A 288,358-nucleotide genomic window follows, 5' to 3' on the forward strand; every position below is an offset into this window, starting at 1 on the left:
TGGTGGTGGTACAGTACTTGTGGTTCCACTCTTAGTTGAGGACGGTATTTTTAATACTGAAGGTGTAACTGATGAGGTTTCTGGAACGGGAAGTGGGGGTGGAGGTGGAGGAGATCCAGGTAGTGTTGTACTTACAGCTGAGTCTCCCGAATACAGTGTGTATTTCGGAGTTTTCTTTTCTTGTGAAGAAGCTACTGGCCCCTTAGAGTACAGCGATGTTTCTGTTTCCTCTTGCACCTGAATTCGGCTGCGCTTTTTCTCTATTTTGTCTGTATCCATGGTAGTAGCAAGACGCTTCCCTTTCTGACAGATAACCAATCCAAGAATTAAATTTGGACGTGAAGACTCGAGACCTGAAAGGAAACACAAAGATTGCATGTGTAAAAAAACTACTATTTTTTATCTGTGTTCTCAATAGGGACTTATCATTTTATATAATGGCAGCTATGAGTCATAACAGTAACAGTTCTTCTAAATTTCATGCAGTGACATTATCCCATAAGCCTATGTGTCTATATTTAATTACTATTAAATATATTTAATAGTAATTAAATATATGAAAATGAAAAAGATTCACCTGCAGTAACAGGTGAATCTTACTGAAAGATGTCCTTGTAAATGTCTCTGCTGTTCAAAAATTAAAGAAAGTTTTCCTATTTTTGTATTATTACTTTCTACTTATTATTGTCCACTTCCTCCCCCAATCAAATATTTCCTTTCTAAATGCTTTGCAAATACCTTATATACACAGAGATACTGATAAGTGAGAAAACCTGGACAAGCAATCTAACTTTCTGTAGGGCTACGTTGGAATTGAAGAACTAGAAATAAAGAGAAAAAAACTAATGCTATTAAAACAAACAAACAGACAAACAACAACAACAACCACTTCACTTTCTGTTACAAAGAAAGCACGAGGCATTGTTAAACTTAATAATTACATTTCTGTTCTAATCTGTGCTAAAATACCGGACTGACATTTACACCATTCCATCAAGGTGACTTTTAACACTGTTGTAGAATTGAGTTTGATGCCACAGACCCTTCCCTAAGTAAGAAATGTGAGCAGAATTACTCCATTGTGAAAGCTTCAGGCTTGAATCCCTGGAGAAGCATTTCCAGAAATGACCAGAAAGTTTCCCATAAAGAGGAAAAATGCAAACAGCTGAAGGTCCGTTTCACATTATTGTATTCCTTCCTTGTACATTCACATTTCCCACAGGCACTCGTGGAAGACAAATACAACCAGAATAAAGAGCAGGGAATAAATCCTTTAACATACAGTCAGTGGCAAATGTAGAAAAAACATATAAAGAGAGGATTTTAACTTCTGGATTTAGTGACTTGAGATCCTCATTTGGGAGCCATATTAATATTTGCATCCAGCAAGGAACCAATAATACAGAAATGAAACTAACAGCAAAGAGATTTACTGTGGTTATACGATGAGGACTCTAAAACCTACACTGTCCCTTATATTCATGACCCTTAAGTAAGAGTTTCAAAGAGGTGTAATATATGAATTTATGTATATCTTTAGTCTCTTACTAAACAAAACCAACTGCTCACTAAGGAACAACTTATAAATAACTAATTATTGCCACTGAAAACTTCTTGATACCAGCAAAAACCCAAACTTCCCATAGTTGCAGATAAATTCTATTTGCCATTACCAGTCATAAGTATGAACCTTTGCTGAAACAACGGAATTCAAAGTTTTAAGGGGGCTCCTAAATTTACTATCTTATGAGAAAATTACATCAGCTGTTTTTATTTGTATAGCTGAAATTATATTCACGTACGCTAAGAAAGAATGAAATGAGGTAAGCCTATTTCTTAAGTTCAATGTGAGGTTTCCTCAGCAAGAGGATTATAACCAGGTAAATCAAGACGATGACTTCTTCAACACAGCTTCATTAAGCATAAATATTTCATTAAGCAGTAACCTGCCTAAATTCTGAAATTCTGTGTTCTTCTGACTGTGACTGGTAATAGTGCAGCACGCCTGTTTTAGCCACAGAATGGAGAGACCAGCAAAATCTGGTTACTCACTAGAAGGTCTTTGCAAAAAGACAGAAAAAATTGGGGCCAATGCAAAATCTACTTGAAGTTTCCTATCAGAAGCAGCTCTCATTTTAAGTATTTTGAAAAAAAATAACACTGAAATTTGATTGAATGCATTCTAGTTCCACAGCTGATTTCAGATTACTTCAAAGTTCAGTGTTTGAGTTTTACATAGTTCTGTGGTTGAGAGGATGTTGGCTATGCTGGTTTAAATAAACTTCTATTTTTCATTTAGTAGCACATATTATTTCCTACTTGTACATTTAAAATTCAGTGCCAAGTTTTTTCCTCCAGATAGAGTATTTCAGTATTTTGTGTTGCCAATTTTCACTTTCTTCCATGGTTAGAAATATATATATATATACACACGAATTATCAATGCATCAAGAAAATGACCTAGCTATACTAACCAAAACTAAGACTTGCTTATAATTTAGTTTGCTTATAATTCTATACAGATTGCCCTTGTGAGAGGGCAGGGACGGCAAGATGTACAACGAAAGGAGGCAGGACAGGAACTAAACAAGTAATTATCTTTGGTGAATCTAAGATTATTTGGAAAGGATCACAAATCCTTGATTCACCCAGTTAAAAACTCCTTTCAACCCACTGCCTAAAAGCAATCCTAGCAATTCTGATCACTATAGTTTACTACCCCAGATGAAGTTACATTAATACGTAACATCAGGGCATAGCTCAAAAGACAGCTTACTTGGGAAGACTGTGTACACTCTGAAGAGACTCAATAGTTAGGTATGATTCACTCTGAGTGACTGCTTTACATTTTTTCTTTATCAGCAGGTGAGTAAGGACTCCACATTTGGTCAGCATCGACCCGTGCAGAGGATCTCTCAAATCTGTGTTCACCCTACAACTCCTCGTAAGCATTCACTGTTCTTCTGTCGTTAACGTATTGGTTATCTGCCCTTCTGCAGAGACCTGTGATTTATCCAACTAGTCACAACATGCATCTCAAACACTGACTAATTGAAACGAGCAGGTTTCAAAAATCTATTGGACTGTGTATCTAAAATTAACAGCAAAACGATAGAAAAACAGTTCTGAATCCCTGTAAGAGACAGAGATCATCGCTAATAAAATCAGAGTCAAACTTAAACACACGTTCAAGATAAATTCCAAAGCTAAATTAACAACGGTTATAACTGAATCTGTTTAGTTTGGTCAGAGAAGAAATCCATTACAATTTTACATTTTGATACTGTAGTTTTCAACAGATGCCTAACCCAGTTTCTAAATTCATTCAATCCAAAGCGATCACACAGTAAGTGCTTCTTTTGGATGGAAATATACAGCCAGACCAGCACTTCAAAGCTCAGTCCCATTCCATTTCCATATCCGTAAATAGGTTTCAATATCCATAAATAGGTTAAGTGCCTAATTTTAGGTAATAACTAAATGAAAATGTTGGCTGCAGTCTCCAACTATTGCTCAATAACTATCTTTCACAAGCAAGCATTTTAAGTGCTGCAAGCTATGTTAGTAGCTTTTGATGCTAAATTATTTATAAAATATTGTTAAATGCATTCTGCATTTGAAGACCACGATGGTGTTATCAAGTTACATCCTGTAATTAAATCTATTTAAACAAGATGTATTAAATATTACTATGGGATTAATATATTTTTTTTTTCGTTAAATACGTTTTTTATTTTCATGAAATCAGTTTTGCAGTATTTATCTACGTAATGGCCACATATTGTCCCTACCATCCGCAGCTGCTAGGAAGTTAACTGTACCACTAAGGATACATCCCTAATTTCTGTACACTGATGGCAAAACTTAGGGAACAGACCTATGCCACACTTTTAACTGCAGAGACCAATACAAGCAAAGCTGTAATCATTATCAACACACCGTTTAAATACTTGTCCCAGTTAATTGTGAAAGCATGATTGAAAACTATCAAGTTGGTGTATCTGGATTCAGTGATAGAGATCACTTCCACCGCTGTAACACTGCTGCACATTACGGTACATTTGCTGAATGGGAGTGGCTGACATCAAAAATATGTTGTTCTACTACTGCTGCTTTCCATACTGGTATGAGTACTCTAAATATCTTGAAGAGATTTCATGCCTTCATACTTAAAAACACTTCCAAGCTTAAACTAACGGAAGAGATACTGCGGCATGCCCTCTGCTGATACACTTTTTAAATTAAAATTCTTCTATTTTAAATAGGTATGGTACCCGATACATTTCCAACATTGCCAATAAATCCCTCCATAAGTGCGTCTTCCTAGTGCTAATAATGACTGATTATACCTTTTAATTTTTTTTCAAAGTGTTTTCAGATCTACAGATGAAAGTGCTAAATAGTGTTGTGTGTATGTGAAACGAGACAAACAAATTCACATACAGTAAACTACCAGAAAAAAAAAAAAAAAAAAAAAAAACACAATGCTGAACATCCCACCAACAGATAATATCTGGTAATAAATATCTGAGGTGGTTGAAGTGAATAAATGTGAATATCCTTCCACGTTCCTCTATATTTATATCACCCATGACAAAGTTTTGTAGATCTTCTAGGCACTACAGCAGGTCAGAGGTCCTCAGTTGTGTTCCAAATCCAGTCCATCAGAAAACAGGATTCATAACAGATTCATAATCCGTATGCACCTGATGGAGCTGGTTGATACAGCTGGAATATCTTCCAGCTAGGACTTCTGGAGTGATGGGATTATTGTCCTCCCCCTCCTCCCGCCCCCAGTCATATTTATCAAAGTATCTTACACTGTCATGTTTTTTGAGTACTTGCTAAACTCTATTTGAAGGTACACAAATTTAAGGAGACAATGACCACTTTCCAAAAAATATCTTTATTGGGTATAAAAAACAGTAAATTCCGTCAGATGTCAGTAACAAGTATGTATTACAAGTCTTTTACGCTGCGGTATTAATACATGCCTGCAAGTGTTTATACCTATGTTTCTTCTGGGCAATTACCTCCAGTTTTGAAAGAACTTTTCCTATTTACATTTTGTAAAAACCAGCCTGACATTCCTCATTTCTATACTAATACTAACAAGTCTGTCTACTTTTGCCAGGCCTCCACTTTAAAAGCTTCATTTGAAATGAAATCTACAACAGAAATATAAAAGATAATGTACAAGGACAGCCTATGTTTGCTCAAGAATGCAAGGAGGGGAAGATCATTTAAATGCTTCCCTAGAGCAGGTTAAGACAGGCTCAGAGTGTATGAGAAAAATCTTGTCCAAGAACACAAAGCAAGCGCCCTTTGCAATTTCATGCAGGAAAGAAGAGTATTTTCCTAGCATTACATTACTTGTTGGTGGTGTTTTTTTGTTATTGTTTTTTGAGTCGTATGCCATTAACATGTGAAAACCTGGCCAGGCAGAACACACCTCTGTTTATGAATATAAGCCCTGAGAATGCTTTATTGAGTTTAGTCCTAAACTTGTATTTGGGTAGCAGAGGACAGTCAGCTTGTCAGAAAGGTCAGCTCCTTACATGTTTTAGTGTGTAATTATTTTGCGCTGTTTAGTATTTTGCAAACCATCCTTACAACAATGAAGTATTGCCTTCATTATAACCTGTAGCTCTTAAGCTCCTCAACCTGTTACTCTATATGAAAAAAGGTACTTATTTGGAAACTAAGCATATGCACCGCCTCCATCCTCAGATGAAGGTGACTTCAAATTTTGTAATATAAAGGTGTTTCACATCTGAATTCATTCTCATTTCTTCTGTTTCCATGTTCAATGCACAAAGATGGAGCAAATTCGAGCCATACATTACTGCTGATAACTCTAACTAAAAATAGAAGAGCGTAATATATACCAACCTATACCACCTACTGTCTGCCACCTACGCAAAAGGAATTTGCCTGCTCCCAGGCAAACCAATGTTCTGAAGTCAGTGATTTGTCTGGAACTTGATCCAGGTAGCACAGAATATTTCAGACCCCGTGTACATGCATATTGCATGCACAGCGTAATACATACCATGAGATAACAACAATGTAGTGAAACCATAAACGTTACCTTTGTCTTCAGAGATTTCTTGACTGCTCCGTGGGATAAGAGTCTCCTATGTGATTTAGGGGACAGCACATGGCTTGTAGGGACCTAAAACTTGGTGGATTTATGGGTTGTTGAAAGTAGGGTCGGTTGAATGTTCTGATAATGTTTGCTTGTTTGTCTCAATATAGTGGCTGTTCTATGTACTCCATTTGATGGGTAAACAAATCCTCCTAACAGCAGAGATTTATCTTGTTGGAAAGGCTATGTGAGTTTCAGACCATGTCACCTTGAGATGATTGACTTTGCAATTTTTTCCTATATGCACACTTTTAAAATGTTTTTATAAAATTATGTATTTTTTAATTATGCTTACATTAAACATTCAAAACCAATTGGTCTCTGATTTACTCGTTTTGTAATTTTACCTAGCAGTTAACCTCCCCTAAATTTTGTGCTTACCTGGTCCCTTAAAGGGCAAGAGGTTGGAAGGAATTGGGTCCTTAGAACTCAGTGGGATCAGGTAGAGATTCTTGACATGTCTGTTGTTATTAGTTACAACACCAAAACAACGACGACTGCTAAAATAGGAGTAGAGAGAGATATAGGCAACTTCTTCTTCTTCTGTGGCAGGATGGAAACGAATCAAACGAATCAAAAACAATTCCTGAAATACAAAATCAAAGTGGAAAAATTCAACCTGTAACACATCAGCAAATAAAATCGTTTTCCACTTTCATCCAAGATAGGATGAAAGTCTGGAGCAGCTTTAAACCAAGATTTAAGAAAATACTGTCATTCAATTGGTAATATTAAACCAGAATCAATTTTGTCATTTTCAGAAAGACCAACTATTTACGTATCTCACATCAAGCTACACCTCTTTAGGTTCAGAATATTCAAATAATTATGAAAGAAATGGAAAATTCTTAGATTATATTTGCATACTGTGCTTCATTTTTACTAAATCCATAAGGGTTTTAGTAGTAAAATTTATTACATACGCTTACTAATAATTTCCTAGTCTTTTAAAATTGAATTTCTATCTTCAGTAACTGAATAAATAGATTGTTTATATTCAATCATTAAAAAACAATAGGTTGTATGAATGTTTAACTACTACACAGGGGAAAGATGATTGGCAGCTCAACAGGCAAACCTGTTTCTTCAATAAATCAAAAATTTCAATGGAATAAGTGGTAGCAGGAGTTTTCTAGGTATGATCGACATCAATATAAATTAGTAACAAGGAAATTCTATCAAAAGCTGCTGTATATTTCTTCCTGGTTTTCCAAAGGATTTTAAGTAAATACCTTACAAAGTGAAGATTGGAGTTTGCCAACATAATCCCAGACTGCCTTCGGTGAGATCTTCCCACCAATATGAATCGTGTCTGGTAAATCCTAAACAAGAAGCATTACATGGTCGTATAAGAAAAGGAAAGAGAGGCTACAGTTTTGAACCAGCACAGATTGCCCCATCCCAGTAGCTTAGGCGATAATACAGTACTATGTTTTACTGAACTTGCACATATACATTCCTAATTTCAGACAGGCTGTTTCCAAAACGCAAGGAGTTCATTATGGCATATTACTGGAAGGCTGGCAGTACACACAAAACGGAAAAAGCACTGCCTGACGAAGATAGCAGTGGAAGGTCAAATACTTTTGGATGCCTATCAGCCGATTCTATTTGTTAGCTTTGCTTTTACAGGGAACCTGTTATATGTAGTATCGCTTTTATCTACGCTTTCAATTGATCTGAAATTTTTGCACCCATATGAATTCTAGTTAGCTTCCTGTCATGATGACAGTGAAACCTGTTTTAGCAAAAACAACAAGAGAGCCACCAACCCTCCTAAGAAAAGACCTAAACTACACGCCTGAAACCCTCAATCACAACAAATACACTTCTTCAGAGAAGTTAAGTAACTGCTCAGTTGTTTCATCACAAGCTGTCATACTACCTAATTAGTTGAATGTACACCCTCCCAAAATATAAAAGCAGTTGCATCAAAGTTAATCAAAGGATGATATTTTTAATAAATGGCCAAACTTTTCTAATAGATCACATCAGTGATCCATCCATCTGTTTGTGAGCAGAACAAGGCATCTCTTTCAAAACACATGCTGATGATGCTTCTCGTCAAAACCTGATCTTGAAATCAAGCTATTATTCTATGTTAGATACTAACATATATAGAAACATATTAACAGACATGAGAATTCTTCACAAATACGTGAGGAATTTTTTTTAAAAGGCTTTCTCTCCTCCCCCCTGCCTCAGGCTACTGTTCCTATTACTAAAGGAGATTACTAAAGGGATGCAATTTTTTTTTTTGTTACACGTCCAATATAACACCATACACAGTGACCCCAGCCTTTCTAACAACAGGAACTGCAATACATTCTAAACGCATAAACATGTCAGTGCTAACCTCACTAAGATAATCAAAGCACCCGGAGACAGGATATGCTTTAGTGATAAATTTGGCCACACTCTGCAGATTAATAAATCCTTTCCAAATGGTGTTGAGGCGAGAGAGGAAGAGAGAAGTATCGCTGCCTTGAGGTGAGCGTGGCTCAGCAACACTGCAAAACAAATCCAAAAGAGAAACGTTATAGAGCACAGTAAGAATGCTTCCTTCTTCTTCTTTTCTTCCCTCCTCTTATTGATCAATTACTTTATTTTAAAAAAGCAAGTAACAGAAGCCTTAGTAAATGCTTTGTTAATGTTTTCCACTTTCATCCAATATAGGATGAAAGTCTGGAGCAGCTTTAAACCAACCCTCACAAACACTTAATAGATTTGAATGCACATGCAGATTTAAAGTCAAATATCTTATAAGTTTTATTTATCTGTTAAAACACATTGAAGAATTTTTACTGTCAATATATAACGATGCTCAGAAAATTTTACCAACTAGAGAAGTTAAACAAGGAGATGACAAATTAAAAATTTAAAGTTCAGGTAATCGCATTTAAAGTTGAACATGCCTTTTGATTATTGGCAGGGGAGGGTAAGAAGCAAAGGGGGACAAACAAACTGAACATAGCGAGACCAGAGATTCAGTGGCTTAGCTTACTATTAAATATACACACCTGATATTGGGTGACTGATGAACAGCTAAGTATCTTGGATCTGCTGAGGACGATGGCTTTGTTACTATTGATTTGGGGACAGTCATAACTGGTTTTGACATTTCCTGCTTTGTCTCCCCTGTTAAAACTTCACCAGATGCAGTACCAGAACGCAGGGCTGTGGTCGTAGTACCAGAGGAGCCGCTCATTGGTGTTCTAGGCTCTCGGCCAGAAACTGTTACAGTTGTGACAACTGCACCAGTGCAAGAGGCAGGAAAAGTCGAAGGTTCTTCAGATGAAGTATCTGTGTTGTCATGGCCTTGGGTTGTAGGAATGGAAGTTCTTTCTAAGCTTGACTGGGAAACTGCTTCTGCTGCAGGTGCAACTTTGGTTTCCTCTGTGTTTTCAGAGGCTGCCTCTTTAGCAGGCTCCGCTGCTGCTGATGGTGCAGAACTTTCATATTTTCGCTGAACTTCTGGTTTAGATTTTGACACTGCTTTTTTAGCAGAAGCCATTAATTTTATCTTCTTCGGTGGTAATTCATCTTCAGATGCTGAAATCTGACCTACAAAATTAATTTTAAAGTGTTTTTGATTACTGTTTAACAATGAAAAGGTCTGAAGAGAAAAACAAGTAAGCAAGCAATGCTCTTAATAATTCTTTTACTTCAGACAAAGTCAACACTGTAGATACCTGTACGGATTTTGCAGTTCAGGTCAAAAAGATGGGCTCGATGTTCATTTGTTGTATCCTTCAACATACTGCTAAAAACGTCTAGAGAAGGAGCACTATTTACATTTTGTACAGTTTGGGTTGACTTCTGCTGCTCCTGGAAATGAACAAACACAGAAAACATTCTGGTTGATTGCTAAATTCAATCATAAAAAAATACTTTTGAAACCGTTAATTCCAGTTCTTTAAAAAGATATTAAGGGCTGTGCAGAACTACTGCTCTGAGCAGCACTGACAAAAAGATGGAATTTTGAACTATTCTTCCCCTTTTATCATTTGTTTAAGAATATCATGTCAAACAGAGTTCTCAAATAGTATTTGTCCTCATTTCATTTCATGTAATTCTGAAGTAGATACTATCACATTAACTGCTTCCTGAGAATACAGAATTGTAATACTGATCACATTTTTGGGGGGGGAAACAATTGGCTAAGATTTTGCTGTAAACTGAGGCAAAGGTCTGAAAAACACGCATCATCTGATATTTTAGAAGCACATGCGATATATGCCCGATATTAGGTTGTTGCATTCCTTCAAACCAAAAGGAAAATGCTCATAGCGCACCTACTAGGTGATATTCTTACAGTTCATTGAAACAACCTGCATTTCTGATACAAAATTTGAGGCCCTAGTTAGCATTTATCTCCCTTGGCACCTCCATGCTAAAGCAATAGCTAATACTTACATCAGAATCAGACACCGGGGGAGAGTCTTCCATATTTACATCTGGCACTTGTTCCCGTTTTACAGCTGCTTTCTTGATCTCGTGTGATTTGTTTCTTGACTCTAACATCTGAGAGAAACAAAAACACTTTAGTAACAAGTCTGCATACTGATTTTATAATTTTATTTTGTATTTTCTTATCAGTTGGCTAGTGGAAGAGAAAAAGCTTACGTTATTCATATTTCATTAGGAAGAAAACAATATATTAATTATGGGTGGTAAGGGCTGGTGAAGTTACTGTTAGTTCATATCTAAGGACACACTGGAGAATTGTATTGCTTACCGCTTTGGCTGGTTTCTCCTTCCATACAAACAGTTCTTTAGATACAAGTTCTTCGGGTTTCATTCTCACTAGTTTTGACAGTGAGATTTCTCCACGAAGAACACGATGAAGAAGTCCCTAAAAAAAAAAAAAAACACACTTTGTTGCCATGCTGAATAACTTAAGCAACTAACATGATTTGCAGTGCTGGACTGTCAAAACCCTTTCAGGTTTCTTAATTCCCTATTAAAAATGCCAGTTAATCTTAAGAAAACTTAGCACGGTGCAGCAACCAGAAACTAATGATGAAATCATCATGAAGTATGAATTTTCCACATTACCATAAAATATACTATCAATTCTACTGAACAGGAATTTCGAGAGATGAACTGCCACTCCTGTTTCATATCTATAGTAGAATTTTTTTTAAAGAAATTACGTTGTCTAGTCACTATTCCCATCTGCACCAGCTTCTTTTTCCTTTAAAAGATAAATTATCATGTACACAAGTGGTCTCTCATACAAACCACAGAACGTCACAGAAGAAAAACATTTATTTTTTTTCTAAGAATGCCATTCAATAAACAAATATTTCGCTACAAAGGCCAATCTTAATAAATACACGCCATCCAACTGGACTTCCATTCCAACTGGATTATTTAATATTTGAATGGCTTTCAAACAATTTTTTAGAGCATAATTCATAAGTCTCTCTCTTGAAACTACATATTGATGTATTATTTAAAAAACAGAATATATTTCAGTACGTTTACTGTTTAAGTAAATTCCAAACCTGATTTTTTGGGTCGTCGAGATCGAACAGGATTCTACGGTATCTACTCTTGTATCGGTTGTCCGTAACTTGAAACAAATTAAACACCTCCTTTTCAATATTGAGTGCTACTTCCCCTACTTCACTCTCTGTCATGACCAGATCATCACTATCATTGACTCTGTTAAAAACAAGAAAGGGTATGCGCATTTATGTTAGGCACAAATTCTTCAGGCAGCATTCATAAAAACTAAATTTTCAGAGGAAGGAGTTAACCACGCTTTTATTCACTCAGTGAGGACTTCCTTAAAACACATTTCAAAGCCAAAGTCTATCTCAGGACCTCAAAATGTCAACAATGGCAACCTTTTGCTACTGTCTACAGAAGACCACGGAAGACAGCCTTAACGAACTGAAGCCAGGTCAGTCCTTACAAATCCTCCTACTCATGACACTGCAATTAGTTTTTTGTTGTTGTTTTTTGTCATGAGCTACTGAGGGAGCTAGAACACTTCAGTTTTAATCTTAGACCCTCCACTGTGAACAGCATTTCTATTTCAGAGACACTACCAGAGCACAGTGGCCTAAGTCTTGACAGCTGACAAGAGCTTTAATATTTGTGGGACAATGTTTCAGCTTTTTTTTTTTTTTAAAAAAAAAAAAAAAAAGTAATACAGTTGCTAACTTTGGGAGAAGAAGGAACCTCTGCCTCAGCAAGCCCTTGCAACCTTTCACTGTGATATTCCCTACACTATGCTTCGTACAACCCCTACATCTCCAAACACCACCATTGCCAGATATCAGCTTCAGGTCACCTGCATTATAAACATCTCTATGCTGTGATTTAATTCTTCAACTGTAATTGTCTCTCACTACAAATGGGATAGTGACGTTTTTTTAAAGGCTTTTTCACATGCCCAATTATTTGGCATCAGATTTTTTATTTTTAATAAAGCTCTAATGCTAAAAATACTTGTAGTAATTTCTAGCACAAATTAAATCCCTTAGTATCACTTAGCAAGAAAGAAACAAAACTCTGCAGGCTAACCCTTTACTTCTAGTTGTAGTTTCCTATATAAAATAAGTGCTTTGAATTCCCACCCACCTCTTCCATAACATTTCTTTTAGGGACTGACGAATATATTGTCGAATCTGTGAGTTGGGCTGCGACTGGATAGGGCTAGCTTGTGTTTTTGCTTGACTACTTCCAGATGCAGTAGCTGTTAAAACAAAGAAGAAAATGCAGTATTAAATGCTTAACATTATAACTTCCTGTTTATGAAGACCAGCTGTCAACCTATAAGGAAGTCTGTGAAATACCTCTGGAGAACTACCAAGTATATAATTTAAGCCATCCATTTTTAAAGCCTTTTTAAAAAATGTGTAAAAGTTGACTTTTTTAAGAAGAAGTTTGCCTTTGATCCTGCAGAGAGCACTTCTCAGAGACTGTCTGAAGAGTTTAAAAGAGTTGCATTTTGGTTGTAAAGGTTGAAAATCTCAGTCACAAGCTATGCAAGAAAATTAAAAAAAAAAAAAGACACCACCTTCAAAGATTCCTGAGTTGGACTTCATGATTAAACTTCAAAATAAACAAACAAACATTTTCACAAAGTATATATACGTTCAAGCCATTTGGTTGCTAGTATGAGTATCACACTGTCGCTATAAACTATCAGATCTTCTCATTTACTTTCCAGTTAAACTCTAGATTTAATACTATAATATTTAATAATTAAATATTAAAACCATTGCTCAAACTGCGGCTATTTAATTCCCACCAACTATTCCATTCACAATATCCCAAACTGCCATTTAATGTTTTTTCTAACATCAATATATTGACAATACACATAATGCACAAGAAAATTTACAAATTACAAGCGAAGACTCCATATACTGAAGTTATAATTGCACGGGACTTTAAAAACAAGCATTTCTGTAGGTTGCATTTCACCTGTCCACATTTTGGCACTGATGGGAACAGTTCAGCAAAACGTAATAAGCCAAAACACACTCTCCATCCAGCAAACGTGATGTGCTCCACTTCAGTTTGCCAGAAGTATCGTTTACAGGACATCAGAGTTACCGTGGGCAGAGTTACCGTGACACATTCGTTGTCACAGCACAAAGGTTCCGAGGGAAACCAAGAAACAACTCCTGAGATGAAGTTGTTCTGATTAGAAAAGCTAAAGTTAATTCCCCAAAAGTCTTTTTTCTCCTCATAAATCTGCATTTGACTACTGACCAGTTTGTGATTTCTTAATTTTTTAATTATTATCTGATGTTTTTAGCTAGCAAGGTCTTGTAATCAGAATTAGTCCCACAGCCCCATCTGCAGAGAGCTATGTGCTTCCCGGGAAGGATGCAGAAATTCAACTCTGGTTAATTTCACCACAAACCAAATGGACCCTTTTGGTCTTCCATACCTGCTACAGTGAGAGCAGACATTATCAGGAAGGGTCTAACAACCGATTTTTCTCAGACTTGAGGGGGACAAAGGTAGGGAGCGCCCTTCTGAAGCCCAGTTCGCCCAGTTCAAGAAATCCTCTAACAGCATACTGTTTGAATAGAAATACACCTCAGAAAGGGGAAGATTTGGATTACCTGAGAAACAATGTCACTACTCATTTCTGAGTGAAACAGCCTTCCCACCTTGGCCGGTCGTTAAATTCTGTTAGACGCTGAGCATTTGTAGTAGGCACCTCCAGCAGAACGCAAGCTTGTAACGAGCTGCACTACACTGCCTCTTACTGCCAGCATGTTTCACCACCAATACACAAGCTGGTGGTTAAGATGAACCATAAAAACGATGCTGTACCTGAATTTTCATAAGGCTAGGCAGAGAAGCAGGTGCTAAACATTGCCTGGAATACAAAGTGAAGAGGAGGATGCAGAAGCACTAGCTATGTGGATCCACTGTGAGTGGATGCCTTGCTAAAGCTTTCTGAGTGAAAATTATCTGAAGTGTAAGATGAAACACACTACATTAAATCATTCCAAAGAGCGTGAAGATCTTACTAGAGATTGAACTTCTTGTTCACCCACTGTTCCCGTACTTTTCCCTAGGGACTGGTCTCAAGTACTGACAAACTGAACACAAACCCGGGGGATGTTGAGCTGGACTCACACGGACTTCTCTTCTGTTTCTATTATCTCCCAAAGCCTACCCCACTAACCTTACACTATCCGTCAGGAGGCATTGAGCTATCCCAGGAAGGAGAACAGGGATCAGAAACTATCAGTGACATTTTCAGTTTGGTCTAATGAGGCACCTGGAACTTAAGACACTGAGGTAAAAAGCTGAACTACTTTGAATGAACAGTCTTGAAAAGCTAGAAGATGAATATCCAAAATATGTGTACAATAAGGTTGTGAGAATTTCTCTACTTCTGGTTCCTGGTTTATCTTCTGCCCAGACTTGTCTCTTCAGGCTGGTGGGACAGCGCACCTCTGTCTCACTACGGAGCGACAGGACAGCACAGCTCAGGGTTCAAAATGACCACAGTACAATTCGGTCCTCGGTGCTATGATTTTAGTTCTTTTGGGTTGCAGCAGAAGTACAAAACATGAAATACTAAGCTTACATTCCGTACTTACAGTTTTATCATCTGTTCAAATTAGTTAACAAGCACGCTGATAGAACTAAGAACAGCAGTTAAGATATTGTGTGTATAAAAAATATATCCGTGCCCCAAACCTTCCTGTGTTCCAATGGCTATATCATGGTAAAACTATATACATGTAAAATAAATAAATAAATGGCACTAGCACAAAGGTAGATTGAAGTTCCCAGGGTTGATAGGCAGTTTAAAAACTAAATCTTCATAGGAAGGAGTTAACCACGCTTTTATCCACTCAGTGAGGACTTCCTTAAAACACATTTCAAAGCCAAAGTCTATCTCAGGACCTCAAAATGTCAACAATGGCAACCTTTTGCTACTGTCTACAGAAGACCACGGAAGACAGCCTTAACGAACTGAAGCCAGGTCAGTCCTTACAGATCCTCCTACTCGTGACACTGCAATTAGTTTTCTGTTGTTGTTTTTTGTCATGAGCTACTGAGGGAGCTAAAACACTTCAGTTTTAATCTTAGACCCTCCACTGTGAACAGCATTTCTATTTCAGAGACACTACCAGAGCACAGTGGCCTAAGTCTTGACAGCTGACAAGAGCTTTAATATTTGTGGGACAATGTTTCAGCTTTTTTTTTTTTTTTTTAAAAAAAAAAAAGAAAAAGTAATACAGTTGCTAACTTTGGGAGAAGAAGGAACCTCTGCCTCAGCAAGCCCTTGCAACCTTTCACTGTGATATTCCCTACACTATGCTTCGTACAACCCCTACATCTCCAAACACCACCATTGCCAGATATCAGCTTCAGGTCACCTGCATTATAAACATCTCTATGCTGTGATTTAATTCTTCAACTGTAATTGTCTCTCACTACAAATGGGATAGTGACGTTTTTTTAAAGGCTTTTTCACATGCCCAATTATTTGGCATCAGATTTTTTATTTTTAATAAAGCTCTAATGCTAAAAATACTTGTAGTAATTTCTAGCACAAATTAAATCCCTTAGTATCACTTAGCAAGAAAGAAACAAAACTCTGCAGGCTAACCCTTTACTTCTAGTTGTAGTTTCCTATATAAAATAAGTGCTTTGAATTCCCACCCACCTCTTCCATAACGTTTCTTTTAGGGACTGACGAATATTTTGTCGAACTCGCAGGAGTTGGGCTGCGACTGGATAGGGCTAGCTTGTGTTTTTGGGCAGCTCCAACCCCGCAAGGCCTACCGAGGAGCCGCCGCCAACAGCCGCTCAAACGCCCCCCTCCCGGTGCCTGCGCCCTGAGGGCGGCTTCGCCAACCGCCATGAGGCGGCGGCTCGGCCCCTCGCCGTCCTGCCGGGCACCATCGGGCTCCGAGCCCCGCAGGGACGGGTGCTGAGCCCTCCTTGCTGGTCCCGGCTTCGAGGGCTTTGCGTTTTGTTTCAGTTTAGGCTGTGGAGAAAGCGGCGGGGTGGGCGCGGAGAGCGCGGTCCGTGAGGGACCGGCGAGGGGAAGGAAGGGGAGCGCTGAGGGGAGGAAGGGCTGCAAAGGTTTGAAGTTTATTGTTTGGTGTTTTTTTTTTTTGCTTTTTTTCCGCGTCAAGCCTCCCCATTCGATGCGAATGGTGCAGGAATGCATCCCCTAACACGAGTCGGAGAACCTCAAAGCCTTCGCTGAGGGAACCGCAGCCGCAGAGCAGGCAGCAGAGCTCAGCTGCTGAGCACAACGAGGCTCGCTCATTTCGGCGGCTGTGTGGCCTCAGCCGCTCCCGGTGCCTAAAAATAAAGCCAAAATAAAAATAAAATAAAATAAAAAAAAGCCGTATGGGAGCTCAGCGGCCCCGGCCGGGGCTACGCACACGGTCCCGGGGCTGCGTCAGCTGCCCACGCGCGCACCAGCCATCAGGAGGGGAAATCGTGGGAGGAAAAAAAGCCACGATGTTTGGAAATTAACACGTGTGTTTTGTTTCTTTGTCGCAGGGTGCTCTCTCCTCCCTTTCTGCCTTCCCCCCCCCCCAAGGAGCACGTCTCCGCTGCACTGGAGGCAGGAGCCTGCTACACGCAGGTACGGTGGAGGTAAACGCCTTGGGAATGCACCTGTGTGTAAAAACTTACACGGTCGGTGTGTAAACCGACTCAAAAGCCCCTTTCCAGTCTTCTGGAGTTGTCAAGTGGTATTAGCGCATCATGCCATGAAAATGAGCGAGGTGCATTTACGGTTCCTTAACGGTGAACAGATTCTCCAAACTAATCTGTGATAAAAGAGCATTTCCTATAAGGAAAAATAAAACTTTCACCTATCTATTTCACAACAATGAAAGGTTCGGGAATCTAGTATTTCCACAGCTCAACGCCAAAATAGATTACTTAATTATTCATTTCTCCAGATCTTTTTGGTGTAAAATCTGAAAGTAACTCAAACAACAAAATCTTCAGAATAAATATGGGCATGTGTTAGAACTGAGAGAAAAAATCACAAGAACAGACTTTCACATGTTTTTCAGAACACCTACAAGTAAGTATCAGTTGGGTGTGGTGGCATCCTGTAAAATACCTTTTGTTAAACAGATGGAAATGAAACTTGTGTGCCATCAGCCTCTTGTGGTGGCATGTTGAGAAGTAGCAAAGCTAGTTAGAAAATAATACACATGTACAGATTTAAGAAATGGACAACGTTTCACTGTAGATGTTTATTCTACTTATAGTAACAAAAACCTGTGAAGTCCCATATTTTAATGTACAGTGATATATTTTGTCATATAAAATACAATTTACAGAAATTTCTATCAAGTAAACCTAAACAAACACCCTTGCTTTTTGCATACCTTTACGTATATCTTTAAATTAAAAACATCTCATTAAGAAAAATCTTACACCATAGTAGATGTTTGCATTTAATACCGCCTCTTTGCATTTTAACATTTTGTCTACGGGTTCAGAATACAGACCAATATTACTAATAATTAATATTACTAAATAATTAATAATTGATAATTATTAAAATTACTAAATAATTAATAATTAATATTACTAATAATTAATAATTAATATCACCAATCTTCTGTTCAAACTTAATGCAGTTTTATACCTTTTTCAGTGGACAGTCTTATATACACTACCAGCATAAGCAGGGTCTGACAACAGTGACACTTTTTTTTTTTCTTTTTTTTTTTTCAGGAGCAAAACACTTTTAGAGTGGAAAGTACAGGAAAATGGAGACATTTCTTAAATTTCCAGCAAGGTTCTGCCAAAAGAAAACCCAAGAAATGTCCCACATAATTAATTTAAATCGAAGAAATAAATTCCATGGCCCATTTAATAAACTTCTTTTATTTAACAAACTTCTTTTTCTTTCCTTTGGTATACCAATTCATTTGTAGTCTTAGCTCTTTGCCAATAGATGTCTGATTTTTTTAATTTTTTTGCTGGTTATAAAGGTGCTACTTTTATATACTCTTTAATTGCAGGTTTGTAAAAATGTGAAATTAAAAACCCCTCATCCACATGAAAAACTAGGTACGTTTTTTTTCGTTGTTGTACACTTAACAGATGGATTTCAAAACACAAAATACCTGTATATAAAAAGGAAGATAGTGCACTTTAAGCTTCTAACATTCCATTTTCAAATCCTCCGTCCAATAATCAGTAACACTGTTCTTCTGCAGCCTTCTCCTAAATACGCATGACCCTTCCATTGTAAAATAAACAAGACAGCAATATTTGACTCCTTGTTTAAAGCGTGTGCTGTGGGAACAACTTTGACACCAAAATATCACATACATGAGATGTAAAAGTATGGCTCCTAAGGTCTTGATTAAATTCTTTTACAAAATTACAATTCAAGTTACTGGAAAACATAACTTTATAATTTTAAAAAGCAATATGGGCTCTTCTTAGACTTTTTCCATTTCTGTACTGTAAATGGAAATTTTAAGATAAAGATGCAAGTAGAAAAAACAAAATCTCAGAACAGGTAACGCTGTGAATTTTTATAAGAAAAACATTATGCACAAAATGCAGCAAGTGAAAGTCCAGTATGTTCTTGCCTTTTACCTATTTGAATATTGTCGTTCACAGTTGTTCAAAAATTGCTAATTTGTCAGTACATTTTGTAAGGCTAGATTTACAACAGCATTTTTGCAAAGGTGAGAATATACAGTATATACAGAAGACATTGACTCAGTCCTTGCAGTGGTGTATATTATCTATGGGAAATATAACAGCAGTTATAGTTCTATGACTGATTAGTGGAAGATGAAGCTTCTGCTTCTGTTGGTTTCTGACCTTCCTTAGGTGTTTCTGGCTTCATCTCTTTACCGATCTCCCTACTTTTACTCCGATCTTTCCGATCTTTTCCTCTTTCACGATCTCGATCTCTGTCTCGATCTCGCTCTTTTTCCCTGCTTCGATCCCGGTCTCGGTCTCTGTCACGATCTCTGTCTCTGCTTCTTGATCGTTCTCTGTCACGTTGGTTTCTGTCTCTGTTTTTATCCCATTCTTTGTCTCTGTGTCTCTCCCAGTCCCTGTCTCTGTTCCAGTTTCTGCCACGGTCTCTTTCCCAAGGTCTGCCATGTTCTCGATCCCTTTGTCTTTCCTCAAAGGGTCTGCTTTGTCGATTATCTGCTTGCTGAGGCTCTGGCTGATCTAAAACCTTGTCTTTACTTCCTCCTTCGTATCTCTCTCTCTGTCTCCCTTCAAATGTCTGGCCTCTAAATTCAAGATTTTTGCCTTCTCGGAAGTCAGATCCTGACCACTGTCCTTCTGACTCGGGCCCTTGCCCAGGAATACCAGAAAGAGGTGCAGACGGCCCAGCTTCCTCCCACGTCTCCTTTCTGTGGCCTGGTGGATGACTGGGAAGGTCCAGGAGTGGTCTTGGGGTTGGCTTCATATTTTGTGGCGACTGTGGTCCATGCTGTGTAGAAAATAAGGAAGGAATGGGACCCTTTTGACTTCCAAATCTTCCAGGGGCAGATCCTCTTTGTCCATCGTTATTTGGAGAAACATGCTCTTCTGAGAACTGTGGCGCTGGGCCTCTAAAATTAGGTCCATGAGGTCCTCCGTGTGCATTGAGCATCAGTGGTGCTGGAGGTCCTCCTTTCTGCCCAGACAAAGAAAACGGACCTCCAGCTCGGTTCTCCTCAAAGTGCTGTGGGAGAGGTCCACCCTCACCCTGAACTGGTGGAGATTCAGTTTGTTCTACAAATTGATGAGGCTGAGGGTTTCTTTGTTCTTCGTATTGCACCGCAGAAAGACCCCTGTCTGGTTCAAAGTGACCAGGTCCCTTTTCCTGAGAAGTAAACATTGGATTTGCCTCGTTTGACCAGGATACTTTGTGCATATCTTGCAAAGACTGACTGTCATTAGATGTGGAGAAATTAGGCTGAAAAGACGTACTTGGAGGTGTCGGAAGCAGCACTTTACGTAAAGGCCTGGATGTAGAAGGTTCTGCAGAAACTGCTTGACTCTCATTTTGACTCACTGGGAAAAAGAGAAAGCCTTGATGCTGTGCAAGTACTGCTTACAGATAAACAAAATACTGGTGTGCTACCATCACTATTTAGTAACAAATCCAAAACGCAACACCATATGTGCTGCTATGAAAAAAATTAGTTCCATTCCAACCAGGCTGTGTACTGTGTACTGTGAACTCAGTTTCATGAGTTAGCACATATTGGAGTGACATTCACAGTCATCAACAATGATGATGATGATAGATGATGGATGGAGGATCACTGATAACTGAGTCCAAAGTGGAATGAAGCATGTGTTCTGCAAGTTGTGGCGTTTTCAGGACTTGAATCACATCTGTTCTTTGTGGCATTCTTGTGAAGCAGATAATATAGTATTGATATTTTCTCTTTTAAGCTGGTTGTTTTCTAATAGAAAACAAAGAGAAAGGAAACTTCTGTGTCACTTGTTTGTAATTTTATTTTATTGAACAAGAGCGTTTAAGGGACAAAAGTCATTTGCTGCAATTCATAGTCTAAAATCACTTATGCTAGCAGTTTCCAAATCATAGCTCTGGGTGTTGCTTGGTTAAACATTTAGGTTATTTGATTGAATGTGGAAGGAAACATTGTAAGGCAAGGTAGTGAGCTATGAAATGAGAATTATGATCTCCAGGTGTTTTTTTTTTTGTTTTGTATTGTGTTTTTTTTTTTTTTTTTGGTTATAATTAAATCACTAGAGCATACTGTTGGGAAAATCACAGAATCACAGAATTTCTAGGTTGGAAGAGACCTCAAGATCATCAAGTCCAACCTCTGACCTAACACTAACAGTCCACTAAACCATACCCCTAAGCTCTACATCTAAACATCCTTTAAAGACCTTCAGGGATGGTGACTCCACCACTTCCCTGGGCAGCCTGTTCCAATGTCTAACAACCCTTTCAGTAAAGAAGTTCTTCCGAACATCCAACCTAAAACTCCCCTTGCGCAACTTTAGCCCATTCCCCCTCATCCTGTCACCAGGCACATGGGAGAACAGACCAACCCCCACCTCGCTACAGCCTCCTTTGAGGTACCTGTAGAGAGCAATAAGGTCGTCCCTGAGCCTCCTCTTCTCCAGGCTGAACAAGCCCAGCTCCCTCAGCTGCTCCTCGTAGGACTTGTTTTCCAGACCCCTCACCAGCTTGGTTGCCCTTCTCTGGACTCTCTTCGAGCACCTCCATGTCTTTCTTGTAGCGAGGGGCCCAAAACTGAACACAGTACTCGAGGTGCGGCCTCACCAGAGCTGAGTACAGGGGGACAATCACTTCCCTAGCCCTGCTGGCCACACTGGTTCTGATACAAGCCAGGATGCTGTTGGCCTTCTTGGCCACCTGAGCACACTGCTGGCTCATATTCAGCCGACTATCAACCAATACTCCCAGGTCCTTCTCCACCAGGCAGCTTTCTCACCACTCATCTCCCAGCCTGTAGCTCTGCTTGGGGTTATTGCGCCCCAGGTGCAGGACCCGGCACTTGGCCTTGTTGAACTTCATGCAGTTGGCCTCAGCCCATGAGCCCCTCCTACCCAGATCCTCCTGCAGAGCCTTCCTACCCTTGAGCAGATCGACACACACACCTAGCTTGGTGTCATCTGCAAACTTACTGAGGGTGCACTCAGTGCCCTCATCCAGATCATCGATGAAGATATTAAAGAGAACTGGCCCCAGCACCAAGCCATGGGGAATGCCACTACTGACCGGCCTCCATCTGGATTTAACTCCATTCACCATGACTCTTTGGGCCCGGCTATCCAGCCAGTTTCTAACCCAACGAAGCGTGTGCCAGTCCAAGCCAAGAGCAGCCAGTTTCTTGAGGAGAATGCTGTGGGAAATGGTGTCAAAAGCCTTGCTGAAGTCAAGGTAGACCACATCCACAGCCTTTCCCTCATCCACCAGGTGCATCACTTTGTCATAGAAGGAGATCAGGTTCGTCAAGCAGGTCCTGCCTTTCACAAACCCATGCTGACTGGGCCTGATCGCCTGCTTGCCCTGCAAGTGCTGTGTGATGACTCTCAAGATAATCTGCTCCATGAGCTTCCCTGGCACTGAGGTCAAACTGACAGGCCTGTAGTTCCCCGGGTCTGCCCTCTGGCCCTTCTTGTAGATGGGTGTCACGTTTGCTAGCCGCCATTCCACTGGGACCTCCCCCGATAGTCAGGACTGTTAAATGGTGGTAAGCGGCTTGGCCAGCTCCTCTGCCAGTTCTCTCAGTACCCTTGGGTGGATCCCATCCAGCCCCATCGACTTGTGCACATCCAAGTGCCGTACCAGGTCACCAACCAGTTCTTCGTGGATAGTGAGGGCCACATTCTGCTCCCCATCCCCTTCCGCCAGCTCAGGGTACTGGGTATCCAGAGAGCAACCGGTATTGCCACTAAAGACTGAGGCAAAGAAGGCATTAAGCACCTCAAGCTTTTTCCTCATCTTTTGTAACGAGGTTTCCCCCTGCGTCCAGTAAAGGATGGATATTCTCCTTAGTCCTCTGTTTTGTGTTGATGTATTTGTAAAAAGATTTTTTGTTGTCTTTAATGGCAGTAGCCAGATTGAGCTCCAGATGAGCTTTGGCCTTTCTAATTTTGTCCCTGCACAGCCTCGTAACATCCTTATAGTCCTCTTCAGTGGCCCGCCCTTTTTTCCAAAGATTATAAACCCTCTTTTTTCTCCTAAGGTCAAGCTGCAACTCTCTGTTGATCCAGGCAAGTCTTCTTCCACACCGGCTCGTCTTTGGGCACGTGAAATAATGCTAATAGACTAGTGTACATGCATCCTTTATTATTTAGAGGGTATACACAGCTTTTGCTAATCATATTAGAACACGTTCTTGGGAGATAAACCCTCTCTCAACACTCTCAGACTTCAGCAGGAATGTAATGCACCCAGGATCTTGTAAGATGGAAGTCAGCAGAGAGACCAGAGACTGTACTCAGGTGGCAATGTGAACAGATGTGTGGTAAAATCAGAAATGTTTCACTGGTTTACATTTGCTTTAACTAAATAATTTTTCTCCAAGAGGCTCATAGCTGGTGTTTCTCAAATGCTTATGTTTTAGCATTTACAGGGGATGAACCTTTTTTAGATAGGTAGTTGACAGTCATCAAATGGATTTTAGGATTTTCTGTCAGAATAGAGAGCTTTATTTCTAACATTAGCTCTATTCTTGTTTGGTGCTTGATTCAAGGAGTGCTTTTTCAGGATCTGTGTATAAGATTTACTGCAAAGAATCTCACTGCCTGTGACATTTTGCAGTTTATTTCAACGAGCTTTGTGTTAGAGCTGTGTAGAGTCTTGGTCAAGTACTGTAAGCACAATTGAAGAGGATGCAAGTTTGATTCTGACTTTTTCCTTTGACTTGCTGCAATGATTCTTACTGCTTGGAAACTAGCTCTTAGGGCTGTTTCTCTCACTGGAAGCATGAATGATAACCGTCCTGTAACGTATTCTGAGATTTACTGATGTATTCCTATTGAGGTGACCTTGGTGAATTTTACCCGGATATTTTCATGATGTCTTCCACGGAGTTTGGCCACTGCAGTCAGAGGGCCAGCTGGAATGTTGGGGAGGATTTTCCTTGTGTTCTCACAGCCCTGATATCATAAAGTTGTGCTCGTGGTACAACCAAATACCCATTGTTTTTCCTCAGCAATGGAGCACTAAATCTTGGATCAGAATCATGAGTATTGTTGATGCATTCAGTTTTTAAGTTTTTGTAGTGCAGTGAGTCTACTGAACTGTCATCTGTATTACATTACTATAGAAGTGTTTAAAGTGCTAAACTTTGCTGAGTCATCAAATCTAATATGGTGAGAATTAAAACAGATTAAGATCCACTGATATTCATTTGTTTACTTGTTCCAAATAATGGGAAGCTTTTGCTATTGTGGGCTGGGAATAAAACAGTGTTTCCTGAAGTGTGGCTACTGTGATTGTCATTTTTAATTTATATTATTGTACTATTTAGGCTCAGGTTATGCTTAGAGAAGTGATTAAGATGAATAACCTTCTCTACCAACAAGTAAGTCAAGCAGTTTGCATAATTGTTTACATCTCATCAATAACAATTTTTCACAATCATCTACATGAGATGAGAAGGTCCAACCTTGTATATGATTTCTGTATTGGTCGTCTCATACAGAATTGAGCTTTTCCAAAGCACATAGCATCAACCTGAGTTTGCTGCCCTTGAAGCAGATGGGACTGAAATGTCAGAGCAGCCATATTCTACAAAATTGAGAAAAAACAACTCCATGTATGCACAACCAGCAGAGCAGGGTAGAGGAAGTAGCTGTTCAGTGTCAGGTATGGCTGAGGCAAAGTGTCTTTTCATTGCTACTACTGACCTTTTGTGGAGGGCCTTCACCCTCTAAGTTAGTTGCATGAGCTGTCCAGTTTCACTAACAATCTGAATGGTAGCCTGTGAAGTCATTTTGTCTCTGTTTAGCTACTTCATCCAGACAGGGGAGCAGAAACCTATGTTTGTTCTTACTTCAATTTGCACTTTCATGTAGCTGTATGTGAAGTAGCTTTCGTGGCTGGCTGTGATGGATTCAAATTGTGATGAGTATTGGATGAGCTGCCAGATCCTATACATTGTTGAAGAGTTGTTTTTGGTAGTCTAAAAGGTAGATGCATGCTATATGACTTGTTGTTTCAGTTAGCTATGATATTGTACAAGGTTCTGGAATACCACTGGAAAAGGCCTGAATGCTGTATTTGAGCTCACACAATAAAATTCAAATCTGAATTTCATGACTGAATTTTTTGTAATGAGTTGGTCCCAGAAAATGGTGTGAAATCTGCACCTATAGACTTGTTTATAATTTAGTGTAGAGATTTTCCTTCCTATTTTTTCCTGCTTATCCTGGCAAAGATTTTGTGTTCTGTTTAGATGCTTACCGAGGTACTATATCCTTGTATGTGTTTTGCTTACTGAAGCCTTACTTTATTCATTTTCTCAGTTTCACCTGAGTCATTAGGCATTTCTTTGTGTCACATTACACATAGGATGGTGAGTAGACTTCCACTTGACACTTGTCATGTGTATGTACAGTGAGAATTTGCAGGAGCACCTGAGTCTGTATTCTTCAACTGCACTTCAAATTCTTTCCATAACACAGAGGCCTTTCTGTTGCATGTATTTCTTTATAAATATTTTATATTTTAAAATTATGCACAGGAAACTTTCAGGATTTCTGTGTGCAGAAGAGCAAGTATGTGAAACATTATGAAGGGGTAAAATGTATATCTTTGCCACGCGTTAGAATGTTTTTTTCTTAAATTGAAAGGTATTTAGATAAAAAAATCCAAACCATCTACTGCCTGAATATATTTGTTCTTTTTATCATGCTTATCTTGCAGAAATCTTATGCTGTGAAAGATTTTATTTTTTTTTTTTTCTTAATTTTAAGGTTTTGATTATCTTACTGAGTTGTGATCTGAATTGAAATCTTTACTTAGGTAATAAGTAAATTAAAGTTTGTTGAATGTACAGTAAAGGAAAGGAACTAATCTGTTTGAGAATAGAACAGTGTCTTCGAAGAGGCTGTTAAAATGATAATGGGTAGGTGACAGATTAACAAAATAGGGGTATGGATTTGTTCTGGTTGATTAAAATAAGGAGAGAAGCATTCACCTTTACAAGTTTTACATTTTTCTACTGTAGAACCAAGCTTTACTTCTAACATAAAACATGTTTGCCACTGAATAAAGGTAGTGATGTTGTTAAGGCACAAGGCTGGGATAAATGGCTAACTTTCCCAGCTGTTAAAGATTTTCTGTAAGAAAAAGGCAATTCCTGTTTTCTTTCTGTGTGATTATCCCATTTGTAAAGCAAGACATAAACAAGCCATTTGTTGTTGTCATGAACTGTTAATATAAGGGAGAATCATTTATAATATGTTTCTACAGTTTTTTTACTAAGGCTGATCTGGCAGCACTTGCAAGAAGATGGTGGTAGCCCCTATTCAGACAGCAGTCTGTGTCCAGAGAAGTGAGCTCTACCTCTGAATAACTAAAGTAACTGAATAGGAAGGGGAAGCACTCTGCTTAAAGGCAACTGAATGCTAGTGAGCGCTTTGAGAGTTAACTGACTCTGTCATTATCAGAATTGTCTCTGTGTTTTTTTTTTTAGCAAAACAAAACAAGCAGTTTTTTGTTTGTTTGTTTGTTTTTTGTTTGTTTTCCTACTGGCATATCTGAATACTACATTTTGTGAAAGTGCCTTGAAATGTTTAATTTCAAATCTGTTAAATAACAGATTAATAAGACGATCCCTGTGGGAATACTCCCTTTCAGTTCAAGTTTACGTCCCTCAAACTTGAGCTGTTGCAAGGATCCTCTGATTTGTGTGTCCTTGTTTTCTGCAGTCTGTCATAGGATTCAAATTAGTTAGGTGTAGCATATTTTAATCGTGAGATAGATAAGCTGTCCTTGAAACCTGGCCTATATAGAGAAAGGACACAAGAAATTTACTAAGTATCCAGTTGTAATACATTACATCTAGAATATGCAGTTTAACAACTAACTGGATCACAATCAAATAAGCAGATCACTTGCTGGAAGGTTAGTTTTCATTGGAAAGGTTGAAATAAATTATTTAGTGTTATCAAAATAATATTTTTCAAACTGTCATTCACTAACAGCTTTGATATTTCTAAATAATTGGTGATGGAAGAAAAAAATTAGAAAAAAATAGGTGGTAGTCCTTTTGGGAGAGATCACACAAAGTAAGCAGGTGTGCTATTTCTCATCTTTTTTTTTTTTTTTCTTTTTTTTCCCAGTGCTTGCAAATACATCTGACTCACAAGAGATGCCTTCCACAAGGAAGAGTATTGTTCATTACTAAAATGGACATGATTTGTGTTAGTAACATGTCTTGACTTAATGCTATTTACATCTTCAGAATAATCATTTACTTAATAATCAATTACTCTTACTGAAGGGTTTTTAAGCTTCTGACTGTTGTTACTCTATGCAGTTACCTACAGTATAGCTGTGCTCTCTTTTCTTTGCTTTCTCATCCCTGCCCTGATGTCACAGTCTGTATGTTACAACATTTGGAATAAGTTAAAAGTGTGTGAGCGAGAAAACCTGAATTTAGGCATGCCTAAGGTAGAGCTGCATGGATATGTCTACAAAACTACCTTGACCTATTAACAGGAAATTGTGTTTATAAGGATAAATGAGTAATTGTATACAGGGCTTGGCAGTTTCTTGACCTTTGTAGGACATTTTCTTGACATTGGAGGTATTGCTGTTTTGTGAGAAGTGCTATGGCACAGTGCCAGGCTGTGAACTGTGCAAGTATCTAACAAGATGTAGACCTGAGGGAATCAGGGAGACAGTTTTAGGGCAGGCTTAGATTGAATCTTGCCTCATCCCTTTGAGCCACCAGTACAACAGCTAAATAAAAGACTTTCTTTGAGGCCCTTCCTTACTCAGAAACACTTTGTGAGATGTGACTAGAATCTGTTATTTGGTAGGTCTTCCTTTACCTTGTTTTTGATTATAAAAGCAATTTTTACACATTGAAGACTGATTTCAACTTTTTAAAGTTTAAGCTTGGCACATTGAGTTACCAGAGGGTGTTTCACATCTTCTCTGCCCTGTAGGACCACATGAGGGTGAGGGGACAACAAGAGGCTGTGGTCCAAGCGGCAGACTACTCTGAGGAATGACATCTTTCTTATTGCTGGACTCCAAGCTCCAGACGCAGCTGAGATGCCAGAAATGTGTCAACTGATGGCGTCATTACACAAAAAGTAGATGAAGGGCAAGTAAGTGAACGATTCTCCTTTTCTGTTCAGGTGTTTAAAATCCAAATATATGTTGCATCACTGAACAGACCAGCTTACATGAATGGATCCCAAAAGATTCACATTAATTAGTAAACTATTTTATTGAGGATGTTATTTACACTGCAAAAACTTTAATTGTTGATAAAGAATGTTATTAAGGCATACATTTAATGTATATTATTGTGATCACCTTTTTACATACACAAAGTCATTTCTAAATGTTTCCTTTTGTTAATTTTTAACATTCTTACAATAATTAGTCTTATACATCTCCAGTTGTCTAGCAGAAAACTATGGGACTACCATGGTTTTTATTCCTTGCTACTAAAAAAAACAAAGCATGAGTCTTGGTCATCATTTATGGTGCACAGCTATTGAAATGGATGAAACAAGAGAATGGGAGGAGTTCTCTTGGTGAAAAGGATCTGTAAATAATTTAATCTAAAAAAAGGCAACAGAATTGGAAGTGGATATTGGGGTTTTAAACATTTATAACAGCAGCCTAATGAACAGAGAGTGGAAGAGAGGTGGGAAAAAGGAATAACTTTGCTTATCTGGACATCCCAAGTGCAAGTTGAAATTATTACTTCTTAATCCTTTGTGTTAGCTTAGGAATACAAACATACAGTCCAAAATGACTTAAAAGTCTGTTACCTGACCACAGAAAGAAGGTGCAGAGGAGACCTAAAGATCTGAGTTCCACAGTCTCAGGTGGCCCAGAACTACTCACTCCCTAGCCTTTAGTCTGATAGAGGTCCTGTGCACCTCATCTGCTTCCAGATCAACCCAAGAAATGTGATATTGCACAAAAGGTTCCTGAGGACCTGCAGTCACCAAACTACTCCATCTTGTTTGAACATCCCATTTATTAACTGAGAAAGTCCAAAATATCTCCTGTATACAGTAAGAGTGAAAGGAGGAATTACATAGTAATGAAACTCTCAACAGGATCAGACCAGGGAACAAATAGTGTTTACCATACTTGGAGTAGACCATTCTGATGGGATAGCTGAGAACCTTATTTTCTGTCAAGGTCATGTCCTCTCTTCAACAGAAAAACAAATGGAAATTAATTATTGAGAAAGTACTCTGGGTGTAAGTAATTCCGGAAGGAACAAAGTCATAAATGGACAGTCATAAATGATTACTGGATGAAAAGCTTTTTCTGAAATACCCTTCCAGTGAAGTGCTTTAATCATCTTATGTCTTATGTGATCAAATATTTAGTATAAAAGCTCAAGTACTCTCGGTATAACAAAATGTAAAGTTCCACCATCAAAAGCTTCTATGAAGTTTGAGTACATTTTCACACTGGCTGAATGGACTGGTACTACTTTTCACTGTATGCCATATTAGTTTGAAGGAAGAAGATTTGTCAAAATGCTGAGTAAGATGCTTTCATCTTTAATGTCAAGAAGAATTAGAGCAGTTATTTCAGAAATCATTGATCCACTGAAAAAAAACTGTACAACAGAAAACGCCTGTTGTTATATGAATGCAGTTGTTGGTAAAGCTGCAGAAGCAGCCAGGTTGCCTTAAGATTATGGCCAGGTTCTTAGAACTTACTTGATGAGAAATATTCTTGTATGCCTATAGTATAAAACTTGAGATCTATGAATGACATCAGTAATTAGAGATTTCATGTAGATAGTAAGCAAAAAGAAAATGCTTATTGACTTATGACATTACTTTTGCAAAGTAGAATTGTGTATCATGGACTGTGTGTAACACCACCTTTCATCACACATATTTGTCTGGTTTTTGTACTGTGTGGAGGTACAGATTGCCATTTTTTACTGGCTCTCTACCAGCACCATGATGTTCACAGTGATACTTCTCAATTTGCTTGTCATAATAATGAAGGGATTAGGTCCAAGAGCAAGATACTCTAAACCCTAAACTGGTATCCAGTATCTGTAATCATTGCAACTAAAGAAGGAATTTTATTTAATAAACACATATGTGTATCTGCATGTATCTGCAGTGAGTCTCTGTGATGAGAAGGCTTGAGGCATTTTTTTATTAGATCTTTGGTTTGAACTTCAGTATTCACAGACTTAAAAATTAAATTCCTGTCTTGGTCGCCACTTGATGATTATCATCACTTGAAGTAAATTCTTACTGTGTAGGAAATAGATGAGAAAGCCACTTGACTCTAAAGATCCATTTCATGCCACAATTGCCAGTGACAATAAAATTGTAGTCCCTCTTGAAAGATCAGATGACTAGTGGAGTTACAATCTGCTGTCTCGGTGTTTGATATCTCTAGTTGTTCAGCAACATTTTGGTCTCTATGCTGTCAAAGTAGCTGACAACCATTATATTGCCTTATACATTTTTAAAGTGCATTCAAAATTCTTACCTAGCTAGTCTTTTCAGACCATTACTTAAAGTTTAGAAAAAGAAAAATAGCTATCACTGTAGTACTGCAGCCACAAATACAGCTGCTTAAACAAAATTTGCAGTGCCTGTTCTTATTCACTATGGTGAGAATTGTAAATACGAATCCCTTTCAAATGCTTTCCATCACCGTTGCAACTTAGAAGGCTAACTTGGCATCTGCATTACCCAGATACCGAGCTCTGGAAGATTTTTCAATTGTAGAAGCTGCATCTTGGTTGCTTAATAAAAAACACTAGCATTTTCTGTTCTTAAATTCTAATTGAAATGTATTGTGATGGTTTCCAATTATCGTGATTGTATGATACTTTTCTTCATAGTAAGTGCAGCCATAGAGTATTACATGAAGTGTAGTTCATAATGATTCAAAAAATCTCTCAGTTAAAAGTTTGTATTAGAAACTAATACTGTGCAAGACATTCTGCAGGAGGCTCTTCTGGCTTGGATCAAAATATGTAAAGGGATATGACATGGTGACACTATATTTCAAATGTCAGTTTGAATAGTCTTTGGCATCATTGATGGAGGCTGTAGTACTGTGCAATGCACTGAAATTAAGCAGAGTCAGTAGATGTTCTGCGGCACTCATAATATACTTCTATTGGCACTCTAAAATCCCTAAATCAGAAATTATGAATAGATAGTGAACAGAGTCTTGTTTCTTGTTTAAATTAAACCTAATATCAAGCACCTTCTTGCTGGTACTTTTGTTCTTGAAAGGACTTCCTCCTCAGTATATATTACCTGTTACCTAATTGTTGATGGTAGTGTGAGAAAAATCTCAATAATTTTATTCAGACAGGATCTTCTGTGAAGCTATTTTATTTGCAATTGCAATGGCGGGCATCCTGCCAATTAGGATATCATAACCTTTATATCATATCATATACATATCATAACCTTTTATTCCCTATTCCCCGACACCTGATCACCTCCCCTGTTTCCTCAGTGGCTGAGTACTACAGGTTCACAAGCTACTCGACGTTCCTCTATACCATATATGTACAATTTTTCAATCAACCCTTTAATTTCTTATTTTTGCTTGTGATCTTTTTTTTATTTTTATTTTTTTTTTTTTTTTTTTTTTTTTACTGTTTTTGCACTGATCATCCTGGTTTTCTCAGTCTTCTATCTTATTTTGGAACAGTGAAGCTTTTAACGGTCCACTTATCTACTTGGCATTTCTCTTTGTTATGACTACACAACTACCTTTGAATACAGAAGTTTTCTACTGCAAAAACAAAACTTAGTTTCTCACAGTGGGAAGTGGGAGACGTAGCTATTCATAAACTCCGCCCAAATTAGACTGTATTTAAGTGAAGAAAGCATGGGACATTCTCGGTAATGTCATACCGCTGTTGTATCTCCTTAGCACTACTGACGTGATTTGTGCTTCATTTGATGTACAGGCTGCCTTATTTATTAGCATTTCTGTTGATGTAACAGTTCTTATGGTTCAGCTGAATCTTATTAGATGACAAAGAACGGCACAGTTCATGAGAAACAGAATAAATTTAGCTGTGAAGTAGGTGAGGCAAGAGGAACGTGAAATTGGTGCAAAGTAAAAGAAGACTGGAGAACAATGTTTGTTTCAAAATAAAGCATAGTTTGATATTGCTTGCCTAACTGACATGACCAGACCTAAAGCTGAGCTTAGATTCAAGTATAGTAATAGAAGAAAATGTTGTGTAAGGGTGCACTGCCTCCAATGCTCTCTTTTTTATTACTTTTTTTAAGTAAAAATGTTCTCAATTCTTAGGATAAATATAAGAGATGTTCTGGGTCAGGTCTGTAATTCTAAAAAGGCGAGGAAAGCAGCTATTATTCACATGGACTTCATTAATAAACGACACCAGCAGTATCTGATCTGTAACAGAGAAATAAATCAGTGCACAGGGGCTCCAGCTCCAGACCTGGACACTCAAAACTTGAAGGTTAGATACCTTTCTGTGCGAACAATTAGCTTGATAATTGATAGTGGATGACAAAGAAAAGTTAACAGTCTCATCTGCTAAAAACCTTGAAATTTTCTAAACCGAGAACAGGTGAGAATAAGGATGAATGTATGTGGCTCACACCCACCTTTGGCAGAAAATCTCTGAGGCTTAAAATGAACTTGGCTTTTAAGAATGCTGGGACAGAATGAAATTTTTGTACAATTTTTGTTCCGATTGGAGAAAACACTAAGTGCTTTTAAAGCAAGTTTTTGTAAAGCAAGAATTGGATGGGCTGTTACTTATCAGAACCCACTGGCTCTTAAGCCTCTAAATACATTACCTTTGTCACTGAAACTTAGATCCAGACATTTTAGAAAACTTAGAAAACTCCTCTCTGCAGTGACCCTTACAGAGACAAAAGTCAGAGACCTTACAATGCTGTTCGGGATTAGAAATATTCAAGGTGGACTTAGTTCATAGAAGTTTAGTTTTGATCCTACTATATCCAGTGAGAGGTAAAAATAGAGAAATTAAAGGTGGAAGACACGTGCTGGGTCATCTATTCAGCTCTCTCAAGACAGAAAATACAATAAAAGTTACTGATGGTGTAAAAGTTCTGCATTTGTAGTCGAATTTGTTAGCACAACAAGATCTGTTCAGTAGGATGCCCCATCGAAGCAGCTGTAAGTAGTTTGCATTATTTCTGGGGCTCCTAAGTGCAATAAAAGACTACAGTGTAACAGGCATGCTAGTGGGAGCTGAGCCTGGCAGGCTGACGTGGGGTTGGTGCCAGCATGGATTCTTTGGAAGAAGGGGTTCAAGGCATTTTCCTTTGCACATTGTTCCATTTGCTAAGTGGTGCCTTCAAGGTGCCTTCCACACACAGAGTGGCTCTGTGGTACATGATGCACAAGACCACTGATGATGTTTACTCCTTTGTAAAGACAGAGCGATGATCAATTGCAGCCTGGGTGCCTTGCAAAGTCACTTGATTTCATTTTGTTCTTTGCAAATTACTGACCATTGCTAATTTTTTACTACATTTAGAAATGTAAACACATAGCCAGCCCTCCAAGAATACCAAGCTTTGGTACTGCTTGGAATTACTTTGCTTTTCATAATAACTTGAAAGCAGGGAGAAATAAATCCATTTGGGTATCCGAAAATGTTACTGGTTACAGGCCTACTAGAGTAAATGTATGTATGAGAAGGCAAATGTGACAGTTTATCATTGCAAGGACTTGGACATAAAGTCATCATCTTCTAAAGGGCCAGTCTGATTTCCAAGTAATTTTGGTACACTAAACAGTAGAAGAGATGTGATAAGCAGATCTAGAATAATCTGTAGTTTAGCTTGTTTATTTCTGAGAATGAACTGGAAAGACTGCTCAAATGTTTTTTTCTGTTATGCTATGTAAGTTCAGAGTTACTTGCTTAAAGTTAACGTGATTGCACTATTTTATCTCAACACAGTGCACCCTTGCTTTGTTTAAATACTGAAGGCACCTCCTTTTCTAGGAATGCTAGTATGCCTTTTGGAATTAAAAAGTTTCTAGTATTTGCCACCGTTAATTGAACTGCATCACTGCTAGAAACTGGATATCATTCACATACCTGAGATGGTATATTATTAGTAGGACCCATTAATTATGCCAATTTGTTAATAATTAAATGAAGTAATGTATGGCTTCCGAAAAACTATTGCAGTAGTTGACATAAACACATTCCGTGATGATAGCAACGCCAAGTTTAAATGCTTCCAAGAAGAATTACTGATACAAATACAAATACCCCCAGTGATCACTGTTTGTGTTTGACAGCTCTATGTAAGTGTGGCAATTACTAGTTTTATTCTCTCTTAACTATGTTTTAAATACCAACTTGAATACTATTAGTACTTTTCTAAAATGCTGCAGAAAACTGTTCCTGGGCTATAAGACTTTGCAGCACAAAATATAGGAGTTGCATGCTACATAATACAGAAAATCTCAGAAATTCCCATCATGCTCAAATCAAAGAGAACCACTTGGATTTATCAAGCCTGTTCACATACTGACATTGTTATGCACTGAAAGTGGTGAATTGTGCTTGTGAATTAACTTGTTCCTATCAAAAGCAGAAAACAAGAAAAAAAGAGATCTTGGTTTAAAAAGGGGGAGAGTGTTTCTTGCATTTGAATGCATAGTAAGATTTGCTTATTAAGTATTTCTGTTTAATCTCAGTGCTAGCAAGAAAGTTCTGCAACTGCAGAAAAACAGACATTTCAGAAAACAGCATTACTGCTTTGCATATGTCTTATCTACACTAGAAATATAGTTTCTCCACCTTAATGTCAGTTTACTTAGGTCTGTTGTATCGCCTCAAGAGTTTCAAGCTACTCTGTAACGATTAGTACTTTTAATTCTATTCTGCAAGGATCACTATGTAGGTGATGACTTATTTGCAGTTCATAGTGATAATGACATTTAAATGATAATGTAATATTCATAAATGAAATAATGACAAAATTGGTCTGAATGCTATAAATATTGCAACTGAGGGAAAACAAAAAATACCAGGATATAAATTACCAAAATTCCTGTTATTCTTGATGTGACAATATGAATACGAAGATGAATGTAGATATGAAATACATTTGGTTACTGATAACTAGGTTGCAGGCAGATTCCAGAGTTTATATAGTTACATGTTTAATTTTGGTTTGAATTTCTGTAAGGCATAAGTGCTGCTAATCATAGTGATTTTGAATGGATGTGCACATCACTGGCAGTTTTGAATGCCAGGTCACTCGAATCCAAAAGAAACACAGTTAACACTGCCTACAGGCAGGGCTGTGAAGCTAATGCAATTTTCTTAGTTTGTAGTTGTAGGAATTTCCAAGAGAACTGATGGAACATGGGGAACTCATCTGGGTCATTCCTTTAGTAGACTGGGTTTCAGTTAATGTATGTGAAGTTCGGGGCCAAAATTAGCTGTTTGTTGTCAGAATTTTCTTAACAACTCCAGGTCCTTCTGAAGAAAACTGAACTGAGAAACTTTGAAAATGAAGCCATTTACTTTGGCAACCTTATATAAATTTTGACTCTGTGAAAAAAATATTCATCCTAATTGATGTTGTTTAACACATGAATAATTCTAGCGATTTGTTTTGGTGACTGGGCACTTTTTATTTTTTTAGTGTTATGAACTAAGACAGGAAGCATTGGACATAATTTTTAAACAAATAGAACATCTAAATATATGCAAATATGATAGGAGGGATTTCTTTTCAAGTGAATCAGTACTAAATAGAAAGCATATGTCTAAGCTTTGAGAATGTATTTCTGTTTCTGTAGTTGCAAGGATAAGACTAATTAGGCCTGTTACACAGTAATGCAATTAAATCTTCTGTTCTCAATGTTAAGTAAAATCTGTTTCCCTGCTATGTGTAGAGACTGTGATGAAAAAGGAAATCTTCTCAGTGTTTCTAATCCAGAGTAATTTGGCTGCAGCATCTTTCTCTGGATTAGAAAATGAAGCTCATGTGGCGTTCATTGCCTGGAAAAGGAAAAATGGTAATAGGATGCAGAAGCAACTGTGCTCAAGAGCAAAAAAGTTTTTCCATTACCTAACAGCAGCAACAGCCATTTCTTGGAGATGCTCATTAGAGAACACAGCAAGGCAGAAAAATGGTAAAAGGAAAAAGAATAAATGTATGAATGAAAGACTCAGGATTCCCTAAAAATGCACAGGGCTGTTACAAACTAGATAAACAGATGCTGTAAATGGCAAACAGATTTAAATAATTATTTCTTCATTTGATCCATATTTATAGGAGATTATAACCGATTATCCAGCAGAAAAATCAAAATAATTTTTCAATGATCTCAGAAGGAAACATTTACTGTGCTTTTAGCTCATGGCAATGTTGTCTTACTGCGTAAAAACAATGCTGCTGAAGACAAAATAATAACAAATTCTTATTCTCATCTGCCTTGCCAAAGTGTGTGTGTGTGGTTGGAATTTAGGAACTCAGCTGAGAAACCATATTTAACTCAATGGAGAGGGGTACATGGCAAGTGCCTGATTAAACTATAATGAATGACAAAGGTGAAACCATTTCTGTTCCTAGAGCTGGAATGTCTTGTCTGTAAAACTTGACAGACGTGTGGCAAGAAATAAAAAATAAAAAATAAAAAATAAAAAAAATTTTAAAAAGTTTTCATTCTTCACTTAGGGGAAAGTAATCTTCAGTTCAGATGGCTTATGCTTAGTATTTCTGTAAGTACTCAGTTTTCTTACTCAGAACTCCGTAAGAACTGAGACATGTGTTGAATGTTCCCAAATGAAATTTTTGACTTTCAAGGCATTCAGAAGCCAACTACACTAAGTTGCTCTTGCAGAACAGTCTCACACTTTGTAGCCTAACACTCATGATGGAGCAGAGGATAGGTTTTAGTTTATATGTATAACTTCTCCTTCTGTCCTCGGTGCCTCACTTCACCAGAGAGGACTCCTCAGATGTAGTTTTCCAGCTTCTTTGCAGTGACTTGGCAGCATGCAGGAGCCTGAAGAAAATTTAAGGATGTAACAAACAGTAACTTCTAGGGTTGCTCCTTAACTAACAGCTTGAGGATACACTGCCTCGTCTGTCATCAGAAGGTACGCAAAACATCCTGTTGTGCCCCTGTTTTGATTGAGCAACTGGTTTATGTCACTATCTCTGTTTAAATTTTCACTGTGTGGAAAAGGCAACAAGCAGAAGGAGGAAGTCATCTTGTTCTCTGGGGTACAATTACTGAATAGACTTTGATCAAAAGACCTTGCCCATCTGCACGAAAGGTTTAAGAAATTTCATTTATGCATCCTCAATCCAATAATCCACATAGAAGGCATTTTCAATATTATGTTATTGACAAGTGTCACACCGGTTTGCTGTATCCCTCAATGTCTTTATGATTAAATCTGGTAGAAGAAAAATCCCATGCCCTTTCCTTTGAAAGGCAGTTAGAAGGGAAGGAGATATATTTCTTTTAAAATAGCAAAAACAAGAAGATGCACCGTGGACCACTGTTGCAGCTGTAAGCAAAGCAATATGAAATCTCACATTGCCTGTTTTCCAGATGTTTGATGGTAAGATCTTTCTTGCCTTGGTTTCTGAAGTGAGAAGTTTCACCAGGTGTGGAGAATTTCTGCTCTTCTACTCAACCATTGTACCATTATCCCAGGGACCAAGCGCTGATGTAGCAAACCGTCCTCTGCTTCTTAATCACAAAGATCAACCAGTCTGTAATTCAAAACACACACTGCATCACGCTAGGTAAGGGCCAGGCTTTTATTTGTATTAGTATATCAATTCTGGGATGTTATATATTTTAATACTCATTTACTAGCAATAAGTAGAACCATGCATAGAAATAACATGCTAAGCAGGTTATTTCAAGTTCTGAAAGCTGAAGTAACTTTTTGGCTTTGAAGCTGATTGCTAATGCTCTTATCTTTAAGCAAAGTGTAACAGAATCACAGAATTGTAGGGGTTGGAAGGGACCTCCAGAGATCATCGGGTACAACCCACTTACCAAAGCAGTTTCCCTAATGCAGGTTGCCCACCTAGGAATCCAGACAGGTCTTGAATATTTCCAGAGAAGGGAGACTCCACAACCTCCCTGGGCAGCCTGTCCCAGTGCTCCATCACCCTCACCGTGAAGAACTTCTTTCGCATGTTGGTGCGGAACTTCCTGTGATCCATTTTGTGGCCATTGCCCCTTGTCCTGTCCCTACAGACCACTGAAGAGAAGTTGGCCACATCCCTTTGTCTTCCACACTTCAGGTATTTATAAACATCTGAGATCATTTATTGTACCTGAATAAAAAGTCATGTAGCAAGTTTTGGGGGGGGGTGGGGGGACACGACACATGGATGGATGGACGGACATAGTATTAGAGCCACAGAGAGAAGCTGAATACACACCAGGTAGTAATACGTGATTCTTATTTATACCGCATTGGCAGTGGAGATAAGCAAGGTATGAATTTGTATCTACATAACAGATATTGTATTGTTTCAGTCACAATCCTGTGACAACACCACTGAAAAAGATACTGGCAGGGGAAATGAAATTAATCCATTAATTAACATTAAACATAACTAATTAACATTAACTTCACTTTGCCAGACCACTATTGAATTATTTTTATACTGACATTACATTAGTAGGGTCATTTAACCACAGACATCTTCTTTCTTTTGCCAGACAACTAGTTCTAAGTTAGAATCCTAAACCTAGCCTCGGAAACACCTTTCCCAAAGCCAGCAGCACGGTCTAACATGCCCATGTAACCTCTCATATGATTGTTTTAAGACGTGATAAAAGCTAATAACAAGGAATAAACTGATTGTTCTGAGGCATTTGACAAAGATCAATAAGAAGAAATAAAATAAAAAAAAACAACCATCACACATGCAAAAATAAATGAGAACCTGTAGTCAGCCTTATTAGATGGCAAATTCTGCTGACTACTATGATAGAGAACTATTAGGCAGAAAACCTAGCACATGGATAATTTCACTAGTATCAATAGAATTTTGTTTATAACTGAGTTGATTTTTGCTCTCTAGTATGTAATATACACAGATTAAGTGCTAATGGAGAGCTTACTGCTGCATTAGACAAAAGGTTACTGAGAAGCTTACATTCAGCAAAAGAATTCACAATTGGGTATTGAAGTTCTTCAGCTTCTGCAATGAATGAAGTTATGCTAAATCAAAAAAGCAAGCACCCTGTTAAGAATTTCTTCTGAAGAAATAAGTGGCAAGTATTGAATAGGATCTTTTTTCTCTTGCCTTGAATACAAAATGGTAGCTCATTTAGAAGCAATCGGACCAGGTGAGTTGACACTTGAGTCCACCTGCAAAGACAGAGAAAATGTCTTTCATATGGATGTAACAAACACTTCTGTTACTGCAAACAGACGTAATGAATTTCTCGAAACACTGGAAGACCACAAATACAGAACAGTAATAAAAAATAAATTTGATCTTCAGTACTATCCATCCTTCTTTCTCAGGCAATTTTATAAGATCATTTGAGCCACTATCTACCCTCACAGCATTTGTATTTAATTAATGTCGTTTTTTCAAGTAATGTTTTATGCAACTTAAACATGCATATCCTCCTTAACTTTCTTTTAATGTACTAGTTGAGCTAGGGAAAATACGTACATAAAGCTGATGTCAGCACAACAGAGAAGGTCATGTAGATGCTTTTGGCTCTCACCCCCAGGATTAATTTGTTGCCATGTCATCAAAATTAACAGTGGAAAAAAATACATTATTCAATCAGGAAATTATACTACTAGTGCTGAATGAATCTCCTCAAATTTATTACATACATGGATTTAACGTGGGTTTTTTTTTGTTTTGTTTTGTTTTTTTCAAAGATTCTGTTCAGCCAGGATTAAAATATACATATATGGAAACTTGCTTCCGCTTGCAGGTCCACATGTAATTGTTTTTCATCTCATGAACTGCTTGATATTCTGAAGAAAACACATGATATGTAGAATGTTTTCATTTTGAAAATCATCCATCAATCTTACAGTAACAACAACATATGTCTCTCTAAATACTGTAACACATTTATATTGCTTTAGCCTTACATTACACTAAATCTTTGTTGTCCTACACACTGAATTCACACCAGTAGATCATCAGCTGGTCATTTTGTTAGCTAAGCAGCACTTCATCTCTTAGTTCATTGTCAGCCTGAAAGTTAATTACACTATTGTGGTATTATATTTCTGGTATTTGGGCCTCATAAAAACATAGGGGCAAAAGCAAAGCTAGAGTTTCTGTTCCAAAAGAAGGACAGATCACTCACATTTAACGATTCTCAAATCAATATCTGCTGTTTATTTCTGTGGGAGTCCTGACATGAGTAATGCTGGTGAACAGTGCAAGTACTTGAAGAAATACAGCTAAAATACCACACACAAATTAGTGCCACCTTCTGAATCTTTACCAAACTACAGGTATCAGAAAATACTATGTAATCCTGAAATAATAGTTTTCCAGGAAAAATATCAAATATGGACACAAAACAGAAAAAGGTTCTGTTCAGTAAATTTTTTTAGAATCAGTTACACCACTATATTTTGATTTCTGTCTTAAAATAAGAGCTTTCATTCTTACATGGTTTTTAAGGATTTCAGGAAAAGCAATAGTAATTAGGAGCCAGAGCAATTGCATCCGCATAGAGCATATCCTTGCTTTACACTCCCTTATAGCTCCTGACTCTAATGAGTACAGCCATTATACTTCATTTTTTTCCTTTGAGTAAATCTAGCAAAAGTGAACATAAATTACTAACTGGTTTACTGTACTGACCTACTCACTTAAATTAAGAAGTTTTCAGATTCTTAAAAGCAATAAGATTTTTGCTGGAGCAAACAAGCAAAAAGTCATTCTCCCCAAAGAAACACATTTGTAAAGTGTACCAGGTGTAAGGAGTTAGATATGATGGCACAGCTGCAGGAGCTAGAGCTTGTTTGGGGCTGGAGAATGGTGCAGCTTGTACAAAACAAGTACTTGAACAAAAAAGGTGTAGTGTGAGAGGGAAAAACAAAGTATTGCCTAGTGATTTGTGAATAACTTATTTGTCCTCAGCACTACTAGGGTGACGTAGTAGCGGATACCTTCTAGTTTGAGTTACTCCAAATCCTAGCTGTCCTGGAAAGAAAATGGACTGGCTGACTTCTGGAAAGCAAGTCACCACACCGGTGCTAGTGACTACAACTAAGCCCTCCTGCTCTCTGAGCAGGGCAGCAGAATTTGTGTAGTTATTAACGCTTTCTAGTTCAGCCTGCTCCTAAACTGAAACATATACAAAAAGGACTGAAGGGTGATGAGCTAGTCGTTACTAAGGAGTCCTTTTTTAAAGTGTCTGATATTATGATTGTATGTACTTTTCTGCTTGCATTGATTCACTTTTTTGTTTCCTTTGTTTGGCTTTTAAAAGTAATGTTTTTAATAAGTACTAAGTGGTGGTCATTTTGTTTGTAGGTCCTGCTGGTTGCATTAGATTTTTTTCCATTCTTGCAAGTTAGAACCCTGAGAAGTTACTCAGAAGTCCTTACTGTATGAGAAGATGGGAGAGAGGCAACAAGGTTAGTAGCTTGATCAGTATCTTCTTTTCTTTTCTTTTTTTTTTTTTTTTTTTTTTTTTTTAACGCTGTGTTTCACTGTGTTTTGCAAGCGTTGCCTTTATAGTTTTGAGAGCTTCAGCATGCAGAATGACTGAACTTCATTTCCTGTGTAATGTCACAACTGATAGTATGATAGCATTCACACTAAAAATCAAAATACGCTGAGGTGATTTAGAAAACCTGGAAGTACAGGATAAAGTTGCTATTTTATCAAACTAAAAAAAAAAAAATTAAAAGTCTATCTGTTACATACACAAAGAGACCAAACAAAATTATCACAAGTTTTTACTTTTTTTTTTTTTTTTCTTTATTATCATTCTTTCCCACTTGGTAACCTATTACATTACTGTCCAGATAACTAAGTTGTGTAAAATTTTGCTGATGATAGTAATAGTGTGGTGAGCCTCTTCTTTGTGGTTGTAGTTGTCTCAGTCCAGATGAGAGAACAAGATGTTGGCCTTCAGGCTGTTTCCTGAGTTTCTGATGGGTATGGAAGTATGAGATGAATTTTAGTTCTTGTAGATAAATCAGTGTGTCCAATTTAGCTACCCTATTGTGAGAGATAACTTTTTTTATTTTCTTACTTTGTTTTCCTCAGAATGCCTTTTTTTTTTTTTTTTTTTTTTAAGCTCTCTGAAGTCTTTGTCTTTTAAGTCTGTGATAATGACTATTTCTAAGGAAAAGGTTCAAGTGCAAGGATTCTTTAATCTTTTAGATACACGCAGCTGGTTATCACTAGTTGCCTTGTCATGTTGACACTTGTTTTGTACTTGTTGAGAAAGCTTAGTTTAGAATTTACCACTGCCTCATTGAACAATTAATTTAGAAGTAATGAAATACTGCTGCAGTAGAACATAGAGATTTAAGCTGTATAAAATTTAATGTGTGTGTAAAACTGTGTCACAATTCTATACTGTTGCTTCTGTGTTGTTTTCTTTATGATACAATAAACTTTGAAACCAGAAAGAGCTATTATTCAGGTAAATAAATAAGATGAGAACCTTTCTTGGCGATGAGTGATACTTCATACAGTTGCTACATGTGCAATTAACCTTTTACTAACTTGCCTCTAGGATGCATGCCTAAGGTTTTGAACTGAGAAACTGAATGTAGACTTTATCACAGTATGGGTTTTCATGGCTTACATGATTTACTCTGCTGAGTGTAAATGTATAAGAAAAGAGTTAAACATGTTGCTCATATTTTGCAGGATTTATCTTACTTCACAAAACATGTTCTAAATCATTTGTTTTTGTATTTTGCCTCAGCTGAACAAGGGTCACATATGTGGTCATAAAAGCATGTAAACAGGAACCTGTTTTTTTTTTTTTTTTTTAAGCTGATCTGTAAATAGACTTAGAAATCATAGTAATACATTTTCTTAAAGTAGTAGTTAAAAAAGAACAACTTCTTGACCTGATTGTAGAAGACTAAAAAATTATTGTAGTTTCTTCATTTTATGACTATTAGTATAGGTGTCCTATGCAGCAATTACTTGGTATAAATAGATATTTTTGTGGACGCGAAGATGTATTAGAAATGTAGTGTTTCTTTGAAACAACCTAGCAGTGTATCTATATCAGACAACTATCGCAGATTTTCAAAATTTCTGGCTTTGGTAAAGCAAAGATATTCCAACATGGTGTAATGGATCTTACTGTGCAGGCACAGTGAAAACAGGCATGATTTGGCCAATTATGTTATGCTACTATCTCCTGATGTCGTAGCTTATGAAGCTGCTTATAGGCTTCTCATTGACACTGGTCATATAGGAGGGTACAGGTTTCATTAGTACTTTCTTTTTTTTTTTTTTTTTTTTTTTTCCTTTTCTCTAATCAGGCAGTCATTGCTTTCTGGAGACCAAGACTGAACAGACTTGGCATTCTATATCTAGGTGGCTGTTACAAGGTGTATGATTTTCTGTTTACTCTGTTTTGGTATGTGCCCTTTTATATACTTTTATTCTCATTTTTTCACAGGCTTCTGTTGTCTTTTCCATGCTTAAATATATCTGCTTTGCCATATATTCTGGATAATACAAAACATTTATGTTTATCATGAAATTAATACTGAGTCATATGACAATTGTAATCTCATTCTTGAGTACATGAACCTGAAATCTTATCTGCTGTAACAATGAAAAGGTGAAGTTACAATGAAACATCCTTGTTGATGCTGAGCTAGGGTTTCTAACTTTCTTTGTATCAGAGCTGAAAATTATAGAAAGAGAAAATGTTGCTCTGTTATTTCTCTAGACAATTCAAGGTCCAGCCTCAACAATTCAGAGATATTTTTGAGTAACACTGTGAGGTTCATTAAAACTAAGAGATCTCTGTATAGCTCGTTATAGTAGACTGCTGTTCTCATATGGGGGATTTTTTGTATTTTACACATAAAATAATGCAGAAGTTGATAATGGACCTAGAGAATTGCACTGCATAGCCTCTGCCTCGTGTTTTGTCCAGTCTGTGAAACTAAGGGTTCAGGGTCCTGTAAGAGGAGTTTTGATATATACACACAGTTACTGTTGAGCAAGGAATTTAATTTTCTGACCTTTGAATAGCTCTCTTTGCATCCTAAACTGTCATTTTATGTAACTGTGTTATAGGAATAGGTCATTTTTCATGAAGTTTGGACTCATTAATTCTGTTAAGTGCAGTGATGTGTGAGATGACGGCAGTATTCCATGCCAAGTAGTATATGAATTCTGAGAGAGGGATGCTGCAGCATTATTTGATGTCCAAAGCCATTTTTTAATTAGAAAGCAGAGCAGTAATGATACATGATTGTTTTGACCAAGGAGTTGATAGATTGGGCCTAGCATCACTGGCAGCACAGAGTGTAGAATACAAATGGTTAAGGTTGAAAGAGACCTCTGGAGGTCATTTGCTCCAACCCCCCTGCCCAAGCAAAGACACCCACAGCAGGTTGCTCATGTCCATGTCCATGTGGCTTTTGAAGATCTCCAAAGAGGGAAACTCTACGGTGTTTCTGAGCATGCTGTGCCAATACTCTGTTACCCCACGTTAAAGCACCTCCTGATACTTAGAGCTTGCGTTCCAGTTTGTACCCATTACCTCTTATCCTGGCACTGAAAAGAGTCTGTCTGTTGTCTTTGCACATTCCCTGTAGGTATTTATACATATTTATGAGATCCCCCCTGAGCCTCACTTTCATCAGGATGAAAAGTCCTGGTTCCCTCAGCCTGCCCTTGTAGGAGAGGTGTTCCAGTCCCTTGATCATCTTGGTGAGTTGGACTCTTTCCAGTAGTTCCACAGCAGAGGTAAAAAAAAAAAAAAAAAAAAAAAAAAAAAAAAAAAAAAAAGTGTAATAGAGGTAAATGTCCATAGTGGAGGTAAAATAGCAGAGGTAAAATTCTGATTTTGTCTTCTTACAGTGTCTTCTCAAATTCTGCAAACCTCATGAAAGCTTGCTAATAAGCAGATGCTAGCTACATACTGGATTTCTCTACTGCTTTTTTTTTTTTTTTTTTTTTTGTTAGAGATTCCTACCTATACAGTAGTTTTATTTGCTTGCATGTCACTTTACCAGTTGGACAATAACAATGATTCATGTGCTTTAATTTGGAAAAGTACTAAAGCACTTCTTGTATCTTTTTCCTCATCCTCAATCAGAAATTGAATTATGTTCTGATAGTGAATATGTTCATTGAAGAAATCAGTATTAATTCATGTTAAATGTTAACACAAACTCTCAACAGTCTTCAAATCACATAACCACTATGAGCACTCTTCTAGATTCACAAATCCTTTAGGTTAAATTGAAAAAAAAGAACACCACCAAAAAAAAAAAAAAAAAAAAAAAAACTTTTTCAATGTCAGATGATACTATAAAGTATTTCACTTTAAGTTTAAAAACATAAGATTAATTTCAGGGCTGCCATCTTTGTAACTTTCCTTGCGAATATAAAACATTTTTACTAAACCTGAAATGTATTTTCCAAAACAAAGAATATGGCTTATTGCTGGGGTGGGCCTCACTGTTGAAATGTTGCAGTTTATGCAATACTTAAAAGGCATTCCAAAACTCATTTTATTGAATATAAGTTATGGTCCTCTCTGAGTTAAAAAAAAAAAAAAAAAAAAAACCAATTTCAGCAATTGCCTTGTGTGACTTCACTTCTCCTTCCTTGGATAATGACATCAGAGATTTTTTTGTGATACTCAAGGGGGATTTCCCTTAGGGAATTTCCTGTATCAGAAAGCAAGTAGATGGATAAATCTGTAGAGCAGAGTACAAGCAGGTTTCTTGAAAATATGCTGACTCAATGTCTTTTAAATTCTTGGTTTGTCTTTTTATATGCCTGAAAAATACTTGAGAACCAATCAGAAAATACATCCCTCAAGGGAAGCAGAGATTTTGCATCTGAATTAAAGTGGATGAAGTAAGAAGGCAGAAGGTGACTCATCCATTCACGCATGTCACAAACTCACTGTACATTAGCTTTGCCTTTTTTCTTAAGTGTTAGAAAAATGCAGTCTTCTGGAAGGCATACTTTTGTTTGCCTAAATGTTACAGGTTGAATGCAAGAATCATCTTTTAAAGATTAATTTTTACATTGTGTGTAGTAGAACGGCTACTTATGTCCTTCAAAGTCCTTAAATTTGTGTTGATGTGAAAAGGATTAAATCTTTCAACAGGGAAATAAATAAAGAAAAGCTGATAAACCAATTAAAAACAGCATGTAGGGATTTCTTTAGAAGGTCTATGTATTATGGCATAAAAATGTCATTAAGCACAGTATGGAACTGCAAATGGAAATAGTTCTGCAGTAGCACAATAATAGAGAAGTAGTTGGAATTAAAGTGGGTGAAGAACACAGATTAGTCCTCCTGGAAGAGCAAGGAAAAAATTGATACATTCAAAGCTATAAGGGCATAATGGAAAAGTACTGTGTTTCACCTGATGCAGTACTCCTGAAGGAAAAATGTTTCTCAAAGGTGTGTTTTTGACATACTTTGTTAGACCTCTTGCTAATAGAATCGAGAGGTGACCCTGTTCTTGCATAGTTCAGCAAGTCTCTGTTCATATGTGCAAGTCTGAAGCTGTGAAATAGTTGGATGAAATGTAAATATCAGTAAGTGGCATTGAAAGAGCAATTCAAAAATTCAAACAAAATATGTGTCCTTTAGCTGAATTAAGCTCTGGATCTAAATTTGGAGAGTGGCTTTCTTGTTTAAATGGAGAAATAAGCTTTCAGTGCCAAATTCTTTTGAAGTTCAGGTAAGTTCAGATCATCTAAGTCATGCAGCTGTAAAAATTTTATGAGTAATAACATAAGAAGGATGAATAATATAAGAAAGAGGTGCTTACAAAAGTGATAAAAGGTACTATGCTTGCCCCTTAGATTTTGCAATCAAAATTAAACTGACATGACTTACTGATAATAAATACTTCCAGTGTAGATCTGAGCACAGAAGTGGCTGGTAGAGGTGTGTTTTTTGTTTGTTTGTTTTCTAGTCTGCTATCTTTCAAATAGCCACAGAAAAGTGAAGGTAAAGAGGATTAAGGGAAGAATGCTTATACTTACCTATGTCAGTTTGTAAGTGGTTCAAATATCAAGCCTAGCCCATTTTATTTTGACAGGATTACTTGCATGCAGTTAATTTTCCTATCTACCCTTCATGCTACAAGCATGCTGTATTATGATGATGTAGATGTCACTGTAATTCTAAAGTTGTAGAAGGACCCATCCTTCAGTGTTAGTGAGTTGTTGGCTTAGAGTGGAAAGACTGAAATATCTTTATCAGCTGATCCTTCAGCTAATTGTCCTTCCACTTCAGAACACTTCTAAGTATAAGTTCTGCACTGGCAAATACATTTAATGACTTTGTTACTGCTGAAATGCCAAAGCTTTCTTTAATATCCCCTTTAGTGACTGATTTTACTTTTTCACACTGTGTATGATACACTCGAAAGGAAAACTGCAACTGTGAATCCTTGTCATCATTCTCCAATGGCTGAGGGAGGGTTTAGCTAGTTGTCACCTTGCTTTCCTGTGTCAACTCACCTTGCTTTCCTGTGTTGCTCTGCATAACAAGGCAGAGCTTGTTAATACCATGAATTCTCTTCTCCATTATCCAGGTAGTAAAGCATATAGTTTCCAATGGCCTTTATTTCTGGGTTTTGGAGGACAAGAATTTGTCTTCCGGTGTTCCTTCTCCTGACCTTTGAATTAATAGTTTTGTCCCCCTTTTTCCCTTTCTTTTGGGTGGGTGGGGAAGGTGTTGGGACAAAGACCCATCTATGATCATTTGGGAAGGAAAAAAATGAGAAGTGGAAGAATCATGAAGAAACTTGCCACAGCAAAAAAGATTAGTGCTCTGGAAACAGTTAAAATACATCTGTACTTCAGCAGCTTATTAGAAAACTACAGTTCTTCATGAAAAATTCCAGATAAATTAAAAAAAAAAAAAAAAAAAAAAGTGAATCAGCCCTCCTTGGGTTCTTTGTTGCTAAGCCCTTAACTGTCTAGCAATATTTTTAATTTATAATATTTCTCATATTTGTGGGGGGTGACTATAAGATGGACTTGAAGTTTAAATCTTAGTTGGAATTTTCAGTTTTGAAATCAATAAACAATCATTTGTTCTTTTACTTCTTTTGAAGCTGTAGCAAATTATTGAGGTAATTCTCTGTTAAAAGTATTCCAAAATGCCTGATAACTCAGAGTAAGGATTGGTATTACTATGCAGTGAAGGTAGATGGAATATGGGCAAAGCAGATGTCAGCAAGTACAGGTTGATTGCTCTTTCTCTCTCCCTCCCTCTATCTTCACTTGCCCCTTCCTTCTTTGAGGTAGTGCTGACTATAGTTCTAAACCAAGTATGTCCTCAAATTGTGGCATGCATTTCTCTGAAACATTTATAAGTTCAATTGAGTAACAAAAGTAATGTGATTACAGTAATGATGACAAAAATTGTATCTCTGTATAGCTTGCTAAATAAGTAGCATATTTGATACGGAAAAGTACCTCTATCATTACTTGATCTATGCTCAAAGAACTATAGTTATCTATAGGAAATACTTGAGTACCACTCCATTTCTATACATTTTCTGTTTATAAAATTTGAAGTATATGTAATTTTATTTTTTTTTTCTTCTCATGTATGCTTTTGCATTTTGTATTGCTAGGGAAATTGTGTAAAAGGAAAACCTGTATTTCTTAACCAGTATCTTACTTTTTCCTTTGAAATCCTTTTTCCCAGAGATGACATTGAAATAATCAAGGGCTTTATTTCAGATAACATCCCAATTACTCAACAGTATTCCTTTCTTTTAATTCAACAAGTCAGACTTTTCACCATGCAAAATAGCATCTCGGATTATTTCTGAAAGAACATATGCTCTAAACAGTGACTTATGAAGGATAACTTAAAATGTTTTAGTTAATATGTGCATGTACCTATCGCACAAAATATTAAACAGAGGAGACATAATACTTTAATTTTGTACTCTTTATTGTTTTAAAGACTGTAGAAGGGCTCCTTTACTTTTAAATTAGTATTAGATGCTTTTAGAGCTGAAGTGGTAGCAAGAGCCTAAGCTTCCCTTCACTGTTTTCCAGATATGAACTAAATAATGAGTTAATAATAATGAGCTAAAATAATCCAGCAAGCCATTACGTTGGTTTTTTTTGTTTGTTTGTTTTTACACCCAGTTGTTTTATTGCTTGGATGCAATAAAACATATCTTTGTTAGTGCTTTCATTAGTAGTATCTCATATATGAGTTTTCTTTGTCACCAAACTGGACAAATATTTCACTGATGAATTCTACAGTTAGCAGCAAATTGTGTTTTTCATGAGCATAAACTGACAGAGGGAAATCGGGTAACTTTGCATCTGGCCATCTGCTGGGGATCAGGCAATACTCTTGATTCATATTATTATTCTGTCTTGTTAATGTCTGGAGAACAGTCTGCTTTGTGTTTTCCATACACAGAAAATAAGCCCTCTGTTTTTGGTCAGGAAAGCGTAGTTTGGAATAAGGGATACCAATAGGAAATGAAATTGGGAAATATTGATATCCAAACAAGGGTGAGCTGGTAAAAGGATGTACTTTTAATCTTTTAAGACCAAACCTCATAGTAAAATTGCAGAATTCTGTACATTACAGAAACTTCTCTAAATATATCAGAATTTCTAAATGGTCTGTATTTGTTACGATGCATTTAGATGCCACTGTCTAGAGGTTAGTTTTGCATGAGACATACAGTGAAAATGCCACTCTTCTACTGTAGTTAAAGTTAGAGGTAGCCTTAATTAAAAAACAGTGTGTGCTCAGTGCCTTCATCATCCCAATGTCATCTTTCATTGGGGGCTGGGATTTAATAAGCAGAACACATTGTCAAACTTGGAGTGAATATGCTTTCATTTTTTGAAAGAATGCTTTTTTTTAATTTTATTTTGTGAGCTTTACTAGACCTATTTTTCCACTTACGTGTCAAAAGAGCTGAAGATTGTGAAGCCTGCACAGTTTAACTCTTTGTGAGAATGTGTGAAGAGTAATTAAGCACAAAGGGGATGATGCTAAGGAAAATCGGTTTTCTGTTCAGTTTGATTGGCAACGTAGGTATTGGGACCTGACTTTGCTCTAAGTTTCCATTGAGAGATTATCAGAAATTTTGAAAAGGAATGACATCAGAGATTTGGGTCCAAGCAGTTAGAAGATTGCTTTTGTTTGATGTGAGAATGTAAAAAGGAAGAACTAAAATAAGCTGCTTTGCGTACCCCATATCACTTTTTCTCCCTGCCTAGTTTCTTTCACTAGTTTCTCAATAATATTTAAGGTATAGTCTCTCAGTCACTTGAAAAAAAGTTGTTGTTTTTTTTTTTTTTCCTTTTTTTTCTGAAAGTGAATGGATCCAAAGCTCTGGCTTATCTTTCTTGTTTCCCCGTGACACCTAGATGCAAATAAATTTGCCCTTGGATTTTAGTGCTGCCACAGGAATTTTCTTCTTTTATTTTTTTGGTGGCTACAGCCAGTTCAACTGGGCTGTTGCTGTTCTAAACTTCACAGTGTATTCAGGGGAGCAAATGATGCTCCCACTATCAGCAGCTGCAAGTTTTACTAGTAGTCAGAGTGAAAATAAAAGAACTGCTGAAGATAGTATTAAACTCGGCATTTCTCCCTGGAGCCTATTTCTGCAATGGTACAAGTCTACCAAATAGGTCTAAATTTCTAAGAGAGGCTCAAATGAGGTGGGCTGTCATATCTATTTTAATAAATGTTTGAAACTGCCTTGGAACAAAACCAAGATTTTCAGAATTGTCTTATGTTCCATTTGACACAAAATTCATAGATAACTTTTTTTCTCATCGCATTTTGTTTAGAAATGCCATCCTGAACCTTGTGCACAGTATTTTTCTTCAAATTGGAGCTTTCAGAAAACATTAAGATTCTACTGAAGCAATTTTGAGTATGTCTGTTTGTTTGTGGGGTGGAAGGCTAGAGGAAATGTTTTTGAATGCTTTTGAGCAGCTGTAAACTGATTCCTATGAACTACCAATTCCTGAGTCCTAGTGTTCTGATTAGGAGGAATTCATCTGTGGAATCTATGGCTCTTCTAACATATGTATAGAAAAGGAAATAAAGAAGTTCAATGAATGACTGTTCTTTTCAAAGGGGTCAATAAGGTAACAGGAACATATTAATTGTAAATACTTCATAACACCTCTAAAACCACATATTTTTTTAGAATCTAAGCATAAGCAATTTTGTTTTCTTAGTTATTTTCCAGGTTCAGTGTAGTATGTGGGTATTCAGGAGAGAGAAAATCCCTCTTAAAAACAAACAACCAAAAAAAAAAAAAAACCACAGAAAAAGTGACACAACCAAAACAATATATTTTTGTTGGGAGATATTAGTATTCCAAGCTACTTCAGAAGGATATTGCTGTTTTCCTTTTGTGACCTATGCAAGACAGTCAGTGGCAGAACACCATTTGTCCCACCTGAAGTACAACTTTGTCATATGGAGTTGTATTGGTGATGGCAAAGATTAAACAAGTTCAGTGGGTTGTCGTTGTTCCAGTGAAACATAGTCTTTTGCTAAGGCTTCTCTCAGTTACAGTTTGGGAAAGCAGCTTGCTTCATATTCTGTTTTTACAGCTTTGAATCTCTATCTTGTTTTACATGGTGATGTATACTTAATTATCATTGTTTTGTTTTGTTTTTTTAAATAAATTCCATGATGAGACATTAAAAAAATATTCTCTTCAAGGACTCTCTACCCTTGAGGGAGTCAATAGCTCCTCCTAATGTAGTGTTATCTGCAAATTTATTTAGTATGCATTTGAGTTTCATCCAGATTGTTTATAAAAACAGTAATGAGAACTGACCCTAAAATGGAGGTCTGCAGTACCCAACCAGTGACTGGCTGCTGGCCTGTTGTAAGCCTGTCACTGAGTGTTAGTACATCTAGTTGGTCTAATGAAAAAATTCCTGTGCAACAGCAGTGTATATTTATGTGGGTGTGACAGAAAGCAAGCTCACTTTCTGTGGAGCATCTGAAATATGGAAATGAGATACTGAAGTGAATGGTCTATTGCCTTATTCTCATGCAGTACATTAGTAATGAACTTCACTTTTTATAGCTGGAACAACTCCAGGCAGCTAAGGCTGGGGTTTGTTTTTATTTTTTATGTAAGTTTATATATGATATGTATAAATATATACATAAAAGGCTAAGAGATTGATGGTTAAGAGCGTAGGCTTTTTATTGGAAAATGGAGACAGATATACTTATCTATATTTGATATTTTAAGGACTTTCTTGGGAGTCTTCATCTGTTCAGATTAGTACTATCTCTTCCAATATTTATATATTGAGCAAATAAGCAGTGTCAAGTGTTCTAGACAAATGTAATACTGCCTGGATCTAGCAAATACCTTCTTTAAACAAACATGTTTTTAAACTGAGAAGATTCTTTACAGAAAAAAACAGCAATGCTTTCTTTGCAAATACTGAAGCTTCAAAAAGTGTTGTAAACTGTAGCTTATATTTTAACATCAAAGAGTTACAGTTTGGGTTTACTGTGGGAACTGATATGCCCACCTCTCTACAAATAATTGCTTTGTACACTGACGTGCCTGTAGGCTATGGTCAAAACATTTACTTAAATAAACATAGGTATTCCATTTCAGTTCTTGTAATGTTTTCATTAGACACGCTGCATATTTCTGGCCTAACAGCATCTGAATGAAATCTTACATGTAGAATTATAATTTACTGTGATAAATAGGAGGTTTTGTTTTCAGAGATCAGAGGCTCTTCTCACATCATGAGCTGGCTGATGCAAACATCTTGCAGTTGTAAGCAGCTAGGCTCCTGCCTAGTCCCCAGCTTTTACTTTTCCACAGTAAGGAGCTGACTCCATGCTTGCTTGCTTCATTTTTAAATCTGCAAGACAGTCTGTCCAGGCATGAATAAGGGAGCGTCTTAGTAGCTCATTTTGTCATGTGGAAGTTTTTGCATTATATTTTCATTGCCTGTTTCAATACCTGTTTTTTTCCTCAGTGTTTTACAGTTATTTACTAAGCAAGAGAGAAGGGATGCCACAGAATATAATTTCCTTTATTTCAGTGATGTTTGCTAATTGTGATGTGCAAAACATAGATTTTAATTGTAATTACTGTGTGTGAACATGGGAAGAGAATCACAAAAGCAGGCATGCGGTAGAAGTAAGCTTACTCTTTCTAAAACTGAACAGTGGCTGCTGATGTATCTGATTTCCCTAGCCAGTGTGACATTGATTGTCCCATTATTTGATAGCTATATCATGGAACTAGAGGACTCCTTATGATGCTTCAGGGTAAAATAAAGCAGTTTAGGAATGGTGTCATTATTCTCCTCTCTCCCACGCTGCTTAACTCTGGTAGGACTGTAACAACTGAACCTTCATTGAAGATTTTGACAGGACGATCATCTGTAAATGGAAAATGGGCATACTTTAAATTCTGACAATATAAGAAAACTGCCAACCTAAATAATGAAGAGGGTCACGCATTGTCAGTATTGCAATAACATTCATATTCTGTGGCAGTCAAGTTGCTGTCTATGGCAGTATAGGTATAGTTTTCTTATGGAGCTCTGGGCTTTTCATACTTATTTTTATGACACTTAGGGGGAAATGAGGCATGTAAGAAGGCCTTTCTATATGGTCTGGTCCTACCATGTTTTTTTCTTAGACTAGTGCCTGTTCTTCCAGAAGTTATTCTAAGGTAAAGAGAACAAAATGTCTATAACTTGTTTATTGATTTGTACATACAGCTGGTAAAGAAATGGTCTTCTCATTTCAGGAGGTAAAAATAAGACTTCATTTTTTGAACAATGAGAAAATATGGAAGGCTTAAAAATTCACAGCAGAGATGCACAACATGTCTTCTCAAAATTGCAAAGCTTATGAATTTATTTTGGACACTGAAATCTGTGCTGGACTCTAGCAGCCCCAGCAGCAAAAGACAGAAGCAACCATGTTTCACATCTGTTCTGTGCCTTCTTACCTCTGAATACCAGTGGAATAAATGAGCAGATTCTTCAAATGGTTAAGTTAAAACTGGACATCAGTGCTGTTATTCAGAAAAGCACGATCACAGAAAGCTTTTCAGTCTTTCAGACCAACATATCCACAGCTGATGCCCCTAGCAGGGGAAGGTTTTAGGAAACAAGAATTTCTTTTAGCCCCATGCCTCTGAAAAGCACTTAATTCTTTAGCTTCTCATTTTCTTTCTCTAGGGAACTTGTATTATAAAACAGAAGAAAAACAACAACAACAACAAAAATCTCCAGAGCCTTCGAGTGCTCTGTTTCCTTCATGCTTGGTGCAGAGGATTATGCTGTGAACTCACAATGATTGCATCTGGATTTATACTTCTGTATTTTTTATATTTTAGTTTTGATTGCAGTATTGACTTCCATCTGATCAAAGCCTCAGTCACACTGTTAGTTAACCCCATCGCTACTGAAATGGTAAATTAAACAGAAAATCTGCTAACTGCTTACAAAAGCCTTTTACCACTCTTTAAGAAGCCTTAAATGTGCAACTCAGTTTGTCTGTTCAGCATGTATTGGATTTGCTTTTGTCATTTGCTATGTACTCTTAGTCTCTTCAGAGATGGGGAATATTTTCCCCAAGTGGGTACGAGGCTGTCTTTTTGAGTTTGGTATTCTTAACCCTGGTTGGGCTTTTTTGTAAGGAGAAGGGACTGACAGGAAAAAAAGTGGTCATAGAGTCTATTTGATTTTTATCTGTTTCTGAAATTAACATAGAAAATAATCTTCAGTGTATTGCCCTAAATGTACTGTGGTTCTGTATCTTTGTCTGAAACAGAATTTTGGCAAGGGACCGATGAAAGACGAAAGAGTAACTGGGACAGTTGATCAAAGTGTATCAATTCATAAATAAGGAATGTAGCATGTTTTGAATATCTGAGCTTGTAGCTTGAACCCCTGGGAAGGCTGGACTGCAATGATTGCTGCAACATCTCGGATGATAAACTGGCATGGTAAAGGACTTGTTTCGTAAGAAAAGAAATACTTTGTGCTACCTTATAGTAGAAGTAACTTTTGCATTTTTGGGGGAGTTCAGTTCAAAAACTGCATTTGTCTCTGCCTATCAGTTTTCTGCCATATATTCAGGTTTCCATGTTTTTATCTCTTATAGTATGGAAAGGCAAATTAGGAAAAAAATCCTGCACTGAATCACAGCAAAGAGCTGTGGGCTTTAGGCTGTGTGTTGTGCATGTGGGTTTTGTTGGTTTGTTTGTTTTAAATACAAGAGTAGAGCTTTTATATTAGACTGTTAGGGCTATGAAGCAGCTGCTAATATTCATCCTAAAAAATACCAAGTGTTGGAAAAGTTTGCTTTCCCATCTTTCAGTGCTTGCATATCTCATTTAAATCTGCTGCCTTTGTGGGGGAGCAGGGACACTGGATTCAAAAGCGGTTGTTAACCAAATCTGTTGCTGGGATGTCCCTACATTGTTTATGAACACCTGTCATCCCAACTTGTTCTTACTTGCTATGTTTTAGAGTCTTTTTCTTTAAGCGGAGTTGATAAGATTACAGAAGGATAGTTTGCAACAAGTATGTTCCAAATTTATCCCAGTAATTGTAGATTTATTTACCTAATTTACTCTCAACATTTATCTAAGAGAGTATATATTTTTTTTTAGGGTACATAACAGCTAAAAAGCAAATGGTGTGAGCAGTCACGTAAGCAAGCCTCTTAACCATTCTACACATAATACCTTCCTTGGTTTTAGAGTACAGCAGCAATTGATTTCATTTTTAAACTTCAAAGCATTTTTGTCCTGCCATGGGACATAGACACAGAACTAGTTATGAACACATGACAGTTGAATCAGTCAAACTTCATTTTGTGATGTCCTCTCAGAATAAGCTAAACCAGCATGTCTGTTTTGTAGATTATTCTTTTAATGTAGCTCAGACTTGAACATCAGTCCTTTATCTTCTCTTCTTTCTCTAACTATACTGCGTGTTAAAATTCTATCCGTGTCACCAGAGTGTATGCATAGGTTTTCCATTTGTCATTGAGAATGGAGATTCAGATTTTTTTATTATTATTATTTTTTATTGTAGTGGTGGTGGTCTTTTTCTTGGTGTTAATGGTTTGTGTTTGTTTGTTTTAAATAAAAGCTGTGTGTTGCTATTAGGATATAAGAACAAAATGATTGCTCTCCTCTGAATACTGGAAGAGTGATAAGGTGCTGAAAACAGAAAATAAGCGGTTTAACAAATACTAGTTCAGGTAGTTTATTTCAAGTAGTGCAGGAAGAGAGGGAGAAGGATGAAGAGAAGAGCTGCTTCAGCATTTCAGCAAATTGTAATTGAATGTCCTAAAAAGGTGAGTTGGTAATTTTTATTTTTTATTTGAAGTCTGTGGTCAAAATTTTCAGTGATGCCAATGACTTAAGAATTTCCATCACCTTTGAAAACGGATCACTTCGGTTTCCATGTTTACGATAAATTGTAATCTCTAAGGTTTTAGGGAAAGACTACTCCTACCTGATTGAGTATGCTGGAGTATATTGAGTATGCAGACCACACAGAAAGGTGGTCTGTGACTACATCATGCAGACTGTCTTGCTGTTTCTTCTAAAACAGGGAATTTTTCACTGTTGTAGGTGACACAGACAGCTACTAATATTTTTCTTAGTTATGTAGTTCTTGAAGCGAACAATTTCAGGCACCAAGAAAGAGCTGCTGAACAGAAGGCTTTTTCAACCTTCAGGTTATCTGTCAGACTTCTGTTTGAAATAGTGCCTCAACCCACCTGGTGGCACTCTGTAGATACTGATTATTGGTTGCTGAGATGGTACAGGTTTCTCCAGGATTCTTTAAAAATAGGTGTTAATTTAGGGCACAGAATCATCCTGAAAAGTAGCTTTCCCTTAAGATGATTTTTTCTACTAATTTGTGTATGAAGTTCTGATGTTCAAACTGTTTCTTTACTCGTTTCCTGATGAATGTGTTTAAGTATTTGCTTAATTCAGCTGTAGGATTTTGCAGTTCATCAGAAAGAATAGCTGAATGGATTTTCCACTGAAGATCAGACAGGAATTCTGCTTAAATTTTTCCATTTTTTTCCTTTATTTGTTAATATTCTATAGAAAGTTCTTGTCTGTCATACTCAGCCCTGGATCTACTAGAATATCCTCATATTGATCCTGTGTGTGTGTGTGCTTTTTATTCTTTACCATTTTCTATCTCCGTAAAAAAATTTTACATCTTGAGTTTTAATGTAGACATATGACTATGCAGACATATGACTACTAATAAACTGACAAATGTTCATGTTAACAAGACAGGCTCTCCTGTAGCAAGTAGAATGCCTTAATTATTAATTGACAAGGAAAACTCTTAATTAACAGAATTCCTCAAACATGCGTTATGAAGCTATGCTTAGGCATTATGTAGTCACTGGTATGAAATCAGAATCTGAGGATAACAGACTATATTTAGGTGCTAAGAATAAGAGTAGATTAAATCTATCTATTAGTAATAAAAAATTTCCTGCAAGGTACATGTTTTTGCTAAAACACACTATTTCAGTAACTTTGCATTCTTTACACTTCATAGGCTGATGCACAATCCAAGATCTAATTATGAACCAGAAGGCTTATAATGTTCAGTACTTTCTAGGATCTATATTTAGTGGATAGAAAAAGAAGATTTCTGTGTTTGTTGTTTGTTTTTGTTTGTTTGTTTGTTTTTGTTTGTTTTGTTTGTTTTGTTGTTGTTTTTTCATATATTTGTTCATTTAGAGAAGGAAGTGATTGTCTGCTCTGCCCTGCAACTATATCCCTCCCTTAGATGGAACGGGCATAGTTCAGGGGCTCACAGAAAGGTGATGAATATTTTAATTTATTATCCAGGATATCTGGAGCACTGAGTAGGGATAGGTTATTTGTTGGATTCTGAAATAGATGGGGCAAGCAATACATTTTTCCTTCGTTTTCAAAGGTATTTCTAAATCTGAACTCTAAAGCTTGTACCTTTAATATTTCGCATCCACTATAATGAGCTACCTGGTGTTACTGGAAACAGTGGTTTCCCACGGCACCCTGTATGAACAACGACACCACCTTCACAAACAGATATGTCATTTGAACTGATGACAATTCAAGAAGAAAAGAAAATTAGTGGCTCTCTGAAGGTCACACTGAGCCTGATTTTCGTACTTTGACATACTTTGATGAGTGATGTTGGGCAAGTTATTTCCCCCGGTCTGTGCTTTGGATTTTTTTCTCCTGTTGTAGTTTAACCCTGGCAGGGAGCTTAGCACCACAAAGCTGCTTGCTCACTCTCCCCATATGGGATGGGGAGAGGATGAGAAAGGTAAAAGTGATAAAACCTGTGGGTTGAGACAAAGACAGTTTAATAGGTAAAGCAAAAATTGTGAGTGCAATCAAAATAAAATAAGGAATTTGCTCACTTCCTCCCTTCATCAGGCAGATGTACAGACATTTCCAGGAAAACAGGGCTCCATCATGCATAGCAGTTTCTTGGGAAGACAAATATCATACCCCCAAACATCCCTTGCTTCTTCTTTATTTACGCACAGCTTTTATTACTGAGCATATGTCATATGGTATGGAATATTCCCTTGGCCAATTGGGGTCAGCTGTCCTGGCTCTTTTCCCTCCCAGCTTCTTGTGCACCCTCAACCACCTTGTGGGCAGGGCAGCACCAGAAGCTGAAACGGCCTTGGCTCTGTGAGAGCCTTGCTTTGCAGCAGCTGAAACACTGGTGTGTTATCAGCGTTATTTTATTCTCATCCTGAATCCAAAACACAGCACCATCGCAGCTGCTGGGAAGAAAATGAACTCTGTCCTAGCCAAAACCAGGACATCTCCTGAGCTGGTAACTGTCAGCCTGGCAAACGTATTGGAAATTAGCTCATAGTAGTTTCTAGAGGAAAGTGAAATCTTCCAATAGAAAGCACCATGGAAGCACAGAAGTAGGATCCTCAAATTCTGCACTTCAGAGCAAGGACTCAGAGTTTTTATCATCTGTTGTGTATTGCTGAGGACCTGGTACTCAGCAATACATAAAGTATAATGATTAATTTTTCAGATGAACTTGGAATCACCATTATTTCCTCAGCTTCCTAGCAGGTGCCCCTCTCTCCCTTGTTTTGCAAGTTCCCAAAAAGAAATTGGACTAATACCAAAACAAATGGAAATGATAAAGAAATGCAATGTGTTTACCATGCATATCAAACAATTTCTTATCACATGTAGACTCAGTGATATCTCTGTCTGTACAGATCAAAAGTTGCAAATGAGCCTAGCTCTTCTACAAGAAATACTGGCAAATGCCAATTGCTTGTTCTTCCTGCTGTAAATACTCTCTCCACAAATCATGTTAGATGCCAAAGGCTTTACAGCCAAATGAGGAAGGAGGAACTGGTGTTCTGCAGCTGCCTGAGAGTACATGAGATTCTCAAGACCTGTAATTTAGAAGTCACGGTCCTTGTACAGTTTGCGTTGTTTCTATTAAATCTTCTCCCAAGAGTATAATATACTGTATTTTCCTTGATGGTATTCCAACATATTTATTTGCCTAACTGCAGTGCCCCTGGGGTGAAATCTTTTCCCAGATTTCTTTTTTTCTTCTTCTTTCTCATTTTCCTTCCTTCTTTAAACATACAACATCCAACCATTTGGCTTAGAATTGATTTTTACAGTTGATTTGTAAGGATTGTTGTGACTGTATCTTTCTTAAAATCTTCAAGAACTTCTTGGAATACATTATGGACATACCCAACAGGAACATGGGAAAGAAAGCTGGGTATCTTCGTAACTTCTTTTATAGAGGGTGACTGTCTTTGAGAACATTTTTTTTTCTTTTTCCACTCCTGTCAACCTCATCTTTCAAGTGTTTCATGATAAGAATAGCAAAGGTGCATTTACATTTTGCTTTATTGTCAAAGGCAAATAAAACCCTGTATTTCTTCTAGCCTGCCCTATTCAGATCCTAGTAACTTAGGGAGTAAATTGTGTAGGAAATCAGTCAAACTTCCAGGTATTAAAACAGTGGTTTAAAAAAAAAAAGGGGGGGGGGGGGGATACTATTTTGAAAAACAGTAGATTGAAGGAGAATGGGCTATTTGTTTTGTTTCATGTCTCAGATGAAAATAACTGGCTCATTAATCACAATAACAACTTGGTCATTTTTAGGAAAGTCAGCCTGAAGAATGAGTAGAAACAAGGTATATCATATTAAAAATTAAAGAGCGGACATTAAGAATGTCAGTGAAAGAAACTTGTGTAAAAATCCCCTTAACATTTTGTTACTTTACGTAAGCAAAAATTAACAGATGTATTTTATGACTTTCTTTTTTTAATCTCATGTAGAAACATACACTGAAAATGTGTGTACATAGCCTATATATATACACATATACATTGAGACGTTATGATGAAAATGAATATTGATTTCTTAACTTCAGTTTTCTGGATGAGTAGATGTTCTTGGGGTTTTGCTACCTTTTTGTGTATCAAGTTCTTCACAAGCTACCTTTTACTACCCTTTAGTGAAAGTAGCTGTTGCTGAAGCATGCAAAGAGCAGACAGAAGCCCTGAATGCTTTCCATCTGTAGCTTTCCCTTAACGTTTCAAATGCCATTATTTCCTGCAATAAGAAAGGCTTTGTTTTTGTCTAAGCTCAGATGTCACAAACTGTCATGAGAATGTGGTCTTATTTATATCTATTTTTAAATATAAAAAAAAGCTAAAGGAGGACTGAAAAATCTCAACTGAATATATAGAATTTTCTATATTGAATATAGAGAATTGAATGGCTTTTCATATCACATTTTAAACTGATGTTATGATTTAGAAAATTTTCAGATGAGGGTGGCAGTAGTGTTGGTCTCTCCTTTACTGGGTCTAATTGTTCTTTACTCTCTCCCCTTACCACAGTGTTATTCTCTGCTACCGTAGCCTCCAGAGCAACAAAAATGCTGGAGCTATAGCACCATGGATTTCTAACCCTGTAGCACAGCTGCCTATTTCTGCTTTCTACAGTATCATTCTTTAGCTTTTAGTGGATATAAGTCTTCACTTAGCTTTGTTTTCCTAAATAAATGGGTAGAACTTTCTATAAGGTTGCATAGGCTCAATACCTTTCTGTTCGGTGGCATATAATTTCTAAGGATGATTTCAGGCATACACAACATAATAGCATGCAGTAAGCCTGTATAATGGATGCCAGGATGATATCTTAGTTCTGCTGTAGCCGTTAGGATTTTTGGCAGTCAGAATTGTCTGGTTGGTCAGTACACAGTGGAAGAATTACTTTCTGCTTGTAAAGAGCTTAATAGACAGTCTGGAAACAGTTGTGCCACAAATACTGTCTTGAAGTATTGACAGTAAAAAGACTTTCTCTTAAATTACTGCCCGCATTCAGTCATGTGTTGTGAACCGATAAATACAACTAAAAACTACAGGTTTGATGCTCATTGAATTATGAATGCTTCTGAAACGCTCTGGAACCAGCTTAATTAAATAAATAACCATTTTTTTTTTGCTTCTTAAGCTATGTGTAGCTTCATGGATGAAGTCCTAGCATTGATTTTTGTCTGCATAAAAGATTATCAGATATTTTAAGGCCAGGTAATGCTTATCACCAGTGTGTTTATGCTTAAATATGCCATGTAGCTTTCAGTGGGATACACCAGTGTGTGTGTTTAAGTCCAGTGGATATTGATATATTCACAACTTTTTACTTGACTGGGGATGAGTATTATCTAAATTGTCTTTTTTTTTTTTTTTTCTTCATTTTTTTTCCCCTTTAAATAGATTCCCTGAAAGAAAGGCTTGAGATTTCAAAGATAGAGAGTGGAGATGCATTCAGTTTATGGAGCAGCAGTATCTATAATCTACTGAAATTCGATTGTATTTAGTGAAATCTGAATGAGGTTCAAGGCTGTCTCATTTAATATATATATCTTTTAAATTGCTCATTATTAGGGGAAGAACTACAAAAAAGCTATGCATGCTTTACATAAATTAACATTTGTTGTTAATGAATCCTGTCAAATTACTTTGACACTATACCTGTTATCCTTTATCTCAAAACTAAAGAGAAAACAATTGATAACCAAGTATTTATGACTGTATCTGTACAGAACCCTTGTTTACTCAATATTTGAAATTAGAAAGTCCAGACATGGATGAAAGTAGCTAATCGGTGCCATATTTATGCTAACCGAGGAGCTAAAAAAATGTATGGTATAACAGAAGAGAGGTGTGAGGCTTTCCTATGATTAATCCATTGATTTTAACTGTCATTAGTCCAGCTGCATGGTACAAGGACTTTGAATATGTTAGATATTCAGACAGCAGTCCCAGCTTTCATATTCCCTGACCCTGCTCAGACTGGCTCTGATGCTGAACTTGAAAATTTGGTACCAGGTAGTAGGTTGTCTGCATCGCTGTGTGTCCTGATGCAAGGAAGCTATAACACTATAACGCTAATCTATAATGTCTTCTCCCCAAATCTAGTTGCTGTTGTTTTATAATGAGATTTTTTTTTTTTTCCATTTAGGCATTTGGTTTAATTAGATTTGTATTGTCCCACACTTTATATTTTTTCTCATTAATGAAGTTACCCAAATAGTACGTATTGACACTGAAACCTATTTCTGAAGTGGAATTAGGAAGTTCATTATTTCATGCTACAGGGCTATACTCTGCATAGTTCTAGCATCAGTGCGTCTCAAAGGGAAAAGACATCAGATGATTTTCCAGCATAAGTGGAATAACTTTCAAAGAACTGCTAATGCTGATAAGCTTCTCATGCATTTGTCATGCCCAACTCGTTTCTCTCTGAAACTTCACTTAAAAGGGGAAAAAAAAATCACCAGCATTTGTGTTCAAAAAGCAAATAACAGTGGTGCTGGAGATTTCACTCCAAGTTCACAGCTATAAATGGGGAAACCAGCTTTGAAGAGTGTTTTTCTGTAGTTGGTTCAAATAGAAATGTTTTATGAGCTGATTACAATGGGAAATCCAGAATTGACACTTAACTTTCATCCTTTACCTCGGTTTTCTCAACTCCAGAATATTCAAATGACTGCCTGCAATCTCTGAAATACACACATGGAGTTCTTCAGCATCTCTGTGCCACAGCATTTTAAAATATTGTGTGATGAACAAGCCTTTCTCAACAGGAGGAAAATAAGATGAATCGTAGGGCAAAAGACTGAAGCAAACCTGCATTGTTAAGGATTTCTCCCTAACAGGTAACTCAAGCAACTGGCAGAGACATTCCGTATAGATACAATGCACAGACCCTGAGCTTTTGTACTTAGGTGAGTAATCCTGTAGACATCATTGTCAGATGTATACTGCTCCCTTTCATTCTTGATAACTTCTGAAATTCTGGACTTGTTCTGCGGCTGTAGGGAGCCAGGTTTCTCTGAAAGTCATAAATGAATACATTCTAGGAGAAACTGTTATCCTTAAAACGTTAGCAAGTACAGATATGATAGGACAGATGGCAGACTTCCAGTTGCTTTGTGTTGAAAACCTTTTCAGTGAGGTGAAATCAAACAAAAAGTGTATCAACATGCCATCTGTTGTAAATAGTTATCACAGAATCACAGAATTTCTAGGTTGGAAGAGACCTCAAGATCATCGAGTCCAACCTCTAACCTAACACTAACAGTCCCCACTAAACCATATCACTAAGCTCTACATCTAAACGTCTTTTGAAGACTTCCAGGGATGGTGACTCCACCACTTCCCTGGGCAGCCTGTTCCAATGCCTCACAACCCTTTCGGTAAAGAAGTTCTTCCTAACATCCAACCTAAAACACCCCTGGCGCAACTTAAGCCCATTCCCCCTCATGCTGTCACCAGGCATGTGGGAGAACAGGCCAACCCCCACCTCGCTACAGCCTCGTTTGAGGTACCTGTAGAGAGCGATAAGGTTGCCCCTGAGCCTCCTTTTCTCCAGGCTGAACAAGCCCAGCTCCTTCAGCCGCTCCTCATAGGACTTGTTCTCCAGGCCCCTCACCAGCTTCGTCATCCTTCTCTGGACCCACTCAAGCACCTCCTGGCGGCTCCCTCAAGTAGGCTCGATGCTAGAAAAATTAGCCCTGCCTGGCCCGATCCCCCGCTCCACTGCAGAACGTGTCTGCCCCTGAGCCGATTGCCTCGGCAAAAAATCTGAGTATTTCCATGGATTTCAGTGGGGTTTCACTGATACACAAAACGAGAATGCGGTTCTTAGATGCTTGTTCCTTTAGTTCGTTTTTGCATTAGTGCTGATACTCCATTAACACTGTGTTCTAGATTCACCAAAAATGTAGCAACTCCATGGAGGTAAGTGCAGTTAAAAAACTTGTTTGTGCCCAGAAATGAAGTCTGAACAAAAAGTCCTAGCTCAGGACACTTGGATGAACTATGAGTTGTTTAATTCTCACCTAGTCTTAACCTGACAGCTGGCATCTACAGTACCAGACTTCCCTAAATAGCTCTGTACATTCAGTTTTGGTTCCCAGTCCATATGTGACCTTTGGGTTTTATGTGAGATATCTGTAAAATCTGTTCATACAAGCATTCTTTATCTGGGATTAAGTAAAGTAGGTAAGATCTACCTGTGCCATTGTTTTTGTTTGAATCAACTCTTTCCTTAAAATGTGTAAATCTCTCTATACCGTGACATGGTTGATGTATCCAATGGGCACTTTAATATTAGTAATTTTCTAGGTTTTAAGTGCTCTACAGGTTGGGCGTAACGAGGTTTTTAAGTGCTGGGTAAAGTTGTTTATGAGCAGTCTTAGAGTAAAACAAGGCAATTCTCTCATGTCACATCCATAAATCATAAATACTTATTTCTTTGGAGGATTGTAATGCTGTACAGGTTTGCATTGTGTCTGTGCTGTTAATACTTGTCCTAGACAGGAATGTAGTGGGTGACAGAAGCAGAGTTCTTCAGGGGAGGAAGAAACCTTCAGTCTATCTTGTGAGTCCAGGGAGCTGTGAAAAGTTGCAGCTGAAGGATCAATAGCGCTATTTATGAATGAGATTCCCATTTCCTTCTACAGTGGAGGAAAACAAGAGTAAACCATTTATCTGCAAAAAGTTCCTTGTAAATCCAGACAGGCCAACTTGGGTTTGAATAGACAGACTGACAAGTACTGATAAGGATGATTCTTTGAAGACTGCAGATTTTACAGATGGGGGAATGTGTATTTCTGCACATAAAAAAAATACTTTGGAGTGGCGATAACTGGAAGATCACACTACTTGGGAGATGGGAAAAGACAGAATTAATTCCATAGAGATATTGTCATCATCTCATAACAATGAATGAAAAATCAGACAGTGTACGTTCCCTATAAGTTCTTCTGTTGCTGCCTTATTTATGTTCCTCTGCAGTTAGTAGCCAGAATAAAGTGCTAGAGCTGTAGTTTATACTGACGTGTAGGGTTTAGTCATGGGATTATGAATCTTTTAAAGATTCTAGCAATAGAAAGTGTCCATTAACTCAGTCAGTAAACTTGTATTCTCTTCTGATGGTCCCCTCTGTTATCCCTGGAGGATTTTAAAATAATGGTGATCAGTCATCCACTAACACTATATGAACTTTGAGTTAATTTTCAAACACCATGAAGGAAATCTTTTTAATCAGGATAAGCTGTGTACCTTGCTTGAGGTCACATGCAGTCTTTGGCAGAAGTTTTTGGCAAGATACTTTCTCCTCTTGCCATAAACTTGCAACTGCATTACTATTCTAGCAATGAAACAGCAGTAGGCACACTAGGCACATTAGAGGATTTTATGGTGGGGCATAAGCAATAAAATATTCTGGCAAAAAATCTGTTAATATTATTGTCTACATCAGGCTGGGCTGAGAAATGATTGAATTGTCTGTTTGTTTCTCCCTACTCTCCCTTTCATCTTTTTCTGATACCCACTTTGGGTCCTGGAGGGCTTAGCAGACCTTTTCCAAAAGGGAATGTGAAGGCAATGGACTAACTGTAGAACTGTAATGTGGAATTCCTGTCTTGTAGCAGTGTTCTGGGGCTGTGCAGAACAGCGTAACAAATGAGAATGTGTGGTACTTGTAACCTCTGCTTCTCTGAGTTTCTGGGGTGGGCAACAGCAGAAACCAAGAACAAAGAACACTGAAACCCATCGTAACTTTGTATATTACTAGTGCTGGGATTCAAAGCTTAGTTTAGGAAAATAAAACCGCATGAAAATAGGGATTTATTACAGAGGTTGGCCTATGGACCTTACTTGGTGTATTTTAAAGTAACTAGGAAAACAAAATCCACCAGATAGATATATTATACTTTGTGTTATTTGTTCTTATTCAAGTCATAAAGATACTGTATGGTTTAAAGAAATATTAGTGTAGTGTTTTTATCTCAGCAGACATTTGATGGTGCTCAAGGCTTTGTATTATGCCATGCTACATTCTATATCAGAATGTAGTGTTCCTTAGTTACCTGATACACCACACGTTTTGGTATGCAGGATAAGAAACAGCTGTCTTTGTGGTACAATGAAGTCGAGCATTTAAGATGAGACCAATAGGTTTTCAGATTGTGTGTGCTTGTTTTTGTGATTTATTAGGAAACCACACATGGGAGATAAGGACGAGTGGACCATGGCACCCTAGTTATGCTTTTGATTTATGCTTTCTTTTGCCTTCAGTCTTAAGATACCTTTGTGTGTCAGCAGTGGTGTACAGTTAAAAAAAAAAAAAAAAAAAAAAAGCACTTCTATTTACTTGGGAAGCATGAAGTTTTCTATTCTAACTCTCAGAATTGGACAGTGGTATAAACTAGATTTGGACAGTGGTATAAACTAGATTTTACACTATATTCTGTAGTAAGTTGTTTTTTGTTTTTTGTTTTTAATGGACATTTTTGTGTGTTGTTTATTATATAGGTTCCCTATACCAGGACAGCCATTCTCTCTCTCAGAACCTTCTCTTTCACTTCACTGTCTGTCTTGTCATCCTATTTCAGCAGACATAAGTAACCCTTTTCTTCAAAGGGCTTGCGCTGAGCATTTTCTCTTTATCCTACAGGTGCCTGAATTGCTTGTGTTAGTTTAATACTAGGTAGTTTAATACTAGGTAGTGTCTTTCTATTTGAGCCTAGATTTCTCAGAGTAAAGGTTCATGCATTACAAATACTTCTAGACTGTCAGGCTGGTGCTGTCAGTTTTTTCTCTGCTGTTCCTGCTTGCATTCAGTAGACCAATCACTATTTCCATTTGATACAGATCTTGACAGGCTACTCTGGTCACCATTGCTTTCTTTCAAACACGAAACATCTTCCCAAAGGTTCATATGCCATTTCTGTCTTTGTTACAATCCTGGCTGGATATGTCCTTCTGTTTCTGTTTCATTGCCCAAATGATATCTTCTATGTATGCCTGTGTCTGCCTGCTTGCAAAGAACACACCTGCCCCTGCACCAGCACATTCTTTGTGCATGCGGCAATCTTTCCCTCTCTGTTTTCATGTCTTTCACCCAGTAAATTCTCCAGAGCAAGGATCATGAATCCTCATACATTTGTATATCAGTGGGCATATTGTAAGTGCTTTTACAATAATGTGTATTAGAAGCATTTCACCTGAGACAGAGCTCCTTGAGAGGAGACAATTCAATGAACAATGCACTGTTGTAATCCCTGGAAGGTTTTGGAACTCCCCAGTTCTGGATTTCTTGCTGAAATACCACAGCCAGCAGGCCTGTGCAGTCAGTTATATACAGGTGCTCAGGGTAAGAATTGCCAAATTTTAGTGCTCTAATCCTTTCTGATTGTAATTCCCATTAATATTGAATTACGAAGTCACTCCATTTGGCTTCACATTTCTTTATTAAAATACATTTAGATGAGCTCCTCAGTTTCTTAACTTAGCAAAGTATAATTTTATTTATATTTCTGTATGCATAGTGTGTCATGCATTTATTTCAATAGTCACATGAATTATCTGACATTTTCTAAAAACTCCTTGCTCATTGCTTGTAGACAAAACTCAGCATCAATATATTGTAGGAAATATTAAAAAAAAAATAGACTAGGGTCTTTATGATGGTGCAAACTGAATGTATATGTGAAAAATCATGATCTATTCAGTTCTTACTCTGGATTAGTTCATATATTGCTGAATGGTCTGAACAAAGTACTTAACTTCTCTGTGCCTCATTTTACTCATTGTGCAGTGGAGATAAATTAGTTACCTATTTCATGGGGATGTTATAAAGACTAATAGATTATTTAGGCAGCACTTTAGAGCACTTTTATAAGTAAGTGATGAGTATTAATGGTGAAGATACTCAGATGCACAAACGACACTTGGACACTTAACAGCCATTTCTGCCTCTGAAAAATTTCCCCTGGCTATTGGTGCTAGTGGTTTGCTGTACCATGGGAGCAGGGGGAAGCCATTTAAATTCTTTGCCAAATGGAAAGACTAATGATGTACTCAAAGGCATTTAATCTGCAATGAGCTTTGAAATCCTCAGATGAGAGGGGCACTACCAGTTAACTTATTAGAGTTGTAAGTCACGTGAGAGTTCTTGAAAACGTTCCACCCTATGCTTCATCTTCCATGACAGGGATGCTTTCCGTTCCAAACATTGATTGTTAGGAATTCATTAATGCATCCTATGTTGTGCTCTGAAGTTTCTTGTGAGAGAATGGGAAGTGTACTGGGCATACAAGCCATGCTTGCTTTAAATGTGACATTCTTCACATTCTTCTTACGTGACATCTGCCCACTGGATGGTAAAGCAACTGCAAGGTCAGGCATTGTGGTACCATTGTTTCAAGATGATCAGATGAGAAAACCAAGCCAAACATTTTATTGGAATGGGAAGGAAAAATGATTTATTTAACAGTCATTTAACATGCATCATATGGATGACGTAGTAGCCATACAGACGTTGACCAGCTGCCAACCATGACTAAAGTTAAATGGAATGGTTGACAAGCACTGACAGGTCAGGTTTCCAAAACACTTTAGAAAAGTCCAAATGATCAGAATCCAAAATGCTAGGAGTCAATAAAAAAGAGACAAAATTAGTAGCAGTGTAACTAAAAGGAGAACATGCCTCAGTGTGAACTTTTATTTTCCTGGCCAAAATTCTGTTTTCAGAGAAGATGACCAGAGAACTTTCCCCAGCTGCAGTCTGAATTTTGGCAAAAAGATAAAAAGCTTTTATTTAATTATTTCCCTTACTTATTATATCCAGTCTTTTGACTCTGGGGTGGAGACACTGGTATCATTTCTATCATTTATTTTATGGTAAGTGTAGATGTTTCATTATAAAAACACAAAATTAACTTCAGTATTTCTGTGGAATTGCAGCTGCACCAAAATGGTCAGCATTATAAGGTAGCACTTTGAAAACTGTAAATGAGTGCTAATCCAAATTGCTATAGTGCATGGTCAGGATCTTATAATTGTTTAATATCATTAGAGACTGAATCCTCACATCTGTCCTGGGCTCTTGCCCAATTAGTCTTTAGTAAGACTCTAAACAGCTATGTGTGTATTTGCTTAATAGCAAATAGCTGGAATTGGGTGTACTGACTTAACTGGTCTAAATGTGTCACTACAGAGGAATATTTGGAAGTAGGTAATTTTGGTGTTTGGTAGTTATAGTACACAGAAGAGCAGTTCTGAAGCACTTGTGATGTAGAAAGCAGTAGCATCTATTGGCAAGTCACTGCACATTGGAAAGCATTCAGACAAAGCATGGGACCTTTTATTGGATCATCAGTGTCGGTTAGATTGGCTACTGGGAAAAGAGTTTTTTGTAGGAAACAATAGTTCATACATAGTTTATTACCGTCTCTTCAAAGGCACTTGTGAATGCTTCTCTGTTTACGGGAATTGTTAATTGCTTAATGAGAGAGAGAAGATTTAATATATCCCAGGAAACAATTTGTTGGGATAATTTGTTGGGGAGTCTCTTCCAGTGGAAGTCATACTTAAATTTATAGGCTGTGTTAAATCACCACTTTGCAGAATATATTAAAAACCTAAAATCTCTTTTGTTGCATGCAAAATGACAGCACTGTCTGTGAAGCTGTCTGTGTACCCGCCTGAGTGAGGACAGCAGGGCTGGCCCTAAATCATCAAGTTGTCAGAATGGTTATTTGCAGAACTGTGATGTTAGTTACTCCTATGAACAGCTGGAAAGAAAAAAAAAAAAAAAAAAAAAAAGCCTAGATTCCCACAGTATATAGCTAATGGCTACAGTACTTGCAGTTTCTAAGGGACATGGAAATACTGGTTTTCTAAGGTGCTACAATGAGACAGTTGGAATGTAGTAATAAAAAGAATCTACAATATAATTAGATTATTTCTTTTCTAATCAAGCTGCGTTAGATGCACATTTTCAAAGCCCTTGCCTTTGGGACTTAAAACAAAATAATAAATATCCAGAATGCTGTGTTAGCTAATTTTCTCAGTGACCAGAAATCACACACATTACATTCTTCCAAGACCTTGCAAAAATCTGTGTGCAGACCCTCCCTCCACCATACTCATACCCACATACTGGAAGTTTTTCAGTCACCTTAAAGCAGACTTTGTCTCTTATGTGCTTTGTATCCATTGTGCACCTAACACTTAGCTCCCTCAGCACCTGTGTGTGGCACAGCCTTTGTCAGGCAGGAGATATGGCTGGATGATCTGAGAATCCTCCACCTATTAAAGACTGAATCATTTTGTGTGTTGTGGTGTATGAAGCTGTCATTCCATGTTTTTCTGCAAGATGTTGCAATTCAGAGGACAAATTTGTTACCAGTGTGTCTTGGACCCTTTGTCAGCAAATCTCTCCTCTCTTTCTCTCTCTGATCTCTAGGTAGGAGGAGTGAGTGTCTGTTGAGGGATTTCTTGAAACAGCAAAAATCCTATGGCTTGCTGCAGCTGAGCAAACCAAGATACCAGGATAACGGTGAGAAGCTCCTATGACAGTGTTCCCACATCGCCCAACTGAGGAGTGCAGAAAAATATTGCTGCCAGCAGCTGACACCAAAAACAAGGTCTACGTGACTGCTAATCACAAGGGGGTTGTTTTCTTGCAGGTGGGGTTGTTTTCTTGCAGTTGTTTGTCTGAGTGCTTTTGACCAATAATCTTGTGTGAAACACTGTCCGCCCCTGTTAAGTTCTCTATAAAAGTTAGGCTATTCGGGCAATAAAATGGAGCATGATCTGACCCTACTGTGTGTCTGTCGTGCTTTCGGCCGTGCTTCCTGCAACATATGGCGCCCGAACAGGCTGAGACCTGACCAGGACCTGCACAGACATCGCACCGGAGCAGGACATCGCAGCACCGGAGCAGACATCGCAGCCGAGCACGGACATCGCAGCGGCGCCGGGGCAAACATCGCAGCGCAGCGGGACACCAGCGGCGCCGGCACATCTGAACGCAGGTAGACCAGGAGACCAGCGGCGCCGCGATCTCGCCGCGCCGTCGGGACTTCGGAGCGCCCATCCGAGCGGCGCTTGAGCAGAGCGGACACCGGCCCGGACACACGGTACACAGGCCTCACGGTGAGACGCGGTACTCCCGCTGAGAGACGCGGAACACGGTGGGAAATAGAGTCGCGGCGGGACGTGGAATTGCGGAGGGCCGCGGGAAATGGACGTGATCACGGTGCGATGCGGGACATCCGAGATCGAGCTGCTACGGGAGACCAGAGGCATCAGCGGACAACGGCAGCCGACCCTCAGCGTGTGGCGAGTCGGCACAGAGCAGAGGGGCGGACATCAGGACCCTGCAGCCTGTCTGACGTGACCATGGAGGCAGCGGCGGCTGTGCTGCTTCTCTCTGGCATTCTTTTTATAAGAGGTTTATCTTGCAATGCAAAAAAGACTCTTCGTCCCCAGATCGGTGTTATAACTATGTTTCTGGATAACATTCCGTGGGGTTGCCTCAGTCTACGGACTATTAATGACGATTTAGCTCTATTGCGGGGCAGGAGTGCAGAGACGCAGATTACACTGCCAAATGACCACCGGCAGGCTCGTTCACAAACAGCTTCTAGGATTGCAGCTGGCACTGCCTGCAGCCGTATAGCAGACGTTACACTCTCTTTCCTAACTAGTAATCATGTGTCTCATCCATTTGTGGTGAATGGTCAGTGGCAAAAAGAAAAGGGGGAGAGTAAGGGGCGGCAAAGACAGAAACGGTACCAGGAGGATGCCACTGACACTGACGGCACGGGTAATAGGAGTAGTATAAGTGACATAGGTGCAGGGCGGCGGCAGGCACTGCCGCGCTGTGGGGCGCTCTGCCTGCTGCTCGCCCTCACCTGCCTGTGCACTGCTGCCGACAGTGCTAGAGCAAAATGTGAAGACTGCTCAGACGGCAGTGATGAGAGTGCTTGTGTGAAGAAGACGTGTGCTGAATCTGACTTTGTGTGCAACAGTGGTCAGTGTGTGCCAAACAGATGGCAGTGTGATGGGGATCCGGACTGTGAGAATGGGTCTGATGAGATTGCTGATCTGTGTTATATGAGAACATGCCAGGTAAATGAAATCAGCTGTGGTCCTCAGTCAGTCCAGTGTATCCTGGTGTCCTGGAAATGTGATGGTGAAAAAGACTGTAACAGAGATCCTGATTGCAAGGATGGAAGTGATGAAATTAACTGCCCTTCTCAGACCTGCAGGCCAGACCAGTTCAGATGTGAAGATGGGAACTGTGTCCATGGGGGTAGGCAGTGCAGTGGTGTGAGAGACTGTCTGGATGGCACTGATGAAGCAAACTGTAACGATGTTATTCAGTGCTCTGGACCTGGCAAATTCAAGTGCAGAAGTGGAGAATGCATAGATATCAACAAAGTGTGTAACCAGCAGAGAGACTGCAAGGACTGTGGTGATGAGCCCCTGAAGGAATGCAACATACATGAATGTGACTGTCCAGCTGGGTTTGAGTTTGTAGACAAGAGAAACTGTGGAGATATTGATGAATGTCAAAACCCTGGTATCTGTAGTCAAATCTGTATCAACCTGAAAGGTGGCTACAAATGTGAACGTAGCCGTGGCTATCAGGTGAATCCTGCTACAGGAACCGGGAAAGGGCCATACTGGTACAAAAACACAAATAACACCTGTGATTACAATGACGCTGCTAAGCAGGATTTAGGGGTTTGTAGCATGGAGACAAGGGGTAACAACTACAGTGTTTGGAACAATTGTGCAGCTTTGGCCTTACCTCCTGATGTGCTTCTGATTTGTGGGGATGGGGCCTGGCAAGGTATCCCTGCAAATGCTATCAGATGTCCATGTTACTTAGATAAACTCATTGTATTTGCTCCTAGCTTATTACAGTTGCGTGAGATCACCAGACATAAATGGGCATTGCTTGCATCGGATTGCAATGATAATGTTGAATTGTGTGGGGTTGCAGCTAGAGCGGCATTAGCAATTTCAGTGCCTGGAGTGGCATCTGCGGCCGCACGTAACAACTTAGAAAAATTGGTATGCTGGGCCAAGAGGCAAGCCTATGCCACGACAGAGATACTTGAGGAGATGTTACCAGATCAAAATAGTCTGCGACATCTGCTTTTACAGGATCAAGCTGCTATTGACATCTTGCTTTTGGCTCAAAAAAATGGGTGTGAGGACTTTAAGGGAATGTACTGTTTAAACCTTTCTGATCATAATGAGTCAATTCACAAATCCATTACTTTCCTGAAAGAGCATATGAGAAAGATTCAGTATGGTATCAATCCTTTCAATCAATGGTTCACTGACTTGTTTGAAACAAGGTGTAGATGGTTGCTGGGTTTAGTCACAAGGGGATTAAGGATTTGGTTTATGGTGGTGGTAATCATCGTTGTGTGTTGTAAGTATAGCTAAAGAGTCACTTGTAAAACTGCTGTGTCGGGCTTGGTTTGCTCAAAAGAAGAAGGGGGAATTGTTGAGGGATTTCTTGAAACAGCAAAAATCCCATGGCTTGCTGTAGCTGAGCAAACCAAGCTACCAGGGCAACTATGAGAAGTTCCCATGACAGTGTTCCCACATCGCCCAATTGAGGAACTCAGAAAAATATTGTTACCAGTAGCTGGCTTCAAGGACAAGGTCTATGTGACTGCTAATCACAAGGGGGTTGTTTTCTTGCAGGTGGGGTTGTTTTCTTGCAGTTGTTTGTCTGAGTGCTTTTGACCAATAATCTTGTGTGAAACACTGTCCACCCCTGTTAAGTTCTCTATAAAAGTTAGGCTATTCGGGCAATAAAATGGAGCATGATCTGACTCTACTGTGTGTCTGTCGTGCTTTCGACCGTGCTTCCTGCAATACACAGATACACAAATTGCTGGTTTTGATAGGGCTCTGGCAAAGACAGATTGGTCTAAAAGCATGGAAGGGTGAAATTTAGCCATACATTTGGGACTGTGTACTTCTAAAATTTCAGAATAACCACTTGGGGTGTAAAAACTGAGAACACCTCCTTTGGATCCAGTAGATCATTCATACCTTTTATAGCAAAATTGCAGGTCATCTTCATAATCCTCTTTTGTCCTAATAGCAAATATTGGATGTTGCTTCTATGTTCACAGTGTCTGTTAAGAGTATTTTATGTTTTCGGCTGCAAGGGGTAGCAGGTGGGAAATACCTTTTTGTGTGTGTTTGGGGGGGGGAAGTTAAAAGTCCATTCATACTTTATTTTGCCACGTGGTATTTTCGTAATCTCAGTTGGAATCAGAGAATGCATACACTCTGTTTTCAACTGTAAAATACTGTAACATTCAGACATGTATTTAGATAAAAGGTATCATTCTGGTTACATTATTACTGTAGATAATCAGAAGGACCTGTGCAGTTTTTTCAGTTGCTCTATATGAGTTGTGAGTGTTTCTTTTGAGTATGAGCGTTCAAAATACAGCCTTATGAAACAAAATAACTGCATTAAAATTCAAAGCCTAGTATAAACTTTGGCATTTTCATTTGTTGTACTTTAATGAACGTAGTCCAGTTTATTGTTGTTAAACTGTTGTATTGTTGTTAAAATTTCTAGTACTTATTTTTAAGGAATAGCACAAATACAGTTTTTAAATTTAGATGTGGCACACTACTTGTCCTTCACTTGGTATCAAGTTATTCCTTGCTTTAAGACATTTTTTGTCTAAACAAGTATTACTTTGTAATGCTAACGTCACACACCTTTGTGTACTTAGGACTCCGTAAAATGTATTTTTCTATTTGCTTGTTCATAAAAGCAGGGAATTAATCTTGCGTTCTCTTATTACAAATAAAGGAAAACATTTATTCTTAAGGCTGCCAAGATTCTTTAAATTTCAGTGATAGTGCTGAAGACCTGCATCCACCAGAGGCCAGTAGTGCACTTCTTACAGCGTGCCATTGAGCACTGAATTCACCCAGCTGCCGCACGGATTAAATGTAGTGCTTCAGAATATTAGCAACAACAAAATTAATCTGCTTTGCTTGCTGAAGAGCCTACAGATATTTTCTCTGTATATTTTCCCTGTGTGTAGCTGTGTATATTAATACACATGCACAGACGTGTATTTCTCATCATTTAGAGAGCAATACTGATTACCAGTAAAACTTTACGTCTTCTTGCTCGTCTGATCCTTTGCTATGCTGGGAATTTGCATTGGGCATAAACTGTTTATAACAACACACGTTTTACAAGGTGACTGGATAGTAGTAAAAAGAACATTTTCCAATGCACACATCTAAATTTTTGAAAGATTACTTGCATATCTTGCTCTTACTGTGTCCACTAAGAGCTTGCTGACAGTTATGTCATGCTGTAGGTTTTTTTGTTTGTTTGTTTTGTTTTTATTTTTCCATCTGAATTTGAAGTTTGATCTAAACTTTAATTTGGGATTTTTAGATGAACCCATTCAACAGGTTTAAAGGGGTGGAAAATGGTTACATGGAGCATTATTAGGGAAATAAAAAAAAGAACTGTTGTCTGTAGAATACCCAGTAATTGGTCAATCCCTGTTGCCTAAATACACCCAGTACTATTTAAGGTAATTATGCTAATCATCAGAGTATTTAGCCACAAACTGAATTCATGAAGAAAAATGAAAATGCTGTTCTAGCGTACCAGTGAAATCTGTCTTGACAATTTAATTCAGCATTTATTTAATTGAATAAGAGCAATAAAAAATTAATTGTGCTTTAGGATTTCTACTTCTTCTGACTTGTCAAAAAAATTCAAAACTCAAGGTATGTCAGTCAATGAAAATGCCTGAAGCACATCCAATATCACTGTGTTTTATAGATTAATGAAACAAACTGAGCCGCCATGTGCACAGGTATAAATAGTTGATTATTTACCTGCCTTTCTGCTATTTGAGGACAAAGCAAAATGTGAATAACACCCTCCTCCCCGCACACCTGTTTGTTTCTGAGGAATGTTAATCGGCTTCCTAGTGCCAGCAGGCTACAATCACCAACTACTAATTATTTTTAGATAATGATATTGGTAGTGTGGTAGTTGTTTGATTACTCCTTGGACATCTTTACTACTTCTCAGGTTATCATCTAATTACCTGAGGTGAGAACACTTAATTGGAGAAGATTTTTAAATGAACTTCCTGCAGCATCTATGATTTTTTCTTGGAGAACTCTATACCTAGTTTAATTTTGAAGGCCTTATACTTTCATTTTCATTAGACATTAAGTTTTCCAATTTACCAGTTGCTGTGTTCTCCCTAAGTGAGGTTATAATGTATCAGGGTTATCAGCTGGAAGGCTGGAAAGAACAGTTCAGTTTCCATTCCATGCAGAACAGTTGCTACGATAATTGGATCTAGGGTTATTTTGTATGCTCCAAAAAGTTATTTTCTGAACTCATTGCTCATCTTTATAGTGGAGAGAGAATGTTACCTAGCAGATAATAAAATATTTTGGAATTATTTCATATTTGGAGATGCAGTAGGGCATCAGAAGTCTGATGTTTTAGTACTTGAGGTTGTTAGTGAAATGTTCTCAGTTGTGACCAATGATATAGTATAAACTCACTTTAGGATAGAATAAAACTTGTGGTTAAAAGTTAGCAGGGACAAAGTAAACGACATCTTGTTATCTGTAGACCTTTTGTTATGTTTAAGCATCTTGTTATTTGAAAACATCCCAGTATCTGTTAACCGTTAGTCAGGCTGAGACTTGAGATAACTTGAGTCAATTGTCTTGTCTTGTTAACTGAGACTTCCTGTTATCGGCCGACCCCCAGTTAAATTGAAAGCCAACTCAGCATTTTTACAGCTTGGAAAACAACTGATTAAGCAAAGGTGAAAAGTGCATTACGAGGAAGACCTACGGCCTTCCTCCCAACGACCACTGCCCACATCCTGAAGACCCCGGCCCACAATTCTTGGAAGACTTTTGCGCAAGCGCAAGGACTGATAAGCTAATTAGCATACGAAGCGAGGGTGGGCGGGGTTAGGTAATGAATATGTATAGGTGCTAATTGAATATTCATTGTTTTGCTGTATAAATATGAGATAGTTTGTCACTTCGAACATGCACGATAGGCGGAAGGATCCCCCGTGCATCCAGCGCTGCAATAAAGAATATACCACTTAAGGAAATTTCGGCTTTGATCTTTAAATCAATTTGGCGACCCAGATGGGACAACCTCTCTGCCGGTCCGCAGGACCCGCTGGGGACAGGACTCCCTAGGGTACCCCCGGGATTTCCCGGAGGGACTCCTCGACTCACCGGATCACTGCGGAGGCAGACAAGGACCCCATCATTGTAAGTGAGTATATTCTTTATTCTGGTTTGGTTTTCTGGTAGACCGGTCATCTGGGACTGTCCAGTAAGTCGGAAGGTGATCTTCTGCAGGACAGTATTTGGTATATACTTTGTGGTTAGTACCACAAGTATATCTGGGGACCTTGAGGTCCATCTGTATCTGGAACTGTCTGTTAAGTCGGGAGGTGATCTTCTGCGAGGCAGTGTTTGGTATATACTTTGTGGTAAGCACCATAAGTATATTTGGGGACCTTAAGGAAAGAGCTCGCTTTAAGGTCCATCTGGAATTGTGTTGCCTATTTTGGTTTTCTGACTCATGGAGTATGGTATTTAACTCTGGTTATTGTTACTGCGATTTTGGCTATTTTCTTGGTGATAATAATAAGTTTCGTGACGTTGTTATAAGAAAGATATCGTTACAGTGTTACATATTTTGGTTTTCTGACCTATCGCTTGTGGAATTTGACTCTGATTATTGTTATTGTGATTTTGGCAATATCTCCTGGTAATAATAGTAGTTTTGTGACATCGCTATTGAAAGATACCTGTGTGCCCACAGTTTTGTAAGTGATACATGTATTCTGAAAGTGTGAACTGGAAAATGGGGGGACGAGTAAGCAGTGAAATTCCTAAGAAAAGTACGTTGAGCTGTATTTTGAGTTATTGGAAGGATATAGGGGGGGCTCCGGGTGGAAGTGAAAATAAGAAAACTCTGACAAAATATTGTAATCAATGGTGGCTGCTTTATAAGCTGGAATGTTGAAAAAAGTGGCCTTTTAATGGAGCTTTAAACTATAATACTTTGCTACAGTCAATGTTGTTTTTGAGAAGGAAAATAGGATGGAATGTTGTATACTGATGTTGTTTCAGCATCTTGGAGGGAAAAGGTACGGAATTAAGTTGGTCCCTGACTGTGCTTTTGATGCTGGCATTAGAAAAGTACAGGCTGGAGAAAGATAAAGGAAGTGTTAAAAGGGTTATTGCAAGTGTTAAAGGTGTTTGAAGTTGAATGAGCAGGGAAAGAGGATGTAGGAATGTTAACAGTTCTGCCTCGGCCTGGGGCTGAGACCTTAAAATCTTGGGTGTTAGCCCTCTGGGGCAAAGGGATCATGATGAGTCCCAGAGAGTTGTCACAGAAACAGAAAAGCAGTTAACTCTGAAAACAACCTGAGTTCATGTGTGAGCTCAGATTGCCGATGGGATCGCTCAGGGAACTGTGGACAATTGCATTTTCCTGACCGACCCCCACTAAGACCCTCATCATCCTGAAAATTATGAACGGTTAAGTAAATACTAGAATCTGGACGATTTGGGAATTGAGAATATGCTTCCAACAAGGTCTAAAAGAAACCCCTGTGGAATTTTTGGACCAACTCTGAAATGTAATGAGGAAGAAAGAAAAAAAAAAAAACAAAAAACAAAAAAAAAAAACAAACGGTTTGGACCTGGCTTCAGAGGACAAATCGACTAGCCTTTTTCTAGGGTAATCATCGGCCCCTGATTTCAACAGGTCTAATGGGGACCCGGGGAATCTACCCTAGCGGATCCTCCACTGATTATAATGAAGTTAGGAGAGGAACAGAAGTGAAATTTCTTATTGATACGGGGCAACGTATTCAGTTCTAAATCAAGCATTAATGCCTTTACGGAATGATTATGTTAAGGTAAAAGGGTGTAACCAAAAAGGCTTATTTTTGTGAACCTTTGAAATACAAGTTGGGGAAATGTTATATCTGGAGTGGTAATTCGTGTTGAGAAAATGGTTGATATTAACAAAGAAGGGTGATTCAGGAGACTCCATGCAGTCTGGGGTTTCTTGTTCTCCAGCCATTAAGGCATGGATGTTTCTGGGTGTTTGCTGTTGTTGTTACATTCAAAGTTGTTTGACTAATTAAACAGTTGTTTTGAAAAGAACTGCTGTGGAGAGAAGGGTATTAGAGGGGAGCCTGCTTCTAAAAAAAAAAAAAAAAAAAAAAAAAAAAAAAAAGGCAACACTATGAAGTTACATCAGTACAGAAGCAGGAAAAAGAAGTGAGGAGGAACAGGCTGGCAGAATGGGGACTGTTAAGTTATGGAACTCAAAGGATTGTTTGTTACCTATCCTGATTGTATGTATGTATAGGCATACTCAGGTTATTATGTAAAGCAATGTTCTGTATACATGTATTTAGAACGTTTGATGTTTGTGTGTGCGTGTTGGTGGAGCGTAGACTCCCTGCACACCCAGCACTGTTTACTTGTCTTTTATATACCTTTTAGAAATATTTGTTTTATAAATATTACAAAATTCAGACCTCATTTATAACAGGAAACAAATGGGGATACATAGGTTTTTATATCTACCTGGATCTCCAAAATCTCTATTAGGTTGAGATCTGTTAGAACAATTAGAAGCAGAAATTATCTTCGAAAAAAGGAAAATGGAATTAAGGATAGGAGAAGAACAACTAATAAATGTGTTAAGCCTGGCACTAATACAAACCGACCCTAAAAAGTGAAATACCCTTAGAGATCATAAATCAAATATATCCAGGAGTTTGGGCCACTGAAGTCTCTGGAAGAGCTAAAAATGTGACCCCAATAATTATTAAATTAAAGCCAGGAGAGAAACCCATTAAGGTTAAGCAATATCCTTTGAGGATAGAAGATAGGAAAGGAATTAAAGAGATAATTGATAGATTTATACAGTATGGATTATTGATTGAATGTGAATCAGAATACAATACACCCATATTGCCAATTAAAAAGGCAGATGGAAAAAGATATAGGCTAGTTCAGGATCTGAGGGCCATAAATAAGATCACTGTGGATATACATCCAGTAGTGGCAAACCCTTATACTTTGCTGACTAAATTAAGGAATAGTCAAGTCTGATTTACCGTACTGGACTTAAAAGATGCCTTCTTCTGCCTACCTTTAGCCACTGAAAGCCAAAACCTATTTGCCTTTGAATGGGAAAACCCTGACTCAGGCAGAAAGACACAGTTAATGTGGACAGTGCTACCACAAGGATTCAAGAATAGCCCCACTATTTTTGGAAACCAATTAGCAAAGGAACTTGAAACTTGGATACCTCCGGACACTGAAGGGGCTTTGTTACAATACGTAGATGATCTCTTAATAGCTACCGAGACTAAAGAGAGTTGTATTCAATGGACTATAAGTCTCCTTAATTTTCTGGGTTTAAATGGATAACGAGTCTCTCAACAGAAAGTCCAGCTGGTTCAACAACACGCGACCTACTTGGGATTTGGAATTTCGGGAGGTCAGCGAGAACTAGGAACTGAACGTAAGGAAGTCATTTGCCGGACTCAGAACCCCAAATGGTAAAGGAGCTACGAACCTTTCTAGGAATGACAGGTTGGTGTCGCCTTTGGATTTATAATTATGGACTAATGGTAAAGCCTCTATATGAATTGATAAAGAGTAATCAGTCAAAGTTAGTCTGGACTAGAGAAGCACGAAACGCCTTCAAACAACTTAAACGAGAATTGATGCAAGCTCCAGCTTTGGGATTACCGGATCTTTCGAAACCCTTCTGGTTGTTTTCTCATGAGAGACAAGGGATAGCTTTGGGAGTACTAGCACAAAGATTGGGTCCCTATAAACGAGCAGTAGCTTACTTCTCTAAACAATTAGATGAAGTAAGTAAAGGATGGCCCGGATGCCTTCGAGCTGTTGCAGCTGTTGTTATCAATATACAAGAAGCTCGGAAGTTTACAATGGGACAGAAAATGATAGTGTTAGTCTCCCATACGGTCTCAACAGTTTTGGAACAAAAAGGAAACCATTGGCTTTCACCACAGAGATTTTAAAATATCAAGCAATATTAGTAGAACAAGATGATGTGGAAATTGTGGTCACTAACGTCGTAAATCCAGCTTCTTTCCTTAGCAGAACTCTGGATGAACCTATAACTCATGATTGTATAGAAACAATGGAGACTGTGTATTCTAGTCGACCTGATCTTAAGGAGGAACCTTTAGAAGATGCTGATGAATCTTGGTATACTGATGGGAGCAGCTTTGTAAAACAAGGACAACGTAAGACAGGATATGCTGTTACAACTGCTCAACAGGTAATCGAGTCTAAACCATTACTCCCTGGGACGTCCACCCAGAAAGCACAGGTAATTGCACTTACGTGAGCACTGGAACTGGCAGCAGGAAGGAAAATAAATATTTGGACAGATTCTAAATATGCATTCGGCGTGGTACATGCTCATGGAGCAATTTGGAAAGAACGTGGATTATTGACTGCCCAGGGATAAAACATGCTGAAGAAATTTTAAGGTTGTTAGAGGCAGTAAAACAACCAGAAAAGGTAGCTATCATGCATTGTCGGGGACACCAAAAGGGGAATGCTGATTTTGAAATTGGAAATCGATTGGCAGATCAGGAGGCTAAACGGGCAGCTGAAATAATTGAGGTGAAGGCAATGTCTTTGATACCAGACGGTAAAATCCAAACTATGTACAGGGACCAAAAACCAAATTATACAAAAGAAGACTTAAAATTAATTGAAGATTTGAAAGGTAAAAGGAAACCAGATGGATGGGTATATTCAAAAGATAACCGTGTGATAATACCCTCTAATTTGATACGGCCCATAGTTCTCACAGAACATAATAAAACACATTGGGGAGCTGACACATTGCATAAGAGCATGAGTCAGACATTAGTAGGACGAAATTTATACACAACAATAAAACAAGTAACTCAACAATGTAGCATCTGTTTACGTAACAACCCCAATACTAAGAATAGAATAAAATTTGGAATAATTAGTAAAGGAAATTATCCAGGACAACAGTGGCAAATTGATTTTTCAGAACTCCCTAGAAAAGGGGGGTTTCGTTATTTACTGGTTTTGACTGACACATTTTCTGGTTGGCCCAAAGCTTTTCCCTGTCGAACAAACAAAGCAAGAGAAGTGGTTAAAGTCTTGTTAAATGAAATAATACCACGCTACGGGATTCCAGTAGCAATGTCTTCTGATAGAGGTTCACATTTTTGTGCACAAGTGGTACAACAGATAAGTAAGATCTTAAAGATAGATTGGCAACTACATACCCCTTATAGACCACAGGCAAGTGGACAGGTATAAAAAATGAACCATTTAATTAAACAACAAATAGCTAAAATCGGACAAGAGGCTAATTTGTCATGGCCTCAATCCCTCCCTTTAGCATTACTCAGAATTAGAGTTAAACCTAGAGTAAAAGAGAATTTGAGCCCCTTTGAAATTTTATATGGAAGGCCATATCAATTTCTATTTAGTGGGGAGGATCTAACGCAGCTGGGATCAGAATATTTATATACTTATATAACTGAACTTCAAAAACAATTAAATAAAGTACATAAATTTGTGTTAGGGACCAGAGCTAGAGGGTTGGATCAACCAATCCACCCCTTTAAGCCTGGGGACTATGTATATATAAAGATTTTTTCAGGACAACCCCTAGAGGAGAAATGGAATGGACTGTATCAAGTGTTGCTGACAACTCACACTGCTATCAAGATTAGAGAACAAACCGCTTGAATCCACTATTCCCGAGTGAAGAAGTCTCCAGGAGCTCCTTGAAAAGTAACACTAGGTGACAATGAACTGAAACTAAAGCTTAGTCGATCAAGATGAGGACATTATGGTCGGGAGTATTTGGTAATATAGTTGGTAGAAAATTTGTTCATAGAATTGTTTTGTTTTTATGGCTTATAGTTGTAATTGTGATTCAAGAAGGTGCCTCTGTGATAATAGAGAATGGTGGGTGGCCTTGAACTAAAGCCGTAACAACAGAGGATAAGAACTTTAATGGAAAGTTATCAGTTATGGTCATCTGGCGAACAAATGGTAACTATTTATAAAAACCATCAGAATGGTGAAAATTAGGAGAAGAGTGGACACAAGATAATGTATCCTGAGCTCTTAGTTGTATGCAAGCACAGTTATGGTTGCAGGCAACGGCTGCCTTGATCATTAGGGAAGGAAGTAAAGGCATTTTTCCGGCTCAAGTCCAAAAGGCAGTCTGGGACAATGCCAATGATTTTGAGAAGTTCCAGTCCTCGTGGACCCTGGTAAATTGTACTTATGCCCATTATTAACATGGCTACTGCCTTCGTGCTTACTATACGGATGGAGAATGGGAAACGGCAGTCTGTAAATCTAGAATCATGTGTTACCGGGGAACAACGAGGATTTATTTGTGAAAGCAATACAATTGAGGCTCAGGATGTATGTTTTGACACGGAGCAAGGTATTTGTCACTTTGAAATTCATCCAAATACTAGCCAAAAGAATGTGCTTGTATATGTTGGTCAAGGGTGTGTGTGTTTAAGAACTGCTTGTGATTTTGTAGAAGTAGATAAGGAGAACATAACTCTCCATAGCAAACATCATTCTAATTTCTGTATTTGTAACTTTGTTAGAATCGTTGGGTGTGATATTCTATATTTGGCACCAGTGGTATCCCACCAGCTGATCAAGTCTAACAACACAATGTATCATAAGTTACTACCTACACCTATTGGGATGAACCTCACACTAGTGAAGCAACTAGTTAAACACCAAGACCTGATTAGAATTTTAAAAGGTATTCAGGAAAATGGAGAGAAGACTCTAATTACTGTCCATCATGATACAAAGGAAATAAGCAGAGTTTTGCAGAGAGTGAAACGAGACACAAGTCACAACTGGTGGGATACACTTTTTGGATGGTCGCCAACTGCAACTGGGATTTTGAACACATTGAGTCACCCAATTATTGTTTTATTGATATTGGTTGGTGTAAGTTTAATATTGTCTTTTGTGTTACTTGTTTGGAATTGGAAATTGTTACAACGAATGTCCATGTTAGCCTCCTTGACAAATGTGCATGGCAAGGTATTGAGGGGTACATATCATAAAGACTGGGAAGAAAATTTCCGTATTAAGTAAAAGAATTTACTAGATTTTCCAGAAAAGGGGGGAATGATATAGTATAAACTCACTTTAGGATAGAATAAAACTTGTGGTTAAAAGTTAGCAGGGACAAAGTAAACGACATCTTGTTATCTGTAGACCTTTTGTTATGTTTAAGCATCTTGTTATTTGAAAACATCCCAGTATCTGTTAACCGTTAGTCAGGCTGAGACTTGAGATAACTTGAGTCAATTGTCTTGTCTTGTTAACTGAGACTTCCTGTTATCGGCCGACCCCCAGTTAAATTGAAAGCCAACTCAGCATTTTTACAGCTTGGAAAACAACTGATTAAGCAAAGGTGAAAAGTGCATTACGAGGAAGACCTACGGCCTTCCTCCCAACGACCACTGCCCACATCCTGAAGACCCCGGCCCACAATTCTTGGAAGACTTTTGCGCAAGCGCAAGGACTGATAAGCTAATTAGCATACGAAGCGAGGGTGGGCGGGGTTAGGTAATGAATATGTATAGGTGCTAATTGAATATTCATTGTTTTGCTGTATAAATATGAGATAGTTTGTCACTTCGAACATGCACGATAGGCGGAAGGATCCCCCGTGCATCCAGCGCTGCAATAAAGAATATACCACTTAAGGAAATTTCGGCTTTGATCTTTAAATCACCAGCTGAGCTTTAAGATCTAGCTAAGGTGTTGTTATTTTGTGTAAGTATGTAGCAAGCAGATTTCAAGGCACGTGTTATGGTGTTTATTCCATCACGGGAACGAGTGGTGTTTTTATATTTCACTTAGTAAAGCATTGTTCTGGCAAGAAGAATGTCTTGTTTTTCTTCTGGCTTCTAGTAAAGTTTCTATGGCTAATGACAAATATAAGATGCATAAGTGAGACACAGAGCTGTATTCTCTCATGTGATCATTTTGTCTGTCCCAAGAAGTCTTGAATTATTTTCCTTACGATAGTGTGACTTCAGCCAAATACAGTAGAATAGTTTGCAGCTTGCTGATTAAGTGTTTTATGGGACAGTAGATCAGAATTTGAGGTCCCTCATCCTGAGGAGGGAATCAAACCTGTGCTGTGTATTTCTTAGGCATCTGCTAGGCTCTTACATGAACAATAGATATAGTTTTTTTTTAAGGTATGCTCTAAAAGAGTAGAACAGGTACTGCTTAGCTGTTTAAAGAATCCATGCCTTTCTTAGGAGAAGGATCTAGGATCTAGATCCTAGGATTAGAGATCTATGATGAATAAAAATGCTTTCCATCAGACCTGGAAAAGATATTTAGAGTTACACTACTGTCTATAAAACTTCTGTCTAGACTAGCTTTCAACAATTCTACTCTTCTCCTGCTGAATTAAGGTTGTTTGATCCATTCTTGAGCCCTGTGTAGGTCATGTGGCAACTCTTCTCAAGATCGTGAATTCTGATTTGAGACCAAGCACCAAAATATACCTGTGTGTCTGTATGTAAGCTCTTTATTGTATTAATAATTTTTTTTTTTTTAATGCTTTAATTATTCTTGGTGTGGAGTCTTCCACAATTGCTGTTGAATTGCTTTTACCTTTGCAATGTTATCATGTACTGAGGCCCTTCCTCACAGACAGATCCATTGGAATTGTGAGAAGATAGTAAGAAGACAGTGTTGTAAAATTTTAACATACTCCCTTGATCTGCATACCAAAGATATTCTTCACTTAATTTGAAGGGAGGGAGAAAAAAAAGAATAGCACTATTTCTCTTGAATTTCTGACCCTCTGACAACAAAGAGATTTACATCAGGATTTCATAAATTAAGCATGAAATTGGAAGTGGTATTAATAGCCCTGTGTTACTATTCACTTTATAGGAATTCTGTGGTTAAGTGTAGTAAGTTGCAGTCTTACAGCTTTGGAAATGTTGGTAGAATTTTTATTTTTTTTCTACCCACAATTTTTTGAGTATATGGATTACCTAGCTTTTCAGTTTTAGGTTAAACAACATCCTTTCATTGGAAAAACTGCAAATGGGAAAAAAAAAGCTTAGATTTTCTGTCACTTTACTGAAAAAGTGGAAGACCTAGTCAGCTATTTGTATTGATATTGGTATCAAAACACATGCTATTAAACACTATGGCATGATGGCAAATACCTGTTTATCTGATGAGCAGCTTTCCTTTAAATTAACAATAATAGTGTTGCAGCCTCATAATCAGCACCGCTGCAGACTGAGGATATCCGCATATATCAGTTACAATGAAAACACAGGTTCTGTGCAAGTGAGAGCCTAGGTTCTCATAGGTTTTAGGCTAGCTGAGCCCTTTTGTGCTGCTCATCAAAAGTACTCAGCATGAAGGCTTGTTTTAAAATATGTTTTCTGCATGTAGGTTTGTAGAAAGTAATTTTTTGTTTAATGTAATGGAGAACGCATCTATTCAAATGATTATATTTTATAAAAGAGAAACGTTTACAAGAGAGTAAAAAAATGCAATACTTGAGGATAACAGCATTAGAGTATGGTAATTTCCAAGTAACTGTTGCAGAAATGTAAGCTTTGTGAATTAGGAGGAAGTCTTGAAATAGGAGCAGATTGCTTTGTATCTTTTTACTTTGCATGTTCACAAAGCTTGTTTTTAAATGTGATATATTCCAACTGTGAGATGACAGAATGTGACTAGTGGGTCTTCTCATCTTCTAATCCAAGTTCAGGTGTGCTGCTTTTAAAAAATAGACATTGGGTAAGTCAAAGAATTTGGGAGGGAAACAAACACAGAATACATGTACTGAGAAATCAAAGCACAGAATTAGAATGAGAAAACAAAAGGAAAGAAATGAGGGTGAAATAAAGAAGCTTGGTTCCACTCCTAAGGATTAGTTAACTTTCCCTTTTTGGCTTGTAAAAACATGGATATTTTTTCCATTTCTGCCATACTAATTTTCTGCTTTCTTTCATCATAGCAATATGAAGTGACTGCAGCTTACGAAGGTGACAGTAAGAGTATATTCGTTCAGTGAAGAGCTGTGTTTTATTGTTTAGGCATGTCACGTTGATGTGTATTACACACATCCCCCACAGGAGGGTTATGATGTGCCTAAATGACAAATGCATTGCTCTTCACAGAACTTCTTGTGACTTGAATTTCTGTATTTATTTGACAAAACCCCTTAATGGTCTTGAGTTTTCTGTCAGGTCTCTGCAGCCTGACTGCTGCATGGGAAACGTAGATCACAAACTTGTCAGTCAGGTAAAAGCAAGAATGTTTTACAGCCTTTTAATTATTTGAACAAATAGGATAAATAAGGACAAAACAAAACGCCCTACCCTTCCGTACACGTTTGTCCACTGAAGTTCTTGAAGTTCAAAGATAGCTTTATCCTCAAATGTCTGACAGAGCAATGCAGTAGCAAGTACTATGTTGATTAATTCTGCCAACATTTACTATAAAGAACCTGTTTAGGTTGACTCTTAGACTTGCTTTGTATTTCTGTTATACACCTAAAGGTGTGAGAAGGTGTTTTTTGTTTTTTTTTTTTTAATTTTTATTTTCAAGTAAAAACAACTTTTTGCTGCATAGAACTCTATGAACCAGTTTTACAAAATGTGCAAAAATTGGCCTTGTTTTTCTGTTATTTCATTCAATGAATGAGTGTTACTAGAACAACTTAAGCCAGAGTTCTACTTGTGACATTTAAATATGTTAGAGTGGGAAATTAAAAACAGTGTAGATAAGTGCATATTTTATAAATGTGATAAGACAAAGGGACAAATAGATTGCTAACCACATCAACAAACTGTTCTAAGGCATGCTTTTTCACCTTTATCCTTTATTGTCTTATGGTTGGAGAGGAACTTTGGAAGGCTGCATACCTTAGAAAATAACAGATTTTTCTTTTCTGACCAAACTTGTCTGCCGTAGCATTGGTGAATATAAAAATAGTAGTGCAGCAGTGAGGTTAAACTTGCACTAACATAGAAATTACTGAAATTTCTTTAGTTATTTTAGCAAGCCAAAATGGAAATTGTTGGTTTCTGAAATCAGAACATTTCTAATATTTTAGTTCAAAGTTTTTAATTCTTTTCCTCTAAAGATTTCATATGAACTATCCTAACTATATGAACTATATTAGTTCATATTAAGTATTGTTGGGAAGAACAAGTTTTTAATTTCCACTGAACTGTACTTTGAATTGTTTGAAAAATTTCCATGCAGGACTAAGCTTTGATACTTTGACCAAGGGAAAAAAAATCTGAGAGTACGTCTACAGGGTGTTATCTTATTTTTATCAGATCATAAGACACTTGAATTCTGCAGTTCCGGTGTACTAACTCATCAAAACTGTCATTCAGTGTCATCATTTTTCCCCTCTATCTTGAGGGCATGATTTTATACATACATACATACATACATACATATATATATATATATATATATAAATGATATTCTTCTGTTGTGGCAATAGGTTTTACAATGGAGAACAGAATAAAGCTCATAAAAGCTGTAACCTGATTGATTAGGGAACTTGGCCTGTGGCTATAGCAGGGTGTGACGTACCTCTTAGTCATCACAGTAATATATCTGGCTCAAGATATTTTGCTTTTAATCCAAAACACACAAAATTCTCCTGCCTGCCCTGAAATATTGTTGTAAATAATTCCAACAAAGAGCTTTGGAGAGGCAAGGGTATGAAAGACCATGGCTGATTGCCATTTCTGGTTTCTTCCTTATTAGAAAATACAAGGAAGGTAATATCTACCTAAAGGACAATGCAGAATGCTCTTTTTTATTAAAGCAACTTTTTGTTCTGCCAGAAAATATGATGTTTAGCCCTAGATTCCCAAATTTGATTATATGAAATGGAATATACCTATATTCTGAAACCCTGTAAGATAAGGATGTGTCTTTGTAGAGAGTTACCTTCCTGGGAGAGAAGTAAGACAGCCATTCGCTCATGCCACTAAATATGGCTTAAAAACTTTTTTAGTTTATTTTTGTGTGTAAGAATCTTTATTATATCATGTAGGAAACAAATGGGAAAAAGTACCTTACTCATAGTCTTAGTAAATTTCAGAGTTTTTGTTATTTGTATGTAATCACCTCACATGGCAGCTGTCATGCAAAATGACATGTTTTTTTAATGAGAGGCACAATATAAAATGTGTGAATTAAATTAAGACCACAAGAGTAGACCTTAAAGTTTCTTTTTATTGTTATTATTATTTCCTGGACTGCTGTGATTATTAGGTGACATACTTCTCATTTCAAGGCAAGTTCATACAACCTCATTGGAATTGCTTTGAAATGTAGTTTTAGAGGAGCTGAAATAGAAGTAGATAAGGCCTATTTGAGATTTGTCTAGAAGACATATAAATGTTAAAGTTCAAATTCAAGTGTATTTTACTCCTGTCCAAGTTTATGCTATGATGCCATAAGGTGTTTTTAGTTGTTTTAAAGAATAATCTGCTAAAATAAAGTATGTTCTAATTAGTGAGAAAAACATGCTAAGATAGTGCAGAAATTGTTGTTGCAGAAATAAGCAACTGCAGTAGTCTGCTTTGTTCTAGAAGTAGAAAAAGGCTTCTATTTTACTTCATGTTTCAAAGGGAGCCACCATGGAAAAGCTTACTTTCCAGAACCATGTACCCAGCTGAGATGTATGAGTGTATGGATTTTCTTTGATGCACAAAAATCAGTGCATAAATTCTATAGCTCATTCACTCCTTGCAATTTTAGATAAAGTACTTTGTTTTTAGTTTTCTTGTTCAGGTTGGAGCTGGAATAGGCTTACAAGTTCCATTATGGCAATGATATATGATGAGAAGTGCAGCAAAAGATATATAGGCTCTTCAAGAAGCTCAGGATAAAGGAAGAATCAGAATTAGGAGAAAACAAAGCTACAATTGCTATGAAGAAGGAAAAAAGCCTGGATTTAAATGCCTGTTTTAAGTTTATTGAAAATACATTTTTTTTTTTTTTTTCCAGAAAGTAGCCACTGTTGTTACAGTAGCAGTTCAGCCAAAAAAGCAGATTCCAGTCAGCAGGAAGTGGCTTTAAAATTTCCTACTGACTGTGTTGTCTTGTTTTTATGAACCTGTTATGGAAGTGGGTTTTCAAAATATACATTGGTCTTCAGCTGTTTCTCAGGTTCATAAGATAGCTTTTAATCTTCTCTTTGCCCTTTCTAGTTTTTATCAGTAGCATTCTCTTGCCTCAGTCTTTATATCCAAGGATTTTCACATATTGGATTAAAAATGGATGGGCTAGAAGTCTTGGCCCAGTCCCACAGCTACGACATCATTGGCATAAGTGAAACCTGGTGGGATGAGTCCTGTGGCTGGTGTGCTGCAATAGATGGTTACAGGCTCTTCAGGAGGGACAGGCAGGGTAGGCGAGGTGGCGATGTATGGGAAGCATGGGCTGGACTGTGTGGAGCTTCAAGTTGGCCAGTTTATTGCAGACCACCCGGCCAGGGTGACAATGCCGATGAATTATCCTTTGCAGAACTATGAGATGCCTTGATCAACTCCCCTTGTCCTTATGGGGGATTTCAACTTGCCAGACGTCAACTGGGATCACTACAATGCCAACATGAGCAAGTCCAGGAGGTTCCTAAAGCACTTATATGATAACATCTTGGTGCAGGTGCTAAGGGAGCCAACTAGGACAGGTGCCCTCCTAGATCTATTGCTGGAGAACAGAGAGGGTCTTGTGGGAGATGTGGCAATTGGTGGCCATCTTGGTCATAGTGGCCATGAAGTGGTTGAGTTTAGAATTTATGGCGACAGAAGGAAAACTGCCACCAAAACTTCAGCCCTGGATATGGGGAAAGCAAACTTCAGGCTGCTCAGGGAACTAGTCAGCAAGGTCCCCTGGGAAACTGCTTTTGAAGGCATTGGTGTCCATCAGTGCTGGTTGATCTTTAAGCACTGTCTCCTAAAAGCACAAGATCAGGCAATTCCAAAATATCGGAAGACAGGCAGGCAGGGCAGAAGGTCAGCCTGGCAGACCAGGGATCTTCTACTGAGGCTCAGGCAAAAAACAAAAGTGTATGGCTGCTGGAAGGAGGGTCAGGCGATGAGAAAGGAGTAAAGGGATGCTGTTTGTGTTTGTAGGGAGAAAATTCGTGTGGCCAAAGCCTAACTAGAGTTGAAGCTGGCCATGTCTGCTACTTGATGGGGAAGGTCTCCTCACAGACAATGACATAAGCAGAGCAGAGACGTTTAATGCCTTCTTTGTCTCTGTCTTCAGCGCTGATGATGGGCTTCAGGACCTAGCGTGCCCTGAGCTGGAGGACCATGATGGTGGGAATGACAAACTCCCAACCGACCCTAAACATGTGCGGGATTTGCTGCTCCACCTGGATCCACACAGGTCATGGGTCCAGATGGGATTCATCCCAGGGTGCTTAAAGAGCTGGCTGATGTCATTGTGGGACCTCTCTCAATTATTTTTCAATGATCTTGGGAATCTGGAGAGGTCCCAGTAGACTGGAAGCTGGCAAATGTTGTACCAGTTTTCAAGAAGGGTAAGAAAGAAGACCCTAGCAATTACAGGCCTGTCAGTCTCATGTCAGTGCCTGGTAAAATTATGGAGAAGATGATTCTTTAAATTACTGAAGCGCACCTGGGGGACAATGTGGTCATTGGTTCCAGCCAACATGGGTTCATGAGGGGTAGGTCCTGTGTTGCGACGGAAGGAAGACAGGGACACTCAATATGAGTGATCAGCAAGCTCCATTTTATTGCCCGAATAGCCCAACTTTTATAGTGAACTTAACAGGGGCGGACAGTGTCTCACACAAGATCATTGGTCAAAAGCACTCAGACAAACAGTTACAAGAAAACAACCCCACCTGCAAGAAAAGAACCCCTTGTGATTAGCAGTCACCTAAACCTTGTCCTTGAAGCCAGCTGCTGGTAACAGTATTTTCTGAGTTCCTTAATCAGGCGATGTGGGAGTCATAGCTGTGGGAGCTTCTCACAGTTACTCTGGCAGCTTGGTTTGCTCAGCTACAGCAGGCCCTGAGATTTTATAAGGCCTACCCCTGGTTGCTTAAAGCAAGCTCAAATTGAACAATTGCTCCACGGGCACATGTCCACGTCCTGTATGCCAATTCCCAACAGTACTGCCTAACAAATTTGATTTCCATTTATGATAAGATGACCTGTCTAGTTGATCAAGGGAAACCAGCTGATGTGATCTTTTTGTACTTCAGCAAGGCTTTTGACATGGTTTCCCATAGGATCCTACTGGACAAAATGTCCAGCATACAACTTAACACAAACATCATACGATGGGTGAGCAATTGGCTGACGGGCAGGGCTCAAAGGGTTGTGGTAAATGGGGCCACATCTGGCTGGCGGATGGTCACCAGTGGGGTCCCTCAAGGCTCCATTTCAGGGCCAGTCCTCTTCAATGTTTTTATAAATGATTTGGATGTAGGACTAGGAGGTGTTCTGACCTGTGTGGTGCCAAGAGTTGGACTTGATGATACTTATGGGTCCCTTCCTGTTGAGGGATTTTTGAAACAGCAAAAATCCCATGGTTTGCTGTAGCTGAGCAAACCAAGCTACCAGGGCAACTATGAAAAGTTCCCATGAGAGTGTTCCCACATCGCCCAATTGAGGAATTCAGAAAAAATATTGTTACCAGTAGCTGGCTTCAAGGACAAGGTCTATGTGACTGCTAATCACAAGGGGGTTGTTTTCTTGCAGGTGGGGTTGTTTTCTTATAGTTGTTTGTCTGAGTGCTTTTGACCAATAATCTTGTGTGAAACACTGTCCGCCCCTGTTAAGTTCACTATAAAAGTTAGGCTATTCAGGCAATAAAATGAAGCTTGCTGATCACTCATATTGAGTGTCCCTGTCTTCCTTCCATCGACAACACCTTCCAACTCAGGATATACTATGATTCTATTCTATGATTAAGTTGTGAAAGAAGCATTGCTTATCTAGCCTTTTTAAAAACAAAACAAACAGACAAACAAAAACAGACACCAAAAGCAAAGCAAAACACAAGCAAAACAAAAAAACAACAAAAAAAAAAACATGATGTATACACCTTATCAATTCAATGAGAGGCTAAATAATAATACAAAATAAAAAGGAGCTTAGCAAGTGTGGCTTGCTTATCTCCTTACTCATTAAGATGTTTTATCTATAGTAAGGCACTTGTACAAATGGACATTTCATACGAATATTTTTCTATTCCTCAGAAATTCCTAAGGTTTCAAGTGTTTTTTTTTTTTTTTTTTTTTTTTTTTTTTTTTTTTTTCCTGCTTTCACACCAGAATAGTATGTTGTTTTGACTATTTCCCCCAAGTTGGGTTGTCAATATACTCATTCACAATAAGATTTGAACATTTTGATGTTTTGATCTTTGGAAAGTATGCATGCGTATATCAACAGGTACACAGAGCACTAGCATAAAATATGGGAGATCTAGATATCAATCTCTGTTCTGTTAGGTTTATCTTGTGTTACTGAGGCAGAGTATGAACTTCAGTATGGATCCTCCTGTTTCAAGCCATTGCTATTTCACCAGGTCTATCAAGAGAGCGCACAAGCTTGTGTGAACTTGTTCATGTATGCCTCTCTTACGGTATATCACTGTGCAAAGAGTTCAGCTTGAAATGTCTTAAGCAAAAATTTCATTTAATCGAAAATGCTCTATGTTTATGCATATAAATAGAAAACAGTTATACTCAGAATAACTCATTAAAATTCCATTTAAAGTCATTAAGGTTAGTCTGGGCATTAAAAAGGTCATTATCAAGCAATTAGTTTGCTTTCTGTTGAATATTGGATATTTTAAAATGCATCTGAAAGGGGGACACTGGAAGAAACATTCAGACCAAGCGACAAGAATGAGTTGCCTTGATGTTTGGTGAAAGAACCGTTCAGAAAAGTAGACATAAAATTTTCAAAAACTAGTCTTTGCTCATCTGTTCTTTTTCTTCAATTAGTTCTGTAGAGAAAGTATATTACTGTCATTTTAATATTTCTGTTGATACATCACAGAAAACTCAATTATTTCCTGAGTCATCAAACAGGAAAAAGAAGATTAATTGAAAGATTAAGTCCTTACTCTAACACTGATTACTGAATTCTAGCATTCTGTGCTGGAGAGAAGGATCATGTCTGAAATCCCCTGTCTCAACATCACAGTCCTGCAGAATACTATGTGTTCTGCAGCATATTCACAGTGTGGGAATAAAACTGTTGTTTTTGCAGAGGGAAGGAGTGAGATATGCTTGCAGTGATAAGAAAGCTTAACAGACAACCTTGTAAAATACACACAACCAGACTCCTTAGAGCAATTAGGTGAAAATCAAGGTGTCAAGTCAGGTAAGTGAAGAAACTTTACCACTTCAAACAGTAAAAAAGGCAAAAGAAAATTGAAATTTAGCTGGCCGGCAACGGAAGGCCATGCATTGTCTGTGAAGCATTGGATAGATTGTGAGCCTGTATTACCCAGTCAGTGGGGAAACAGGGGAGGGTCCTGTCATCAAAAAATATATAAACTGTGTTTTGGAACTAGTAGATGAGCACTCCTGCTTTGGGGATGCCTGCCATTGCAATTGTGAATAAATTACTACTTCACTGAGATCCTTGCCTGAGCCTAAGTGATTGGCTACGGAGTGTTTCTCAAAAGGAAACTGCTGTAGCTGTGAACAAGGAAACCCTCTAGTAGCTTTTAATTGACATCTTGGTCACTGAAATCAAATGGACGGACACTACTTCTCCCTGTCACCATTCCGAAGGAGAGAAATTGCATTTCAGAGCACTTGTGTGAAGGAGTAGCAGGCGTGGGCTGCTCCACAAGGCCAGCGGAAGCCAGGAGTTGAGGGTGGCTGAGCACAGGCAGGGCGGTGCCCTCACCGACCAGCGCACAGCCCCTCAGCACCCGAGCAGGGCCTGGCTCGTAACAGGGACAGTTTTCACTGTCAGTCCAGTGGCAGGTGGGCAGCTGCAAAGGGGCAGGTAAGGTCCAAGGTCAGCCCAGGCAGTAAGTTGGGCCCAACCGGGGCCTGAAGGACAGACGGGACTGTGGGTGCAGGCCCCAGGTAAGGCCTCTCAGGGCGGCTGAGGCCTGTTGGTGCCCCTGGCTCCCTGGCCTGTAGAGAACAGAGGTCACTTGTGAGCTAACAACCGTATGTGCGGGTTTGTTTATTTATTTATTTATTTGCAGCTGGCCTACAGGACAATTAGAAATGAATAAAAATGGTTTAAGTTCTCTCTCAGATAAGAAAACTGTTCCCACATGTGTACAGATTAATGGAATACTCCCTTGCTCTTTTCTCACGCAAGATAATGTATATTCCCTATGGTGGCCAATGGCCGAGTTAGTAGACTGAATATAAATAATTTAACTATTCTTTATCAGTATTCTTCAGTATTGTGTGTTTTTGTTCTATTATGCAATATTATTATAGTCAGAGGATAAAATTAGGCATACTGTTTAGTCTTTGCTAAAGCTTTAAGCATCAGATCACAAAACTTTTCAGCACTCACTTTCTTTAAAAAAAGTTAAAGCATTTTATGTGCTTCTTTATTTTAATGGTTAAATATAACATGGAATTTCAGTTGCTTACCATGTGGGTTTCTCAAAAGCTTGTAAGCAAAGAATAATTAAAATTTAGACTTTCTGTTGCTTGTCCAAGTGAATTTTTGGATCTAGATCTGATGTTCAGCTTCTTTTGCTCATGTGATTTAATCCTGTCATACAAATCTACAATTATTAGTCTGTGTGAGCTGCTAGTTTATGTAAAAGATCTAGGCATTGGGTTTCATGTGAGAAATAATCTGTCCTTGAGAGCCTGTAAACTGGCAGGTTAAGTGAGGTCTAAACTGCAACAAAGCAAATATTAAAATATAGATGTCTCAAAAGATTATAAAGTTCCGAATTAATTGGTACATTGAATTGTTATGCTGTCAATTTCTGTGTGCTCCCCTTAGCGTTTGTTCTTTCTTTAATTACATCTAGTGTTGAATGTTTTTTTGAGTAGCATTTAAACATAGAACTTGGGGGTGGGGGAGAAAAGTATTTTTAGCTGAATTAAAGTGTTGCAGAGAAAAAGTGTGCTTTATGTGTTTGTTTGTTTGTTTTTCCCCTAAAAATGAAACCTCTAGTTTTTAGATGAAGATTTGAAATCTTTTGGAGACGAATTGTGAGTATTTTGGAAATGACATTTTTCACAGGAATTACCACCCCACCCCCACTTAAAACAATTCTGCACAGGGCCCTTTTTTTTTTTTTTTTTTTTTTAGTTTTCCTTTTTTTTTTTTTTTCTTTGCTAGTCTAATGATGCTCCTAGATAACTGCTGCAATACATCTAATATAAAAAACTGCCAAAACTTCTTGATCCACTTATGATCCTCACAGGATACATTAAGCTGGTCTGTTAATTGCAAGACAAACTCTGTGGATCAAGGTTGTTATTGCTATTTGAATTCCTCTGGTTTCACTCCGGTAAAAGCCATCTGCAATGACTACTCCTGTGGTGGTGTTTTCCAGAGTGCCTCAGAGACGATCCCATTGATTGGCAGCGCTGTAGTACTGGGCACTTCTGGAGAATTTATGCCAGTTAGAGCAGCCACTCAGTGTTTTTTACTTAATGCGTGCTATTCTGTCAGGCCTATAATTTACAGCAAATTGAACATATTTCACACTCCATTTGAAAGAGTGTTCCATTGTTAAAAACTTGTATCTTCTCTCACTTTTTGTTGTTCATTATGATGGTTTTTGAGCTTTTCTTGGTACCAAAGGTGGTGGATTTACCTTGCTTCTTCTGTATTATAGTTCCAGTAGAATTCTTGTTATAAAAGAGCAAGTCTGATTTGCATTCCCTCTGAAGCTGTTTTGACGAGTAAAACAGAGTAAAACACAATGGTTTTCTATATAGTGCTATTCACAGTGCTTCAGGCCACGTTCTTGACACACAGGAAAAATAACTAACAGAGGGTAGGTACTTTGAGCTCTTCTTCCTCCTGTTTATGTGGTGAGTATTTATAGGGTCCCTGTTCAGATCTGTATAAGGCTGCATGAGATACTGCAAAAATCTAGAGTTCTGAACTTAGACTGCCTGTCCCTCAAAGCTTCAGACAGTTACATTTGAGTAAGGATCCACAGAAAAAAAAAAGAGTCATATTTACTCAGAATTTGTCTCAACAATAATGTAAACCTGCCTTAAGTTGCATCACATGTGGTCTGTTTTTCTGTGTGGGCAATGAATCTTTGTACCCATTTTTCCTTCTAATACTGTCAATGTGATCTAGTCACTTCAAGGAATTGCCTTCAGTGAGCTTTATTTGTTCTTTTTACCAACTTTGCAGTACAGTTTTCTTGTTTAATATATAGTCTCTTCTTTGAATTTCTGTCTGGTGCTGTACTTAGTACTATGAAACTAAATCCCCTTTATCTTTTGGTATCAAATTCTTTAAATCTAATTATATAGCTTTCTTTAGTTTTAACTTCTTGCATTCTGTCCCATATAGGCCTTCCTTCCTCACTCCTTGGTTTGGTGCAGAAATGTGTCCTCTCCCCTTTTGCTCATTGCAGAACTTGGACCAGATGGAATCTTGTTCTGTTATTAGAGGAGATGGATCCAGAAAGGTTGTCTTCTACCCCTTAGCCTTCGTGATCTCTTCTTGTTCTGTTTAGCTACAAGACTCTACTCCCTTGTGCTGTGCTGCCTATACAAGTCATTCCTAATTGCTCTGTTTCTTTGATGACCTTGACACAGGAATGACTGCTGCTTCAGTGGCCTGGCTTCGAGCACTGGTTAGTTATCACTGTTTGTGGCTTAGGTCTGTTTAATCTGATGCGACGCTTCAGGCTACTCAGGTGGCATCACTCTCTCTGTTTATGTAATTTTCCCTAGTATGGTAAAGTAACACACGAAAACAGCTTTTTTGTAATCAACTATCTATTCAAATATGTCACATTCTCATTTCAACTGATGCAGCGTTCACACCCTTACTGATTTCAAAGGAATTATGTTGCTATACTTTGTTTTTAATATGCTTTTGTGATTGTTAGACTGTAATTGTTTTGGTGTGGCAACTTAAGTAGCCACACAAAATTGCCTTGGGATGTTTGCAACATCTGCATGTTTTCAGTACTTGGTTCGTAATCTCTTTTTACTTTTCTGTAACTGCAGGACTATTTTTTTCCACTTTTCAGGCTACTTTTAATTGCAATGAGACAGCAGTAGGCTTTTGACAAATTCTATCTAAAAAGCAGACTTATACTTCTATTCTTAGACTATTTCTTGAGCTACTTCTTAAACTTGTTGAGATTGATGTATTTTCTGCTGCAAAGAAGTCTCTCCTTAAAATAAAAGTGTGGTACAGAAAGAATAGCTGCTTTTTCATGCAGCTCTAGCTGCCAGGACTGAGGTATAAAGAGGTTTTTTTTGTTTTTTTTTGTTTTTTTGTTTTTTTTTTTTTAAAAAAAAAAAAAGCAGCTGCAACTGGCTTTCAAAGGATTCAGTAATCAAGAATTGCTTTTCCTCCCCTCTGCTGAGGAAAATTCTGTTTGTAATTATAGCACACCCAGTACATCAAGAATGCCTTTTTGTTTTTATCTAAGTTGTCTTCCAGGTTTCCCTTCCAAAATGTACTTATAAAACTTATAATTATCTTCAGCTAATATAGCTGCTATTTCTGTCTCAGAAGGAAAGATCTTTCTGATATTTCACATCTCAAGTCATGTTCATGGCTTAACTAGCTCCATTTTCTCCAATGCAGTAATTAGAAGAGATGTGTTTTTACAAGGGAATATTTCAGCATTCTGCTTGATTTCTCCTGTATGTTTTAAATATACTCTGTTATTTGATATTGCTCAACAAATATGGTGTCAGGACTACTCATTTTAAGCCTTGCTTATCACAAAAATGAGCTCTGAGGTAATTTTCCATTTAAAACAACCAGTTAGTTTGCTGCCTGCTTTAGGGAAATGTACCCTTTTTCTTACTGTAGATTGTTAGGATTATACATAAATTCTCAAAACTGGCCATTGGTATTTCTCAAATTGGCCTTTGGTCTTTCACTAAAGAATGCAAAAGACCCAACTCTTTCACCGTCAAGAGTCTCAACCGTTCTTGGAGGAAAACAAAAAAAGGGGGCATACATTCCTTCACTCACTTCATATGCTTAGTTATGACACTGATCCCCACAGCTGGTTGACCATTTAGTAATTCATAATATTATAGCAAGTGCACATGCTGATTAGACATTAAATTTTGTGTATGCAGATGAAATATCTCATTTATTGCCTCTTTGATAGGTTGATCCTTCATGCCTGTGGGAACTGCGTTTGTGTATTGAAATTCTGCTTTTGGATAGTGCCATTGGTCACTTGGTAAGGCTTCCTTTACCACCATAGTAAGCTCCTACTACTTTAAGGAAATTTTGAAGGAAAAATACTATTTGCTTATGGAAAAAAATATTGGGTGATTTATTCTGAATATTGAAAACAAAAACAGGCATTTATGCTGCAGTACCTGATACTATGCATGTTGTTCTGAAACAGAAACAACCAGAAACTTGATTGAGTAATGAGATTGTCATTACACTAAGCCCTCATTAGTTGTTATGCATGGAAAGCTATGTGCTGGGAAGGTTCATTTCTTAAAAGAAGGTGGTTACTTATTCTTGCTTTGCTGTCTTATCTTTTTGTCTAAAGATTTGGAATAATGCCAATAGTTTTAATTACTTCAGTATCATTTGATACATCAAATCTGTTGCAGATCGGCAGAAATATAGGTATGTTGTTTCCTTCTAAACACTTGAAATAGTGTCAGGAATAGAAGTCAGGAAATATTCTGGGGAAATTCCTTAATATAGACAGAAAAAAAGGTAATCAATTGCTTTACTTTTAAAGTGAAATGCAGTGCATTTGAGTACTGTACAGGTGGCTACAACAAAGGAAAAATTTTTGTCAAAGCGTACAGGTAGTTTTCACTAAACCTAGGATTCGCTCTTCTTGGAGCAGGAAGATTGTAAGACAGTGGGAATGAGCAGGTGATGGAATCAGAGCTTGTGATTATATATTTTAATTTGGCTAGCTATGGAACAGTGTCTAGCCGTAACAAGTATTGTTTTAGTTCCCAGCAGGGATTAGAAGTAGTTCAAACTTGGAACTTCTTTCAGGAGCACCTTGGATACCTTGCAAGAAGTTTATAACAGTCACTGCACAGTTCACCTGTCTACTTAGCCTCCTCAGTTAGTGCCTATTAACAACTGATGGGTTGGGAGACTCTCCCATGCCTGCTAGACTTCTGTACCGATTGCTGTCTGAATGTCTAACAAAGATTTTGATTTATTTAATTATCAGCTTACAGAGGGAGACTGGATGTGGTAAGAGCTAGTAGCTGGAGGAATATGATGGAAACTGAAAGTGCAATTTTCCCTAACCCTGTCTCAAGACTCATTGCATCTAAGATCAAGGAAGACAGGAGGCAGAGTTAGTGAAAATGGAGCTGGTGTGGAATGGAAGCTTTCTTCCCGGTCCAGTCAGCCAATAATGGGCTAAGCAGCAGCGTGGCTGGTACCACTGGGAGCTTGAGAGGCAGATGGGGAATAGCGTTACAGAAGCCTTTTCTTCATTCTTACGTGTATAGCTGAGAAGACTAGGAAAACAGTGCTGGTGAGCCCAGGGACCTCCCACCACTCACTGAAGAAAAATGTACCTGGGATTCTCTGCAGCTTCTCTCTTTTTCTTTCTTCACTCAAGTGGAGAGAAAAGTATGTGTGTATATGAAGAGATGAGGAGATAAATCAGGAAACAATGTCTTGTTCACATACAAGGGATCTGCTTCTGTCTTATATGTAAAAATGTCATCGATCTTCAGGTAGCTTTTCCACAGTTCAGCTCTTTTTGACCAAAACATAAGAGCTTCCTTGTTTATAGCCTCTTTTTCCTGTAAAATTAATTGATATTAGGAAATTGAATGAAGTATAACTAAAGATAGTTTAGTTTATCTATGACAATAAGTACTTGTGCAAATGTTTTATCAGAAGCTTGCTACTTTTTTAATGTAAAATCTTCAATTGCTGCCTGGTTTAATACTTAAATCTAGGGCAAGTACTTTGTTGCAGTGTAACAACTGTGATGGGAGCTCTTTTAGGACAAATAAATGAAGCTGTGACACAATTTTCAACTCCATGAAAGTCCAGTGCTGATGTTATCACACATCTGTATCTTCCCAGGGACCTGTATAATAGAAGACAGGTATATCTTTCTAAATATTCATAACATGAATGTGCTGCATGAGAGGTTTTATCTGAGTTAAAGATGTCTTAAAAATAGCGTGAAGAAAATAAGACTGTCTTTCCACTGGATGTCACTGTTAGCTTAGATCTGTGGTAGTTTAATACTAATGCATTGTCTGTATAAGGCTACTGTCTTCTTTTTTTTTTTCCATAAAGTTTTAAAGTGGTTTATTTAACCTCAGAGCTTTAAGAAATATTACTATCATTGTTTTTTTTAAAAAGGGTAGTGCTTAAAATGTTAATGATATGTGGAGTTAGGTTTTACTTGCATGTTTCTAGTATATTTCTGATTGGGATTAACTTGTTAAATGATACTTAATAATATAGGGAACTAATGGATACGATTCTTTGGTATTAAGAAAATGTATTAATATTAATCTGGTGCAAAAAAATCCCCTTTGTATGGCAGACCTGCATGCAGTGTTTTCTTATGTTTAATCTTTGCTTATTTGGTCTTTGCCTAAAGTTGGATTTTTTTATAGAACTAGTGAATAATAAAGACAAAATTGCTGAAACATCATCTTTTAGATATACGATTGTGGATACACATGGATTTTGTCCTGAAGCTTTGTAAATTCAATTTCTCATAAATGGTGTGCTTTTATCCTCAAAAGATAGACTATATGCTGTATTCATTAACATTTGTTCATATTCTATTTTTAGCAGTGAATAAAATAACATTTAATAAGAGGGGAAAATGTGACTTGTCAGACCTGCCTTTCAGAAGAAAAATCTAACTCCAATGAGGTAAAAGAATTAGTGCTTTTTTAACTGGACCATAGAATCCTGGAGTGTCTTGGGTCAGAAGGGACCTTGGGTTGGATCACCAAGTTCCAACCCCCTGCCATGAGCAGGGACACCTTCCACCAGACCACGCCCCATTCAGCCTGGTCTCGAACACTTCCAGGGATGGGGCATCCAAGGATAGCTTTCCTTCTTCTGTCTATGGGAAAAATATCCTAGCCTGACATAGTGTTGCTATTCACTAATCCATGACGTTGTGGGACTTTGAGTTTATAGTTTACAGAATGGCTTCCAATGACTTCAGGGAGCATTATTCTGTGGACCCAGAAGAGATGTCCTTCCACAAACTGAAGGATGTTCCAGCATACTAATCCTCTTTCTCTTTTTGAGAGCTACTTATTGCCCTTGGAACAGTAGGAGTTGTCTGGATTGTGGTGTGATATTGTGGGACCGAGAGGATGCCAGTGCAGTGTTTGCATCTCCTAATCCTCTGCAGAGCCTCTGCATACATGGCTGTGTTTATCTGTTTCAGCTGGAGCATGCACAAATGAAGCCATTCCTTTCTACAGTGTGAAGTGACATGTGGGAGCCATAGCTGTTCTACAGTCCCCAGACAAAACAGTGGCTGGCATGGCATTGTCAAAATTATATTCCTTTCTGTCACTTGCTGCCATTTTATACATCAGTATACAAAGGAGAAAATTTGACCCTAGTAAATATACTCGTGAAAGCCATTTTAGGTTATGCCATTGAGATAAACTGCTCATTAATTTAAGTGATGTTCTGTAATGCTCCATTAGAAGCAGCAATTTAAAATATATCACAGTTGTTTTTTTTTGCCTGTATTCCATTAAGTTGTCACAGGATGCTTCTGGTTTTCTGGAGTTTTATTTTGCACTACTCCACAGGGTCACACAGAACTGTACACAGCTGTCCCTTTATAATTACTTTTCAATGACACAGCTCAAATAGTTGGGTCTTTGGCTTGACAGTAACCATATCAGCATATATTGACCACAAATAAGCTTTGAAATTAACATTCCTTTAAGGTGATTTGTGAAGTTCATGTCCTTGGTACTTAAATATCAAATTACTGTGATTCAAAGTCAGAGCAGAGGGGACAACGCTTATATGGATGCGGGAACTCCTCTCCCTTTCCCATTACCACATATTACAGTGAACACTTCAGTAGCCGGAAAGTGAAGCACAAAGGCTGAGTTTGGAAGTTAAGGTGCTATGATTGCTTTTACTCCCACAGAGCAAATTTCTGTCCTCTTTTCATTATCTTAGAAAAACTTTCAGCAAAATGATGAGTATTTGACTTGCACTAACTTGAATTCTTAGCATAGGTTATGATCTAGCAACAGATTATTTGTAAGGTAGATTTAACTCCTGGTATTATTTTGAAATACATTTCTTTTTCCATCTTGCACTTGGAGTAGCTTAAGCCTTCAGAGTTGTTCTCAGAAGGTTCAACTGGGTCCTTCACTAAAAAAAAGAGTTGAAATATGGTCTGATCAAAGCAGTCGTTTACCAATGAAAAGTCTTAAATATTTAGGCCTTTCTGTGCAACTGTTAAAGTTCCTCTCTCATTATTTTAATAAGACATTTAATATGTGTGGGAATAGAAATGTTGTTTTTGCAGAGTTACATTGTTTAGAAGGAGGGAATGTGGTACTGAGATATGCTTACAGTGATAAGAAAGTTTAGCAGGCGACCTTGTAAAATGCAGACAACCAGTCTCCTTAGGACAATTAGGTGAAAATCACAGTGTCAAGTCAAGTCAGATAAGTGAAGAAACATTACCACTTCAAGCAGTAAAAATGTCAAAAGAAATTTGAAATTTAACAGGCCGGCAACTGAAGGCCATGCATTGTTTGTGAAGCATCAGATAGATTGTGAACCTGGATTACCCACTCAGTGGGGAAACAGGGGAGGGTCCTGCCATCAAAAGGTATATAAACTGTGTTTTGGAACTAGTAGATGCGCTCTCTCCTGCTTGTGGGGCGCCCGCCATTGCAATTGCGAATAAATTACTACTTCACTGAGATCCTCGCCTGAGCCTAAGTGATTGGCTATGGAGTGTTTCTCACATATGTATGATAGTAATCCTAAAACCCTATTTTTATTCTGTCACTGCATCCTCTTCCATAATTGCTTACTTTTTAGGATGTGTGGTTGTTCTATTTTATCCCAAATGTATATTTACAGTAGGCATTGAAATGCAAAATTTTAATGGGCTTGATTGCATGATAATCTCATGTCATTAGCTGTCATCGTTTTCCTTTCAAAGGGCAGAAGTTTGTAAATATGATCACTTCCTCCTTTTCTTACCCTCCCCCTGAAAAAAAATGGAGACACAAACTAAATGTTGTATTACAACTACACAAAATGTTTTTTTCCACTGTTTTTTATAAAGGGAAGCTCTTGAGGCGTTGTTCCCATTGCATTCAGTATACTTACTACGTTCATCCATGTGCTCATTCAGTCAATTTTTGATTAAAAAAAAAAAAAACAAACAACAAACAACTCATTTATTTCTTTAAATTTCTACATTGAAGACAAAACTGTGCATGACTGTTGATAAAGAAAAATGGTTGGTTTCAAGAGAATGTCACAGATTATGCTTGGTATTTGCTTTTGTGCTGAAATAGCATCCCTTAATGTGTGAGTATTGTCTGAACCATGCCTGAGGGAAGCGTAAGGAGCTGCAGTCATGCAGGCCTGGAGCTTAGCTGCAGACCCAGCAAAGCTTTCCAATGTGATCATGTAGATCACTTGTTCCATTAAATACCGCCTTTCGTTAGGTTTGATTATGCTTCAGTAACAAGGTTATTTGGTATTCTAGACTATAACTCGTTTGTTCTTGTTTTAAACTGGAAGAAGTTGCACCCTATTTTTGCAGTATTTTTGAGAATGTGAATTCAGCTGCAGTAGTAGCATCAGTGGACTATGTTTAGGTAGTGGAGAAAAACACACTTATTAATATTTATTTGATATACCTTCCGGAGAGTGGCTGCTTTTCCTGAAATAACCAGATCAACAAAGGCCTGGAAGAGAATGAGGGCTTAAAATACAGGCTTAATAAAGTTCATAAATAGATGCTTTAAACCAGGGTAAATAATATATGTAAGGATTATGTCTTATCTCTTACTTCTCTAGAAATAAATGGCAAGAATCTCCCTGAACAGCAATAGAAACTAGATTTTTTTCTGCCCGAACCACACGATTCATAAATAAATGCTGGAGTGGCATTTAGATCTTTGTACACATTGGCAACATGTAAGTTTTCCTCCCACAAGTACTGATCCAAACAGATGGACTTACCCTAGCACAGTGAATCTCTCTGCTGTTATGGGAGTTTGTTGCTAAGAGTTAGATTGGAAGGTATTGATCCAGCATGCTCTTCTAGTTCACCGTGGGAATCATTGTAAGAATGAAACATAATAGTCTGAGAAATGATTTTTCAGAATAAAATATTCCTATAGGGAAATGTAGCACAGTGTTGCTAGCCACCTCAGTGCTTTTTGCATCATACAGAGAAAGAAAGCTGCCTCAGTAGTAACTGATAATTTCCTGAATTACAGGTAGGAAGAGATTAATAGTTAAACTGTGTTCGTGATACCAATGATGGTACCACTAGGAAATGTGAAACAGCAGGGAGCAAGTAATGTGTTTGATGCCCATATTTAGGGTATTTGAACACTATTTGTTTACATGCACCTGTTGTAATCCTGTTATGACTAGCACTCATACTTCTAAAATGACTTCAAAGATTAAGCTATGAAAATTAAGGTTAAGCTATTAAAATTAAGCTGGATGTTGATATCAATTTAGAAATGTTCTCCCTGGGTCACGATTAAGATGTGAGTTAAATTGAATGGCTTCTACAGGTGTTTGTTGTATGCAGAAATGGAGGATTACCCTCTTTATATTTGGCAAATCTAGTACAATTCACAGGAACAAAGTTTGCTTTTTTCTTTTTCTTCTATTTATTTATTATTATTTTTTTAAATAACACAGGAAACAGCAATAGGAACAAACTTTTCTTTTGTGTGTGTGTGTGTGGTTGTTCTGGCATTTATAGTTCACTCTTGTATTCCTTCTTATTGCCTCTACGTGTACTCATTTAAAACCAGTCCCTTTATTTGAGATTTCAAAAGCAACAGTTTTTCCTTTTTTTTCTTTTATTTTTACTATTTTAGTCCTAGTGGAAAATCAAGGTGTGTGGATCTGTTTGTTTTGGTATATATTCAGGAGTCACAACTAACATTGAGGGCATTTCCATTACAGAAATTGTAATCCTAAATATAGAACTGATTAATTTTGACATTTTTGCTTAGTTATTTCAGTTCTGAAGGTATGTTCAGCATCTCATTGGAAGTCTTGAAGGTTTTTTTCTGGAAGTTGTCATTGTAGGAATAGTTGATGGCTTACAGTAATTTCATGTCGAACTGGAAAGAAGAGAAGAGGCAACAGCTTCTCTGTTTTAAAGTGGGCTGCAGAACAAAAATTAATGACCCTACTGTATCAAATCTTTCCTGAGATACAGATGCTTTCCCCTTAGGCTCCTAGGGGATATTAAATTAAATTAATAGTCCAGTGAGAAAATGGCTGAAGGAGGGCTACTGAATAACGTTTTGTTAAATGACTTTACTTAATTTTCTGTCTGTGTTGCATTTCTATTGTTATCTTCATGAGAAACAGCGCTTCTCTTGTTACTTTATTATGTCACCTGTGTCATTACTGTGCATTATACTTGCCTGTGTGAACTTTTGTATGTGGCTTTTCTCATTAAATGCTGCTTTTCAAAGCAGCTTTGTGGAATTAGGGTATAGCTTCGAACTCTTGTTTTGTTTTTACAGAAATGCAAAAATACCAACTGTAAATTCGTAAGTTTTAGAATCCCTTCTGGGAAAGCTATCAACTTTGATATTTCTAGTTACCTTTTTACAGCTCAAAGAGATTGAACTTTTCTTTTTGCAGCTCTCCTATCTATTTTACTACAAAGTTATCTTCATAGAGTTCCAGGGAAGGATATTTTGATATGCTTTTTTGTTGTTGTTTAACATAAGGAGTTTTCTAGTTGACTTGGTACATAAAAAGATTGTCAACTTTCCTAAGCAAATGAGTCGAAAAGTCTCTACTACTCATCCTGTTCTTCATGGTAGAAGGATCAATGAATTGGGTAAAGTATTTTAAATATGAACTATCACCTATTTTTTGCCATTTAGGCCCAGGTGAAAACCTGTTTTTCTATCTTACGACTTTTTTTTTTTTTTACTTTTAAGTTTTGTTACCCTAATCCATGTCCTATTTATCAAACAGACACTGATTTTTTCTTCTCCCCAAATTATTTCCAATTGTTAACAAAACCAAAACGCTCAAACTGGAGTTTCCCTGGAAAAATCGATCAATACTTGGTGTGATATATGCAGTAATAATTCGTGTTAAGAACATGGTTGATATTAATAAAGAAGGGGAAGATGTAGGAGTGTGGCCATAGGGGTTGACGAGCCCCATGTATGGTGATAACATCAGATTCTTAATGATGAGGCCATCAGGAATGTAAAGAGTTTAGAGGGAACAAAGAAGGGTGATTCAGGAGACACCATGCTGTCTAGGGTCTCCGGTTGCTTGTTCTCCAGCCGTTAAGGCATGGAGGTTGCTGGGTGTTTGCTGTTGCTGTTATGTGCAAAGTTGTTTGAGCAATGAAAAGTTGTTTGAAGAGGACTGCTGTGGGGAGAAGGGTATAAGAAGGGAACCTGCCCTCAAGATAAAAATGCAACATGATGTGATGAAGTTATGTCCTCAATAAAGAAGCAGAAAGAAGGAGTGAAGAGGAACAGGCTGGCAGAACAGAGACCAGGACGGGAACAGGCACATTGATTGCCTCATGAAGATAGGTTCGGCCAAACTCAGCACACCGCCCAAAGAAGCTCGTACAGAAAGTCGCTGGAAATGGGTGCACCGGAGCTGTGAAGAAGCTCAAGCTGAGAGAAGCGGAGCCATGCACACAACTGCCCCTTGCTGGTAAGCAGCTGCGCGTTATGGGGAATCATACGTCCTGAACAGAGACTGTCCTGGTAACCTTGCAGCTTATTCTCCTTATTAACAATCTGACAGTTTATGAGCCTGAAATATGGGATCAAATTGAGGTCAAGGTGTGAGACTCTGCTACTAAAAACGACAAGGCTGCAGCGGGATTGCTCGGCACCTGGTGAGCAGTCTCTGAGGCCTTAAAGAGCCGTGTGGGACCACAGTCAGAAACCTGTGGTTTGTCAGACGGTGAGGGACTTGCAGGCTCATCCACCGATCCTTCTGCTACACCATTGGCTGCCCCGCTGCTCAGGCCATCGCAGGCCTTTGCTGTTACACTCCCTGGTGACCTGAATTTGTCTTTTGACCCAGGCCCTATTGGCCTTGAAAAGGAGACAGAAATGTTTCCCTTTGATCCAGGAGGAATAGGATACATAAGGCACGAAGGCTGAGTTGCTTAACAAGAGCAACTTGTTCTTGCTCTTGTTAAAGAGCAAGACATGTTGTTCCCCACGACTAGCCCTAGAATTCTCCAGTGTTGGTAATCAAGAAAAGGAATGGAAAATGGAGACTGTCATACGGTCTGAGAGAAATTATTGAAGTCATGGAAGATATAGGAGTACTTCAACCAGGATTCCCAACTCTGACTATGCTCCCCCAGTCATGGACATTAATATTAGTAGACTTAAAGGATTGTTTGTTAAACACTTGCCAGAATTTGGAAAACTTTGCCATGTTTATGTTTCAGATGTATAGGTGTACTCGGGTTTAGTATGGAAAAGCAATGTTCTGCATATTTAGAAAGTTCAATGTTAGCGTGTGCATGTTGGTAGAGCGTAGACTCCCCACGCACCCAGCGCTGTTTACTTGCCTTTTATAAATATTACTAAATTCAGATTGAGTTGTATCTTTGTTTGTAACATTTGATATATGATGCACAGTGGAGGGTGATTGAACATAAATTCTTTTTTTGCATTTTTCTTGCATTCGGCAGAGGTGATTTATCCACGTTGTTCTTTGTAGACCTTCCACTGAAGTATTTCAATTGTCTGGTTTGTAAAGTGACTTCCCACACAATTACATCAATGCAGTGAAGTCAGGAATGAGTGTGGGTCAGAGACTGATGCAGAGGTGTAGGAAGATATTTTTAAACGGTAGAGAAAGGCCTCAGTATATGTCCTCATATATATACTGGACTGAGATTTCTTCTTAGACACAAGGAAGTCTTTTTCTGACACAAGTTATAATCAGCGTGTTAAAAAGCACAGAAAAAATATAAGTTTCTTCCTTTTTTGACACCCATGATCAATTTATTTGGATTATGAAGCTGGTTTGCTGCAAGAAGGTATTTGTGAAATTGACAGGCCATACAGATGTCTAAGAAATAGTAGCCTCTTTTCAGGGAAAGTGAGAAATGCACTCCACTTCCTAGGGAGAGCTCACGCTTGCTTTAATGAACATGTAAAACTGGAATTGTTAGAAATCACTTTCTGTAAAGTTGGATTTTATTGCTGAAGTTGCTTTTTTTTTTTTTTTTTCGTGTGTCGATAGGACTGGTACATAGCCCAGAAGGTCTGCAAAGAGCTTCAGGAGAAACTTGCTTTCATAAAGATTTTGTGGGTGTTCTTGTGTGCAGTGATGCGTGTTTATTATTGCTAATTCCATAAGAAACACAATTGAGTCAACTTAAATTTTCCTACTGTGTTAAATCAAGGGATGTTAGGCAAGCTTGCCTGCTGACAATGGCATTACAACTTCATTTTTCTTGTTAAGATTTGACAGTATTTGCATTTTCCTTGGCACTATATTAATTAAACAACTGTGATGCTGCTCAAGCTGCAGATCAAGCCTAGCAAACAGGAAAGAAAGAGAATCATAACCAGGCTATTAACCCAAATGAGACTAATGAGACGTTTTGAGCTTTTTTGGTATGTGAGTTCTAGGCTTTGACGTTGTTGTCTCAAAGGAAGACTGAACTGTAATTTTTAGTCTGTTTCAGGTAATTCTAGTTCCAGTACAGAGGGTCCTAAACCAACTCCTGTTAACACGGGTAGCTATAAGAGCTATCTTAGGTCATGTTTGTACATTTTCTGACATCACTAAGGCTGTATTTAGAAACTAAAGGAATTGCTTGGGCCGTAGTGACTCAGAAATTGCAAGTGCTGAAGAAACTGCTTGTGGCAGGAAAGACCTTTATCCTGAGCAGACTCGGAAGGACTTACAGGAAAGCCTGGAGTTCAAAGTCAGCTCAGTTAGCACTGTGCTAATGAGCCTCCATACCAAAGGAGTTTATTCAGGTAGAAGGCTGAGAGCATAGCCAAGCCTTTGCCTTTGTGAAAACCTTCCTTATATCATAAGATTCATGAACTTCAGCGGTGGTCTTCATGGTGCTACTGACAGGAATGACACTGCTCAGATCACTTAATTTGCCTTTATGAAGGGATCCTTTAATATACAGTTATGAGGAATTACTAGAAGATCTTAGACTCTTACTGGACTGTAGCATGCGTAAGTGGAAAAAAGTTAAGCTCTCATTTTTAAGTGATTAATATGGTAGGCTCTCATGCTACTTTTACATATGTTTATATGAACATAAATCCCAGAATGATGTATTTCCACATACTTGTAATACTTTTTTGGCAAAACAGTAGTACTTGTTATCATCTAAGGTAGTAGGAGTATTTGAAAGCATGAACCCAAGATGCTGTTATTTTCTGATACTTTAATACACATGAATTTGTCATTTTTTGTTCTGCCCTCAAGTTCTTCAGTGTCCCTAGTCCTATTTTCTTCACACTGGCTTTACTGGACATTGAAGTCTGTCTTTAGCTTATATTAGCTCATTAGTCATTCCATCAGGTTTTCCAGGGTGTGACCAAAAAAGGAAGGGAATAGTGTGGAATATGAGAGGGGGCCCCATGTATACAAGTATATATTTTTAAGATAAGTTTGTTTTTCTGATGTGGTAATTAGAACTGAATAACCTTCAAACCATTCTTCAACCCAGTGAGATTTGATTTCAAGGTTACTTTAAAGTAAATTCTGTAACTTAAAAAATGTGTTCTCTTAATTTAAATGTATTAAGCCATTAAATGAATATGAACCAGCAGTGTGCTCAGGTGGCCAAGAAGGCCAACAGCATCCTGGCTTGTATAAGAAGCAGTGTGGCCAGCAGGGCTAGGGAAGTGATTGTCTCCCTGTACTCGGCTCTGGTGAGGCCGCACCTCGAGTACTGTGTTCAGTTTTGGGCCCCTCGCTACAAGAAGGACATCGAGGCGCTCGAGAGAGTCCAGAGAAGGGCAACCAAGCTGGTGAGGGGTCTGGAGAACAAGTCCTACAAGGAGCGGCTGAGGGAGCTGGGCTTGTTCAGCCTGGAGAAGAGGAGGTTCAACCTTATCGCTCTCAGCCTGGAAAAGAGGAGGCTTCTTATACAGGAGGCTCAACCTTATCACTCTCTACAGGTACCTTAAAGGAGGCTGTAGCGAGGTGGGGGTTGGTCTGTTCTCCCACGTGCCTGGTGACAGGATGAGGGGGAATGGGCTAAAGTTGCACCAGGGCAGGTTTAGGTTAGATGTTAGGAAGAACTTCTTTACTGAAAGGGTTGTTAGACATTGGAACAGGCTGCCCAAGGAAGTGGTGGAGTCACCATCCCTGGAGGTCTTTAAAAGATGCTTAGATGTAGAGCTTAGTGATATGGTTTAGTGGAGGGCTGGTTAGTGTTAGGTCAGAGGTTGGACTCGATGATCTTGAGGTCTCTTCCAACCTAGAAATTCTGTGATTCTGTGAAATTAACAGAGTAACTTGAAAGAAAATTACTTTGAAATCTCTTTGAAACTTGCTTCCATTGGTTTCTAATGGGACTTGAATTCTTTTCCAGATACAACCTGTTTCAAGAGAGTAGCTTCCTGTTGTAATAATCTTTCTCATTACGTTTCAAGGACTTAACTCCTTTTTTCCATAATAATGTACTCTGGGCAACTAGTACATAGCAGTTTGCTGCTTCAGTAGTGTGATTCTCTTAAAAAAAATAACACTGAAGTTCTGTGAAGTTTGCCTAAGGCACTTCTTGATGTCTAATCTGAGGATTACTGAATATCTGCAATGTTTCCAACATGCAAAAGAGATCTCGATCTCTGGATTTGTTTGCATTTCCTGGACCTAAGCAAAACATCTAGGGAGTTGGAGATCAGGGATGAGAAAACAGATTTTTAGCAGCAATTGTTGCATGAAGCCTTAAAGAAAAGGTTCAGCGGGGCTGCAGCACTGCTAACTTATGTCAAGAAGTCTGTATGCACTGTTTCCAGATGGATGGTTCACAGTGCTGCAGTACACCCCGGGAGAAATCCTGATTGTTTCTTGGTGTGTGAGAAGATTGTTTCCAGTGCTTGATGCTGGCACAAGCGACTGGTTTAGAGTGTTTTTAGAATGAGTCCTGCTCCTCAAATGCAGTGGAAAGGGTGTATCTTAGTGCTTTTCTATTTCAGCACTTTTAAAACCTGCATTTAAGTCGATGTAGCTGATACTGTAGTGCCTGAAAAGATTAAACGTGTAAAGTGTCTCATTAGACTGTTTATGTGGTTTTGTTTGGCTTAGACAAGTGCAGTGAATGAAGATGTGGTGAGTTTGTCTTTTCTAACTGGAACAGCAGTTGGAAGGCTTCCAGTAAAATGACCATTGCATTTGGACTAAGCAGTACCAGAAAACAGTCCCGTCCATCAGACAGGAAATATTACTTTCCCTTATTAATTTGGTCCGTGCTTTTTGTAGTCATGTACAGTAAGAAAAATGGCTGCAGAAGACCTGGATATGCAAGACCATTCGTGCGTGAGTTCAGAGAGAAACATTCAGTATAAAACTTTAAAACTTGATGAGTTGCTCTGTATATTCTCCCATTAATTTAGGGTCTTGCATAACTGTGTTCTTCTTTCCAAGTCTTCCCAAATTCCACCTTGGAAAGTAATGCATGATTCAGTCCTGCGTCTTCCTGTTCATCTCTGGTCTAGCTGATCACTGGGCTGTTTGAAGGATCCTTGGCAGAGACTGTGATTGCCTTTGGCTGTGTGCACTGATTAGAGAAGAAACAGTTGCATTTTTGTGTCCTTTATTCCAGTAGTCCTTTAAAGACTGGCCCTGTGTCAGAGTTTATTTGAATGTTATTGCAGGCTAAAACAGTTACATGCAAGCTCCTGATATACTCATTGGATTGTATTCTCCTTTTAAAATAAACAAAACAAAACATCTCCTTCACTGTACTTCAGTGCCTGGGAGTTTTTGTGATATGGAGTAATAATTTGTGTCAAGACGATGGTTGATATTAAGAAGGGAGAGATGTGGGAGTGTGGCCATGGGGGTCGGCAAGGCCATGGTTGATGATAACATCAGACTCTTAATGATGAGACCATCAGGAATGTAAAAGAGTTTAGAGGGAACAAAGAAGGGTGATTCAGGAGATGACTTGCCATCTGGGGTTGCTTGTTCTCCAGCCCTTAAGGCATGGAAGTTGCTGGGTGTTTGCTGTTGCTGTTATGTGCAAAGTTGTTTGAGCAATGAAAAGTTGTTTGAAGAGGACTGCTGTGGGGAGAAGGGTATAAGAAGGGAACCTGCCCTCAAGATAAAAATGCAACACGATATAATGAAGTTATGTCATCAATAAAGAAGCAGGGAAAAGGAACAACTTAAAGTGAGACATATTGTTCCCACGACTAGCCCTGGAATCCTTTGGTGTTTGTAATCAAGAAAAGGAATGGAAAATGGAGAGTAATGATCTGAGAGAAATTAATGAAGACATGGAAAATATGGGAACACTTCAACCAGGATTCCCGGCTCCAACTATGACTTCCCCAGTCATGGACATTAATATTAATAGACTTAAAGGATTGTCTTGCCAGAACTTGGAAAACTTTGCCATGTTTATGTTTCAATTGATACCTTTTCTAATTGTACATATGTATAGGCATACTCGGGTTTCTTATATAGAACATTGCTTTTACATATTCATATTTAGAAAGTTCAATGTTAGCGTGTGCATGTTGGTAGAGCGTAGACTCCCCACCACCCAGCACTGTTTACTTGTCTTTTATAAATATTACTAAATTCAGATTGAGTTGTATCTTCATTTATAACATTTTCAAATTGAGATTTTTTCCCTACTAGTATCTAACAGTTCAGCAGGTATATGGCTTGTGATGCAGATGCTCACCCATGTATGTATACAGGCCTCATGAATGGCATGTGCAGAAATGTGGAGGAAGAAGTAAAATAATGACTATGAATGTGCATAAATCGCCACTGGCAGTTCTTGCTTCTGAGAATGAGAAGCAGAAGGTGTCCCTGATGAAAATCCAAGCTGGAGTGTGTTAAAATTGGCATTTTTATTCAGCCAACAGCCGTATATTTCAGGTGTAACTGGATGTTAGAAATCTAAACTGAGCCAATATTTAAACCACGAGCTGTGATGCATATACCATATTGAATTTACGCAGTCATGTGCTTTGCTCAATGAGGCCAAGTCTTCATCTTTAATCTGAATCTGTTCTGAGTGTATCACATGCAGCTTTACACTGTTTGCAGATTTAACTGCAGAGAGCTGGATTAGTCCTCCATCCTGGTTCCAAACACGAGCTATCAATGTGTTTATACTCAGGTGAGTAAGTGATGTTGTAACTCTCCTCTAGTTGCAGTGCAGAAAATTCCAAACACTGGGTCACATTTATAACATAACTTGAACTTTGTGGCACAAAGACTTTTTTTTTTTTTTCCCGGTATTGGTATATGCCTGCAACTCTTGGCTTGCATTTCAGATGTAGTGGTTCAGAGTTTTAAAAAAAAAAAAAAAAAAAAAAAAGGCAAAAAGGCATCAGATCCGAAGGGAGTTCTGAGTTATATATCAATTTGGTGAATGGGTTTTGCTCCCCTCATCATTTGTTTTATTTTGGGTTATAGGATCTCAAGACCTCTCTTTATCAGGTAATTAAGGTACTGGATAAAAGAAGCATGCTTTAGCTGTTTTTTCAGCAACATTGGAGTCTTTGCCACAATAGCATTTAGTTCACTGAAACTTCTGAGTTCCTGTCAGATGGGACTCAGAGGACAGCCTGTAGTCAGTTAAGGAGGTGATAAGTGTTGGGTGGTGCCAGTCCCGGAAAGGGCACTGTCACAGGGATACCAGCATGCTTCATATGTCCATTGGGGAACTACCCTTTACTGCTCCCTTCCTCCTGCACCTCCTGACCACAGAGGCTGGTTTGGGTAGGAACAAGAGGGTTTGTTTTATTGCCTTAATTTAGACTGAGGTGGTTAAAGCTTCCAAGCAGGCACCCCAAGGCAGCATTACTTCCAGGCCTAATTGTCCCTCTCCCAGTTTCTCAACCCTTCTTTTGCTGCCCATGTACCACCCTTTCTCCACCTGCCTTCTCACTGAAAAAAAAAAAAAAAAAAAAATCTCAAGTTACTTTTTCCTTATTGGTCCCAGTTTTGCTGCATCTATGCATTTGGGATTTCTGATACCATTAGCTGGGCACTCTCAGGCTTTTTGCAGCATTACTGACATGGTGAACTATGTGCTGCTGGCCTTAACCACCTCTCTCTTCAATCTGTCCCCAGTACTCTCCTTCAGTTACTGAAGTTTGGCTGGTTTTTGTGTAGCTCTGCCATTGCCACCTGTGAAACCCAGACATTTTTTGTGGCACTACCTATAACTTTGGTCAGCCTCTCACACTGCTATGTCACCTTCTGGCAGTTTTGCCTGCCATACTGAGTAACATTCCTGTCCTCTGCACGTGGCCTCAGCTCTTGCTGGGGCCTAGTCATTTGCCTGCAGCTCTAGTAGATGTGTATGATAGACTGCTTCTGCCAATTCCTCTTTCCAGGTGGCATGGCTTCTGAGAGAAACAATATGGTTTTTGATCATGCAAGAGAGTCTACAGAAGGCTTTCTGTTTGTCCAAGAACCTGGAGAAGTGAAATAAAACTACCACGGCATGCCACTGAGCAGTGAAACACTGTGCAAACGTCCAATTTGATCTGGTCGATGGGAACTCGGTTGGAGTAGATACATCAGTCCATCCTTTTGAACCTGCTGCGCATTTTATGGGAAAATCAGCATGAGTACCTGTGTAATGCTGCTTCACATTTCTATTCTTGCTTCTCCTTTAAAAACAAAACAAAAAAAAGATCATGGAACACTTCTGAAAATACGTTGTTTTAAGACTATGTAGGGTTTATAGTGCCAAACCTAAACAATATACTTACCTTTTCTTAATGCCAGTGGATCAGACATGACTTCTATTTGAGGGCAGTAATACAGAACCTGACTTGTTAATGGGAATAAATGTTCCACAGATTGCTAAAACAGGGTGAAAGCTACTTTAGTACTTCATTGTTGCAGTTTATTTTAAGGAAAAGCTTAGAGATTTTGTGGCTCATATGGGGTTCCTGTTCAAAAGCCATGCTATCACTTCTACAGAGTCAGTGGGTATTGTTGAAAGATCAGATCCATGTTGCAAAGGGTTCATAGAAGAACACAATGGTTATGCTGGGTATTCATGAAGATCAAAGGAGGTCTTTCAAAATGATGGGCAACAGAATGATCAATTTTAATACTGATAAGATCTGGATAGCATTAAGGTACACTAAGCTTCAAAAGAGTAGAAGATGAGCATTTAAAATAACATTAGTACTTTTATTCAGACAATATCTTACCCAGTAACTGCAATTGGAGCAAGGTGAGTCCTCCTTAAATTTGACTTTCACAAGTTGTTTTTTTTTTGTTTTTTTTTTTTTTTTTTCCTTGTGTACATGGAATTGACTAGAGCTATTCCTCACAATACATGGAGGAAGTTACATCAGTCTGTTGAGATATCAATTAATATAATTTAGAAATAGCTTATGTATTGCAATTTGGGAACAAGTGTAGGGAGATATTGTAAACTTAACAGTATTGATTTAATAGACACGTTGTCCTAAGTGAATTTTTAGTTTGTTTTTATCCCATGAAAGATAATGCAAATGTAAAGAAGGCATGGGACATAGTCCAAACTTGCTCTCAAGGTATAGTCCAAACTAAACACATGTATTTGTGTTTCTTAATACAATCATAATTCAGCACTTATTAAAGATTGCTTACTCAGACCTCTATTTTGCAGACTGCCATTTCATTTGATCCCAATCTATGGCAAAGGTAGCATGTTTTTCTTTGCAGAAACAAGTCATATCTAGAAACTGCTAAGAAAATAAACTGCTCTCCTTCCACAAGTTGACGCAGTATGCAATGCCTGAGAAAATTTGATTGCTAAACTGTTTCAAACGTGTCAACACTGCCTGACTGTAGGATTGCACGTGGACTAGCATCAAGTTTTATTTTATTGTCTGCAAGCAGGTTTTCTACTACTGTAATCTCTTCAACTAATGTTGGAGATCTTTAGTGTAGGTTTGATTCTGATCAAATTTTACCAGTGACAACTTAGAAGACAGGCAAATGGAAGAGAGTACTCGACTCCAGAAAAAATCCCCACAATAAGCAGCAACCTTATCTTTAGAAGGGATAGACAGGGTCCTAATAGACCTCCACTCCCCCCCCCCCCCCCCCCCCCAAAAAAAAAAAAAAAGCTTAAAACTCCTTAAAAATAATGATGGAGTGGGCTACAGATGGTAACTAACTAGCACTGCTTCATTAGCATGATAACTTTCTTTACCTTGGCTTTGCCAGGTTCTGGGAAACATTACTCCTAGTTCCTTCCAGTGTTACAGACTACGGGTATGGGTTGAAGTGACTCAGATGTCTGTGGTTGGTGGAAAATGCTAATTTCTGAGAACTTTTCAGAAATATTTGTGATGGTTCCTTGTCATCTTTCAAATAGATCTATTGTTTTTCCTGTTTTCCGGAATGATTTGTTATAGTTGGCTTCTAAAATGAGAGGTTAATTTATTATTTTGATTCAGAGCATTCATTTAAGGTGCTGTTTTTTATCATCTGAAATAACACAGTTTGTTTTGGGAATATTGCCAAGCTTTTACCTCAGTGGCAGAGAAGTGACTTCACAACTTCTACAGGTTTGCATGCTCTGTCCATAGCAGATTACAGGATAACAGAGAACTGTCTTTTCTCTAAAACTTATGTATTTTATATTCACTGGGTAGAATGCTTTAAATATAGGTATCAGTTAAAATGCTTAGAAATAGTTACCAGTTGGTGATTCTAGTGCAATGGGAGAGATCAAACAGACTTCAGAGGAAAAGTTCAGAGCCTGACGAGGAGACTGCTCTTAGTTAGCACGTGTGCAGAATATTGGACGGTTTGGGTACTTCACTGAAAAAAATAACATAAAAATGCACTTTCAATAGCCATGAAGGGTTTCAAGAAGCTTACAGTTATGTGTTTAATGAGGATTGCTGAGGATGTTTTATTTCAGATGGATTCCAAGACTGTAATACTAATGTACATTTTGCAATAGGAACAATTAACTGCCTGTAATAACTTTGTGGGAGACTTTCAAAGACATATGAATGCCTTTCTTTTAAGAATTAAGGGGTCATATTAAGGACACAACATTAACAGCTCTTACAATAAACAGAATTGTGCAACTGTGGAGCTCAGGGCTTCTTGAAGTAGGAAGGAGATGTTACGTTGTGAGATGTCACATGCAGTCCTGCTGCACACAGGTGAGCAGCAAGGGGGATTAGATTTCATTTGCAAGGGTACACCTAGGAAGGCAACTCTCTTTTCTCTCAGGCTTCAGGCTACTGTGCTTATGGACACATTTCAGTACAGTTATGTAATTTAAAAAATAAAATTTGAGATGGGAGGATACCCAAATTTCTCTCACAATGCTGTAAGAATGCCAATCATATGCAAAATGCAATCAGGTCATAGTTCTGCAGTTTGTGTTTTGGGTTATTGCATGCAAGAGTGTAAAGGTTACCTGATTGTGTGTGAGCAAATTGTGACAAGAAATAGGAGTTTCAGTGCACTTACAGAGGAGGAGAATCATCCTAAAGAAGGGCCCTTTATGCTTTGTTTTTTAAACTACTCTAGGTATAAGTATTCAGTTTGTATAATATTAATGTAGAGGGCCTATTTTAGGTAGTCATACCTCTTTTATCAAGGTAATGGAAGTTTGTTTATGTTTTGCAGTCAATTTCACATCACTTCGAGTCTGTCATGAAACTGGGTTTATTCTTGAAAGTGTTTTTTAGCAAGTGATTGTAGAAATCAAAGAGAAAGTCAATGGACCAAGTTGTGCAGTTCTCATTGTGATAGCCTGTTGCCATGACTTAGTTTGATTTTTGGAACCTGCATGTAAACATTGACTTGGCTATAATTCTGCATGCAAGCTCTTGGGCTGCCAAAATGCTTCTGGCCTCTAAAAACTGTAGTTCCGTACTTTTTTTTTTCTTCTTTCTTCCCAAGAGTTCCTGTGTTAGAAAAAGGAGGATTTAGGGATTTGGGGATTCCAGCTTTTGACTCATCTTTATGCCTATGATACTGTTACTCTAAATGGAAGAAGACAGAGTAGGAAAGACCCTCAGCTTTTCACTGGTCTCCTTCAGAACTGTCAAAAAAAAAAAAAATAACACCTGTGCCAAGTCTGCTTCTACACTTGCTGATGCTTTGTTCTGAGGCATGCAGTCATGGAGTTAAGCTTGTACAAGTCAATATTTACTTCCTTAAAGCCCTGGTGTTGGTTTTCTTGGTGACAAATTCTGTGAGCAGCCACATTGTGTTACCCTCTGAGGTTTTGTGCAAGCAGCTTGCTTCGGATGTTGCTGTATATTCTTGGAGGCAGCCTGGGCACCCTGTCCAGAGGTTCACTCTCTTTAGGATTTTTCTGGGCTACCAGAAGAAGCAATGATTCAAACCATATAATATTCCTGTTGGGTGTTTTGGATGTCTGTATGCTTTGGGATATATGAAGTAATAGCGTGACATCAATTTTTCCATCTTCGTAATAACACATCATTAGACTTGGAAAACTATTGATGCTGGAGTTCTGGACTGCTGTCTTTTGAAGCACTACCAATAATGCTGCAAGCCATGTGAAAATCTTTATTTGGAATTTCTGATTAACTAGGAGCATCTTTCTTGAAAGGTGTTGTAAATGAGAGCTGCATTTGTGTGACAATACATTAGTGCAAAGCTTTGAACCAAAAGAGTGAACAAACACAGTTCAAGAAAAGGCTCAATGATTTTAGCAGTCAGAGGTACATGGTAAGGCTGGTCTGTATGAGAGGAAGCATCCTAGGCCTATCAGACGTATATGGGAGAAATCCAGAATATAATGGTAAATACAGGTAGGACCTAATAAAATCTAGCTGGAGAACATAGAGCTGTCTGATGTAGTATTGTTACTAACAGATAAAGGGGAAGTGAGGGGAGTAGAGGGTCATCTGCTGTGTCTGACAGCAAAGGTGTCCTGGAGATTGGGATGGCAGAGTCAAGGGAGCAGAGCAAAAAATAACCAAAAAGCCTATTTAATAGCTGTAGTCCCTTAGGTCCATGCTGGCTTATTTTGCAAAAGGAGGTAGGATGATGTGTCTCTCCTTGTGTCTTTTTGGGACAGTTTTCACCTGCAACATCTTTGGACTTATTTTTGGACTTTCTAATCTTTGAGTTAAAAAAGGGAAAGGAAGGGGTATTACTGCTTCCATCTCGATGCAGATTTTATCTGAAAAAGTCCAGTCCTTAAGAGTCCATACCATGAAATATAACAATTTCAGTTGCATGCTCAGATGTATGTAAACAGTAAATAGCTTTACTCTCTTGTGAGCTGTACCATGAGATCACAGAATCACAGAATTTCTAGGTTGGAAGAGACCTCAAGATCATCGAGTCCAACCTCTAACCTAACACTAACAGTCCCCACTAAACCATATCCCTAAGCTCTACATCTAAACGTCTTTTGAAGACTTCCAGGGATGGTGACTCCACCACCTCCCTGGGCAGCCCGTTCCAGTGCCTCACAACCCTTTCAGTAAAGAAATTCTTCCTAACATCTAACCTAAAACTCCCCTGGCATAACTTTAGCCCATTCCCCCTCGTCCTGTCACCAGGCACATGGGAGAACAGGCCAACCCCCACCTCGCTACAGCCTCCTTTAATGTACTTATACAGAGCAATAAGGTCACCCCTGAGCCTCCTCTTCTCTAGGCTGAACAAGCCCAGCTCCTTCAGCCGCTCCTCATAGGACTTGCTCTCCAGGCCCCTCACCAGCTTCGTCGCCCTTCTTTGGACCCGCTCAAGCACCTCGATGTCCTTCTTGTAGCGAGGGGCCCAAAACTGAACACAGTACTCGAGGTGCGGCCTCACCAGAGCCGAGTACAGGGGGACGATCACCTCCCTAGCCCTGCTGGTCACAGTGTTTCTGATACAAGCCAGGATGCCGTTGGCCTTCTTGGCCACCTGAGCACACTGCTGGCTCATATTCAGCCGACTGTCCACCATCACTCCCAGGTCCTTCTCTGCCTGGCAGCTCTCCAACCATTCCTCTCCCAGCCTGTAGTTCTGCTTGGGGTTATTGCGCCCCAGGTGCAGGACCCGGCACTTGGCCTTGTTGAACTTCATACAGTTGACCTCAGCCCATCGGTGCAGCCTATCCAGATCCTCCTGCAGAGCCTTCCTACCCTCGAGCAGATCGACACACGTACCTAGCTTGGTGTCATCTGCAAACTTACTGAGGGTGCACTCAATGCCATCATCCAGATCATCGATGAAGATATTAAAGAGGACCGGCCCAAGCACCGAGCCCTGGGGGACGCCACTAGTGACTGGCCTCCAACTGGACTTGGCTCCATTCACCACAACTCTTTGGGCCCGGCTATCCAGCCAGTTTCTAACCCAACGAAGCGTGAGCCAGTCCAAGTCAAGAGCAGCCAGTTTCTTGAGGAGAATGCTGTGGGAGACGGTGTCAAAAGCCTTGCTGAAGTCAAGGTAGACCACATCCACAGCCTTTCCCTCATCCACCCAGCGCGTCACTTTGTCATAGAAGGAGATCAGGTTCGTCAAGCAGGACCTGCCTTCCATAAACCCATGCTGGCTGGGCCCGATCGCCTGCTTGCCCTTCAAGTGCCGCATGATGACTCCCAAGAGGATCTGCTCCATGGGCTTCCCTGGTACTGAGGTCAAACTGACCGGCCTGTAGTTCCCCGGGTCTGCCCTCCGGCCCTTCTTGTAGATGGGCGTCACATTTGCTAGTCGCCAGTCAGCTGGGACCTCCCCCGATAGCCAGGACTGCTGATAAATGATGGAAAGCGGCTTGGCCAGCTCCTCTGCCAGTTCTCTCAGTACCCTTGGGTGGATCCCGTCCGGCCCCATCGATTTGTGGACATCCAAGTGCCGTAGCAGGTCACCAACCAGTTCTTCGTGGATGGTGAGGGCCACATCCTGCTCCCCGTCCCCTTCCACCAGTTCTGGGTACTGGGTATCCAGAGAGCAACCGGTTTTGCCGCTAAAGACTGAGGCAAAGAAGGCATTAAGCACCTCCGCCTTTTCCTCATCTCTTGTAACTAAGTTTCCCCCCGCATCCAGTAAAGGATGGAGATTCTCCCTAGTCCTCCTTTTTGTGTTGATGTATTTATAAAGGCGTTTTTTGTTATCTTTAACAGCAGTAGCCAGATTGAGCTCCAGATGAGCTTTGGCCTTCCTAATCTTGTCCCTACACAGCCTCGCTACATCCTTATAGTCCTCACTAGTGGCCTGCCCAATTTTCCAAAGATTATAAACCCTCTTTTTTCTCCTAAGCTCAAGCCACAATTCTCTGTTGAGCCAGGCTGGTCTTCTTCCCCGCTGGCTCATCTTTGGGCGCATGGGAATAGACCGCTCCTGCGCCATTAGGATTTGCCTCTTAAAGAGTGCCCAGCCTTTCTGGACCCCTCTGCCCTTCAGAACCGCCTCCCATGGGACTCCACCAACTAGTGTCCTGAGCAGCCCAAAGTCAGCCCTCCGAAAGTCCAATACAGTGGTTTTACTGGTTCCCTTCCTGGCCCCGCCAAGAATAGTGAACTCCACCATTTCGTGGTCACTCTGCCCAAGACTGTTCCCGACAATCACATCCTCCACCAGTCCTTCTCTGTTTGTGAAGAGAAGGTCTAGCAGGGCACCACCCCTGGTAGGTTCACTAATCAGCTGCGTCAGGAAGCTATCTTCAACTTTCTCCAGAAACCTCCTAGACTGCTTCCTCTGGGCTGTGTTGTGCTTCCAGGATATGTCAGGGAAGTTGAAGTCCCCCACGAGTACAAGCGCCGACGAATTCGCAACTTCTGTCAGCTGCCTGTAGAACTCCTCATCCGTCTCCTCATCCTGGTTCGGCGGTCTATAGCAGACCCCGACCAGGACACTAGCCTTGTTGTCCCTGCAGATCCTAACCCAAAGGGACTCGATCTTGTCATTCCTAGCCTCGAGTTCTACAACATCGAAAGACTCTCTAATATAGAGAGCCACACCGCCACCCCTTCTGTGCTGCCTGTCCCTTCTGAAGAGCCTATAGCCAGGCATCGCAGCACTCCAGTCATGAGACTGGTCCCACCACGTTTCCGTGATGGCAACCAAGTCGTAGCCTGCCCGCTGCACGATGGCTTCCAGCTCTTCCTGTTTGTTACCCATGCTGCGTGCATTGGTGTAGATGCACTTCAGCTGGCCCTTTACCTTATCCTCCGGCCTTGCCATTGCTCCCCCTGGCACAGCCCCAACAGTCCTTGCTTCAGCCCCATCCCCCTTCTTACCTAGTTTAAAGCCCTATCAATGAGCCCCGCCAGCTCCTGGCCCAGGATCCTTTTTCCCCTAGAGGATAGGGACCCGTCTACGGCCATCAGACCAGGTGCTGAGTAAACTGCCCCATGGTTGAAAAACCCAAGATTTCTGCGTAGGCACCAGCCCCGGAGCCACGTGTTTAACAGGAGGGCTTTCCTTGTCCTCTCCGTACCCCTCCCTGTCAACGTAGGGATGGACGAAAATACTACCTGCACTCCTGCTCCGTCCACTAACCGTCCCAGCCCCCTAAAGTCTCTTTTGATAGCCTTCAGGCTTCTGTCATCAATGTCATCACTGCCCGCCTGGACTATCAGGAGAGGATAATAGTCAGAGGGGCGTACCAGGTTGGGGAGCTTCCTGGCAACGTCCCTGACCCTGGCCCCAGGGAGGCAGCAGACTTCCCTACGGGTAGGGTCAGGCCGACAAATAGGGCCCTCTGTCCCCCTAAGGATAGAGTCTCCCACGACAATCACCCTTCTTTCTTTCTTGGTGGAGGCAGTCCTGATGCGTGGAGTCGACCTCCTCGCCCTAGGCATCCTCCTGGGAACACTTTCTACCTCTTCCTCAGTTGCTGTTGATCTCTCATTCTCCAGGGCCTCAAACCTGTTTTGTAAGGGCACCTGGGAAGGTGGGGCTGGAAGGGGAGGGCATCGCCTGCCATGTCGCGCAGGGACCTGTTTCCATTCCTCCTCAACTCCCAGATCCCCTCTGTCTGTCCGACGACGACAGGGCAGGGGATCTACTACCTATTAGTTTGTAGCCAGTGGAATAAAAATACTTGATAGGAACTGACCTGGAGAAGAAAAATGTTTGTGTGCAGCCTATTCCAAACTAATAAACAGGTTTGAGTTCATTCTCTTAAGGCATTTCTTTGTATTTAATTTGGTTTTTAATCTTGCTATACTTCATTCTTACGTATGCAACATGTAAAGGAGAGGATAAGTGGATTCATCTCTTGGATGGTATGCTGGGATTGTAGGTGAAAGTGTAATACAATGTCACTTATCACAAACACTTCTACACATTGTGGCTTGGCCAGGGTAAAATGTTTTTGTCAGTAAATGAAGTCTTATTTGTTTGTTATCCTCATCTAGAAAGATGTTATTTTTGCCCTTACATACACATGATTTAATTTCCTTTTTTTTCTTTTTGATATATACTGGAAATTGCTTTTTAAAGCTGGTATTTTCTATGATTGTTTTGAACAAAATTGTCATAATAAGGAAATATGTCTTTTATTTCTGTCTTGTAAGAACAATATGACTCCTGTGCCCCCTTTTTAAACTGTATAACATAGTGGGAAGCCATTTCTCTTTGACTGTCAGCGTAGAGCAAGACAGCATTAGGGTATGTTTCAGAGCATACAAAGGGCCATAACGTTACTCAAGGAACAGATTTGTTTCTAAAACAGGTGTTTCTTTGCACACTGTTATTAACTGGTAATAAAATTTTACCACTGTACCTTGTGTTCCACAGTGGTTATTGCAGTGGTTGCCGTTTTACATGTTAAGTTCAAAGAAGCGTAGAAAAACTGTGATTGATAAAAGAGCAAATGGAAAGGGAATGTGTCTGTTTCATTCTGCTGATTTGATTTTTCTAAGAAATCTCTCCACTAGTGACAGGTAAATCCCCAAATTCATTTACTTATTTTGTCTTCAGCTACTTCATTTAAAGCTAATCATGTTTGAATTTCGTTTTTTGTTCTGTTTGGTCCCTCTGAAGGAACTTGTGTACAAATATTACGCTGGCAGTTTCAATCTTGACCCTTTGTAATATGATGCAAGAGAATACTTTTTTTTTAAACAAACAAACAAAAAAACTTACAATCAAAATTACCTTTGTTTTACAGTTTCCACATTGATAATTCAAATGTTAAATGAAAACGTGCTTGTTTTAATTGTTTTCTTTTGACTTTGTTTAAAAAAATAAGTCAGTATATAGTCTCCACTTGCATCCTACTGCTGAAAGGAAAAGAAAGGTACAACAACATCTGTGAGAATGTAAGATTCTGAAATCTTCTGGGGCTTGAGAAGGTGAATGTAATGAAGCCTAGAATATTTTGTGAGGTTTTCTTAACTGTTGTTAGGTTTTGGAAGTGAGAATAGTTCTTTCCCTTCTATTTTTGTGCAACTTCTCTTCTGTGGAGGAAAGAATTAAGGAATGTCCTACATACTTTTATGGTAAGTATTCCAGTTTTCTGAAGACAAAGATGTTGGATAAAATTTAGCTCAGCATCTGAAGTTCTAGCTGCTTTATTTGATCATAGATTCAGTTTTCTTGAAAATCACATGATAGTTAACAAATGCTTCTCTGTGAAGTTCCAGCTGTCAGATTCCTACAATTTTCTTATCTTTATTTATAAACTAGGGCTATTTGTGCATGAGCCGTCCATGGCATTTCTATAATTGCATTACATTGAGATTTAGTATGTACATTTTTGAAGTTAAATACATGAATAAAAAAAATCCTTCAAACCAAATCTACATGTATAGTATTCTAAATGCTCTTTTGTAGAAATTTAAAACATGTATTAAGTAGATCTTAAAATTAGTTTTTCTTTTATAAGCTGTAAATGCATAAATAGAAAGATGTGCTGGGTGCTGAGGCAAAGTACTGCTAGTGTTTTAGGACTGTTATCAGTTTGAAAACAGCTATTAATTCCAGCCCCCCTTGTCTGCTAAAGTTATTCCATGTATGTGTTATACAGAGTTTTCTATGTATTCATCCATTTATCTCTGTCTCTGGGCATGATAACAGCTATTCACACCCTGGCATTTTAATTAGTTCGGGGGAGCATGGGGAGGACAACAAACAAACACATTTGTCTATCAGTTACCTCAATTTCAGCAATGCAGTCATATTGAGATGCATAATTTGTGTTAGTGCTATCTATGTCAGAATTCAGAAAGGATTGTAATCCCAATGTTATACATGCAGAAACAGGATAAGGAGGAAAATGCACTATCCATGTTTATGGGGGCAGTAATAAAATTAGATGATCACTTCTCCATGAAGCAATTTTTGAGTGAAAAATATCAGTGTCTGATCTTGTTTCTGTTCTCCTGAAAGTTACTAAATGATTTAAGTTGCCCTTGGAGCACTTTTTATGTGATACTAGCTCATCTCTTGGCATTACATCCAACTGTTTCTTGGGGAAAATCAAGCCCTAAGCTATAACTAAACTGGATCCCTCTGGCAGCAGTTCAGATAAGTCTTGTGGTTCAGCTGGTAGACTATGATCAGTGTCGGATATTAAAGGGGAAATTATTTTGGTCTTAAGGTTTGTGTTTCGGTGTACAGATTTGTACGCCATGAAAAGTACTGGTCTTTAAAATCTGAAGGTAAACTTTGGACTGAGGTGTGTTCTGTAAAACCATATATTTATAATGGAGGCTGGGAGGACAAGACAGAGTGGGCATAAATTGAAATAGGAGCAGTTTTGACTGCTTATGAGGAAAGCCAAGTATTGATTGGACTAGGCTGCCCACAGGTGGCATACGCTGTCTACCATTGGAGTTTCTCAAACACTGACTGAATAAAACCCTGAACAACCTGATCTGATCTCATAGCTGACCCTGCTGTGAGATGGAAGCTGGGCCACAGGACCTCCAGAGGTCCTTTACAACCTGACTCAGTCTGTGATTCCGTGAAGTGGAAATCCCATCTTGCCCGAGTGCACGTAGCCAGACACAGAGCATCAGCATGCAGCTCTTCACTTTGAAATTCTGCATTTTTTTGGACTCATATAATTCTAACTGGGATATATTCTTGTCCTTAATATTTTGTAGATGTGACTATCTGGGCATACACTTCAGGGGAATCTATCCAGTCCCTGGGGAACACAAGTTTCAAGTCAAGCGTGTGAAGTTCAGACCGTTGATAAGTGAGTCTTTCTGGGCCTTCAGCACGGCTACGAATTTCATATCAAAGGCTGAAAAAACACTGGAACAGATTGGTCTATGGGTTTCTCAGTCTCCGAACCCTTTGACCTGACAAAATCTGTAGAAGGATTGCTGGAAGCCCTTAGGTGTTTGTTAGTGTACAGGAGGTGTTTTCCCAGAGAACGCTTACCTGTTAAAAGACTTGCTTGGTAAATCTTCCAACCTACACTCTAAATTTTCAATTTAAACCACTGGAGATGGAAAAATTGCATCACCTTTTTTACCACCTCGGTAAAGCTTTTTACCTTTGAGAAGTTCCTCAGTCAGAGGAATGCTTGTCTGATTATTTTACAATTTGCATCATGGATACTGTTTTCATTACGTAGTATGACTTTTATGACATCGATATTATTTCATTAGTACTAAAATCTGTACCTGTGGATTTTGGATAAATATATCACAGCCCATGATCGCACATGCAATAATTTACAGAATATGTCAAGGATTGATATGAGCAAGCTTTCAAATAGCATAGTCACGTGGAGCTTGATCTTTCAAAGTACTCCTGAGTGAAGTTGTACTTGTGTATGCGGGTGTACTTGAAGCAAGAAGACATGAAAATACAATGACAAGCCAGTGGGAATGACATGATTAAATAAAAAATACTGAACAGGTGTTAACTTTTTCATAAGCTCAGTCCCTGAGTTGGTAAATATGAAGGTCTAAAGCATCTCAGAAATTTTGAAACACAGCTTCCCCTCCTGTACTCCTCATCCTTACAAAAACAGCACAGTTTTTAATAATGTAATGTGAAGAAAATAAATGCTTCTGCATTAGAAACTAATATCAAATTTACCACATAAAGAGGACCTTTAAATTATAAGGAACTTTTGACGTGAGGTACCTTTCTTAGCCATTATAGGCAGCTGTATCATTTGCTCACTTACATGTGTGTTTTTTTTCTTTTGAAGACTACCCTTTTTCATTTCCTTTCATGTAAGAAAGATCTTACTCTTGCTTTATGCTAACACACATTGAACAAACAGCATTGATGTATTTCTGTTGAATACGTGTAGCATCTCTTTTCAGACACTGTAAAGAGATTTTTGTTTGTTTGTATTTGTTAATCCAGAAACCCCGTATGTGCACAGCTGTGACCTTTGAAACTGTTCTTGGATCATAATCTTGAGAGTCACAGGAAGTTCTTGCAAGTGGTAGGCTCTGTACTGTTCTGGAAAAATAATGAAGGATAAAAGCAATGGAAAAGTGACAATAGAATCATACGAAAAAGTTTCATGTTTTTTAATGTCAGTTTTTACTCCATTCTGTTTTTAGACTAAAGTTCTGGTTTCCTAGGAAAACTAATTCAAAACTTTAGTGGGCTGTCACCCCAAATCTGGTATCTGTCCTTCCTCTCACTCCATAATGATTTTGATTCCTTACAGTCATTTCTTTTGAGTTTATTCTGATCTCAGTGGTAGTGCTGACAAAATGTAAAAGACCATGCTTCAGTGAGGCAGAGAGTATTAGCTAGAAATAAATTCAATCAGGAAAAATGAGATCAAACCCTACACCCTTTATGAAAGTTATGTCTGATACTCTTCTGCCCCATAGAAAGGCTTTTCATAGTTTGCTGCCTTGTTGTTTCTTCTCTTATTTTTATAGAATTTCTATCCTGTCTCAGGAAAATGTCATTGTCAGCTACTACCTGCAGCACTTTTGTGTGCATACATAACCTTGGGACCTGGAAGTATTTATAGCTCACAGCCAGATTCCCTTTGCTTCCATTTGTATGTGAACAATTTCCATTTGTATATTTGTCTGTTGTAGCCTATTATATTTTTCATTTCAGTATTTGATGTGGTAAAAACTGAACAGTAAAGACCACCAAAACCAAATAGTTACACTCTGTTCCTGTATGTCCTATGGTTTCCCAAGGAACTTAAAAAGTCTGGATAATAAGGGAACTCTGCTAAAAGAGTTGCATACCTAATTTTTAAAGAGTGCTTCAGTGCTTTCTGTTTGTATAGTCCTTGGAATATACACATAGAAATGCTTTTATTATAAAGCTATTGAAGTTAAATAAGGGCCATAACAGAAATGTGTGTTTTTTTTTGTTTTGTTTTGTTTTGTAAATGCTTGACCGTCTTGGGCATATAGTTGAGATCTGCCAAATTAAGAAACTCAGACTACTTCTAATTATTAAGTGAGTTTATATTCAGATTCAAATTGTTTGGTTTTGTTAAGCGCCTTATTCTCTGACTGTAGTTGGGATGTTAGACCAGTTAGGTCAAATGAGGACACTGATTTTTCTAATCTTGCAGTGTGGTCTGGTAAAGAATGGCTTGAGTCACCTATTTTGTTAATTAATCTTCCTATGATAAAGTTTAAATTCTTTTTTTTTTTTTTTTTTTTTTTGTATGAGGACCCAACTAAAACACCTTCAAACCATCTGGATTTTTTTTTTTATAATTATAGAAAATGAGATAACATAAACCATAATTTCATTTAGAACAAATTAAATAGATGTAATGTGACTTGAAATTTTGAGCTTCAGACATGTGAGTATCTGGAACACTTCTGTAATAAAACCAGAAGTGGCCAGAAACAGTAACTACTTTAAGGATGGAATTTCATTTATTTTAGAAGGAAATGTGATTCATTTACCTACTGTTCATAACTATTACAGTCATATAAGGAAAATGGCTGAAATGAAAAACTCACCACCCTGAAGGAGAGGAGGAGCAGAAAAATGGAAGTAGTGAAAGAAAAGCTAGATACATGTATATGCCAGGTAGATTCATGTGTCAACCTTGTTTATTCAGGATTAATAGAACAATAGGATATTAAGTTTTCTCTGGCTAAGAAAGCTTGAGGAGTTAGTATGTTTATTTCTTTTAAATAAAAGACTTTTGGTGGAGCAAATGCATGCTTTGGGATGCAGTCAGTTCAACTGTGCAAGCAGTTGGTAACATACTTATTACCTATTCCCAAAAGAGATTGTAGGTGAGGTGCACTGTGTGTTTTATTGCATTTGTTTTACAGTTAGTTTCAAGGTAGCAAGAGAAATCAAGCCTGTATGCACACATCAGGAGTATCAACAGCAGTTATGACACAAAGAGAGCTTTACAAGCTTGCAATCTTTGTTTACTACTGTCCCAAAGTATATAATAACAGGCTAAAGATTTTTGAGGCAGATCGGAAATTGTGCATCGTGGATTCACTACTTTGGAAAAAGAATTCCTTTTTGTTTTGGAAATATTGCTGTTTTCTGAGGTTTTCCTATCCTACTATTTATGATACCACCTCAAGTATTCAGGAAAGGAATGAAGAAGTTAGAGAACAGGCAGAACCTTGCTGACAGTGTGCTGCCTGTGTGCTACCCACCATAGTACAGCAGCTGATCAAACATGCACATGGTGAGGAAGTGTGGGAGACAGTTTCTTCATCTGAGGAGGAAGGAGTTAATTCCAGATCGTAACCCTGTGCCTAGTTGTATGGGCTGTTCAGCTTGTATATTAGTGTTGCTAATTCATATGATGGTCTTGTGATTTTTGGAAATAGATACTGAATTTTACAGTATTTTCTTAGTACAGTAAAGTGCCTTCAAATTCCATTTCAGGTATGCAATTATCAAACAGAACAGAAGCGTGTGGGTTCTTCGTGTGGCACATAAGGAACTTCTAAAGCAGTAATATATTAAAGAGCTTTTCACTTATGTATTCCCTAAGTGTTGGCACAGTGGGAAAAGGTACGTATTCTAGAGTTTTTGTAGTCTGTGTGCTGCTTTTAAGATGGCATTTTCTCTAAGTTGTGCGGTGGAATAAGAGTTCTTATAAGTCCTCCCAGTCAAAGGTCATTGTAACTCATATATCTTCTGGTCTTACTTGGACTTCCAATCTGTAGTGGACAGCACTGTTCCTGTTCACCAGAAGTAGAAATCAGAAATTCTGCCATGTAACATGAACAACATGTAAGAACTATGCAGTCAGTGAACTGGAAACATCAGCTATTGATGCAATTATAGGGTACGATCAATGTGGAACAGCTTCATGTGAACAGAAAGATAGAACTGTAAACCCCCAGATAACTACAACTATGAGCGTATCAGATTTAGTACTGCAAGTAACGTCATCAGAACTTGTTTGTTTTACCTTCTAGTAAAGCTGTAAATGACCTTGTCATTATTTGCCCCTGAGCAGAAGGTAGGCAGCGTTATTACCTTGAGAATTTCTTTTTTTCTACATATTCTACTACAGCATTCTGATGACTTTGAGCAAATAAAAATGTTAATTTGGTTCTGAATTTCCTAATGAATGCTTCACCACCACCTCCCTTTGAAGTGCTTGTTTTTCTTTGAGACATTCCAGTCCTTGAACTTTGAAAAGGGTAGGATACACTTCAACAGACAAGTAGTAGTGAAATACTGTTTTGATCCGCTGGATGCTAAGGTCAGAGGTTATTCAGTTGAGCCTCTCATAAATTGTTTTACTTCTGTTTAGTTTAGTTGTTATAATTCTTTTCTTAGAATGATTGGATACCACTGTTAATATGAGTCTGAGATACAGAACATACGAATTACCAGTTTGCCACTGGCAAACCAACTTTATGTACTGTAAAGTACGATACTCCATTTTGATATAAGTAGTAGATATCAACTTTTCCTCCGCTGTTGAGGATCGACAAAGGTCTCTTGATTTTGACTGGGATTGATCAAAGGCTATGGAAGAATGCCTTGCCTGAGATCTTATCTCCATAGTCTTTTTCCAATGATGGCTATAGAAGAACACTGTTAATCATAGAATCATAGAATCATAGAATATCCTGAGTTGGAAGGGACCCTTAAGGATCATCAAGTCCAACTCTTGACACCGCACAGGTCTACCCAAGTTCAGACCATGTGACTAAGTGCACAGTCCAATCTCTTCTTAAATTCAGTCAGGCTCGGTGCAGTGACCACTTCCCTGGGGAGCCTGTTCCAGTGTGCAACTACTCTCTCTGTGAAGAACCCCTTCCTGATGTCCAGCCTAAACTTCCCCTGCCTCAGCTTAACTCCATTCCCGCGGGTCCTGCCGCTGGTGTTAATGGAGAAAAGGTCTCCTGCCTCTCGACACCCCCTTACGAGGAAGTTGTAGACTGCGATGAGGTCTCCCCTCAGCCTCCTCTTCTCCAGGCTGAACAGGCCCAGTGCCCTCAGCCGTTCCTCATACGTCTTCCCCTCCAGGCCTTTCACCATCTTCGTAGCCCTCCTCTGGACACTCTCCAACAGTTTCATGTCCTTTTTATACTGTGGTGCCCAGAACTGCACACAGTACTCGAGGTGAGGCCGCACCAGCGCAGAGTAGAGCGGGACAATCACCTCCCTTGACCTACTAGCGATGCCATGCTTGATGCACCCCAGGACACGGTTGGCCCTCCTGGCTGCCAGGGCACACTGCCGGCTCATATTCAACTTGTTGTCTACCACGACCCCCAGATCCCTCTCTTCTAGGCCGCTCTCCAGCGTCTCATCGCCCAGTCTGTACGTGCAGCCAGGGTTTCCCCGTCCCAGGTGCAGGACCCGGCACTTGCTCTTATTGAACTTCATGCGGTTGGCGATCGCCCAGCTCTCCAACCTATCCAGATCCCTCTGCAAGGCCTTTCCACCCTCATTCGAGTCCACAACTCCTCCAAGTTTGGTGTCATCAGCAAACTTGCTCAAAATGCCTTCTATTCCTACATCCAGATCGTTTATAAAAATATTGAAAAGTACCGGCCCTAAAATGGAGCCTTGAGGGACCCCACTAGTGACCGCCCGCCAGCCTGACGCAGCCCCATTCACCATAACCCTTTGGGCCCTGCCCGTTAGCCAATTGCTCACCCATCGTATGATGTTTTTATTTAGCTGTATGCTGGACATTTTGTCCAGTAGGATCCTATGGGAAACTGTGTCAAAAGCCTTGCTGAAGTCCAAAAAAATCACATCAGCTGGTTTCCCTTGGTCCACCATACGGTGGATCTTGAAGTAATCTTGAAGTTCCTTGAGAGAGGACAGTGGCTATAACTCTGTGTGGTTTTGGGGTGAAATTTTAGAAATAGATCAGGGTGCGCTTGCCATGGTGTAACGTATTTGTCTCAGAATATGGATGACAGTGTCCAAAACTTAAACAAGATTTCAGAAAATCCTTCTGCTTGTTTTCAAACTCTGTTAGAAGGTGACAGGGTGAGAGTAATGGGTTGAAGCTGAGGAGGAGAGATTATATTAAATGTCAGAAATAAACCTCTATGCTGTTTTGGAGTAGTTTCCCAAGGGACTTGTAGGATGCTTCCTATCTTTGAAGCTGTGTTTAAAATGAGACAGGGCTAGAAAACATAGTACAGTACAGTATGTAAGTAATGCATCCTGCCATAGGCAAGAGAAGGAAAATGGGCCTGTTTGGTGCTTTCCAAACCTGATTTCTGAGGCTATAAAATGAATTAAATAACTTTTGGGGAATAAAAGTGCTCTAATTTAAAGCATGTTCTGCATCCATTCACGGAATAGATTTCCAAGTTTTCTTCTTCTCCCTTGTAATTAGTCTACTCAGGCATTATTTAAAAGCCAAATGCCATTAAACTTTCTTATAATGTCACTTGACAGATTATCTAGCTGATGAAGTTTATCTGTGGCAAATTTGATCTCTAGTTATCAGATGACGTGGAAAAAAAAAAACAACTCAGACATTCCTCTTATTTACATTCTCAATTGAGTCAGGGGTAGCTGCTGCTGACAGGACTCTGGCTCACATGAATAAGTGGTCTGGTGTGTTGTGGCAAATCCCCTCTGCCTGTTTGAAAGGTCTAGATGCTTCTATACTCTTTCTGTGCTTGTGTTTTTGCACTTGCATAAACCCTTGGTTATTTTCCTGTAGCTTTGTGCCTGCACCCAGCTTACAACTTTGGATAGGTTTGAGATTCTTTGGAATTGCTGTGTTGCTTAAAAATCTTGGAACCATGGCTTAAAATACCACGTACGTATCCTCTCAAATGGTATGAACGTAGCTTTCTGTGTTAGGTGGCTCAGACATTACTGGTGGGGATCCTGTCTGTTTTGTGCAGACCTTAAAGATACCAAGCAAATCCACAGCACTTTACCACCCTCTTCTCATACCTTGGCTTGTCTACTGGCTTTCTATTAATTTGCTGTCCTTTACCTCGAGGGCAGATGTATTTTGGAGTATATCCTGTTTGTAAAGGTCACGCACAGGTCTTCATGCAAATCTAAAATGTTATTTGCACTTCATGCTCTTATTAGACTTCCTAATTACATGAGGCAATCAGAATGCTTGGAGACAGAGGCTTTAATCAATACTTCTCTAAGCAATAAAAATGCATTGCATGACATGTATTGAAAATAAATAGTAAAGGTTAGCTGGTTAAATTCAGCATCAATAAAATTGATTTATCTGAAACAAGACTGCAATCAGTAGATGGCTAACAGTTTGCTAAAATGTGCATGCAAATTCATAGTAGAATTAAAAGCAAGCATAATCTGGGTGCTGATTGAGCTGAGCTTCCTGTTATTCTCCTTGCTTTTACTTTAGCCTTTTTTTCATAGTTTGTCCAGATGTTCTGTTTAGCGAAGTGAGTGTGAATGCAGTTGTAGCTCAGTGGTTGCATGCAATCAACCTTGAGTTCTTATCTGCTTTCTAAACAACTAAACCAGAGCGGTTTTGTGAATAGACAAGGGCTTTACAGTGATATATATATATATATATTGTAATATTCGCAATGAATTAATTGCCCAGCAATATGTGGTGGCTGTTTGTTGTTGTTGTTTGTTTGTTTGTTTGTTTTTTTACATCTCCCATGGACATGGAATAACAGAATAACAGCTATGTTGATGGAGCTAATACACCTAACACTCCAGCGCAGTGTGTTTCTCTACTGGGAGGAAGGCCAATTCATTTGGAAAAAAGCAGTTGTGAACATTCTACCTTACATTTGACTTTAAAAAATCCACCCTCTTTTCTGGTATGTCTGTTTTTTCTTCCCCTTTTGCTCTCACTGTGTGAGTCAGCCTTCTGACTCTTGCACACCAACATCACAGCCCACTCCGCACAGAATGCTTGATGCTGATGATGGAGCAGGGGACAGCAGGACAGAAAAATAGAGGACAGGGATGGCAGACTGCCACATGTGTATCTTGCTGTAGTATATTCCCTTGTCTTAATTGTGATCGCTTACAATATAAAATGAAGCCAGGTTTCTGAGCACAGGGTGTTTGGTTTTGTTTTTTTCTTGCAAGGTAGTATTTTTTGTCAGCTCAGATGACTCTTACAGAGAATAAACTACCTTCTGTGTGTGAATTGGGTGTCCCTCATACACTAAAATTTTCATGTTACTTGCAGAAAAACAAGAATTAATGTTAGTGCCAAGGACTGAGACTATAAAAATGTATTGGCTTTTGTTGTGACATGAGATATAAATATATATTGTGTTATGTGGTAATGATACCTGGCTGTGTATCACAGAATATAAAATAGTAAGGATGTGGGTGTAATTAATGCATGTAATACCTATTTCTTAACTTACTGCACATATTATGGCTCTTGTCAAGTATGTATGTTGTCCAACATTTCGACCTTAATGAGCATATTTTAAACTTCTAATTTGAATTAATTCATGATCCAGAGACATCTGTAGCTTCTGCTGACACAGGTAGCAGCTGAAGATGCCGAGAAGTGATTTGACTTTTGAGTCAAAAAAAAGTGATTTGACTTTTGAGTCAAATCACTTCTTTTTTTTTTTAATTGCTAAAGTTAAGCCTGCAAGAGGGAACGCTTGTGTTCTCTGTAGCCAATATAAAGTATTGAAACCAGTTTTAATAGCTTTAGTGTACTAAACGATATGATGCCATATGGCATTCTTGAAATCAGTCGTTTTAGTTTTGTATTTTTGCCTTAGGCCATAGAGGCTGGAACATATTATTTTCTAAATCAAAAAAGTGTACCATCTCTTTTATTATATTACAAAAGCTTCCTCTGGCATATCTGAAAACATGATTAAATGTCTTCAAAAGAGGAATTTAATTTTCTGGGTTATTGACACTGTAAATTCTTGATGTTCTTTGAGTCCAGAGCCTCCAGATACCATTCCTGGACTGCAGGCTTTTTTTCCTCAGTCCAGCTGATCTTTTCTTAATATGAGGATAATACTATTAAACATTATTCAAGCAAAATCCTATGAACTTAATACTATTACGATTTGATACGTTTTTGTTACATAGTTTTTGATGCCACTGTTTGAAGGCTCAGGCATTTCAATTTCTTTCTGAGCTCTCCGGTTTCTTTATGAACCCGTGCTGTGATACTGAATAGATGAAAGACTCAACTTATTTCAATAAAGAAAGTAAAATTAAAAGTAAATAAATGTTAAAAATGAAAAAAAAAATAAAGAAAATACATTGGAGCTTCATTGAAGAATTCTCTTAATATACTTTAATGTAGAATTCCCTATTATATTGCATTTGATGACATTTTGTTTTGAAACATTTTTTGGTGACTTTCCAGGGAAAAAAAATCTTTCTGGCAAGATTATTTGGAGAAATGATTTGGAAAGATGCCAAAATATTAACATGTTTATTCAGTGTTGCTTCCTTGCTCAGCAACTAGCTGAAGACCTTTTTTTTTTTTTGGTCAGCTAAGTGGTGAATAGAAACTTTAGTTGTTCTGAGAATCAGAATCCTTGAATATTGCTTTACAATCACCAAATGTTCTGAGATCTGTATTTTGGATGAAAATAGATTCTGTTGAGACTGATATTAAAACTAACCTTGGCCTTGAGGAAGGATTGTGGTAGCTGAGAGATAATCGACTATTCTGTATGAGTACTTTTAACATATGATGGTATTTGTGAATACTGGATATTTTTTACAGTATAAATCTTTACAAGAAAATGACAAAAATCCCAAATCAAATCAAATCAGATTATTTTCTTATGAATGATGTGGGGATGGTATAAGGACCTTTTCTGAGGTCTTTATTTCCAGTTCAGGATCAGGATTTGGGACAACCGGCCATGAATTCTGAGTAACATCTGTGAAATACATTTTTCTCATTTGAAGTTCTAGTGAGCCAACACCAATGCTATTTGCAATATCATTGAGAAATGGGAATCTGCATAGCTATCAGTTGTGATGGAAACAGCTTTAGAATTACAGCAAATGTTTTAGAAAAGACCTTTGAAACTTTTTAATACCTTTAAAAGATATCCCTTATCTCTTCCTTGCTTACTTGCCAAATAGTGGAAGCGGGTTCTATAACCTTCTTTAAATCTGTCACTAAATTAGTATTTTCAGAAACAATTCTGAATCAAGTTGTTCATTTTTACATCACTGTGGCATAGAATATGGACCATTAAAGTTGATGGGAACATTGGTGACACAGTTGTTCCTGGCTTGACTAACGCACAAAGTAGTCTAATGCATTTGTCAAGAGAACACAGTGTTACTGACTTAGTAATGAGTTCAGAAACCCTCACTTAAAAGAGGGTTAAAGGTAAACACCTGTTGTTACTGGAGATGTTTTGATAAAAGTGTTGCATAAATGCTGAACACTACTGTGAACCTGGAGATGCTTGCTGGCTGTGCTAAAGTTAGTTCTTCAGCCTGAGATAAAGAATGAGTCCTGGTGTTTGAGGTCAGTTTAAGCTCTGGGAGCTTATCAAGTGCTTTGAGCCTGTCCAGACTGCCTTTTGAAAACCAATGCCAATGTAAGGCCTTAATGGACTAACCAGTAACCTGTTTGTGTGGGTAGGTACATCAGACATATCAGAAGAAATTCTCAGTTTTATTAAACTTATATACTAGCAAGTCTTTCCCTTTGAGTCATGCCATTTGATTACAGATTATATAAGCGTTAGAAAGATCTCTTAAAATTAGTTGAAAGCAGAAAGTACCTTGATTGTTACTCTAGGACAGTTGCAAATAGTACCTTTTTTTTTTTTTTTGCATACTATACTTCCTGTCCATTGCATACAATTTAACTTGGTCATTGAGGAACCTATTCAAGTTGTGGAGGAAAACTTCTGAAGTGATGAACTACTCACTGTGAACAATTCTAGCAAAATTAGAGGCTTCAGTGAGTAATCTATATCTCTTTCAGCTAAGTAAGCTAGTTCTCATATCTCTATAGCCAAGACATTGGAAATGTTTTCAGTGGATTTATTTATTTATTTTTGTGGGAGATATTTAGGAAATCTACTTGAATCCTCACTTACTACTGTCCCAATTTGTCCAAGCAGAGCATGGATTTCAGAGTTTTTTGTGGTTGCCCAGATTTTTGTGTCTCAGTTCTCTCTAATCATTCCCTTTGTAAGCAGATACAGATAACAAAAGTTTGGGATCTGTACTTCTGGTCACTGCAGCCAGTGGATATCAGCTGGGAAAGAGAAAGGTAGAATAGATCTGGCTGTGTGATGACTTTTCCTACCATAAAGCAGAAAGTAGTAAGTACAAATAGTAACTGGGTAGAGAAAATGAAAAATGGGTGAACCTAATAAGTTATGGGATTGTATCATATGTGAACCAGGTAACTTGATGATGGATTTAAAGAAGGAGAAAATATTTTTATGCATAAATATAAGCATTAGATTGTAGTGAGAATGAAAAGACATTGTAATGCAAAACTACAGAACAAAAGCACAATGTTAGAAAGCTCACACAGTTGCAGGATTGTAAGTAATCAGAAGCATTAATATTGACAGAAATTGGAATGTCTTTCTATTCGTTGTGCCAAATACTTCATGTCTGAATCTAGTTCATTCCTGAGAGAAAGCACATATATGAAGGGTTTAATTAGAAGCAAATATGACAAGAAGTTGGCACTTGACAAGTTGGTATGATTACAAAAATGATTTAGTTAATGGGACGGGGAAGGGAACTACATCAACCCATTTTGGATCAACCTGAGGAGGACTGTGAAACACAACAGCAATGATATTACACCCTCCTCCCCTTCACTTAAGGGATTGTTTTGTCTTAAGGGAGTAGTTCATTCCTGCAAGTAAAAAGCTTTTTTACTATGCTGTGTGCAGTATTGTAATTGAGTTGTAAGTTAAACCTGAAAGCTAACAAATGTACAGCGTAGGAATAGTAAAATTGCACAATGAACTGTCCCAACAATGTTTTGGGAAATATTTCTCTTTTTTTTTTTTTTTTTGTTTTGTTTGGTTGTTTGGCTGTTAGCAACTAGAGAATAATCTTATGTTGAAAACAATAAACTTACTTGATGTTTTCTTTTCTGTAATAAAGGATATTTGTGGTATATCTTTAGTTTTTATGAGCTTTTCTTTAGCAAATATGAGCTTGAAATGAGGAAAAAAGAGCGGAAAAATGAGATGCTAAAATGTGTACTGATGTTTTCATAAGCAGTCTTTATGCGTTTCAGAAGGTAGGTGTTCTAGGAGAGTCATCTGCTCTTCTGTGTCCAAATAGCAGCCCTGCACTGCTCAGATCAACATGGACTGACTCAGACCCTCAGACATCAGCTCTCATAAAAAGCCTGCTGTTGCTTCTTGAAGAGGGGTTAATGCAGACTGAGACTCTTTTCTGGAAAGGGAGACTTACAGGCAGGGCTGCGAAGAATGCAATATATTATGAAGTCATGGAGAAGCTCTGAGAATCACTTTCTGTCAAAACTGTTCTGGCTTTTCTGGGATATAAGAATAACTTTTGTTGTGCCTGTGTGATAGAAGTGAAATGAAAGAATCTTAATTTATTTCTGCCATTCTGGCGGTGCAAAGAATAAATCTGCAGCTGATTTATGCCTGAATTTCCTAATGGTATATTCCAAGTTTAAGGAAATCATGATTCTGTTGTTTCAATTTAACCTGAAAAAGAGTCTTTTTTTTTAAGTTGCATTGTAATCTGCAGTCTACGTACCTGGTTGAAAAGAGAAGAATGACTGTTCAATAAAATAATATTTTGCTTTCAAAATGTATTGAACCTTTTAGACTTGGTTGTGGCAAATGATGGTTACTAGTGTTATCACAATAGCAAATGACACTGCAAGATTTCTTTTTAGGCATACATTTATCATAAAACTATATAGTAAATTTCACAGCCACATACTTCGATGAAATTGAGTTGGCCTCAAGCACAGAAAGACCAAGCATTCTTAGTTTCCTTGTAAAGACAAACTCAGATAAATAGCATTGACAAAGTAATGATTTTTTTCCCTTCTGCAATATGGGATGATACCATGTGCTGAAGTTTAATAAATACTTTGATTAAAACCAGCCTGGACATTTCAGTCATACTCCTTCTAGGTAACTATTACTGCATTTTTATTCTCACAGCTAAGTTATTGGAATTAAATACAACACAAGTTTTTGGAAGGAAAAAAAATAGCATTTGCAAGAGATTAAACTTACTATTTTTTTTTCCCAATATAGGTTATTTTTCAAAGTTAGCTAACCTGGAAAAATAAATAGCTGAGCTCAGAAGGAAGAACTACATTGCTTATAGGTATTTGGCAGTTTATTTAAATTTTTATTTAAATTTTCTAACTTTATTTTTTACAGCGGTTTTTGAAACTGCTACTTCTGTACCTATACAAATGGATAAAATACAAAGGGATGACTATGATAAATCACAATGTCTAAAATGAAGGAAAAGATGACTGGGAAGAGGAAAACCATCTTTTTTCCTTAAATTTTGGCTGTATGTAAAACACACAGTCCTTCTTTAATAGTCAGGATAGTCATGGTTAAACCCTTTTAAAGTCTTCTGAAGCAAGTCCGTCATGGAATGAGATTCATACTAGGGTATGCCTGTCTCCTGCTTGTTATGCTAAAGGTGGACTTGAACTATTTAAGCTGAAGAATAAGCCAAGGCTAACACACAAGATCTTCATTGCATTCTCTCACATTGGATCACACAGCATCAGTAACATGGCAAAACTTGAATCATTCTAAAACTTCTAAATACAGAAAAGTAGCAGTTTTAAAATAAGGTGCCTGAGAAATGAACGAGAAAACTGAATGTTTTAACTAATATTAAACTGAGCATCTGCCTCTGACAAAGGATCAGCTGGTATGGCAAAAACAGTAGACTATGGGCCAAACAAAAGAAACTGTAATCTGACTGTAAATGCACTGAGTAGACAGTTGAGTGTATCCATTTCCATTAGTGGAGCGCGCTTCCCTGAGATATGACTTCCAGAATATATATATATACCAAAATTTGTCTAATTTTAAAGACTGGGAACAGGAAATATATCATGGAAAACTACTAAAAAACCCTTCAGAGTAATTAGAAATGTTAGTTTAATTCCAGTAGCATCTCCTATTTCTCTGAAAGAGTATCTAGTCACACATAATAATTAATGCAGCTCTGCAGCTATTTAGGGAAAAAAACAAACAAACAAACAAAAAAAAAAAACTTGTAATGAAACTTTCTTAGATATTATGAGAAAATTAGGTCCAGAATTTTACCTACCGTGTGAAAAAGAATCTATTTTGAAACTTTAGCAGTACGTATACTGAAGGATATTATGTTTTACCTGGTTTAAGGCTCAGTGTTAAGTAGCACGAGAGAGGCTCTTTCACAATCCAAATTAAGAGTTTTAAGTGCCAGTGGTAAAGCAGTGATTAAACAGTATCATGTTTTCTGGCCCATTAAAGGTACTTCATCTCACCCAGTGATCATGAGTCACTTGCGTATTATCCATGCAGTGATGTAAATTACCAAGCTAGAGATCAGAGGAGCCAAAATACTGTAGAAATACCAAAATTAATGGGGTAAGATGCAGTTTAGTCTTGTGAGTTCAGCAAGTCTTTAGTGTACTGGAATATCTGTTGGGTAAAATGGCACACGTGTCTGACAGAGCTAGTGCCACCTTTTTTGCTTGCTTCAAGTTGCAGTGCAGTCACGATGACATCAAACGAGTTCCTAAATTTGACTGCAGTTCCAGTTCTCAGTTGACAGTAGACAGGTTGAGTCCCCTCATCTTTCCATTAAGCCAAATTCTGATTTGAAATTTTGATTTGTAATTTGGAATATCTGAAGTATGGAGCTGTGGACTAAAGTGGAAGCCCATTTCCTTAACCTATAGCTATTTTGTGCTATATGCTATGTAACTTGTGTGGTAGTAGTGCTGCATAGTCCTTTTTAGAATCCTTTCTACGTTATCTTGTTTCAGCCACCTAAGCAACTTTAAAATTACTTAGCTTTGTCTCAATATGTACGTACATAATTTTCCTCTTCTTTAATTGCAGGAAATGTTGGTGGATGATAGAATATTTTTAATACACTGTGAAGTTCTACGCTAGATTTCACTTGCTTCTAAAGGTTTGAAATAAGTAATTTTTGGTTTTGAAATCAAGGCTCTTGATAATGAAGAATGAGTTAGGTCCTATCTACGTATGGGAGAGGAAAGGGTAAAGGACTGCATGAAACCACATAATTCCATTTCCATGTGCAGGGCTCATCCAGTTGTTGAAAAGCCCTACATGATGACTTTGCAGCTGATAGGACTATATGTCAGATGCCCTAGGAGCAAAGGAATTGACTATATTGTACCAAGGCACCTAGTGCTTTCTGAACAAGTCATTTTATCCAGGGATCAGAATAGTGGCTACTAATTTCTCTAATTTCTGCGGAGAATACTGGAAACCTATAAATAAGGATACAAGTGATACAGCTGTGTCCTATTTTTGCTGTGTTGTGCCACAGTGGAATGCACAATGCTGGCTGAGGCTGCTCTGGATTTGGTTCATCAAGTAATTAGGAAGAAGCAGAAACTTAGTCAAACTCCTTTTCAGAATAAACATTACATGTGAACCTATTAATTAACTTTTATCTGGATTTAATTTTGGTGAGCTAGTTTCTAGAAATTTAGAAGACACCCATAAGACTTATCTGTATGTTAAATATCAGAATACAAGAAAAATCAAATCCTCTGTATTACTGCTTTCTCATTCTCCATTTCTGTGCATCTCAGACACAGTGGGGGTGTATAAAATCGGGCTTCGATACACTGGAGACATTTGGATACTACAGTAATACAAATTGTTTAAAAATATAAAAACACAAAGGAAAAAGATCACAATACTGGACAAAACAAACAACAAAAAAGTGGATATTAGGCTTGAATATCTCTGTCACACACAGCAAACACAATGGGACAAAATCTGCAGTAGATCATAGGATAATTCTAGTTTGAAGGGACCTCAGGAGGTTTTTCATCTAACTTCCTGGTCAAAGCTGGCCAGGCCAGGTTGCTCATTTTTTTTTGTCTGGTTGGTTTAAAAACCTCCAGGGATGAAGACTGCACTTTTGGCAAACAGTTCTGATGCCTGACTATTCTCATGGTGATTTTTTTCCCCATGTATTTAGCCAGTGTTTCTCTTGTTTCAGGTCATGCCTGTTGTATACTCCAGCTGTGTATCACTTTGAAGAGCTTAGCTGTATCTTCTTAATGATCTGTTCACAGGTATGATTGATGTCGAAATGATGTGAATAGTTTCACTGAATCAGCAAGGTTAAAATTAAAATTTTAGATGATTCAGTTTGGAGAGCACAATACTGGAGGGAGCACAGAAAGAGAAAAGTTCAAGTACCCGATTTTGAACACATTTATTTGTTTCAAATCCTTAATACTCTTCAAAAGCCATACTTTCCTCATTAGGGATTTATCCTAAAAGCTTTTATCTTCTTAAAAAAAAAAGAGAGAAATAAACCCCCCATATATTAGGAAATAAAATTTGTTGAGAAGGCTATTTACTCTAGCAAATAGCATTAGTTTGTAATGGCTGAACTTGTCCTTTGATGGAAATCACGTGCCTGGTGACAGGACGAGGGGGAATGGGCTAAAGTTGCGCCAGGGGAGTTTTAGGTTAGATGTTAGGAAGAATTTCTTTACCGAAAGGGTTGTTAGACATTGGAACAGGCTGCCCAGGGAAGTGGTGGAGTCACCATCCCTGGAGGTCTTTAAAAGATGTTTAGATGTAGAGCTTAGGGATATGGTTTAGTGGGGACTGTTAGCGTTAGGTCAGAGGTTGGACTCGATGATCTTGAGGTCTCTTCCAACCTAGAAATTCTGTGATTCTGTGAAATGAAATCTAATGTTCTGTAACAATATCCTATTGTTTTATTAGAAACTTTCAGAGCTTTCAAACTATAAAATCTTAGATTTCTTGAAGTGCTAACTCTTTCCTGAAAAGCCTGTCTTTCACTCCAGAAAACTAAACTAGCATTTGAAACATGTCTTCTTAAGGAGAGCTAGAGTGGTGAATTTATTGCACTGTGCTATAGCATGACAAGTAAAGTATTCAGAGAAAATACCAGGCTGTTACGTTTTAAAAGCTAGGCTCTATGAATGGCCTTTACAGAATCACAGGGATGGTGACTCCACCACTTCCCTGGGCAGCCTGTTCCAATGCCTCACAACCCTTTCAGTAAAGAAGTTCTTCCTAACATCCAACCTAAACCTCCCCTGGTGCAACTTTAGCCCATTCCCCCTCGTCCTGTCACCAGGCACGTGGGAGAACAGACCAACCCCCACCTCACTACAGCCTCCTTTGAGGTACCTGTAGGGTGCGATAAGGTCGCCCCTGAGCCTCCTCTTCTCCAGGCTGAACAAGCCCAGCTCCTTCAGCCGCTCCTCATAGGACTTGTTCTCCAGGCCCCTCACCAGCTTTGTTGCCCTTCTCTGGACTCACTCGAGCACCTCCATGTCCTTCTTGTAGCGAGGGGCCCAAAACTGAACACAGTACTCGAGGTGCGGCCTCACCAGAGCCGAGTACAGGGGGACGATCACCTCCCTAGCCCTGCTGGTCACAGTGTTTCTGATACAAGCCAGGATGCCGTTGGCCTTCTTGGCCACCTGAGCACACTGCTGGCTCATATTCAGCCGACTGTCCACCATCACTCCCAGGTCCTTCTCTGCCTGGCAGCTCTCCAACCACTCATCTCCCAGCCTGTAGCTCTGCTTGGGGTTATTGCGCCCCAGGTGCAGGACCTGGCATTTGGCCCTGTTGAACTTCATGTAGTTAACCTCAGCCCATCGGTGCAGCCTATCCAGATCATTTCTTAATCGTTAATCTTTCTTAATTGTTAATCTGAGTCATGTTTCTTTCTCAACCCCCATACTTTACAAAATTTCCTCCCACCTCCATATTGACAGTGTCATTAAAGCACTCTCTATATTAAATCCTCTTGCATATGCCGTACTCTGTACCTGACCAGATGCCTTAATGATGCATGATCTGTGTTCTTAAATGAGAAAAGCTGTTCATCATTCCTGAAAAATCATTCTGTTCTTCTTTGATTTATTGTCCTAATGAGATTCAGGCTTTGGCTTGCTTTAATGCTTTACGTATTCCATAAATAGCTTATACACTGAAACAACTCTCATGATAAAATATTTTCAAGTCCTTAAGCAAAGGTGGAGGAAAGAAATCCTCTGTACTAAGCCTTTTGTAAGATCACAGTAGGGGCTTGGGGAAATGATAATAATAACATAAGGACAGCAGCTGATCTTACAGAGCAAGTTCATTAGCACAGAGCTAGCTATGTGAAGGTGCAAGAATCAGTGGAGTAGGAGAAGCAAAGCAACTCATTCAAAGAAATATCTTAGAAAGGAAATTATTTTTTTAAGCCTTCCTTTGTTCATTAAATAAAGGTGGTATAGGTGTTCCCTCTTTGTTTAATGACATTTGCCAAATGGGAAAAGGAATATATGGGTAGCACAGGAGAGTGCAATTGATATCACCATGCCAAGATAACCATTAGTTATCTGAAATTAGAAATTTATGTTATTAGAAATTAGAAATATCTGTTATTAGAAATCTGAAGTGAGATTTTTTAAAAGTGGTTTGAAAACTAACGGAAGTTTTAAACGGATTTTCAAGTGACATGCTGAGCAATAGATGTCACCTAAAGCCTAATATCAGACAGAAAAAAAATCAAAATCTTTTAAGCTCCTTTTTCCCAGCTTTTCTGCAAAATGAAAACCGAAGATCTGTGATAGAGAAAGGTGAGAAAAACTGGCAATACAATAGAAGGAAATATATGCAATATTCTGTGAGATACTGCAGACATAGGAATGGCCACCATGAAAATCAAACAAATCACAAAAAAGCAAAAACTAACAACCCCAAAACAAAACAACCATTTTCTCCAGATTCCTAAAATATTTCATGGTTTGCTTTCTCATAACAGTTTTGCAGACATGTGTAACTTAAAGACATGGTGAGGCTACAAAGTCTTGAGCAACCATGTCTGTAATGATCATTAACATTGAAATTTATTAGTATCCCTGATAAGATTATAAAAATATGGAATTTTGAGTCTAGGCAGCCAATGGTCCAGTAAAAGACTGCATGTAAGGACATGTTTTGATTTGCAACAGTACTCAGTTACTCAGTGGCGGAGGCTGCTTGACCTGTAACAAAAAAATTGTAATCTATATTTAATAAGTGTAAATTGAAACCTAGTTCAGCCTATTCCAAATCTTCTAAAATCTGATTGCTACATTTACTAATGAAGTTTTAATGCTCTACTCACCATATTTCACAAATAGTTATTGAATATTCAGAAGACTGGGTGATCAGAATTACAGTGTTTAATTCATTTTGCAGACAAGTAAATAAAACGGTCCTGATTGATTTTCTAGAGAAAAATATGTAAAACGTAATCTACGTTGTACTAATGAAACAGCAGCACTAGTCTTGGAAGACTAGTTCGGTTGTTAGCTGGGCCTTTTATTCTGTGGGTTGATTGTTTTTTGTCCAATAAGAACAGATATAAGTGGAGCGAACGAAACAGCATATGATGTGAATTTTAATTTATGTGACTGTGTTATTTCATGTTCTGAAAACAAATTTAGTGAGTATGAAAGAAGCTGGTAGGCCAAACAGCCAACACGTAAATATATGTATCTTACAAGCCTTTTGAGTTCTGTTTTACATAAGTATTTCTTGTCAGTGAGGCACAACTGATACAATTAATTTCTGCTGTTGAGAGGGCTTAAGCTCAAGGTCTAGAAATTTGATCTTCAGTGCTTGAAAATCTTGATGAGTAAGCCTGCTCAATGGGCTGTCTCAGCTAGTAAAATAGATGTTGAATAGTTGAATAGATGTTGAATAGTAAAATAGATGTTGAAAGAGCAAACAGTAACAAAGCAGAGATTCTGACAGCAGTCAGAAGTTAATAGGTCATCCTGAGATCTCACTGTGAAAAAAAACTTTGGAGGAAGGTTTCTGTTTTGAGAGACATGGAACTTCACTGCGATGTTTTCACATTAGTGGAGTAGGAATCGTTATAACCTACAGATCCAGTGGAGTTCTCTGCAATTGTTCAGACAGTCATTTGTTTGCTACTTCGTAATCAGTGCATTCTTGATATGAACAGTTTTACACTTTCTGCAGCTGGAAAGAAAGCAGATGAATAAGCACTGATTTTTTTTTTTTTTTTTCATCCCCAGTTATTGACTCTGTTAGTAGCTTTGACTTCCATCTTCATTCTTTTTTTTTTTTTATTTTTTTTTTTTATTTTTTTTTTTAATATTTTCATAGGCATGCGAAGGACTTGGAAGAGGTTTACTTGTATATATCTGTTTTCACTGATGTACCATTTAATCTGTTGTGAGCAAAAAGGCCAAATCCTGTCCAAATATTTATGGAGTTTTATGCATCAATTATTGTAAATATTGTCAACATGCAAGCATCCTGTGGTAATTTCAGGGCAGATTCTAGACTGAAATGTTTCTGTATATATACATTGAAATTATACTGTCACATATATTCTCTTTTAAAAAAACTTGTACGCAGAGAGGGGCTGTGTTTATTTTCTTTGAAAGATTCTCACTTTTTATAGAAAGGATTTTAAAATGCTTTAGAAACCCATTGAAACTGTCCAAAGTCGTATAAACCAGGCTTAAAAATGTTATATTCATGATCTTCTAAGGAATGAACTGTGTAAGGAAAAAAAAATTCCACTTAAAGGCAGAGAAAATGAGGAAAAAATATTGCACAGGGTGCAAAATGTAAAATGATTTGATCCAGAACAGTAGTGAAATAATTTGCCTTGAATCTCATTTGTATTATGCAAGAGGAGTGAAAGTTTTCTGGTACACCCTCTGTTGTCACTTATGTCTGAACTGTTTCAGGCAATGTTCACCTTAAAGTTTATAATATTTTCTGTATGTTCTGGAAGTCTCAAACCTGGCAGTGACATGTCTGTGGAGAGTGGAGCTCAGCCATGGCTTGTGCAGTTGGGATGCATATTTTGGGTATCTCACAGTAAGAAGTTAATCCGTGTTACGCTATTTCTGGTGTATTGCAGGCTGGATCTCAGGCTCCTGATGCTTACCTTACATAGGCAGTACTGAACGTCTATGAGACTTGCTGCTTCACCACTTTTGATCCATCTAAGGCATCTATGATTTGTTTGTGGTCTTGATTTGACTAACGTGCCTGTAAATGTTAATGTAGTTTCCATGAACTTTTGTTTGAGGACCTGTTTGTAATTTACTGGGAAGTTCCAGCACAATGATTGGGAAGGGTTTTGCTAATTTACAAACTCAGCAGAGTTGGTTGCTAATTAAATTAAAATAGGACCTAATGGGACCTGTTAAGATTGCTAATTAAAATAAACATTTGCTGTGGGGATTGATATGTCTATGAAATGCTTCCTGATAGTTTCCACAAACTGTGTTTCAGTTACTCAGTTTTAAAACTAATTGTCTATTTGCTTTTAAGAGTCAAATCTTGAGATGTTTGTCCAGGACAAAATACTATGTGCTGATGGTATGGCTTGAGACGATGACAAATTTCTGAAATCATTGTGTGTGTTTATTTGAATGGTCTTAGCCCGTCATATGCTTTTGCTATGGAAAGGCTTCTGAATCTCTTGGCATGACTATATCATTATATTCTGTACTTTGGTGTGATTGTTCTGCTTTTGATCTGGTAGACTTTGGGGATTTGCATCCTTTCTCAAAGAGAAACTGTGGTGTTTTACTATCTTCAAAACTGATAAACATTTGCAATGCTTTTTTTCTGCATTCCTCTGGGACTGGTGGCCGTATGCTCATTAAAATACCGGTATTGGTTGTATTGCCATTGTCAATCAGAACGATCAGTTTTTGCCTGACAGTCTCTTCTAACATAGTCTTTTAATCATGTTAACTAGCAGAAGCAATATATCCATATTATATAAATCATCTTCTCAGTAGGTTTAGCTTTGTTCTCCAACCAGACCCTGTATTTCAGCATCAAAAATCCATGGCGCATTTTATCAAAAAGATGCATTTCTTTTGAGCTGTTACTCTGTTTACAGTCCTTCCTAATTTAATTAACTCAGATTCATAATGCCTGTCACAAGTGACAAAAATAATTAATTCTGAAATTTGGACTGTGGGGCTTTATGTGGAATACTTACCTTCAGGGGATTGTCTCAAAAACATGTTGGGTCATTGTTTATTGTGTCTGAGTCTAATAGCATGCCAAGTTTTGTGATCTTTCAGTTATGATATTTGAATGATGTAGGAAGCAAAAGAAAAGTAATGATTCCATTTGTATTATATTTTCAGTCAACGGTGAAGGAACACTTTGCACCGGGGGCTACAAACATGCTAATTACAATATGTACCATGAAGCCTCCTAAACAGAAATAGGTTACATTTCCAAAACTGGGTGAAAGTTGCTTATGCAAACAAGCAATTAGAGAAACCAATGAGACTGGCATGCTCAAATAGAATAAATCCATACTTGCAAGTTGTTTTTTTTTCCTCTAATTCTGTATGAATTTTTCTGAGACCATTTGTGTATAAGGCTTGTGCGTTTTTCAGGTACTGATATTACCGTAATGCTTGAAATATGCGGCTAAAATGACGAAGTCCTTGTAAGCAAAAATGTGAGCATCTAATGTAAACCACTTGCTTCAGACACTGCTATCTGCTCTACGTGCATCTCAGGAAAAAAGCAGTCTGCTGGTAATTTTCCTTCTCGCACTTCTCAGAAGTGGAACTGGTGTTTCCTACCTGTTTGTGCTTTGATCTGGAGTTCACATTACCTTGCTGTGTAATTGTGAATTCACTGTGAGGGTGCTATCTCACTAGGAGGGGTTTAGGACACCTTGTTCTTTTCTCTGCATTGGGATCACCAAGTGTGTTTGGGAATGCTGCAATATGACTGCAGTGCAATTTTTCTGCTTTTATTTGTTTTTAATAGCTGGTTTTAAATACTGATGGAATATAAAACCTGATTTATTTTCTTTAGGTAACAGTAATATAATATACAGATGTCTGGATTAATTGCTGACTGCAGGTGAGTATGAAACTGCAGATTATAGTTTGAGCCAGAGATTACCAGTGAAGCGTATTTCCTATGTGCAGCTTCTAAATCTGGAATAGCTGTCTGAAAACATCTTGCTTTGGGTTCTGCCTTTAGAGTCTTCAATTTTGCTCATCTGCAATATTCAGTAGTTAGGGATTTTTTTTATTTTTATTATGAGGATGACAGGAAAAATCCAAACTGCTATTATGTAAATGGTTATGCGTAATTAAATTAGTAACTTTGGGATGAATTTGGCCAGTAATATGCTTGAATGTGTGTCCGTGATTGCTTGTCTTTCTGGACAGAATGTGCCAAAGTACTGTTTATTGTATCAAAATACACCATGGTTCATGAACTCCAGATCACAAATACTCTCGTGTGAGAAATGCATAAGCTACTTGCTGTGGCTTCAAATGTAGTGTTGAAGTCAGAATATACTTCACAATTAATATCTATGGGAAGAAAAGAAAAGAGCTTCATTTAGATTACAGGTAACATTGTAAGTGAAGGGGAGGTTTGTAGATATTGAGAAATTATTTCGAGCCTTGCAGTAAATTAACTGGGCAAAGAGGAATTTATCATGGGTGATTTGATGAGATGCTGTCTCTTTGGAGTATTAAAAATGAAACAAACAAACAAGCAAAGAGCAAAACAGCAAGCCATGTGGAATTAGTTTTAAACAGAGCTTCACGTGAGGGAACGCACAAAATAATTACATGCTGATGATCATGGAGAGAATTTGCATTGGTTAAGTGGTCAAAAACTGGCTCCAGGCAAGGCTACCTGAAGTTCCTTTTTTTTTTTTTTTTTTTTTTTCCTGAAGAATTATACCGAGGGTGTATACTTTGAGATGAGTAACTTTGGTTTAGGCAATTCCAAGATGAGAATGCCTGGGGCTAAGGCAGGGAAAGTCTCTCAGTGCCAGAACATTAATCTGCTGAAAGGGCTAACATCTTAACTGCTGCTTCTTCAAGGAGTTGTTCATGCATGTGCTTTGATTCTTTCTGTTCAGAGTAAACAAAAGCACGGTGCTAGAAAATATCTTGACTCTGCATCGCTGTTCTTCTTTCAGTTAACAGGAGAACTAGTTGAACCGCTGTGAAGGTGCAGCTGTACCAGCCACCACCATCCTCAGCAGTTTGTGAAGTTCCTGTGCCTCCTACTAAAGACTGAAGATACCTACGAGCTTCTGCCTAAAGGCAAGAAGCAAGTCACTTATGTTCTTATGAACTCCAACATATACCTGAGTATAAATTAGGTATTCTGTTTTCTTTGTGGGGTTTTATGAAATGATTATGGCCCTGTTAACATATTTTTTGTTTTGCTTTGGGCCAGCTCTGTCGGCTGATAGAAACATTCTAGCTCCTTCCTTTTAGGAACTCTAATGCTATCGTAACCGGCTGTTGTTTGAATGGAGGGATGCCTTCCAATGGAGTTAGGGGAAAAACAAAGTTGCAGTTCCATTCCCTTGCCTACTATATATATACTTGTCCATGCTGAGCTAAGTGCAATTGATCCCATGGAGTCGTGTGGTAAAGTGAAAAATGACAGGGAGAAATCATTACTATGACAACCCCACAGTGAGCATAGGAAACATACGACTCACTGCAGCTTTTTGAGTTCAGTGAGTCAAATTCATAAGCAGCTGGCCTTTTTGGTTTGCTCTACGGGTGAAATGGAGTAACAGTCCATTTAAGCTCTGGAGACTGCCTTATGTGTTTACAGGAAAAAAATATCCAGTGTGTCTCTCAATTACTTTTTCTTCTTCTAAGCACATACAAGGAAAAATGACTGAAACCAGGTCATAGAATTTGTATTTATTTTTTTACCTTTTCTTTTTTTCCTGAAGTGTTCTTTTTCTGTATTTTGGGGCATCTAGAACCTTTTCTCTCTGTTGTTATGTTTTATTGACAGCTCAAGTGATGGAGGCTATTAGCATTTGGCAGTGAGTAGCAGATGGTACACAAGGGGGCAGCTGCAGACAGCTTACAACAGGAAGCTCTGAGGCAGCCTCCATTTCTTTGTTATTTGTACGGTAGAATTTCTAAGCATTGTGTGATGCAGATAAAATAATGACTGTGAAATGGGTTGTGTACTGCCTGCCGTAAAGAACTGCCACTTGATAGGTACTGGAATCCTGTGTCATTCCTTCCTATGTGTGAAACTTCTCCTTATGGAATGCATTATGATAAATAAGAAACTACCACACATGTAGATTCCTATAATTCAATTGTCACACCTAAAAGGTCAATAAGCACACTGTTACGGATGACAGCCCCTTAATTTTCATTCCTGAAAGTATACTTTGACCTCCTCTCAGGTGACCTTATCCTCAGCCAGAAGACAGGTTTTGTTCTGTTTGCTTTTAAACAATAAATAGAAACTTTAAAAGCACTTGATTACTGTTACAACTTGCCATTCACCTGACTTAGCTCTTTGTCATAACAGTCATTGTGGTTAATTTGCAATCAGCAAAGTACTCACTTTGAGATGCTACCTGCAGATTTACATTCCAGAGTGGTATGTCCTTGTGCAGAATAAAGGAACATGTAAATATATGTCAAGTTTTATTCATTCTCAACTACAGACCTGGGTTAAAACATGTTGATGGGATTGCTTTCTCCAATGCTCTCCCATGAATTAAGTTTATATGTGATTTTGTCTCAAGATGCAGACAATAGCCATTATATGAAGCAGTCCTTTGATAGGGAAACTTTCAGATATTTAATGACTCTTCTTATGTTCACAAGAGCACAACTACTTGCAAAGCAGGTTAAAATCATAATTGTGAATACAGAAGTTCTATGCAAAATCCTTAAATTTTAACATGCTGTAAAGAAAATATTAAACTGCAATGTTTATAACCAAAGTAAAATCAAGTATGACTCTGCTAACACTCCTCATTTCCCATGCTGCTAAAATGCACGATATCTTGGCTCCTGTGCGTATCCCAATGTTATAGTGGCAGACATTACGTTATTACAATATTGGGAAACACTTAGGTGTCAGAGTTTCTGAGAGTGATTCATGCTGCTTGAAAATAAGTTCATAGTTCTCAATACACTTTGAATTAATAGAACTGAGAAGACTCATTCATTTGGAAGCATGTTTATAGACAGAAGTAAAGGCTGTTGTGCATAGATAGAATTACCTTGAGTTGTAGAGATGAGGAGCCAAATCTCCACTGTGACCAAGAGAAGTAAGAGGCTTTCCTCAATCCTAAGAAATCCTGAAAGGCTTTCTGTGGTTAGGTAAAGGCTAACTCCTTGGGGGACTGTGCTGATGACACTAAATGTTGCGCAGCCTCTTAAAATGACAACCTCATCCACCTTTTGCTTTAATCTAGTAGGTATGGCACATCACAGGATGCCTGCTTTTAATGTAAAATCCTACTGAGAAATGTAAACTGAAGAAATTGGCAGTTAATTGTATCGTGACTGGCTGGGCTCCTGCTCTTGCCTCTGATGTTTCTGGCCAGATCACTGGAAGAGATGTGGAGTAGCTCACTCTAACACTTCATCCAGTTTGGTGATTGCTGTGAAAGCACACCAGGATGTCTGATGTGGTGCTAAGTTCTCTGTGGCTTTCCCTGGTGTATGCTGTAAAACTGTTTTGGGACAGGTTTAAAACAATGCTAATCTTGCATTACATGGAATGCTCTTCCATTTTACTTCTTTGTAGCTCTTTGAAAGTGAATAAATGACTTGATAACATTAAATTTAGGAACAAAAGCATCAGAGAACTTGTCACCATTCCTTTTCCCTCACCGGAGTTATAAAAAGTGGTATTCAAATGTGATCTAATTATCCTTGTTTATTGTTTAATATGTTCTGCTGTCTGATTTTTGACAATCTTGCCTATGCAAGTATGCTTACTTAATAACAAAAAAAGCAAAGTCAGTGATGAAGAAGGCTTTTAGCAGTGTGATTCACACGTTTGGGATAAGGGGCTGAGATGCTTATGTCAGTTAATCCTTCACTGGGTGTTCAACAGGATGCCAAACAGGTATGCAGTGCAGTAGCCTAAATGGAAAATATTTTCTCCATTTACTATTCTGAAAGTAAATTAGTTGTTTTTCAGTGAATATGGGATTCATCTGAAATTTACATGCAAGGCCCTTTTTTGAATAAAGCAAGTCAAATCCTGAATTATTCATGGTTTTCTCTCTCTCTCTCTCTCTCTCTCTTTTTTTTTTTTTTTTTTTTTTTTAACCCCAGTGTTTGGTTATCCTGGAAGGAAGGCAGCTAGTTTATTCCACAGGCGCACTCTTTTTGTTGCAATAACGGGAACATTGCACTGGTAATTATAGTTTTAGTAATTACATGTATTCATTTATTTAGTCCTCATCAGAAGAATATTTAAGTCTAGTTTGCTGTTTGTTGGTGTAGTTAGGTTATGAGCTGTAAGCAGGAAAGAGGTCAAGTCTGTTTGCATGATTTTGTCCTTGATTCTCTTTTAGTATTTTTGGGAAACCTTCTGGAGAAAGGCTCTGTCAATTTTAAATAATTCAAAGTCTACAGACCATATGTTTGAACAGTGCTTGTACAGATATTCACATAACAGGGAGAAATTGTATGAAGAATTCTAGCCCTATGGTTGGTTGCAGCATGCTATCACAGTTATTGTTTTGTTTTATTGCTTCATTGATGATTTTAGTGCTTCATTAATGTCTTTCTGTCAAACTAATTCTCAGTGCTACACTTAGAGGACTGCCCTATTTTGTTCTACTTAGAGTTATTTTTGTTTGTTTGTTTGTTTTTTCCTACAGTAAGAGAAGGACTTGTTTTTTCTTCACAGAGAAAATAGAGACAGATTCAAAATGGTTTGAAAGGAAGAAGGCATATTCTTCACTCGTTTAAGCAGATCTGAGATCAAGCTTGTTACTATCAAACCTGAGAATTTGAACACATGAGCGATGTATTAATCCCAATTTCAGATTGTTATCTGACTGATGTGGATAGGTGAGTTAAATTGTTTTACTCATGAAATATTGAACGCTGAACAAAATCCCTTCAAGTTCTTTAGGTTTATGTATATGCTTTTGACCTATTTGAAGAACCCTTCAAATATGCAAAAGTATGTGCAAGTATGTGCAAAAACAGAGTGGGTGACCATGAATAAGACAAAGGGCAAATAATTGTGCTACGTCATGACTAATTGTGTGAATTTTATTAATTTCTAAACACAAAGACCTAAAAGTACCTAACAAAGGTTCTGCTCAAATTGCCATTAATCATATACATAAAGACAAGAAGAGTTTCATTCATATAACATTGTTCATAGAAATCAAGTGACTGTTATAACTCATTGCCAACACTATTAATATTAAGTCTTTTATTGGATGACAGGAATTTATGCTGAGGCTGCATATAATTAGTTCCTGAACAGCCATTTAGCATAAGCAGTTTCAAATATGGCAACCACACATCAATTTCAGTGGTGACTTCTTAACCCTGAAAGCTTAATTTTGTATTTGAAAGTAACCAAAAGTTTTTAAAGGTCACTTGTTTATGTCTGGAATTAATATGAGCTCATAACATCATGGGCTGGATCTTTTATAGGAGTGACCTGGCAAGACTGCTGAAATTGGTGCTAGGATGCTAGGGCTTGCCATCTGACACTATAGGACCTGTGCTTCATAAGAATAAGACGCATATGACATTGTCATTACTCTGTTTACTCCCTATAGAAAAAAATGCTTTATTGATGAAGGAAATTTTTGAAAAGAAGAATAAGGAACCACGTCTCTTGATTGCTGTGGGTTGACAGTATTAATAGATGAACATAAGTCTACTCTTTTGGTGAAAGAAGACCAGAAAGTAAGTGCATACTTTATTACTTAACAAAGCACAATAGTCTCTTTCAAGAAGTCTTGAGGCTGATTCTCAAGGAGCTTGAATTCATCCACTGAATCTTTTCTCACGGAGAAGCTTGCCTCTCAAGGTAACAGGATGAATGAACACTGGATTGTTTGCTTTCTGCCAGTCGTAGTTCACATCTTCCCCCAGTGGTGCATGTTATAGCAGTTATCTAATTGTCTGTTTTAAAATGGAGTATATTAGGCCTAAGATGTTAGTGGAAATACTTTGTGCACTGGTATTTGGGAATGTTCTCCCTTTACTTTCTTCATAAATGATTTATCAGCTGCATTATTGCTTGCATCGTCTTTATTATGCCTCCCAAAAATTTTTTACAGAACCCTGTTTTACTTAAGGGCCACAGAAAAGATGAATGAAGCTTAATATTTCACCATGAATTTACTTGAAATTTGTCAAGTAACTTTCTTATTTCGTAGCCACTGGCACATCCTTAATAGTACCAGAGGGAAAACAAAGAAGGTAGCTCATCTGAGTAGCATATGCATTTATCATCTTGCAGTATGCGCTGAAAAACAGAGGCAGAAAACCAAACACTTTTTCTAGGAAATCTTCAGAACGTGTAACAGCAGGGCTTAGACCTTCATTTAGCTTTGAGGCTCATGACCCTCAGATGCCTCTAACCCTCACTGGCTGGCGTATCTTTGGGTCCCAATTTGTTAAAGTTCCAATGTAACCTACATTTATCTCACTTTAACTCCTTCATGGTTGCTGTGCATGTATTTTTTGCCACCACAAGAAAGTACTACAAGCAGTGATGCTTCTAGGTCCTTCTGCATATTGAGAAGACCTCTGAGTGTGTGAAAAATTATGTATCTACTTAGAAGAGAGTCATTGTTTTCTCAAGACCTATCAAGTAACAATTAATCTGCATGTACTTCCTACTGGCCGATATCCCTTCTTATGGGGTAATTACTTCTGTTTTACCAGGAGAAAGCTGAAACATTTATTCATTATACCTTGTAGAACAGATTGGTGTCAGAACAATGCTTAAAATTTTGGATGTTTTGTCATTTGGATTGATAGGTGCCACCTCTCCTCACAGAAATCACACTGGAAATTGTGCTCAGCATGCCAAAATGTCATGGCCTCTGTCTTTGATGGTGATGTCTATGATGATGAGAGCTGGGGGGGGGGGGAACTGCAGGTTGTTAGGGGGAGTGATGTGAGCTGGAGGGGTTGTTGGGTTACAGATTCGTGTTGTTGCCTCCACCAGACCTGCTGTATACACTGGAACACATCATTGTTTTCCCTTCTGCTGGAAGCAAGTCTGAAGTCCGGTTGCTGGTGTGCTGTTCAGGCTACCCTGCTTGTAGGGTTGAATGAAGGCAGCAAACTCTTCGTGTAGGCACAGTGTGTGCATAGGATTGGCAAGTGGTGTGAACTTCACAGTAGGTAAAGATATGTGACCATCAGAGAAGTGAGATAGTACCGCTTGGCATCAGACGCGTTTGCCTGAACTGTCATGCTGTGATTTGCCAGAGCATTTTCTTGTTGTAGACCATCCAGTGTAGTTTTAGGAGCTCTGAGAAAAAAGAGAAGGGTCAGTGGATTCAAAGGCCTGCTAGGATGTGAGAAAGGTAATGGAATCTAATAGAATCTTTCCTATTGTATAGTACGCATGATTTCTGAAGGACAAGCAAGGAATGCCCCTAGCTCTGTCCTGCTTACAGAATGTTCATCAAACAAAAAATCATTCCACTTGCAACCAACCAGCAATGTGAGGAAATATTCTTTATTATTGTCTAATGTTTCCACATTCCAAATTCAGATTTTTTTATTTTTTTTTTAATATCTTCTACAATTCTGCTGCACTATGTTCTGGTACTCTGCCTCAGATTTCATCTGTGGTCCTCTTTTAATTTCCTACTTCTGTTTTTTTTGTATGCTCTAAGAGGAGATAACTTGTACATCATGGATGAGGCTCAGTACTAATTGTAAGTGGATTGGATCCTTTTGAACACCATTCCCTATCTAGATTTGCTAGCTTTTTCTCTTGTAGTAGGGATTTTGAGTGCTACACAAGCCTTAGAAGAAATTCTGCAATGAAGCATTTGAATTAAAAAGGATTATTAAGAATAACCCACCTAATGGATCATTAATGTTGATTACTTATCAGGACAGCTGAGACTAGAATTAAAGCAGTCAAGTAAACTGTGCAAGAAAGATAAAAGATCCAAAAGAATGAAATTAATGATATTAAAAATGAATAAATAAGAATTCCAGCTTGTTTCCGGTGTTTGCCCATAAACAAATTCTATCAATGAAACAAGAGGATGGAAAAGGGTAGTATTTCCAATATATCTGCTTGGATGGCTAGCAATGCTGCTGAATCCTGGGAGGGTAGAAACTATTTCTTTCACCCTGGACCTGTGGGCTCTGCTCTAGTGCGCCAGGATTACTGAGAGATTGGAGGTTTTTGGGTACCAAATAGCTTGGGAATCATTTCTGAGGTGCCCTTTAGAGGCCTCGATTACAAAATGCTTGACTGATAACGTTCAAGAAAGAGAAACAAATGGGGCTTTCTAGACAACCCGTTAATATGGAACAAATCTTGTATATTGGTCATGCTTTCAGTCAGAGCTGTTCTAAGAGGAAGTACCTGATGATGTTGGTTTGGTTATCAGATGTACAGCTGTACACCTATAAAAATCACAGCATCTGCTGCAATTCAAAAGCAAGGTATTATAAAATTAAATGGCATTAAAAGAATAAAGTGTCAAAATATTTTCATTTGATTACATTTAAAATGCCTCAAAATGGTTCATATTATATTTTTTGAGTATTTCAAAGGGGCTTTTAGGCAGGTAGATTTATCTTCTGTTTTTAGTTATATTTTGGGGACTGATGGATGGAAATGTGTATATGTATGTCCAGTTTTCTGTGGTGCCAATTAATTGCGATTTCAGATTTAAGTACGTCTTTTCAAGTAGTTCATCTTTCATAAAATGGTAGAAAATGCTAGCTCTGTACTAATGAAAGTTACACATTTTATTATAGGTTTTCAAGAAAGTAAAATGTTAGTATTTTCTATGGCTTTATTAAGGTGTAAAGTCAGATCTAACATAGCTGCAGCATAAGATCAGATTTTTTTAGCTGCATTTTTTAAAGTACTTGGAAGATTATCTGTCTTCATTCAATAAAACTGGGTTAGTATTGTGGAGGAAAAATAAATGTCTATAAATATTTAGGTTTATACAAGTGAGATTAATTATATATTGTAAATGTAGAGCAGCTGTTCTGAGTATCTTCTTGTACTTGATCTATATTGAGAACTACTTTTCCCATACTGACAGAACACCAGCATTTCCAATATCCAGCTAGTGCTCTCCATCTTTTCTGCTTCATTTTTATGGGCAGTTGAGTACACATAAGTATTATTATTATTATTATTATTTATTTATTTATTATTTATTATATGAGACTGCTAGGATGCAGACCCGAGACCTGAACTTTTCTACAAACATCTGTTTTGTGCACTCTTGGGAACTAAGTCTGTTATAAAAGCTTCTGTTATTAATGTTGTTTTTGAATATTTTAGAAACATCTCTTCATTGGAGCTGCATTAGAGTAAATTGAGAAAGATTTTATTCAGTCAGTCAGCTACAGAATATGTACTAATTCTAATTAATTACTTAGATTTTATTGCATAATAAAAATACCTTAATGGCATAGTTTGTCTATACCTACTGTATCTGTAATGAAATCTAAAAATACTTAAAAGATTGTTTAGATCAGCATATTCTTCTGGAATATGAAGGAACTGTCTATACTGAAAGCTAAACTGATCGTTGTTGCTTGAAATAATTTTTTCTGCTCTGTAGAAATTCAAAGGTGTTTGTATAGAAAGAGCACGGATTTTGGTATGAGCCTGTCTCCTGAAATTCTTGGTATCTTTCCCTGTCCTACTGAACTAGATATTTTCTCACCTTGCACCTTACCTCCACCAGCCTGCAGGCATGTGGTCTCTACACGACTTGTTTCTGAAGTAGTGTAGTCAGTGTTGCCTGTCCCAAAGGGTGTGTGAGGGGAAGGCAGTGAGAGCAATCTAAAACTGGTGGAGAGACAGGAAAAAGTGATTAACAATCTCTATAGCTCTGTTCCCATCAGTTTGACCCCCCTTCACCCTCATGATGCCCATTAGGTTGTTTAACCATTGAGAAATGTTGTCTGCTGAGTTTGTCTTTCCTAATGCACAAGAGCTGTTTTCTTTTTCCAAAGATATGCAGTGATTGTAGGAACTTGCTTTGTTTTTCAGATAGGCAGTGAGGAACTGAAGTCTCAATGAGCAATGGCATTTAGGCTGTTAGTGCAGTGTCCTGTAAAGGTACCAGAGTTAACTCAAAGCTGTCTTTTCTACTGATAGTAGTTGTGGTGTTTGTATGTCAGCATTTGAGCAAACTGTCCTAAAGAGAAACTTCCTTTGGGTGCCATGGTTGTTGGGTCTTCTGCTTCTAAAACCTGGCAAAGTATTTTGGAAGCATACCAGGAAGTTGGGGTACTTTGACAGATGGATTGAGTAAGTTAGTGGGAACAGTTCTGAATTTTGCTGTCACTCTTCTGCATCCCAGTCCTTTGCTAGAAGGTTCTGCCCCAGAACAGTGAGTTGTGTGTCAGCACTTCTGCCAATCTCATTCACAGCTTAGTATTTAAATAGCTACTGATACATAAGCTGTGAACTTGAATAGTAGGGTTGCATGCATGTATGTTGCTATGCTCTGGAGTGGGGGCAGTAATTTCCTGCAAAGGAGTGAGATGGACAGCTAGGAACCTAATGTCCTTTGAAAGTGATACTTACCCACATCAGTTATTTAGTTGGAAAAACTTTACAAAATGTTTTCGAAGTAACTATATGATAGTGTTCCTTGTGTTTTCACTATTGCTGTCTTGTGGGTTAATAAAGAATAAAAGAGAGAAGAATTGGAGTGGGGGAAAAGATTGGGACAAGATAGAGACTGGAATGCTGGTAAGGACAAATGCTGCTGTTGGCAAAGAGGTGATATGTTGAGTGCATGTTGATAAGTGACATTTATGGGTTATGAAATATCTGCAAAAAATGTCAAAAAAAAAATATTGAACCAGACATCTTCCAGTTCTGGTGATCTGTGAGCAAAACATCCAAAACCCTGTGATTTACAAAAATGAGTCCATGCTTCATTGCATGATACTGATCTAATGATGAGCTTTCAAATTATACAATGCACACTTCTGATATACAGCTGTGCAGACTGAGGGATTTTTATTCTGAATTTCAAATTTGCCTTTATTTCTTCCCATCCCTGTCCCTGTCTAATTTGTGTTCTTTCTTCCCCCATGGAGACTTATTCCTTATTAAAGAAGATGCGAAGCTCAGAAAGACTCACAGGACTAACTCCTTGGAGAGGATGAAATAAGAACAAGGTAAGCGGAAGGATTTCTTTGTCCAACTGTAGCCAGTAGCCAGAGTCAAATTAGGAATTGGAAACTACTTTCTAGAAACTTGCTTTTATGAGCTGTTGGCAGTCTGACCCACAAGATCCTTCTCATGGCCAGTAATAGCAGCAGGAATTTGAGAATAATTATCATGAATGAAATGAATATTTATAACCAGTTACTGGAGAAGAATGGAAAAACACATGCCACTTTTCCATCTTCATTGTTTCTAACTCATTTGTTGTGTTGATATACCATTTCCATTTTATTTCATGGTAACATGAATTGTCTTTCCCTTCTCTGCTTATGATTTGTAGTTAATCCTGAAGTCATAATTATACTTCTTTTAAATTCCTCTAGAGAAATCATAGTGATTTGGATGAGGATCAAATGCAATTGTTGATGAACTTAGTCTGTGGGAGTATATAAGGTTTTATAATACATGCTTTACTGATAACAAACTTGATTTTTTTTTTTTCCGTGCTAATTGTATTTGAGGACAGCTAGCTGGCCAAGAGAAACACTGTTTCTCACCATTTTCAAGAATTGTAATCTACTCCTTGTTTGCTAAGGGATGAAAATTATAATGATATTATAGGTCTTGAATATCGTTCTATATGAAGTAAATTTGTACAAGGGAACTACAGAGTTGTGGACAAGCTTTTGTGAAGGCCGTTTTATTCTATGCCATTCCTAGTTTCTGTGATATGTTTAAAAATAATGTGCATCTTCAGCCTTCTGTTCACTTAAGAAATTCACATACTTCTGTCCCAAAGTCTGAATATGATCCAGAAAGCATGTGTTCCCTTCACAGACATAACAGCAGGAACTCATTGTAACATTTCTACTAGGGCATTCAGTATTGTTTTGGAAATGTAGAGGAATTATCTGGGTATGTGCCATTTTGATGATTATGCCATCTTGCTTGTATGGCATATGTCAATGTCTATCTTCCCTTGTTGTGGTTTCACTTTATTACTCTAATCATGAACCTTTCATTTTGCCCCCGACAGTGCTGAGAAATGCAAATACTCATATTTGATGTGTGAGCTTAGTTACCTTCGTGTTGCTGACATCTTAGGATACAGCCCAAAGGTCTGCCTGAATACTGAGAATAACAAGGGAGGTGGGGTAGAAATGCAGGTGTGTGGAGGGCACATCTGGAGAGTTCTGGAAGAGTCAGTACTGCCATTTGCCACTGCTTGCTGTAACTCAGTATATATTCACAATAACTTACTTCTTGTGTTTAAACCTTGCTCATGCTCTACAGCTTGGTAGCTGCTTTCCTTTACCCAAGAAAGCAGTTCAGCTTGACACTTTTCTTCTTCATGAAGTGATCCTTCTAATACTTCTAAGATATTTTTTCCTGCTTTTTCCTAAGCTCTTGAAAATTGATCCATCTCTACTTAGTGATCAGATCAATAGAATGGATTATAACTAAAACTGTATCTGGGTGTTCAGAACGGAGCCAGTTTATACGTTTTAAAGAGCTGCAAATATCTTCCATTGACTTCAGAATCATTGATCCTGATGCACTTCCGAGAAGAGTACTATCAGCTTCTTATTTTTTTATGTAAATGACTATAGATAGTCAATATATGCTTATTTTGAGGTAAAGCCATGTGTGTTTTTTTTTTAAGTGTCTGTGTTCTCAGAGTTTTTAGTCATAATTTTAGAGGAATGAAGGGCTAAGCACATTAGCTCTGTTTCTAAATATGTTAAAAGTTTGCCAATCTGTGAAAGAAAGGTTAAGAGCAGTATAATCTTTGAGATTAATTGGAATGATGGAAAAATATAATTTATTTGAATGTCACCAGATAGCAAGGTGCAAGACAAAGAGCATGCAATGTAATTCAATATCTAATGATCACAACAAGGCCACAACAGTACAGGAATTATAAGGATTGAATGAAATCATTTTTTATTTGAAGGAAATCATGTTTGTTCCTAGCACATGTTGCAAAATATACCTCCTCTGTTTTCCTGTTGATGTGGATCAGCAACCTGTGTCTCTGAACAGAATGGCAGCTCCTGCAGGCAGTGGTATAGCAAAATAGCTCAAATACTGTATAGTTTCTGGTTGCTTGCTTCAAAAATGATGTAGAAGAAAGCTACTGTCTACCAAAGCCAGTGAAAAGAGATGAAGCTTTCAGGAACTGTAAATACAAGTTTTAAAAAATTAGATTTCTGTGTTTTAAAGTGAGTAGATATTTCAAATCTCTTTGGTTTGCATGCCCTTGTGCTGATTAGTGATATTGTAAATGGGGAGAACAGGGAATGACCCAGCAATTCAAGTGAAGGATCGTGCAAAAGGTCACGGTAATAAAGTTTACTGCCATTCTTCAGAGGTAAATGAGGTATTAAAACACCGGCTCCTCTTCCTTGTGGCAAAGATAGAAACAAGTGCAGGATGTGCCTTTTCTTGTTCACATTTGATGTGAACAACACAAACTTAGTTCATTCTCGCCTTCTAATCATGTACTTATCAGTGGCTTTTTAAAAAGAAAACTTTAGTTAAAAAAAAATCATTTTTCTGTCCTTCAAGCTGTGAAACTGCTAAGACAAGAAAGACAAGGGAAAGCTGCTTAGATTTAAATTTATTCATGAAGGAAAAGCTAAAGAAACCTGGGACTAGGAAGTTGACTAAAGGAAACTAACACTTAGTTAAATATTCTTATGGCTCCTGCAGATTATTAAAAAGCATATGGCTTTATGAGCTAACAGTCTGGGTCCTGTGGATTTGTGCTATTAAGCAAAAGAGTTCTGGGAAAGGAAAGGGAAACTGAAGGCTCTTTTCCCAAGACTGCAGCTGCCTGCTACTTAGCCAAGCTTGATTTTATTCAGTCTGAGTGTTGTCGTAGATTTCTGAAAAGTAAATCTTGGAAGCCTGCCCAGTTCATCAAAAATAATTTAAGGTGCCATGACAGAGGCAAGGGAGCTTCTCATTATTGTTTCCTGTATTCTATGATGTTGGCACACTTCCTGAAATAATCTGAGAATTGCAGACAATAATATTTTGGAGTGCTGATAAATAGATCTCAACAATGAAATTCATTTCTTCTTTCCTGGGTTTTGGTAATATACATTTTCCTCAATAAATACCACTTTTTCTGGAAACTATCTCCTTACTCCTAACAATAACATCACTATTTCAAGCATTTCTGTACAAAGAGAAAATATACCAGTTAGCAAGACATGGAAAAAAATGTTAATACTCTTAGAAACAGCTATGGACTGTCAGCCAGGGATTTTAAAAGCACAACCTACTGAGCTGTAGATTCTTAAAATAAATAATTTGAACATTTCTTTGTAGTAAACACATTTTTTTTGTTCCCTGCAGACACTTTCCAACTGAACTTGCCAGTGAGAACTACAGGAAATATTTAGGAAGTAGGCAGATTTGTAGCTTCATCCCTAGACACGTAGCTTCTTTGGGGAGAAGGAGTCTGAAGAATGCAGTCTTTTTAAGTGCTTCCTTTTCTGATTCTACAAACATGAATCATACTAAGAAACCTAATTTGATATTAAAAATTAAAAAAAATTTGCCGTGTACTCTGCAACCACCAGTACTTTGAAAATAATGCTATTTAACTTGATCACAATAGATCTGAATATTTTTGTTACAAGTGGTCATCACATAAAAGTAAAGCATGGAAAGTAACACACTTGAAATTCTTTAAGCTTAAGTGGTAAAATCATTGACTCTATCATCTCATTGAAAATGTCAACTGTTTAAAAATTGAGCTGAAACTAGAATTTTGGGAGTTCAGGGAGTAAGGCACATGAAGATTACTCAATCAGAGGTTCTGTGATGACTCTTACAATAATAAGAGAGCAATATGTTCATTCTTTTTCTACATTGTTTAAGAAAATAAGAATGGCTCTGTTGCATGGGTCCATCCATGACCAGAGGAGGGATGTAAGAATAAAGAAAAGCTGTAATAATACCATCTCTGACTACCCTCCCTGTCTCCGGCAATTTGACCAGACTTAGATAATTTCAGTAATCTTCAGTTGTGTTCCATTTCAGGAATTTGTCTAATCTTATGGAAACCTTGTTCTGAACCTGTAATGTGCAGTATGTTTGCTAATTGTTGGCCATTATCTGAGGCTGATGGTATAAATGAAAAAGATTACGTTTTCATTTAAGTACTGCACCCCCTTACCTAAATAATAAGCTTTCTTCAGTGTTTGTAAAAGGATGGGGTATAAACAGAGATCAATCAAAATAGTTACTTTGACTTGAGAAGGCCACATCTGGCACCTGATGTAATCTTTCTGTAAATTACATGCTCTGGACCTGGTATGTTGACAAATCTGGAACTCTTTGTTTTGTGATTAATTGTACAGAAAATCAAGTAAAGCTCAGAAATTCTTCTGAGACAGAGTAAAACAAATTATCAAGAAATTGTTGCAGATATCTGTTTGGATCTCTGTTTTAATTTAGTTTTAAGTACCATGCTTACCAAGAATACTAAGGAGTCCTAGGTAACCACCTGGAAGTAGCTAACAGTGGTCCTCGTATTCTTTTTGGGTGAGGCAGTTTGCCAGTCTCCCATCTGTAATGGAGCCACAGACAAGGTCTGTCTCTAGAATTACTCTTCTCTCTTGCACTAATAGTGCTTTAATCTTTGTATGCATTACGAACCCTGTGACTGTCAGGTGTTGTGTTGAAATTACCTGGTTTAAATTTCATTGTTTTGCAGGTGACATTGTGCCCATTGTCTTTCAGAGACTCAGAACTCATGTGCAGCTGTGTAGAAAGCTCTGTGGTGGCTAACTTATAAAGCTGTGTATGGTCAAGTGTTGAATTCTCATAGATTAATCTGTAGGTCTAGAGCAGTCAGCATTGTGGTGCAAAGCTCTGTGAAATCCCCTGGCTGGTATCTTTGTCAGAGAAGTGGGTCAGGCAGGGACAGAAAAAAGAGTATTACATATTTGAAGGATGTGAAGACCAGGGAGTGCAATTGTTTATTGCATTTACTTCGCAGTATACTGCAGGAAAAATTATACGGGAAATGTGGTTCAGCAGGGGAGTAAGGAGCACAGGGTAGTTGCCCACAGTGCTGTGCTCTAGAACGGAGTAAGTTCTGCCAAGTGGAAAAAAAGATTCACAGGAAACGCCTAAGTCTGCAGAAATACATTTAGAATGATGTTTGCGTCAACCAAAGTCATTTGCCATTTTGAGTCCACATCCAGCAAAAATGTTTATCATAACATAAACTATTTGTCAGTGTGCTTCCTGATCACTTGTTGTGGGTAGTTAGGGCCTGGCGGCCGGAAGATGTGGCGCTGTACGGAAAGGTGGAGCCCCTCCCTTGATGGACAGCAGCGTGTGGCCTGTGCTGTAAGCAAGCGGAGGTGACGCTCTGGGCCTCGGCTAGATAACCCCATGGGACTCGACAATAAACGCCATTTGCCATCCACCACATTGGTGTCTGTGAGCCGATGGACCGAGCGGCCTGGGCTTGGCCGCCGTGCCGTTCCTGAACCAGGTCGCCGCTGCCCCCTGAAGGCAACACTTGTGCAGGTTCTTCTACTGCTTCTTTCTTTGCATTTAATTCCTGTGCTTCATGTGTACAAAGATTTCCCAACCCATGAAATTTTAATACAAAGTTGTTTTTTTTTTAATAAAATAGGGAGAATTGTAAAGTTTTCAAGAGAAAACCATAATGGTACATTAATTAGATCTATCTCAAAAGCAAAACACATGCTTAGTTGTTTTTAAAAACTGAAATTAATGGCATAATTTATGTGTTTGACATTAGATTTCTAAGTAAAATAGTAATTCCTGGTCAGTCAGTTATATACTCTTGATGGAGTCAAAAAAAGTGAAGAAAACAGCCACACACACCCCCCAAAAAATCAAAACAAATCTATTAGCTGTTATACAATCGAGCCATGTGGCATTAAATATGTCATTAAAGACTGATAACTTCTTGTATTTCATATATCAAGATTCCTACCTTCCTTTTCAGTGGCAGCCTCTGTTACCATTGCAGTGCTTAAAGAAATCTCTTCTACACCTCAGAGACATACATGTAATTACATTTAGGCCTTGAGCCAGAGATAAGTCTGTGCCAGCAAAATGTTTCTTTGTATCCTGAAAACATAATATCAGAATGGTATTAACTGTGATGTGTTAACTGTGCTAACTACATGTGATAGAAGTAAATCTAGTAGCCTTATTCCTCCCCAAAGCAAATGGTTATCTGATTGATGCTCCAAAGAATTGTCAGATTTGATAACCAGAGAAGAAGATCTTGATGACAAAAGTAAATTACAAGTTCAAGCCACCAAACCAACGAAAGATGTTTAACATTTATAACTAAAATAAATGAGATGATTCCTATATTGTAAACTGGATTGAGGTCTAAAAGCTTAAGCTAAGTATTTTGGAAAGACATGGATTTTACTTCCCATTTACATAAGGATGAAATGCTTCTATCAGGGGAAAAGATGGAAGTGACCTTATTAACTTGGCCCTCTTGTGCATATATTAAACTCACATATTTTGATTATTCTTGTCAACATTATAACAGTATATTGCTAATTAGTTTATAAAAATAAGACATCTCCTTGCTTAAGCTTTTGTTTCTGTTTTCATCAGGAAAGAAATTTTCTGTTTTCATCAGGAAAGAAATTGGGTTATAGTGAACTATACTGAGATTACAAATGTCAGCTATAGAGTTTCTTCTCTGAGTACTTACAGAAGTGATCAGACTTTCTGCGTGGACAGTTCTTTCCAAATACAACTTTTCCATCTTAGTTATAATAAAAGTGATGGATGGACATAATAGAGAAGAGAACAGAGTTTTCTCCCATGTACTCACTGAGTTTTCTGTCCATCAGACCAGACAGAGGAAAAAAGTAGTTCAGACCATCATTATGTGAGTGTTCCCAAAATGGAAGGTGGCACATGAAAGGGAAAGATGGACCACATAAAGCCTGCTCTGATTTTTGGGTGCTATATAGTGGGAAGATGGGAGAGGGAGAAGAGTGGAAGGCAGAGAGCTTTGATTTTAGTTCTACCAAAAATAGGTAAACTTTAGGCACCTTGGCCTGACCTGTTTTCCTTGAATGTAGCCTAAAGACATAGTCTGGATGAATGTCACAGCCTTCAGCTAGGAATGTTATGAAGTTTCTGTTACCATAGTAACAAAATTTTTTAGGCAAAGAGAAGCATATTGATATAACTTAAGTACGCATATAAGTTCTTGTAAAATGTGTGTTTTTTGTTTTTTTGCTTTTTGTTTTTTGTTTTCCTTTCATTGTGTTTCCCAACTAATATGGTAATACTTATCTGTTCCTCAAATTTAAAAAAAATACTTTATTTGCTTCTAGCTTAGCCTGGACTGTGTTTAGAGTGATTTCAGAACAACCGATCGAACCTGAAGTGTTCCACTCCTTCCGGAATTGACTAGTGTGACTATATTTTCTTGAGATGGCTGGCTCTCACGTTTCTCTTCCTCAGGACATCTGAATGGTAAGCAAAGCTATCTCCACATAGCTACCTGACTTACATGTGAAATTGATAATTTAGGGGTTGGTAAAGAAAGTATCTTTCAATGGTCACTGTTAGCCAGGAAGTCTAGTTAGTTAGATTCAGTGTACCTTTCTGGTGTCACTAGACTTCTTGTGACTAAGACCATAATATTATATCTAAACGAACTGGGATTACTAGAAAATACATTGCTCATATGTATGATTAGTATCATTGAAATCAATGCAGGAGTTTTGATAATCTGCATACGTGTATCAGTGCTTCATCAGAGTTACATTCACAGAACTCAAATGAAAAGACATGTTTAACTGTCATGGGGGAAACCATGATCCCAAGATTTGTAAGCTGAAAGCCTACAAGATAGAAATGAAAGCCTTTGAGAAAGACTGATGGTATTTGATATTTTTATTTTGTTTTGTACCACTAAAAGTGCACATGGCTTGTAGTAAAATTTGGGAAAGGAAAAAAAATTCTCAGCCTAAAATCTCCTAATGCTGCAAACAAAATACATAGTACAAACTGATCGTGGTTTTCTCTGCTTTGCTAAATCTTTGAAATTGAACATACATGTTTGTGGTTTACATGAAAGAGTGTGTGTACATATATAGAGAGAGACAGAACATAGATTATAGACATGTGCTCTTTCTTGCTGGAATAATTTTCAACTAAAATTGTGCATGTTCTTGTTTCAATATACAAATTGGATTATATTTCCATTCAATTTGAAGAAACTAGTGCTGTTCCAGCAGTCATAGAAACAGCAAAGAACAGACTGAGTATAACCACCTGCAGAAATTCTGAATATTGAATACAGTTTTCTTAAGTTTCAACTTATGTAGGAAGGTAAAAAAGAAAATTTCAGAAGAAAACTTGGTTAGCAAACTACCAAAAATATCTGGGCAACAGGGTAGCAAATGATTGGAATTAATGAAAAGGGTACTCTGTGTTGTTGTCCATCCTCTTTCAAATAAATATTGAAATACAATATGTGAAATTAGTAAAAATAACTCTGATTTGTAACACTCAACCATTTATAACTTACAAATGAGACAAAAATCCAATTTGCCTTTGCTCTTCTGCAATTAGATAAAAACTTCTGTAATGAGCATATGGTCTTACCTTGATGTCTTCTATTTATCACCAAAGTGTAAAGATTAAGTATTAAACCACTATATTAGGTATTTACATGGACTCTGCAAATGTATTAGCTATAAGCATAAAATAAATTAACAAGCATATTTCAAATTTGTACTTCTAAATGCTGCAACTACAGGTACTGCTGAAGTAATTGCATATGAAATTAGTAATTGCATGATTGTGTGGAATTACTTGATTTGGTTTGCATGCTTGACTGTGAGGAATTATGCACATGAGTCAACCTTAGTAAATAATTCATACCTTGTCCTATAGGTAACTAATTCAATATTGTTGTTCTTTTTTTATTTTGCGGTCTGTGTAGGAACACAGCATTCTTTTGAAATTAGCTGTCTTTCAATAATGATTACCGACATCTAGGAATAAGTTTGGGTTTGCAAGCTTTTCAGTGCATAGTAAATATTACTCATTCAATATTTGACTAGTGTTGGTTAGTTCTAAATGGCACCACAAACCTCCTCTCATTTTTCTCAACTGATTCAAATAATCCTTGGGTGCAGGGTACTGATGCGAATACACTCTTTAAAGACTTGTTTCCTGCATATATTTAATATGCTTCCCCTGCCTCTAAATCACAGGCCTTGATGTCCCAGGGGGGTCAAAATAATTAATAATGGGATTAAAGATCAGCAGCTTGGTTATTGACCATAGCAAGCATTTACAGTAAGAAGTAGTACTTGAAGAAATGTTTTGATGAGTACCGTGGTAGAATTTGGCTTGAGATAAACAATTAGGTGCCTGTAAGGTTCACAGTATTTTAGGGGATCTGCTGCTATAAATTGGGCAATTATTGATAGGGTTGACTACTGGGACTTGTCAATAAAAGACAAATTTAAATGAGACAGTTCATTGGAAAAATGTCACGTGAAAGGCCCTTCCACATCCGTGTTCACTAAACATTTCAGAACCTTGGGACAAAACTGAAAAAATACTAAATATTGAAAAGGATTTTATTCCTGTTTCTAGGAGACTTGAAATGTAAAAATTGGACAGCCTTTTCAGAAACACCTAGCAGTGTGGTACAGTCTTCAAACATCTGAAAGCAGTAGCAGGAATTTGGATTATTTGTATTTATCACCAAAGTGTAGTTTTGTCCCTATCTGGATTATTTGCAAGATTTTCATAACCAGGAAATATATCAAAATAGAATTTGGTGTTAGACCATTCAATAACAGGGTGTTAATTTCTCAGTCTTATGTTGATATTGCATGAAACAAGAACTGTACAACATTTTCACCTTGATATTATTTATTTATTTATTTCAGAAGTAATCTAGGTAGAGGAATGGACCATCTTTGTAAACTAACCCAAAACACAGCATAGTCATCTTTTCATGGATTCTGGCTCTCCTTATTGAATAAAACTCTTAGTATAACAAACTAGTGTTAATTCTGTGCCAACAAGATCATGTGTACAAGCATACTTGAATTTCCCAGTATAAATGCAGGCAAGAGTCAGCTTTGTCCTATGGTCTGCAGTTTAGTAATATTGTTAAATTCAGATTTGACTCCTGTTCGTTCTGGTCTGGGAGCAGGCTTAAGACTCTACAGCTGAATGTATTAAGAAAAATACCCGAAGTTTCTTGACAAACATAGCTTCCAGTGCTGAAGTATCTGCTTTCCTGTGCGGCAAAAATGGATGCACAGACCTGTGTCCTTAAGAGAGCTTGGATGGAATGCCTTTGCAGTACTGAGTCCAGAATACGATGGGATACACTGGGAAGGATATAACTATGTATCTACATCCACATATAGAATTTTCTTTTAACAGCTGCTACAGTTACAATACTTTCCCTAATTAATAGTGAAAACAAACAAACAAAACAAACAAACAAACAAAAAAAACCCCTTAAAATATTATTAATATAGAATGGCTCTGAGACTTTGGGCTTTACTGGGAGAGATATTTCAAGTGAAATATCAAACAAAATCAGCATTTGCATAATGAAATGTTTGTAGGCTTCACTGAGGAATGATGAAATTAAATCTAAGCAAATTCTGAAATAAGTTTCTAATTTCAAAATTAGAAGGTGAAGGAATAATCTCAGAAAAGTCCTCAATTTTGTTGCTGCAGTTCAGATGGTGAAGAGACCACATCGTTGTGTATCAAAGGACTGAGAGCTTGCTGCTCAGAGAGCTCTCAGTTCTTATATAGGGCACTAACTACAAGCTATAAACACACTCGTTTTGAGGTAAAGAAATATTCTGTATAACATGTGAAATAAAGGAGGTCATAAAGATGCAAAGTGTCAGGTATTCATGGTATACAATATTCTTGAAACAGTGGATGCCTGCAGCTGTGGCCTTATGTTTCTCTTACTTAAGTACTGCATGTCACTACCTCATATTCTGTGTAAAAAAATAATAGAATTTAGCATTTGCTAGTGCTTTCAAACTACAAACTGCTTTCTGAATGTTACATTAAATCACATCAATTCTCTGTGATGTGACACATTTATTTATTATAATCTCATTTTTACAAGTAGGAAGGGTTAGTCCCTTTTCAAGAGAGAATAAGGTAGAATAAATTGGCCAAAATCACAGTAAGATCTTGTGTCAGCGGACAGTAGCAGAGTGTGAATTTTCAGTTTGATCTCTCTAGATTGATGCTCAGCTTTATAAAATTGGGATGTATTTTAGTCCATAAAAATCCTATGCATAACAATGTAGAAATTTATTTTACATTTTAAATTTTCTTAAAAATAAGAAAGTATCTGATGCAAAGTCATCCAGTAAAAGATGGGTTTTTGCTTTTGAGTATGAATTGGTCTATTTGTGAAGAAAGTTGTCATGTATATTGAAAATATCTCCAAGCATTTTGTTGTCATAGCTGCTTAGCTTGAAAACGTGCATTTTATTAACAGATTTTATCAACTCTCCAGGCTGCAGTCAGGAAGTTCAGCATAATGCAACTGACAGTTATAGGTACTTTTTCTTGAGGGAACATACTCCACCTATGCACTTTCTTTCAAGGTGCCATTTAAGAAATTGCTTTAAATGTATGAAATGTTTGAATAGTTTGAGTCCTAGTTTACTCTGAGATTGCTTTCTTTCCTATTGTATAGTGTCAGGTTGTATTATTATGAGTATGGAGAATATCTAGCACAAGTGGATCTGTAAAAATATTTCAAATATTACAGTGTAATGTTTTGTTGTTTGGGATTCCCACAGAGAAAGACATCTAATTCCTTCCTGTAGTTTAACAGGGAGGAAATACTTTCCATCTTCTTGTGTTTCCCAATTTAGTCAAATTGTGTTTTCTTTTTGTTTGTTTGTTTGTTTGCTTTCACTGAGTGTTTTTATTTGAAACATCATGAAACCATCCAACGCTTCTGTGTGCTCTTCATGTAGATTTTATTACCAATACAAGTCTAACACTTTATTTATGTTACCTTGTTATAAAGCATCTTGAGGAATAAGAGCTACGTATGCTCAGTGACAGTCCGGATTGCTGGTTTTGAATTTGAACCACTAAAGGGATAAATCACATAAACCACATAAATCAGTTTGCAGGCCCTCTTGGTATGAAAATACTGCAGCGAAATTATTCTAACCTGCTGTAGATAAAGTGAAGCAGTTTAGAGAAATCTTCACAGCCAAGGGAATCTTAAACCCAGTGAAGCAGGAGGCTATGAAATAATCCCCAGGTTAGGAAGAGAGGTACGTAAAATAGGATTTTCCTATTAAAATAGGAAAATTCCCTCTCCTACTTTTCTTCCTCTTCTACTACCATTAAAGCTATACCTTTCTGACCTTTCCCAAACACAAACTAGAGTATATTTAGTCTGGATTACTTTGATCATCTGATTTACGATATGGCCTCAAATAAGAGTGTCAGTGCTACTGAAGAGGAGGGAACTGAAATGCAAAGGGAGAAGTGAGTGCTCAGGCACAGGAAAATCCAGTGAAGGGATGAAAGACACAAAATCCTGATGGCCCTTGAACAGGAGACCTTTATTGCCATTTTTCACCACTACATATCTTTCCCCATAGCCCCATGCTCTGTCCGCGTGCCCGAATGTGGCATACAATTGGTTAGAGACCCTCAGACACACACCTTGAGCCAGCCAGCATTTGGCCACTCCCCAAAGCTCATCTTTAACACTGTAGCCAAGTTAATTTATCTCGACCTTGCTCAAATTTTTGTTTCTACTGCCTATTTCTTCATAATCTCTAATTCAGGGACACGTGAAACAGTGCAAAGCCACCTGCGAATTCCTTTCCCACAATCCTGGGCTTGGTAATCCAAAGTCCAAACACTGGAATCAACATGTGAAGATACTACAACTGTGATGGTTTGTATGTCACTTGGTTTGGCACTACATCTCTATCCTTGATACATGCAAGAGGGGCAGGTGATGACCCATATCCTGTCCTTTCTCCTACAAACCATAATCTCCTTAGAGAAGGACTTTGTTTCACTGTGTGCTTAGAACAAATTGAGAACCTAATCTTCTCTGGAGCCTCTGTGAAATGTAACAGATCAAGGAAAACATTTATCTAGGATGAAAGATATTTGGAAAATGTAAAATGTAATTTTAATAATCCAGGTTATAAAAATTCTAATTTTATGGAAAAATATCTCATAAATGCCTTCCCATTCACATTTCCCATTCGATTTCTGCTACAATGTTTAACTTCTGTTATTTTGAACTTACCTGTTCTTAGAAAGTAGCATGACGAGTGAATATAAGCTTGTTTTAACAAAGGAAGTTTCTGTTGATATCCTTACATCATTTTCTTAGTTTGCAGAAACATGCACCAATGTTTTATGAAATACTAGGTACCTTGTTACCCGATCTTTTGTTGACTCTACTCCATAAATGTGTATAAGGAACCCAGCAGAGCTACCTATGTGCTCTGCAGAGAAATCATTTGATTTCTATTAGTTTGCGTATGTGTTTAGAAACAAGGCTAGTATTCTGCTCATCTTTCTTTGAGCTCTGAGGAGAAAATAATATATGCAGAGAAGCTTTTCCAATTACAAATTATTCCAGTTTTTCAGCTGACTGATTTGAGGCTTGATATTCTGTCATGATTCAAAGATGAGGTTAAACAAACCTTTCTTTAACAGCAGGTAAAGTGATAAGCAGTACAGTTGAAGTGAGATGATACCTGCAACTTCAGTGGGATTTTGCATGTAGTGAAATAAATTTTGACAGTTACTATGAATTTGAGAAGCAGGCCAGAGAGATAGTGAGAAAGACACTAAAGCTTTTAAAATTTACTTTTTTGAAGTTATTCTGTACCAAAGTTGGAGAAGGCAGGGGGTCAACTTTATTTTTTCCCTCCAAAATTACATGTATTTGAGATTGAACATATTTTGAATTAAGAAACATGCAAATGCTTAATCTTAAATAGAAAATCAGCAATCCTTAGCTTAAGTAACTGAATGTTTGCAATAACTACTATATTCCTGTAACATGTTTTCCTGCGTTATGTTAAATGAGCAATGAAATGAGAGAGATGAAATAATTTAGGACCACTGGTAAATTAAAGCGGACAAATGTTTTTAATATTCCGTGAATATTTTCGAGATGTTAAAATATATCTTGTTCTGCATCAGGCTGAGACTTTCCAGGTGAGATTGAGAGAGGATAGCCAGAAAGTGTCGTGGTGGGGATTTGAACTCCACTTCGAGAGGGATTGCTCTAAGGTAGCCCAAGGCTTCTTTTAAAGTGTTTTGTTTGTTTTTTTCTGGCTGTCCCAAGGGAATCAAAGGGACAAGGGGAAAGATAGCACCTGACATATTCATGTTAGTGCTGAGGCATGGGATGATAGGAGGGGTAGCTTTTGCTGGTGGAAGAAGTCTGTCTTTCTATCCAACTGCTTCCCTGAGCTCCTGTTTCACCCAGCCTAGCTTTTCCCTCCCTTGTCAGTAAACGCTGGAATGGTGGACGTGATTCTGTGACCGTGATAAACAAGGAAACAAACCAAACCCGACTGTGTACATGGCAATTCTCCAATTCTCACACCTTGAAAAATTGCTTTTGTAGAACATGAATATAGTAGTGCAAGTCATCAAGAAGAGGTATAGTTTAGGCTGAAAATGATCAGTGTGGACCTGTGTTGTAAAGACAGTGCGCCCTTGACTGTCTGTAGAAGTGATCAGAATGTTTCATGTGAATGTTTTCTTTGTCAGTGGCCTTTTTGTGAAAAACATTAGTATTTAAAATTTTAACTGTTTTCTTTTTTTTCATGTAATATTAATTGAAAATGCTTTCATAGTCATTGCCTCAACAGTCTGGGACTGTGATTTAGTGACAGTCTGAGCATTTCTTTTTCAATGTCATTTTTGACTTAGTAATAATTCAGGTCATAACTATGAAATGAATTTTCATTTGAAAATGCAATGTAATTACAGAGGAAATGTTTCAAAATGTCCATTTTTTAATCTCTTTTGAAAACAAACATTTCTTGTTGGTTCATATGAAGCAATTTAAACAATATTACAATACTTTATGGAATATTCCCCTCCATTCCACTGCATTAAGGAAGACCCCTACATTTAGATTTGAAAAGAAACCTTTCTTTTGAAGAGACAATAGGTGACTTACTGAGCACTGAAACAGATTGCCCACAGAGGTTGTGCAGTCTGCATCCTTGGAGATGCATCTAGATAGGGTCCTGGGCAACCGGCTCTAGGTGACTTTGAGCAGAGGTGTGACAAGGAGACCTCAAGAGTCAACCTCAACCATTCTGTGAAAAGTCAAACTGTCAGCATGGTTTCAGAGTACCCTAAGCAACAGTGCCCAAGTATACGCTGAATTTGTGGTATAGTTCCACTCTTGGCTTTTTCACGGGACACTTAAGATTTCATTTTTCTCCTTCTTTTTCATTCGTCCATCTCTTTTTCTCTTCATCTTTCTATATGCCCATTATTTCCTTTTCCTTTCTGCTTCCTGCTTTCTTTGTTTTGCTTTTTATTATTATTATTATATTTTAATTCACATGTATCTTTCATCTTGTTGTGAATGCATTAAGGCTTGTGGCTGTCCTCTGGTAAAGAATTTCAAGGTCTGCTGTTATGGAAGATCAGTCCCATCCTTGCAAATTTCATTCTTGACTGTGAAGAGCTTCAGGGTTTGCTGCTTTGGGAATTAAAGTTCTGTCCCAAGCCCATTGAAAAATACTGACAAAGTTTAATGACTTTAAATGCAGGATTGAGTCACCACAAAAGACAGAAAGAGGGAGTAAGACAAAGTAGCGATCACACTCCAAAAAGCAGATTTTGATGAGTGTAAACGCCCTTCCTCCTCTCCTTTTTTCTTTCCTTTCAGGTCATTCTTAAAATGAGAGACATACAGTGGTGAACTTCCCAGAAAGCCTGATGAAGCTTGTTATTGAATAATTAATGAAAATAACTGGTATCAAAGCTTATCAAAATCAAAGCCTCTATTCCAGGCACAGTATACCTTCAAATAATGTAAAATAATATCAGACTTTGCAATTGTAGTTTAATTATGCTATTAATATTACCATAGTTTTATTGCTTTATCAGTAAAGACTTGTCGGTCTTAGAGGTAAAATTAATCTTTTTATATTTTCCTTCTGATTATATTTGTTTCCATAAATTGCAAATTGTAAGCCTAATCAACCATCAGGCATTCAGCACAACTGCATTTCATTCTTTTTTTCAGTAGAGCAAGCACCCTATGATACTTGATGGGCCAAAATAAACATTTTATTAGTTTACATTCTGAATGCTCACACATGACAAATCAGTACAGTGTGAAATGACTAACAGAAATTGTTGTTTCCCAAAGAATAGTGGAAGAGGCATTATAACACCCTTGCAATTTATTCCAAAAATTGCTTTTTTTTTTTTTTTTTTTTTGTGTGTGTACTGTAAGAGGTTGAAGAAAGCTCTCTGGGAGCTTTAAAAATTGCTCCATATTTGCTTGCCTTCTCCATGGATGAGCTGACAACATAGCATACTCAAATATGAAGAATATATCTTGAAAATGATGTAAGCATAACCAAACTAAGGACATCACTTTAAACAAATCTGTGCTTATTTTCCTTAAACTGCTCTGCATACTGGCACAACATGCTGTTGCAGATTATATAAAATTTCTGAAATAGTTTTTGCAGTGAAATCTGTGCAAAACTGATATTATTTTGAGATACATGTATCAGATAATTTAGTCTGCTGGTCTTTATATCTTTTAATCAAAAGCCTGTTCTAACTTTTAGAAATTTACTGTAGACTGTTACGACATTTAGATATCTGATTATCAACAGAGGATCCAGTGCCATTTTTAATGATGAATTGTTTCAGCATTCAGATTTCCTTTATGCCATTTTACTGTCTTTATGAACTCATTACTTGCTGTAGAGAAGCACTGAATCACCTTTATGCCATCCAGAAATGGACCCACTAAGGCCACCCTAGGCAGCCAACAGATGTTTGTCAGCATTGAGGAAGTATTTACAAAAGCAAGATCTTGCTGAAATAAGGGTTCAGGGGCTGTTGTAACTCCTCATTCTTGTGCCAAGAACTTCAAGAAGTTTCAAATGTCAGGTCAGGTAAGTTAAAACAGGATGGGCTGAAGTTCATTTCATTCAGTCTTGCTGTTCTGGGACTATATTCTTCTGTACATTTTGTTTTATCTTTCCTTTGTTGGAGGAAGTAATCTATTTTCTGTAAGTCTACCATCTGTATATTTGGGTCGAATTTGATAAATAGCAGGTATTCTGACTTTGAGACTGGAAGGAGATGGGCTGATAAGGACTTTCTCTAAGTGTTTCCCTGAGTATTTAAGACCAGATCATTTACATGCACAGAAATGGATATTAGCTTTCAATACAACAGATACATTTATACTGCATCAGTTAATCAGTGATAACTATGCACATACATACTCTGACCACTGGTGTCACTGTCTCTGTGGTTGAGTCACTTCACATTTTCTGTGGTACTAGAATACTGTACACAGACTGTTACTGTCAAGTGGCTGGTATGCTGCCTTTTGACATCCTGGCTTTCCCTAGGGCCTCAAGTCCACTATATGTTTGGAACCCACACCCATACTGATACTAGGTTAAAAGTAGTTGAGAGCTGATCTGACTTGAGCTGGGATAGGGCTGTCACCATCAGCAACGTTCTGTCAAAGGTTTGCTTACAGTTTTAGCTTAGTAATGGACCAAACAAATTGTGTCCCTGTTAAAATGAGAGAAGGTTTTGCTATTCACTTAAAAGGATCAAGATTTGGTGCTGTGCAAATTATCCAATAACTCTGGAGCTTTGTTTGTGGTGGGGCTTAGCAGAGGAAGAGTGAGTAAGGTCTTTGGCATAACAAAAATGTAGTAGCTATATAAATATCAGAGGAAAAATTACTGTGGGTACTTGTCTTTACTCTTCCTACATGTCTTTACTCTTCCTGTTCTCTAAAGAGACCGAATTTTTCAAGTCACCACCATACAGACACATGTACCCAACGCAGCCTTCATTGTCATCTTCTGAAGTTGAATCTTTACCTAAGTGACTGCTCTTGTACAGTTCTTGGTAGTGTTCCAGTTGATTTCATCAAAGTGGTTTCTTTCTTTTTCTTACAAAGAGATTGATATATTAAATCATTTGAATTGATCTCTTTGTCATAGGGCTGGAAGGTTTGGATTGGACAAAGTAACAATAAACAACGTACTGTATTTCAAGCAAATAGTTTTAGTATGTGACATAACGACATAGTTTCTAAAGTTCGTGCAAGCAGCTAAGGCAGTAGGTATGTTTATATGCATACATATTCTTAGTTTCAATCTGGTGCTTTGTGCATGAAAAACTTTTACCACCGTGGTTATTTGTCAGATTATGTATGTTGAGATTGAAAACACCATTAACAGAGTGTTTTCTTTTCCTTTTACAAGTGCTTACAGCATGAAAGATACTGTAACTAACAGGTGAAGTCAGTGCAGGGCAAGATGCAATATAAAACAAATCCTTACCTATCTCTAGATCCACACATCTTTAGTACTTTTATGAAACTGCAGCATCGTGTTGCGTGCACCTTCAGAGAATTAAGACAGAAATAGCCCCTCAGTTACACTTTGGCTGAATCTTTTACAATGCATTTATAAACTGTAGGGGAACAAGGTGTCTCTGTCTTCTGTTGCCTGTATAAAAGCTGGTAGAAATGTCCTGCATTATTAGCCACTCTAGTATTGCATTTTATGCTGGAATTTTTTCAGATGAGAGAAAGGAAATGATATAAGGCAGGATTTTATTTTCAATTTGTCTGTCTGAACGGTCAATTTGACAGGGGGAGAAAATTTTCACGTACTGTCTGGTATCAGCTTCAAAGATTTATGGTGAAATAGTGTTTTTAATGCAACTAGAGTCCTGTGCATTATGTTCATGTGTCGCATTAAGGGGTGTAGCCGATTAACCGTTACGTGTCTGGTCAGATTCAGGGTACCGAACTATCACAATCACACATTCACCAATAATGCATTAACCGATGTGAGTCTGGTCGAATTCAGAGCACTGAACTACCACAGTCACGGATTCACCAATAACATATAACCATCCTTATTCTAGTTGCGTTCAGTGAGAACTATCACGGCTAGGAACAATGCAGTTAAGTGCAATTTATTACAGCAACAGGTACCCAGGTTCTTTGGATTGCCAGCGATAGTTTACTGTCTGCAAAAGCAAGACACACACAGTATAATCAAGTGTTCAAATCTCACCCAAAGGCATCCCAATGGGGTTTGAAGGGAGGCTCAGCCCGTCGACTGATCCCAGGAGTCAGGAGGTCCTCGAGATGATGTATTCCCTTGTGATGGTATCTCCCTTGACAGTGGTATCTTTCCTAACATCCCCTCTCTCTTAGGTCAATTTATATTGTTTTCTATCTTTTAGGTGGAGCTTGAGTGACTCTAGTCAAGCATATCTTAGTTATGATTAGTGAAAAGTTTTCCCGTCTCTGTTTAAAGGAATGGGCTCCAAGAAACTCAGAGTGCATGCTCAGTGAGGGGTGGTCGCACCTTGGAGGCGGGTAGCTTTTGGCATGGAGGTGTGTTTTGGTATTATAATGATATTATAATGAGCAAAAGTACATTGGGGTACAGCATTTGTCAAAACATGACAGGTCCTTGGCTTGGGGTAGCAAAAAGTGTGGTTTATCGGTCTCGGTGTGCACAAGAACAATCGAGTTCCCACCTGGTACAGAGCCTAGCCATGGTGTCTCCACTCCACTCTATGCTCTATACTGTTCCTTAGAGCTAGCACACCAGGTTCCCTTAGCATGATAGCATCTAAGGTTGGAAGCCTGGGGAACACCCAGGTAATGCAGCTACACCCTACCCTGAAAGCCTCTTCAATGCTGTACATTTTCTTTAAAATGTGAATATTAGTTCTATTTTCCTAGTTACTTTAGGCAATTACACCACATAATATTATATTTGTTTAATTCCTTGATGTGAACTGTGGTTAGAACCTGGCTTTCCTGTAAATCAAAATGCTGTTTTGTTGCTCAAGGTGTAAAATATCACTCATCCTGGATATATGTCCTCTGTGGCATTTGTGTAGGCATGTATACTTAAGACAACCTTTACAGTTGAATAGAAAGAGCTTATGATTATAATTTGGAGTTGCATTCTGTTGCTGAGGAGGACAAAGCTCTGGAAAATTGCCATCTCATCATTACTGCCTTCCACGTGCAGGAAGGCCATGGCCAAGCATGCACAGCTGCACATTGATTTTCTTTTCTTGTACTTTGCAGCAGCATTCCATGGTTCTTGGCTGCCATTCTTGAAGCAGATCAATTTCATATTAAATTTCTTATTAAACATAGCTCTCAGACTGCAAGTGAGAAGAAAACTCTGCTGTTTCAGGATGTTCACAAGGCATATGCCAAATTGATTTCAGAACAGCATGCATAGATATAAAAGCAAAGATATTTTTACTTTTCCCTTTTTGTTTCAAAATACTTTGTGCAATCTATTTTAGAAGAGTGAAAAGTCTTTGAACTTAAAGACTTTTTTTGGAGAGGAAATGTTCTTGTAAGGAGGAGTAAAAGTAAACATCCAATGGGATTTCTCAGTGTCAATGGTTTTAATTAAAATCTTGAAATATTCTGTCTTGGTCCGAAGGAGAATTATGACACTTACGCAGATGAAGTAGCACAGAAGTAATGATAATGTTCCCTGGCTAACAATAAGGCTTCAATGGTGTTTTGTGCATGCTTGCTTAATTATACTTTTTTGTAGCTTGCAGTTTCACTCAAGTTGCTAGTGTAAATTTGGCGTTCTTAACTGAGTATTAGAAGACTACAGCAGTAAAACAACTTTCAGTCTCATGAAGTCAAAAAGAGTTTATCCTAAATGTTTGAAGGAACTTCTTTTTGGAAAAAGTTGCTTTCAGAACTGAGTTCTGCTTTTCAGTTCTGTCATTTTAGCTTCAGAGTCATCTGAAATCACAGCCATTATTGTTTTTTTTTTTTTTTTTAAATGTTCTTTGTAGTTATAAATACCTAGATTTTCTAAATCTATTAGTTGTTGGAAACATTCCTTAGTTTATTCCTTACTTCTAGGAAATATGCTGAACAGTTTTTTAAGCAATGTGTGACAAAGGCTCAAGATGAAAAATACTGATATGTACCTAATTTTTTGGTCTTACCATAATAGTTGGTACATTCAGTGTGTACTAGTAGAAGCATATGCAATCCTGCAAGTCACTGTGCTCATATACAACTTCATTTGTTTAAGTAGATCTGTTTGCTAGGATGGGAGCATTCGATTTATGTAAAAGTCTTTGCAGGACTTAGTTCAGTCCTCAATGAAGTCTTTGCATGTGGTTCTCATTGAAATTAGTGGACATATACTCTCAACATTGATTTTTAAAAAATGGGGAGGAGACTACATTTCTTGGGACACCAAGAGATACAATGGTCTGCATTTTAAAAATTTGCCCTGAATCTGCACTGTAGAAGAAATGGTATTCTTTCTACTCTGACAAGGAGTATACGTGCGTACAGTGAGGAGGCTGCAAAAGCCTCATTTGCATCTAGAACATTGAGGGCCGGAGGAGCATGTGAAGTACTGGATTCAGTAGGACTGGTTCCAAATGTGAACATTCACAGAAACAACCTTAGGTCTCTTAATTTTTCTCATCTCTCTGGTTGCAAAATTAATAGTTTATGCTGCTTAGTGCTGCACTACAGTGAGTCATATTTCCCATATTTCATTCAACTTGACCTGAATTAAATGATGCTGAATTTAACTGCATCAAAAATGACAATACACATGCCATAATCAAATCTGGATATAATTAAACTAGCTCAATTTTTTATACTCTCAGTGAAACAACAGAACTCTCCACGTGTGATTTTTGTTATGCACAAACGTTCATGCATTTCTAGGTGGATTAGATGAATGCCAAAGTCATTACAAAGATTAAGCTAACAACAAACTTGAATCCCACTGCCGTATACTGTGGTACTGAGGAAACATTTGTATAGGATGGAAAAGATAAAGGTTAGAATAAGTAGGATTTGAAAAAAAAAAATCTTCCAACTGATTTGATGAAGTAAAATGATGTTCTAATGGGAAAACTAATATACTATTGACAGACTCGAGCAACCAAAATTTATCAGTGGAACACTCACTACGAGGAGGAAAGCATTAGACATAGTTTGGACACTCATTTGCCATAATCAAGAGTATGCATTGAGATGCAGCATTATACAGAGCTGGCACATTTGGTGCCATCTCATGTACTTAAAACGTGTGGCTACACCAAACTCCTAAGCATTGTCTGTAAAAATGCCACTTATAAGTTTTAATATAGTGAGAAGTAGCAAGAAGCGTTTGTGTTTCTTAAGAACCTAAAGAGAGACTACATTTTGGTTGGGCTGGTCTTGTTTTTACACTTGTCTGAATCAAAAGGAAATTGTAAATACTGAATAGGGGCAGTATGTTTGTGTACATAATTGTGTACAGAATCCCTTGTGTTACAAAGGATTCTGTAATCTAGCCTATGACCCTTGGGCTAAAGGGAGAACTTGATCATATCCTTTACAGAGGGGCTGAAAGAGGAGAATTAGGTAATTCATTCAATATTTTAGATATTTTAATGCAGCCTTAATGCTGGGCTCAGGCTCTGTGTTGGCAGAATCTGTCAGACCCTGTTTTCTGAAAGATAAACAAAATGGTAGTAAAAGATAGTAAAATTGCCAGTGTTGTATCGTCTTAGCTTCTATGTGTCTAGAAATGACATCTAGAAATCATATATCATACTTCTATACTCTAGTGCAGGATCAGCTATTCTTACAGAATTTGTGACAGAAATCTGTGTGGTCTGCTCTGTAAAAGTCTGTGGCTATGGAGAATCACAACTTTGCTGGGTAGTCTCATCTTATACCCATCTATTCTTTCACTTATCTTCTATTCTTACTAAGTTTTTTGTTTAGTCTGATTTGCAATACCATCCCCTGCCCCCCACCCTGCAATTCCCCTTTTGATACACATTCTTTCCCATTCTTTACTGCCTAAGGAGAACATGGAGATTTTTAAATTTCTTTTTGCTGAATTTGAAGAGTCAAGTCTTGTGTTCCCTTGTTCTTTCCTGTCTAGACTGTAAAAAGCCCAGTACATTCAGTCTTTCCATGTGTGTCATCATTGCAGGCCTCTTAGAATTCCGGTGCTCCCATCCATTTCTTTACTTTTTTTTTCTTAATGTCTGGTTCTCCAAATGTGACACCTTACTGTGAACATCTGCCTGGATTTAGCTGCCCCTAGCTCCCTGGATTTAGCTGTTTAGTGTTCCAAAAAAAGGTCAGCTTAAAATTACATTTAGTGGAGTACATTCGATAGCTGGGGCAATGATTAATGAATAAAATGTGTCTGAAATGGCAATATTCCTTATTGGATTCTTTTCCATGCATTCAACTATTTTGTTGCTTCTTGTTTTGAAATTCTTACTTTTAAAAAGTGAAGTTTGGGGGGATATTTAAATACGTCTTAAATTTTTAACAAACACTTAGATTGTTTAATATTTAGAACTCCTTTAGAACAAATATTTAGAACTCCTTGTTCTTTGTGTTAAAATAAATTTTCATTCTAGTCCCTGTGAATCTCTCATACTCTTGTTCCCAAATAGATGGAAGCATCCTTTTTTTTTGTGTGTGTTACTGTATGCATCTCTGCAACCAGAGTATTTGATATTAAAAATTGATTCTGTAGATCTTCCCAGTGCTTCACAGCTACTATACCTCTATTAAGCTTTCATACTTGTTTCATAAAATCTTGCTGGAATATATTTGCTTTTTCCCCGGTTTGAGCTTAACAAGTAAATTTCTGAGGTTACCTGGGGGAAAAAATGCAAATGTGTTGAAGTGTTTGACAAATATCATACATCAAAGCAGGTACCCTCCCTCCCTCCAAATCCTAAATAAGGCTTGAAGATTGATATCACTGGGAAAAAAAAAAAAAAAAAAAGCACTTCTATAAAGTTCCTGTTCCATACAGTTCCGACAATATGCAGAAACAATGAAATGAATGTCTGCTGTCTTCATTAGTTTTTTGTAAAATGCAAAAGCATTTTCTGCCATCTCATTATTCAGGGCATACATGCACTCTCTATCTTGGTGGCAGAGCTATAAGAAAATGAAGAGCTCTTTATTAATATTTACATGGGCAAAAATCACAGTAGAATCTACAAGCCATGTTATCTGATACAAGAGCAAACAGTTGTGTCAAGAATTATTTCAGCCTGTTGCTTCCATGGGTCTGTCTGCGTTGCATGCTGGATGATGTTCAAAGGATGTGTTTTCCAACAGCCAGCTACACTCCAGCTCTTTCCTCTTTTCTTACAACAGAACAGTGAGAAAGAAACAAAATGACCCTCCCATTCAGAGACCAGCAGATGGGTATATTTTCTTTTGACTTTGTCTTTAACTGTTTCAAAAAAGAAGCCAAGCATTCTGTACTAATGCTTTCACCTCTGAATACTTTGCTACTTCCAAGGGAAACTTTTATGAACTGGAGTTCATGAAAAACAAACTTCAAGTGGAAGGGAGAGATGTTTCTGTTAAATAGCGTTTCAGAAATTGCACATTTTCAGAAGGTGGGAATTACGTTTTCTTCACTCCTTGATTTTTAAGCTTTGTTTCAGTCACTCTGGAATTAAAGGAAAATTGGAAATGTTGACAGACTGGAACAAGGTGGATGTGAAATGTGTCTCCTTGTTTGTATTATTTTACTCCTCATTTTCCTTTGATTCTTCAGTAGATACTTATGGAGGTGTCAAATATTTCTGAATTTATGTGAATGACAGAACTAACAAAAGAGGTACAGAGTAGATACTTGAGGAATTCTTTCTCTGCTTCGCTGTGAAATAGTCTTGTTTATCTTGATTAGTAGCACATTGAGTTCTAACACCAAAGACAGGCTATGTTACGAAGAAATGTTTATTCTTACTTTATGTATGATATCATCAAGGTGACTTAATGTGTTTTAAAGCAAAAAAAATCATATAAAGCAGTAATTATTCACTTTAAATTATCAGACACTTAATCATGTTTTGCCTGCTCTTGGATTTCTTTTTACAGTTGTTAATCCAATAAAATAGAGGTACTTCTGGACATATGCACTTATACAGTTGTTTATCCCTTTTATTTATTTCCAAGAGTCAGGTCTCTATTGATCAACAGAAAGAATAGACTTAATAGTAAATTATGTCCACCAGAAGCTTAATAAAATATATTTTCTTTGTTAACCCACACCTCTAGATAATTGAAAGTTGTCTTTCATTCATAGAAGCATGTATGTGTCTTTCAGAGAATAAAGCAACATTGCAGTTTTTAAAGGTAGTACGTATTTAGGCCTACTTCAGAAGTGGATGATATGAGTCACCTTCTGCTAAGGTCTTTTAGATGAGGAAGAGATATTTGTAATATTTAATTTAATATTAAATTAAAGACACCGTAGAAATAGAATCTAAAGGTTCTAATGGAAAGAAATATGTTTATTGTATTTACTAGCATGGGCAGAAGCATTCCATTGCTCCATTTAAAATCCTCGTGAGTGCTTAAATAAGCCAGATAACCATGCATTTTCACATCATTGTGGTTTAACCTGGCAGGCATCACGCAGCCGTTCCCTTGATCCCAGTGGGATGATGGGAGAGAATTGAAAGAAAAAAATGTAAAAAAAACCCCACAAACTAGTGGGTTGAGATAATGACAGTTTAAAAGGATAGAAGCTGAAGGGAAAATAATAATAATGATGTTAAAAGAATATACAAAATATGTGATGAACAATGCAATTACTCACCACCCGCTGACTGATGCCCAGGTTGACCTTGAGCAGCAGTACCTCCCAGCCAAACCCCTTCACCGCGTTGTATCCTCCAGCACGGTGCCATGTGGTTTGGGACATCCCTCTGGCCAGCTGGAGTCAGCTGTCCTGGCTCTGTCCCCTCCTGGCTCCTTGTGCACCCCCAGCCTCCTCGTGGGCAGGGCAGCACCAAAAGCTGAAACGGCCTTGGCTCTGTGCAAGCTGAAACACCGGTGCGTTATCAGCGTTATTCTCATCCTGAATCCAAAACACAGCACCATACCAGCTACTGGGAAGAAAGTAAACTCCGTTCTAGTCAAAACCAGGACACACATCTATTTTGACTTCATTTACATTTCCATGGCTGTTGTGTAAGTACCGTATTAAATGTTTCTGGCATGCTATTGGCTCCTTCGTTAAACAGTTTTTTATATAGTATATCAGCTGAACATATTGGCTGGTTTGATTCAAAACTTAAGAGCTTCTTGGTTCAAAATATTTCATATTCAAGTTATTTATATATTTAAAAGACTAAATATTATAGGAGTATAGTTAAGAACAATGGTTCTGAAGAGAGAAAAATGGTTCTCTTTAAAGCAGCCCATGTCAAGAGCTGCACATGCCAGCTGGCTCCAAAGACTAAAGAGAGGCTGCAAGAATGAATTTCTTTAACCCTTTAAGCGGTATGATTAATGATTTTTTTATTTTTTTTTAGCTAGATGTCTCAGACCTCTGTCCATGTGAGGGGCCTGTATAGTTGAGTGCTAGACATACGTAAGAAAGAGTTTCCACACTTGAGTATATACAATCTAAATGTGACTAGGCAGAGCATGTAAAAGAAACCAACAGATGGAAGGAAGTGTGAGAAGAGAACAAGTAACAGAAATAGCTGCATATTTTAACATAAACAAATAGGATTCACTATTTTTCTTCACTTTTTTTTTTTCCACTTTTTTTCACTTTTCTTCATGTATCACATATCTTCTTTGTCAATGACTACTGTAGTACTGCATGTTCAATGTAAGTAGTTAGCATCTCTTCAGCTACCAAACCAAAGTTCATGTGACATTTCTCACTGAATAGCATCTTTCAATTTTATATTTTGAAACACTGCTCTGTCCCCAGTGCCAACACAAGTTGCCGACTTTCCAATATAAAACTTTCCAATATAAAAGGTAATGATTGTGAACATTTTTAAGATTAGCTTTTGATTTACTTGAAAATGTCAACTTACATTCAGGAAGACAACTTGACTGTGTCTATTTCCAGCTGAATTTGCAGTTCTGCTTTCAGTGTAATAAGATACTGTCACAAGAGGCTGGATTCTTGACAAAGTTAAGGGTATCTTCAAAAAGAAAAAAAAATCTGAACTAACGACAATAGTTATTGAATATGTTCTTAGTATCTAAATGATGAAAGAGCTGTAAATCATATTGTCTGATAAATAGGAACTCTTTAGAATGACAGATACTTCAGCGTTGTGTCAGTGTATTGTAACAACATGAAACAAAACATATGAAGAGATTGCATCCAAGAAGTTCTAGAGATAGGGAATACTGTTCTGATGGAAGAGAAAGTGGATAGGCACAGTGTTTGATAAACATACCATGCTTATATATAGCAGCTAGTTTTCACGTGCCTGTAGCCTTATTATTCTTTCTGAGAATATGGTAGTGTCAGAGAAAACTGGCATTAGACTTGCTCTGGAAGTTTTCTTCTTTTTGCTTAGAGAGGGAGCTCTGCCTCCCTAAGCAGGAGCATCCAGCTAAATGTCCAAATTGTAGGTGTCAGAAGACTGGTCAAATGAATCCCTCACTTCAATTCAGTTTATGAGTTCAGCTGAAGCCAGTTCTAGATGTTCTTTCATTTCAACTATTAAAGATTAATGAAGCAAAAAGTGTAAAATCCTTAGATATTCTGTGATTGCTTTAAATGCTCTATCTGAAGAAAAAAAGTCCAAGCAGGTATTTCAGAGTTTAGTCTTTTATGCTTTTCTTATAAACCATTAAGAATATAAACTCATGCAGGAAGCTGATACTCCTGTTTACAAGCTCTTAATTTCGAGAGCAGCATGTGTGTTTCGTTGTTTGGTTTTGCAGTTTTTGCAAGAGGCACATGGCTGTTTCAGAAGTAGCCACAGCATAAGTGAGTAGAACTGGTCTTTACTCAGTTGCCCAGACTGTTTTAAAAATGTTATCTCTAAGATTTTGTCTTCTTCTAAGTCTATCAACTAACCTGGACATTTCTCTCATTGAATCTGAGGAATAATGAGTTGATCAGAGGATGCCTTTTAAGTTATAGTTAATGTGTTGTCAGTTAACAGTAGCATCAGATGAATCATGTAATTTAACCACAGTATAAAGGACACAATATATGTAGGAAGTACAGCTCTTAAAATTTATAGGCTGAAATAATTTTGCATGAAAAGTGGCTTTGTATTACTTGATTTTGTTGTTCTAATAAATAGTTTGGAGGCCTGCAAGCAGGAAAAATGAGAAGATGGATCTGTTTTTACAAATTCTTTTTACAGATCTTAAATTCAAAATCCAATAGATAATAATTCTTCATGGGTGATAACAAAATAAAAATTTTAAGTAGTACTCTAATCATAGAAGTAGTTGGTTAGTTGTGCCAAAGTTAATTACAAGAGAGTCCTGGGCAGACGTGAATCTCACATGCATGGAAAAGATAGGAATGTTTCAACAGAAAGAAAATGGAAGTATTGTGTTAATAAAAATCTAGTGGCATAAAAATGAGGAAAAAGAAAGTAATGTGTTTCTGTTTTTCTTTAATCTGTTAAATTCGCCTCTGTTAATATTCAGCCCATTTTCATTTGGTCTGACCTTTCTAAGTTTTTCATCCTCATCTGTTGAGCTAGTATTTTTTAATTATGCTCACAAATAGTATTTTTCTTTTCAGAGTAGATGCTGCATTAAAAATAGCTTGCATCAGAGGCTAGTTATTCTTCCTAAGCCTTTGTTGGAAGCTATGGGTGCAAGTGGACATGAAAGAACGGTGTCTCTTTCAGTTCATTTTTCCTTTTTAGAAACTCCATCTTCATGGGTCAGACTCTGTTTGGCTGGCAGCACTGTGTTGTACATTCTCTTATGTCTAGATTTTGGAATAATAGGTTTAAAAAAAAAAACAACAGTAAAAAATAGGTGAACTTTTAAATATATTATTAAATATATTGGATGCTCCGATGTTTGTTGAGATTTTTGTTTATTAAGAATTTAAGGTTTTCAGAAGGATTATGATATGTGAAAGTTTTATCAAGGAGATATGAGCTAGATACACACTGACTAAATTGGCTTAAAGAGCAAACAAAGAGAAGGGTCTATTTAAAACAGTTGTCAGAAGAGGAAGGGAGAGGAAGAATGGGTAGTGTACAATACAGTGATTAAAGCAACATCACAACTTCTAAGCACATCTTTGTAGCAATGTGATACATGCTGTTCTTCTTCTGGCTCTCTGATATCTTTGAACTGTTGAGACTGAAATTTCCAAATGAACAAAGCAACATCTCATCCTTTCAGAATAGGAGTAATGACATTGGATGTAAGGAAGAAATTCTGTACTCAGAGGGTGGTGAGATACTGGAACAGGTTGCCCAGAGAAGCTGTAGATGCCCCATCCCTGGAAGTGCTCAAGGCCAGGTTGGATGGGGCTTTGACAGAGCAACGTGCTCTGGTGGGAGGTGTCCCTACCCATGGTGGTGGTGGTGGGGGGGTGGAATTAGATGATCTTTAAGGTCCCTTCCAACTGAAACCATTCTATGATTCTATGACATTAAGAATATGTTTCCATTATGTTTCTTGAAGTTTTCTATTTCTGTTGAAATGCACATAGAATCCTCTAATTGTCTTGATCTTTTGTCTAAGGAGGTGTATGGCATTACAATGATATTAATAAATAAATTAAAAAAAAGTAATGAAACATCTAATATCCCCTTTAATGTCTGCTAGATCAGTAGCTTAACAGCAAGACTGTAATCATAATATATTAAAAGAAAGGTATGCAGTTAGGTACATAGAGTGCTTTTTTCTAACCACTTCACTTATCCTCCTCATTCTTTCCTCTGATACTGATTTATTTTGATCAGCGTGCCATTAAAGCTCCTACCTCAGCTATCTTATTAAATGCCTAATTTTAGGTAGCAGGCTGTATAAAAGGTTACAAACCAAATTCTCAAGTTCTTTTGAATGATATAGAATGAAATAGACTGTTTAGTCTTGAAAGTCTTGCCAAGTATCCAGCATATTTGTGTGCCTTAAATACCTCTTGAACCATGTTCATAAATAAATACGACTTTTTGAAAATACAGCTTAGACTTTGGAGTCACAAACGTGCATTTGTGCAATTACAAGGTCACAAATCCTTTGTAAAACACCAATGTATACTGTTTTTCATGCATACAGTATCAGGAGTACACTGAAGGACAGTGAAAATATTTCATTTTCAGGGGTTTCTGTCTGTTGACATGGCTTCCAAAAACTGATATGCTGTTAATTAGGACCACGTAAAAATGTTAGAATTCAATTAGAAATATAGCCACATAAGTAAAAGCTAGGATGGAGAAGTAATGCCCCATTTCTGCTGTCATTTCTTCACACAGACATCTTTATGTCTATGCTAAGATTCACTGAGTTCATGGAGATCCTTTGCGTATTAAATAGCAACAGTCTCAAGCTCAAGAAAGCTCTTTTGTTTAGGTGTTTAGAGAAAAATTGTATGTGCATATCTTCGTTCCTTAAGTTAGAAAACTAAACATAAAACCAATTCTTTCTACTTCTGAATCAAGTCAAGCAGCGCAAACTTGAAGTTGAATGAATTTTCCATATAATTAGCTTTATCTATAAGAGAACAGTGTAACTTTTTTGTTTGTTTGTTTTTGTTTTTTACTTAACACGAGAATGTACCCAGTTAATACACAGAAATTATCATGTGGTTTCAAAATGAATAGGGATAACCTAATTTTACAGAAATCATGCTTTATTAGTTCTGTTTTGTGCAAGATGGCAAATGGTACTGCTAATTGAACGCTTCAATGTCAAATAATCTTTCTGTTAAATTTCATGGAAATAATTTCCTCAATATATATTTTATGTAAAAGAGATGCGTGCAAGCTAACAACTATTATTTCCATACTCTTTGCTTTTTTGAAAGTGTCATAAACCATACAGTTTCTGTTTTACTAAAGTCATTGGTATTAAGCAATGAATAACTTGAAGCTTGAATGTCTTTGAGAAATTGAGGCTTGTAACATCCTTTTCTAACTGTCATGATAAAACAGATAATGAGGAAGCAAATCTGAGAAAGGGTGTGTGTATCTGAAGATCTGACATCTTTTTTTTTCCGGTAGTTATCACCTGATAAAAGAAAATATACTGCCTCTTCTAATAAATTTAGCCTAACATTACAGGTATTCTAATAAATAAATAACACTTTTGGACAAAGGTATTATAAACACTGAAATATTGCTTACCCAAAGATAATGTGTGCAACACCAGTAACATGAATCACGTTAACAAAAGAATAATAGGTCAGCAAATTATCTCTTTCCACAGAGATGATTTTATGCTGACTTGTTGGCAGTATTGCTACTATGGACTCAGCCATTGTTGGAGCATATTAGGGGTAAAAAGATGGATCAGGATTACAAACATCTATGACTTTTTCTCTACTGCAGTAGAAGAAAAAGCTTTTTTTGCGGTGTTGTTCCACTGTATGTCAAAATCTCATAGAGTAGATCTTCAGTAACCCTCAAAAAGTAAAGAAAGGGATTCTCAGGTACACTTCCTACACCAAATCTGAGGTATCACTTAAATGATATAGGAGCCTTTTTGTGGCATAGACCACACCTTCTTCTAGTGATGTGGGTTCCATTCAGGTGATTGTATTTCAGAGTGTTACAAGTCCGAAAACAGATTTTTGATTTCATATTTTGTTTACCCAGGATAGTTAATCTAAAATAATACTAACTTTTAAAATGCACCAGCTGTATACACAGAAGTATAAAATTGAGAATGGTAGCACAAAAATATGGTGCATGATTTAAAACACAGCTGACTACGCTGGTACTGTCTGATCTTGCATGCTTTTAGTGCCAATTCTTAGGTGCTGCACACCCTCAAAGACTTCTGAATTGTCATTGCCAGGGAGAAGAAACAATCCTCACAGAGAACTGACAGTTTCCTTGATACATACAGCAAAAACTTATTATGTTTGATAACTTCCATTTCTTAATTTTGCTTGTGTTATTCTACTCTCTGTATATGCAATCTGCATTTCTACTTATCTCCATTATCACAACATGGAGAATGCCTTCTGAAAGATTGTGCCTTGCTGAGCTTCATTGTTCATTCCTAAATGTGAACACAGCCTCTTCAGATAATCTGTGACTAATTGTTCAAGAAAGACAAACACCATATTCTATCATTTTTGTTTTAGTGATTAGTATATGTAAATTGCATTGTTCACAGGAATGAAAGACGACAGTGAGGCAAGCTTACAATAAAAACGTTCTTACTAAAAATAAATGTGCTTATATGGAAGTAATAAAAATAGGGTAGAACAGCACAAGACTCAGAGTAAATTTGGGCAGTGGAGTTGTTTATGCTAACATTTGTCTTGCTGTATCATGCATGTATGTCTACATGGCATTGTCTGAAAAAGCAGTGACAGGCCACTAGCGTGTAAGTTAATGAAACAGGTACATGTCTGCCACAGAAAACGGTTCCACAGAAGTGGTTTAGTAATCATTTGGATGCTCATGTAAATTGATGTTGTCAGTGTAGTAACAAAAGACAGCTGCCTAGAACAAAGAGTCTGCTACCGAGTCTGATACCATCTGGCCTTTTGTTCAATAACTTACTGTTCAGGCATATTGAAGATAAAAAATGAACGGTCACTTCTTTGCACTATGCTTAAACTGAAGCCTCAGTTATTCAAAACTGTCACTCATTACTTGTTATCACTAAAAGATCTATGAAAAAAAGAGATAGTATTAATATGAAACGAGGTCACAAAATTAATATTCTTCTAGTATGGTGACAATAATAAAATCGTAAAGCAGAAGTGTTTGAAAACAGAGCTGTACAAATCAATGTGCTTCGAGTAGGAGACCAAATGAATGTTGTTGTTTCCTGACCTGCAAAAAAAAAGAGTCACAGACAGAATCAAACTCGAGTTACAAACAGCATAAACAGTATCATATAGCTTTCAGAATGCAATATGCCATAGTACTTTTATACTTCTCACCTCTTTCGTGATGCAGCTGTTATGGCTTACAGAGTATATCAGAGATTGTATGGAAAATGCATTTTCCATACTTTTTGGGTGACAAGCTAGTAGGTGGAACAAGATGTTGGGAAATTTAAACAGGAAGTGTTGCATCAATTAGTGCTCAAAAACATTTTTTTCTTTCTTTTTATGAATAAAATATGAGATAAAGAGCAAATTCCTCAAAATAAGACACACGCAGCAGTTTTGTTAGCTGCAAGGAATGTCCCTGTTAGTCTCAAAGGAATGACTTGACTGTCTATATAAAGTTGAGTGATTTATTTTTTTCTACATAAGGCATTCAGGCCATAATCACCTAAATAGAGTACGTTGCCATAATAATTAATAAAAATCTTGTTCTGCTACGGGATTAGAAAATAGTTGATCGATCTTTATTCCAAATTTTGAGTTTGCTTTTAATGCTTTATCCATCAGGTGGATAAAGCTTTTGATGCTTTTAAACTTTTTCTGTTTCCTTTGTGGAAATTTTACTTCACAATTTCAGAATGTTAATGTATGGAGAAGAATAGAGGCCCCACAGAAGTCATCATGTAGCATGAAATAAATCATCCTTCAGACTGCCTGTCTGCAGTGAAAGAAACAATGCTAGATCTTCCTCAGGTTATGACTCCTATATTATATATATAAAGTATATATACCTGTGTGTACTGATCAGTATTAGATATTTCAGGGAGTCTGAAACTTGTGTTAGATGATTGCCCATAACACTAGCATTCTTCAAAGAATTTTATGTTGTTCATATCGTTGACGTGCTTCCAAAATTCCACACTTTCTTCAAGGGTCATGTTGTCTAAAGAATAAGTATTTGTACAAATGGAATTCTTCATCATCTTTTGGGATTAGACAGTGGCTACAGCAAGAATGCCTTGTATGATATTTGTGCAAGGCTCAATGTCAGGTGATAATAAGCAACAAAACCCTTGCAGACCTTGCCAGAATGATCGAGAACTAAAATGGTTCTTATTCTTGCACCTTTTCCTATAGGTATGGGGTAGCAACTTATGTAGACTACCTGTTATTGGATTCCGAAACTGGTATTTTGAGTCCTGTGATAAATTTCACCATCAACCCAGTGATCTGAAAACTTTCTCAGGTGTAACAGACTGGGCACCCAGAAAACTGAATAATGTTACATAATCGGGTATGTAGTTGGGTAATGAACGTTTTGAAATGCATGCTATTTTTGAAAACTCTCTCAGAGCTAAACTGAAAAGAACTAGGTTTGTGCTTTTTGTTGAACTTTGAAGCATTTCCCTAGTGTATACTAGATCCTAGTTTAGGTCCTTTGACCTACAAAGGTCTTTCCATTCCCAGGTTAAACAAATATGGTCTGGCAGAGGAAATAATGGAGTGCAACAATGAATTAATTTATTTCCAAATGGCATAAGGCACTTAGAAATAATTGCCAGTACTAAATTAACTGTTTTGTAACATTTGGTATTCAAAATTTTTTTATTTTATTTATTTTTTTTTTGTGGTAGAAGGTAAAGAAAATTTGATATGTTCTTGTATTTCATATATGAGTGTGTGTGTGTGTGTGCAAAATATACCCTTTCTATTTTCTGAAAAAGATCAGAACATCAGATATAGGCTGAAAGAAAGTAATGAATATATATTACTAATATGTACCCTATAGAAAATGTTATGTTCTGAAATGTACTGGACTCTTCCAGAAGTCCTTACTGAACCCCACATTAATAATTAATACGTGTGTCCGAAAGCTAGTCAGAAGGAAGAACTCCTCTTCTCTGGGCTAAACAGGCCCAGATTGCTTAGTCTTTTCTCATAAGACAGACGCTCCAATCCCATAATCATCTTTGTGGCTCTGCGCTGGACCCTCTCTACAAGTTCTATGTATGGGCTATGTCTGGGCTCCCTCTTGTACAGGGGAGCCCAGAACTACAAACAAGATGCCAGGTGTGTCCTCACCAGAGCTGAGTAGAGGGCAAGGATCACTTCTCTCCACCTGCTGTCCACACTCCTTCTGATGCAGGCCAGGACCGCATTGGCCTTCCTGGCCACAAGGGCACAGCCCTGGCTCATGGTTAAATTGTTGTCCACCATGAAGAGTACCTCCTCAGCAATTTTTCTGATGATACAAAACTGGGTGAGTGGCTGATACCCCAGAGTGCTGCCATTCAGGAGGATCTCAGCATGCTGAAGAGAGGAGCAGAGAGGAACCTCTTGAAATTCAACAAAGGCAAGCGCGTGGTCCTGAACCTGTGGAGGAATAACCCCATGCACTAGAACAGAAAGGGGCTTGACCTGCAGGAAAGTATTTACATTTTCTTCACAAAAATAGAACGTGTTTGTTCTATTTTGAAGAAAACTGACACTCCTCCAAGATTTCTAACATTTTTGAAATAGACACTTTGTGTCTAATCCCACTCAGTATCTCTGTTCTGAATGTGGAGCTACCAAATAATGTAATGATTCTATGTGTTCTGCAGTTTTTAGAAGGTAACGGTAAAAAATAAAAATTAAAAAAAAAAAAAAAAGATGATTAAAAGCCTAAAATAAACACAATAAGCTACTATGGAGTTTATGTATTTTTGAGAGAAGTGACTACATTCAACATGCCTAAAATTGCTACTAACATCTCAGTTTCAAGTCCGAAACTTGACTGGTCAGAGTCGATTGTCTAGATATTTAGTGGGAGATAGTAGAAGAGGTCTGCCCTCTGTTGTTTTGAGTGACGCTTTGTGTAATGAATTTGTCAGTACAGAACGAGAGAGAGAGAAAGAGAGAAGGAACAGGACAACCAGGTGTTGACAGCATGAAGAAACATTCAAATATGGTAACTGCAAAAAATGTTTATGGAGACTGTATGAGTTGCTACTCCAGAGCTAAAAATATGTTTGTAATTAGTTTTCTAGGTACAAGAATATTGTGTAACAGTGATTTTTTTATTTATTTTTTGTAGCACTTGCTTGCTTAAAAGAAGAAATTAACAATGGTAAATACAAATGTACCGTTGGGGACCCACAGAAGTTCACATCTAGTGAAAACACTTCTACTGATGCCTTTTCACCTCTGGAAGATGAACATTTAGATTTTCCTCTGAAAGGACTGCGATTCCTTAGCTCTATCAGTATGATATAAATGGCACACAAAGTGTTGTACTGCCTCAAAAGCTTTACAGTCCTATCACTCTCCTTGCAGACAGTATAAATATTCTTTTCCTGAATTGGGTTACTGTCATCCAGGAAAGAGAAGAAGCTACCCCAGCTACCATTCTATAGCTCTATAGCTCTTTATATATAATGTTTTTTATATTGTAGTTCCCATTTTCTCTACTTTTTTTTTTTTTTTTTTTTTTTTTTAATCTTTGGATCTTTCTCTCTTGCATCTTCTGTTTTTCTTCCTCATACAGATTTTCTTATAGGGATTTTTCTCTATCTTTATCACCATAAAAAACCTGCTGTAATTGCAGCTGGTAGGTACACAGTAGTATCTCTCATTCTATGTTATCTTAGATACTGCTGTGTGATATTGAGGGTAGATGTTGAGATTTCTGAGATCATTGTGCCTTATGACAAGCTACGAAACTGGAGTTTGAGAAAATTTTGACAGATGCCTCTGTTTCTTCATGTGGTTGTCAAAGCTGCAGGTATTCAAATGAGAATCACTAGAGGAGTCAAGCCCCATTAAATATATTGGGATCATTTCAGAGGGATACCCCCCACGTTAAGGAAGGAAAACAAACCCATTTCAAAGTGTTTTTTATTTTTTATTTTTTTTACTGTTTAGATAATTGTAACAGTTTATCCTTTCAGGGATGGTCAAAGAGGGGATTTGTGAAGTGTATTTCTAGAATTCCAGTAGCATTCAAAGTATTTATACAGTAAAACTTTTGGTATCTCCACATTATGGCATCCTGGGACAGGTCCACAAACTTCACTATGTGTTTATCCATTAATTACATTGTCATCTATCACACACAAAGAAACAGGATGAGGATATATCTGTTAGCCAAACAAAACCGTTTCCCTGAGAGGAAATACATTTGGCAATACAAACAATAACATGGCACTCAGAGTAAGCAGAGCGCACATTTCTCAGCATAAATCAGCCTAAATATAGATAGGCAATTCATGTTTGAAATGTAAGTGTTACTGTAGCTGTGCAACCTATTATGCAGAAAAAGACAACACAATCTCACTGCAGATTGAAATAAACCATTTACTTTGGCTGCATGTAAATAAATGTTGCTAGATTTCCCCAATGCATTTTCAGAATTTATTTCTAGGATTATATTTTTTTTAACTGATTATTGTTGATAGTGAGATTGGAGATGGTAGCTTATTGTAACAGAAAAATACCTTGAGAACCCTATAGTCTGAGACTGCACTGATGAATTGGTGTTTATCAGCCTTGGAATCTTCTTAATTATTATCCACTCTTTGGCCTCAGTAAATCTATTCTCTTCTGTTGTTTACATTATGCCTGTTTTTGCTAATTAAGGAGAGTGAGGAGTATTTTCTGCTAGATGTTAATGTATTACATAACATCTACAGAGCAATGCTCATCATGGTTGTGACCGTAATGCAATAAAATAGACAATAATCAATTAATCAGTCAATTTACCAGGTAGTTAAAGTAGAGGGTCACCAATTAATGCTGTTACTTCTGGTCATTATCATGCTGCAAAACTCGGGAGACCATCCATATTCTGATTAGTGTAGATGCAACGCTTAAGGTACAATAAGAGTGATAAGTACTGAAGTCTAAGTTATAATTTTGACTTGCAGATTGTTGAACCATCCTGGCTTCTGTTTTTTTAAAGTTTATCATTCTGATGGCTGATGACGTGTGTAATATAGGTACTCAAATGTACCTTCATTCTTAAAATAAACATGCAGAGAAGGAAAATGGAGAGACCAGAGAGGAGAATGTTATTTTAGAGTCTCTGGCTTGAGACATAAAGCCCACAAATGACTGAGTAGAAATGCTGAGGAAATAGTTTAATATTGTATCTTTATGTTGCCTATCATCATTATTGTAATAACTATAAAAATAAGTGACTGTGAATTTTAAAAATGGGCAAAACGGCGCTGATGCTCCAGCTGCTGCTTAGAGCCTTTTGTTTTATCTCCCTACCTATTTATTACCATTGACTTCACTGGGAAGAGATGAAGAGAACCCTGTCTTTATACCAGATGCACTGGCTCTTAGCAAAGCAAAGAAAAAAGCAGAAGTTAGAATGAAACAAAATGTTCTGTAGCTCAGGAATGCATGGGCTGTCTTTTTCACTCACAGTATCTGAACTGTGCTCTTAAGCTTCTCTGCATCTTTATTTCTGTAATGGTTTTAATTGGCAGATACTAATACTTTCCTGCCCACAGGAGGAATATAAAGATTTTTCAATATTTCTAAAAAGCTTTGAAGAACAAAGTTGCCCCTGCAGAGCTGGCTGTAATTTCATTAGGAAAGTGCAGCAAGGCTGAAAAACTTACTGGTTTATTTTGCTGGCAGTTGGAATAATTTTTGCTGCTCACTGGAGAAGAAGTTGGTTTTCCTCCCGATTTTATAGGCTGGATTGCCCTGTGAGGCTTGAACTAAAGCACAAGGTGTGTGTGATGCACAAGCTGTACTAACAGCAGTTCTGCTGGACAAACTGCATGTTCTCTGCAGAGCCATTCCTGGCTCCCTATATGACCCATTCATTCTTGGACTGTAACATCAGGAAATTAGGACATGTCTGTACTAGGCCATGCAATGGGAAGATGAAGACAGGACTCTAGTCTTTCCTTTTCTAGACTACTAGTCTGTTCTAGGGAAAGAGTTAAGCAACAATTCATATCTAACTATTCCTGCAGAGTGATACACAAACTCCACATATGGAAAACTTTATTAATATAGATATGTGTGTGTGTACATATCTTTTTTTTACATCAAGAGATAATCCACATTATAATCAGAATCAAAGTGATTTGCAAATATATTTTACCCATTTTTAATGGTGAAAATTACCACCTGAGTGAAGTAATGTCCCTAGAATTCCTGCTATAGGCTGTACCAGATAAGCTTGTATTTACTCATTCTTTCTTTGTTTTATAGAACTTCTGTGCAAACTTTGTAAGGTGTTTCTCATCGTCATTAATCCAGACCTGGATCCATCAGCCAAACTAGCCATACTGGTTGGATTGGTGTCTACTTGGAAATATTTTTTATAATTGGTCTGCGAGACATGAATGCTGCTACAGTTTTGTTTGTTTTGTACTTCAGGTAGTTGACGATTATTACTTGGGTAGATGCAAGTGAAGAGTGTGAAGTAGCAGTGCAGAAGAATGTAGTACAGAAAAATATGCTAGCACATAGAGGTGCAAGCAGCTGTTGGTTTATGGATATGGAAAGGAGACAGCCGAGTTAACAAAAAGAGTTCTTCAAGGATAATACTGAAGGCTATTCTGGTTGAAGGTAAACTTTAGATTAACATTTTGTGCTCATAGCTACCAATAGGCAGTAGTGAAGTGCTGGTGTTGAGAGTATTGGTGCTGGTGTTGTAAACCTTTTTCAATGGTAGTGGTTTAGTTTGTCCAAGAGGCTTTGGATTAGAATGAAGCCACAGATCTGCTCAAGAGGTGAATATCACTTTGCATCTAGTAAAAGGTACATACCAGTTGTGCCTGTACAGACAGTCTTATATACTGGAGTTGTGCTCATCTGCCACTACTCTGGACCACTATACATGAGGCTAAAGGACTTACAGTGACAATAGTGATTATTCCATCTCTTGTGAGACTTTTTGCGTGGGGAATAAAATAAATTAATCTAGTTGCATGTTTTTTGTTTTGGTTTTGGTTTTTTTTCATGTTTCTGCATTCAATTACAGTATACATACTAATTTAGAAATTCAGTGTTCAAGAGAGCAGCTTTTACTACAGCTTTCACTAGAACTGCAGTGTTCACAGAATCACAGAATTTCTAGGTTGGAAGAGACCTCAAGATCATCAAGTCCAACCTCTGACCTAACAAAACAATGAGGTAGCATTTATTCTACACTTCAGTATTTTTACTGAGCAAAGTATCAGAGCCTGCTTGCTCAGAGTAATGTCGTGTTCTGGAGTTTGAGTAATGTTACCACATAAAAACATGCATTAACAATCAGTTAGCTTACAAGTGTGGAATGAGCAGAGATCCATTAGTATATTAACTCATAGGCAGTAATAGCAAATAATTATTCATTATTGCAATCTCTTTTTTTTTTTTTAGTTTCTGCTTCTGAATTTTTTAATGGAAGTACACAATGTTCTCAGATATATTAGAGGTCTATTGAGGGATGTTCAGTTGGTATCAAGCTCTTAGAGCAAGCTGCTATTCTGGATTGTTTCCTAGTTAATCAGTGATTAATGAAAGCTTCCATTTTCTATGTGAATTTGGAAGCTTTTGTTCTTGGCGTTGTTGAAGTATGTAAATGTCTACCTCAGATAAAACATGACAGACAACACCTAAAATACAGGTGCTTGTTCTGCTACCTGTCAGATCAAGAAATAGTTCTCTATTCTTAAAGCTATGAATTTAATTGTAACAGGAGATGAACTGGCAAATGCTCTGTACACAGTTCTTTTTTTTTTTTTAAATCCTCTTGAGTCATTTTGCATAATGAAGGACATAAACAACATATATGTCAGTGTCATTGCTGAAAAATAATAGTGCATTTGTAACTAGAGACCTGCAGACTCTAGTCTGCAGGTAAACATTTTTTTTTAATCATTTTACTTTTAAAAAGTAAACTTTTTTTTTTTTTTTAAAGTACACAATTTTTAATTTTTTTTTTAATGAAATGACCTAGTCAAAGTGCCCCACCACAGGTATGGCTGAGTATCTGAAACTTCAGGAGAAAGTATTTGCAGTTTGTTAATTACTTTTACTGGGTAAGATCCTAGGAGGTGATAAATTCTGGCAAGATTCTCCAAAATTAATAGGAATGGTGGGTACTTAACACTTTGTAGAATTTGACCCAGAGTCTGTGTGAACTGCCTCTTTTGCCTGCTGGTAATTAAATGGTTATTTTTGCAGTGGAACTGCAAGCTGCGCTAATCATAGTGCTGCAAACATTACTGTGCAATTAATTCTTTTTTAGGGCTTTCAAAAGTAGCTCTTGAAGCTGACAGCTGCAGCCTGCAACGTATCAATTGCTTTATATAGCAACTTTAATGAAAACTCACATGAATGTAAGGTCAGTCTCTCCACAGTATGTACTAATTAAATTTCCACTTTTCTTTAAAAAGCAGATCACATCTGGCCCAAAGACAGGAGCCCCTTGTGCCAGACATGTAATGGAATAGGTGTTGTTTTTTACTTCTCATCTCTGAAAGATAATGACATGGAAAATTCATTCTTTTCTACTCTTTAGTAATCTTCCATCTGCTATTGTAGTTGTTTGTAAAGCCGAAAACAAAAGCTAATCACAAACTACTTTGAAAGAGTTTTTTTTGTGAGCTCCCATTTCAACATTAGTTTAGATAGACAAGGTTGTTGAAGCAGAAGTGTTGCAAAGCAGTGTGGAACATGGTTCAATGGTATTTGCAAGACTGGGTTATTAATATTGCAGCATCCATGTAAACTAGTTGCTAGAAATTGGATATTTAAAAAAATATATGGATATTTTCATTGCTTGTTGTCCACTTTAATTTTTTAGGTGAATCTTCTAGTTCCTTGGGAAGCAGTCTTTAAACTTAAAGCACAACATCAATATTTTTCTCTTGGAATTCAATCTGAACTTAAGGAAGAATTTGGCTAAGTGGATTTCTATTATTCCTTTCATGATGAAAAATTAGATATTTCGGTACGCTGTGGTTAAATCTTGGATATCTGCATGTTCTGTGCATACCCCAAAATACACTTTCACATTATATTGTAGGTAAATTAATTTACACGCCTTCTACTAATTCCTGTATGAGAATGCAATCTTTCTTGTCTTAAAGATGGACAGTAACATACAGGAATCTCATTGTGATGTTGAAGAAATTTCTAGCTATGTTCTGGCATTTCTGACTGCAGTATAAGATCCCAGACTGTCTGAAGATGAGGAAAAATATCTTAAAAGGAAGTGGGGTATCTCGGCCCAGATAAACTCTAAACTGTGACTCAAGACATACAGAAGTCAGACATCTGAGATGAGCAATGTAAAGACACTGTTTTTGCCATTTTTGGAATAGCATGTTTTCTAACCCAAATCAGAACAAAACCTGCTTTTCTAATTTTGGAGGGGATGGGTTGAAGCCTAGCTGGAGGTGACAACACAGTTGTGCTGGTGGATCCTGGCATGTCAGTGCGAAAAACGCGTGTTCCAGACTTTTCATTCAGTAACATGCATGGCCAGGCAGTCTGTGGGGGTGGAGGGAATGACTGTGTTAAGTCTTCACTCCTTTAAAGTGCCATTAATTTCAGAAGGACAGAATTTCACTATAATACAATCAAAGAAATAGAAATTACTGAAGAGGGGATGACAGCTGTAGAGGAAGCAGTCAATCCCTGCATTATTTTTTATGTAAAATGTAACTTATACTGTTCCTCATTTATTTTTGCTTTGTGTCTTAATAGGACCAAAGGTAGTTATTTCTTTCAAGCTGTTTGTCAGAAAGGTGATTCCAAACGAACTTCCAAGAAACTGAAGCTGATGAGCAGATTCCAAGCAGAGCAGTGTTACCATGGCCATACAACAGGCATACCATGACTGGGTGAGCATTTTCTCTTAAGGGTTGCAGAACACAGAAAAACTCTGCATTTCAGCCTGTTCTTCTGGAGTTGATTTGATTGGAAGAGAACAATGTTTCCAGATACCATATGCTATGGTACACTGTTTGCTTACCTATCCCAAACTAGGGACCTTGAGACTTTGTATTCTAAGTAGTTAGTAAATACTGTCTTTCCTGAAAAAGGTGTCCTGTGTCACTGCAGAATGTTTTCTAATGCACACAAAACATGAGAGAGCTAATTCCTCTACATGAAAGAAGCCAACGTGAGAAATAGGTTATATGCTGGGAATCCAGTCATAGTGTAACTGAGCAAAAAGTGTTCTTTTGCAAATAAAAAAATAAAAAATAAAAAAATGATGATAGGTAGCTTTAAGCACTGGTGGGTAGATTGCTGCATGGCTCTTTAAGATCAGCCAATTGCAAAAGCAGTATCAGCAAAATACTAATTTAATGAGTCTGTTTTGTGAACAATTGATGCTCTGGAAGGCACTGATTTTCTTTCCTATTACTTTGTGTAAACATACTTTCATTCAGCAAGCCTAATTGAACTATGTGAATAGTTCCATTGAAAGTAATAAGATTAACCATGCTGGAAGCCAAACACATTCTTAAATATGTTCATAAGCAGTGACTGCAAATTTTAGTACAACAGGGGCCCCAATGAAGCCTAAGCCATTTTGTTTGGCCATATTACCTCCAATGGAAAAAAATACGCACAGTAAATTACTAATTCTGGTAAATCTTGTTTCCCATGAATGTCAACCATAAGTTCTCAAAATACCAAAATTTCATTTGCCTTTTGGATTTTGTTCCTCAACACAGCAATCTCCTCCATTATTTTTTCTATATTTTAAAATTAATTTCCAAGCTCATAGTGAATTTTGTAGATAAAGCATTATTTATAGGTTACAGTAGAAACCAGTGTAAGGTATATCCTGTGCATTCTGATATGCACATACAAGTAAAATGAATGTGTTTCTATCCGTTAGTTGGGAAGATAAATAAACTTTTTACTCATTCAAAGGTATATTTTCCATAACTTTTGCCACAGAATATACGTGAATTTAACTTAAGATGTCAGTGTGGATAGTTTGTATCCCTTTGTAGAGGAATCTTCTGATCTCTCCTATTCTTTTTAATCTTCTGTCTCTGTGCATGGTAGAGGAGATTGCTCTGCAAAGAACAGACTCTTTGGAGAAATACCACAGAACCACTCATATTGATGTGAAACATGCTTTGCAGATGCAGGTAAGACAGAAAGTCTTTAAGTTGTCAGGCTTAGCGGAAGCTGGATACTTTTGGCTGTAGCCATTTCTTTTCAAATCTTAGTGTGTTTTTGTGTGTGTGTGTGTGAATGTGCATTTTTGTTCTAATTTTGTGTCACATGCTTTGATCTGTTTCCTAGTCTCCCACTTAGGTTAATTTCATTTGTACTGTACTGACCATTTCATCGAGAGAAAATTTTATATGCATGTAAAGAGTACAGAGTTTTGGACTGAAAAATTCTAGACATGGACTCTGTGGGGAGTGTCCTCTTCCTTTTATGAACCACTGCAATAACAATGGTGTTCAATAATACTGTACATTCCTCATGCTTTCAGCAGGTATAATCACAGAATCACAGAACCACAGTAAAGCTTTTAGTCTTTGCATATCTGCTAGAGTTTCAAAAGAAAACATATACCTAATAAAATACGAGTCTCGGGGCTTAATGGACCAATGAGGGGCGTCAGCTTCATACTGTCTTTGAGGCCAGTGATCTTTGAGTACTCAACAGTTTCCGATCTGGTGGACTGCAAGTCTCAGACTCAGGGTAAGGAAAGATATTGAAAAATGATAACACATATTAAAAGGAAAAGATGCCCCTCTGTTTCTGGCAACTTTTATATCTAAATATCATTTTTTATCACAAAAGAAAGATTATTAAAAACTCTTAATTGACTTGTAGTCCTGAAATCTACGCAAACCAGTGTCTAAGCTGTACAATGTATATGCTTTTTAGATTAAATATGATTTCAAGTGAAAGGAAAGCCAGCAGCCAGTTTGGAATTTGCATTTTGGCAGCTTCACATAAGAGTTACAGAACGTGGTCTGGGCTGAGTTCTCCAGAGGAGACAGACTGAAGGCAGGGTCACGTTTTGTGATTTATTTAGTTTCATGACATTCTTTTAGCCACATGGAAAAAATTCTGATGTTCATTGTGCTTCAGTGTTCCTTAATCTCACAGTGAGAGACATACCGAAGGAACCTTCTGCCCATATTAAGTGTAATATTTAACTGGCACACAAACAATATCTGAACAATTAATTTTGATTCAGTAGTAGTTAGTCTATAGGAGAGAGAGAATATAATGTGCAGCAAAGGTTTTCATGTCATCCTGAGAATATTAAGTAGGAGTTCTATTTGGCACTTTCAGAGGTCTCCCAGTGGAAGACTAATGTTCACAATTCAACAAGATTGTTGATCATCAGTGAGAAGAGCCAGCAGGTTATTTAAAGCTTTGGAAAAAAAAGTATTGAAAAGGAAGAGTTCCAGTTACTTAACCTATCCAATGAAAGGTAAAAGGGTGGTTCTATTATAATTGTATGAAAAATATAATAGTCTCATAATATATAAGAAATAAAATTTTCCTATGGAGGGCTTCCCAAAGTCTGTTAGACAAAAATAAAGTTCTGACATTTGAAACTGACAAATTGAGAATCAGAAGATTAAATATTTTTACTAATTGGACCTACATTTACCAAGGATTGCCATGGATTATGCTTCCCTGGAAACACCTTAAATCAAGAACAGATACTGCTTCATAAAGTATGAATTGCTTGAATGAGTTTTGACCGATTCAAATTGATACTCCTGTTTTTTCAATATTTGTTTTTTATTCTTGACAAGTAAGTAAGTGTTACAGGTTGGTTACAATGTTTTGGCAATTAATACACGCTTGTTTTCCCATAGGACCTACTAGAATTTTAAAAGTCTATGTACAGAAACAATTAGCAAAACATTCCTTTTCCTACTTACGAACCAAAACACAATCTCACACAGTTATCTCTATTGACCAGATTTTGCTAGATGTTTGACAATTTCAATTCAAAGTGGATTAAACATTTGTGTATTGTTTACAAATCAGGTTCTATAAAACATCCTGAGTACATGAAAATGACAGTGATAGATGTGAAGTAAGATACACACAATTAATGCTGACTGAATTGCTAATTACAGGATTGACATCTCATTTGAAATGAGATTCTTCAGGTCTTTTGCAAAAAGAATTGGTAGTGTTGTCATGTAATTTCTCCGTTTTCCTCAGCTTGTAGTTTGATGTCCTGTAGTTAAAGTTTGACTAAAGATCCTGTCTCACCTTGTAAAAGTCTCTTGCAATGTAAGAAAAGCCTTAGGATAAAAAACAAAAGAGTCACCATTTGGCAAGTATTAAATCATAATCCTCCCCCTCTCCCCCCCGCCCATGCTTTCTCCTACTAAAGTAGATAAATTGTGCCACACTATTGTTTATTGTTAATTGTTTTACTAGCTACACTAGCATTCTTACCATTTGTGCTTTCTTTCCCTGGCGCTCAGGAAAACTAAGTAGTGCTATTACAGTGGTAAATTATGCACTAAATGCAGGAATCTGGCCTGAAAGGAAAGTGCATTTTTGATGTTACATTTTATAACATAAATTCTTATCTGGAAAAGGTAAAATGCTAAATTTCAGAAGCAAAGTTGTAGAGTGCCCCTTAAAACAGTAGTTACATGTAACAAATGGTTGGTTTGGCAGAAGCAGACTGACCAGATGTGGTCTCACAGCTTTAGAGCATGTGAGGATCTCCTGGTTGAAGTAATCACGTTCTCTTGCCTGGCCACATGTATACAAAGATCAGCCTGGATATTCAATGACCAGAGCAGGATTATTTCTTGCAAGGTGAGTGTAGTTTTGAAAGGATTTTAAAAATAAATCCTGTGATCTGGTACGTGCTGATTTGGTGGTGTGGGTAGAGAGGCAATCATAAGGAAGCAGGAACACAGAATAGCAACGCTAACACTGAGAGTGGAACCAGAGGCTACAGGGTGTAAAAAAGCGACTGCATGGAGCGTTCCCAGCGCTGCTGAGCTGCCACTGTTTGCCAACTGACTTCATAAATAAGGCAGCCACTGAGTACATACAAGGGGACCCAGCAGTTTGAGCAGGCTTTGCCTAAGGCTTTTTCAGGAACAGAGACTCCATTTGTGCAAGGAAAGCGTCTCTTGGCTTAGGTGATTTCAGAGTGAGGTACATGCATGCTTCTTGATATCATTCCACTCTTTATCTGTTAATGTAATTAATTTACAAGAGTGATGCATTATCTCTGCTCTCTGTGATCTGTTAGAGAGGACCAAAAAGGAGCTCACTCAAACCAAGCAGATTCCAGAAATGTGTAGGAGTTAGACATGTGAGGAGGCATGGTAGAAGCACAGAGGAGGCTGAGTTATGCATGGATATCCTAAGGCAAAATCATATATTTTACCTCCAGAAATAACGTAATGTGCAGAGAGGACCTCTGCATTCCCTCAGGCATTCTGCACACCTGCCCTGCTTGCAAGGAAGAAGATTCAAAAGCAAGCCCTACAAAATGACAATAGTAATTTATTAGTAGTAGTAGTAGTAGTATATTCAAAGGGTAGGAAGAAACTGCTTGGTATATTGCATGCCTTATCTGAGATGTTTGGTTTCAATGAGAGGTGTAAATGTACATCACCAAGCAGAATACAGATACATTTTTTATCAGCATTTTTGTAGCCTGTAGCACTGCAAACTTATCTTGTAGAAGGACACTCTAGCTCGGGCTGCATCCTCAACTTGCATGCCTCAGTTAAATGGCTGAAATGACTTGGAATGAATGGGTAACCTCACTAATAGATTAAAAATCAACCAAACAAATGAAACAATTCTGAGGGATCCTCACTGAGGTTATTATAATTGAGATTAGTGTCAGTAGATGTTCAAGTTATTCCAAGCCTTGCTGGGTGATAACACTGGGGGGCAGAAATTTTACGTTGTTAGAAATTATTCAAACAGTGGGGTGATGTGGTAACAGCACTATCACTCTGATTGCCCTGTTTGACTAAAAGATCCATCCCAAATGGAACCGTACTTCATACAGGAAACATTTGTGATGTCAGTCTCCCATGTCACATAACCTTCTACCTTTCAGGTTCATAAGTGACTTTGGTATTTGGAAGATATATCATTATTGTCTCTGACAGAATCTTTGTAACTTCAAAGTCTTTTGAGACAGAAAAGTAACTTGAAGTATTTATAACAGATCAAACTTTGAAATAAGAACAGTGTCTAACAATTGTTATCCTTTACCGGTCTTTCTAATAAGATATTATATGGCAGGAATACTAAGTGCCTTCAGCTCAGCAAATGGACCTTTAATTCCTTCTTCAAAAGTATCTGGTTTACTCATTCTGGCAGTTAAACTGTGAAAATAGCTAGTAGTTCATATAGCCATATCATTAAATAAGTGTTACTCTCCCTAATAGCCAGAGTCTGCCAGAAGAAGAACTTGCCCTGTATACTTCAATTCTTCTACTATCCTTATTAATAGATAAGAAATGGAAATGCCATGGTGTTCAGTGAATTTTATAGATTAAAATATATTTAGATAGCTGACACATACAAGGGATTTACTAACGTCAGTAGAAGAAATACAAGACACAGAAATCCAGAAGTGTTTCTGAATAGTTTTGTGCTTATTCAACTTTGTGTCCAGTCTTACCCCAAATGAAGTCCAGTGTTTTACAACCAAGCCTTTTGCTTGGCTTTGAGATTGGAAGCAGGAGGGTAAAGTACTTACATTTGCTGTCTAGAGACACAGACATTTTTAATGTGATAGACTGCCATATTCTAGCTCAAGTAGTGCATAGAGGCTCTGCTTTCCATACATTATTGTTGCTGAACGTACAAAAGCCATTCAGGCCTGTCAGGGAATCACTACTTTTCTTGTTCATACTTTCACAGCAGTAACATGTCTTTCTTTTAATCCCTGTAGGGGATAATATTTTATGGCAGATTAGCTAACATGACATGCCTAATAAGTTACTAGGAAACTAGGTCTGTGGTTGGCAATATTTATGCAAAGCATGGTATGTGTTTATGATAATGAAAGCTCCCAGTGGTGGTTGGCCCACTGCAAGGAAAGTTACTGTAAGGCTAGTGATGGATGAAGGTGAGAGGGATGATGTTTTAGTAAGTAGAACTGATTGCTTGATCTTTCCACTCCATGGAAGTGAGATGTTTTTCTGCTGGGGCCAGCAGACATAATTGGATAAAGTTTTCCTGGTAGAGGCAGTTTATTTAGGTGATACAAGGAGCATGAGAATAACAGTAGAATAACAGTAGTAATAATAAGAACAAACAGACAGACAAACAAAAACAAAACACGTGAAATAAGTAGGTGATTTGCAAATAGCAGATGTGCATGTGCTTGTTCTTCATGTACTTTTTTTTTTTTTTTTACAAAAGACTTGTATGCATTACATGTATGCATTACATTATTAACTTAGACATTATACATTGGTTTAATGGGCCTAATTTTCCTAAGGGTTGTGTTAAAAATACGTGCCCATGAGGACCACACTCCTTTGCTCTTTAAAATATAAGGCCTAATCGTGAAGAATGACTATGGCCTAGGTCATTAACTGCTAAATCATACCTGTTTGCATTTGATAAGGAATCAACATATTTTATGGAAATAAAAGAAAAATTAACACAATTTAAAATGATTAAATTATTAAAATTACTATAATAAAATGTATATTTATTAAACTATCAGTATTGAAATATTATAAACTTAAGGTATTACTACAATTATTTTATATCGAGGTAATGGTCACACACAACTTGATAAAAGATATTCCTGATTAGACTCTGGAAAAAGGGCATTTCTAATAGCAGGTTTTCTTGGGCTGCATACTTTCTGCTAGGGAACAGATAAAAGTTTCCAAAGATTAAAAGTTATGGGACAAGCAAATGGTAGGATGCAGCAAAAAGGGCTGCTGTCTACCATCACCAGTACCTTCTTTGGTAAAGAGACTAGGGGCCAGTATATAAGAATGATGGGGAAACTGCTTCTACATGTATAATATGGCATTAAATAAAGCACTAGGTTCCAGCTCCAAACTTTGGTGAATAAAACAAATTTCCTTCATACAACAAAGATGAACTGTTAGGATGTGCATGCCAATGAAAAATGAACACTTGGGTGAACAGATTTATTCCTGAAAATAATTTCATTATACATACTAAGTAATAGAAGAGAACTGAGAGACAGCACACTTCATCAAGCAGTATTAAAATATGTATTCATCTAGCTGAGAGTTTGAGATGTATTTTTATAATAGTTCTTCCAGTATTTTATCATTTTCCTATTGGCTAGTTTCATTTGCCTAACAGGTTTAGACTTGATCTTTTTCTCTTTTAACAGGTTTTCTCTGTATAGTTTTGATCTGGAGTCCTTGGGATAGAGGAAAGTTTTTATCAGTTCTTTTTGTAAGTGGTATTTCTTTACAGATACCTTATTAATAGATATATAAAGATACCATTTTTATTAGGTCTGTTCACCCAAAAGAACAGGAGGTGCACTTACTCAAACTATAAATTAGGTAGATTCAAGGACCAACTTTTCTTTCCAATTTCAGAGAATGACTGTGTTGGATAAGAAGAGTAAATGAGCCAGTGCAGCTCACAGGAAAATGCACTTAGCTACTTGCTATGAGGAGCTATGTATATCCATACATATAGGACTTCAGGTATGTGTTTGATACCCATTGTCCTCAGTGAGCCAAAAGCGTATCCTGGAGTGTTTTGCTGAACTGAGCCCAGGTTCATTGAAGTATTTTTATTTTTCATCAAGTAGTACTTCTTGACCACGATTCTGTGACTATTTTGGGGAGCCACAATAAATGGGAGCAATCCAGACAATGATTAAGCAAAATTGAGCTGTTTCTCTCTGACTCCTTCCTTGTTTTTTAGTTTACTTCTATTTTTACTGTGAAGGAGGCAGAAGTGGAAGGGAGCTAGTGCTAGTGTATCAGACGTGTTTCTTCCTTTCAGAAAGGAACTTGACAGCTAATGCTGTGAAGTCTTGTCTCTGCAGTGTCTCTCAGAACCTGGTAGGAGAGGTTGGGCAGGATGGATACTGATATTGTTCAGTATGAACACACAAATGACATGCATCTTGATGTTACCCTTTTTTCAGAGCCCAGAGGTTCATGGGTTTTTCAAGTGCTGTCACACTCATTGATTTGAAGGAAGGAAGCCCTAAAGCAGGGAGGTCGTTTAAGTTGAAAAAATAATTGGGCAGTATGTCAGGATTTGCATGTAGCCATGCTGCTAAGTTGTTTAGCAATGAATTAAAAAAGATGAGTTTGTGAAATGATACCACAAAACACATGTGACAATTTAATCATCTTAACCTTTATTCACGAGAAGGTTGTACCAAGGTAACTGTATAGTTACAGTAATACTAACCTCCCCCTTATCCTTTCTGACTAGCCAGTCATGTTTGTGCGTGCGTAGTCATCTGTGTTGTGAGCTGTTGAGGTTGCAGGAACTGTTCTGTAGCAGTCAGACTTTGCTTGTAGAAAGAAATGTTGTGTAAAGTATATTTTATATCAGTCATTATCATTGTGGTCATTATTGAGCTTTGTAGCAGTGTATTGGTGAAAAACACATGTCCTGACTGGAGAAGTCATACCGGTCCCAATTTGTAGGTGTAGACTGCTGTGTTCGCAGAACTGCCCCTAGCACCTCCATGGCAGTTTTTGTCCAACATTTCACAGGCAAAAAGTGGTTAACATGAGGATCTCAATTATCTTGTTGCTGGTGCATGTCTTATTTATGTGTTAAAAATATGAGATAAGAGTTTGTCTTCTGAGAATTACAGATTGTTCCTTTAGCTGAGGAAATGAGTTATACTGCCCTGCACTGTTGCATTATGTATGTATTTGTTGCTTCAGGTAGGTTAGACTATATCGCTGTGTTATAAGAGCTTTTAACACTTAAAAAAATGTTTTAGTTCACTATTTCATTATTTAGAAAAAAATGCACTATCTTCCTCTTTAGAGAAAGAGGCCTAAACAAATATCAAACATGTTACTTGTATTTTGTAGTTTTGTGATGTTAATTCTCTGAATGCCTTAATATTTGTTGGGAAGGTTCTAACTTTATTGTTCTTGTCATTTATTACCTTGAGAATTGTTGTTTTATTTTGATGGCAAATCTATTATGAGTTTATATAATATTATGTTTTTAATCAGCAGTGCTTCAGATGATACTCCAGCTCAGTGGTAAGAGCTTGCTTTAGCTCAAATGATATTTTCCCAAAGCACGTAGTAATGCATCTACTTATTCAAAGTCATTGCCACACTAAGAAGTGTAATTACAGACTGTATGGAGACTCTTGATAAGAAAATGGAAAAAAATGTATCAGCAAGATCAAAGAAGCACCTGAAGTTAATTATAAATTAGCAGTCAAGTGTAGCCATCAAAATACTTTAATTATTACTGGAAGTTTAAAAAAATCCAGCATTATCTTGCATGTTAGTTAATTTTACTGCTAAGTCCTCTCATTGTATTCATTTACACCTAAAATAACTGAAAGATGAATTGTTTCCAGCCTAAGAGAAAGGTAATAGAGATACCATGTGTCAAAGCTTTCTACTTGTACAGGAAGGTTAGACATCTCAGATATTTTCTCACATTGTCAGTGCCTCCGTATTCCTACAATGAGGGTGGTTAGAGAAACCTCATAGAAATAGGGTGTATGACTCATGCATAAAACTGAATTATGCTGTTAAATTTACCTGCTACTAGTGTGATAGTTTTTTTTGTCTGTTTGTTTTATCCCAAATCAAGAAGGTACATAAAGCCTTATTATCAAATTAGTTTTGAAGACATAGCCCATGAGGGAACAACTGGTTCTGGCAGTCAGAGAGGTGCGTAGGATTATCCAGACTCTATTTAAGGTCAGAGGGCTTGGTCATGAGCCAGCCCTTAGGTCAAGGCTTAGCAGTTGCTGTCTGATGCCATGGTACCTTCTCTAATGTCATTTGGAAAGCTCATGGACATATAAGGAGTGATGGTAATGGGGACAAAAGCTATTACTTTGTTTTGTTTTCTCTTTCTTTTTATAAAAGAGATTAAATCTTTGTCCATAAGGCGTGCTGTTATCCACACAGGCCAAATAGAAAGTGGAATAAATCCAAGCGATCTGGTTTAGAATCCAGCTTGTCAAGAAATAGAGGTATTTGGTAACTTTTTGTCATCTACATATTCTAAAACTTTAGTTTTCTTTCAATTTAAAAAGCATGTTTTTATGCTTATGCTAAATGAATTACCCAAAGGGAATAATTTAGCTAATGAATTTGGGATTTTTTTTCTTGCTTCTGAATCTGTAAACAGGTTGTAATTAGAGACAGCTGAAAGATTGTGGAGAATTCAAAAGATAATTTAGTCTGTTCTTTAAAACTGGTTGTGCAGTATAACTATTATTGGTTGTTTTGCTTTGTTTTGTTTTTAGCTCTTACACATTAATTTCTATACATGAAATCAGGTCAAAAGGGAAGCAAGGATGAATAATAAAAGAACATGTAAAAACCATCTGGAATCTTAACTTCATTTTGATGAAAGATATACGTGTATCTGTTTTGTCACAAGCAGTTTGTCAGTTACCTTACAGATCGACTGATTTGGAAAAGCTCAAAACCAGTTGCATAATTCAACCAGATTAGTGTCATTCCATACAGGAATTTATCATCTTTTCTGAGATGACCTATAGACATCCCAGAGTTTCCGCAGGAAACAGAGCAGCTCTTTTGCAGCTTCACTATTAGAAAACTTCTCCCAAAGTCCAAAATCAATCATTCATGAAGAAATTTCATCTCACTATTTTTTGTCATACCCGCTGTACGGCTGGAGTTCTTTTTGCAGCATTTTTTTTAAATACTTGAAGATAGTTATGTCACAGAATCACAGAACTGTAGGGGTTGGAAGGGACCTTGAAAGATCATTGGGTCCAACCCCCCTGCCAAAGCAGGTTCCTCAGAGCAGGCTACCCAGGTAGGCGTCCAGACAGGCCTTGAATATCTCCAGAGTCTTCTAAACCTATTTTCCATAGGCTAAATTGTGCTAGTTCTTTCAGTTTTTCTCAAAGAATCTGGTGTGTGGGTGTCCATTCTTCATGTTATGTTCTGTTTTATTCCTTATCAATCTACGTGAAAAGCATCAATAATGAGTAAATTATGAGCCTAAATGCCTGCAAAGTGAGAGAAGTTCAACTTGCTGTGAGTTTTCACAACTTCAGTGTCTTAGAATAATTACTTCCTGCATTGTGAGGGGACAAACAAGAAAAATGGCATTTCACTTAAGAAGGTATGATGTGAAGTTTTGATTTGAGACTCTGAAATTGCAAGCCTGTGGCAAAATTGAGGGCCAGTTTCTCTATTAATTCTGAAATCTAGCTGTATAATGTGTAATGGGATATTATAATATTGGGGCATAGATGTAGCATATTCATTGGATAAGAACAGTTTTGAAACAAAGTTATTTTTGTTTTGTTTTTTAAAGTACTGATAGTGGAATCCTAACCATTAACATCAAGTTAGTTCTAATCTTGGTAAATGCTAGATTTTTCAGATATATTTAAATGTAGAATTAAGGGAAAGAAAAAATCAAGAAAATCTATAGCGCCTCTGCTTAAGAGGCATTTCCAAGATTCTGGTAAATGTATTTTGCTACTGCCTCAGAGATTGCTCTTTTGCTTTGATGTTAGTATTACAGCAGATTTGAAATAGGTAACTCGTTTTGTAACAGATGTGCCCATTGAGTACGCAGAAACATTTCTCTGTTTTCGTAAAGAAACAGTAGGAGAAATGGATTGAGAGTGTGATTACTTTTAGTATAAGCTCTTGATATTTTTCGTTACCTTTTTGTCAGTCCTATGCTACTCAAACGCAGCAAAGCTTTTTTTTACCACCATGCAAGGTTCGACTGTGGAAGCAGTACAATGTCATCCAGTGTATCCTGACAAAAGGGGGAAGCTCGGCCAGTGTGACAGCTTACTGATCTTCAATTACAAGATGCAAGTTACTGCTGGAGTGTTTACAGAAGGGTTGTAAGTTTCTATCTAAACAGTGCATTTAAACAGATCTACTGTAGAATGTTCCCACGTGCTATTGGCAGTCAGCTGCTTCAAATGCATGTGCATGGAGTGCAACCTGAAATGCAGCATGCTGTAGGAGATGGTTAGATAATCTAATGTACACTCTTTTTTAGGCTAATACATCTGACCTTCTGACTTAACACACTCTCTTCTAGTCCTGATTTTATATTTCCAACTCAAGCAATCCCAGATAGTGGTGTACAATATCATTAAGCTATGCCATAATACTCTTAACAAGCAATTGAAGTGGAATCTTGAATCTGATGGAACCGTATTGTAATGCAAACTGAACAATGTATATATAATGTTAATTCTAAAAGCTGAGCTTAATTTTTGTTCTGTTTGACCAATATTGCTAATAGAGAAAAACATTTTAATTTCTGTGGAACTGCTTATACACATTTTTAAAAGTCTCATAACTCTGTTACTTGTTCCTTGCTTTGATTTTGTTTCTGGCTGTTGCAACAACAGTGAGTATAAATCTTCCAAGTGCCCACCTGCTGGCTTCATGGATCACTTGCGAAGTTGTCACTAGCAGATATCAGACTAGTCAACTGCAAAAATGCTGTGGATCAGAATGAGCTAGCTACCACAGAAAATGTTGGTTTGATGACAGTAAACATGAAAACTGATAGCTGCTAAAGAATGCGAACCGGAGTTCTCTCATTTTTGCTAGCACAACACTCTTGCAAAGTGGTAGTCCAATGTCCAACCACAATGAAATGGGATGAAAATCTCCCCAAAATACTTGTGGATTTTTTGTTGTTCCTGCTTTATTTCCTTGCAAATACTTTGCCATGCTGAAGAAATGGAGGCTAATATGATTAATATTTCAAGCAGAAAATATTTTGTCATCTGCCTGACTTTCCATCCCAAACTTGTGTGGAAGGATGGAAAGTAAGTGAGTTTGTCTTTGTGTCAATTGATTCTCAATACATACTCAAATTTGTGTATTCTTGTCTTTCTGAACTAAGCAAATAAACACACTGAGAAAGGGCCTTCTCAGTATGTCTCTTTAAATCTCTCGGCATTTTTGATATCCCCAGGGTATGTATCTGTGTCATCACTTTTGTTTTCAGTTTGCGCTGAGTTTGTTCAGTCTGCATCTGTGTTTTATAGTTATTCTGGCAATACAGGCATGGTTATTAACAACAACAAAAAATATATATATATACATATATATATATATATATATATATATAAAAGTTACTAAAATAAGATGTTTCTGAGGCACAAGATGTGCTGTTCATGGCATAAACAAGGATACTATACCAGTCTGTTGCTATCTATTCCTTCTGTCTTCTCTTTTCTTAGGTCCTGTAAATTTTCAGTCTCTATATATTGTTTCCTGGGGGAATTATTTTAATCAGACTCCTATGCACATTCCTCTGCCTACCCAAAGATAAGCTTTGCGTGACAGATGGCTTCTTTCTCAATGTGTTCAAAATCTTTTCTTTTCAGGATGATTTGGTGGATGAAGGTCTGTACTTCTGTAATTAATCTTGACATTTGCTACTATTATTTTGGTTGTTGTTGCCAAACTACATATAATTATTTCTATGGTCATGTTTTATTTAGCTTTTTGAAATTTGTCTATAAGCTTACTAGGTGTAGCAAGTTTTAATGCAACTGAATTAAGAGACTTGGACATGGTTTCAAATACATCACGCTTGAAATATATGAATATATATATATTTTTAATCCCCTTCCAAGTATCAATTGATTAGAATTTTGGTGGTATTCTGTTCACTTTTCAGTTTTGAGTTTGATTCCAGGATATGATCAAGTTTTAAGTAGTGTAATATATTTAGTTACACTAATATTAGACAGTTACATATAAAAGTCCTATTTTTTTGCTTTTAGCGGTAGCTTGCTGTACTTCTTATGACATGTGAAAAGCAAACTATCTGAAGACGAGTACAGACCCCTTATTGATATGCATCCAATTTGAACTTCAGCTGCCAAATGCCATGTCTGCAATATCTCCTCGTAGAATGGGCTGCTGAACTGTTTTCTGGTAATTCAGTGCATCCCTAGTAATTAGACAGGTCAATTTAATTCTCCTTTTGTTGTACAGTACAGCTGAAAGCTGATGAGCAACAATCAATAATACTTTCTTTAGCATAAATGCTTTTAGCGTAATTACTCTGGAATCTTAAAGGTGTTTGTTTGTTTTTTTTTTGTTTTTTTTTTTTTTAATTTAAATGTGGTCTTTGATAGCAGGGAGGTTCAAAAGAAATGTGGAGTGTGCATGTGATGTTCTGGTAGGTGGGTTTGATATGATTCAAGGTATGGTCAGAATGTAGTGAGCTCTTTGCAGAAACAATTGGCTTATGTGAATCATAAAGATGAATGCCTTCATTCAGACTGGTCAACTTTTCTTTCACACACACTGACAAAGTGATTGTCTAACATGGAACAAAACAGGACTATAGTATTACTGCAGAACTGAACAGTATCTATTACCTATGTGTTAGTTTGCCGTTGCACCTAGATGCCCTCAAATCGGAACCCCTGTTGGACTTGAACATACGTGTAGTTCCAGATTCAGGTTACTTTTTTCAATATCTTGAGACGGTGTGAGTCTTGGGTGATGACATTGGAGGTAGTCCCTGGCTGAAGGAGACTACAATCTAAAAATAGATTTTTATTTATTTTGGAAAGCAAGTTAAAGAATTAAAATAACTTGTGTATGGATGCCTGGTGGGTATGCAGTAAAGCCCAAAATGGATTCACAGCCTATTGACACTGTGGCTGTTTGATTGAGCTCCTTGACCAGGCTTTTTCAAAGTGGATTCATCAAATAATGAAGTGTTACCTACTACATTTGTAAGCAGGTACTTGTACAAATACTACATGGTAAACTGCTGCTTCTTGCCAGCAGGACACCAGATTGGGCTCTTCTATTTGCAGGAACCGATGCAGGAAACTTTTGATATGAAAGGGCTACAGCTAGCTTCCCATACTTCCATACGAATTTAAGAGATGCTCTCCCTTCCATTTCTACTTCCCCTTCTTGATTTCTCCAGCTGACTGCTGTGGCAGAGCTTGGTTAACTGGACACAAGATGAAATGTCACTATGATGGTGACCCACTTTACACCACTTGAAGGACAATGTGCATGCTGTCCTCTGTTTCAAAGTGGTACAAAAATGTTACCACTTCTGGGCATGCTGACTACTGGCAAACTCTCTGCTCCTTTTGCTGCTTAAAGCACAACCGAGCCCTGCATCAGTATGTGTTTGCCATTATTTGATAGTGCTGGCCATTTTCTTCCAGGAAGATACTGCACCATTGCTGGACTGGTATATGTGTGTCAGGCCAGGAGGGGTCATGTGTAGCCTAAAGCCCCTTACACCAAGTCTTGAAGTAGTTTTACCTAACTTGTCTTCTGTTAATACTTCAGTCTCTGTTGTTCTTAAATGTGAGGTGAAGGAAGTTTCAAGGAATGGCCTGGCCTGATTTGTGATCAGTTAAATTTCTTGACTTGAGCCACTGATGCTGCAAAGGAATTTCCTTGGTAATAAACATAATTTCTGGATGAAACTAGGTAGCTCTTCATGAAGACTCAAATCAGAATTTCTTTCTTTGTGGAAGGTCATCTGTAATACTTAGATTAAACTGTTAAGAGCAGAGAATTAAGGGGATGTCACCTTGTTTACTTTGGCACATACTGAGTTAGTATGGGAGGAAAGATACAGATTGTCTAGAGAGAAAAGTGCAAAATTTGTTTTTGCATTGAAACTGAAAAGGAAAAAAGTCTAAGGACAGGAAAGGCCTAAATAACTTCTTTATGAAATCAAATTATTAATTGAAGATTCTATTTTTGGTGTTTATAAAATTGATGCTGTAAGTGTTTTCTGACTTGATTGTTCTCCAATGTTTTATTGTGAACATTAAGTGGAAAAAGAATAACTAGGTCCAGTTATGTAACTTATAAACAAAAAACAATACTAGAAAATTAACACAGGAGAATTTTCCTGATGTTTTTCTAATCCTTAGGGCAGAAATCTATTTTTTTCTTTTTTCGTTATTTTTTTTAAATGAGCTTTTTAGAAACTACATTTAGAGCATTTTGCCTGAATTGTAAATCATATGTGCTTATGATTCATAGCTTTCCATAGAGAAAATTTCAAAATCCTCTTAATTGTGAATATAATGAGTAAATTCCTTCAAACTTTACTCTGTCATGTCAGCAGAGATTTTAATTGCAAACTAATGAGGATTGGTGCAGATTTTAATTCTCAGCAAATTTCAGATGTAAAAAAGAAAAAACAACCAAAATATTCATTATAAATCATTGAATTCTTTTTCCTAAAAATGATTTATACTGGCTTTTATTTTCATATAAAGGAAAATTATATGTTTTCCTTTCATGTTATATATTTCGTATAAAGGAAAGTATCTGGGGCCATATTTTACAATCAGTTTTTTTTGTTGTCGTTTTTTTTTTCAGTACAGAGGAGTTTGTTTTAAAAAACTAAATTCAAACATAGCCCATTCTCCCTTTTATTTAGTATTTTTGCCAGCATGTTTTTTACCCAGTCCTTCAGCTGAACTGGCCCAAGTGACAGCCAGTTATACTGTCCTTAAGTTATAGTTAAGAGACAGTTATACCGTCTCTTAAGAACTTTTACTCAGGAGCTTTTCATTTTGAGGCTTACTGGTTTTGAATGCTTTTCAGTCCTTGTACTAGGTTTTACTAATTTATTTCACAGTTTTCTATAGAGTTCATAGGTAGTAAAGTCAGGATCAGAGGAATTCCAGTGACCTAAATTAAAGATCTATGCTTTGACTTTACTCAAACTGGTGACATTGCCCATTGAGTAATGAGCACATATAATGCACTGGATGCTGGATTGCTATCTATGAAACGCTTGTCAAGTCCAAAACCAAACCAAACCAAACCAAAAAAACCTACTGCTGAAGTAAGATCAGAATTTTTGTGGTTTATCTGCTGCTTTTTCGCATGTTGATAAATGTTAGTTTTCCATAGTCAGATAGTTCATAAAGCATAAATACTAGGACAAATTAACTTTGCTTGGTATTACAGTTGTTTGGTCAACCTTTAATGCTGATTACAGGTACACAGAAATTAGCCTTTGGAGGTTAATGTTTACTATACCATAATGGTATGGTTGAGGTTGGTTCATAAACTGTGACTCACCACAGCCTACCTGATCTAATTACAATATCAAACAGACAGAGGTATACTCGAATTCTACTCTTAGCTCACAAATATCACTGCCATTAACAAGAATAAATCTCTGAATGGCTTTTAAATACTTCAGAAAGCCAAAGCTACTTACAGCAATTGACTACTTTGGACAATTAGTGCATCCTCATCCTAAGCTAATGACACTTATCTGCCAGTACAAAGTCAATTAACTAGCTCTCAAGATAAGCAGTAATTTCTGTCACCTCAGGAATATTAGTGTTCTTTAAAACTAGAAGGGACCTGAATGAATGAGGTTATTAGTAAGTGCTTAAATTTTATGTATTCAAAACCAGTTTTATGTGGGTTTGTACCACTACAATGTTGTAGCTATACATTAATAGCAAGTTGTTTGCCCAGTTTTACAATGCCAGTGCAAATCCAGAAAGATTACATTACAGCAGTGTTGAATGAAGATTATATGGACTTGGTTGTAAAGCATTTGAATGTGAAGAGGTGGTACTAGGCTTATAGCATCCAGACAACTGGCAAACATATTAATGTTAACATAGTAGGTTTACCAAACACAGTGAAGTAGCTGGATAATCGTGGTTCAAGGGTGCTGGTACTGTAGCTGGAGACAGGAATAAGATTCTACACATCCCCAGTATGTGAAGAAATTTGGTAACTTGTTGCAGGGTGCCAAGGAAAATTATTTAGGAAAGAGAATCTTGGAAGATGGCAGAGAGTCAGTACAAACAGGATAGGAATTGAGAGTTGTGAGGTCAGTGAAAGTTGTTGCTGATAATCACGATGTCTAATTTGGGAGAGGAAAACAGCAGTTTACTGAAATATTCTTTAATCTGGGGAAAGACTATGGGATTTCCAAGTCCTACAAATGGCCTTGCTCTCAGCTGACTTAAGGAATGCTTTACAAGCTGGAACCTGCCCCTTCTGAACAAGTCACTTGCTTGTGGCAGAAACAGCTTCTTCAAAATAGATGTGTAAAAGTGAGAAATGAGTGCTACTTTAGACTCTTAATTCTCTTGAATGTGAATTTTATTTCTGAGATAGCTGAGAAGAGAGCAGGAAGACACAACAGTTACAATGAAGAGAATGTCTTTCAGTGTGATGGGGAGCAATTATCAGGAAACCTGAAGGCTGGGTAGTCTTTTTCCCCCCTCTCTCTTTCTCACAGAAAGTATGTCTTAAAAGCTTTAAAAAGGAAATGGAAAACTATTCACTGGGCAACCATAATTAAATATTTAAATTACAAAATAACTGGCATTACTATTTGGTACTTTACTATGTTGAGCACTTTAAGGAGTGGTAATGAGTAGCAAATGAGGTTGAAATGCAATCAAGGGCAGACTAGGAGGATGATGGGAACAAGATGCAAGAGATAAATGCCAATGTTAGGAAGTGGAAAATATGTTGTGTAGTAAAAGCCAAGAGAAATAGCAGAGGAAGGGTGCTGGTAAAGCAGGAGGGAACAGGTCATCCTAATTTAAAGAGAAATCTAGTCTAATCCTAATGGCCTGTTATGTATGATAGTCACCAGATTTGCAGAGGTACAGCATGATCCTGAGCTTGGCCTCTGCTGTGGGATGCTAATGTACCATGAAGGGATCACTGTTGGATTGAGCATTTTTATTTTTCATCAGAATGCAATCTGAAAAACTCTTGTTTGACTGGACTGTGACATCCAGCAGATGGTTATGTGTGGCACGATACTTAATTTCAGTGCTTTCTTCTTAATCAAAATGAACATGAGGAGGAAAAACAAAGTTGTGGCCAACAGTGAATTTGGTGAGATTTTCTCAATAAGAGATAAAAAACAGGCAGAAAAACTGTATTTTAAGGCTACATTCTTCATATACTTCACACTTCCTATCATATACAACTGTCAGCTTACATAGTAGTAGGCTGCAGTCAAAGTCTGTCCAGCTTACTGTGTTTGTGAATGTATTTGAGTTTTTGAAGTTCCTTACCTCTGAAATTTTCCTGCTGTTGGGCTTAGAAGACTAACATTTTAATCCACTCAAAGGGTTATGGAGGATTGAAACTTGCATGCAAAGGTAAAGATGTTGTTATATAGAAAAACAAACAAAACCAAAACCAAAATGTAATTAAAAAAATAAATTATATATATATATGTATATATATATATATATCTTGGACCTGTTTCCTAAGAGCTTGAGGTCTGAAGTGAGTTTATACATCATTTGAGCATTTTAGGAACTTCAGTGGAGTAGAACAAATACATAGAGAATGAGGGCTTTGGCTAGAGTACATCTGTAATCTGCCAGAATGTGACCACAAAGCATGAACAACGGAAGCTGTAGCTGCCAGTCTTTTTTATCATCTTTCTCTTTTCCTCACGTAATGTTTTCTTAAGAGTATCAGGTTACATGCTATCAGAATCAGACCTCCTTTTCCATCTTTGAAACTGGATGCCAGACAGTTTTTTGTCAAGTGAAGAAGGAGGCAAGGTAATGATAAAGACAAGGATATTGGTCAGAAACAGTGGTAGTCTTTCCTGGGTTTAAATCTTTTTTTTCCTTTTTTTTATTTTTTTTTCTTTTTCATTTTTCCCCCCTCCTCTCGTGTGCTAATTCAGCTGCTCAGTGTCAGTATGGCAAAAGGGGCGATGTTGAAACTTTCATTTCTTTTTAAGGCATATAAGAACATTCTTTATGAATTCTATATTCCCGTGTTAAAATTTTCCGAAGTATGCGTAGTAGCAGACAGGAGGAAAGGAGGGAGAGATGTGCAGGCCTTTAAAAATGCATAGCAAGGCAATTAGGATGTAGAATTTTGTCTCTGTGAGTCAAGGGAAGAGTAAGAGAAACAGCACTGATTCAAGAAGGTTACCCTGGTGGCAAATTCATGTGTCCCTTACACTGGTGTATGCATCAGTGCTACAGACAACTGTCTGGTCTATTCAGATTCACAAACGCTGGGGCCATTGTTCAGCTGGCTCACTACTTAATTCACAAATCCTGGCTGAGACTCCTATGAATCTTCTGTATACCTGCTGCTCTGGAGAGTGAGACACATAGTACAGATAAGATTTTGCACTACTTTCTTTTTATTGCCTGTTTGAAGGGGTGGCAGCATTACAGGCGAATAGGATAGTATTTTGTGGAATATTAGTTACACCATTTTTCGGCTTGTTGGGCTTCTGATTTTGTACCAAACGAAGTAAAGTGGTACTGAGGACTATGCCCAAAGATAGCAAGCTACATACAGTGCTGAAATCTGGTAGGCAAGAATTGTTTATTTTCTGAGAATCACACACATTTCAGTAAACTTATGCCTTCGGTTATGCCTTACAGCTGAAAACCTTTCATTCATCTGATATCAGCTAACCATTCACTTTCAATCATACTCTACATATGCCTCGTATTCTTATGATTTGTTTATTGCTTATTTCTATGCATTGCACTAACTAAATATTCCTCTTCATTTGTCAAGTGGCTTGGCAGTTAATGCTACTGTACATATGGGAGATGTTCTTGTAAGTAAATATTCACAGCAGCTCCTATATTCTGCTGTATTTTGATGTAAAAATATTTATTTTGTTTACATGCTGTTTAGGATACACTCACTGGGACACCATTTGGACATTAAAATACTACATCTGGGAAAATAAAAGCTAAAATATACAAAGCTGACAATGGTACATACCTAATAGCTATTGCGGTTTTGACAAGGGACATTAAAGTCACTAAATGAGAGAAATTGTGTGTACTTCATTATTCGTTTATGAATTTGACCTACTGATGTGTGGGCAGGGATGAAATTAAGTTAACTTTGTTTTTATGTAGGCTTTTAAGAACTCTTCTGATATGTGAAAGTGAACAATATTTATGTTAAGTTGTTGTAGCCTGTTACAATCTTCTGAGTTGTCTTTCTTCAACCAGTTGTTTTAGCCTGTATTTATTCTTCATACATGGAGAAAGAGAAGTCTCTGACAGTGCAGGACAATCGGGTAACAATATCAGTTAATGCCTGATTGCCAGCATGAGTCTTGTTGAACTTATTTTTCAAGACAGACTCAAGCTTATCCATAGAATTTCAAAACATATGCAGACCACACACATGCACCTTGTTGCTTGTTAAGTTGTTCCTCACCTTGTTGCTTGTTAAGTTGTTCCTCACCTTTGGTCTCTGTTCTGAGCCGAGAGAGATTTCACTTTCGTGCTTGGTATGTCTTTAATGATACAGGTGCATTGCCTTACTGCAGTTGCAAAATCCCAGGAAGGAATTATCAGGAAGCAAGATCAAATGAGCAGTAATTATGGGATATTTGAAAGAACCACAATCATTTTCAACCCCTGCCTTCTTAACTGTAGTTTCACCAGAAGGAAATCAGCATCAGGGTTTTAGTATTCTATATTGTTGTGGCATTCAAACTCACTCAACTGTAAAGACCTATTAGTATCAGTGGTAGCCTGCTTACCAAGATGGCTAAGACGCTGTTAATGTGTTAATGCCATCACAGTGATAAAAAAGAAGAAAAAAAAAAAAGTGTGGAGTAGGTCCCTGCTGCAGTTAGTAGTCCAATGTCCTTGGTGTGAATTGATTTCCCTCAAACTATTGCAGTTAATTTTGTGACTAAATTGCTGTCTCAGTGAGACAATATTCTTCAGTCATCTTTACAGTAACTCTGAGACACATACAACATATATCTGCTCTTTCCAAATGACCTTTAAGGGGATGAATTTTACACTAATGAACCATCCTGAGGCCAGGTTCCTAGAGGAGATCTTTTTACTGCAAAAACTGAGGCTGCAAAATGGTGTGAAGAGCTACTGGCTGAATTCAGGCCAGGGAGCTGTGTCCTCCACATACTCCTGCCTAAAGCCACCAAGACCCATGGGGCACCTAGAACTGGTCTTTTATTTCTTGTCAGTAAGGGAGCAGCCAGAAGAACTGCAGTATTTTTCTCTCCTTGTCATACATGTTGTACAGCCATTTAATTTTATTTTTTTCTGCATTAACGAAGTGAAGCAGGACCCCTCTTTTTATTTATTTATTTATTTTTATTTATTTATTTATTTATTTTTAATATATAACTTCCATGCATCTATGCTACCTTCAAGAAAATAATTTTGAAAATTGTCTTATAAAACAAGTCTTTTCAAGCCTAAATTGATACTGGGTAGATAAACTCAGGTGAATCAGTCGGTTATTCATGAGATGACGCTTTCTTGAAGGGATCCAGGCTGCTTCTAACCATCCACTGATGCACCCCAGGATACAGCTGGCCCTCCTGGCTGCCAGGGCACACTGCTGGCTCATATTCAACCTCCTGTCAACCACAACCCCCAGATCCCTCTCTGTGGGGCTGCTCTCCAGCATCTTGTCGCCCAGTCTGTACATATAGCCAGGGTTGCCCTGTCCCAGGTGTAGGACCTGGCACTTACTCTTGTTAAACTTCATGTGGTTGGTCAAGTGTTATATAAATAAAGCCTCTCTACAGAGGGTCATTTACTAGGAAGAAAGGCAACAAGTTTTAAACAGAGTATGTTTCTGAGGCCTGTATTTTTACAGTTTGTTCAAGACTTCAGTTTTCAGAAATGATTTCTTCTAGTTCGTTCATACTGAAAAATAGGACAAAGCTGTGTTTCTTATTTGACTGTGTTAAGGATCTACCTTTGAAAATCAAGACCTTGTAAGGGCATTTTAAGTTAGTAATCCAAAATCATGAGTCCTTGCTGACAAGGACACACTGCCTTATTGGTTGTCATTTGGTTATTCAGCACTTACGCTCTTAAATCTCAAATATGCCACTATGTGCCCAAGAGCTGCTCCATGTAACTCTTTTTATGTAGTTGGAAGAGAGGACAGAAGTTGTTTTTGAACTGGAAACACCAAAAAGTCACATGAATAAAGATAACAATGTGTCTACTAGATTGCAGTAAAAGATGTTTCAGGAAGTCTAGATTTTCATAGCAGGTATCCAATAACTTGCCGCAGAGTTTTAAGAGCTTCTATGATGTCAGTGATTTTAGACATGGCATGTTCTTTTGGTACCATGATGCTATCTTCATGTGCAACAGCATTTGTAGACTTTGACTTACAGATCCCAGGTACAGGATCATCATAAAAAACTGCAATGTGCTTGCAATACAATTGACTTCAAATGGTAACATTCATTAAGAGTTCTCTCTTGTCACTTGTTACCATATTACAAAGGTCACATTTAACTTCAAGCAGTATTTTACCAGGTTAAATGTTACAGATCCTGAAAATAAAATATTGATTCTTAATATTTTTCCAATCTCTAGGTATTCTTTATGTCAGTATGATTCTTGAAGATGCCATGTTTAATATCTGAGAATTATCACAGCATATCTGAGAACTGTCTTTAAATTGCTCATAGGCTTATATCACTGCAGAAACAGGCTTTTCATAATGTAGAGGAATCTCTGTGGAATATGATATGAAACAGAATCTCATTCCTTATTTAAAGTATATAAACTCTTAAATACATCCATACGTGCAGCAAAAGGTAATGTATACCACGTGAAAGATTTCTTCAGACAGTTCTTTGTCAACATTATATAAGGCTCTGTAACATATTAATGAGGTTTGATTACCACAGTATTCTTAACGTATGTTACTGGCTTAATAGCAGTATACTCTTTAAAAAATATTTTTACTTGAACCTATTTTTGGATTAAATAAAGAGTTTGTTTCAAGTCAGCCTGCAGGAATACCAGTGTACGTGTATTTCTCACATAACTTATTTGCAGAGTAATAAAGGATGAGACAGAATTGACTAGTACTTGCATATCTTCAGTATGGTGGTTTGTGCTGAAACTAAAGAGAGGAAATAGCAATTCTGTTGTATCGCTATTTGCTTTGTTCCTCCTAAGAGTGTTGGTTTTCTTTCTTGAAACATATCCAAACAGGAAAAGGAACTAGACAGGTGAAGTCCTGAATGTACTTACACAGGTAATCAGTAAAGGATAGACAATTCTATCAGATGGATCACAATTTGCAAAAATAGCAAGTCTCAGACATTTCTCAAATCAAAGTGTCTCAAAGTGTCAGTCTTTAAGGAAGATAAACAAAGTGCCTTTAAAGTCTTGGAAGTAAAATCTCTAACCAGCGCTTGCAAAAAAAGAAAAAAAAAAAGGGGGGGGGTGGGGGGGCAAAAAAGCAGGGCAGCAGTAGAAGCACTTGCACATTTGTATTATGGCCTGTTAGGACCAAATGATCCCTCTCTGATCCAAAAGTGCCGTTCTTCTCATTTCACAGGCATTTTCTAACACAATGTACTGCTTCAAGTGTTGCCTATGGTTTTCATTTTCACAAGCTTTCTGGATTAACTCTAAGTGTAATTCCACCAGGTGGTAACACCAGTTCCACTGACATAACAGTTCATTGACATGAAAAGGGAAGGCCTAATTTGTCTGTACTGTTTCTTTTCCCAATACCTAACCATTTCTCACTCTATGCTACTAGTACTTCCCTTGTGCCAGCTCTGGAGTTCCAGGTCCCATTCCTGGACTGATAGAACTCACAACTGGTGATGTGGTTTCCTTCATTGCACAGGGCAAAAAGTAACAGAGAGTAGGGGGGGAAAAAAGCAAAAACAAACAAACAAACAAAAAACCATTAACAGTTTAAGAGCTGTGAGGAGACCCATGGAAAGCTTCTGTATCCACTTGACCCTTCAGGTTTACTTCAGGCATTTTGTTAGTTTGCAAGGGACACCTTCTAGAGAAGCTGTACTATTCTAAATCAGTACAGATAGGAATTGGAATAATGGTTCAGGACCTGAGACGTGCTGAACATCTCCCAGGATTGGATATCCTGGTCATAAGATAGACAAGTACCAAAAGTTGCCAAAGGAATGTATATTTAAAGTGAGATCACTTTGAAGTATGAGGGAAAAAAATGCTTTTAATAATCTGTAATGTTGTCTGCTTACTTTTTTGCTGCAAAATTCTTCCTTTATGGGAGATGCATCTCATTAAGTCAGCATGTCTAAAGTCAGGAAGCAGGAACTTGTTTCTTCCCAGAAGAATAGACCTTGAGCAAAATATCAAAATGCAGAACTTTTTCTTTGCTGCTAATGAGTATTCCTCATGGAGATAACATCACACTTCTCTCACCCGTGTTCCTCTTTTCTTTTGGAAGGTTTCCCACAGTTCAGTGTCTGTTTTTCAATTATTTTTCCTCTGATTGCCTTTTGAAAGGTGAAAGAATTCCATTCTTTGTAAGCAAGTAAATTACAGTGTGATCATCTGAATACTGACTGGACCCCTGATCTTCACTAACATATGTCTTCCTTAGTATGCCATATTCTTTCACCAGAACTGAAATCATAATAGCATCTGATCATTTTGACTGCTCAACAGACCGTGCAGGAAAACAGTTTTTTTGCCTTCGGAAACATGAACCTGCCTAAGTTATTCCACAGTTCTCTGTAATGTCAGTTCAGGGTAATTGAAATATTATATGACCAATGATACAGTCTCTCTAAAAGCCTCTGTTAGCTATATAAGAATTGGCAGATTACTTTTTTCATCATGTCCTAGTGGTCTACAACCATTTCCATTTCATTTTTTCCACCATTCTGTCTGTAACCTTAATCCAAATTCTCCAATGAAGTTGGTAATTTATATACGTCATTTTTTATTAACGTGTTAATGTCCTCCTTCACTTACACTGATGCTTCCTATTCCTTTAGGAGTCTGAGTTTTAGCTAATATATATTGAAACTAGAATCTACTAGGCAGTTTTCCAATTTTGTATTTGACTATGTAACCCATTTTAAAACAATAAAAATTTTGCGGTTTTATGTCATGAGCCAGTCACTGTCATAGAATTCCTACATATATCTAGAATATGTAATTTTATTCTTTGCAACTCTGCAAAGTTTTATTCTCAGGTATCGTAAAGGTATTGCATTCATGTATTTCATTTTTCTGAGTGCTTTTGCACTGTCTTTGCTTGCAGCCTTGGAATGCTCTTACTGTTCTCTTTCATTTGAGAAAATAAAGCTCACCTTTTTAGAAATAAAACAACTCTTAATTATAGTACTCATGAGGAGGGAAGACGGTACAGTGGGGAATGACAATTCTTGAGCTATTTGTATTTCTGTTCTCCATTTGTGTAATTTTTCGGCTTGGATTTGTGGACTTTCTTCTTAAAGGATGAGCCCAGAAAGAAATAGGTGGAAGAAATGATGAGTCATAACTGCTAGTTGTTTAATGAGCAGAATCCTAATGGAAACTGGATGCCTGTTCTCTATTCTCTGTATTTGTATACACTAGCAAGCAGTCTCAACCAAAAGAAGCCGATTTTTAGAGCAAAGCTTCGCTGAGGACCTGACACAATACTATACAAATTGCAGGGTACTTCTACATCCAGCAACTCTATTCTGGTTCCAGTAGATGAATGTCCATTTTCTTCTATAGTAAGCTACGTGACCTTCTGAAGTACATCTCCCAGTTTAATTGTGGGGCAAAAAAAAATGTCAGATGTAGTGGTGAATTCTGGCTTGAATACATGATAATTTTTGGAATAAAATTGCCTTATTTCCTAATGCTAATTATTAAGTGTTCATTGATTTCTCAGATGTTAGCCAAATTATCAACTGAATTGTATCATCTTGGACAGTACCCTTTTACTTCTGAATAGTCTGCAGAGAATACCAGAAGAGGTATAGATGCTTCTAGAGAAATAAATAAATAATATAGGAAAATGGGGAAAAAACAGATCTAAAACATTTCCTGTACCAATATGTCTCTGTAAAAAAAAATAAAAAAAAAATCGTCTTTTCTATGCGTGTGTTGAATTTCAAAGTTTATTAATGCTTAGGGTGAAAAGATAACACTTTGTCAGACACTTCTGATTATTACTTATTTTATACGCACACACAAGAAACAACAACAAAAAAGCAAATAAATAGTGATTTCAACTACTAGCGAAATCCCAAAGCTACAGGGAAAGCTATTGAAGTTGGCAGACAGTGAAGTGGGAGTCACGTTTTGCTTCTAAATCCTGTTCCATGTCCACTCCCCTCACGCACTAAACCCTGCATATATCAAAAAGCCCTTCACTTTTTCTCCCAATATAAAACCCTTCTATCCCAAAGTAATTTTTTGAGTTTATTCAGTGGTTTTATGGTGCATAAACTGTTTGGATTTCTTTAAATATTTTTATGATGCCAAAGAGAATAGTGGAATAAACTGAGTGAATCTATTCGCCTAGCTGAATAGTGTAGCAAAAACAGGGTGAGCACTGTGTAAAGTACCGCCAGTATATCAGAACAGGAGCTGAACTTGAGGTCTGAGCTCACAATTTTATCCAAGATCTAATTCTGTGCCACATGTCTCTTAGAATCATTGTTGCTTTAGTATTACTGTTCATGTGATTTTAACATGAAGGAAGGAAGTTGTTCGCACTGATGAAATTATGGTTGAGCTTATTTCTGTCCAGAGATAACCACACAGGTAGTAGTTACTTATCTATGCTGTCTTCCATGTGCACAAGTAAACCTAATCTTTTAGTAGTTTTTTAGATAAATGATCTTCCAGCTCTGCCATTTTTTTTCTTCCATCTATGAACTAAATATATGATTATTTATACATCCTGAATTGAAAGTTCAAAAAGGATAGGACATTCTTAAGGTAAAAAGAATGAGATAGGTGTTGTCCTCTGAAAAATTCATGTTTTGATGCCATTAATAATTTTATTGCTATTAACCTTAAATGCTGGGATCAGATTTAAGACCACAGGTAGGGTATTTTAGGAACTACCAGAGTGAAGAAAGTATCTAGCAAAATATGGAGCTAAGGAACAAAGATGAACATGAGGAAAGAAACAGAAAAAGACACAAGAACAGAAAAAATTATGACAGGGACAGAGCAGAACCATATGGACAATGCAAGTATATGTGCTTGTTGGTCTTCAAGTGTCCAAATGTAAAATTGTGAGAAACGTCACAAAACCATAGCTGTAGACCATCAAATCCAGTTACTGGCAAGTTCAGATCCACATTTGAGCTTTTATGTCAGATGTATTTCTCTCTTGAAAAAGCTCAAAAATTAAGCCTGGAATTGAACATCAAAAATGTCTCATCAGAGGTTTCGTTTGGAGCCAACTCTCGTTTTTTTCTCCTCTTTGATTTTCAGTATTCCTTCACCATTTATTATACCTACAATTCCCCCAAGAAAGAGAGAAATGCTGATTTCTAGTAGGCAAATAATTTTTTGCTTTAGAACATTTATTCAGTAGAAGGTAAGCAAAATTTAAAATGAACTGTATTCTTAAGCACTTGAAATAAAGCCTGTACTTAGGTACTATTATGACTTTTTTTTTTTTTTTTTTCTCATCAAGGAATAAACACATAATTAGGGCAGAAATAGTGATTTGGGATTGGACTTTGTTGGCTGAAGAACACTGCTACTACTATTAACAGTAGTAATAGTTGAATAATATATTGTTTCTGGATGGCATGAATACTATGCTTACACTGCTTAGGAGATGTAACTACTTACTGTTTATTTTCATTAGTCTCTGTTCAGGAGATTTCTTCCACCTCTCTCTTTTCTACCCCACCCAGCCCCCATTATGTTGATGCTTATACATGTATATCCTTGTCTTTGACAAACTGTCTGCAAAAGGACACTATTCCTTTTCTGAGAATGACATCCTTTTACCTAATAAATGAGAGTGTGGGAAAGACGTAACTGCTGCTGGAGGTTACAGTAAGATGCAGAAAACAGCAAAATTTATGTTTTTACAAACTTGAAGGAGCTTTCCAATGCTATTTCAATTGTTTTAGTATTTCTAATATTTAGCATTTTACAATACTGTTATTCAGACCATTAAAAATCCAGTAGAAAAGTAAGGTTCACAAAGTAAAGCAATATGCTTTGAAAGATAATTGTGAAGCAGGAATACAATGTTCCATTTTAGATTCTGTGGTAATTGGTTTGATATGACCTGATTATTTAATACATCAAAGGAAATCTTCCTTGCTTGCTCTAAGTTTGAAGAAGTCAGCTCTCTCAGCTATAAGACCTATACAAAGTCTTACACATTGTTAGAAAGCCACAGCAAGAGGTATTCGTCTGGGATGAATGTGATTTTTACCATTCAGATATTGAACAGACAGTGACAGAAGATGAATCCAATTACTGCAATATGCCACTATCAAGCTCTTCTGTCTGCATTTGTAGCTTTTGTACTGGTTTGGTGACGAGAGTCCTTCAAAATACAACAGAGGTGCATTTTATATAATTGTGCATTTTAAATGCACAGTAGATATTGAGACCAATTTGATTATTACGATATAGAATCATAGTTATTACAGTATAGAAACAGGAAAATAGTGGGTAGTTACGCAAATTATAATATCACTGCTTTGCAAGGTAACCCACTGAAGATGTTGAATTATATGTCGTGAATTGTATGTGATAGTGCAATGAAGTATTGTTCTGTGATAAGTGTGCAGGCAAGACAGGGTTTTGAGTGCAGCAATACAACAATTATATCTTTTTATCTGAGAGTTCAGTCATGTGGCTTTAATGTTGCCTGAAGATGTTTTCGTGTGGTATACATGCTCTTGTATTACATATGTGAGAAACACTCCGTAGCCAATAACATAGGCTCACGTGAGGATCTCAGTGAAGTAGCAGTTTTATTCGCGATTGCAATGGCGGGTGTCCCACAAGCAAGAACGTGCCTACTAGTCACATAGTACAGTTTATACACTTTCTTTCTCAATGGCCATGACCCTCCCCTGTTTCCCCATTGACTGAGTAGTCCAGGTTCACAACCTATCCGATGCTTCACAGACAATGCATGGCCTTCAGTCGCCGGCCTGTTATCTTTCAAATTTCTTTTGACTTTGTTACTGTTAAAGTGGTAATGTTTCTTCACTTACCTGACTTGACACCTTGATATTCACCTAATTGCTCTAAGGAGTCTGGTTGTCTGCATTTTACAAGTCATCTGCTAAGCCTTCTTATCACTGCAAGCATATTTCAATACCACATTCCTTACCTTTAAACACTGTAACTCTGTGCAAAAACAACATTTTTGTTCCCACGCATACAATACATAGAGTCGGATCTTTTGTTGTGTTCCAAGTTAGGTTTTAGCATCTGTTTCCTTTTGATCTCTTATTATCTGCCACTATAGTAAATTTAACAGTGGTGGAAACCTTGATATACTTTATTATATTTAATTTTATTACACAAAAATGCTATTTATCTACAATGTTTTAGTTACTTTCTTTAGTGTCAAGAGCAAAGTACAGCCCTGGGACAATCCGTGCTGCTGTTAGTTTTGCTATGCCAAGATTCTGTACTACAGAATTGTATTTTTTGGAAGTGGACTGTACAAGAGGCCAGAAGACATTTTCTTTCTTGGAACTCTCATTAGAATAAATTCTAAGAGCTATTCCTTGGAGACTGGTTTTCACAGACGGAAGGCATTCTGGACAGAAGTCTTGGTAGGATGAAGTATTTCAGTCCATAACTTTTATTTATTTGAACTTGAATACAAATGTATACGTTACTAATTTCTGAAGTTGTATACAGTAAAAAAAAAAAAAGTCTCTGAATCCTTTAGACAGTCTTGCATAGGTTCTGTCCATGCAGTTGTAAGACTCCTGTAGCAGTGCACTGCATTTCTGAGGATTGGCACTTGGATTTGTTTTACTGGTATAGGAATTATGTAAGTACTTATACTAGTTCTACTGCTGCATCTTGTGATCTTCCCCATACCCTCCTCTCTACCTGTAGGGAATTATCTGAATGTTCTATATACATATATTTATATTTATTTATTTTATTTTATTTTACAATTGGTGTTAACTTCTGCTTCTCTACTTAAAAAGAAAAGTCTTATTCTTTCTGTGTAACTGATAACTACACCTACAGTGATACAAGCAGCGTAAAAACAAATAAATAAAACACTACTAGTCCTTTTTTTTAATAATCAGTTGTGAGTTCAGAAGCAGATTAGAAGGGAATTGTGAGTAAATGAGGTATAGGGAAGGTTTCAAAGATTAAAAGTGGGTTTAAGATTGACACTAAAATTACAGAAATACTCCTTCAAAATTGCTCTTGAGATGAAAATGATAATAATCTCCTTTGCAGAGTTACAATGTAGTGCAGTATGCATGTGAGTTGCTGAAGTTAATGGCATTTGCAGTCATAGACCTATCAGAAGTCATTGGATGTTTAATTTTTTGATAACCAAAAGTATGATTTTGTCAGATTATTTCACCTGAAAGAAGGTGAAACAAAAGCTTACAAGTCTCTTCAAGCTATTTTTGAACTACTCTCAAAGTGACTTTTTAATTACATTTTTCAGTAGAAGTGATAGCCAGCTGAAAATATCTTCGGAAAGAAAACACATTGTAGAACTGAGAGGCTGTGATGCTGTTTGTCAGAATAGGAGGGTGTAGGCCCATACTTCCTAGGATTACCATTTTAACAGTAAGTTTCAACAAACACTCAGCTATTTCAGTTGCTGAATGACCAGTATACATTGGTCTGGATGACTGAAGTCCCATTTGTAACTGTTCTTAGCAGATAGTTGTAGCATCTGTAAATTGCATATGAGGTCGTGGCATTTTGGACAGATTTGATCAATATGTTATCTGGAATAATAAGTCTCCAGTTGTGTTTAAGTTGGAAAACAAACTAAGCATGTTTTGCAGTAACCTAAGTTATTGAGGTTAATATTTGTTAATATTCCCACAGATGGACCTGAATGTTGCGGTAGTTCAATACAGAAGCTGGCATATCTTTGTTCTGATTTTCGTAGAATACCACTTGTTAGTTCTTTTAGAGGTGTTAGCAGTTGCAGTATTGACCGATTTACTTCAAGGAGAGTAAACAGATAAACCAGCCATATACTTTGATGAGCAAGAGGATTAGTTTAAACCCTGAAGAATACACAACAAAATCTTGAAGGCTAATATTACCATCCCTGTATGAATCTGAAAAGCCACAGTAGTTAATGCATGATACCTGTTGATGTGAATATCATTGCATTTAACCAATTAACAGCAGTATATATTAAGCATTACTAGTAAAATTACTAGTAAATTTACAGCAAATATTTGAACCAAAGGAATTCAATAGCTGGCATTAATTTATTATAAATGAAGCTACTTTTCTGCAAGATTTGTGAACAAATGTATGGGATTTAATTTTTTTTGGTGGCAAAACTGATAGTTCTCTTTTTTATGTAGTTGCTTTACAGTCATGCTTGAACACAGCTGGATCAAGAATAATTGTGTCAGTGACTGCACACAGATTTGATACACACAAAGTCTTTACCCAGAAATATTGTGTAAATACATGAATCGAATTGAAATTGAGAAAATGGAAGAATTAGCATTTCTGTTTTAGAAAAAACACAAATAGAAAAATTATCATCATGTTACTTAGATTCGTAAATCCTAGTGATATTACTGGAGTGTTCTGTGTGGGTTGCTTTCAATGGGTATTAGGTGTTTACTGTCAGGTGCAGTATATTTTTTAGTCACCCTGAATACCTATGACAGTCTGGAGCATAAGTGAAATCTGTTGCCTACTTGAGTGCTTTTCTGAGGTATGAAATCATCCAGCTGTGAAACAAACCTGATATTTATAAAGCAATGCACAAACGGACAACTTGGTGTTGTTGAGGGCACCACTGGCATGAAGATGAAGTCATAGATTTGCTCTGAGAAAAGTAATAACTGATCTGCTTCAGGAAAGAGCTGTCCACTTTCTATAATTTTGCAATAAAATGTTCACAGAAAACTGAAGAGGAAGTCTAAGAGTGCGGTCTGTGTTGTTTCAGAAGGATAAGTAAACTTCGGGGCATGTGACTTTTTTTTTCTCTGTAGAGGTATGTTCAAAATTTTTGGTTTAAATCAGAGAAAATTAAAAGAAGAATTTAATGAAAAATGTAATTTTGGGCTTACGAGCGTTTTTGAGAGCTTTCTGCATTTGGTGGTTCTGATCAATTTTTCAAAGAATGGTAAACTGAACTAAAATAAAAGATAGGTGGAACAAATTTTGAATTTGGTTAATCAAAATGTGTGATTAACTATTGTCCCTTTCTCGCTTTCTCATCGTTGAACTCTCTAAGGTACTTCTTGTCTTGCATAGTATATTTGCTAGTACTGCAAAATACGTTGTCTACTTCAAAGACACTTTAGTCAATATGTGCCCATTATTTTGACCTTAGTGCTAATGCAATAGGAATACTAATATTTTCTGTGATTTATCACTCGATCTTTTCATTTATTGCTCCACATTTAAGTTATAAGCTCACATGGGAATGCCTGTGTTTATTTTGTCTGCAAAGCATTCAGAGTTTTTTGGCGCTGAATAAGTAAAAAATCAACAAGTCACAAATATTTGCAAACCTTTTAAGGAATTCTAGTAGCAGGAAAGCTGAACTGCAGCTTACAAAATCCATGGCTGATAAATAGCTGGTTCCTCAAATTTGGAACAAATATATGTAATTTTCAGTGTGGGCTTTTGAGAAGATTATTGTAACCTGGCAGCAACAGTTACATGCTGCAATTTGTATTTCAATGTATGAATAATGGATTTTAAATATCTGCAAAAAAAATTGATCTACTAAAATTTTGAGCAATACCTTTTCCAGTGGTGAGCAACAGCAGCATTTTAACTACTTTAGTGTCACTAGCTTTGAGACCTTGATTTCTGTGGTATTCTCTTGGTGGCAGATTTGACTTATTACTTTCCTCAGCAGTTAAATGTTACAGTGTTCAAATGACAAACTAGATAATGAAGTCCTTGACTACTTTTGGTCATTTAAAAACATGGACAAGTAAATAATTATTTTTGAAATTGTCTTTAGGTTCAGGAAATGATGCAGTGTGTCTAGCTTGAGCTAGTAAAACCTACACAGTAAAATGATAGAGTTTTCTTAGTAGAAAGAGAAAATCTTGGACTAACACCTTGGAAAACTACAGAGAAATTCTGAAAAGGTTAAACTGAAAATCATGCTATTTCTTAGCACCACTGCGACATCTTCCCTAAAGTCTTGTGTGAACAGTTCCTTTGGGTAGAGTGTTCATACGAGGAACGACAGTGTGAAAAAGGATTGCAGACCTGAAACTTGTTTGTAGTCTGTTCATGTTCCATTAAGCTTTCTGGTGCCCTTCAGTGAATCTCATATTAACACACTTGAGAAGGAACAATGCCAACTTGCTTGCCCATAGCTGTCATTTTAAATATATATTTAAATATCTCTAAAAGCTTTAAAGAGAACTTTGGATCTTGTTTGTTTTATGATCTCACCTAAGGCAATGATGTTCCTAATACAGCTCTGAGACTCCCCTGTTTCCTAGGTATCAGAATATCTCAGTATTCCAAACTGGTCAGAGGAGGGAAAGAGAGAGCTTAAGCATTGGCAGAAAGGGGTCCTGCAAAAGCAGGAGCTACATGAGACTGATATGGTATGGGAGGCTCCATCTGGGAGATGTGAATCTTTTTTTATCTCATTAGGTGGGTTAATCCCAGGCAGCAGCTAAGAACCCCACAGCTGCTCACTCACTGTCCCCCTCCTCCACCCTCCCCCCAAAACAGAAAACTTGTGGTTTGACATAAAAACAGTTTAATAAAGAAAGAAAATAGGAAGAAATACATAAATTCAAAACCAGTGATGCAAAGGCTATCACTCACCATCTCCTACAAAGTAGACTAGCAGGCCTGGCCAGTCTCCAAGCAATGTGTGCCTCCCCCAAACCCCCTTTCCTCAGTTTGTATTGCTGAGCATGACCTTGTGTGTCACAGAGTATCCTGTCGATCAGTTTGGGTTAGCTGTCCTGGTTGCATTCCTTTCCAGCTTCTTGCCTGCCTCTGGCCTACTCATGGAGGGGAGAGACTAGGTGTAGTGTGTTTACATGGCAAGGTTTTGGTAGCAGGGAGCCATAGGGGTGGTTTCTGTGAGAAAGATCTAGAAGCTGCCCCATTTTTGGGAAGGGCCCCATTGTTTTCCAGATCTGAGCCAATAAGCGATGTTGTTTTGCGCCTCTGTGAGAGCATATTTAAGACAGGGAAAAAACGCTGCACCACACAGCAGCCGGGAGAGTCAAGGGAGTGAGGAACGGCCTTGCAGGCACCAAGGTCAGTGTAGAAGGAGGGGGAGAGGTGCTCCAGGCGCCGGAGCAGAAGTCCCCTGCGGCCTGTGGTGAGGACCATGGTGAAGCAGGATGTCCCCCTGCAGCCCATGGAGTACCACGGTGGAGCAGGGTTCCACGCTGCAGCCCGTGGAGGAGACCACGGTGGAGCAGGTGGCCCTGCACCGACGGAGGCTGCCGCCTGTGGAAGACCCCTGCTGGAGCAGATTCCGGGCCGGACCTGTAGCCCGTGGAGAGGAGCCCACGCAGGAGCAGGTGACCTGGCAGGAGCTGCTGCCCGTGGGGGAGCCAGGTTGGAGCAGTTTTCTCCTGAGGGATGGACCCCATGGTACGGACCCATATCTGGAGCAGTTCTGGAAGAGCTGCTGCCTGTGGGAAGCCCACGCCGGATCAGTTCATCAAGGACTGTATCCCGTGGGTGGGACCCCACAGCACAGGGGACGAGAGTGACCGAGAAGGAGCGGCAGAGAAGAAGTGCTGTAGACTGACCATAACCCCCATTCCCCCGTTTCCCCTGCGCCGCTCGGGGGGAGGAAGTGGAAGAGGGTGGAGGGGGGGGAAGGTGCTTTTGGTTTCTTTCCTTTGTTTCTCACTTCTCTCACTTATTAGTAATGAGCAATAAATCTTACTATCTGTCTTCTTATGCTGAATCTGTTCTGCCCGTTACAATAATTATTGCGTGATTTTATTGACCTTATCTCAACCCTAGAGCCCTTTTCACATATTTTCTCCCCATTCCTCTTTGAGGAGGGGGAGTGAGAGAGCGGCTGTGGTGGAGCTCGGCTGCCCACTCGAGCGGAACCATGACACCTACATATGTTAACAACCTCATCTTAAAAAAAAAAATAAAACACCCTCATATCCCATTTTGACTATGACAAAATGGATAGGCCCTGACAGATTTTTTTGGTTTACTGACAGGATTAGTGTTCTGCCAGACAATCCAGCTGCACCAACTCACGCTGTCCTTGCACAGCTCTTGTATCCAATGCACAGGAGGGCAGGAGCACACAGCCGAGCGCGGGGAAGGAGCAGGACTGCCTTTTCTGGCAGCAGCTCACTGCCTCATATGAGTCCATTGCCTCAGCTGCAAGGCGAGCATGCCCCCCAGCCAGCACCATCTTCTGATGGGCGCTGTTTCTGGTGCGCGTTTGGAAAAGTTACCAGAAGTGAGTACTCTTTTCAGAGAGCAGTATGCCAACACAGGAGGGTCCCCGCCGCCCCTTCAGCCCACCCTAGCGCTGAGGGGGCCGAAGGCTCCCCCCGGGCAGCTCCAACCCCGCAAGGCCTACCGAGGAGTTGTCAAGTGGTATTACCGCATCATGCCATGAAAATGAGCGAGGTGCATTTACGGTTCCTTAACGGTGAACAGATTCTCCAAACTAATCTGTGATAAAAGAGCATTTCCTTTCCTACAAGGAAGTATCAGTTGGGTGTGGTGGCATCCTCTAAAATACCTTTTGTTAAACAGATGGAAATGAAATTTGTGTGCCATCAGCCTCTTGTGGTGGCATGTTGAGAAGTAGCAAAGCTAGTTAGAAAATAATACACATGTACAGATTTAAGAAATGGACAACGTTTCACTGTAGATGTTTATTCTACTTATAGTAACAAAAACCTGTGAAGTCCCATATTTTAATGTACAGTGATATATTTTGTCATATAAAATACAATTTACAGAAATTTCTATCAAGTAAACCTAACAACCTAGGGCTAGCTTGTGTTTTTGGGCAGCTCCAACCCCGCAAGGCCTACCGAGGAGCCGCCGCCAACAGCCGCTCAAACGCCCCCCTCCCGGTGCCTGCGCCCTGAGGGCGGCTTCGCCAACCGCCATGAGGCGGCGGCTCGGCCCCTCGCCGTCCTGCCGGGCACCATCGGGCTCCAAGCCCCGCAGGGACGGGTGCTGAGCCCTCCTTGCTGGTCCCGGCTTCGAGGGCTTTGCGTTTTGTTTCAGTTTAGGCTGTGGAGAAAGCGGCGGGGTGGGCGCGGAGAGCGCGGTCCGTGAGGGACCGGCGAGGGGAAGGAAGGGGAGCGCTGAGGGGAGGAAGGGCTGCAAAGGTTTTAAGTTTATTGTTTGGTGTTTTTTTTTTTTTGCTTTTTTTCCGCGTCAAGCCTCCCCATTCGATGCGAATGGTGCAGGAATGCATCGCCTAACACGAGTCGGAGAACCTCAAAGCCTTCGCTGAGGGAACCGCAGCCGCAGAGCAGGCAGCAGAGCTCAGCTGCTGAGCACAACGAGGCTCGCTCATTTCGGCGGCTGTGTGGCCTCAGCCGCTCCCGGTGCCTAAAAATAAAGCCAAAATAAAAATAATAAAAATAAAAAAATAAAAAAAGCCGTATGGGAGCTCAGCGGCCCCGGCCGGGGCTACGCACACGGTCCCGGGGCTGCGTCAGCTGCCCACGCGCGCACCAGCCATCAGGAGGGGAAATCGTGGGAGGAAAAAAAGCCACGATGTTTGGAAATTAACACGTGTGTTTTGTTTCTTTGTCGCAGGGTGCTCTCTCCTCCCTTTCTGCCTTCCCCCCCCCCCAAGGAGCACGTCTCCGCTGCACTGGAGGCAGGAGCCTGCTACACGCAGGTACGGTGGAGGTAAACGCCTTGGGAATGCACCTGTGTGTAAAAACTTACACGGTCGGTGTGTAAACCGACTCAAAAGCCCCTTTCCAGTCTTCTGGAGTTGTCAAGTGGTATTAGCGCATCATGCCATGAAAATGAGCGAGGTGCATTTACGGTTCCTTAACGGTGAACAGATTCTCCAAACTAATCTGTGATAAAAGAGCATTTCCTATAAGGAAAAATAAAACTTTCACCTATCTATTTCACAACAATGAAAGGTTCGGGAATCTAGTATTTCCACAGCTCAACGCCAAAATAGATTACTTAATTATTCATTTCTCCAGATCTTTTTGGTGTAAAATCTGAAAGTAACTCAAACAACAAAATCTTCAGAATAAATATGGGCATGTGTTAGAACTGAGAGAAAAAATCACAAGAACAGACTTTCACATGTTTTTCAGAACACCTACAAGTAAGTATCAGTTGGGTGTGGTGGCATCCTGTAAAATACCTTTTGTTAAACAGATGGAAATGAAACTTGTGTGCCATCAGCCTCTTGTGGTGGCATGTTGAGAAGTAGCAAAGCTAGTTAGAAAATAATACACATGTACAGATTTAAGAAATGGACAACGTTTCACTGTAGATGTTTATTCTACTTAAAGTAACAAAAACCTGTGAAGTCGTCATATAAAATACAATTTACAGAAATTTCTATCAAGTAAACCTAAACAAACACACTTGCTTTTTGCATACTTTTACGTATATCTTTAAATTAAAAACATCTCCTTAAGAAAAATCTTACACCATAGTAGATGTTTGCATTTAATACCGCCTCTTTGCATTTTAACATTTTGTCTACGGGTTCAGAATACAGACCAATATTACTAATAATTAATATTACTAAATAATTAATAATTGATAATTATTAAAATTACTAAATAATTAATAATTAATATTACTAATAATTAATATTACCAATCTTCTGTTCAAACTTAATGCAGTTTTATACCTTTTTCAGTGGACAGTCTTATATACACTACCAGCATAAGCAGGGTCTGACAACAGTGACACTTTTTTTTTTTCTTTTCTTTTTTTCAGGAGCAAAACACTTTTAGAGTGGAAAGTACAGGAAAATGGAGACATTTCTTAAATTTCCAGCAAGGTTCTGCCAAAAGAAAACCCAAGAAATGTCCCACATAATTAATTTAAATCGAAGAAATAAATTCCATGGCCCATTTAATAAACTTCTTTTATTTAACAAACTTCTTTTTCTTTCCTTTGGTATACCAATTCATTTGTAGTCTTAGCTCTTTGCCAATAGATGTCTGATTTTTTTAATTTTTTTGCTGGTTATAAAGGTGCTACTTTTATATACTCTTTAATTGCAGGTTTGTAAAAATGTGAAATTAAAAACCCCTCATCCACATGAAAAACTAGGTACGTTTTTTTTCGTTGTTGTACACTTAACAGATGGATTTCAAAACACAAAATACCTGTATATAAAAAGGAAGATAGTGCACTTTAAGCTTCTAACATTCCATTTTCAAATCCTCCGTCCAATAATCAGTAACACTGTTCTTCTGCAGCCTTCTCCTAAATACGCATGACCCTTGCATTGTAAAATAAACAAGACAGCAATATTTGACTCCTTGTTTAAAGCGTGTGCTGTGGGAACAACTTTGACACCAAAATATCACATACATGAGATGTAAAGGTATGGCTCCTAAGGTCTTGATTAAATTCTTTTACAAAATTACAATTCAAGTTACTGGAAAACATAACCTTATAATTTTAAAAAGCAATATGGGCTCTTCTTAGACTTTTTCCATTTCTGTACTGTACATGGAAATTTTAAGATAAAGATGCAAGTAGAAAAAACAAAATCTCAGAACAGGTAACGCTGTGAATTTTTATAAGAAAAACATTATGCACAAAATGCAGCAAGTGAAAGTCCAGTATGTTCTTGCCTTTTACCTATTTGAATATTGTCGTTCTCAGTTGTTCAAAAATTGCTAATTTGTCAGTACATTTTGTAAGGCTAGATTTACAACAGCATTTTTGCAAAGGTGAGAATATACAGTATATACAGAAGACATTGACTCAGTCCTTGCAGTGGTGTATATTATCTATGGGAAATATAACAGCAGTTGTAGTTCTATGACTGATTAGTGGAAGATGAAGCTTCTGCTTCTGTTGGTTTCTGACCTTCCTTAGGTGTTTCTGGCTTCATCTCTTTACCGATCTCCCTACTTTTACTCCGATCTTTCCGATCTTTTCCTCTTTCACGATCTCGATCTCTGTCTCGATCTCGCTCTTTTTCCCTGCTTCGATCCCGGTCTCGGTCTCTGTCACGATCTCTGTCTCTGCTTCTTGATCGTTCTCTGTCACGTTGGTTTCTGTCTCTGTTTTTATCCCATTCTTTGTCTCTGTGTCTCTCCCAGTCCCTGTCTCTGTTCCAGTTTCTGCCACGGTCTCTTTCCCAAGGTCTGCCATGTTCTCGATCCCTTTGTCTTTCCTCAAAGGGTCTGCTTTGTCGATTATCTGCTTGCTGAGGCTCTGGCTGATCTAAAACCTTGTCTTTACTTCCTCCTTCGTATCTCTCTCTCTGTCTCCCTTCAAATGTCTGGCCTCTAAATTCAAGATTTTTGCCTTCTCGGAAGTCAGATGCTGACCACTGTCCTTCTGACTCGGGCCCTTGCCCAGGAATACCAGAAAGAGGTGCAGACGGCCCAGCTTCCTCCCACGTCTCCTTTCTGTGGCCTGGTGGATGACTGGGAAGGTCCAGGAGTGGTCTTGGGGTTGGCTTCATATTTTGTGGCGACTGTGGTCCATGCTGTGTAGAAAATAAGGAAGGAATGGGACCCTTTTGACTTCCAAATCTTCCAGGGGCAGATCCTCTTTGTCCATCGTTATTTGGAGAAACATGCTCTTCTGAGAACTGTGGCGCTGGGCCTCTAAAATTAGCTCCATGAGGTCCTCCGTGTGCATTGAGCATCAGTGGTGCTGGAGGTCCTCCTTTCTGCCCAGACAAAGAAAACGGACCTCCAGCTCGGTTCTCCTCAAAGTGCTGTGGGAGAGGTCCACCCTCACCCTGAACTGGTGGAGATTCAGTTTGTTCTACAAATTGATGAGGCTGAGGGTTTCTTTGTTCTTCGTATTGCACCGCAGAAAGACCCCTGTCTGGTTCAAAGTGACCAGGTCCCTTTTCCTGAGAAGTAAACATTGGATTTGCCTCGTTTGACCAGGATACTTTGTGCATATCTTGCAAAGACTGACTGTCATTAGATGTGGAGAAATTAGGCTGAAAAGACGTACTTGGAGGTGTCGGAAGCAGCACTTTACGTAAAGGCCTGGATGTAGAAGGTTCTGCAGAAACTGCTTGACTCACATTTTCCAAAGTAACTTGAACAGTATTTTCAAACTTGCTATTAGGGGCCTCTTTTTGGAGCACTGCAGGAGGCTTTTCACTGGAAACCCAGTTATCACCACCGTAACTAAGCTGAGTAGCAGGAATTGAAGTTTTATCTTCCTTACCAAGTGAAGTCTGCAAAGTGTTTGGAAAACTCGCTTGAGGGTCACAGCTCTGGTTTAAAACTTGTGCTTGCTGATTGGAAGATGAAGGTAAATCTACTTTTTGCGCAGCCTCTTGGTCCTGATGGAACAATTCAGTCTCTATTAGGGAAGATTTTGGTGGAGGTGACATTAAAGCATCAGACACCGAGAAGTGAGCCACTGAAACACCAACAGCTGCTCGTTGTTGTCTGAGGGCTTCTTCTTGCTCCTCAGTTTGTCGTTTCTGCTCTTCTAATTGTTTGTTTAATTCTTCTAACATTTTTTGCAGTTCCACCAAGGATGAAGACGCAGATAAATCTGGCACATACGAGGCAGGTGTTTCCACGGAAGTGTTTTTAGTGTCTGTATACATTTTGTTAGGTAAATCATCAACCGTAACTTTTGCTTCCTCCAAGATAGTTTTGTCTTCCAGATCATAGGCCTCGTCCTTTAGTTCTGCTGTGTTACTGGGCTTCTCCACACTATACAGTTTTTTGCTTTCACCGGTCTGCATTTCAAAAGCTTTCTCTGGATCATCTTCTTCTTCGGTATCGTATGGCCTGTCATCCTCCTCATCTTCTATAGCTTTGTCTTTTGACATCTGTCCAAACTGTTGTACAATGGGATCTAGCAAAGGAACAGCTGACACACCTCCATCCACAGCTGCTTTAGCTTCCTGATTTGAAGACTGGACAGTTTCAGTCTCCTTAGCAAGAGGTTCAAAAGTCTTCTTTTTACCAAAAAGTGTCTGGGGCATGTACTCAAGAGGTGTGGTAGTTTCTGAGGATGAAGAATGCGTAGCAGTAGCACTTGTAGAAGCGGTAGCTGAAATTGGTGGTGGTACAGTACTTGTGGTTCCACTCTTAGTTGAGGACGGTATTTTTAATACTGAAGGTGTAACTGATGAGGTTTCTGGAACGGGAAGTGGGGGTGGAGGTGGAGGAGATCCAGGTAGTGTTGTACTTACAGCTGAGTCTCCCGAATACAGTGTGTATTTCGGAGTTTTCTTTTCTTGTGAAGAAGCTACTGGCCCCTTAGAGTACAGCGATGTTTCTGTTTCCTCTTGCACCTGAATTCGGCTGCGCTTTTTCTCTATTTTGTCTGTATCCATGGTAGTAGCAAGACGCTTCCCTTTCTGACAGATAACCAATCCAAGAATTAAATTTGGACGTGAAGACTCGAGACCTGAAAGGAAACACAAAGATTGCATGTGTAAAAAAACTACTATTTTTTATCTGTGTTCTCAATAGGGACTTATCATTTTATATAATGGCAGCTATGAGTCATAACAGTAACAGTTCTTCTAAATTTCATGCAGTGACATTATCCCATAAGCCTATGTGTCTATATTTAATTACTATTAAATATATTTAATAGTAATTAAATATATAGTATTACTATTACTATTAATAGTAATACTATTAAATATATTTAATAGTATTACTATTAAATATATTTAATAGTAATTAAATATATGAAAATGAAAAAGATTCACCTGCAGTAACAGGTGAATCTTACTGAAAGATGTCCTTGTAAATGTCTCTGCTGTTCAAAAATTAAAGAAAGTTTTCCTATTTTTGTATTATTACTTTCTACTTATTATTGTCCACTTCCTCCCCCAATCAAATATTTCCTTTCTAAATGCTTTGCAAATACCTTATATACACAGAGATACTGATAAGTGAGAAAACCTGGACAAGCAATCTAACTTTCTGTAGGGCTACGTTGGAATTGAAGAACTAGAAATAAAGAGAAAAAAACTAATGCTATTAAAACAAACAAACAGACAAACAACAACAACAACCACTTCACTTTCTGTTACAAAGAAAGCACGAGGCATTGTTAAACTTAATAATTACATTTCTGTTCTAATCTGTGCTAAAATACCGGACTGACATTTACACCATTCCATCAAGGTGACTTTTAACACTGTTGTAGAATTGAGTTTGATGCCACAGACCCTTCCCTAAGTAAGAAATGTGAGCAGAATTACTCCATTGTGAAAGCTTCAGGCTTGAATCCCTGGAGAAGCATTTCCAGAAATGACCAGAAAGTTTCCCATAAAGAGGAAAAATGCAAACAGCTGAAGGTCCGTTTCACATTATTGTATTCCTTCCTTGTACATTCACATTTCCCACAGGCGCTCGTGGAAGACAAATACAACCAGAATAAAGAGCAGGGAATAAATCCTTTAACATACAGTCAGTGGCAAATGTAGAAAAAACATATAAAGAGAGGATTTTAACTTCTGGATTTAGTGACTTGAGATCCTCATTTGGGAGCCATATTAATATTTGCATCCAGCAAGGAACCAATAATACAGAAATGAAACTAACAGCAAAGAGATTTACTGTGGTTATACGATGAGGACTCTAAAACCTACACTGTCCCTTATATTCATGACCCTTAAGTAAGAGTTTAAAAGAGGTGTAATATATGAATTTATGTATATCTTTAGTCTCTTACTAAACAAAACCAACTGCTCACTAAGGAACAACTTATAAATAACTAATGATTGCCACTGAAAACTTCTTGATACCAGCAAAAACCCAAACTTCCCATAGTTGCAGATAAATTCTATTTGCCATTACCAGTCATAAGTATGAACCTTTGCTGAAACAACGGAATTCAAAGTTTTAAGGGGGCTCCTAAATTTACTATCTTATGAGAAAATTACATCAGCTGTTTTTATTTGTATAGCTGAAATTATATTCACGTACGCTAAGAAAGAATTAAATGAGGTAAGCCTATTTCTTAAGTTCAATGTGAGGTTTCCTCAGCAAGAGGATTATAACCAGGTAAATCAAGACGATGACTTCTTCAACACAGCTTCATTAAGCATAAATATTTCATTAAGCAGTAACCTGCCTAAATTCTGAAATTCTGTGTTCTTCTGACTGTGACTGGTAATAGTGCAGCACGCCTGTTTTAGCCACAGAATGGAGAGACCAGCAAAATCTGGTTACTCACTAGAAGGTCTTTGCAAAAAGACAGAAAAAATTGGGGCCAATGCAAAATCTACTTGAAGTTTCCTATCAGAAGCAGCTCTCATTTTAAGTATTTTGAAAAAAAATAACACTGAAATTTGATTGAATGCATTCTAGTTCCACAGCTGATTTCAGATTACTTCAAAGTTCAGTGTTTGAGTTTTACATAGTTCTGTGGTTGAGAGGATGTTGGCTATGCTGGTTTAAATAAACTTCTATTTTTCATTTAGTAGCACATATTATTTCCTACTTGTACATTTAAAATTCAGTGCCAAGTTTTTTCCTCCAGATAGAGTATTTCAGTATTTTGTGTTGCCAATTTTCACTTTCTTCCATGGTTAGAAATATATATATATACACACACGAATTATCAATGCATCAAGAAAATGACCTAGCTATACTAACCAAAACTAAGACTTGCTTATAATTTAGTTTGCTTATAATTCTATACAGATTGCCCTTGTGAGAGGGCAGGGACGGCAAGATGTACAACGAAAGGAGGCAGGACAGGAACTAAACAAGTAATTATCTTTGGTGAATCTAAGATTATTTGGAAAGGATCACAAATCCTTGATTCACCCAGTTAAAAACTCCTTTCAACCCACTGCCTAAAAGCAATCCTAGCAATTCTGATCACTATAGTTTACTACCCCAGATGAAGTTACATTAATACATAACATCAGGGCATAGCTCAAAAGACAGCTTACTTGGGAAGACTGTGTACACTCTGAAGAGACTCAATAGTTAGGTATGATTCACTCTGAGTGACTGCTTTACATTTTTTCTTTATCAGCAGGTGAGTAATGACTCCACATTTGGTCAGCATCGACCCGTGCAGAGGATCTCTCAAATCTGTGTTCACCCTAAAACTCCTCGTAAGCATTCACTGTTCTTCTGTCGTTAACGTATTGGTTATCTGCCCTTCTGCAGAGACCTGTGATTTATCCAACTAGTCACAACATGCATCTCAAACACTGACTAATTGAAACGAGCAGGTTTCAAAAATCTATTGGACTGTGTATCTAAAATTAACAGCAAAAAGATAGAAAAACAGTTCTGAATCCCTGTAAGAGACAGAGATCATCGCTAATAAAATCAGAGTCAAACTTAAACACACGTTCAAGATAAATTCCAAAGCTAAATTAACAACGGTTATAACTGAATCTGTTTAGTTTGGTCAGAGAAGAAATCCATTACAATTTTACATTTTGATACTGTAGTTTTCAACAGATGCCTAACCCAGTTTCTAAATTCATTCAATCCAAAGCGATCACACAGTAAGTGCTTCTTTTGGATGGAAATATACAGCCAGACCAGCACTTCAAAGCTCAGTCCCATTCCATTTCCATATCCGTAAATAGGTTTCAATATCCATAAATAGGTTAAGTGCCTAATTTTAGGTAATAACTAAATGAAAATGTTGGCTGCAGTCTCCAACTATTGCTCAATAACTATCTTTCACAAGCAAGCATTTTAAGTGCTGCAAGCTATGTTAGTAGCTTTTGATGCTAAATTATTTATAAAATATTGTTAAATGCATTCTGCATTTGAAGACCACGATGGTGTTATCAAGTTACATCCTGTAATTAAATCTATTTAAACAAGATGTATTAAATATTACTATGGGATTAATTTTTTTTTTTTTTTCGTTAAATACGTTTTTTATTTTCATGAAATCAGTTTTGCAGTATTTATCTACGTAATGGCCACATATTGTCCCTACCATCCGCAGCTGCTAGGAAGTTAACTGTACCACTAAGGATACATCCCTAATTTCTGTACACTGATGGCAAAACTTAGGGAACAGACCTATGCCACACTTTTAACTGCAGAGACCAATACAAGCAAAGCTGTAATCATTATCAACACGCCGTTTAAATACTTGTCCCAGTTAATTGTGAAAGCATGATTGAAAACTATCAAGTTGGTGTATCTGGATTCAGTGATAGAGATCACTTCCACCGCTGTAACACTGCTGCACATTACGGTACATTTGCTGAATGGGAGTGGCTGACATCAAAAATATGTTGTTCTACTACTGCTGCTTTCCATACTGGTATGAGTACTCTAAATATCTTGAAGAGATTTCATGCCTTCATACTTAAAAACACTTCCAAGCTTAAACTAACGGAAGAGATACTGCGGCATGCCCTCTGCTGATACACTTTTTAAATTAAAATTCTTCTATTTTAAATATGTATGGTACCCGATACATTTCCAACATTGCCAATAAATCCCTCCATAAGTGCGTCTTCCTAGTGCTAATAATGACTGATTATACCTTTTAATTTTTTTTCAAAGTGTTTTCAGATCTACAGATGAAAGTGCTAAATAGTGTTGTGTGTATGTGAAACGAGACAAACAAATTCACATACAGTAAACTACCAGAAAAAAAAAAAAAAAAAAAAAAACACAATGCTGAACATCCCACCAACAGATAATATCTGGTAATAAATATCTGAGGTGGTTGAAGTGAATAAATGTGAATATCCTTCCACGTTCCTCTATATTTATATCACCCATGACAAAGTTTTGTAGATCTTCTAGGCACTACAGCAGGTCAGAGGTCCTCAGTTGTGTTCCAAATCCAGTCCATCAGAAAACAGGATTCATAACAGATTCATAATCCGTATGCACCTGATGGAGCTGGTTGATACAGCTGGAATATCTTCCAGCTAGGACTTCTGGAGTGATGGGATTATTGTCCTCCCCCTCCTCCCGCCCCCAGTCATATTTATCAAAGTATCTTACACTGTCATGTTTTTTGAGTACTTGCTAAACTCTATTTGAAGGTACACAAATTTAAGGAGACAATGACCACTTTCCAAAAAATATCTTTATTGGGTATAAAAAACAGTAAATTCCGTCAGATGTCAGTAACAAGTATGTATTACAAGTCTTTTACGCTGCGGTATTAATACATGCCTGCAAGTGTTTATACCTATGTTTCTTCTGGGCAATTACCTCCAGTTTTGAAAGAACTTTTCCTATTTACATTTTGTAAAAACCAGCCTGACATTCCTCATTTCTATACTAATACTAACAAGTCTGTCTACTTTTGCCAGGCCTCCACTTTAAAAGCTTCATTTGAAATGAAATCTACAACAGAAATATAAAAGATAATGTACAAGGACAGCCTATGTTTGCTCAAGAATGCAAGGAGGGGAAGATCATTTAAATGCTTCCCTAGAGCAGGTTAAGACAGGCTCAGAGTGTATGAGAAAAATCTTGTCCAAGAACACAAAGCAAGCGCCCTTTGCAATTTCATGCAGGAAAGAAGAGTATTTTCCTAGCATTACATTACTTGTTGGTGGTGTTTTTTTGTTATTGTTTTTTAAGTCGTATGCCATTAACATGTGAAAACCTGGCCAGGCAGAACACACCTCTGTTTATGAAGATAAGCCCTGAGAATGCTTTATTGAGTTTAGTCCTAAACTTGTATTTGGGTAGCAGAGGACAGTCAGCTTGTCAGAAAGGTCAGCTCCTTACATGTTTTAGTGTGTAATTATTTTGCGCTGTTTAGTATTTTGCAAACCATCCTTACAACAATGAAGTATTGCCTTCATTATAACCTGTAGCTCTTAAGCTCCTCAACCTGTTACTCTATATGAAAAAAGGTACTTATTTGGAAACTAAGCATATGCACCGCCTCCATCCTCAGATGAAGGTGACTTCAAATTTTGTAATATAAAGGTGTTTCACATCTGAATTCATTCTCATTTCTTCTGTTTCCATGTTCAATGCACAAAGATGGAGCAAATTCGAGCCATACATTACTGCTGATAACTCTAACTAAAAATAGAAGAGCGTAATATATACCAACCTATACCACCTACTCTCTGCCACCTACGCAAAAGGAATTTGCCTGCTCCCAGGCAAACCAATGTTCTGAAGTCAGTGATTTGTCTGGAACTTGATCCAGGTAGCACAGAATATTTCAGACCCCGTGTACATGCAGATTGCATGCACAGCGTAATACATACCAAGAGATAACAACAATGTCGTGAAACCATAAACGTTACCTTTGTCTTCAGAGATTTCTTGACTGCTCCGTGGGATAAGAGTCTCCTATGTGATTTAGGGGACAGCACATGGCTTGTAGGGACCTAAAACTTGGTGGATTTATGGGTTGTTGAAAGTAGGGTCGGTTGAATGTTCTGATAATGTTTGCTTGTTTGTCTCAATATAGTGGCTGTTCTATGTACTCCATTTGATGGGTAAACAAATCCTCCTAACAGCAGAGATTTATCTTGTTGGAAAGGCTATGTGAGTTTCAGACCATGTCACCTTGAGATGATTGACTTTGCAATTTTTTCCTATATGCACACTTTTAAAATGTTTTTATAAAATTATGTATTTTTTAATTCTGCTTACATTAAACATTCAAAACCAATTGGTCTCTGATTTACTCGTTTTGTAATTTTACCTAGCAGTTAACCTCCCCTAAATTTTGTGCTTACCTGGTCCCTTAAAGGGCAAGAGGTTGGAAGGAATTGGGTCCTTAGAACTCAGTGGGATCAGGTAGAGATTCTTGACATGTCTGTTGTTATTAGTTACAACACCAAAACAACGACGACTGCTAAAATAGGAGTAGAGAGAGATATAGGCAACTTCTTCTTCTTCTGTGGCAGGATGGAAACGAATCAAACGAATCAAAAACAATTCCTGAAATACAAAATCAAAGTGGAAAAATTCAACCTGTAACACATCAGCAAATAAAATCGTTTTCCACTTTCATCCAATATAGGATGAAAGTCTGGAGCAGCTTTAAACCAAGATTTAAGAAAATACTGTCATTCAATTGGTAATATTAAACCAGAATCAATTTTGTCATTTTCAGAAAGACCAACTATTTACGTATCTCACATCAAGCTACACCTCTTTAGGTTCAGAATATTCAAATAATTATGAAAGAAATGGAAAATTCTTAGATTATATTTGCATACTGTGCTTCATTTTTACTAAATCCATAAGGGTTTTAGTAGTAAAATTTATTACATACGCTTACTAATAATTTCCTAGTCTTTTAAAATTGAATTTCTATCTTCAGTAACTGAATAAATAGATTGTTTATATTCAATCATTAAAAAACAATAGGTTGTATGAATGTTTAACTACTACACAGGGGAAAGACGATTGGCAGCTCAACAGGCAAACCTGTTTCTTCAATAAATCAAAAATTTCAATGGAATAAGTGGTAGCAGGAGTTTTCTAGGTATGATCGACATCAATATAAATTAGTAACAAGGAAATTCTATCAAAAGCTGCTGTATATTTCTTCCTGGTTTTCCAAAGGATTTTAAGTAAATACCTTACAAAGTGAAGATTTGAGTTTGCCAACATAATCCCAGACTGCCTTCGGTGAGATCTTCCCACCAATATGAATCGTGTCTGGTAAATCCTAAACAAGAAGCATTACATGGTCGTATAAGAAAAGGAAAGAGAGGCTACAGTTTTGAACCAGCACAGATTGCCCCATCCCAGTAGCTTAGGCGATAATACAGTACTATGTTTTACTGAACTTGCACATATACATTCCTAATTTCAGACAGGCTGTTTCCAAAACGCAAGGAGTTCATTATGGCATATTACTGGAAGGCTGGCAGTACACACAAAACGGAAAAAGCACTGCCTGACGAAGATAGCAGTGGAAGGTCAAATACTTTTGTATGCCTATCAGCCGATTCTATTTGTTAGCTTTGCTTTTACAGGGAACCTGTTATATGTAGTATAGCTTTTATCTACGCTTTCAATTGATCTGAAATTTTTGCACCCATATGAATTCTAGTTAGCTTCCTGTCATGATGACAGTGAAACCTGTTTTAGCAAAAACAACAAGAGAGCCACCAACCCTCCTAAGAAAAGACCTAAACTACACGCCTGAAACCCTCAATCACAACAAATACACTTCTTCAGAGAAGTTAAGTAACTGCTCAGTTGTTTCATCACAAGCTGTCATACTACCTAATTAGTTGAATGTACACCCTCCCAAAATATAAAAGCAGTCGCATCAAAGTTAATCAAAGGATGATATTTTTAATAAATGGCCAAACTTTTCTAATAGATCACATCAGTGATCCATCCATCTGTTTGTGAGCAGAACAAGGCATCTCTTTCAAAACACATGCTGATGATGCTTCTCGTCAAAAACTGATCTTGAAATCAAGCTATTATTCTATGTTAGATACTAACATATATAGAAACATATTAACAGACATGAGAATTCTTCACAAATACGTGAGGAATTTTTTTTAAAAGGCTTTCTCTCCTCCCCCCTGCCTCAGGCTACTGTTCCTATTACTAAAGGAGATTACTAAAGGGATGCAATTTTTTTTTTTGTTACACGTCCAATATAACGCCATACACAGTGACCCCAGCCTTTCTAACAACAGGAACTGCAATACATTCTAAACGCATAAACATGTCAGTGCTAACCTCACTAAGATAATCAAAGCACCCGGAGACAGGATATGCTTTAGTGATAAATTTGGCCACACTCTGCAGATTAATAAATCCTTTCCAAATGGTGTTGAGGCGAGAGAGGAAGAGAGAAGTATCGCTGCCTTGAGGTGAGCGTGGCTCAGCAACGCTGCAAAACAAATCCAAAAGAGAAACGTTATAGAGCACAGTAAGAATGCTTCCTTCTTCTTCTTTTCTTCCCTCCTCTTATTGATCAATTACTTTATTTTAAAAAAGCAAGTAACAGAAGCCTTAGTAAATGCTTTGTTAATGTTTTCCACTTTCATCCAATATAGGATGAAAGTCTGGAGCAGCTTTAAACCAACCCTCACAAACACTTAATATATTTGAATGCACATGCAGATTTAAAGTCAAATATCTTATAAGTTTTATTTCTCTGTTAAAACACATTGAAGAATTTTTACTGTCAATATATAACGATGCTCAGAAAATGTTACCAACTAGAGAAGTTAAACAAGGAGATGACAAATTAAAAATTTAAAGTTCAGGTAATCGCATTGAAAGTTGAACATGCCTTTTGATTATTGGCAGGGGAGGGTAAGAAGCAAAGGGGGACAAACAAACTGAACATAGCGAGACCAGAGATTCAGTGGCTTAGCTTACTATTAAATATACACACCTGATATTGGGTGACTGATGAACAGCTAAGTATCTTGGATCTGCTGAGGACGATGGCTTTGTTAATATTGATTTGGGGACAGTCATAACTGGTTTTGACATTTCCTGCTTTGTCTCCCCTGTTAAAACTTCACCAGATGCAGTACCAGAACGCAGGGCTGTGGTCGTAGTACCAGAGGAGCCGCTCATTGGTGTTCTAGGCTCTCGGCCAGAAACTGTTACAGTTGTGACAACTGCACCAGTGCAAGAGGCAGGAAAAGTCGAAGGTTCTTCAGATGAAGTATCTGTGTTGTCATGGCCTTGGGTTGTAGGAATGTAAGTTCTTTCTAAGCTTGACTGGGAAACTGCTTCTGCTGCAGGTGCAACTTCGGTTTCCTCTGTGTTTTCAGAGGCTGCCTCTTTAGCAGGCTCCGCTGCTGCTGCTGGTGCAGAACTTTCATATTTTCGCTGAACTTCTGGTTTAGATTTTGACACTGCTTTTTTAGCAGAAGCCATTAATTTTATCTTCTTCGGTGGTAATTCATCTTCAGATGCTGAAATCTGACCTACAAAATTAATTTTAAAGTGTTTTTGATTACTGTTTAACAATGAAAAGGTCTGAAGAGAAAAACAAGTAAGCAAGCAATGCTCTTAATAATTCTTTTACTTCAGACAAAGTCAACACTGTAGATACCTGTACGGATTTTGCAGTTCAGGTCAAAAAGATGGGCTCGATGTTCATTTGTTGTATCCTTACACATACTGCTAAAAACGTCTAGAGAAGGAGCACTATTTACATTTTGTACAGTTTGGGTTGACTTCTGCTGCTCCTGGAAATGAACAAACACAGAAAACATTCTGGTTGATTGCTAAATTCAATCATAAAAAAATACTTTTGAAACCGTTAATTCCAGTTCTTTAAAAAGATATTAAGGGCTGTGCAGAACTACTGCTCTGAGCAGCACTGACAAAAAGATGGAATTTTGAACTATTCTTCCCCTTTTATCATTTGTTTAAGAATATCATGTCAAACAGAGTTCTCAAATAGTATTTGTCCTCATTTCATTTCATGTAATTCTGAAGTAGATACTATCACATTAACTGCTTCCTGAGAATACAGAATTGTAATACTGATCACATTTTTGGGGGGGAAAACAATTGGCTAAGATTTTGCTGTAAACTGAGGCAAAGGTCTGAAAAACACGCATCATCTGATATTTTAGAAGCACATGCGATATATGCCCAATATTAGGTTGTTGCATTCCTTCAAACCAAAAGGAAAATGCTCATAGCGCACCTACTAGGTGATATTCTTACAGTTCATTGAAACAACCTGCATTTCTGACACAAAATTTGAGGCCCTAGTTAGCATTTATCTCCCTTGGCACCTCCATGCTAAAGCAATAGCTAATACTTACATCAGAATCAGACACCGGGGGAGAATCTTCCATATTTACATCTGGCACTTGTTCCCGTTTTACAGCTGCTTTCTTGATCTCGTGTGATTTGTTTCTTGACTGTAACATCTGAGAGAAACAAAAACACTTTAGTAACAAGTCTGCATACTGATTTTATAATTTTATTTTGTATTTTCTTATCAGTTGGCTAGTGGAAGAGAAAAAGCTTACGTTATTCATATTTCATTAGGAAGAAAACAATATATTAATTATGGGTGGTAAGGGCTGGTGAAGTTACTGTTAGTTCATATCTAAGGACACACTGGAGAATCGTATTGCTTACCGCTTTGGCTGGTTTCTCCTTCCATACAAACAGTTCTTTAGATACAAGTTCTTCGGGTGTCATTCTCACTAGTTTTGACAGTGAGATTTCTCCACAAAGAACACGATGAAGAAGTCCCTAAAAAAAATAAACAAACCACACTTTGTTGCCATGCTGAATAACTTAAGCAACTAACATGATTTGCAGTGCTGGACTGTCAAAACCCTTTCAGGTTTCTTAATTCCCTATTAAAAATGCCAGTTAATCTTAAGAAAACTTAGCACGGTGCAGCAACCAGAAACTAATGATGAAATCATCATGAAGTATGAATTTTCCACATTACCATAAAATATACTATCAATTCTACTGAACAGGAATTTCGAGAGATGAACTGCCACTCCTGTTTCATATCTATAGTAGAATTTTTTTTAAAGAAATTACGTTGTCTAGTCACTATTCCCATCTGCACCAGCTTCTTTTTCCTTTAAAAGATAAATTATCATGTACACAAGTGGTCTCCCATACAAACCACAGAACGTCACAGAAGAAAAACATTTATTTTTTTTCTAAGAATGCCATTCAATAAACAAATATTTCGCTACAAAGGCCAATCTTAATAAATACACGCCATCCAACTGGACTTCCATTCCAACTGGATTATTTAATATTTGAATGGCTTTCAAACAATTTTTTAGAGCATAATTCATAAGTCTCTCTCTTGAAACTACATATTGATGTATTATTTAAAAAACAGAATATATTTCAGTACGTTTACTGTTTAAGTAAATTCCAAACCTGATTTTTTGGGTCGTCGAGATCGAACAGGATTCTACGGTATCTACTCTTGTATCGGTTGTCCGTAACTTGAAACAAATTAAACACCTCCTTTTCAATATTGAGTGCTACTTCCCCTACTTCACTCTCTGTCATGACCAGATCATCACTATCATTGACTCTGTTAAAAACAAGAAAGGGTATGCGCATTTATGTTAGGCACAAATTCTTCAGGCAGCATTCATAAAAACTAAATTTTCAGAGGAAGGAGTTAACCACGCTTTTATTCACTCAGTGAGGACTTCCTTAAAACACATTTCAAAGCCAAAGTCTATCTCAGGACCTCAAAATGTCAACAATGGCAACCTTTTGCTACTGTCTACAGAAGACCACGGAAGACAGCCTTAACGAACTGAAGCCAGGTCAGTCCTTACAAATCCTCCTACTCGTGACACTGCAATTAGTTTTCTGTTGTTGTTTTTTGTCATGAGCTACTGAGGGAGCTAAAACACTTCAGTTTTAATCTTAGACCCTCCACTGTGAACAGCATTTCTATTTCAGAGACACTACCAGAGCACAGTGGCCTAAGTCTTGACAGCTGACAAGAGCTTTAATATTTGTGGGACAATGTTTCAGCTTTTTTTTTTTTTTTAAAAAAAAAAAAAAAAAAAAAAAGTAATACAGTTGCTAACTTTGGGAGAAGAAGGAACCTCTGCCTCAGCAAGCCCTTGCAACCTTTCACTGTGATATTCCCTACACTATGCTTCGTACAACCCCTACATCTCCAAACACCACCATTGCCAGACATCAGCTTCAGGTCACCTGCATTATAAACATCTCTATGCTGTGATTTAATTCTTCAACTGTAATTGTCTCTCACTACAAATGGGATAGTGACGTTTTTTTAAAGGCTTTTTCACATGCCCAATTATTTGGCATCAGATTTTTTATTTTTAATAAAGCTCTAATGCTAAAAATACTTGTAGTAATTTCTAGCACAAATTAAATCCCTTAGTATCACTTAGCAAGAAAGAAACAAAACTCTGCAGGCTAACCCTTTACTTCTAGTTGTAGTTTCCTATATAAAATAAGTGCTTTGAATTCCCACCCACCTCTTCCATAACATTTCTTTTAGGGACTGACGAATATATTGTCGAATCTGTGAGTTGGGCTGCGACTGGATAGGGCTAGCTTGTGTTTTTGCTTGACTACTTCCAGATGCAGTAGCTGTTAAAACAAAGAAGAAAATGCAGTATTAAATGCTTAACATTATAACTTCCTGTTTATGAAGACCAGCTGTCAACCTATAAGGAAGTCTGTGAAATACCTCTGGAGAACTACCAAGTATATAATTTAAGCCATCCATTTTTAAAGCCTTTTTAAAAAATGTGTAAAAGTTGACTTTTTTAAGAAGAAGTTTGCCTTTGATCCTGCAGAGAGCACTTCTCAGAGACTGTCTGAAGAGTTTAAAAGAGTTGCATTTTGGTTGTAAAGGTTGAAAATCTCAGTCACAAGCTATGCAAGAAAATTAAAAAAAAAAAAAAAGACACCACCTTCAAAGATTCCTGAGTTGGACTTCATGATTAAACTTCAAAATAAACAAACAAACATTTTCACAAAGTATATATACGTTCAAGCCATTTGGTTGCTAGTATGAGTATCACACTGTCGCTATAAACTATCAGATCTTCTCATTTACTTTCCAGTTAAACTCTAGATTTAATACTATAATATTTAATAATTAAATATTAAAACCATTGCTCAAACTGCGGCTATTTAATTCCCACCAACTATTCCATTCACAATATCCCAAACTGCCATTTAATGTTTTTTCTAACATCAATATATTGACAATACACATAATGCACAAGAAAATTTACAAATTACAAGCGAAGACTCCATATACTGAAGTTATAATTGCACAGGACTTTAAAAACAAGCATTTCTGTAGGTTGCATTTCACCTGTCCACATTTTGGCACTGACGGGAACAGTTCAGCAAAACGTAATAAGCCAAAACACACTCTCCATCCAGCAAACGTGATGTGCTCCACTTCAGTTTGCCAGAAGTATCGTTTACAGGACATCAGAGTTACCGTGGGCAGAGTTACCGTGACACATTCGTTGTGACAGCACGAAGGTTCCGAGGGAAACCAAGAAACAACTCCTGAGATGAAGTTGTTCTGATTAGAAAAGCTAAAGTTAATTCCCCAAAAGTCTTTTGTCTCCTCATAAATCTGCATTTGACTACTGACCAGTTTGTGATTTCTTAATTTTTTAATTATTATCTGATGTTTTTAGCTAGCAAGGTCTTGTAATCAGAATTAGTCCCACAGCCCCATCTGCAGAGAGCTATGTGCTTCCCGAGAAGGATGCAGAAATTCAACTTTGGTTAATTTCACCACAAACCAAATGGACCCTTTTGGTCTTCCATACCTGCTACAGTGAGAGTAGACATTATCAGGAAGGGCCTAACAACCGATTTTTCTCAGACTTGAGGGGGACAAAGGTAGGGAGCGCCCTTCTGAAGCCCAGTTCGCCCAGTTCAAGAAATCCTCTAACAGCATACTGTTTGAATAGAAATACACCTCAGAAAGGGGAAGATTTGGATTACCTAAGAAACAATGTCACTACTCATTTCTGAGTGAAACAGCCTTCCCACCTTGGCCGGTCGTTAAATTCTGTTAGACGCTGAGCATTTGTAGTAGGCACCTCCAGCAGAACGCAAGCTTGTAACGAGCTGCACTACACTGCCTCTTACTGCCAGCATGTTTCACCACCAATACACAAGCTGGTGGTTAAGATGAACCATAAAACCGATGCTGTACCTGAATTTTCATAAGGCTAGGCAGAGAAGCAGGTGCTAAACATTGCCTGGAATACAAAGTGAAGAGGAGGATGCAGAAGCACTAGCTATGTGGATCCACTGTGAGTGGATGCCTTGCTAAAGCTTTCTGAGTGAAAATTATCTGAAGTGTAAGATGAAACACACTACATTAAATCATTCCAAAGAGCGTGAAGATCTTACTAGAGATTGAACTTCTTGTTCACCCACTGTTCCCGTACTTTTCCCTAGGGACTGGTCTCAAGTACTGACAAACTGAACACAAACCCGGGGGATGTTGAGCTGGACTCACACGGACTTCTCTTCTGTTTCTATTATCTCCCAAAGCCTACCCCACTAACCTTACACTATCCGTCAGGAGGCATTGAGCTATCCCAGGAAGGAGAACAGGGATCAGAAACTATCAGTGACATTTTCAGTTTGGTCTAATGAGGCACCTGGAACTTAATACACTGAGGTAAAAAGCTGAACTACTTTGAATGAACAGTCTTGAAAAGCTAGAAGATGAATATCCAAAATATGTGTACAATAAGGTTGTGAGAATTTCTCTACTTCTGGTTCCTGGTTTATCTTCTGCCCAGACTTGTCTCTTCAGGCTGGTGGGACAGCGCACCTCTGTCTCACTACGGAGCGGCAGGACAGCACAGCTCAGGGTTCAAAATGACCACAGTACAATTCGGTCCTCGGTGCTATGAGTTTAGTTCTTTTGGGTTGCAGCAGAAGTACAAAACATGAAATACTAAGCTTACATTCCGTACTTACAGTTTTATCATCTGTTCAAATTAGTTAACAAGCACGCTGATAGAACTAAGAACAGCAGTTAAGATATTGTGTGTATAAAAAATATATCCGTGCCCCAAACCTTCCTGTGTTCCAACGGCTATATCATGGTAAAACTATATACATGTAAAATAAATAAATAAATGGCACTAGCACAAAGGTAGATTGAAGTTCCCAGGGTTGATAGGCAGCAGCATCAGTATGGGTTCAAGAAGAAAGATGCACAAGCATCCTTTATTCTGCCAGTTCATGTCATGGCTATTTTGAAATGTTTCTACAGTAGAGCACAGAACTCAATGCTTCTTTAGCCAACAGAAAATGAGCAGATATTTCAGCCTCATGGAAGTCTAACAGTCTCACAAACTAAAACACTACTTTATAATTACAACTGTCTACCTAACTACTTGCTGGCAGGGATTCTGCATGTAGTAAAAGATACCTACACTACATAGGCTATTCGGTGTTTCAGAACACCTGTGAAGTACTTTCTCAAATCTGCAGGACACCTCACTACATTTGAAGGATAGTGAAGTGGTGTGTGTGTTTTGACAAAGTATTGAAGGTACTTACATCCTACTGTAGTGGGTTTACGTGGCAAGGTTTTGGTAGCAGGGGGCCATAGGGGTGGTTTCTGTGAGAAAGATCTAGAAGCCGCCCCATTTTTGGGAAGGGCCCCATTGTTTTCCAGATCTGAGCCAATAAGCGATGTTGTTTTGCGCCTCTGTGAGAGCATATTTAAGACAGGGAAAAAACGCTGCACCACACAGCAGCCGGGAGAGTCAAGGGAGTGAGAAACAGCCTTGCAGGTGCCAAGGTCAGTGCAGAAGGAGGGGGAGAGGTGCTCCAGGCGCCGGAGCAGAAGTCCCCTGCGGCCTGTGGTGAGGACCATGGTGAAGCAGGATGTCCCCCTGCAGCCCATGGAGTACCACGGTGGAGCAGGGTTCCACGCTGCAGCCCGTGGAGGAGACCACGGTGGAGCAGGTGGCCCTGCACCGACGGAGGCTGCCGCCTGTGGAAGAGCCCTGCTGGAGCAGATTCCGGGCCGGACCTGTAGCCCGTGGAGAGGAGCCCACGCAGGAGCAGGTGACCTGGCAGGAGCTGCTGCCCGTGGGGGAGCCAGGTTGGAGCAGTTTTCTCCTGAGGGATGGACCCCATGGTATGGACCCATATCTGGAGCAGTTCTGGAAGAGCTGCTGCCTGTGGGAAGCCCACGCCGGATCAGTTCATCAAGGACTGTATCCCGTGGGTGGGACCCCACAGCACAGGGGACGAGAGTGACCGAGAAGGAGCGGCAGAGAAGAAGTGCTGTAGACTGACCATAACCCCCATTCCCCCGTTTCCCCTGCGCCGCTCGGGGGGAGGAGGTGGAAGAGGGTGGAGGGGGGGGAAGGTGCTTTTGGTTTCTTTCCTTTGTTTCTCACTTCTCTCACTTATTAGTAATGAGCAATAAATCTTACTATCTGTCTTCTTATGCTGAATCTGTTCTGCCCGTTACAATAATTATTGCGTGATTTTATTGACCTTATCTCAACCCTAGAGCCCTTTTCACATATTTTCTCCCCATTCCTCTTTGAGGAGGGGGAGTGAGAGAGCGGCTGTGGTGGAGCTCGGCTGCCCACTCGAGCGGAACCATGACACCTACATATGTTAACAACCTCATCTTAAAAAAAAAATAAAACACCCTCATATCCCATTTTGACTATGACAAAATGGATAGGCCCTGACAGATTTTTTTGGTTTACTGACAGGATTAGTGTTCTGCCAGACAATCCAGCTGCACCAACTCACGCTGTCCTTGCACAGCTCTTGTATCCAATGCACAGGAGGGCAGGAGCACACAGCCGAGCGCGGGGAAGGAGCAGGACTGCCTTTTCTGGCAGCAGCTCACTGCCTCATATGAGTCCATTGCCTCAGCTGCAAGGCGAGCATGCCCCCCAGCCAGCACCATCTTCTGATGGGCGCTGTTTCTGGTGCGCGTTTGGAAAAGTTACCAGAAGTGAGTACTCTTTTCAGAGAGCAGTATGGCAACACAGGAGGGTCCCCGCCGCCCCTTCAGCCCACCCTAGCGCTGAGGGGACCGAAGGCTCCCCCCGGGCTGCTCCAACCCCGCAAGGCCTACCGAGTAGTTGTCAAGTGGTATTAGCGCATCATGCCATGAAAATGAGCGAGGTGCATTTACGGTTCCTTAACGGTGAACAGATTCTCCAAACTAATCTGTGATAAAAGAGCATTTCCTATAAGGAAAAATAAAACTTTCACCTATCTATTTCACAACAATGAAAGGTTCGGGAATCTAGTATTTCCACAGCTCAATGCCAAAATAGATTACTTAATTATTCATTTCTCCAGATCTTTTTGGTGTAAAATCTGAAAGTAACTCAAACAACAAAATCTTCAGAATAAATTAGGGCATGTGTTAGAACTGAGAGAAAAAATCACAAGAACAGACTTTCACATGTTTTTCAGAACACCTACAAGTAAGTATCAGTTGGGTGTGGTGGCATCCTGTAAAATACCTTTTGTTAAACAGATGGAAATGAAACTTGTGTGCCATCAGCCTCTTGTGGTGGCATGTTGAGAAGTAGCAAAGCTAGTTAGAAAATAATACACATGTACAGATTTAAGAAATGGACAACGTTTCACTGTAGATGTTTATTCTACTTAAAGTAACAAAAACCTGTGAAGTCGTCATATAAAATACAATTTACAGAAATTTCTATCAAGTAAACCTAAACAAACACACTTGCTTTTTGCATACTTTTACGTATATCTTTAAATTAAAAACATCTCCTTAAGAAAAATCTTACACCATAGTAGATGTTTGCATTTAATACCGCCTCTTTGCATTTTAACATTTTGTCTACGGGTTCAGAATACAGACCAATATTACTAATAATTAATATTACTAAATAATTAATAATTGATAATTATTAAAATTACTAAATAATTAATAATTAATATTACTAATAATTAATATTACCAATCTTCTGTTCAAACTTAATGCAGTTTTATACCTTTTTCAGTGGACAGTCTTATATACACTACCAGCATAAGCAGGGTCTGACAACAGTGACACTTTTTTTTTTTCTTTTCTTTTTTTCAGGAGCAAAACACTTTTAGAGTGGAAAGTACAGGAAAATGGAGACATTTCTTAAATTTCCAGCAAGGTTCTGCCAAAAGAAAACCCAAGAAATGTCCCACATAATTAATTTAAATCGAAGAAATAAATTCCATGGCCCATTTAATAAACTTCTTTTATTTAACAAACTTCTTTTTCTTTCCTTTGGTATACCAATTCATTTGTAGTCTTAGCTCTTTGCCAATAGATGTCTGATTTTTTTAATTTTTTTGCTGGTTATAAAGGTGCTACTTTTATATACTCTTTAATTGCAGGTTTGTAAAAATGTGAAATTAAAAACCCCTCATCCACATGAAAAACTAGGTACGTTTTTTTTCGTTGTTGTACACTTAACAGATGGATTTCAAAACACAAAATACCTGTATATAAAAAGGAAGATAGTGCACTTTAAGCTTCTAACATTCCATTTTCAAATCCTCCGTCCAATAATCAGTAACACTGTTCTTCTGCAGCCTTCTCCTAAATACGCATGACCCTTGCATTGTAAAATAAACAAGACAGCAATATTTGACTCCTTGTTTAAAGCGTGTGCTGTGGGAACAACTTTGACACCAAAATATCACATACATGAGATGTAAAGGTATGGCTCCTAAGGTCTTGATTAAATTCTTTTACAAAATTACAATTCAAGTTACTGGAAAACATAACCTTATAATTTTAAAAAGCAATATGGGCTCTTCTTAGACTTTTTCCATTTCTGTACTGTACATGGAAATTTTAAGATAAAGATGCAAGTAGAAAAAACAAAATCTCAGAACAGGTAACGCTGTGAATTTTTATAAGAAAAACATTATGCACAAAATGCAGCAAGTGAAAGTCCAGTATGTTCTTGCCTTTTACCTATTTGAATATTGTCGTTCTCAGTTGTTCAAAAATTGCTAATTTGTCAGTACATTTTGTAAGGCTAGATTTACAACAGCATTTTTGCAAAGGTGAGAATATACAGTATATACAGAAGACATTGACTCAGTCCTTGCAGTGGTGTATATTATCTATGGGAAATATAACAGCAGTTGTAGTTCTATGACTGATTAGTGGAAGATGAAGCTTCTGCTTCTGTTGGTTTCTGACCTTCCTTAGGTGTTTCTGGCTTCATCTCTTTACCGATCTCCCTACTTTTACTGCGATTTTTCCGATCTTTTCCTCTTTCACGATCTCGATCTCTGTCTCGATCTCGCTCTTTTTCCCTGCTTCGATCCCGGTCTCGGTCTCTGTCACGATCTCTGTCTCTGCTTCTTGATCGTTCTCTGTCACGTTGGTTTCTGTCTCTGTTTTTATCCCATTCTTTGTCTCTGTGTCTCTCCCAGTCCCTGTCTCTGTTCCAGTTTCTGCCACGGTCTGTTTCCCAAGGTCTGCCATGTTCTCGATCCCTTTGTCTTTCCTCAAAGGGTCTGCTTTGTCGATTATCTGCTTGCTGAGGCTCTGGCTGATCTAAAACCTTGTCTTTACTTCCTCCTTCGTATCTCTCTCTCTGTCTCCCTTCAAATGTCTGGCCTCTAAATTCAAGATTTTTGCCTTCTCGGAAGTCAGATGCTGACCACTGTCCTTCTGACTCGGGCCCTTGCCCAGGAATACCAGAAAGAGGTGCAGACGGCCCAGCTTCCTCCCACGTCTCCTTTCTGTGGCCTGGTGGATGACTGGGAAGGTCCAGGAGTGGTCTTGGGGTTGGCTTCATATTTTGTGGCGACTGTGGTCCATGCTGTGTAGAAAATAAGGAAGGAATGGGACCCTTTTGACTTCCAAATCTTCCAGGGGCAGATCCTCTTTGTCCATCGTTATTTGGAGAAACATGCTCTTCTGAGAACTGTGGCGCTGGGCCTCTAAAATTAGCTCCATGAGGTCCTCCGTGTGCATTGAGCATCAGTGGTGCTGGAGGTCCTCCTTTCTGCCCAGACAAAGAAAACGGACCTCCAGCTCGGTTCTCCTCAAAGTGCTGTGGGAGAGGTCCACCCTCACCCTGAACTGGTGGAGATTCAGTTTGTTCTACAAATTGATGAGGCTGAGGGTTTCTTTGTTCTTCGTATTGCACCGCAGAAAGACCCCTGTCTGGTTCAAAGTGACCAGGTCCCTTTTCCTGAGAAGTAAACATTGGATTTGCCTCGTTTGACCAGGATACTTTGTGCATATCTTGCAAAGACTGACTGTCATTAGATGTGGAGAAATTAGGCTGAAAAGACGTACTTGGAGGTGTCGGAAGCAGCACTTTACGTAAAGGCCTGGATGTAGAAGGTTCTGCAGAAACTGCTTGACTCACATTTTCCAAAGTAACTTGAACAGTATTTTCAAACTTGCTATTAGGGGCCTCTTTTTGGAGCACTGCAGGAGGCTTTTCACTGGAAACCCAGTTATCACCACCGTAACTAAGCTGAGTAGCAGGAATTAAAGTTTTATCTTCCTTACCAAGTGAAGTCTGCAAAGTGTTTGGAAAACTCGCTTGAGGGTCACAGCTCTGGTTTAAAACTTGTGCTTGCTGATTGGAAGATGAAGGTAAATCTACTTTTTGCGCAGCCTCTTGGTCCTGATGGAACAATTCAGTCTCTATTAGGGAAGATTTTGGTGGAGGTGACATTAAAGCATCAGACACCGAGAAGTGAGCCACTGAAACACCAACAGCTGCTCGTTGTTGTCTGAGGGCTTCTTCTTGCTCCTCAGTTTGTCGTTTCTGCTCTTCTAATTGTTTGTTTAATTCTTCTAACATTTTTTGCAGTTCCACCAAGGATGAAGACGCAGATAAATCTGGCACATACGAGGCAGGTGTTTCCACGGAAGTGTTTTTAGTGTCTGTATACATTTTGTTAGGTAAATCATCAACCGTAACTTTTGCTTCCTCCAAGATAGTTTTGTCTTCCAGATCATAGGCCTCGTCCTTTAGTTCTGCTGTGTTACTGGGCTTCTCCACACTATACAGTTTTTTGCTTTCACCGGTCTGCATTTCAAAAGCTTTCTCTGGATCATCTTCTTCTTCGGTATCGTATGGCCTGTCATCCTCCTCATCTTCTATAGCTTTGTCTTTTGACATCTGTCCAAACTGTTGTACAATGGGATCTAGCAAAGGAACAGCTGACACACCTCCATCCACAGCTGCTTTAGCTTCCTGATTTGAAGACTGGACAGTTTCAGTCTCCTTAGCAAGAGGTTCAAAAGTCTTCTTTTTACCAAAAAGTGTCTGGGGGATGTACTCAACAGGTGTGGTAGTTTCTGAGGATGAAGAATGCGTAGCAGTAGCACTTGTAGAAGCGGTAGCTGAAACTGGTGGTGGTACAGTACTTGTGGTTCCACTCTTAGTCGAGGACGGTATTTTTAATACTGAAGGTGTAACTGATGAGGTTTCTGGAACGGGAAGTGGGGGTGGAGGTGGAGGAGATCCAGGTAGTGTTGTACTTACAGCTGAGTCTCCCGAATACAGTGTGTATTTCGGAGTTTTCTTTTCTTGTGAAGAAGCTACTGGCCCCTTAGAGTACAGCGATGTTTCTGTTTCCTCTTGCACCTGAATTCGGCTGCGCTTTTTCTCTATTTTGTCTGTATCCATGGTAGTAGCAAGACGCTTCCCTTTCTGACAGATAACCAATCCAAGAATTAAATTTGGACGTGAAGACTCGAGACCTGAAAGGAAACACAAAGATTGCATGTGTAAAAAAACTACTATTTTTTATCTGTGTTCTCAATAGGGACTTATCATTTTATATAATGGCAGCTATGAGTCATAACAGTAACAGTTCTTCTAAATTTCATGCAGTGACATTATCCCATAAGCCTATGTGTCTATATTTAATTACTATTTATATAAATTTGTATACAGTAACTAAAAATGTTTTAATTCTTTCCCTGATATTTTTTTAATATTGCAGTAACAGGTGAATCTTACTGAAAGATGTCCTTGTAAATGTCTCTGCTGTTCAAAAATTAAAGAAAGTTTTCCTATTTTTGTATTATTACTTTCTACTTATTATTGTCCACTTCCTCCCCCAATCAAATATTTCCTTTCTAAATGCTTTGCAAATACCTTATATACACAGAGATACTGATAAGTGAGAAAACCTGGACAAGCAATCTAACTTTCTGTAGGGCTACGTTGGAATTGAAGAACTAGAAATAAAGAGAAAAAAACTAATGCTATTAAAACAAACAAACAGACAAACAACAACAACAAACACTTCACTTTCTGTTACAAAGAAAGCACGAGGCATTGTTAAACTTAATAATTACATTTCTGTTCTAATCTGTGCTAAAATACCGGACTGACATTTACACCATTCCATCAAGGTGACTTTTAACACTGTTGTAGAATTGAGTTTGATGCCACAGACCCTTCCCTAAGTAAGAAATGTGAGCAGAATTACTCCATTGTGAAAGCTTCAGGCTTGAATCCCTGGAGAAGCATTTCCAGAAATGACCAGAAAGTTTCCCATAAAGAGGAAAAATGCAAACAGCTGAAGGTCCGTTTCACATTATTGTATTCCTTCCTTGTACATTCACATTTCCCACAGGCGCTCGTGGAAGACAAATACAACCAGAATAAAGAGCAGGGAATAAATCCTTTAACATACAGTCAGTGGCAAATGTAGAAAAAACATATAAAGAGAGGATTTTAACTTCTGGATTTAGTGACTTGAGATCCTCATTTGGGAGCCATATTAATATTTGCATCCAGCAAGGAACCAATAATACAGAAATGAAACTAACAGCAAAGAGATTTACTGTGGTTATACGATGAGGACTCTAAAACCTACACTGTCCCTTATATTCATGACCCTTAAGTAAGAGTTTAAAAGAGGTGTAATATATGAATTTATGTATATCTTTAGTCTCTTACTAAACAAAACCAACTGCTCACTAAGGAACAACTTATAAATAACTAATGATTGCCACTGAAAACTTCTTGATACCAGCAAAAACCCAAACTTCCCATAGTTGCAGATAAATTCTATTTGCCATTACCAGTCATAAGTATGAACCTTTGCTGAAACAACGGAATTCAAAGTTTTAAGGGGGCTCCTAAATTTACTATCTTATGAGAAAATTACATCAGCTGTTTTTATTTGTATAGCTGAAATTATATTCACGTACGCTAAGAAAGAATTAAATGAGGTAAGCCTATTTCTTAAGTTCAATGTGAGGTTTCCTCAGCAAGAGGATTATAACCAGGTAAATCAAGACGATGACTTCTTCAACACAGCTTCATTAAGCATAAATATTTCATTAAGCAGTAACCTGCCTAAATTCTGAAATTCTGTGTTCTTTTGACTGTGACTGGTAATAGTGCAGCACGCCTGTTTTAGCCACATAATGGAGAGACCAGCAAAATCTGGTTACTCACTAGAAGGTCTTTGCAAAAAGACAGAAAAAATTGGGGCCAATGCAAAATCTACTTGAAGTTTCCTATCAGAAGCAGCTCTCATTTTAAGTATTTTGAAAAAAAATAACACTGAAATTTGATTGAATGCATTCTAGTTCCACAGCTGATTTCAGATTACTTCAAAGTTCAGTGTTTGAGTTTTACATAGTTCTGTGGTTGAGAGGATGTTGGCCATGCTGGTTTAAATAAACTTCTATTTTTCATTTAGTAGCACATATTATTTCCTACTTGTACATTTAAAATTCAGTGCCAAGTTTTTTCCTCCAGATAGAGTATTTCAGTATTTTGTGTTGCCAATTTTCACTTTCTTCCATGGTTAGAAATATATATATATACACACACGAATTATCAATGCATCAAGAAAATGACCTAGCTATACTAACCAAAACTAAGACTTGCTTATAATTTAGTTTGCTTATAATTCTATACAGATTGCCCTTGTGAGAGGGCAGGGACGGCAAGATGTACAACGAAAGGAGGCAGGACAGGAACTAAACAAGTAATTATCTTTGGTGAATCTAAGATTATTTGGAAAGGATCACAAATCCTTGATTCACCCAGTTAAAAACTCCTTTCAACCCACTGCCTAAAAGCAATCCTAGCAATTCTGATCACTATAGTTTACTACCCCAGATGAAGTTACATTAATACATAACATCAGGGCATAGCTCAAAAGACAGCTTACTTGGGAAGACTGTGTACACTCTGAAGAGACTCAATAGTTAGGTATGATTCACTCTGAGTGACTGCTTTACATTTTTTCTTTATCAGCAGGTGAGTAATGACTCCACATTTGGTCAGCATCGACCCGTGCAGAGGATCTCTCAAATCTGTGTTCACCCTACAACTCCTCGTAAGCATTCACTGTTCTTCTGTCGTTAACGTATTGGTTATCTGCCCTTCTGCAGAGACCTGTGATTTATCCAACTAGTCACAACATGCATCTCAAACACTGACTAATTGAAACGAGCAGGTTTCAAAAATCTATTGGACTGTGTATCTAAAATTAACAGCAAAAAGATAGAAAAACAGTTCTGAATCCCTGTAAGAGACAGAGATCATCGCTAATAAAATCAGAGTCAAACTTAAACACACGTTCAAGATAAATTCCAAAGCTAAATTAACAACGGTTATAACTGAATCTGTTTAGTTTGGTCAGAGAAGAAATCCATTACAATTTTACATTTTGATACTGTAGTTTTCAACAGATGCCTAACCCAGTTTCTAAATTCATTCAATCCAAAGCGATCACACAGTAAGTGCTTCTTTTGGATGGAAATATACAGCCAGACCAGCACTTCAAAGCTCAGTCCCATTCCATTTCCATATCCGTAAATAGGTTTCAATATCCATAAATAGGTTAAGTGCCTAATTTTAGGTAATAACTAAATGAAAATGTTGGCTGCAGTCTCCAACTATTGCTCAATAACTATCTTTCACAAGCAAGCATTTTAAGTGCTGCAAGCTATGTTAGTAGCTTTTGATGCTAAATTATTTATAAAATATTGTTAAATGCATTCTGCATTTGAAGACCACGATGGTGTTATCAAGTTACATCCTGTAATTAAATCTATTTAAACAAGATGTATTAAATATTACTATGGGATTAATTTTTTTTTTTTTTTCGTCAAATACGTTTTTTATTTTCATGAAATCAGTTTTGCAGTATTTATCTACGTAATGGCCACATATTGTCCCTACCATCCGCAGCTGCTAGGAAGTTAACTGTACCACTAAGGATACATCCCTAATTTCTGTACACTGATGGCAAAACTTAGGGAACAGACCTATGCCACACTTTAACTGCAGAGACCAATACAAGCAAAGCTGTAATCATTATCAACACGCCGTTTAAATACTTGTCCCAGTTAATTGTGAAAGCATGATTGAAAACTATCAAGTTGGTGTATCTGGATTCAGTGATAGAGATCACTTCCACCGCTGTAACACTGCTGCACATTACGGTACATTTGCTGAATGGGAGTGGCTGACATCAAAAATATGTTGTTCTACTACTGCTGCTTTCCATACTGCTATGAGTACTCTAAATATCTTGAAGAGATTTCATGCCTTCATACTTAAAAACACTTCCAAGCTTAAACTAACGGAAGAGATACTGCGGCATGCCCTCTGCTGATACACTTTTTAAATTAAAATTCTTCTATTTTAAATAGGTATGGTACCCGATACATTTCCAACATTGCCAATAAATCCCTCCATAAGTGCGTCTTCCTAGTGCTAATAATGACTGATTATACCTTTTAATTTTTTTTCAAAGTGTTTTCAGATCTACAGATGAAAGTGCTAAATAGTGTTGTGTGTATGTGAAACGAGACAAACAAATTCACATACAGTAAACTACCAGAAAAAAAAAAAAAAAAAAAAAAAACACAATGCTGAACATCCCACCAACAGATAATATCTGGTAATAAATATCTGAGGTGGTTGAAGTGAATAAATGTGAATATCCTTCCACGTTCCTCTATATTTATATCACCCATGACAAAGTTTTGTAGATCTTCTAGGCACTACAGCAGGTCAGAGGTCCTCAGTTGTGTTCCAAATCCAGTCCATCAGAAAGCAGGATTCATAACAGATTCATAATCCGTATGCACCTGATGGAGCTGGTTGATACAGCTGGAATATCTTCCAGCTAGGACTTCTGGAGTGATGGGATTATTGTCCTCCCCCTCCTCCCGCCCCCAGTCATATTTATCAAAGTATCTTACACTGTCATGTTTTTTGAGTACTTGCTAAACTCTATTTGAAGGTACACAAATTTAAGGAGACAATGACCACTTTCCAAAAAATATCTTTATTGGGTATAAAAAACAGTAAATTCCGTCAGATGTCAGTAACAAGTATGTATTACAAGTCTTTTACGCTGTGGTATTAATACATGCCTGCAAGTGTTTATACCTACGTTTCTTCTGGGCAATTACCTCCAGTTTTGAAAGAACTTTTCCTATTTACATTTTGTAAAAACCAGCCTGACATTCCTCATTTCTATACTAATACTAACAAGTCTGTCTACTTTTGCCAGGCCTCCACTTTAAAAGCTTCATTTGAAATGAAATCTACAACAGAAATATAAAAGATAATGTACAAGGACAGCCTATGTTTGCTCAAGAATGCAAGGAGGGGAAGATCATTTAAATGCTTCCCTAGAGCAGGTTAAGACAGGCTCAGAGTGTATGAGAAAAATCTTGTCCAAGAACACAAAGCAAGCGCCCTTTGCAATTTCATGCAGGAAAGAAGAGTATTTTCCTAGCATTACATTACTTGTTGGTGGTGTTTTTTTGTTATTGTTTTTTGAGTCGTATGCCATTAACATGTGAAAACCTGGCCAGGCAGAACACACCTCTGTTTATGAATATAAGCCCTGAGAATGCTTTATTGAGTTTAGTCCTAAACTTGTATTTGGGTAGCAGAGGACAGTCAGCTTGTCAGAAAGGTCAGCTCCTTACATGTTTTAGTGTGTAATTATTTTGCGCTGTTTAGCATTTTGCACACCATCCTTACAACAATGAAGTATTGCCTTCATTGTAACCTGTAGCTCTTAAGCTCCTCAACCTGTTACTCTATATGAAAAAAGGTACTTATTTGGAAACTAAGCATATGCACCGCCTCCATCCTCAGATGAAGGTGACTTCAAATTTTGTAATATAAAGGTGTTTCACATCTGAATTCATTCTCATTTCTTCTGTTTCCATGTTCAATGCACAAAGATGGAGCAAATTCGAGCCATACATTACTGCTGATAACTCTAACTAAAAATAGAAGAGCGTAATATATACCAACCTATACCACCTACTGTCTGCCACCTACGCAAAAGGAATTTGCCTGCTCCCAGGCAAACCAATGTTCTGAAGTCAGTGATTTGTCTGGAACTTGATCCAGGTAGCACAGAATATTTCAGACCCCGTGTACATGCATATTGCATGCACAGCGTAATACATACCAAGAGATAACAACAATGTAGTGAAACCATAAACGTTACCTTTGTCTTCAGAGATTTCTTGACTGCTCCGTGGGATAAGAGTCTCCTATGTGATTTAGGGGACAGCACATGGCTTGTAGGGACCTAAAACTTGGTGGATTTATGGGTTGTTGAAAGTAGGGTCGGTTGAATGTTCTGATAATGTTTGCTTGTTTGTCTCAATATAGTGGCTGTTCTATGTACTCCATTTGATGGGTAAACAAATCCTCCTAACAGCAGAGATTTATCTTGTTGGAAAGGCTATGTGAGTTTCAGACCATGTCACCTTGAGATGATTGACTTTGCAATTTTTTCCTATATGCACACTTTTAAAATGTTTTTATAAAATTATGTATTTTTTAATTCTGCTTACATTAAACATTCAAAACCAATTGGTCTCTGATTTACTCGTTTTGTAATTTTACCTAGCAGTTAACCTCCCCTAAATTTTGTGCTTACCTGGTCCCTTAAAGGGCAAGAGGTTGGAAGGAATTGGGTCCTTAGAACTCAGTGGGATCAGGTAGAGATTCTTGACATGTCTGTTGTTATTAGTTACAACACCAAAACAACGACGACTGCTAAAATAGGAGTAGAGAGAGATATAGGCAACTTCTTCTTCTTCTGTGGCAGGATGGAAACGAATCAAACGAATCAAAAACAATTCCTGAAATACAAAATCAAAGTGGAAAAATTCAACCTGTAACACATCAGCAAATAAAATCGTTTTCCACTTTCATCCAATATAGGATGAAATATCATCCAATATAGGATGAAAGTCTGGAGCAGCTTTAAACCAAGATTTAAGAAAATACTGTCATTCAATTGGTAATATTAAACCAGAATCAATTTTGTCATTTTCAGAAAGACCAACTATTTACGTATCTCACATCAAGCTACACCTCTTTAGGTTCAGAATATTCAAATAATTATGAAAGAAATGGAAAATTCTTAGATTATATTTGCATACTGTGCTTCATTTTTACTAAATCCATAAGGGTTTTAGTAGTAAAATTTATTACATACGCTTACTAATAATTTCCTAGTCTTTTAAAATTGAATTTCTATCTTCAGTAACTGAATAAATAGATTGTTTATATTCAATCATTAAAAAACAATAGGTTGTATGAATGTTTAACTACTACACAGGGGAAAGATGATTGGCAGCTCAACAGGCAAACCTGTTTCTTCAATAAATCAAAAATTTCAATGGAATAAGTGGTAGCAGGAGTTTTCTAGGTATGATCGACATCAATATAAATTAGTAACAAGGAAATTCTATCAAAAGCTGCTGTATATTTCTTCCTGGTTTTCCAAAGGATTTTAAGTAAATACCTTACAAAGTGAAGATTTGAGTTTGCCAACATAATCCCAGACTGCCTTCGGTGAGATCTTCCCACCAATATGAATCGTGTCTGGTAAATCCTAAACAAGAAGCATTACATGGTCGTATAAGAAAAGGAAAGAGAGGCTACAGTTTTGAACCAGCACAGATTGCCCCATCCCAGTAGCTTAGGCGATAATACAGTACTATGTTTTACTGAACTTGCACATATACATTCCTAATTTCAGACAGGCTGTTTCCAAAACGCAAGGAGTTCATTATGGCATATTACTGGAAGGCTGGCAGTACACACAAAACGGAAAAAGCACTGCCTGACGAAGATAGCAGTGGAAGGTCAAATACTTTTGTATGCCTATCAGCCGATTCTATTTGTTAGCTTTGCTTTTACAGGGAACCTGTTATATGTAGTATAGCTTTTATCTACGCTTTCAATTGATCTGAAATTTTTGCACCCATATGAATTCTAGTTAGCTTCCTGTCATGATGACAGTGAAACCTGTTTTAGCAAAAACAACAAGAGAGCCACCAACCCTCCTAAGAAAAGACCTAAACTACACGCCTGAAACCCTCAATCACAACAAATACACTTCTTCAGAGAAGTTAAGTAACTGCTCAGTTGTTTCATCACAAGCTGTCATACTACCTAATTAGTTGAATGTACACCCTCCCAAAATATAAAAGCAGTCGCATCAAAGTTAATCAAAGGATGATATTTTTAATAAATGGCCAAACTTTTCTAATAGATCACATCAGTGATCCATCCATCTGTTTGTGAGCAGAACAAGGCATCTCTTTCAAAACACATGCTGATGATGCTTCTCGTCAAAAACTGATCTTGAAATCAAGCTATTATTCTATGTTAGATACTAACATATATAGAAACATATTAACAGACATGAGAATTCTTCACAAATACGTGAGGAATTTTTTTTAAAAGGCTTTCTCTCCTCCCCCCTGCCTCAGGCTACTGTTCCTATTACTAAAGGAGATTACTAAAGGGATGCAATTTTTTTTTTTGTTACACGTCCAATATAACGCCATACACAGTGACCCCAGCCTTTCTAACAACAGGAACTGCAATACATTCTAAACGCATAAACATGTCAGTGCTAACCTCACTAAGATAATCAAAGCACCCGGAGACAGGATATGCTTTAGTGATAAATTTGGCCACACTCTGCAGATTAATAAATCCTTTCCAAATGGTGTTGAGGCGAGAGAGGAAGAGAGAAGTATCGCTGCCTTGAGGTGAGCGTGGCTCAGCAACACTGCAAAACAAATCCAAAAGAGAAACGTTATAGAGCACAGTAAGAATGCTTCCTTCTTCTTCTTTTCTTCCCTCCTCTTATTGATCAATTACTTTATTTTAAAAAAGCAAGTAACAGAAGCCTTAGTAAATGCTTTGTTAATGTTTTCCACTTTCATCCAATATAGGATGAAAGTCTGGAGCAGCTTTAAACCAACCCTCACAAACACTTAATATATTTGAATGCACATGCAGATTTAAAGTCAAATATCTTATAAGTTTTATTTATCTGTTAAAACACATTGAAGAATTTTTACTGTCAATATATAACGATGCTCAGAAAATTTTACCAACTAGAGAAGTTAAACAAGGAGATGACAAATTAAAAATTTAAAGTTCAGGTAATCGCATTGAAAGTTGAACATGCCTTTTGATTATTGGCAGGGGAGGGTAAGAAGCAAAGGGGGACAAACAAACTGAACATAGCGAGACCAGAGATTCAGTGGCTTAGCTTACTATTAAATATACACACCTGATATTGGGTGACTGATGAACAGCTAAGTATCTTGGATCTGCTGAGGACGATGGCTTTGTTAATATTGATTTGGGGACAGTCATAACTGGTTTTGACATTTCCTGCTTTGTCTCCCCTGTTAAAACTTCACCAGATGCAGTACCAGAACGCAGGGCTGTGGTCGTAGTACCAGAGGAGCCGCTCATTGGTGTTCTAGGCTCTCGGCCAGAAACTGTTACAGTTGTGACAACTGCACCAGTGCAAGAGGCAGGAAAAGTCGAAGGTTCTTCAGATGAAGTATCTGTGTTGTCATGGCCTTGGGTTGTAGGAATGTAAGTCCTTTCTAAGCTTGACTGGGAAACTGCTTCTGCTGCAGGTGCAACTTCGGTTTCCTCTGTGTTTTCAGAGGCTGCCTCTTTAGCAGGCTCCGCTGCTGCTGATGGTGCAGAACTTTCATATTTTCGCTGAACTTCTGGTTTAGATTTTGACACTGCTTTTTTAGCAGAAGCCATTAATTTTATCTTCTTCGGTGGTAATTCATCTTCAGATGCTGAAATCTGACCTACAAAATTAATTTTAAAGTGTTTTTGATTACTGTTTAACAATGAAAAGGTCTGAAGAGAAAAACAAGTAAGCAAGCAATGCTCTTAATAATCCTTTTACTTCAGACAAAGTCAACACTGTAGATACCTGTACGGATTTTGCAGTTCAGGTCAAAAAGATGGGCTCGATGTTCATTTGTTGTATCCTTACACATACTGCTAAAAACGTCTAGAGAAGGAGCACTATTTACATTTTGTACAGTTTGGGTTGACTTCTGCTGCTCCTGGAAATGAACAAACACAGAAAACATTCTGGTTGATTGCTAAATTCAATCATAAAAAAATACTTTTGAAACCGTTAATTCCAGTTCTTTAAAAAGATATTAAGGGCTGTGCAGAACTACTGCTCTGAGCAGCACTGACAAAAAGATGGAATTTTGAACTATTCTTCCCCTTTTATCATTTGTTTAAGAATATCATGTCAAACAGAGTTCTCAAATAGTATTTGTCCTCATTTCATTTCATGTAATTCTGAAGTAGATACTATCACATTAACTGCTTCCTGAGAATACAGAATTGTAATACTGATCACATTTTTTGGGGGGAAAACAATTGGCGAAGATTTTGCTGTAAACTGAGGCAAAGGTCTGAAAAACACGCATCATCTGATATTTTAGAAGCACATGCGATATATGCCCGATATTAGGTTGTTGCATTCCTTCAAACCAAAAGGAAAATGCTCATAGCGCACCTACTAGGTGATATTCTTACAGTTCATTGAAACAACCTGCATTTCTGATACAAAATTTGAGGCCCTAGTTAGCATTTATCTCCCTTGGCACCTCCATGCTAAAGCAATAGCTAATACTTACATCAGAATCAGACACCGGGGGAGAGTCTTCCATATTTACATCTGGCACTTGTTCCCGTTTTACAGCTGCTTTCTTGATCTCGTGTGATTTGTTTCTTGACTCTAACATCTGAGAGAAACAAAAACACTTTAGTAACAAGTCTGCATACTGATTTTATAATTTTATTTTGTATTTTCTTATCAGTTGGCTAGTGGAAGAGAAAAAGCTTACGTTATTCATATTTCATTAGGAAGAAAACAATATATTAATTATGGGTGGTAAGGGCTGGTGAAGTTACTGTTAGTTCATATCTAAGGACACACTGGAGAATTGTATTGCTTACCGCTTTGGCTGGTTTCTCCTTCCATACAAACAGTTCTTTAGATACAAGTTCTTCGGGTTTCATTCTCACTAGTTTTGACAGTGAGATTTCTCCACGAAGAACACGATGAAGAAGTCCCTAAAAAAAAACAAAAAAAAACACACTTTGTTGCCATGCTGAATAACTTAAGCAACTAACATGATTTGCAGTGCTGGACTGTCAAAACCTGTGGAGGAATGGGTAAGTGAAGTAGGTCATGTGGATGTTGAGCAGCTAGGAGGCCGCGAGTTAACAAAGTATCGAACACAGCTCAAATGAGCCTGAGAAAATACGTAAATGCAGCCTGGGAAGGAATGTAAGTTCTGGGAGGTTTTAGGGAGGTTTCAGGGAGGTTTCAGGTACAAGAACGTGATATCTGTTGGTATGCTGGGAAAGTACTAACTGTGTTATTTTGGTGGGAAACTAGCTGATAGAATAGAGAAATGCACTAACCAATCATGAGCTTAGCTTTTGCAATATGTATGAGCTAATTATATTGAATTAGATAAAAGACGACTGAGCTATCCAATAAATGGAAGTTCACTGATCACTCATATTGAGCGTCTGTGTCTTCCTTCCGTCGACAACAAATGGTTTCGCAACAAATGGCGCCCGAACAGGGACCTGCAATACAGGAACAGGGACCTGCAATACAGGAACAGGGACTTCGCTGGAGTTGAACCTGCGCTGGAATTGTACCTGCGAGCCACGGTTGGACGGAATACAAGGACCGGTCCTGCAACGCAGCTCAGGAGGTGAAAAGGATTACAAATTGCTGAATCCCCGCACCCGAGGCCTGAAAGGTGAATGGAACCACACCCGCACCCGCAGCTCGGAAAGGGAGTCCTCGCACCCGGGATGAGCCTATAGAGGGTCCCGCCGGAAAGCGTCGCCGAGGTCTTTGCAAAGGCTGCAACGGTACCGACGTATATAAAGGTATGGAGAGACAAGCGGCGTATAATTTGCTCAAATGCTTTTTAGAAAAGTGGGGCACACAGGATATATGTTGTAAAAAGGAATTGCCAAAGTTATTAGCTTATGGGGTAGTTAAGGGTTGTTTTTTAAATCCTGATACTGTGTTTGAACAAGCAGAGTGGAGGAAGTTTGGGGACAAATTATTTGATGAAGTAATTAGTGATGATAAAATAGCAAAAAAAATTGATGAAGCCATGGAGGGCGGTAACTAATGCATTAGCAACACATCAAGCTGAACAAAAAATAGCTGCTGCTGCAACAGAACGATTAGGATCATCCAGTCAGAAGGGGGGGGCTTCTGCTTCTTCCTCTACTCAGCAAAGAGCTGAGGAACAAGCTTACCCCTCTCCACCATCATATAGAACAGTTATAATTCCACAAGGGACTTCGGTACCCATATCAGGGGAAGAAGAACCTTCACAGTCACAGCCACCGACAGCTCCGCCTGTACCTCCGCCCGTACAATCAGAGAATAAAGAAAGGGTGGGTGAGGAGTCAGGTACAAATTCATTCTCAACAAGTCCATTTAAAATCAATATACAGGACAGGGAGGAGACATGGAAAAAAATAGCACATGAAGCAATGAAGGAAGGGAATCTTGAAGTAGCAGCACAAATAACAACAGCCTATCCGGTGGTGTATTCACCTCCAGATGCACAGGGAAATGTACAGGCTCAGTTGACTAATTTAGATTGGAAACTATTAACACAATTACGATCTACAGTAAATGAGTCTGGATTAAAGGGAGAACCTACTCGTCAAATGTTAGACTATATTTGGGGGACAAATATTTTGCTCCCAGGAGATATTCGTAGCATAATGAAACTAATCTTGACACAGCATCAACAACTTTTGTTTAATGCATATTGGCATGGTATCTGTCAAGAAGAGGTAGCGATAATACGCGCGCCTGGGGATCCCTTGTATGGTGTTACATTAGACGAATTACTGGGCATGGGACCATATTTTAGAACAGAGGCGCAGGCACTCTTGGGACCAGACAAAGCTAAGGTATCAATGAATCTAGCCAGAAGAGCATTAGAACAAATTAGAGAGCCAGGGGGAATGCCGTCCTACATGGGAATTAAACAGGGCAGGGAGGAACCATTCGGGTTGTTTATCGATCGGGTAGCAAATGCGATACAAGCAGCGGGAGTTCCTGATTATCTTAAAGGCACTATACTAAGGCAATGTGCACTCCAAAATTGTAACCCTTCAACTCGTAGTATATTAGCTACGTTACCGAGTACTTGGACAATAGAGGAAGGATTGGAAAGAATGTCTCAGGTACCTGTAGGCCCACAGACTATGTTAGTAGAAGCAGTAAAACAATTAGGTGATAATGTGAAAGAACAGTCAAAAGTATTTGCAGCCCTTGCTCCTTTGCAAACCCCCGGTGGACGAGTATCGACACCGCAATATCGTTGTTTTCGATGTGGTGTTGCGGGACACATTAGACGGAACTGCAAAATAGAATCTGTGTGGTGCCAAAATTGTCAAACAAATACTCACAGCACTTCAGCATGCCGCCGAAATGCGTCGGGAAACGGCCGGAGCAGCGGGAGGAGCCGCCCCGCGACGACACAAAAAGTGGCTTTTACGACAACGGCAGCGACGGCAACAGCACCAGCACCAGCTGCGACGAATCCCTTTTTCTCCGACCAGCGACCAGAGGGAGCCTCGGCCTGGATTTGGCAACCGCAGTCGATGTGACTTTATTGGATTCAAGACCCACCAGGATAAAAACAGGACTTATTGGACCAGTTATTGTTAATAAGGAACCTGTGGGAGCTTTGTTAATAGGGAGATCGTCTGCCACCATGAATGGATTACAAATATTAACTGGACTTATTGACAAGGATTACTTTGGGGAAATACAAATTATGGTTTCTGCAATGTTTCCTCCAATTCATGTGCCGAAAGGCACAAAAATAGCACAGTTGATCCCATTGCCTCATCTTGCTGAATCATTAGCATCGGAATCTGCAAAGCATCGAGGACTGGGAGCATTTGGCTCCACGGGAAAAGTGGCTTTGTTGACACTTGGTATGCGACACAGACCACGACAAAAAGTCACTGTGTGTTTAAAGGATGAGAAAATACAGATTGAGGCATTGTTGGACACTGGTGCTGATGTATCTATAATCAGCACAAAGGATTGGCCCTCACATTGGCCTACATTTGAGTCTAATGCCACAGTTTCGGGAGTAGGAGGTATGACTCTTGCTCGTCGGTCACCAGTGCTACAATGGACAATAGGTGATAAGGTGGTACAATGCAGTGTCTCCATCTTATCACTACCTGAAGGAGTACAAGCGCTGGTAGGGCGAGATATCCTTGCCCAAATGGGAGCAATTCTCACGACAGATCATCAAAATTTTTAGGTGTGGCCATTGCTTGGACTTTCCCGATCCCACTTAAATGGAAAACTGATGAACCTGTATGGGTTGAGCAGTGGCCACTAAAACGGGAAAGTCTTTTACATGCTCATAAATTAGTACAGGAACAGTATCAACAAGGGCATTTGAGACTGTCAACAAGCCCTTGGAATACTCCGATTTTTGTGATTCCCAAAAAATCAGGGAAATACCGTTTGCTACATGACTTACGAGCAGTTAATAATCAGATGTGTGCTATGGGAGCACTGCAACCTGGATTACCTAATCCTGCTATGATACCAGAAGGGTGGAAATTACTAATTGTGGATCTCAAGGACTGCTTTTTTACAATTGCATTACATGACAATGATAAACAGAGGTTTGCTTTTACACTTCCTGCTATAAATCGTGAAGGACCGTATCAGAGATTTGAATGGACTGTGTTGCCTCAGGGCATGCGTAATTCACCTACCTTATGTCAGCTCTATGTTGATGCAGCACTTCAATCAATTCGCCGCGCATGGCCAAAAACAATTATTTACCAATACATGGACGATATTTTGCTAGCCCAGGAGGAGATATTTTCCTTACAGCAGAAAAATGCCCCGGCAGCTGCTCTTAAACAAATGGGACTGGTAATTGCACCAGAAAAAATTCAGGAGACAAGCCCTTGGAAATACTTAGGGTGGAAAATCACAGATTCTACTATTCAGCCTCAGAAACTTACTATCCAATCGAACATCACAACTCTCAATGATGCTCAAAAACTGCTGGGAGATTTACAGTGGATTAGGCCAGTGGTCGGAATTCCAAATGAACTGTTGAATTCCCTTCGACCTTTATTAAAAGGAACTGATCCTGCCGCAAAGGTGACATTATCAGAACAACAGTCGGAAATATTACAACAAATTGCATCATTGATCACAACGCGTGTCACACATCGACGCATACCTGACAGGCCACTGGATTTTACTGTTTTGTGTGGTCCACAATACTTGATGGGTGCTATCACACAGCAAAAAATAAAAACGGGGGAAAAGGAAATGGAAACTGTGGTATTGGAGTGGACAGCTCCCCCATTGCAACCCCGAAGAACAATTCAAGAAAAAATTGACACGCTGTCAGAATTAATAAAGAAAGGAAGAAATCGGATACTACAAATAGACGGAGTTCCACCAAGTACAATCTGGCTACCAATAAAGCCAGGTGACTTGGAATGGTACATACAGAATTCTGAAAAACTACAAGCTGCATTATTACAGGATGGTGCCACAATAGTGGCAAAGACATTACAATCAACTATATTGTCATGGATGGAAAACCAAGCATGGATAACCCAGCCCAAGCGGTCGGATTCTCCGTTAGCAGATGCAGTAACTGTTTTCACGGACGCTGGGAAGCGCTCCAAGTCTGCTGCAATAACATGGAAAGACGAACAAGGCTGGCAACACCAAATTTTAAAGGGCCAGGACAACGATTCATTACAGACATTAGAGCTCTATGCGGTTGTGTGGACATTTATAAAATGGAAAGATGCCCCTTTAAATGTAGTATCTGATTCTCTGTATGTAGTAGGTATAGCTAATCGTATAGAGGACTCTGCTTTAAGAGATGTAAAAAATGAACGCCTTGCAGAACTATTAACTAGCTTACAGCTTGCTATAGCGCAGAGAAGCAAATCCTATGCGGTGATACATATACGAAGTCATCAATGGATGGAGGGACTGGGAGAAGGCAATGCTCGGGCGGATAAATTAGTTGCCGCTCCAGCCACTGAAGCGCCATTATCTCCCTTCTGTAGAGCTAGGGAGGCTCATGCTATTTTTCACCAGAATGCTAAGGGACTTGCGCGGGCTTACAAACTATCTAGAGCTGATGCACAAGCGATAGTAAAAGCTTGTCCAATATGTAGCAATTATAACTCAGGGGTGGGTCTCGGAGTCGGGACAAACCCAAGAGGGCTTAAAGCCAATGAAGTGTGGCAAATGGATGTCACTCATGTTCCAGCATTTGGACGATTGAAATATCTGCATGTAACAATAGACACTTATAGTCACATGATCTGGGCTACACCGCAGCCTGGGGAAAAAGTTCGGGATGTACGACGTCATCTTGCCAGTTGTTTTGCAGTAATGGGAGTACCACAGACTATAAAGACTGATAATGGTCCAGCCTATGTTAGTGGGCCATTCAAGCGATTCATGGAACTATGGGACATTAAACATATTACTGGTATTCCACATTCACCAACTGGTCAGGCTATTGTGGAAAGGGCTAATGGAACAGTTAAACAATATTTAGAAAAGTTTAAAGACATTATTGATGTTAGAGAAAGGGTAGACAAGACTCTATTTGTTCTAAATCATTTGTGTGTTTTTGGGGAACATGACGAACCACCTGCAGCACGACATTATACCAAATCTGAAAATGATAATAAATGTGCTATGAGAGTATTGTACAGAGATATGAAAACAGGGCAATGGTTAGGGCCTGCTGATGTGATTTATGTGGGACGAGGTTATGTATGTGTCTCTTCCCCTACAGGTCCAACCTGGGTGCCTAGTCGGTGTGTAAAGCCAGCCATCAAGAAAGAAGAGGATGACAACGATCATGGCTGAAGTAACAGAACAAGGGACTTTGATTATGCTATCAGTTATAATAATGGCTGGACATGGTAATGCTATCTTAGGGAAGATTGACCCTCAGCAGAATATGTGGGTCACCTGGGCTAATGAAACCAGACAGAGTTCATTTTGTCTGTCTCTTGCTTCTGCATCTGATCCTTTTAGAACGTGCTTATTTGGGGTCCCAATAGGGGATCCAAAGGAACTGAGTGAAATGTTAGCACCATATTCTGCCAGTGTTACTTTACTCACTAGATCCTTTTCTGCTAATGTCTCGGATGGAGTAGTTGCTGCCTTGCAAGCTCTTAATAACTCATTGCCATGGGACCCTCAAGAACTGGATCTCCTGGGGTCTGTGGTAGTGGGGAATAGCAGTAGTAACTGGACACAAACATGCTTTGTACTCCATGAAGGGAAACAAAATAAAGCGCACTGGACCAACATAACATCGAGGACCCCTGGATTTGAGGCCAATGGACATTACTGTGGATGGAACAACACCGGGAACATTAGTGTACCATTTGGGGCGTATGAAATAGGTGACACCAATTCGATCTGGTCTCAAAGTCAGGCCAAAGCTTTGCCACCTGGCATGTTTTTAATCTGTGGGGACCGTGCATGGCAAGGAATACCAGCTAATGCTTTTGGGGGACCGTGTTACCTAGGACGACTCACACTTTTCGTTCCAGATTTGCACTCGTGGCAGAACTCGACAGGGAGCAGAAGAATTAAACGAGAATTAAAAACTTTGGGTTCTGACTGCAATGATAATGTAGAATTGTGGGGTCCAGCAAAAAGATTCTTTGCTTCTTTAGTGCCTGGTGTGGGAACTGCACACGCTTTGACTAACATTAATAGGCTTGCTTGATGGGCTGTTAAACAATCAAATGTAACA

At 38.0% G+C, this 288,358-nt stretch overlaps 3 protein-coding genes and 2 long non-coding RNA genes across 23 annotated transcripts; 1 reads left to right on the top strand and 4 right to left on the bottom strand.

Annotated features, from left to right (window-relative positions):
* Window positions 1-4,888: 4,888 nt before the first annotated feature.
* Window positions 4,889-7,759, bottom strand: LOC140002677 (uncharacterized). The gene is made up of 2 exons (XR_011809876.1): window positions 7,381-7,759; window positions 4,889-6,734 (listed from the first exon to the last, which is right to left on the bottom strand). It is a non-coding gene; the product is annotated as an uncharacterized lncRNA (long non-coding RNA).
* Window positions 7,760-36,652: 28,893 nt separating this feature from the next.
* LOC140002684 (uncharacterized) lies at window positions 36,653-41,339 on the bottom strand. 2 transcript variants are annotated; one of them, XR_011809909.1, is made up of 4 exons: window positions 41,168-41,339; window positions 39,476-39,690; window positions 38,361-38,644; window positions 36,653-38,068 (listed from the first exon to the last, which is right to left on the bottom strand). It is a non-coding gene; the product is annotated as an uncharacterized lncRNA (long non-coding RNA). The 2 variants fall into 2 exon arrangements; XR_011809908.1 differs by lacking the exon at window positions 38,361-38,644 and having other exon boundaries at window positions 41,168-41,260.
* On the top strand, window positions 38,490-219,416 carry LOC113840964 (uncharacterized). Of its 18 annotated transcripts, XR_011809884.1 has the most exons (13): window positions 94,567-96,128; window positions 156,346-156,427; window positions 156,926-157,089; window positions 157,818-157,947; window positions 163,324-163,404; window positions 170,761-170,902; window positions 206,203-206,339; window positions 207,520-207,605; window positions 207,959-208,170; window positions 208,774-208,915; window positions 210,133-210,276; window positions 214,038-217,770; window positions 218,383-219,416. XR_011809884.1 is itself a non-coding variant. In XM_072039418.1 (3 exons), the coding sequence occupies exon 3, from the start codon at window positions 72,181-72,183 to the stop codon at window positions 74,380-74,382; it is 2,202 nt and encodes a 733-aa protein (XP_071895519.1). In that variant the 5' UTR covers window positions 38,490-38,611; window positions 41,843-41,946; window positions 71,381-72,180; the 3' UTR covers window positions 74,383-75,799. The 18 variants fall into 18 exon arrangements, 3 of the variants coding, with proteins under 3 accessions (XP_071895519.1, XP_071895521.1, XP_071895520.1); XR_011809885.1 differs by lacking the exon at window positions 156,346-156,427; XR_011809887.1 differs by lacking the exons at window positions 94,567-96,128; window positions 156,346-156,427; window positions 207,959-208,170; ... (1 more) ...; window positions 210,133-210,276; window positions 214,038-217,770 and adding exons at window positions 150,463-150,598; window positions 151,642-151,785; window positions 152,072-152,119.
* A 26,257-nt stretch (window positions 219,417-245,673) lies between these two features.
* LOC113841977 (death-inducer obliterator 1-like) lies at window positions 245,674-259,301 on the bottom strand. Its single transcript, XM_072038481.1, has 6 exons — window positions 259,269-259,301; window positions 258,062-258,657; window positions 257,398-257,551; window positions 256,274-256,363; window positions 255,423-255,627; window positions 245,674-249,160 (listed from the first exon to the last, which is right to left on the bottom strand). The coding sequence occupies exons 1-6, from the start codon at window positions 259,299-259,301 to the stop codon at window positions 246,579-246,581; spliced, it is 3,660 nt and encodes a 1,219-aa protein (XP_071894582.1). The 3' UTR covers window positions 245,674-246,578.
* A 7,835-nt stretch (window positions 259,302-267,136) lies between these two features.
* On the bottom strand, window positions 267,137-280,358 carry LOC140002604 (death-inducer obliterator 1-like; the record flags this gene model as incomplete). Its single annotated transcript, XM_072038489.1, has 5 exons — window positions 267,137-270,898; window positions 277,090-277,294; window positions 277,963-278,052; window positions 279,087-279,240; window positions 279,751-280,358. Coding segments are annotated over 5 exons (3,639 nt in total), but the record flags the coding sequence as incomplete, so codon positions are not given.
* Window positions 280,359-288,358: the final 8,000 nt, after the last annotated feature.

This window comes from Anas platyrhynchos, chromosome 5 (genome assembly GCF_047663525.1).
Source record: "Anas platyrhynchos isolate ZD024472 breed Pekin duck chromosome 5, IASCAAS_PekinDuck_T2T, whole genome shotgun sequence".
Classification (NCBI taxonomy): Eukaryota; Metazoa; Chordata; class Aves; order Anseriformes; family Anatidae; genus Anas; species Anas platyrhynchos.

Bases quoted from the DNA above. Each gene is read 5' to 3' on its own strand.
- LOC113840964 (XM_072039418.1), top strand. From the start codon at position 72,181: ATGCGGGACATCCGAGATCGAGCTGCTACGGGAGACCAGAGGCATCAG.
- LOC113841977 (XM_072038481.1), bottom strand. From the start codon at position 259,301: ATGCAACAACCTAATATTGGGCATATATCGCAT. The intron at 257,552-258,061 runs GTGTGTATATTT...TTTGTTTTGCAG, and splicing joins CATCAGTCACCCAATATCAG to CGTTGCTGAGCCACGCTCAC. The intron at 256,364-257,397 runs GTTAGCACTGAC...CTTCTTGTTTAG, and splicing joins GCTTTGATTATCTTAGTGAG to GATTTACCAGACACGATTCA.